General features: G+C 36.0%; 2 protein-coding genes, 1 non-coding gene and 2 pseudogenes across 5 annotated transcripts; 3 read left to right on the top strand and 2 right to left on the bottom strand.

Moving 5' to 3' along the window:
• Positions 1-391: 391 nt before the first annotated feature.
• On the bottom strand, positions 392-59,075 carry Gpr137c (G protein-coupled receptor 137C). 2 transcript variants are annotated; one of them, XM_047539436.1, is made up of 7 exons: positions 58,563-59,075; positions 40,153-40,196; positions 38,410-38,638; positions 5,923-6,072; positions 4,476-4,601; positions 4,194-4,312; positions 392-3,197 (listed from the first exon to the last, which is right to left on the bottom strand). In XM_047539436.1, the coding sequence occupies exons 1-7, from the start codon at positions 59,001-59,003 to the stop codon at positions 3,020-3,022; spliced, it is 1,287 nt and encodes a 428-aa protein (XP_047395392.1). In that variant the 5' UTR covers positions 59,004-59,075; the 3' UTR covers positions 392-3,019. The 2 variants fall into 2 exon arrangements, with proteins under 2 accessions (XP_047395392.1, XP_047395393.1); XM_047539437.1 differs by lacking the exon at positions 4,476-4,601.
• On the top strand, positions 23,147-23,250 carry LOC124978388 (U6 spliceosomal RNA). The gene has a single exon (XR_007107420.1). It is a non-coding gene; the product is annotated as a U6 spliceosomal RNA (small nuclear RNA).
• A 578-nt stretch (positions 59,076-59,653) lies between the features above and the next one.
• Txndc16 (thioredoxin domain containing 16) lies at positions 59,654-173,005 on the top strand. 2 transcript variants are annotated; one of them, XM_047541292.1, is made up of 22 exons: positions 59,654-59,866; positions 64,304-64,425; positions 66,500-66,608; positions 67,330-67,566; positions 68,568-68,650; positions 75,400-75,473; positions 76,610-76,684; positions 108,831-108,952; positions 115,278-115,368; positions 119,057-119,207; positions 126,158-126,324; positions 126,813-126,873; positions 129,567-129,690; positions 133,506-133,649; positions 134,192-134,251; positions 137,874-138,042; positions 138,606-138,742; positions 150,840-150,924; positions 153,063-153,201; positions 156,815-156,975; positions 158,376-158,566; positions 171,010-173,005. In XM_047541292.1, exons 4-22 carry the CDS (start codon positions 67,404-67,406, stop codon positions 171,273-171,275), a joined length of 2,463 nt encoding a protein of 820 aa, XP_047397248.1. In that variant the 5' UTR covers positions 59,654-59,866; positions 64,304-64,425; positions 66,500-66,608; positions 67,330-67,403; the 3' UTR covers positions 171,276-173,005. The 2 variants fall into 2 exon arrangements, with proteins under 2 accessions (XP_047397248.1, XP_047397249.1); XM_047541293.1 differs by lacking the exons at positions 66,500-66,608; positions 67,330-67,566.
• On the top strand, positions 70,204-74,593 carry LOC124973976 (shugoshin 1-like; annotated as a pseudogene).
• A 16,562-nt stretch (positions 173,006-189,567) lies between the features above and the next one.
• LOC124976601 (39S ribosomal protein L17, mitochondrial-like) lies at positions 189,568-191,447 on the bottom strand (annotated as a pseudogene).
• Between the last annotated feature and the right edge of the window lie 44,218 nt (positions 191,448-235,665).

Below are 235,665 nucleotides of genomic sequence, written 5' to 3'. Positions count from 1 at the left end.
AATTAGTTCATACAAGAATTTTTCTTAGCTTAAATATGTAATACCTAATAACATTGGTATTTTAAAGTAGGGTATGTGGCACTTCATATCAAATTGGTGTATAATACTAAGCAACATAAAATTCAGATGTAAGTAATTGTGAGATCACTAAAAGAAAGCTGTCATACTAAGCAACATAAAATTCAGATGTAAGTAATTGTGAGATCACTAAAAGAAAGCTGTCATTTGTAATTTCTAATATTTTTTTCTTTTCTATGGTAACACTAGGATTTTATCCTGGGATAGAAACTCAGTATAGTTCCTTAAGGGATATTAAGAAAGTCAGACCCCCAACCATAAAGCTCTAATTTAAAAAAATACAAGAAGACCAGACCTCTAAATAAAAGCACAAACACTTTTATTTTTAATAGTAGTGTTTTGTTACAATTTAGTGAAACAACAAATAAATACATTCATTGGCCACAGCTATACTTTTATAACCAGTTTAAAACTGATTATATAGCTGAGAAACACTGTTAAACAATAAAAAAGGCAGCTATGCATAAAAAAGCCACTTTAGCTATAAATTACATCTTCCATAAAACTACAACCAGCTACAATGAGTGGTAAGAGTTTTGAAATTAATGACCATCCAAATGAAATAACAAATATTGCTAGTCACTGTAGAATTACACATTTAAGCAATGAAATTCACTTTCCTAATTAATGAATACAAAAGAAAGGTCTGAAATTGTCATCATGTGCTTCAGTGCAGGATGAACAGGGAATCGGTAGCCCTTTGATTTTATAAACAACTCCTTTCGAGACCAAACTTAAAGTGCTCCTAGTGCTTTGGAATTTTTAAGCAAAAATTGGGCCAGAGTTTAACTTTATTTGTCTTTGGTGATGTATTGTGTGAGATGTGTATCAGGAGAGAATGCAAGAATTTAGGTATCCTAGTCAGTGATAACAGGATAAATGTACAAATTCCAAATTTGATGTAATCAACTAATGCAACTAAAAGAACCAAGTAGTTTTATCTGAGAAAAAAATTAAACTAATTTTTGTTTACCTGGTCAAATGGGAAATTTGATCTAAAAAAATTTATCACCTTGAACTTGAGGCTTAACAAAGACAACACAGATCTTTTCAGATAGTTGTAGATATTTAGATACCTAACATCATCAGCAAAATAAATAGTTGGCATTCTGAAATCTAGTAACTGAGGATGTGGTAAAAATATATTGTTTTGTTGTCATCTTAATACCAAGGTTAACTTTTTCACTATAAAATTTTAAATAATTTGAGTATAAGAGAATTTATAAATAAATACCAAGCAACATTTATAAGTATGCATCTGATTGAATTTAAAGTTCTTTCATGCTCAATTTGGCAGCACATCTACTGAATTTGAAGTCCTTTGTGTCATAAAAAGAGAAAATTTGTTTGGCTTTGTACTAGCCTCCCTAAAGATAAAAAGCATTAACAATTTTATTTTTTCCTTAAGAGTTTCATCTACTGTTAAACTTTTGTGAAGTTCCTGTATCAGTTATTAAAAAGCTGAAAGATATTTTAAATAGGAGTAGAAATAAAACAACTTTCTAATCAAAGTAGAAGAAAAAGGACAGTTGTATTAGTTCCAATTCTGAAGAAAAAGATCAGAAGACAATTGTATATAATCATCTTTAAGCATGTTGTAACAACTTCCCTGTTGCCTGTTCCCTTGGCTTCTTGAGGTATTCAGCATCTACTTTTCATATAGACACTGGTAGAAAGTGCATTTTAAAATTCTGTATTGTCTTAGCCTATGATATGTATATATGTTTTAGACTTGGGGTTGTTCATTCAATACAGTTTCAATGTAATTCTAAAATATTCCAATATTGTTAACCTCTGGTTTTATACATACTTAGTTCATACTTTTATGTTAAGTTTGCTCATTTAGTATAGTGCTGGAATTAATTTGAGTTCAATTTATTTTCCAAACCATATACAATGTATAAAAATGTAAAAACTAAAGGAGGAATTATATGCCTTACAAAGTATTGCACTTAAGATCACTGCAAAAATGTTTCATGATTGAATTTACCTGAGGACAATCCTGATTCAATAGGTAAGATCAACTATTTTGTTTTAGATCAGATTCTTTTGAAAATATTTGCATTTTAATTTAGAATGATGCATATTTTATGAACAATTCTTAAATGCATCTGTAAACTTGTTTAGTCCCAAGAAGTTTCTACCAAAATCTCCCTATGCAAAAATCACTATTGCTTTCTTGAAGAATCATGCTTAAACTACTACATATATATCTTAATTGTACAAAATAATCACTTGACCAATTCTACTCAAAGTAGCCACACAATTTTCACTGGTATATTTTCTTCTTGAAGAAATTACTGTGGCTTTCCAAAGAACACTGCTGGTCATCACTGTAAAGGATTACTACTATTAGTTGTTTAAAATGATTGTTTGAATTATTTCAATTGGTATTTTAAGTTCATGCTTAAAAGAACTGTCTTCAGTGATTACATGTATTTAGTGAATTTTAAAATGAATGATGTATTTTTATGCCTTAACTGTGCACTGCTCACACCATAAAATTGTATTGGGTAAAAAGTCCACAGAGTACACCACAAAGTATATAGGCTTTGATTTTTGTAGAAAACTAGCCTTCCAATTTGGTGTACATAATATTCCAATGTGAACACTGGAGTATGACATTGGGGACTGCAGTGTACTCTTTCAGAACAAAGATAAAAGTGCAAATATGCAAATATGTGGTTGATGTTCCTAAGTCAGGATGTTTGGAGGCCTTAAAATTGAATCTCTCTTCTCCTGCTCCAAACTTTCCATTTTACTTGATTTTACTAAGCAGAGGTCAAAAGTAACAGTTGTGTTCTTCACCAAACACAGCCAGGTTTCCAGATTTTGTTTTCAGTTGCAACAGATAATGGAATGTTCATGTAGATGGGATTTAAACACGTCGAATATACATATTCATGAAAAACAATTTGAGAATCACAACTTGGTAATGCTCTCAGTTTTGTGGTGTTACATATAAGCTGTGATGACTACTCATATCTAAATTACTACAAGTAAAGAGCAAAGGAGCCGTATCAGTCACAGGTCCAGTCAGGTGGGGAGTGACTGTGTAAGTGTTGCTGCCACACCCAGTCATGGTGCCATACCAGCCCAAACTTTGCGAATTTGATAAACTGCAAAAAAAAAAAAAAAAAAAAAGGGCGAAGAGGCCAAAGACTGATCAGTATGTGAGAAATCACATTGGCAGTTTTAACATTTTCAATGAATTTTGTAACAGTATCAAATATGCTGAAATGATCTTTGACAAATAACAATGACTTTTTATAAAATCCAATGACTTTTATCTAATATCTCTGATATGTATCACATTGTATTACAAAAAGAATACATGCCTTTCAGAACTGGTAGAACTTATTAACTTATTATGATTAATAATAATAATAATATAGTGCTTATTTTATACTAGGCTCTATTCTAAGACATATATATGTATGTATACAAACACACGTACACTCACTTAGCCTTCACTACAATCCTATGAGCTAGGTTCTGTTATCTTCCCTATTTAAAGATGAAAATATAGACTCAAAGAACTGAGGTTAAGGAACTTATCTGAATAAAGTTAGAATCACCAAAAATATTCTATCAAGTTGAAAGAATTGCACAGGTGTGCATTAAGGTTTTCTCTTTGCCCTGATACAGAGCTAAGAGTACACTAATTAAAGACTTGTAGTAGTTTTGGAACACGAGGGCATGGGAAAATTTCCTTTGGCACCTAAACTTCCCAAACAATTGATCTAGGGTTTCTTTGTGGATTTGGAACAGCACTAGGAATATAGAAATAGTTATGTAATCAGTACAACAGTATTCCTTCCTTGTTCATCCCCCTTCTACCCTCCCCAGCTTTAAAACAAGGGGTCCTAAAAATGAAATGAAATGCATTTTGCCCCCAAATACATTTTTCAAATTAAGATAATATATAGGCTTTGAGTCAGATGGTAGTTCCCACATGGATTAAGTATCTCCTGCTTTAAGCTTCAGTATTACATGACATATTTATTGACATATCCCACCAAATCACCTTTTTAATATTTGGGTTAAAGCTTAGATTTGTTCTTTCAAGCTATTTCCATATTAAATTCAGAATAAGTACTTTTTGTTACATCTACCTTCCTTCTCTTGAACTTCCCAGTCTTGGCAAGTCATCATCACTATCATATCGTCTTGGATTGTCAAAAAAGTAAGCTCTGGAACTATAACTGTGACTGTTTATCATGCCAGCAGGTGCCTGTGAATAAAGTATTAGATAGTACATACTATTTAACTATGAAAGGAGGCTAGAGTCTATAATGACTTTTAGTTTAAAATTTTGCTAAAAATAGAAAATCAATGTGTTCCAAAATTTTTAAAAATAAGGAAAATGAGCATTGGGGAGTAGTATGATGTCATACCAAATTCTGGCTCAATCTCTGTGCCCGGAAAAACAGTACCACTGACCATGCTGGCACATGTTCCCACAGAAAGAGGACCATTCCAAATACTATATAGTCTTCTCCACTTACGTCTTCTACATGAGCCTGAAAATAGAGTATGGCAGAGCAATTTTTGTACCTGTTTTGGGTATAAGCAATCACCTACATAATTGCCTTGCTTCTGGTTGGGTTAAGTTAAAATGCATCAATTACAAGCCTATAAATTCTAAAATTTTCTATATTTTGTGGTTTCTTAATGATACTTATCCTTTAAGGGACATAAAAATGCTTTGATGTTATGTAAAATAAAAGCTGTTAATTTGTTCAATGCATTAATTTATGAAAATAGTTTTAATCTTTGGATGACAAGGAATGATCTAAATTTTAGGCCCCATTGTCTAGAAAAAGTTACTTATCGAGAGACCATTATTTTAGCTGCTCCACTGGCACAACAGCACTCATTATTTTTTAAAAATATTTATATTTTTTAGTTGTAGGTGGACACAATACCTTTATTTTATTTTTATGTGATGCTGAGGATCAAACCCAGGGCCTCACATGTGCTAGGTGAGCCTGCTACCCCTGAGCCACAACCCCAGCTCCAGCACTTATTCTGAGTTAGACCTGTAATATGTTAAATCACTCAGCTCACAGCTACTTAAAATGTTCTTTGGGGGCCTAATTTATGTATTGAATTTGTTTCTTTTCTACCAGATGTTGGGAGAGGGAAATGGGAAAAGAAGTGAAGAGAATCTGCCACATGGAACCACATGTGAAAATTCCTTCTCCCTAGAAAGGTAATTAAACATGGTATTTCTAGGTTGCCTTGAATTCAGTACAAAGTTAAATTAATAAAAAGATATGACATATAGTTTGTCCAACTGTACTTTTAGGAAGGGGATGGAGAATGCCGGGAATTTGAATATGTACAGCTAGTGTACTGGCAATTACTATAGTAAATACCTAGACACACAAGGAAATATAAATGCTCTCCAGTGATCAAGATTGGTAATGCCGTATTTCAAAGAAACTCACTATTTAAATATCTAAAACAAAACCAAATATTAATTATATGTAATTCTTGGGAAGGAAGAGTTAATTTCATCCAAAAATTTAAAGACATACTCATATTCATTGTCTAATGACAGGCCATTAACTTATGTAGTGTTATTTAAAAACCATCCTTTTATGATGGTTTATGATCAACTGGCTTATGACACTATTATTTACAAAAATAAAGGAAATATTCCTTGGAAAGTTCTCTCCGAAGAAAGATTTCAAGTGTCACATGAGCTTTAAGCATGATTACTGAGAATAGAGATTCCATAAATATGTGCATAAGTCAAACACTAAAATGTTCTAGCTAAGGCTAATTTAATTATCAATTATACTAATTGAAGATTGGCAATATGTGGTAGGTACTTACCTTATCTGAAAGATTATCCCAGCCATAATTAAAAGGACTTTCTAATGTATCCTGAGATATGGTGATCACCACCAAATTATAACAAGCTCTGGACGAGTAGAGAAGAATGACTACAGAACCTACGACGACAGTCTGGCACAGAGACATACCCTAAAAGAAATAAAATTCATCATCATGACATTTTGTACATTAGTCATCACAAGTTATTTGTCCACAGTAGTATGGTCACCTCTTGCAAAGCACTCTTAGAAAGCACTGAGTGGGCTCCTGTTGAAATAAACTCTTGATTATCTTGCTTTACAATTCCTATTCCTAGAATTATATGTTGTGTTTAATATGTGTAAGCTAATGTGTGTAAGTTTTTTGCCAACTTGCTAAATGGTAGCTGGAGGATGATTTTGTTCTGCCAAGGTTACCTATTCCCTTAAGTAAAAGATGAATAGACAAGTTGGCAAAGGAGATGAACTTTAATTAATGCTAATCAGATAGTTTAGTCATGAGAAATGAATGGAAAATAGAAGCATCAGTCCATTTGATATTCTTAATTTCTGCTAAAAAGTTAGAAGAGAAACTCAGTTCCTCAGCTATTTACTCCAGTCCATTAGAGAGTTGATGTTAGTTCCCTATTATGCCATTACATGGATGATAAAATGATCTAGGCACTCAAATATGCTTTCAAATACATAACATTTTAAGCCCACGATTTTCACCATTTTTCCAAATATAGAAAGCCCTTATAACTTAGTGTTTCTCAACTGTAGTATGTACATTGGAAAGGAGTGTACATATCACCTGTTGCAGGGATTCTTAACTTGGGATTTTTATTTCAATACAGTTGGTTTCCTTTGTAATTCTATGTATTTTATCTTATGCATTAAAACCATTCTGAGAAGTGACACCATTTTCAAAGAGATCCCTGTAGGGTGTTTTGTAATTCTGTGTTTTGATTGTCATGAGACTAAGGGGCAATTATGACATTTAGGACACAAGGTCCAGGGGATGTTATATGACCTGAAATTTACAGGGGAATCTTCCAAATGAAGAATTGTTCCCTCACCTTTGTAACTTTCAAATGTCTTCCTGGATATTCATGAAGATGAAGAAGCTGTTTATCTGGGCCTGAAATTAACTCCGTTTCACATATAAACAAAGTTTTATTTGCATAAACATATGCAATAATTTCCAGAAAATACATATAATGTGTAAATTGAGGGAAATTTGCGCTTTGTTTTGTTCAGAGTTTTATGAAGAGTTGTCCGAATATTTCAGAAAATGCTGACATTGACAGCAATACTACTTGGCATATGTGACCAAGGCAAAATACCTGTAACATTCTATATCTGCAACTGGCCCATTCATGGTTTCTATGTCTAGACACAAACATCTGATTAGTATATCATGCCCCAATTTATAATTGGCATAATTATCAGTCACCTTTTAAAATCTTACAATTAGGGTAATTATGTTGAATTTTATATGTGTAGAAGGTTAAAAATTATTAATTTCAGATAGAAACAAGTTATTAAAACTTTTTTTACTAGAGGGCTGTACTGGGGCTGGCATTGATGTGAATCATTATTAAAAATGACTCCCTTATATAATGTATACTTTATACATGTTAGATGTGTATTTTATACATTTGAAAGATGTTGATACAATACCTTCTTTAATGTCATTTATGTTCAAAAATCTGAAAAAAAAAAGTTAATCTAAAACCAATCCAGATTTTTTTTTTTTTTTTTTTTTTTTTTTTTTTTGAGAATGGTGTCTTGCTATGCTGCCCAGGTCTCCTGATAGCTGGGACTACAGATGCATAGCACTGCTCTCTGCTCAGGTTTAATTTTAAAAGTACTGTGCTATTAAAGAAAAGAAAGGTAACAAGAACAAGAAAACAGAATTCTGTAAGAATTATCTAAAATAACCATAAAAAGTTTATATTCACTACTTCGACAAATAAGATGATAGCTGGAAAGAAATATGTTATAATATGAACAGCCTCTGTTTAAATTTGTAAATACTAATAAAAATTTTTTAAAAGGTTGTGAGAAAACAAAGACTCATAGAATAAAACAAAACAACCTGTAGCCAAATTATATACATAAAACAATGAAAGAAATTCATAGATTTAGAAAATGAAATAAGATGCATCTTGCAAAACACCGGATTACAAAATGAAAAATAAGGATCCAGCACCTGTGTAACCCCAATCTCTACCCCAATACAGGACATTATCATGGATACCCAGTTCCTGCATACCCCTTCCCCATCAGCCAACGTCCCAGGTATAAATACTCCCCTGCTTCTATTCTTATGGCTTAGTGCAGCCTGCCCTAGACCTTCATGTAAATGGCATCACAGAATGTGAACTCCTGCAGGTTTCATTCAGTCCACATTTTTAGGGTTTACCCATGTTGTTGGATGTATCAGTGGTTAGTTCTTTTTATTGCTGAGGTGACCAAGTCTTCCTGTTTGCTCTTGAGTTTCCTGGGTTTAATGCTCATTGTCCTACATCCGAGAAAACTCCAAAGCAAAACTCCAAAGCAAACCAGGACAGTTAAATTATACGAATTCCACTGTATGATCAGATGAACTTGTTCGTAGGACAGTTTATCCATATTGCTGTTAATGGGCATCTTCTATGAACATTCTTGGACATTTTTTTGTGTGTGTACTTTCACTTCTTTTGGGCAAATACCTTAGAGTGGAATTGCTGGGTTATAGGGGAGGTATAAGTTGAACTGTATTAAGAAATTGCCTTTTTTCCAAAAGGGATATAGTTTTATACTTCAAACAAAGTATGAGAATTCCAGTTACTTCATTCAACTGTCCAATCCTAGGACTCATTTGGGGTTTCCAATCTTTTAATTTTAGTTCTGCTAATGGATGTATAGTAATATTTTGGTTTAAGTTTGTCTTTCCCTGATGACTAATAATGTTGTGCTATTGGCCTTTTGTGTATCTTCCTCTTTTTCTTTTTTTTTTTGGTACCAGTGATTGAACCCCCCTGGGGCACGTAAGCCCTAAGCCACATCCCCAGACCTTTTTTTTATTTTGAGACAGAGTCTCACTAAATTGTTTAAGGCCTTGCTAAGTTGTTGAGGCTGGTCTTGAGCTTGAGGTTCTCTTGCTTCAGCCTCCTGAGTCACTGGGATTGCAGGCATGCTCCACTGCACCTGGCTTGTATATCTTCTTTTGAAGAATCTACTCAAATCTTTGGACCACTTCTAAGTTAGGTTGTCTTTTTAAAAAAATCAGAGTTGTAGGCAATCTTTATACATGTTGGACACCACTTCCTTGTCAGATATGTGTACTGCAAATAAGTTTTGAAGTCTGTGGCTTGCCTTTGCATTTTTTGTTTTGATGAGAAATTTTAATTAAATCTAATTTATCAATTTATTCTTTTGTGGTTATTACTTTCTATGACCTAAGGAATCTTTGTACTCAAGTTTTCTTTTAGAAACTTTTGCTTTTTTGTGGGGAGGGTGGAGGGGTGGTACTGGGGATTGGTTGAATTCAGGGATGCTAAACCACTGAGTTACATGCCCAGTCCTTTTTGTTTTTGAAATGGGGTACCTCTAAATTGCTGAGACTGGCCTCAAAAATGTGATCCTCCTACTTCAGCCTCTTGAGTCACTGGGATTACAGGTGTGTGCCACAGCACACAGCACTAGTAAATTTTTTTTTTTTTTTTTTGAGGTGCTGGGGATTGAACTTGACAGGCAAGCACTTTACAACTGAGCTATATCCCCAGCCCACCAGGAACTTTTTAAGTGCTCAATAATCATATATGGTTAGTAATCATACTGAACATTACAGGTATAGAATATTTTCATTATCATAGAACGTTCTATGGAAAAGCACTACTTTCAATATTTTATGTTCTTTGGTTCCATATAAATTTTGGAATCAATTTTTCAATTTCTTTTTTCAAAACCACTTTATTAAAGTATGATTGACATACAAAAATTGGACATATTTAACATATACAACCTGATGAATTTGTCAACTTGTCAATTTCTATTTTTTAAAAAATGCATGGGAAAATATGATGGGGATTGCATTCAATTTATACATCAAATTGAGGAGAACTGCCATCTTAACAACTACATCTTCCAATCCATGAACATAGTATAGCTCTTCATTGATTTAGGTCTTTAGTTTCTCTCAGAAACATTTTGTAGTTTTGCAGGATAGAGATCATGCTTTTAGAAAAATTATTCTATCTCTTTTTTAAAAAAATACTACTGTAACTTTGTCTTTGAATTTAATTTTCTAATTGATTCTTCCTGGTATATTAAAAAATATAATTAAGTTTTGCATTTTGACCTGAGCACTTGCTAAATTCACTGTTTAGTAGTTAATAGATTCCTTAAGATGCTCTCCATAAAGTCATGTTTTCTGCAATGAAAGATAATTTGATTTAAAAAAAAATTTTTTTTAGTTGTAAATGGACACAATACATTTATTTTATCTGTATGTTTTTTTATGTGGTGCTGAGGACTGAACCCAGTGCCTCACACATTCTAGGCAAGTGCTTTACCACTGAGCTACAACTGCAGCCCCAATTTTATTTCTTAATTCACAATTTTATACTTTTTCTTGCTATATTAGACTATGGAATATAAATGGTGAGTGTTGACATTCTTTTTTGTTCCAAACTTAGGGACAGAACATTGACATTTAAGTATGATATTGATTGTAATATCTAAGTAGGATATTGACTGTAAATTTTTTTAAAGGGTGCTGAATTTTGCCAAATGCTTTTTTTTTTTTTTTACTACTATTGAAATAATGTGGATTTTCTTCTTTGTTTTCTTACTGTGTGAATTACATTTATTATTGTTCAAATGTTAAAGCAGTGTTGAATTCCTGGATAAATTCCTATTGGTCATGATATATTAGATTTTGAGTCTGTAAGTATAAATGAAGGATAAGATTTTATAATTTTTATTTATTTTGTAATATTTTTGTTAGGTTTTGGTACTGGGTAATGCTGGTCTCATAAAACTTGTTACCGAGTGGTTTTCTTTTTTCTTTTTGGTTTTCTTTAGTATATTGGACATATTTCTAATACAAACTATGAGAAAGCAATTCCAATTTAATGGAAGAGATGCCAAAAGATTCAAGATTAATGTTATCATTAGCATGTAAAACTGAGGGAAAGATCAGTGAATTGTGCTCATAGAATTTTGCCCTCATGGGAGATGTAAGGGTCAACCCAAAGTCATTAATAGAAAGAAGAAAGATGGACCCTCAAGGTTTCTGGCTAGAATTTGCTCCTTGCTCACTATGTCAATTTTTTCTCCCAGTCCCCTCAGGCTGATTTCTCTAGGTTAATATAATGATCATATTTGCTATAGTAGAGAAAGGAAGTGATGGGCTGAACCCAGTGGCAGTGTTGAAAAGCTTCCCACATCACACTTGGCCCAGGCTTCTCCAGGGAAGATGGACAGAGGGAAAGGAGGTGCTGGCACCAAGTGAGGGCTTAACATAGGGCTCTGGGAAGTTTAGAGGAGCTGGAGGCCCAGGTGTCAGGATACCCCTGGATAGTAACGAACTCCTATGGCCATGAGAGTCTGCAATGCCCATACAAGGACAGCAGTCCAAACCCCATCATGCATAAGCAGATGGAGCCATAAGAGGAATGACAAAGGGACTTGCCCTAACCTGTCTCCCATGTGGGACTGACCTAGCCCCATTAAGCCCATGGTGGGCAGCCTGGGAGAGTAGTGGTCAGGGTAGCCCAGTGTTGGACAGGATACCATGAAGACAGACCCCATCTGGTTTCTGAGGTGAACTGGTTCATTTCTATCCTTCAAAGCCTTTGGACATGTAAAGAGCTGAAGGAGGTCTTGCTGGCTGAGACTTTGGAAAGCTCCCTCTAGTGAGACTGGGCAGGGGTGGCAAGGTGGGGTCAGGAATGCCTTGAGAAAGCAGCTGAGGAATAGATGGATTGGAATTTCCAGAGACTTCAAAGATGATGCCTGGCCTGATAGGAATCATGATTCAATGCTCCGACTTGGGGCTAATTTGCCAAATGAGGTAGTTCCATCCAGACTTCTATAGGCAGGGTTGGTCTGGGAAGACAGAAAACAGGTCTTCCCAAGACTCATGGGGATGAAAAGTGGTCAAGAAAAGCTAGATTTGGGCTCCCAGAATGCAATGAAAAAAACAGAGAGCTGTAAAGGACTCTAGGTACAGGCTGAGCTGATGTGCCTTCTATTCATGATTCTGATCCTGACATTGGCTTAGAGGCAGAGACGGCTCTCCCCTGATCTTCCAAAGCCCCTAAGGAGATAAAGGGGCCTGTTGGAGGATGGGCCTTGGGGCATCCAAGGGTACAAGGTGTGACAGCCACCCCTATGGAACTCAGCAGGGACCACAGAGTTACAGCCTCAGTTTGTTCTCAGAGCAACAAGCATGGCATGGGGTTTGGGGGTTTCAGTCTTAGAGACAAGGGCAGAGTTGCAGGTCTGTCTTCTTGGCATGGGAATATTTGGGATCCCCCAGCTGGGCCATCCAGATCACCCTTCTGGAATCTCAAGCTCTCTCCTTTCTCCTCAGTGGACAGGAGAGTGGGTGGGAGGGCAGCTTCACCCAGTAGGAGCCACCATCTCCTCTCCATGGGACACCCGGCCCCTCTCCTGGGCAGGACCGCCGGGGTCACACAGGCTGTCTAGATCTCCATGACCACAGCGCGAATGTTGCCCTTTTGTGCTTTCTGACCCACAGCTCTCTGTCTTTGGCTGGGTCCACTTTTTGAAGCAGTTGGTCCACAGGTTCAACTGTGCTTTGGTTGAACATGTCCATCTCTGGCCGCAGCTGTGTGTACTGGCACAAATGTTGCTGGATCATCTCCACCCTCTCCACTTCCAGCTGTTCCAGCTCCAAAGTGATGGTCACCATCTCTTCAAATCACTTGGACTATGTAGAGGTCCACACAGCACATGAGGTCATCATCAGCCTGTGTGGACTTCCACCGTGCCTTCTTGATGTCCTCCTCTGTCTTGTTCAGCTTGATCTCCAGGTGCTGCGCCTTCATCTCCAGGTCTCTCTGCTGCTCTGTGAGGGCTTTCTGGGCCTTCCCCACCGATGCATAGCGGCTGGCGAGTTGCTTGTGGAGGTCAGCAATATGGTGGTCACACTTTTTCATGTCTTTCTTGAAGTTCTCACGAAAGTTCATTAGGGGCTTCTCTATCTCACTGTGAAACTTGGAGGAGAACTTGAGATGAACTTCTGCTTCATCTGCCAAGTTCTTCTTCACCTGAGCCCATGCTTCTCCCAGGGAGCTTCCTCCTGTGCAGTCAAGGAGTTCTGAGAGAGCTTAGCCAAGTTCTTTGCATATTCTTCAATCTTTATCCTCCCAGACATTTCTTTCTGCATTTGTTTGCCCTTCAATTGCTTTTGGAGCAGCAGTTTGAACCCCACCATGGTGCCATTGCCTTAGGGGTCTTTCTTACCAGCCCAGAAGTAGTCACAGTAGCTCCACTCCCCTGGCTTCAGCAGCTGCTGTTCAGTCTTGTGTCTGAGTGAGGGAACGTCACACAATTTATCTTCTCTGTATGGTCACCTTTATTTTCAAGATTATATATTTTGTCTTCATTGCCTGAGGTTCTGTCTTCCAGTGGTCTCCTCTGTTGGTGCTACTTTCCATTGAATTTTTATTTTGGTTTATTGATTCCTTCATTTCAAAGATTTCTTCTAGATGTCTTCTCAGGATCTTCATCTCTATTGAAAGTTTTCTTCCATCTCCTGAAGCACAGCTCTGATTTCACTTTATATCCTCCTTAAAATGATGGAGCTGTTTTACTAAGTAAACTCTGAACGCTGACATTTCTTCTACCATGTTGTCAATGGAGCATCCTGGATTGTTCAGAGCGCTTTATTCTTTTTTTTTTTTTTTTTTTTTTTTTTTTTTCATTTTGCTTGTGTGTCTTCCCATTTAGTCATGGGGATCTGAGGCAGTACAGTTTCTACCCTGTAGGCTTATAGTGTCCCTGAAGGTTTCCAGTATCTCATAAATCCGGGTTTCAGTTTCCGTAGGCTCCACCATGCTGCAGTCCCAAGAAGGCTCCTGGATCACAGATGATTGATAAACTAGTTTTGGTGTTTTTTATAATTTTTCCCCCCTTAGAGACTGGGTCTTGCTGTTGTCTAGGCTGACCTCCTCCTGCCTTAGCCTCCTGATTAGCAGGAACTACAAGTGTGCACCACTGTGTCTGACCTATTTGTTGTTTAAATATTTGTTAGAATTAACCAGTGAAACCTTCTGGGTCTCTAGTTTTCATTGAGGAAAACATCTGATAACAAATTTAATTTCTTTAATAATATAGGGCTACTCAGATTTTGCATTTCATCATTTTTTTAGGTTATGTATATATTTTTTGGCACTGGGGATTGAACCCAGGGCCTTAGACCACTGAACTACACCCTGAGTCCCACGTTTTATTTTTTTTAACAGTGTCCATTTCATCTGTCAACTTCACTGGCAAAGAATGTTCACAATACTCATTTTTCTTTTAATAAGATCAAGAGGAATGATCTCCCTCTTTTATTCATAGCATAAGCAGTTTGTATTTTAATCTTTTTTTCTATAAATCAAATTTATTGATCTATTCAGAGTCAACTTCTGGCTTTAATTTCTCATTTCTCTTTCATTGGTTTCTATTATTTTCTTGATCCTTCCACCTGATCCCAGTTTCTAAGTAAGAAATTTATGTCATTGATTTTTATCTTTCTTTTCTAATGTAGTATTTTAAGCTACAATTTTCCCTTCAAATACTATTTGGCTGCATTCCCACAAATTTTGATATCTTGTATTTCATTAGCCTTCAGTTTGAAATGTTTTCCCTAGTGATTTCTTTTTGCCCATGGGTTTCTTTTTGTCTGTTTCCTTATATACATATGCAAATGTACTGTTACTAATATTTAATTGCATCACAGTCAGAGAAGAGCATTCTGATTCGTTTTGAATGCGTTCAGACTCTTGTCTTATGTTCATTGTGTGATTTGTTTTCATGACCATTTCCATGATCAATTGAGAGAAATGTTTCTTCTCCAGTTACAAGGCATCAAGGCATTGATAGTGTTCAGATTTTCTATGTATACTGATGTTTGTTTTATTATCTGCTGAAGATGGGGTATTAAAATCTCCAACTATGATTGTTGGTTTATGTATTTTACCCTTTATTTCTTACTAATTTAGCTTCATAACCACGTTTATGATTATGTGTTGATGAAACATAGCTCTTTATATCTGGTAGTAGTTTCTGCTCCCTGGTGAAATAATTTTTATATTTGATAATACTTAGTCTATTTTATCTGATATGAATGTAGCCTTCTATGCTTAATGAATGCATACTGATTTCTATCTTTTTATTTTCAACCTATTATATGCCTTTAAATATATTTAAAGTACATTTTAGGAACAAGGATATAGATGACCTTTAAAAAAATCAATTTTGGGGCCAGGTTTGGTGGTGTATGCCTGTAATTCCAGAAGTTTGGGAGGCTGAGGCAGGATGATTGTGAATTCAAATCCAGCTTCAGCAACTTAGCAAGGCCCTGTCTCTAAATAAAACACAAAAAAGGATTGGAGATGTGGCTCAGTGGTTAAGTGCCCCCAAGTTCAAATCCCTGTACCAAAAAACCCCCAAAAATTCAAACAAATGAACAACAACAACAACAACAACAACAAAAACCCCAAAGCCAGTCTCAGCAAGGTCCTGGGTAACTTAGTGAGATCCTGTCTCAAAATCAAAAATAAAAAGGACTGGGGATGTGGTTCAGTGGTTGTGTCCCTCGGTTCAAACCCTGGTACAAAAAAAAAAAAAAAAAAAAAAAAAAAAATCAGTTTTGGTTGTCTGTTTTTTTTGGTGTGTGTGTGGGGGTGGTTCATACTTGAAACAGGGTCTCACTAGGTTGCCCAAGCTGTCCTGGATCTCTGGGTTCAGGAAATCCTATTTCAGTTTCCTCTGTAGCTGGGACTGTAGGCTCATATTACTCGCCCAGTTTTTTTTGGTGGGGGTGGGTACCACGGATTGAACTCAGGGGCATTTGACCACTGAGTCACATCTCCAGCCCTATTTAGTATTTTATTTGGACACAGGGTCTCATTGAGTTGCTTAGAACCTCACTTTTGCCAAGATTGGCTTTGAACTTGTTATACTTCTGCCTCAGCCTCCTGAGCCGCTGGGATTACAGGTGTTCACCACTAGGCCTGGCCTGCCCAGTTCTTGATGGTCTATTTTTTAACAAATAACATTTAATTAGGGCTATGTTTGGGTTTGGATCTTATATTTTACTTTGTTTTCTGTTTGCTCCTCTTGTACTATGTTGTTAGTGTTGCTCTAGGACAGAGTTTTTAAAGTGGAGTCAAAAGGACCCTAAAGATCAAAATCAAACAAAAAAAACTACTTAAGCTAAACATGGTGGTGCACACCTGTAATCCCAGCCACATGGGAAACTGAGGCAGAGAGATCTCAAGTTTGAGGTCAGCCTGGGCAATTTGGTGAGACCCTGTCTGAAAATAAAAAAGGCTGAGAATGTAGCTCCCTGGTAGAACACCCCTGGGTTCAATCTCTGGTACCTCAAAAATAAAAATTAAAACAAGAAAATAGTATGACTTTATTCTTTTTGTGTGTGTGTGTGTTTGACTTTCATTCTATCTTGAGTGTTGTTTTCTGAAGCTACATGATATGTGATGATGTCATCTCTTTGTGTGCATGTTGTTCTTGTGTTTTCTATGATTTCTGATACAGTTGAGTTAGGGTATAATATCTAACATTTTCAGATATTAACTGTTCTCTGTACTTTTACTGGGTTCTTGCTATTTCCATCATACTACTATACCACCGAAACTTTTATCATTTAATAAATTTTATTTTGAAATCCCCAATTTTTTCTTGCAACTACATGGAAACACAAGAATATATATACCATGTTTTACAATATTTAGAATTTTCTTCAGAAACTTAAAACTCATTTGGTATGAAACTCATTTTAGAATTCAATATTTTACTCTAAAATGAAAAAAAAAACTTTTTCATACTTTAGATTGTTGTCTTAAAATGGGAAATTATTATTTAACAGGTAGAGTTTCAGTTTGAGATGAGAAAAATGTTCTGGAAATGGATAGTCATATGGTTGCACAACATGAATGTAACTTATATCACTGAACTTACATTTAAAACTGTTAAAATGGTAATTTTATGTTATTTTAGTATAATTAAAAAAGAATCTCTCAACACATAGCTCCCCTCTCTACCGCTAAGATACTGAGAAAGATGGAAGTACCAGAGAGCTCTGATTCACTGAGGGGAAAAATCTACTTTAAAGGAAATATATAGATAACAGACAAAAATATTATAAAAGTTATGTTTCAATAGGCATCATAAATGTGAAGAATTTACCTTATTATGTCGTCTGTAACAGAACATTTTGAATACTATTATGGTCCAAGTTAAGCCACAGCATCGTTTGAGACCATTCAGAGCTTAAAGCAAAAGGAATTGAAAATTTAAATGCATGTGTGATGAATGCTTTAAACATCAAATAATGTTTTCATAACTCTTCATATTAGAAATGAGAAAGTCGCTGGAAATTTTTTTCAGGTTAAAAATGTAAATGATTTTAAAGTGATTGTATGCTTCATTATCATGCATTCTTAGTTAAAAATATTCATTCAAGAATATCTTTGATGAAGCAGTGAATGTATTAAATATCAACCCTACAGTGTTAGGTTATTTAATTTGTGTGATGAGTTACCCCTAATGCACTTCTGCTTTATCCTAAATACAGTGGTGGTCTTCAGGAAAACTATTTATGTGATTGTTTGATTTGGGAGTGGAACTTTTTTTTTTCTTCATAGAACACCACTTTCTACTTGATGGACAACTATGGCAGACAACGATTATTTAGTATTCATACTTGGCGACTAGGCATGTTTGTTTGCTTTTCCCAAAATAAACAAAATGAGACTATCACTTCAAAGAAAGCATATGGAAGTTTTTATTGCCAATGATGAAATTTGAACTTTCAAGAGAAAATAGAATTTTGGGAAACTTGTACACACTTGTATCCATAATTGATTCTCCAAACCAACCTTTTCTGATGAGATGGTGTGATATTAGCACATGTGATTTTGGACATTTTGTAATGAAATATGTCAACATGTAGAAGATATGTTACCACTCTTTTCCAAATGATCAATGCTTGATGTTACAGAATTACTCGAAGTGCAAGATATGTTGATGGAGAGTACACAAGGCTCACTAATATGATTTTAGATTCTACATGACCACTGAACTTTACAGAACCTTGATTTCTGAATTTTGTAGTATTAAAGAAAATATTCACAGATATATGAAAAGTCTATTGAATTCTCCATTTTTCCAGCTACATATACTGGAAAAGAAGAGAGGCTTTCTTCATGTACTTCAACTTAAACGACAAATCAACAGAAGCAGACATGAAAACCCAGCTGTCTTCTATTAAGCCAGACACCAAGGAGACTTGCAAAATGTAAAATAATGTCAATCTTCTTTTTGTTTTAGAAAATATTTTTTTTTTACAAAATGTTGCTATTTATATTAACATGTAATGAGTCTATTATTTGAATTAAATGAGTAAACATTTTTATAATTTCTCAATTATTTCTAATATGTTTGTGGCATTGGATATAATGTACATGAAAACAAATCTTTTGAATCCTTAATAATTTTTAGGTGTGTAATAGGGTCTCAGGACCAAAAAGCTTGAGAACCACCACTCTAAAGATTATGATACATATCCTTAACTTTTTATGGTCTTATCCCTGTCTTTTATGCCATAACTGTTATATGTAACAGTAGTATATTGCATCTACATATGTAAGCCTCATATTATTTTGCACAATCTTATGTATTTTAAAGAAATCATATTTACTATTTCTTGTGTTCTTCATTCCTTCCCAAACAGCTGGAATTCAAGCCATTTTTCTCATTTTGTAGAACTTTTCTTAACATTTCTTGTAGTTCAGGTATGCTGGTAATTACCCAAGTTTTCTTTTATCTGAAAAAGTTATTTTTTTAAAAGAATATTTTCACTGGAGCCAGGTGCAGTGGTGCACCCCCACAATCTCAGCTACTCAGCTGGCTAAGGCAGGAGGCTTGCAAAGTTAGAGACCAGCCTGGGCAACTTTGTGAGACCCTGACTCAAAATAAAAATAAAGGAATGGAAATGTGGGTCAGCGGTATAGCACCCAAGGGTTCAATTCCTACCACAGATAGTAAAAGAGAATATCGTCACTTGATATAGATTTCAGAGTTGAAATCCTTTCTTTTCGCATTTAAAGATGTTTTCATGTCCTTAACTCTTCATGATATGATAAAAAATGAGATATCATTTGAATCCCTGTTCTCTGATGTAAGTCTGTGATTCGTTTTTTAATTTTTATAATTTTTTCTATATTTTCAGCTTGAAACAGTGTGACTATGATGAACTGAGATGAAGTTTTCTTTATATTTATCCTGATGGGGGTTGGTGAGATTCTTGAAATTATACATTTATGTCTTCTAATAAAATTGGAAAATTTAATTATTTCTTCAAATATTTTTCCAACTTCATTTCTTCTGGTTACACTAATTATACATATTAGACCCTGAGGCTTTGTTCACTTTTTTTATGATCTTTTCCTCACCTTCATCTGTTCTTCAGATTGTATGATTTCTATTGATTTATCTTTAGTTCACCAGCTCTTCCTTCCTCTCCGATCTACCATTAAGGGTATCTAGTGACTTACTCTTTTTCTTGTGGTTTTGCAGTACTGGGAAGGAAACCCAGAGGCACCCCACCACTGAGCTACATCCCCAGCCCTTTTTGAAACCGGGTCTCACAAAGTTGCTAAGGCTGGCCTAGAATGTGAAATCCTCCTTCCTCAGCCTGTGATTTATTCATTTTGTTAGTTTTAAATTTCTAGAATTTCCATTATTTATAGTTTTGACTTGAGATTTTCTATTTATCCATTCAGGTATGTTTTCCTTTATGTCCTTGAGCATATTATAAAATCTTTGCTTTATAAATCTCAAATCCAGGTCATCCTGGAGTAGAGTGGGGGTTGTCTCCGCTGATTTAGAGTTTTTATTTTGCTCTTTGACTATGAGTTTTATTTTTCCTGTTTCTTAATTAATATACCTAGTAACTTTAGATTGTGTTCTGGATATTTTGGGTGACATATTTTACAGAGTCTGGATTTTATTTTATTCCTCTGAACTAATTTTAGTTTTAGTAAAAAACAAACTTGGCTGGACTCAGATCCCAAACTGTCTCCCATGCATAAAAAGCAGCTGAAATCTCAGTGTAATTCATTTATCATTAACTGTGCCATCTATAGTATCTTTACATGTGAAGTTCCAATATCAAAAATTTGAAAGTGTATAATGGGAATATGGGGCTTCCTTGGTCAAACTGTCTTGATCCCGAGATTTCCCACTTTTCACCTGTAGTAGTTGGTAGAATTTTCTTTTCTTTCTTTTCTTTTTTTTCAGTGCTGGGGAACCCAGGGCCTTGTGCTTGCGAGGCAAACACTCTACCAACTGAGCTATCTCCCCAGCCCAGTTGGTAGAATTTTATCTTCTGATTCTTCAAACCAATGAAAGAGTAGATTTCTTTTCAAGTTTTGGCTGGCCCTTGGATGGGAACTTTCCTTAGGCAAGAAACTGTAAAAACTAGGAATCTCATTGTGTCATTCCCTTCTTCTAAGTGTTGCTCTCCAGTAAATTCAGTGCTTCTTATATTTTGTTCAAAATTTACCATTGCTATTTGGGGAAGGATAATCCAACAGGAACAATTTCAGACATTTTCAGAAGCAGAAATTTGCATATATTTTATCAAATTACCTCACAAATGTTATTTCCATTTTGAAATTAAGATGGTGACTAAATATAAACAAAATATTCTCAATTAAAAATTTAAAATGTTCTGATAATTATAAGGCTTGAACAGTTTCACAAAGTTTCATGCTGCTAAGACACAATGAAATTAGATCTCTGATTCCTATGACCCTGGCTTTACAGAGTAGATGGCTTTTGTTGGCTGGACTTTCTGGCAATGGAAAAATGAGACAATTCTGAAAATACTAACTAGTGGAGACTTGAAATATAAGGAAAGAATGACTTAAAAGCTTAGGGATAGATAAATGATATATGATATAAACCCAAGTGTAGGAGTTGGGCATGTAGCTCAGTGGTGGAGCACTGGATTTGATCTCTATTATGGGGAAAGGGGGAACCTAACAAAACAAGTAGGAATTTTTCATATGGGACAAGTGTGTGGTAGATCAGTCCAGCAAAAAGATTAAAAAAAAAAAAAAGTCAGGTATTACAACTGGAGTAACAAGGGCAAACTAAAGAAGATCTACTTGAGATGGATAGAGTAATTCCCAGTAAGTCAAGAGAGAAATTATAACAGAATATTGGGAAGTTGACAATCATATCTACAAGAATGGTGCAGCTTATATTTTCCATCAACCCCAAATTCTAGTTAAGTCCTGTTTCAAGGTAGAAGAGCAACACTAATAATAAACGGCCTATCTTTAGTTATGACTAAATTACCACAGACCACTGTTTTAGATTTACAGGATTTGTTGATCTACATGAATGGTCAGAAAGAGAGTTTGGTTAAATGTTACGTCTCTGAAAGATGCTACTACTGCCTCCCATCCCAATTCATTCAATGGTACAGATCAGAGATAGAGTGAACATGGAACAGGAAGGTTATATATCCATTGGGATTGGTTCCAGGACCCCCCCCCCCCAATGATACCAAAATCTGTGGCTACTCAAGTCCCTTATATATAATAGTGTAGTATTTGGATATAACCTACAATGCCCCCTCCTGTTTATTTTATATCATGCTAGATTATTTATAATACCTAATCCAATGTAAATACTATGTGCTGTATTATTTATGGATAATGAAAAGAAAAAGTCTGTACACATTCAGTACAGATACAATTCTTTTCCTTCAAATATCTTTGAGGAAACAAGTAGGTTTCACAGTTGGTTGAACTGGTAGATGTAGAACCTGTGGCTTTGGAGGGCCTGGTTGAACTGTTAGGAAGTCAGGAGGGAGATAATGCAGTGTTTGCAAATTGCATATTGGGCTGGTAAACAATCTGATCTGAGTACTAGACAATGATTTTTTTTTTTCTATATTCTCATGCAGATATAAATTGTGCATTCCCTGGCCAGACATATGACCTTAAAAGCTTTATTTTTATTCTCACCCAGTCTCTGAAATCTTTAATACAAAGAATCTCAACCTGCCATCACAGGGACTAGATATCTATTATTTTTTTATTTTTTTGTGTGCAGTACTGGGGATCGAACTCAGGGCCTTGTGCTTGTGAGGCAAGCACTCTACCAGCTGAGCTACTCCCCAGCCCTAGATATCAATTATTGATTTGAACCATTTTGTGCTCATGAGTTATTGTGTTCTTTAAAAGTGATATGTGTTCTACATTCTTATAAACTTATTTTTCCTGAAAGAAAAAATATTAGAATAAAAAGATATATTAGCATATATTTTGATGTTAAAAACCATACTATAATTCTGATAAAAAGTAAATAGATGCAAATATACCACAAAAATCATATAAAGGCAATCAGCAATTTAAAAACTTTTTTTTTTGTGATATTGAGATTGAACTTAGCTTCATCATGTATAGTAGGCAAGTGCTCTGCCACTGAGCTATATCCCCAGCCCTAAAAAAGCTTAAAGGAAGAAAAAGACCCAAAATAATGATCATGCCAATAACTATTTGACTCACCCTATAGAAAGAGTTGCTGTGCCAGGTGCCATGGTGCACACCTGTAATCCCAGTGACTCAGGAGGCTAAGGAAGGAGGATCAAAAGTTCAAACCCAGCCTCAGCAACTTAGTGACACTATGCCTCAAAAAATAAAAAGGGCTGGGGATGTGACTCAGTGGTTAAATGCTCCTAGGTTCAATACCCAGTACTAAAAAACAAAACAAAATGAAAAGACTTGCTCACTTACAATTAAAAAATAAATTCCATGATATTTTATTCAAGTTAAGGAGATACACTTGAAATATTACCAATGGACAAAAAAATTAAAGGATAGTATTAAGTCTGTTACACCAATGCAAACATGAAAAAACAGATTGTAGTAAAAGATACAGTATATTCCTGAACAAAAATATCCATAATTAAAGAGGCCATTTCAGTGCTTGCTTTGGCAGCACATATACTAAATTGGAGCCATACAGAAAAGATTAGCATGATCCCTGTGAAAGGATGCCAAGGAAATTTGCAGTGTTCCATATTTCTAGATTTCTGAGCAAAGAAGATACCCTGCCCTCCTGCGGTCTCTATTCTCCTGGGAGAGATAAACATACAAAATTTTTAAAAAGAGGAGGGCATTTCATAATTTCAACAAAATTTCTTCCAAAAAATTTTAAGAAAAACTAGTTACATATTAGATGAAATGTAATTAGAAACTTGAACTCTTAACAAAATCAGAGAGGAATGGTAAATAGAGCTACATAAACTATTCAAAAAAGAAATACTGTTCTTCAGGGATTTTTATTCTTTTTTAGGGATCATTCTTCCCTTTGAGAATTTCTTTAAATAAATAGAACCCCGCTCCAGGTAAATTGTGCCAACATTTTCAGGTATTCAAGAACTCCTTAAAGTTAGTTTACCATTGTTTAGGATCACAAAAGTCAACATTTTTAAGTACTTCCTCAGTGGTAGGCATAGTTGTAGTAAGCACTTCATATGCATTTCCATTTAATCCTTCCATCAACCTCGTGAGGTAGACACTACTCTTATCCTCATAGCAACTCAGGAGATCAACACTATCATTATTTCCATTTGACAGATACGGAAAGTGAGGCTTAGAGATGCTATTACTTGCCTAAGGTTGCACAGCCCAAGAGCAGTAGAGCTGAGATTTACATCCTCCTCTAATTCCAGGTTTCTACCTTTTAATCCTTTTGATACACTTTCTCTCACTACACTCTTTCCATACTAATTTCAAATATCAACATATCCAAAAAAGAAATGCAAACATATTCAAAAGTATATTCAATCCAGATTTTAATTTGGACCACTTTCATTGCAAAAGAAAACTTGAAGCAGTTAGAGAGATAATACAAAAAATAAGTATAGAGGCCGTGTATGGTGGTGCATGCCTGTAATCCCAGCAGCTCGGGAGGCTGAGGCAGGAGGATTGAGTTCAAAGCCAGCCTCAGCAACTTAGCAACTCAGTGAGACCTTGTCTCTAAATACAATATAAAAAAGGGCTGGGGATGTGGCTCAGTGGTTAAGTGACCCTGAGTTCAATCCCCAGTACCCAAAAAAAAAAAAAAAAAAAAAAAAAGTCGAGAAATGTATGTATGTGATAGAGGCTACAGAAGATAGTGAAATGAGGTAGATTCAGAAACAAAAGTGAGTATCCTAATGTTTATGCTTGGTAGAGGTAAGCCACATATTTGCTCTGAACAACATAATAACCAGAGGAAAAAAGGATCTTATCAAGTGCTGCTTTTTCTGGTACTGAATACAGAAAAAGATCTTTTCTGGGGACACATGTGGGCAAGAGCCTCAACAATACATGATGATGATTTCAGAATAAATCTTTTTTACAAAAAGTTTCTTACAAATATCTTGATTTAGGTCAAAGTAAAGGAGGGAAAGGACAACTCTACCTGGGGTACAATGTAGTCTTAGTACAACTCTGCAGTGATTTAGATAGGCCTGAGCATAAAATATAGAATAGAAGGTAAAATGAACAGACAGTACACACTCTGTCATCTTTGTGAATTTAATGGTTGAGAGAGTATTCTCCCTGACAAGATCCTAGAGTACAGAAATTCCACATTATGTAGTAGGCCAGATTCATGTTCATGGACAATCAAATAGAAGGTAAAACTTATAACTTTGTATGAAAATTAGAAGCTTAGGAAAGATGTCTGATGTTTTTAGATTTTCTTCCAAGGTGAGCTGATAAAGATAATATTTAATTCACACTGATAGGTAATTAGATGTTGAGACACGGATGAAATTTGAACATAAATTTTGTTTTTATTAAATAAGGGATGTTGCTACGTTATAAGATTATAGAAAGCTGCTGAAGTGGTATTTGAAAAAACATTGATCTCAATACTTTTCTTAGTTTGTAAAAGAATGAATTAAATATTTATATAAGCATAGAGACATGGAACTAACATCCTTAAATAGCGAGAAAGTTTAAAAAATTAAAACAAACTTCAAATTGACAACTAGTATTTAAAAAAAAAAAGTGCTACTTTGAAAAAAATTAGATCACAGTGCTAATTGAAGTATAAATTAAAAAATAAGAGATTATGGAGGAGCAGGGAGAGAGGAACATGTCCATTTAAAAAATAAGTTGCGGAGATCCAAGATGGTGGACTAAAGGGAGGCTGCGTTCCTTGTTGCTCCGTAACTCCGGTTTCAAGCAGAGGATATCTGTTTCTTGGTGAGGCAGTTTTTGCTGCTTATCGATCCCCTGGTGTTTACCCCATTTGTCTGCTGTGATGACCTGCAGTCTGCCAACATATAGATGCCTTTTTTGAGTGCAGACTGCTCATTGTCAGGCATCTCTCATCTGCCATTTGCCTGCCTCTCGCCTGTCCATCGTCTGCCTTATACCTATTCATCACCCAACACACGAGGTTTACCTCCCGATCATCTGACAACAGTCAGCAAACTGATCGCCTACCGCCAGTGGAGCACCAGCTGCCTGTTGTTGCTTGGAAGTTCACTATTACAGTACCTGCAGGTTTGATTACACGTGGCTGCCGCCATTTTGAGACAACAGCCAGGTCCCGTAGGACCCCTGGCCAGACTGACTGAGCCCCGTCTCCAGCCCGACCAATCACTCCCTGCCTCTGGGGCCCTCACATCGACTGACTACTCCCTGCTGCCAGGACCCCCCAGACCAACTGACTGCGCCCTATCACCGGGACCCCAGACCAACTGATTGCACCTGGCATCCAGGATCCTGCAACCACACCAAACACACCGGACCTCCAGGACCCCTGCCTGACCAACCGCATCCCGTCTCCAGGATCTCCAACTGACCACGTCCACCCCTGAGTTGCAGCTCCCCAATTGCCAACACATTTGGAAGCCAGAGCGACCATCTTGGATAATCCTGGAAGCCGTAGCTCCGATCTTTGGGTGGGGCAAAACCCATCCTGAGACGCCTGCTGGAGGCTTGAAGCTCATTGTCAGGTACCTCTCATGCATCAGGCTACTGAACACTGGGAGGATTCATTACTATATGACTGTTATATTGTAGATTTTCTTTTTTCTCCTTTTTAAAAAAATTAAGTTTTTTTTCTTTACTTTTCTTGCTCTCTTTTCCTTTTGTTTACCTGTTCCCTCAGAGTCTCTTTCTCCCTTTTTTGCATGCTAATATCCAGTTACTCTCACCCTTTCCATTTTCTAGAACTTCTGTATATTCTTTTCTTATCCCATTAACACATTCTACATCCCTCTGCATCCTCTTTGTCCTCCATTAGAAACTGCAGACCTTATTGCAAACTTGTTTGTTTTACCGAAGATAACATTTGAACTCATTTTGTTTACTATGACAATTTTGTTATTGTCCCCATAGGGGCTAGTTCGTCTAGGATTGCAGAGGGTCTGATTTGGGCACTGCTAATATTGATCTTCCCTTAAAGAAAGGGTTTTGGAAACCTATAGGGCCACTATAAGCCTATAGGGGGAAATCTGCAATACCCCAGATCTGCACTGCTAGAGGGGAAGATACATGAACAACATGAAAAAACAAGGGAAGAAAATGATCCAAACAAATCTAGATTCTATATTAATAGAATCCAATGACAGTATGGTAGAAGAAATGTCAGAAAAGGACTTCAGATTATACGTGATTAAGATGATTCGCGAAGCAAAGGATGAGATAAGAGAGCAAATGCAGGCAATGAATGATAATACCAATAAGCTGAAAGAGCACCTGCAGGAAGCAAAAGATCATTTCAATAAAGAGTTAGAGATATTGAAAAAAAAACAAACAGAAATCCTTGAAATGAAGGAAACAATAAACCAAATAAAAAACTCAATGGAAAGCATCACCAAAAGACTAGACCACTTGGAAGACAGAACCTCAGACAATGAAGACAAAATATTTAATCTTGAAAATAAAGTTGTCCAAACATTGAAGATGGTAAGAAATCATGAACAGAATCTCCAAGAACTATGGGACATCATGAAAAGACCAAATTTAAGAATTATTGGGATTGAGGAAGGCACAGAGATACAAACCAAAGGAATGAACAACCTATTCAATGAAATAATATCAGAAAATTTCCCAAACCTGAAGAATGAAATGGAAAATCAGATACAAGAGGCTTACAGAACACCAAATGCACAAAATCACAACAGATCCACACCAAGGCATATTATAATGAAAATGCCTAACATTCAAAATAAAGATAGGATTTTGAAGACCGCAAGAGAAAAGCATCAGATTACATATAGGGGGAGACCAATACGGATAGCAGCCGACTTCTCAACCCAGACTCTAAAAGCTAGAAGGACCTGGAACAACATATTTCAAGCTCTGAAAGAACATGGTTGCCAACCAAGAATCCTACAACCAGCAAAACTAACCTTTAGATTTGAAGATGAAATAAAATCCTTCCATGATAAACAAAAGTTAAAAGAATTTACAAATAGAAAGCCTGCGCTACAGAATGTTCTCAACACAATATTCCATGAGGAGGAAATGAAAAACAACAATGTAGGTCAGCAAAGGGAGGAACTATCTTAGAGAAAAACCACTCAAAGGAGAAACCAAGCCAACTTAAAAACCAAAAATAAGCCAAATGACTGGGAATACAAAACATATCTCAATAATAACCCTGAACGTTAGTGGCCTGAACTCATCAATCAAAAGACATAGACTGGCAGAATGGATTAAAAAGAAAGACCCAACAATATGTTGCCTTCAAGAGACTCATCTCATAGAAAAAGACATCCACAGACTAAAGGTGAAAGGATGGGGAAAAAACCTACCATGCACATGGACTCAGTAAAAAAGCGAGGGTTTCCATCCTTATATCAGATAAAGTGGACTTCAAGCCAAAGTTAGTTAGAAGGGATAAAGAAGGGCATTTCATACTGCTTAAGGGAACCATAAATCAGGAAGACATAATGATAGTATTTATGCCCCAAACAATGGTGCATCCCTGTACATCAAACAAATCTTTCTCAATTTCAGGAATCACATAGACCACAACACAATAATTCTGGGTGACTTTAACGCACCGCTGTCACCACTAGATAGATCTTCCAAACAAAATCCAACCAAAGAAACCATAGAACTCAATAACACAATCAATAACCTAGACTTAATAGACATATATAGAATATTCCATCCATTAACGAGCGAATTCACTTTCTTCTCAGCAGCACATGGAACCTTCTTGAAAATAGACCATATGTTATGCCACAAAGCAGCCCTTAGGAAATGCAAAAAAAATAGAGATACTGCCTTGTGTTCTATCAGATCATAATGGACTGAGAGTAGAAATCAATGACAAAATAAAAAAGAGAAATTACTCCAACACCTGAAGACTAAATAATATGCTATTGAATGAAACATGGATAACAAAAAAACATCAGGGAGGAGATAAAAAAATTTCTAGAGGTCAATGAGAACGACGATACAACATATCAAAATCTCTGGGAAACTGTGAAAGCAGTACTAAGAGGAAAATTCATTGCATGGAGCGCATTCCAGAAAAGAATGAAAAGCCAACAACTAAATGACCTAACATTACAGCTCAAAGTCCTAGAAAAAGAAGAACAGAAGAACAGCAAAAGTAGTAGAAGACAGGAAATAATTAAAATCAGAGCTGAAATCAATGAAATTGAAACAAAAACTGTTCAAAAAATTGATAAAACAAAAAGTTGGTTCTTTGAGAAAGTAAACAAACTAGACAAACCCTTAGCCACACTAACAAAGAGAAGGAGAGAGAAGACTCAAATTACTAAAATACATGATGCAAAAGGAAATATCACGACAGACATCACTGAGATACAGAACATAATGAGAAGCTACTTTGAAAATCTGTATTCCAACAAAATAGAAACTACTGAAGACATTGACAAATTTCTAGAGACATATGCTCCTCCCAAACTGAACCAGGAGGACATACACAATTTAAATAGATCAATATCAAGCAATGAAATAGAAGAAGCCATTAAAAATCTACCATCCAAGAAATGCCCAGGACCAGACAGATTCTCAGCCGAGTTCTACAAGACCTTCAAAGAAGAACTCATTCCAATACTTCTCAAAGTATTCCAGGAAATAGAAAAGGAGGGTACCCTACCAAACTCATTCTATGAAGCTAATATCACCCTCATACCCAAACCAGGCAAAGACACATCAAGGAAAGAAAATTTTAGACCTATATCCTTGATGAATATATCCTTAACAAAATATTGACAAACTGTATCCAAAAACATATTAAGAAAATTGTGCATCACGATCAAGTGGGGTTCATCCCTGGAATGCAAGGATGGTCCAACATTCGTAAATCAATAAACATAATCCATCATGTCAATAGACTTAAGGATAAGAATCATTTGGTTATTTCAATTGATGCAGAAAAAGCATTTGACAAAATACAACACTCCTTCATGCTCAAAACACTAGAAAAAATAGGGATAGTAGGAACATGCCTGAACATTATAAAGGCTATTTATGCTAAGCCCATGGCCAACATCATTCTTAATGGAGAAAAACTGAAAGCATTCCCTTTAAAAATGGGAACAAGACAGGGATGTCCTCTTTCACCACTTCTATTCAACACTGTCCCCAAAACTCTAGCCAGAGCAATTAGGCAGAACAAAGAAATTAAAGGGATACAAATAGGAAAAGAGGAACTTAAGCTGTCACTATTTGCTGATGACATGATTCTATATTTAGAGGATCCAAAAACCTCCTCCAGAAAACTTCTAGACCTCATCAATGAATTCAGCAAAATAGCAGGATATAAAATCAATACGCATAAATCTAAAGCATTTTTATACACAAGCGATGAAACAGCTGAAAGGGAAATGAGGAAAACAACTCCATTTGCAATAGCCTCAATAAAAAATGAAATACTTGGGAATCAATCTAACCAAAGAGGTGAAAGATCTCTACAATGAAAACTACAAATCATTGAAGAAAGAAATTGAGGAAGACCTTAGAAGATGGAAAGATCTCCCATGTTCTTGGATAGGCAGAATTAATATTGTCAAAATGGCCATACTACCAAAAGTGCTATACAGATTCAATGCAATTCCAATTAAAATCCCAATGACGTACCTTACAGAAATAGAGCAAGCCATCATGAAATTCATCTGGAAGAATAAGAAACCCAGAATAGCTAAAGCAATCCTTAGCAGGAAGAATGAGACAGGGGGTATCGCAATACCAGAACTTCAACTCTACTACAAAGCAATAGTAACAAAAACAGCATGGTATTGGCACCAAAATAGACAGGTAGATCAATGGTACAGAATAGAGGACACGGACACAAACCCAAATAAATACAATTTTCTCATACTAGACAAAGGGGCCAAAAATATGCAATGGAGAAAAGATAGCCTCTTCAACAAATGGTGCTGGGAAAACTGGAAATCCATATGCAACAGAATGAAACTAAACCCCTATCTCTCACCCTGCACAAAAATCAACTCACAATGGATCAAGGACCTTGAAATCAGACCAGAGACCCTGCATCTTATAGAAGAAAAAGTAGGTCCAAATCTTCAACTTCTTGGCTTAGGATCAGACTTCCTTAACAGGACTCCCATAGCACAAGAAATAAAAGCAAGAATCAATAACTGGGATAGATTCAAACTAAAAAGCTTTCTCTCAGCAAAGGAAACTATCAGCAATGCAAAGAGAGAGCCTACAGAGTGGGAGAATATCTTTGCCACTCATACTTCAGATAGAGCACTAATTTCCAGAATATATAAAGAACTCAAAAAACTCTACACCAAGAATACAAATAATCCAATCAACAAATGGGCCAAGGATATGAACAGACGCTTCACAGAAGATCTACAAGCAATCAACAAACATATGAAAAAATGCTCACTATCTTTAGTAATAAGAGAATTGCAAATCAAAACTACACTAAGATTCCATCTCACCTCAATTAGAATGACGATTATCAAGAATACAAGCATCAATAGGTGCTGGAGAGGATATCAGGAAAAAGGTACACTCATACATTGCTGGTGGGGTTGCAAATTAGTACAGCCACTCTGGAAAGCAGTGTGGAGATTCCTTAGAAAACTTGGAATGGACCTACCATTTGACCCAGCTATCCCACTCCTTGGTCTATACCCAAAGACTTAAAATCAGCATACTACAGAGATACAGCCACATCAATGTTCATAGCTGCTCAGTTCACAATAGCCAGACTGTGGAACCAACCTAGATGCCCTTCAATTGATGAATGGATAAAGAAACTGTGGTATACATATACAATGGAATATTACTCAGCTATAAAGAATAATAAAATTATGGCATTTGCAGGCATATTGATGAAATTGGAGACTATCATCTTAAGTGAGATAAGCCAATCTCAAAAATCCAAGACGAATGATCTCACTGATAAGCGGATGATGACACATAATGGGGGGTGGGAGGGGGGCAAGAATGGAGGTAGGAGGAACTGTATAGAGGGAAAAGAGAGGTGGGAGGGGTGGGGGAAGGAAAAAATAACAGAATGAATCAAACATCATTACCCTATGTAAATGTATGATTATGCAAATGGTATGCTGTTACTTCACGTACAAACAGAAACAACATGTATCCCATTTGTTTACAATAAAAATAAAAAAAATTTAAAAAGAAATGAAAAAAGATAAAAGATACTTAAGTGCTTTGTAAACTGAGTCTGAGGTAGGTTATTTTTTCATAATTAGAAAGAATTTTAAAATATAATAACCTTAAGATGGTTAAACTGTCTATAAAACTGAAAACTATATATTTGGTGGAAATAAACCCAGTCAATGAATAAACCAGTAACAGGGAAAAAAAAAAATGAAACAAATAAAGTTTACCAAAGAACAATCTTCTGCGAAAGCTGATGGAAGGATTTATTCAAGTTTTCTAAGATTAGGCCTATTCTATAAACTATGTTAAAATATGCTGATGAATATAATGGCAAACAATGTCTATATTTTTAGTGCCAGGTAGTATACTATAACTTGCCACATAGTACGTTTTTATCTTTACAACACTACCATGGACATAGTTAACTATAGTTTAAACACAACAGAGATTAAAACCTTCGAGTTACTAAATGTCAGGGGTCTGATTAAAACCTGGGTGACAACCCTAGAGATTGAATTGTATTACTACTTTGTATTGCGTAGTGTATTATCCTTCTCAATTTATGAGACAAATATGCTTGTATTTTGACAAGAACACCGAAAATAGAAAAAATTTGTTTAATTTTAGTCAAGTCTAGAGTCAACAAATTTCAAATAGCAGCTGAAATAAAACATGAAACAAAATAACATATTTTATCCTCAAAATTCAAACCTCAGGAAATGCAGTCAAATAAGTTACTATATTCGTAGAATAATAGAAAAATAAAATTATAATATGCAAGTCATGAAGTGGGATTTCATAAGATTAAACATCTATTCTTAAGTGAACACACATGACTTATAAGCATTTTTTTTTTTTTTTTAAGAACTAGGGATTGAACCAAAAAACCCAAAGGTGCTTTATCACTGAGTGATATCCCCAGCCTCCCTGCTGCCCCTGGCTTTTTAAAATTTTTGATTCTGAGATAGGGTCTTTCTAAGTTTCTTAGGGCCTAATTAGTGAGGCTGGCCCTGAAACTGGGATCCTCTCGACTAGCCTCTTGTCACTGGGATTACTGAGTGTGTGCTACTGTGCTTGGGCTTCTGAAGGCTATCATTCTTAACAAAGGCAACATGTTAATATATAAACATAAAACATATGCTAAATACATATAAAACAAATACCCAGATTCTATTCTAAGTCACTGAGAAATATTTTACACATACAGAAACATGGATAGTAATTCTCTATGTAGAAATTTATATGCATATGAATTAAATAAATCTAAATTAAAACTTTTAAGGTATATCAATGAAAATCAAAATTAATAAAATTTGAATGCAAATACTGATGGAGTGAAGGATATATGATACACTATACACTGATGATAGCATTATAAAATGATTTATTCATTTGGAGTGTAATATGGCAAAATCTAGTAAGATTTATATGGAATAATGTCATTGATAAGTATATTGACAGAACTGGAGGCATAGCTCATGCTTAGTATGCACAAGGGTCTGGATTTGATCCCCAACACGGGAAGAAAGTAAAAAGAAAAGCATACAAATATATATGTAAGCTATAATCATTTAAACATATCTAAAGATTATAAGTAAACATGGGATGATTTAAATGGAGCCAATATGTGGTTATAAAGAATAATGATCACTAGGAGGACTGTGGTCAGACATGAGTTTCAGGTTGGTTAAACTATGTGATCTTGGGAATGTTTTTTGATTCAGTTTTCTTTGGCACAACTCAGTTGTGAAAGTTCTACTTGGAACACTGGGGCTCAGAAATGACAACCCAAAGTGTGGCACTTTGACATACTGAACTGGAAAAATAGTCTCAGAACTAAGGTCTCTTTGACTTTCTCCTACCCTATCTCATCTTTGATCCCTTTTCTCTCCAAAGTCAGAGAAAGGTTTTCTACGAAGTTCCTTTATCTGACTAAGGGTTCCTTCTCAGGTGTGAAACTGTCAGGAAATTTCACTGGCCAGAAAGGATTGACCACTAGAGAAGGTACTGAAAATCAAACACCACTTAAAAGTTTCATGGAACTCTGTCTCAGGTCACTGTCTGTTCTTTGGGTCTGTGCATTTCCCCTAAATATCATTTAATCTTTTAATCTTCCCCTATAAAATTCTCTACTATACCACACTTCCTTCACCCCTATGAGAATGATATTTAAATCTCAGCCATCTCTCTTCTTTGAGTTTCGTATTTTATATGGCTTCTGTACACATGAATATATTTATATTCTTTTTCTTCTGTTGATCTGTCTGTTGCTGGTTTATTTCAGCAGATTTACAGAGAGAGAGGGAGAAACTCCTTTCGCCCTCCAGTTTTGGCAGAGTTGGTAGGACTCTGAAATCACTCTGCTCCTCCAGAAGCTGCCGTAGGGAAATCCTAGGACCTGACAAAATGGCAACAAAGATAAGAAATTTTGTCTCTTGGATCTCTCTGCCTTTGGAATCCTGTTGAGCTAATGGTTAAGAGTCCTTCTTTTTTCCTTTTAATTTATCTAAGCAGACTTGTTTGCCAAACCTTCGGAGGGAAGGTCTGAACTTCCCTACAGTTATTAGGGTAAAGTTGCTCTGGCAAAGACCGTATGCAAGCACAGAATGCATTTACTCAACAAGTATGTTTTGAACACTTACTTTATGCCAGGCATTATTTTAGACAAAAGAGACAGAAAAACAAACAAAACATGCAAGAGAACTACTTTTGGAGTTTACACTTTAGGATGGAGAAGCAAAAAATAAGCATGCAAATGAAAGAACAATAATTTTGCTATTGATAAATGCCATAAAGAGGACAGATATTGTAATCAGAATGAGAACCTCATATGAGTGATTAAGAATGGCAGCTTTGACAAAGTGACATCTGAGCTGAGACCTAGACACAAAGAAGTCATCATATACATATCTATAGGGGTATAATTTAGGCAGACAGAACAAAATACACAAAGGTTACCCGGCTGGTATAAACTTAGTAGATGTTTTGTGGTAAGGAACTAAGGCACCAAACAAACAAATAAATGCCCGTGTGGCAGGAACAGGAAGAGGACAGTGGTAGTAACAGGAAGATTAAAAGACAGTCAGGGGCCAGGTCATATAAGGTTCACAGTGCCTCTGCCTAAGATCCATCCCCTCTCCTTTTTTGGGGGGTGGAGAATAGTACAGTATTTTTCTACTCTACTCTCAGATGCCACTAACCACTCAATATAATACTTCACCTCTGGTCACCAAAACGTGTTGGGATTTCCCCCCACCAAACTATTCTCTTGCATACACCAACTGATTGTGCTGTTCAATTCTGGCATGATATACTTAGAGACAGCATCAGATCCCACAGATTGAGTGCTCAGTCCCTCAAGACTTCACCCCCACTCTTCAAATGCCAATCACAAGAACAGGTTGTCAACAATAGCTCTGAATAACAGGTTGCAAACTGGGGTTCCAAATACTCCTTCCTTGAGTTAATTTCCTAGAGTGGCTCACAAAACTTAGGGAAACATGTTTACTAGTTTATTATAAAGGATATTACAAAAGATACAGATAAAAAGTCAGATGGAAGATATACATAGGGGAAGATCGAGGGGGTGGGACTCCAGGCATTACATACCCTCTCTGCTAACCTCCAAGCATCTTCATATATTCAAGGAAGCTCCTTGAAACCCATCCTTTTGGATTTTTATCAAGGCTACATTATGTAAACATGATTGATCATCACATCATTGGCCATTAGTAATCAAACTCAACCTTTTAGCTCCTATCCCCTCTCCAGAAATTGGTGGTGGGGTGGAGCTGAAAATCCCGATCCTGCTAAACCTGCTTTAGTCTTTCCGGTGACTAGCCCCCTACTAAGAGGCTATCTAGGGCCCCCAGTCACATGTTACCTTACTTGCATATAAAAAACACTTGTCACTCTTGAGAATTTCAAGGGTTCTAGTTCCTGTGTGCCAAGAATCAGTGACAGAGACTCAATATATATATTTTATTATATCACGATATCACACCACCTAACAGAATCATTTTGAAATATACCAAAAAGCAACCAGAAAATGAAATAATGTGAAAAGCAACTGTCTGGTACGTAATAGATAGTGATTTATGCTCCTTCATTAACTTTTTTTTCTATTGAGTTTCTCAAATGGATAAAAATAGTTTTCTAAATGAAAAAGTTGATGGTTTAGTTTTAGGAAAAAAAAGAATGAAGAAATATCAAAATATTCCAAATGTAAGTCTGAATAAAGGGGACAATGACAAAATTAGAGAGAGAGAGAGAGGATCAGGTTGCAGGGAGGAAGAAAATGAAGTATTTAAGCTGGTGGAAATAACCCAAAGACAGTTGAGGAAAAGAATTGAATAGAAATAAAAATGTGTAAGTCATCATTCAAAAAATCTCAGTAATCCTCAACTGTGAGGCATGAAGAGAGATATGAATAGTAAATAGCTTTCCTTCTAGGAGTTTAGACTTTAGTCAGAAAATCAGACATGTACCCACAAATGGCATCTAGTATAAATTGAGAAGCACACCAAAGGAAACAAGCACAGTTTTAAGACAATCCAGAGAGTTATTTCTAAATTTTATTTTGGAGCTTGGGAGAAGGGACCAAATTAAGATTATAAATGGGGAGCCACTGGGGTTGGGTCCTTATTTGGGTAAGATATGAACAGAATGTACAGGGAGGGGAAAATGCATTTCTGGATAGTGAACAGCCTGAGGATGCAGAGAAAGGAAGGTGTTCTATGTGTCATTCAGAAACCAGGTAGGTAAGATTCGGTTGAGGCAAATTAGAGAGGATCTTATTCACACAAAGAATATAAAGAAGGAAGGAAGAATAAAAAGAGGAAAATAAAAGACCAAAGCTTTAAGGAAATGTTCTTAGGGATAGCAAGAAAATAGATCAGTTGGTAGGTGGAAAAGGTGGATGCTCAACAAACAGTTAACAGAATAAAAGAAATGTTCATTACTGTGTATTGTTATAGAAGTACAAACTAAAAATGAGTCTAGTGATTATAAAAATAATGTGAAAGCAAGATGATATGCTGTTTGAACACAGAAGTTTATAACCTACTTAGAAAAATCAAGAACTACATAACAGGATAATATACAAATAATCTAATATCTCATCTGCCTTATTAGATACTTTATCTGAACATGTCTCTCGGCAGTGTTCCTAGATAATTCTGAATCCATATAGCTTTTAAATTTAAGATTTAAAAAATAATATAATAAAAAGTGAATACCTTTCATGTGATAGTAAGGGGAAGATGTTTGAAATAACTCTGGAGGATTTATCAGATGATCTTTTCTTTTCAGTTTGTTAACTATATTCAGAGCATTATCCATTCCAAGTAAAACCAAACTTAGTTACTAAGTATCTAGAGAAGGGGCACTTTAGATTCAATCACATCTGTTTATGCTTTGTCACTAGACAGGCAAGAGGGTGAATTCTATGATGATAGAAATACTAAGTAAAGATACTATTGTTGCCTACAAGATTATTGACCATAACAGTGACAGTATTATTCTTAATAGTCAAACTGAAGTCAGAATTAGCTAACTAAAATGTTTAAATTTTAAGAACTCTGTAGAATAGAAATTGAATAAATAATTTTAAGGTATGATAACTCTTAAAAGAAGAGTTTGCCTCTCTTTCTTACTATATACACACATATATAGCAATGTGTGTGTGTTGTGTGTATACCCCAGTGTTCCACTGAAATATGTTCAAAGTGTAAAATTAAAATCTCTGCCTAAGTTTAAAGGACAAGTGGTTACCATATATTTAATTATAGTACTAGGACTATGTTAAGGATAATGACAATGTAGAAGTCTAAAAATATTTCAGAGAACTGTTCAGTTTAAGATACTATCTTGCTTATCTTCAGTGAATAGGCAATGATGCCAAATTAAAGAAAACTCTCCTGTGCCAGTGATTGCTAAAATGTCTGTATGTATATACCTGCACCCAATATTACATATCTACATCCTCACACCCAATGCCACAAACACTACGATGACCAATTCACTGCTCAACCACACTGTCCATCAACAATAGAAATTTACATCGTCTTTTGTTAAAGAGATAACATTTGGCTTTTTTCCCCAAGTATAAGAAAGAGAGAAGCAAGGCATGTCTGTTTCAAATATCATATTTTAGGACATCGTATTTTAGGGTTATAAATAACATTTTTAAACCTTCATATAAATAAATAGCACTTTACCTATATGACATCTTTATATTGTTAATCTAAGTATAAGTAGATATAATTGGGTAAATTTGTTTAATGGCAATACTGCCACCCTTACTGGACAAAATCTTAAGTTGCTATTGCAGTTTATATTTTAAACTATTTTTAATCCATTTACATACATTCTGGTTTATATCATTTAACTAGCCAACAATGCAAAATCACAGAAAACAACATCCTTGGTATAAGCTCTTTTATTCAAACCATTGTTTAGTAAGGGCCAAATTTTGACTACCCTCTAATTTCTATTGACTATCCTTTCATGCTAAAAAATGTGACTATAGTTGAGAAAAGTAAAAAGCAATTTGAAATTAGATTTTCAAGTGCAAATTTAAGAAATATACTTACCTTTGATTCGAGGTAGACATTTGCTGATGACATTTTTGTAATTTTGCATATGTAACTAACTAAAGAGATGGCACAAAGAATAAACAAGCTATCATTAATTAATGCTCGAACAAACACAGTCCATTTCAATTGATTTTCTGGGACATCTCCATGGACTAGCATTGCGCAAGTCAAGTTCACCACTAAAAAGAGAAGACTTGCTAGTATAAAGCCCAAATGCAGAAGAATTCTGAAAGAAAAAAAGAGTTTATTAGATGTTTATAAACTAATGAGAAGTTAGTAAGGCACAGAATAGGGAATCCTCAGCTTAAAATATTTATAATTTCATTAAATATAAATTTAATAATCATTTAGGGTTACATGGTCTGTTGTGAAATTAGCATATAAATCATTTTAAGATGGTATAGATTTTAAAGTATTAAACCAGAAGTAATCTCATGTGGATTTGAATTCAGTTGCTTCTACCAGGAAGATAAATATAGGACTATTTTAATACTATTTCAAGCAATCTTGAATTTTTTAATTTTTATATTTATTGGGCACATTTTCATTGACCTTGCTATCCTGATAATTAACTATTAAATACTACATAGAAAATTAATATGCTATACCTAAATTTTATCATATAATATTAAGAGGTAAAGGAAGTATTTTAAAACAACATTTAATCTTCATGAACCCCCAGTTATATCTAGCAAACATTGCTTTCGAAGTTTACTAAAGAACATAAGAACAAGAAGTAGAATTTCAAGCACTCATTTACTGCATCTTCTTATAAAGGTGTATATTTACTATGCACTCAGCACAGCTTGCACATGAAATGCTTAACTTCCTTCTCTTTAAAAAAATTAGACCATCTCATAAAAACTCTCCAGGTAGGTATGGCCATCTGCATGAAGTAGTAGTCACAGCTCTCTGTATGAAACTAATCCCAGTTCAAATATATTTATATCTCCAAGTTAACTACACATGATCCAGAAATTTATTTTGCATCTTAGTATCTTCTATTTTGGATCACTTTTAATAGTGGAAATCATAGATCATCTGCCCTTAGAAATAGTTTACACAAGATAAATTGAAGGTAATGTGTAATCTGAATAAGAAAACTTGAAGTGTAATACAAAGCACGAAGGTTTTAGTTTGAAATGTTAAATTTTAATGTTCCCTTAGACTAAATAATAAGAGTTACATACTTTGAAATCCAAAAAGGAGCTTGAAATTACATATCTAGGGAATTAGAGCAGTTTAGGAAACCAAAGCATGGAGAGGGTCAATGAGTTTGACACTTGGTAAGTTAGTTAGTGGAAGAATTAGGTCTGAAACCCATCTCTTGACTTGACTGTTTAGCATTCACACTATTGAGATTAATCAGTACTGGAACATCACGTAGTTCGTGGAATTATACTATACATTCTCACTTCAAACAACATACTCTAACTGTGTAGCTTATGTGGATTTTATGATGCATCATCTGACATCTAAAGTGAGGCAGTAGCAGAGATGGGAAAAAAAAAGTATTAGCAGCATGGCTGAAGGGAGAGAACTGAGGGCTACTCAATTTACTTCCTTTGAAACAATCTAACTACTATAAAACTACTAAGGTACCCTCAATAGCCCCTTCCTTTAACCTTGAGCAGTCTACTGTTAAATACTTACTTAGATGTTTCAGATACTAAACATTAATATTAATGAATTAATGCTTTAGATCTTTTAGATAGAGATTTTGATACTCATGAAACTTACTTGTGTTTGTCAAGTTCAGTGGCACATCTGACTTTACATATAACCTATAAAGAGAGTATAAAAAAGTTTTGAAAATGTATAATATAGTATTCCTCTATTTGTTTTGACTCCTGTTTCAAAGCAATGCAACTACAAAAAAATTTAAAAGTCAGGTCATTGAATTTATTCTTATTTTTAAAGCTTATTACATATAGGCAGAAATAAAGACAAGTGAGTTTTGGAATGTAAGAAAGAAATTACAATTATCAGCACAGGGGACAGCTGAAACTGCAGAAGATACTTGAGGGAAAAAATATAGGATGAGAAGTCAATCCTTGATATGTTCATTTTTTTTTCTTCTTCCCAGTACTGGGGATAGAACCCAGGACCTCACAAATGCTAGGCAAATGCTTTACTACCAATTTATATTCCCAGCCCTGATATGTTCACATTTGACAGAATTAAAAAACTCAACAGTGAAGAACAAAGAAATGGGCAGAGGAGAGAAACAGAATCAGATTAGAAACCAGTAGAGGAGTTTAAAGGGAAGAAAGCATAGCCCTTGTTAGATTTTGCAAAAAGTCAAGAATGATTAAAATTCCATTTGATTGTGTGATTGGTATGTCACTAGTACCTTGCAAAGAATGGTTTTCAGCAGAATGATAGAGCACAGAAGTATAAGGAGTTATAGGAAGACAACAGAAGCAATGAGTATAGATAAGCTGAGAGATACAGGAAGCTAAAAGAAACTTGGGATACACTGTTAGGAGACAGTTCTCTATGAATATCTTATGTTTTTGCATGGTCCAGATCTTCTGAGCAAAAGGGTTTGCAGAGCAAACATCTTTGAAAGCTAGAGATAGTGTTTACCTTAAAGTGAGAGGGAGATTTATTTCCCTCTAGTAATAATAGAGAGAGAATATTTCTCTCCCTGAGGACATTCCAGGGGATTGAAGTCTCTCCCTCCCTGGTGATGATTTGGTTCCATTCCAGGGCAAGTGTAACACACCCTGCTGCACGTGTAGGTGACATTGGATCCCACACAGTGTTACCCTCTGGATTGGAACTTGTATACCTGATGTAAGGCATTGCTTTGGATACTGCTTTTGCCATGAGTAATAAATGGTCGTTCTCTCTGACCCATGAGACTTATGTTTTCTATCAGTATATAAAATAGTAAGACTAACCTGTTAAATTTCAAGTAGGTAACAGACCCTGTACAGTCTCTGATTTAAATATCTGTTGGTCAGAAATGAACTGAATAGAAAGGGTGAGGCAGAAGATGGAGAAGATGGAGAAGGTGGAGAAAGGAAGAGAGTTCAGCTGTTGAAAAAGGCTTTAGCAGAGGTTAGTTAGCCCTGAAAAGGAAGACATACTTTTTAAATAAGAAGGAAGAACAACCTGTAGGTCTGCATAGAACATTTGAAATAATTCATAAACCAGCTGCTTGTTAAAGTAAGAAAATTTGACACAGTGTGGATTCAGACATTTTCAAATAGAGAAGAAAGATGAGAGAATTTGGCAAATTAATTCTCATTTGTTTTTCTAGTAAAGTAGGAGTAAAGGTCATCTCCTGGGAAGCAGAGTTAGATTTAAGCACTTGGAATATGGAAAACATAGGTAGAAGTGTTACAAAATAATATAGTAGACATAGAGAGGTTCATTTAACATCAGGTTGTTGACAGTACATATAGTCACCAAGGATTCTTGATTTTAAAATTGAAACAATCTAAAGAAAAAAAATGAATGCTATTATATTTTACAGAAAGTTCAACTTTAGGTTGTTTTTTTTTTTTCTTGTATTAATTAAAAACTGTAAAATGTGGGAACTATGTTAGAGAAAGAACTTACTCTAACAAGTGAACTACATTGACACGGCAAAATGTCAAGAGATTAGGAATAAGAATGGGGTGGGAAAGCATGAGAGTGTCTGAAAGTTAGGATGAGGATGAAAAACAGATAAAAGGATGAATTCAAGATGTACAAGAAAAAAAGATATGGAAGACATTGGTCAGAAAGAACAGCTCCATTTTATAGAGTTGTTCCAAGGTGTGGTCATGCTAATGGATGGCTTAAATGGAAATGGAAGGTTTTAGAGTTCTGAGAAACCACTGAATTGAGACTTTGGATGGAATGTCAATACAGGCTTTGAAAATGGTCATATATCACAGAAGACAGGGAAAGAAGGAAGAAAGTGCTGATTCACCCAGGAAGGTGGAAGTTATTATAGCCAATGATGACCTAATCAGATGGCACAGATTTCAGAGAGATGATGAAGGTCTAACATCAGTAAGGAGTACTGGGAAGCATAAAATGGGCAGCTTGTTTTTTCCACAAAAGGCATAAAGAGTCACCTGGGAAAAGCTAGATTTCAGTGAAGGCATTTAAAAGGATCATATAAAGAAAAGAATGTACATGGGGTAAGAGGGGTAATTCATAAAATTACAGGTCACAGAATAATGGGTGTGAGTAGGAGTTGAGCTGGATAAAGAAAGAATTAAAGGTCAATTACTACCCCGAATTTGCAGAATATGTTCCAATGCACTGCATAAACATAAACAGGTGCTTAAATCACAGATTGTAGTAAGATTAAAAGCAATAATCTTATATTAATAGATTCTAAGTATTTTATAGAATAAATCTAACAGGAGATGCTCCTGAGTGGGGGCAAATAGTAATATCAAAAATGCAAGTAATTATATATCTTTGTTAAGATAATGAAAATAATTCATAAAGCACAAATAAACACATGCTTTATGCAGATTTCAAGTTTAGAAAGACAACATATTTAAAAGACTTACTGATATTAATTTATGTCCAATGGGCCATATTTCCAAATACCAGAAAAACTGAATAAATGGGTCACTATATTTTTTCTTTGCATAAGAATTTTAAGGTTTAATGGACACAAAATGTTTTTCATTATATAATCCACCTTTATCCCATATATAAACTAGTGACCTTTAATTTAGAAAATATTGATTTAGGATTTCTGAATTAATGTTTAAAATATCACTAACAATTTTATTTTGTAATAACTAATCCATAGACAAAATATATGATTTTTCCATTTTATTTTTTCTTATTAGTTCCTCAAATAAAGAGAAGGTGAGAATATAGCAAATGTATTTGTGAATGTTTTTCTGTGTAAGTAAGTATAAATACCTCAAAACTTGAGGATGGTGCTATGGTCTGAATGTTTATGATTCCCCCAAATTCCTATGTTGAAATATTGACCCCAATGTGATAGTTGGGAGGTGGGGCCTTAGGGAGTTGCTTAAGTCATGAGGATGGAGCTCTCAGGAATGGGGGTTTAACATTCTTGTAAAAGAGACCCTATAGAGAACCCTCATTTCTTTCATCATGTGAGGACACAGTGGGAATGCACTATCTCTGAGTGACCAAATGAGTCTTCACTAGATACTCAATCTGCTAGCATCTTGGACTTTTCATCCTCCAGATAGTAAGAAATAATTTTTTGTTGTTATATATGTTATTTAGTTCATGGCATTTTGTTATAGCAGCCTGAATGTACAAAGCAAAGGATTTACGCTGGAGGTGTACCATTTATTTCCCCCCCATGACATGTAGACTATATTGCTTTGAAGGGCTGAAATAGTAACAGAATGAATGCTTTTCTGTGGAATTTTTGTTGAGTTAATTTCCCTAGTTTTGTTAATTTGAAATGGAAACTTTACTGGAGAAAATATCAGTATAAAATTTGAAATTCATTAAAAAATGAATTGTGGTAGACATAATCTCTTCCCCATGGTAAACAGGCATATCCAAAATACATAGTTTGCTTTTCTAGAAGCAGTTTTTCACAATCTACATCTCAACTGCTTAAGTTCCTATGAAGAGTAGTACATCACTCCCAAGCTTACCATTGCCATTGCCTATATATAAAATAAAATTTCTAAGATACTTTAGCTATAAATTGAATACCATACTTATCTTTATGTGTTCTATTTCAATGCCTATCATGTTTCATTTTTAAGAACTTTTAGCTTCTAAATATCTTTTACTTTGTAATAATCTGTTCTTGTTTCTGGCATACAGTATCTTCTTTTATCTCTTAGTATTCTAATATTCTAATACCTTAAAAATTTTTTAAAGTTTCTTTGCTTAGTCTGTTTTCCCTCAAATTGCTTAAAAATAATTTTAGATAATTTCTTAAATGATCAGGGTGTTTCACTGTATCTAAACACTTTGCAAAAACAATAGTTTATAATGAATACCTGATTTCTTTCTGGGAGTCTGGACTTTTTGTATGCATTTGGCAGAGGCTGCCTACATGCCTATGCTTTAGGAATATAAAGGACTTATGTCTGAACTAAGGGTCTTAGTAAAGACAGACTCCCTGGAAAACTTGATTCAAATTGAATTTGGGCTAAAATTATGCTGTCCTTTAAAAAGTTTTCCAACACTATACTATGCAATTACTGATAAACCCTTCATGCTTTTTAAGTTAGGAAGATAGCAAATTACTTTTTGTAAGGATATGGAGCCAGATTCATTGGAGAATATCTGCATGACTGATAAAGTGGGGACAAAGAGGGCAGAATATATCAGAAGTAGTAATAGAATATCCCAGGGAGAAAGAGGCAGAGGAATGCTGCTTACTGATCTTTCACCTTGATTTTTTAAGGACAATAACAATCTGAATGTAGGTAGTGATGATCACTAACATGAGTTTAAAACCTGCTAATTCCGTAGTATGACAGAAAAAGCATCAGTGTAGCCCAAAGACCTGATTTTCTAAATCTTCTAGTTTCTAGTGTGGGTTAGTGTAAATCCATTACATTAGTTAATCATTTGAAAAATGGTGATATCTAAGAATCTATCTTAATCAGACAGTAAGGAATTAAGGGCACCACGTATCACATACGTTACCATAGACTGGGAAAAGTGTTCTACTGTCTGAAGTTTATGTGTAAGAATGAAACCAGACAGAAGGGAATCTTAATTTCAGAGATGCTCTCATGTCCCTTTTTCCCCCTAAAATAATAACAATGGCTAACATTTGAGTCTTACTACGTTTTGGTACCCATTACTTTCAGTATTTTACACTCAGAATGAACTTTCTCTTTCATAGAACCCCTCAGAAAGTGAGAAAGGGTATGAGAGGGCTCCTGAGGCTATAAAGGAGTGTAAGTTTATATCCTCCCTAGATCCACTACATCATCTCAAAGCAGCCGAAATAATTGAATCAGCAATCGGACAGTCTTAGAAGCTGTGCACAAAATTCTAAGAAACTATTATTAGGCAATTTTATACTCTGAGAGACTGAGGCTAAAAAACAAATTATAGAATGTGATTAATATGGTAATTAAAAATGGCAACTATAATTGAATTGTGAAAACATACAAGTTTGAAATATCCAACTACATCTTATTCTAGAAAGCAGATGATACCCAGGCCCCAAATCAACTAATTTTTTATTAGTTTTAACATGGTGTGTATAGCTTTGTTTAATGGCATCCAAATTTCAAAGAGAGAATTCACACACTGTATTATAACTCAGAACTAGTTAATAAGGACCTTAATAAAAATTCTCAAACTCCAGATTGATTTATTAGTGTCAAAATATAAGAATAAAGGTGGGGGCTAGGTTGTGGTTCATTGCCTGGTGTATGTGAGGCACTGGGTTCGATTCTCAGCACCACATATAAATAAATAAAATAAAGGTCCATTGACAACCAAAATTTTTTGAAAAAAAAAAAAAATAAAGGTGTTCAGAGATCATTGAAATCAACCACTTTACAAATTAAACAATTGATCCCCAAAAGCAGTGATTTGGTAGCTACCAATTAGCCAAATAGAGTATAACTTGAACTGGAATTCAGGTTCCCATACTTCTAGTTCAGGACTACTGATGAAATTATAGTATCTTAAGCATACCGTTTTAACATAGTTTAAAATAGTAAGATTACAAGGACACTCACTTTTTGTTGTTTTGGTACTGGGGAATTGAACCTAGGGGAGTTCTACCTCTGAGTTACATACCCTACTCTTTTCTAAATTTTGATACAGGATCTTACCAAGTTGCTCAGGATCTTGCTAAGTTGCTGAGGCTGGGCTTGATATTGTGATCCTTTTCCCAGTTTCCTGAGTCCCTGGGATTATAGGCATGTGCCACCACACTGGGCATAAGGACACTTACTTTTCAAAAGATTATCTTTATTTTAAACAAATTAGATGAAAAGTTTCATGTTGCTAAATTAGATTCTGATTTCAGGGGAAACATAAACATGGAAACATCTCTTCTGAATTCTTTTACCACTGATTTGCTTAACTATTTAAGCCATTATGCATTGATCACATATATAACAATGCTAGGTAACTGGCATGCAAAATTTCCTTCAAAATAAATGTAAAATACTGGTTGACCTAAAGAATTCTACAGTATAGCTGGAGAAAGCAGATGTCAATGGTACAGTCATGACGTGGTATTTTCTTTATATTTGGTCAGACTTAGACCACAATTTTTCCACAAGATATAGGTTACCCAGACCTTCATTTTAACTAATACTGATAAGTACTAAATGTAATTAAGTTTTATGAAGGTTATAAATACAAGATTTACTTATTTTATTCCTTTAAAGAAGACAATACAGAGGCAGAGGGAAGAGGAAAAAGAAGAGGAAAAAGTCAAAATCAGTAGTTCATGGGTTGGGTCTGACCCACAAAAACGTTTAGTTAGCTTGGCTAATCCAATATTATTGTAGTGTTCTAATCCCCTATTATTAAAAAGTAGATTTCTCATTTTAAGAATTTCTGAATTTTCAATTCTCTTGAATAATCAGATGATTAGGCAATGTTGTCTTGCAGCTGGAATTGAATTAATGTGACTGTCCTCTTTAGACATGTGATCTGATTCAGTCCCCACAACTTCCTTCTCAGACAGTAGCATCAAGCCCCTCTAGGCATCTGAGTTTGGGGCTTCTGTTTTAAAGTAATTTGCTCCCCCCCTTTTTTTTTTTTTTGAGAAGAGGAAATAAAGGGAAAAAGGAAATAAAGGTAGGAAAATTTCTGCTGTGAAATTATATATTAGGGATTCCTCTCCCTTAAAATATTTGGGATTATGTTGAACAAAACCTTCATTCATTCAATAAATATTTATGAACATCTAATACATGTCAGGTATTAAATTAGGTTCTAGGGACATAGCAAGAATAGACTTTATTCCTATTCTTACAGTGCTTATGGTCTAGTAGGTTCACATGAATATAAACAGCAATAGTGCAAATGACATGAAGAAGAAAAGCATAAAACTGTTAGTCTGTAATTTATTTGGCAAATTGGGTTAAGGCATCCCTGAAGAATTGAGGGGGTTAACTAAGGACTAAAGGAAGAAAGAACATTCTAAGCACCAAGGAAAAAAATATGGAAAGGCTGTGTGATTAAAAAAAAAAAAAAAAAAATTGGCAAGCACAAAAGACTAAAAGAACATTTAATGTGGCTGGAGTGATGAGGAACGAGGAGTGAAGTAGAGATGAGGGTGGAACCATGAACAGCCTGGTAGCGTGTATAAAACTCTTTATTGTAAAGAGTAATTAGAGCCATGGCGGAATCTAGGTGTAGGGCTTTTAAAATTCAATAGATTTTTGTTTAAAAGTGATCACTCTGGCCACAGTGTAGAAAATAGATCTGTGGGGGTCAGCGAAGACAGACTCAGCGGTTGAAAGGTTGCTATGGACTAGACAATAGATGGTGGTAGCCTGAACCAGCTATTGTGATGGGGAGTGGATGAGGATGTTAGGATTTGGTGATGGTGTGAATGTGAGGTATGAGGGAGAAGGCAGCATCAAATGACTCTGAGGTTTCCTAAATATGTAAATAAATGGAGAGCAATTCCAGTCATTGAAATGGGAACCAGGTTTTGGTAGAGATAGATGTGGGGTGGGGAGGAAGGAAAAAAGATCGTAAGTTCAGTTTGGGACATACTGAATCTACGTGCTTCAGACATCTTTGGAGAGGATGTCAAAGAGATGTAGATTATAGAAAGCCAGAGCTCAGAGGAGCACTCTGGGTTAGAATCACAGATTAAGTGTGTGAGTCATTGACTTTTAAGTAGCATTATGCCATGAATGTGGACACAATCACTTGGGAAGAAGAGGGGGTGGATCTAGGCTAAAGTCTTCAGAAATGTCAACCTTTGATGGCGCAGCATAGGCAGATAAGCTTGAAGAGAAGTTAGCATGATATTAAGAAAATCAGGAGAGCATACTATGCTAGGGAAAAACTTTAAGGAGAAAGAGGAGTCATTTGCTGCTGAAAAATTAGAGAACTAAAAAACATCTAATGAACTTGTTAACACGAAGATTATTGTGAGCCACAGATTATCTGTACAGTGAAAGGCAAAGACACATTAGAATGTCTGGAGAAGTGGGAAAACTGACGTGTGCATGGTCACCTCTGAAGAAATCTGATTATAGAGAGTGGTATGACATAGGTCTGGCTTTGTCAAGTCTCTTTATTGCATATTTCCTATTTTGTTTTTAATATTTCTTTTGGCTTTATCCTATTATGTTCTAACAGGCATTTAAATTGTTAAATTTCAGATGCTTTGCCTAATGTAAAGATTCAAGGTTCTCAATTTATTTCTACATGTCAACTTAGCTGGTTTCATTTGTTTTGATATATAATATTTTGTCATATTTTCTAAATTCCATTGCAACTTCTTCATCTGTGTGCTCATTTGGGTTTTTAAATTTTCTAAATGAACTTCCACAAATTATTTTTGTTACTGAATTCTAACTTAATATCTTAGGGGTAAGTGCTTTAGAGGTAGTCTACAGAATTCCAATTATTTGAAATTTAGTAATAGATAACGACCAACATTATATGCCAAGTACCCTTCTAAAAATTTTGCATAAATTAATCCTAATAATATTATGAGTCAGGTACTACTATTAATCTAATTTTTATAAGCAGTGTAATGCAAAGTAGTAAAATAGCTTACCCAAGTAATTTTACCAAGTTAAGCATAACTGATAAATGATAGTGCTACATTTTTTACATTTGTTTCTCACTTCAGCTTTTATTCCTGGAGTAAAGTGTTATACTTTTTTTTTTTTTTTAACAGGGGGTGGGGATTAATTTCATTGAGGAATTACTTTCATACAATACACCGCATGCTATTAGGAAACCTAACTTTGTTTTGAAAGATATGTCTAAGCTATGAAACCATCCCAACAAATACAGAATGTTTCCACACCCACTAGATTTCATCCTGCCCCTTTGTTGTACATTCTTCCTTTTGCTCCAGACCCTCAGCAACTATTCATTTGATTTTTGTGACTAAAGGTTAGTTTGCATCTTCTAACATTTAATATAAATGGAATGATGGTGAAAGCTCATTTTTTGGCCTGGCTTCCTTCATTCAGCATTCTGATTTTGAGATTTGCTCATGTTGTCAGAAGTTTGTTCCTTTTTTTTTTTTTTTTTTAAACTATGAGTAGTATTCCTTTCTATGAATGCACATATTATTCACTCACTTTTGACAAATATTTAGGTTAATTTGTTTTGGGATATTGTGAAAATTGCTACTATGAACATTTAAGTTTCATATGGACATTACCTTTCCCTTCTCTTGGGAAACTAAGATTAAAACACCTAGATTTTATAAGTTTATGCTTCATTTTTTAAAAAGTGCCGTTTTCCAAAGTGGCTGTACACTTCTATCATCAGCTGACAAGTCCAATTCATATTTTGCCAATATATGGTATAGCCAGTCTTTTAGTATATAGTGGTAACTCATTTTTCTGATAATGATCTTAAGCATCTTCTCATGTATTTCTTGGCCATGGACACATCTTTTGTGAAGGGTCTACTTAACTCTTGTCCATTTTTATTGGTTTTCATTAATGAATTCTAAGAGTTTTTTCTATATTCTACAGACAAGTACTTTGTAACACGTATGGGCTGTAAATATTTTCTCCCAGTGTGACTTATCTTTTTTCTCTTGCAACAAAAACTTTTAAGTCTCATTTGTAATTTTGTTTCATAATTGTTTCCTATCTGAGAAATCTTTGCTTCCTTCAAGAAAACAGATTATCTCCTACAATTTAACTTTTACATTTAGGTCCCTGATCCATATCAAGCAGATTTTAAATTACAGTGTAAGAATCAGTGTTCATTTTTTCCCCACATAGGTACTAAATTATTACAGCACTATCTTTTGACAAAATGTTGTTTTCCTGAATTTTCTTGGCATCTTTGTAAAAACTCAATCAATTATCCACATAGCTCTATGTGTGTGTCTAATTCTGGATCCTCTGTTCTGCTCCATTGATCTGTGTGTGTATCTTTCCCTCAGAAGTACACTGTTATGATCAACAGCTTATAATCAATCTTGAAATTCAGGTATTATGATTCTACAACTTTGTTATCATTTTACAAATTTGTTTCAGCTATTCTAAGTCTTTTGTATATTCACATATATTAGGGATTTTAATAGGGACTGCATGTATAAGTCAAACTGGGGGAGAAGTGACATCTTAAAAATAAGGCATCATCGTCCACCGTACATTTTTCCATTTACATAGGCCTTCAATTTCTCTCAATATTATCTTAGAGTTTTCATTAAAAAGATAAGATCTTACATATCTTTTATTAATTTCTAAGTATTTTAATTTTGACATTTGTAAGTGGAATTTTATCCTTTTCTATTTATAAACAGTCACATCCTGTAAATTCACTCACTCATTAGTTCTTGTAGGTTAATATTTTTTACCTTAGCAATTGTCATTTACAAATGAAGACACTATTTGTCCTCTAATTTTTAAGCCTTTTCCCCTCTTGCCTTACTGCAATGGCTATGACCTCAAGCTCTGTTTTGAAACACTTTGTTCTTGTCCTAATAATCTTTCAATCCTTCATCAAGTATAACATTAGTTGTAGGTTTTTTTTTTTTTTTTTTTTTTTTTTGTAGATGCTCTTTATTAGATTGGGGAATTTCCTTTCTTTCCCCTAGTTTGTGAAGTCAATTTTAAAAAAAAGTATGACTGAATATCTTTCCTAAATTTTTCCCTCATCTGTTGAGGTGGATTTTCTCCCTCATACTGCAAATATGGTATATACACTAATTGATTAAATGTTAAGCCATCAAAGCACTCTCGGAATGAAACTTTTGTAATCTTTTAATTGTTGATTAAAGTTGCTAAGGATTTTTGTACATGTTCATGAGAAATTTGTTTTTCATGTGTCTTTGATTTTGTGATAATTCAGTTTTCATGATAATCCTATGGGGGTAGGCATTGTTATCCACAGTTTCAGAGACAACTAGGAATCCAAAACTTGCATGGGTCTCACAGCTGTTAGGTCACTGAGATGCATTAAGTATTTCTCATTGCTTCCAACTTGTTGAGTGTTGCTTTAATATCCTAGTATGGGGTCAATTTCTAAAAATGTTCTAGTGTTAATAAAAAGGAAGTATACCCTGTTGCAAGATAATTTTTCTATAAATGGCCATTTGGTATTTCCTTGTTAATTTTACCTAATGTATGTCAAAATTTCCAATAAAACATTACATTTGCTGATCTCTCTTTGCAGCTCTATTAATTTTTGCTTTCTTTTGGTTAACAAGGCACAATACCATTTTACTAAGCATTTTAGTCTTAGGTATTTGTATTAGGGCTGTCTCTTGTACGTAGCATATAGCCGAATTTGTTTTAAAATGAACATTTTCATTATGTTGTAGTATTAAGTTCATAAAATTGGTATTTTTGTGGTGCTGGGGACTGAACCCAGGTCCTCAACTGTGCTTCGTAAGCACTCTACCAGTCACAGCCCAAACCCCAAAATATTTTCTTTTAAACTTTTTGTATCATTTGCTCTTTCTCAATGTTTTTTGTTTTGGTTACTTATAAATTTTATCATCATCCTACTATCCTTAATCTTCAACCCTACCATAGTTTGAAAGTTATATACTTTTTCATTTGAAAAGCACATTCAATGATATTGGCCAAATTACATTGTGCATGTACAAATAGGTCATACCATTATATACAATTATAATGCACCAATAAAAATACAGAAAAGCATATTTAACCTGAAGTTTAACTGATGTGTTAACAATCCTCCAAACAACAGTAGGAACTCACAATGCTTTGACCCCATTACTCCAGCTTCCTGGTTTACCTGCCATTTTATAGGATTTGGTTCTCTATTTTTATACCTAGAAATTGTCTCATATATTTATTGTGTCTCAATTTACTTATACATGTAACATTTTCTTTTGATTACCATTCTTTCTTATATTTTAGAACTTTCTGGCACATGTGCTTTAGGATTTCTTTTGTGAGGATTGTTAAATGATTTTTATCTCCATGTATTTCACTCCTATAGTTAACAGTTTCATTGCAGGTAGAATTTCAGGCACCAACACTCTACTTTTCATTCTTTTGTTAGTAGTGTCTAATTACTTTAAAAAATATTGATGGTGGTATCTTAAAAGTTTTATTCTAAGTGTTCATTTATCCTGCTTTGGATTTTTTTAAATGTGAAATCTGGGTTAACTGTCATTATCCCTTTGAATATCTCTCTGAAATCTCAATTAGACATGTTAGACTTGCTCACTCTCTCTTAACCACTTGTTCATACTTTAGACTCTGGGTGATCTTCCCCCCTAAGATCTTCTAGTTCAACCAATTTCTTTTTAATTGTATTTGTTTAGCCACATATTTCAGTTCTAGCTGGGCGTGGTGTCACAAATCAGTAATCCCAGTGGCTTAGGAGGCTGAGGCAGGAAGATCCCAAGTTCAAAGCCAGCCTCAGCAACTTAATGAGGCCCTAAGCAACTCAGACTGTCTCTAAATAAAATACAAAGAAGGGCTGGAGATGTGGCTCAGTGGTTAAGTGACCCTGAGTTCAATTCCCAGAATTTCCAAATGTACAAATTTTGAGACTTTTTTTTAATGGTACTGGGAATTAACCCAGGAAGATCTTAACCACTGAGTCACATCCGCAGCCCTTTATTTTTTGACATAGGGTCTTGCTAAATTGTTTAGGGCTTTGCTCATTTGCTGAGGCTGGCCTTGAACTTGTGATCCTCCGTCTTCAGTCTGCCTAGCGGCTACGATTACAGGTGTGAATTAGTTTTATATTTTAAAGTTTTATTGATTCATATAAGTGAGTATTTTATACTATATGTTGACTATCCATTATCTAAAATGCTTGGGACAGGATAAATTTCAGATTTAGTTTTAGAATATTGAGACATAAGGATGTATCTTGGGAATGGAATCCAGGTCTAAACAGAAAATTCACTTGTGTTTCATGTATACCTTATACACAAGGCCTGAAGGTAATTCTATCTAAACTGTTGTACCTGGGTTTTGACTGAAATCAATATAATCACATTAGCTTATATTTAGAATTTTCCACTTGTGGTGTCACAATGGTATTCAAAAATTTTCAGATGTTGGAACATTTTCAATTACAGGTTTTTCAATTAGGGATGCTCAACCTGTATGCATTTGATAACTCTGATATCTGTGATCTTTGTAGGTAAGATTCACCAGTGTGATTTTTGATTTTGAGCGCAGGTTCCCTAGAATTTTATCTGTTAGGATTGTGGGTTTAAAGAACACTCCTCCACAGATGGTTTACATTTGCTCCTTCCAGGTGCTTGAGATTATTACCAGGCAAGGATAACTTCACATTTTCAGGTTGTGCCTCCCTGCCGACCACTAAAATCACAGAACTGATGTGAACTCTCTTTAAACTTATGCAATAACTAGTTGGTCACACATTCTCAGGGAAAACGTTTCTTTCACCAATTTGTATCTCTTGCACCCAGATCCAAGGCAGAGACAGGCATAAATCCTACTATCAAATTCTGAAGATCTGCTTATTTTCCTAGTTCATCAATTGAAGGTGTACAGTTTGAGAATTCTGGAATTATGCTGTGGGGAAGAGATTTCACATAAGACCTCCCCACAAGGCATAGGCCTCCAAGGTCACTTCCCTATATACCCAGCACATGAAATGAAAATTTTGACTGTGGGCTAACAGGAAGCAGTTGATAACCACTGCCAACCCCAAGACAAACATCTGTGTGGTATTTTATCATTCTGCACTTTAGTGTGTGTGTGTGTGTGGTTCTGAGGAATTTCTTTACTTACCAAGCTCAATCATGCATTAAAAAAAGATAATACCCTCTGAAGCATTTTTAAGCATTTCTCTGAATCTCTGGTCAGCCAGATGGCTCCGGCTTCTACTTCTTTAAACTAGGAGATAAGGGTCATATTCTGAAGATGACAGCAGAAAACAAGGTTTTCTAAACAAGGAAAAGGCTTGAAACAGTGTGAAATGGAAAAGTTGGAGAAGCACTAAATAATGGTATCCAGGAAAGTTCATGGTAAAGGAAGATTTACTTGACAAACTTTACAGAATCTGAACTACACAGTAGTCTCACATCTGATACATATTAGCCATATGGCCCTGGACAAATCACATCCCTTTTCTATCTGTTTCATAGGAGCTATGAAGATAAAAGCTATAAAATGTTTTGAAAATATTAAATGCAAAAAATGTAAGGTATTATGTTTTCTGCAAATTATATGTATCTAAAATTCTGGTCTTAGTCTTAAGAAACACAGGATCATATTAGTGGAAAAAACGCAGTTTAGCAGATTCAGAAAAAAGTTTATAATCACAGCTACAAATAAAAGGCAAACACTGAACTCAGTCACTATTTCCAGAGAATAGTAACTACTCATGAGACTTAGATTTTTCTGTTTAGAATTTGGTGAAACCAAATTAGCAAAACCTTGATGATTATATGCCATTTTTCATGATATGAAAATACTTTTGCTTAACAAAGCTCTAAAAAAGTAGTTACACTAGTGAGATTTTACCCATAGTAATAAAAATCCTTTTAATCAAACCAAGATAATCTAAGAGAATCTTAGTATTTATAACATGAAATCTTTTGGACAGAAAATATAAAGATTCCAGACCATCCATAATTCACCTCAAATATTCATTAAAATAGTTAATCCACACACATTCAATGAGTAAATCTTTTCTAGGTTTTGACCTTTTTAGATCATTCAATAATATATTTACAGTTGTTCTAGTTGCTATATGGTAAAAAATATAAAATAACTTCTTATCCTCAAGGAATTTCCAATTTAATGAAAATACTTTTGTGGACAATCACCAAATGTGACAAAACCAACATACCTGTGAGTTGAGTTTCGTTATTTAAAGGCCCATCAATATTTGGAAGAGCTTATTCATTGGGAGGAACAATAACATCATCAATGAATGTAAGAGTTAAGATTTAAAATTTAATTTTCCTAGGTGTTTTGGCATCATGATTAAGTCACTGTATTTTATCCTGACTAAGCAACTGGCATTCATAATACAAAACTGCAAGAAAAAATGTCCTCAATATGGTCCTCAAAGATGAACTCATTGATTTTGGCATGCATTTGCAATGCTCCAAAGATAGTGTACTAACTCTCATTTTAAGTCCTTTTACATGTCCTAATGGTGGAGAACATCAGTTTTATCAGATAATCTGCTTTAGATACAGGAGAGTTTTTCAGTGAAAGTATAGGAGTGTAAACCCTTGTCTGGTAATGTTCACATACTACTGATCTTGCCAGACAAAGTTCAATGTGTTTTTAGATTAGTGTAAAGTTTTGTTTTGCTTAGTTTTTTTTTTTTTTCCTTCCAATAGTCTGTTTCCAGGAGGTTAAGAAGTTGAAAAGCCTAATTGTTTCAGAAAGGGCTACTTATCTCAATTCCATCCAAATATAGTCACCTAAAGAAAGAATGGCTTAGGCATTTCTTTTCAAAACCTTGAGTTTTGGAAGACCCACCAAAATGTGTTCAAAGTAGTAATAATTGCTTTACCATTTTTTGCTGATCCATGGTTTTTCTACCTAAATTCTTAAAGTTAAAATGTTTTTAATTAGTAAGAAAAGTACAACAAATGCTTTAAATAAGTCAAAAGTAAAATGGAATTGTTTTAATATGACAAATAGTAAACACAAAACTTGGGTTAAAACAATCAAATATCAGTTTTGTATTGGCTAGACTTTTCCTACCACTTTCTATAATATGAAAAACTCATCAGAAAAAAACTTCATTAATTCAAAGTGGTCAATGGGAAGTACATTTCCAGTTATGTGTAACTGATATTAAAATTTGATTCAGATAATCTTTTAAATACAGGTTCCTCTGGGTTTTTCTCTAAAGGGAAAATGTTTCTGATTAAAATATCTGTTTAAATAGGATTTCCAAAAGTTGAAAATATATTCTCTTAAGTAGTTATATGTTCTAAAATTGTTTGATTACAAAAAAAATAGATGACTCATTTTTATTAGGAGAGACTACAAAAGAAAAAAGCTTTAGCTCATTTTATTTCCAAATTATGTTTTCTAGGTCAATAGTGTTTTATTGCTCTCAAAAAAAGTACGTAACATAATGAGATTGGTTTACTAGGAAGACTTTTAAACTTTAAAATTCTCCCTTACTACCTTAGAATATTAATCAGGTCTCAAAACCCGATCTAGATACTGTGTGTATTTTATGCTGTATAAGCATACTTTTTAGAATTTTGACCTTAAATACTGATGCTTTTTTCTATTGTGATGTTAGCTACTTTATCTTGGAGTGAGGTGATAGCTGGTAGAGAGTATAGGGAATCTTCTAGGGCACTGGAGATGCTTTATATTCTGGGTGGTGGTAACACGGGTGTACACGTGTGAAATTTAACTGTACATTTAAGATTATGCATTTCATGGTACAAGTTATATCTCAAGAAGTAAAGCGTTTAGTCACTAATGAAATGCTATTTTACAATGAATCATTAATATATTATAAGTCAAAATGTATGGGGGAAAAACAAATCTGGATACTCAGCATGTGAACTGCTAGCCACTTTCAGGTAAATTAACTGTATCTGAAGCTACATATGGCTTTAATGATGAGAAGTCACTAATAATCTATCAAACAAACTTCTTTTTAGAAGTGTTAAAACAGCTTTAACTAGAAGATTAGAACATCTTCAAATAAGTGACATGACTATAGCATGATCATTTGATTACTCATTGTTTTTATTTCTGCTTCTTGCTGTTTGGGTTTTTTTTTTTTTAATTATATCGCTTGGACTTCCAAAGAATTGAGATGAAAAAGAATTAAAGTTAAAATTTTGTTACCTAACTGTTGTTTTAGTGTGCTAAATAGCTGAAGTTACGAGCATGATTTGAAATGTATTGGTTTTTATTTATTGAGAAAAGAGTTGATTTACGAAGGAAACGTAAACATCTAATCTGCCTCAAATGTTTTTCTTTTTTGCTTTTGCTTGGAATTATGTTAATTCTCATCACCTCCAAAAGCCTTTGAGAGGATTAGCTGCATAGACCAATATTGTTCTATATTAGTCAGTATTAAGCATATGATGTCACCTTGTTTCCTTCCCTCCTCAAGCGTTTCTTTTGAGGGAAGGGGGGATATTTTGGGACAATTCCCAAAATACTGTGGCTTAAATACCACTAGCTGACACACATGATTGACAACCTTACACTCCCAAACCTGTTTGAAATGGGTCAAATACTCAAGCGCTGCAGAACAATGCAATCCAACCAGCAATTCCCCATAAAAGAGAAAGGGGGTGTGATTAGGTTCCAGCAATTAAGCAAGTTATTGCAAAAACAGTTTGGTGGCTTGTTTCTGCAATAGGCACAGGCTAAACTAGTATTTTCTTTCTTAATTAGCTCCAAAAAAAAGCTATACTGTAAGAGGTAGGTTAAATTACCAAAGCATGAAGAACCTGGAGCAAAACATTAAGGGCTTTATGGAGGTCCTTAGACTGACCCGCAGCATTGGTTATTGATGGTTAACCCTGCTGGGAACGATCGAACGGAATTGTGTTAGCCTTATTGAGCCACAGGAAAGGAGATGCAGGAGGGAATATAAGCTTCTAATAAAAGAAACGCAGCAACAATAGCAGAGGAACAGCTCTGCTGGTGACGTAATGGCTGGCAGCGGTCCAGCTTCAGCAGAGCTGCTGCTACCTCAGCATCCAACCTCCCTCAACACAGTCCAGCTTCGGCGGAGCTACCGGAGCTGCTACTTCTGGCGATGCTACTTTGTTGGTGCCACCAACCCCTTACCTTACAGGGTTAGGACACCGAACAAAAGGGGTTGTCCTGCTGTTTTTAAGTTGACACAACACACATTCTCGCACTCGCACGCCCCCAAGCCCTTCAGTAACCGAGTCAACCAGATGCTTAAGTTTAGGGCGAAAACACTGGTGCACACTCTAGGGGCCCCGCCTCAGTTTACCCAGGCTGGTCTCGAGTCCGCCTCTCACTGTCCCCCGCCCCCCGGCCGCCGGCCCTAGGCGGGAGTTGATCTGGGCGGCTCCGCTTACCCGCCTGGGCTCCCGCATGTCGGTCCTCCCGCCTTACCTCCGCCAGGTAGAGGTTGAGGAGACAGAGCGTGGAGAACTGGAGACAGGAGGGGAAGCAGTAGAGCAGCCAGTGGGGGAAGAAGTGCAGGTGAGCGGGCGGCCGGAGCAGGGGCAGCGAACCGCTGAGCGAGAAGGCGGCGGAGAAGAGGGTGGTCCTGAGCGCTGCCCACAGGAGACAGAGGAAGAGGCAGAGGCTCTGGTAACTCAGCCGCCGCTCGCGGTAGAGGAGCAGCCGCCACAGCTGCAGGTAGGCAAAGGCGAAGAGCGCGGCGTAGAGCAGGGCGTGCAGGACGCTCAGCGCCAGCTGCACGGAGCCCGGCACCGCGGCGCCGGAGGCGGCAGCGACGGCGCCTCCTCCGCCGCCCGCGCCGGGCGTCGAGGGTTCGCGGCCGGCAGTGGGGGCGACGGCGGCCGCCGGACCCGGCACCGACACCCTCATGAGGGGGCTGGGGGACGAGAGAGGGAGCGCGGGAAGAAAGGGGTCGGATCCCGGGCCGCCGTCGAGGGGGAGAAGGATTGCCCTCTTACCCCCCACCCACCCCAGCCTCCAACCCCTGGAAGCGCCGTGACAGGACCGGGAGCCCCGCGCAGAGCAGCCGCGGCTCCCCCGACCCCGCCTTCTCTTCTCCGCCCCCCCTCCCCCCCGGGGGTCTCGGCTCCTCCTGCTGCGGCTCAGCTCCGTAGCTGCAAAAAACAACTCTCGGCTGGAGACAATCAGCTGAGAAACCCGAGCATTTGAGGCGCTCGCTCCGCACCGTGGGCTCGCACCGATTGGCCCATGAGGGCACGCCCCCCGAGCGCCGCGCTCGGAAGGCCACGGGCCGCAGGGCCCGTCACTCCGAGGTCTTGAGATCCGATTGGGCATCCAGTTTCTCCGATTTCTTCCCCACTTCACTCCCTACCCACGCTGCTGATTGGCCCAGCAACTGCACCGCCGGCTCGCGCCGGCGGGAGGACTCGGTTGTCGTCTGTCACCTGGGGAGGCTCTCGCTCCGCCCCCTGCGCTTCCCATTGGTTGGGGAGTCCTTTACGTAAGAAGCACGAGGAGAAGGAGGAGCCTCGGACGTTGTTTTTTGCTCCGGTGACCGATTCCACCAAGGGGGTGGCGGCTACAGGCGGGGAGGGTGCGGGCCTTAAGTCCTCACAGGTAGGCGTAGCGGTTGCCAGCAGCCTGGAAAGCTAACCACTGCCCCGCCTTCTGCCTCCACCTCGGTCTCAGGAGGCAGGAATTGTCGTCCGTGGGTACAGCCGGGGTCCATCCCCGCAGGTCTTGCACATATAAATATTACAGGTCTTGGGCAGGTACGTAGCCGCGCGGGTTCTTTAGTTGTGGTTCTGCGGTTTCTGTCTGCAGAAATGGGCATTCATACCTGGCGACTTTCCTCTAGCAAGGGTTGCACGGCCGAACTGTGGATTCCGACTTAAAAACACCTGCTTCGGGGACACCGAGGGGCCTCACCTGGACCTTTCTGAAGGGCATTTTGCTTTCTTCTTTTTTCCATGTGTGAACTGTAGGAAACCGGCATTAGCGGGTGGAATGAGGTGACGGGTGAACTAAAACTCTGAGTTAAAAGACCCTTTCCTTTGGAAATGCCTTTAAGAGCGAATGGTGGTGGGATCAGACGAATGTAGAAGCGATCTGTGAGTAGGAGAAGGTTGTTCTTTGAAACAGAATTTGGGAAGATGCCTCGGGCATAAGGTTCTTTTTTTTGGGGGCGGGGGGACGGGTGCGCAGAAACAGAACTGATGATTGTCCAGAGAGGAAGAATAGTCTGCTCCTTAAATCCCACATGTGTTGAAGCTTTATTCCTCAATATAGGAGATGGTGGCGCTATTCCTGGGACTAAGCGAGCTACAAAATAAATGCTGTTATTGCTTATTTATAAGCGAGAAATAAATAGTTCTCCCAATATATATTGTGCACATAGTATTTATTTTTTGCGTGTGTTTGGAAATAAAGGGAACAAAGTAGTGAGAAATTAAGAGGAGATAATTTGTGTTCTTGGAACGAACAACACATCACAGAATCAGTATCCTTGTAAAAGGCACTGCTACATTTACTGGAGCAACCAAGACAGTCTTTCCTATTCTTTGTCCTATACTTTACCCAGGAAGAGCGTTACTCTCTTTTTTTCTCAGGTAAGTGCTCCACAGAGACTTTAAAGTCTGTTTTGTACTCCAGTTTCTGGGCTAGTAGTTCACCAGGCACCAGCTACTGCTGCCGTGTGGGTTCTTTCTAGGTATAATGACAAAATGATGGATGCACGGTGCCTGAGCTAATATGTGGACATTCTCAGATGAAACATTCAGTGGAGCATGTTGACCAGTATAGGGTACAGTAAGCTACAACTTACTGTAAGAAGTTAACATCAGTACTTCGAAGAAGGATCCCATATTATTTGCAATTTAAGAGAATCACCTCATGGATTCTTAGAGAATGTGGTTAGGGTAGTCCATGTTTCCCTTAAAACAGGCGATAGAATGCTCATGACAGGAGTGAGGTAAATGCAGTTGTGTACTTAAGCACAAAATTAGTTATGTGAGTTTAAGCATTTGTCAAAATCAAGATTACCACCTATTCTCCAGCATGGCCTATTTATGCATCTTCCATGATCAATGAAGTGTGAATTTAAGGTCAGGAAGAGGGTTTTTTTTTTTTTTTTCCCCCTCCTCTATTCTCTGCTGAAAATGGTAGTAAAAAACTTACAGTTAGTACCCACACGACTTTGCTTGTGAAACTTTTTTTTCCCATGTGTAAGAGCAAGTCTGGGCATCTTTCTCCTTTCTCCCTTTTTTGGGGGGCATGAGTTGGGGGGCATGAATACAGGATTTTCTTCCTATCTGCAAGATGTTGACTGCTTTTATTGCCTCCTTTGGGTCATTGGGTTTATGAAATAATAAACTGTGTTGAGATTTAATCAACATTTATTAGGGGCTGGTTCAGTGAGCAGGTTCTGTTCTTCAGTAGCAGCATTAAACTGTAAGTAAGCTATTTTTTGACAGAATGTTTTTATAGGAACTTTGTAAGCATTATATGCCCCATTTGTTGGAAAATATAAAATGTGTCTCTTCCCAGAGAATGGTACACACAGATCTTGATATAATTTATGTAATAGTTATAGTTGCTAACTTCCTCTTTTTCTTGACAAGGAAAGCAATTAATTTTATGGTTAATCTTGAAGGAACTTTAGGTCTATAAAGGGGAAATTCATCAAGGGTCTCCTAGAAAAGCTTACTGCCAGATATTGTAAAATTTAAATGAATTCAAATGCACAAAGGTTGGATATTGTACTTCTGAGAGGGCAAATTACTCTTTAAAAGCAGAAGAACTGTATATTACTGTACATAGGATACGATCCCAAAATAGGACTGATTTAGCTAACAGAGAACTACCAGCTGTTCCACCTGCCTAAGGAACACAGAAATGTAGATTTGCTTCTGCCTCCTCACTAATAGGAAGACAGTGGTTTTCACTTTCACTTGAAGTACTTCCTCCTTTAAGCCTCTGGGGACTTTCTTAATATTCTAGTGCCAAACCAAACCAAATCAAAACAAAAAATATCCCCAGAAAACCAAAGCAACAACAACAAAAACCCCTCTTGTTGCCATTTGCTTTTTTTTGGGGGGGGGGGAAAACTCAAGCTCTTTTTGTACTATAGCCTCACTGACCCATTCATATAGTGCTTGTTACCTTGTTAGTTTCAAGTCAGTCATTCTTTCCATCTTTTAAATGACCTTTGCATGCATACTTGTTTAGAGTTTAGGAGTGAGAAGAATTAAAGACCCCTTCCCAGGCTGGAAGTTTGGAGGTGTATGTGTGTAGTACTGGCAAATGTTCTGTGACACTTACGTGTGCCATCTTCCTTCTTTTGCTGTTGGCACCTGTTGTGGTAATAGTTGCATCCTGAAGTATCTTTCCTTTTAGAATCTTCCTAATATGGAAATGGGTAACTTCCTGTGAATTCTTTGAAATTTAGAATGGAGATTTTGGGTTTTAGTCACTCTCCTTTTACCTGTTACTTAGACCAGGTGTATAAATAGGGATAGGGCAGGTTGTATTGCAATAACACCTCCATAACTTTAGGGATTTAAAAAAACTGTTTTATGTTCATAATGATTCAACTGGGAATTTTGCTCCATTTTGTTTTATTTCTGGGACTTAGGTTGACAGAGAAGGCCTCATTTTGAGTATTATCAGTCATCATAGCAGAAGGAAAGCATATCAGGTTTGACACATGTATACTGACTCTTAGACCGTTCAGAAGCTATATGTCACCTTTTGCATTTCAGTGACAAAACTAAGTTGTGGCTGTCCCAAACTCAGGGAAGTATAAGTTTAGCATGTATAGATAACTAGGAACATTTGGACAGTCCAACATTCAGTCAACACATCATTTACATCCTATACGTAACTTATCCTTGACTCTTCCCAGTGGAGATAAACCAAAACTCCCTTCCAGTCACTGTGTCACAATTAATGTTCAGGATTTCGGAGTAATGCCCAGTAGTGATAATTTGTTTACCTGGTCTAGACATGGATTATCTCCCACTCCATGTTGAATGCATAGGATAATGTAGGGACAGACAAGTTCCCATATGGAAAGGGGAAGAATAGAAATTGCATACCAGACTCCAGATTGTAGTAATTTGCAGGTGTTGCTTGGGATCTCCACTTCTTCCCTACATTCTATGGGCAGTTTTTTAAAAAATTGAATGTAGTTTGAATATTTGGTAAACAATAAAAATAAGTTGTGGGACAAATAAAATAAATATCAAAGCACATTTGGAAATGATTGTTAGTCAACAGATACAAAATTATTATGTGAAATTGCTGGAAAAGATTCTAAACACCTACACTAAATTTTTGTATTTAACTCATTGTAGATCCTTAACAAATAGTTCTTTTTCTGCACATATCCTAGAGCATAGTCCTTCATGGTCTTTGGCTTTACCCTTTGAGAGTTCCTTCCATTTTTATTATCCTTGGCCAAATCTGAATTTGGACAATATGGCCTCTTACTGTGGCTGAGCAATTTGTTCAGCATGCTTTGATGACCATAGAAGGGTGGGGGCCCAGGATTATTTTTGGTTTTGAATAGCTAGTCTCTTGAATTGGGCTTCTCCGGCTATCTTTTAATACCTCATTAAACATGACCAACAGCAACCAACACATAGTACTTATTTTCTGTCTTTCAGCCTTTTGTCTTAGTGCTGTAAATAAGTTCATTAGCTATAAAAACCAAGGTACATGTTAATTGTAAATTCATTAGGTACATATCACCTCCAAATTATTGTAGCAATGGTTCTATCAAATGTTTTGTCACATGAATCACTGAGCTCTAGTATTGGATAAATGTTTCCTTGAATAGACCCAGAACAGTTGGTGTGCTGCTTGGACCCTGAGCCAGTGTTTTGGGACTTTTTTGTGAAGGCAGCCTCTCACTTCTAGTTTGCGTACCACTGATGCTAGATTAGCATGCACTGCAACAACTCCTCAGATCTTCATGGCTTAAAGCAATAAGGTTTATTTCTTTCCTTTGTCACATGCTTATTACACGTAAGCTAGGAGTTCTCTGTTAAGTTCAAGCTGACAGAACAGCCACACCATTTAATCATTTCTAATGACCATGACAGAGGGAACCTGTCATAGACCTGTTGTTCTATGACTTATTTCTTTAAACTGTTGCCTGAAACAGAAATGACTCCTCCTCGCTTTTTTTTTTTTTTTTGACCACATAGTGGCCATTACTAGCTTCACCAGAAGTGGAAGAGGGAACTAAGTGAACCCTACCTTATACCTGGAACCGGAATTGTAATAATGAACCACCACCCCAAGGAAACAAGGTCACATTTCTCTAAAGGTACTCATTACTCTATTTAGGTTCTTAGATTTTTTTTTTTTTTCCCACTGCTGGGGAGGGAATCCAGTACCTCACACATGCTTGGCAAGCACTCTACCATTGAGCTACATCTCCTGCCCCAAAGTTCTTTAGATTTTTGAGGCATTAAATATTGTTTTCTATTTCTTTTTCTAATTACTAGAGAAAAAAAACCTCATGAATAGCTTCTGTAGCTGGGCATGATGGCGCATGCCTGTAATCCCAGCAGATGGGGAAACAAGCAAGAGGATCCCAGGTTCAGTCAGCCTCAGCAAATTAGTGAGACTCCAAGCAATTTAGTGAGACCCTGTCTCAAAATAAAAAATAAAGAAAAACTGGGGATGTGGCTCAGAGTTAAAGTGCCTCTGGGTTCAATCTCTAGTACCCTGCCAAAAGAAAAAACAAAAACAAAAAAACCTAAATGTGTTCTGTATCTTTATCTTTATTCTGTTCTGCTGGGATTCTCTTTCCCCATGCACATCCCCTTCTCTTTAAAGATCTTTTAATGAGAAGAGCATGTCTCTGGACAATTGCATTTTATTTTTTATGCATGCGATAATGTTCACTTTTCTGTGGCTTGAGAGGGTAGATTGGATTAATGTGAGTAGAAGGTATGGGAGATTTGATTACATATGTGTAATGACTTTTTAAGTCAAAATGCAAGTATACACTATTTAAAAAGAGATGGTACTCTAAGGCTTCAAAAGTCCCCTTGTTATCTTCCCTTGCCCCCAATTACTTCTTTTTTTTAAATTTTTATTCATTTATTTATATGTGGTGCTGAGAATCAAACCCAGGACCTCACACATGCTAGGCAAGTGCTCTACCACTGAGCTACAACCCCAGCCCCCCAATTACTTCTTGTTTAGAGATAGCTACTTTCAACTGGTCATTGTTTTGGCATTGACTTTCCTATTTCCAAAAAATATGGTTTTCAGTCTTGTGAAAGATAGATTTGGTGCTCTTTCATCCCTTTATCTCACCCTGTGTGCTCCCTTTCTTTCTGTCTCCTACCCTCTCACTGTGGATGTTATTGTTTTGGTTAAAGCTGATCCATGCTATATTCTCTGATTTAAGTCACTTTAAAAATAAATTTATTAAAAAACTGAAACAAACTGCAGAGATTACTACTGAATTCTTATCTCTAAAATTAGGTCAAAATAATCGATGTCTATAGTGGAGCAAGAGCACATGTTATTCACATGTATAATCTGTAGTTTAGTATTAAAATGTTAAGTTTAGTGGTAAAACAATGAATTGTAATCTCAAGGACAGGAAAAATGATATTTTGTACTTGAGTCTTCCAGTTGTGATTTTACCTAATATTTTACAGTTTAATTAGGTTATAGTTATTTCAAATAGTAATGAATGTTAGTTATTCCCTTAGCAGTGGGAATGTGTGCATTTCCCTCCAGAATGTAAAGAAAATAGTGGATGACCTATTTTAAAACATCCCCATTAATGTAAAGTGACTTTAAAATAGAGTGGTTTAAAATGACAATAATGTATGATCAATTTTAAGGTCAGGATACCCCTTAATTATGTCATTAAAATTACAATTTTATATGCCCTTCACATTTCTTACTCCCCATTTTACTTTGTTTTTGAACACTTAATTCATTACTAAAAAATTAATAGCAAATTTGTTCACTGGTTTAAACTAGCTCTAGGAAGTAATCCATTAATTATTAGTTCCTTTTTTAGGAATACTTGTTCACTATAAAGAATATTATGCACTTACTGATAATATTGAGTGACCAGAGTACATATTCAATTTATTAGAGGTTTTCCATAAAGTTTTCATTCTTTTGTCATTTTCTTCTTTATTGAAAAAATTGCCCTTATGCTTTATGAGTATAGAGAAATATTTTTTGCTATTTTTACATTGCCTATTTTGAAATAGTGATCTTGCATTTGAAAGATATGGGTCCTATTTGAAATAAAAAAGAATCAAGACAAAATTCTCACCTATACCCGTGAATGTATCTTTACCTAATACAAGTATGTTATTTTAATATTATAGTACTTTTCCTAAATAATCTTCTTTTAAACATAGATAATACAGATCATCAATAGAAGAACTTCCTGAAGTTGTTCAAGAAAAATTTGAAAATAGCAAAATAGAAGACAAAGAATTGACAGCAGATACAGAGGGCAGCATAGAAGTAAGTACACCAGGGAAGAAGATGAGAGGAGGATATCTAGGTCAAATCTGAGTTTAGAAAATAGAATTGAATTAAGTATGAGTTAAAAAGACTTCTAAGCAGTATAAAGAAATGTAAGTCTTAAACATTAAAAAATAGGTTTCTTTAGCAATAGTGTACTCTTAGGTATATTCTAAGGGATTTAAAGTAAACAAAGTAAACATAGTAGATGTATTTTTTAATGTATCACTCCCATCTTAACAGTATTAACTATTTGAATATTTATTGTAAGTAAACTATAGGTAGGCAGAATATAAATGTCCAATTTAAAAATGGGTCTTTTGCCCAGGTTGGCCTGGAACTTGGAATCCTTCTGCCTCAGCCTCTTGGGTTACTGGGATTACTATGCCTGGCTAGTTTTAGAATCTTTAAAGGTAACAGTTAGCTTCACATATTCAGTAAAATATCCGTGAAACTTAAGGTACCAAGTTAGGAATTTTCCAGATATCTTTGATTTCTTTTGCAGTTATCAAAAATCAATAGTACTATCATATCAGTGCCATTTTATGTGCCTGTGCGCACACATGTATATACATATCATTCCCTTTCAACTTTTTTTTTTACTAGAAGGAAATAGTAAAGTTCTATCAAAATCAAAATAACCTAAGAAAAAGCTTTTGTAGATTTAACTGTATTTAACAAATTCATTTAACAACTTTGTTGAATCCCTACTCTGTGCTAGGTATTGTCCTAGGTAATAGAACACAGCAGAGAACAACACAGACAGACTCTCCTACTCATATACAACTACAGCTGATGATGTCTTCCCACTTCAATGTATTTAGAATTGGGATCTCTTTTATCATGATGTGCATTTTTAATAAATCAACTGAAGACTCTGTGCCAGAACTGAGTCCTCAGAAATATTTTAGCACATTGCAACCAGGAAAAGCCTCGTTAGCTTATTTTTGCCAAGTTGGTAAGTATTTTTAAGATTCTAATACTCTTTTGATGTTTATATTACTGTTTAGTCGAAATTCTTAGTGGGAATTTACTGTCAAGATTAAGCACATATGCTATAATGCTGTTACTGCAGTATACCTGCCTTGGTGTATCTGAACCCTGCTACCTGGCTATAGTGTTACCTTGGTCAAGTCTCTTAGCTTGCCTCTGTTTCTTTTGTTGTCTATTATGAGAAAATAATAATTGCTTTCTAGGTGTGGTGTGAGGATTAAATGAGTTTACTCATATGTTTAATTCATAATAATTGTTTTAAGGATTAATTTCTGATATAACATCTGAATCAGTCATTTCTGAAAGCATATTTTCTTATTTTTAGCATGTAAATATTTAAAAGTTTTTAAAAACTAAAATGTAGTATTAGTAATGCTTTCGTACCCTAGCTGTATCATTAATTATACTGAATTAACTAATATAACTGTTGAACAAAACTAATAAATGTAATGGTCTCATGTAAGTCTTCATGCTTTAAAAATACTGTTTAAGCTGGGGATATAGCTCTTTGGTAGAGTGCTTGCCTCATAAGCACAAGTCCCTGTGTTCAATTCCCAGCACTACAAATACTGTTTAGGAATTAGTTATTGAAGTGAATCCACATTTCTTTTGACTCCCTTTTTATAATTATACTTGGTATTTTAAAATCATCTTGAAAAGTTTGTATAAAGTGTGTGTGTGTGTGTTGTGTATATGACATTATGGAAGAATAATGCCTAATGTTAGGTTTAGGTTAAACATTTATTATATTTTTGTTAAGTAGGACGTTAAAACGTCCTACTTAAATATTAAATATATCATCATGAAAATATTAGAAAAACATTAGAAATAATAATAATGAGGTCTGTGATAGAAGCTTGTTGGACAAATAATATATTTCTTCTGTGTTTGCAGATTTTGGCTTCTAAAAGTTCATCCTTTTAAAAAGGAAATATATAAATATTCATAAAACATTTCTCATTTTAGATTCCCCAAGTACCTCTGTACTTCTTGAAGAACTGAATGAGGCCGCTGGACCTCTCCAGGACTATGGAATTTCAGTTGCAAAGGTAGAAAGATATTTGTTTTCGTTATTTTCACAAAATATTAGTGATAGACATTTTAGAACTATATGGTTTAAGACTGAATATCTAAAGATACTTTTTTTTCTATCCTTTTTTTGGTATAAAAATAAGGAGAAGCAGGGAAAGATAGTTTCATATTATTTTATAATATAGTGCATACAGAGGAAAAACTTTAAAATTCTTTAGCTTAGTATTTAGTTTTATTTCATAAGTCATTCCATTATTGTGTAGTGTCATTTTCAAACCTATAGTTAAGTTTTTGTTCTGTTATATTTTGCCTGACAAATATTTCATAATAGCTATATAGTTCAACTATTATTAAATTTCTGTTAGTGCAAGCTGGGGTAACACAAGGTAACTGAAGAATTTTTTATTTTCTGTTTTTCTGAGCCTTTATAATTGTTTATGTTGTACTTTCTCACATTTTTAGAGCAAAGTTGAAACAACTCAAATGTGTTTTTAACTTTTTCTCAGAAAATGTTCAAATTTGCTACAAAGTGTCATGGGGAATTTCTGCATTCATCTTCGATTAGATTGCTACATAATCCTTTCATTTAATTTAAATTTATAATTTGTAGGTGAGAAAACGGAATGAAAAATAACACAATGATATTAAATTCTTTTAGAATAATGTCTACCTGACTAAAAAAGAAAATGCATTCTAAATGCGTGCATTTGTTCTTTCTTAATTCATTAGCCCTCCTTTCAGAGATGGCTATTGTCTATTTTAGTCTCTGCAGCTAGACTTCCAAAGGCAGGAAAACATAAAAAAGGTTAACTAACTTTGTTATATAACCTTTAAAAATTCCATATTTTTTGGTGTCAGTTTTGTACATATAGAGATCTCAGTCAACTTTGAACAACTGAATCCATTCTAGAATAAAGCAGCATTCATCTCTCAGGAGCTTTGATAAAAATTTTCAACTGAAATTTCAAAATAAAATAGTAGGTTAATATGAAACTCAAGAGGAATAATGATGATGTTCATGTAGTAACTAGCAGACCAGAACCTAATACTGGGTATCTAGCAACTGGAGTAGAATATATATCTGTGCCCACGTTGTTAGCTTTATTAACTAACATAACTTAAATTCTTTTTATGGTTAAGAATGCTGAACTATTTGGAAAGGAGATAATGGTGAATAAGACAAGCCCATTTTGAGTCCCTGGCTCAGTCATTGGCACCTAGTAAATAGTAAATAATATTTGTGAAATTGAAATAAACTTATTGTATTCATTCTTCTTTTGGGTGGAAAGATAACTAAGACCTAATACTTTTCTTTAGAGAGGATATATCCTAAATGATGGGGGATAAAACACATTTACAAATCATTTTAATAACTAGGAAAACCAGGTGATTGTAATGAGAGAGATACAAATAAAGTGCCATGGAAGTTTAAAGGAAAGAAAACCTGCATCTGATTGTTGAGGGAAAGTTGCAGATGGTATTGGGAAAGACTTCTTGAGAAGTAATATTTGAGAACTTCTTCAAAAATAAGATTGTCAGAGGTAGAGGTTGATGAGGAAAACACTGAAGTATGCTGGGACTGAACGTTTCAGGTAAGAAAAAGCTGAGTCAAGTGGGAGACAATAGCTAAATCCAACTGTATGCCATTTAGAAATGTATCTAAAGTAAAACTTCAGAAATCTTCAAAGTAAATTAAAAAAACAAAGTATTGTTTGTACAGATGATAACTAAGAGAAGTCTGGTGTAGTTATGTTACGACATCAAAGTCTATTTTAAAACAGAAAAGCATTCAGTCACTCTTGACTCTTCTTTCATAACCAGTCCTTCTGCTACTAATTGTACTTTTAGAACTTTTCAAATCTGACCATTTCCTGTACCTTCACTTTTACCTCTCCTTGTCAGCCCTTGTCATCTGGGAACCACAGAAGTCTCCTAATTGTTGGCCTTTCTCCTTTGACTCTTGTTCCACTACAGACTCTCCTCCATGTTTATCAGATGGGTTAGGACATATTGCTATCCTGCCCAGAAAGGCTTTACATTATAGTTGTGATAAAATTGAACCTCCTGAGTATTGTGGAGATAAACTGTCCCTTATTTCATTTTTTATCTCTCTGCCTTGTTCTAACACATACAGATCATCCTTCCTTTACTTGAGCCTACTAGAGGTATTATTACCACAGGGCTTTTGCAGGTACTTTCCCCTCTTCTTAGAACTTCTCTTGCACATCCTTATGTTCATATGTATTGTTTCAGTTCTTTGTGCAAATATCACTTTCTCAGAGAAACCTTTTTTGGTTACCTGTCTAAAAAACCTCGTTCTATACTATCCCTTTCCTATTATTAAAGCACTTAACATATATTAGTTTTTTAAAATCATCTCTACTTTTAGAATGAAAATTGTAAAGATAAAGATTTTTTATTTGGGACCTAATATAGTAGGAGTTCAAATATACATTGAATAAATGAGTGAATGGACAAACCTATTTTATAATGTCAAGCATCCCTATGCACTACTCTTATACTTTTTTTTTCTTTATTTGCAATAACAGGAGACAGGGTCTTGCTAAATTTTTTCCATGCTGACCTCGGACTTGTAATCCTCTTGTCTCAGCTTCCCAAGTAGCTGAGATAATAGGCATGTGCCTCTGTGCCTGGCTTCTTTTTAATTCTAATTCTCTGTGCCTGATTTCTTAGTGTCAGTTCCCTTTTTTATAGGGTTTTTTAAAATTTTTATTTATTTATTTATTTTTTGTTATTCTGGGGATTGAACCCAGGACCTTGTGAATGTGAGGCAAGCACTCAACCAACTGAACTATATCCCCAGCCCCCTTTTTGTAGCTTTTTATTTTGTTTTATTTTATTTTTATTTTTTAAATTTTTTTAGTTGTTGATGGATCTTTCTTTTTTTCATTTCTTTGTATTTGGTGCTGAGGATAGAACCCAGTGCCTCACATATTTGAGGCAAGTGCTCTACCACTGAGCCACAATCTCAGCCCCTTTTTGTAGCTTTTTAAATAAATGTTGCTTCCCCAGTTATCATTGTTTCCTCAAATTATTAAAATTAAATTGATCAACAGAAAACTCCATCTTAAAGCAAACAAAAACCTTACCAAATCCAAAACAAAATAACTGTTCTCTTAGCCTTAGTTTTGCTTAGTAACTACTCACATGTCCTGTTTAGAGAGCCCTTATTATCTTTTCTTCCTGCTCCCCCCGCCCGTTTCATGATGCGTTCATGCACTCAGTCTTCTCCCTAGTTTTACTTATTTGTGAAAAATCTCGAGTCTCTTTGCCCTTTTTAACTTTATTTCAGGTCCCAGTCATCCTTCTCCTGTAGTAACATACCTACCTCTTTATCTTTGTGCTCTTTTACCTTTCGTTTTATCTTTTTTTTTTTTTTTTTTTTTTTTTTTTTTTTTTTTTCCATTTTATCTTCATGTTGCTGCCAGGATTGTCCTTAGATGTTTCCACATTAAGTCCAGATTATAATCTACTGAGGGCTGGTGTGGCTGCTCTAACATCAGGGACTCAGGTTCATTTTTTCTGTTGTAGTGTCTTTTTTTTTTTTTTTTTTTTGCGGTGCTGGGGATTGAACCCAGCTATACAAACTGAGCTATATCTGCAGCCCCTATTGTAGTGTCCTTAATTAAGCGATTTCTTCTTTAAAGATGCCTAATGGTCATGATTGCCATTGGCATTTTTTAAAAAAATTTTTTATTCAGACTGCATTTTGAATCATTGTACACGATGGGGTACAACTTTTCATTTCTGTGATTGTACACAATGTAGATTCATACCATTCATGTAATCATACATGTACATAGGATAATGATGTCTGTCTCAGTTCACTATCTTTCCTTCCCTTATCCCCTCCCCTTCTGTCATTTTCTAGCTGTCGTGTCTCCTTTTTGTCAAGTAGTGGTAAAGAGCAAGAATATCAGTCAGTTCCTCCCCTTCTAAGAACCTCGCAGGAATTCCATCCCAGTGACCTGGCCTAACACCCTTTGTCCATTCTTAGCTATTAGGCTGGTCAAGCCTTTTAATGGAACTTTTGCTTTTAGCAGTTTTTTAATAAAAGGGAGGTTTGAGATAGGAAACCAAACCAAACCATCAGTATCTGCCACACCTATGTTCAGCTGCTGAGATGCTTTCATGTTCCCAACTTAGCATGCACTTTGTGCTTCCATCCATTCCACTTCACTGTGCTGAGGATTGAACCTTGGGCCTCACCCTACCATTGAGTTCCCCCACCACTGTTCCTGGTTTTTCCACTTGCTTTTATGTCTGACCTTAAAGGTCTTTCCTTTCCTACCTAGTTACCTCCTATTTGTCCTGTGAAATTGAATTAAACTAACCTCTTGGCTATAATTAAATATAATTTATAGGTGCAAAAGTAGTTCCTTTCTCTGCATTTCCCCATGCACTTGGATAACTTGGTGGTAATAGCATACACATTTAAAAAAAAAAGAAATACAGAGAAGACCTGAAAGGCCCAGAGTGAGGCTGTCACACACCATGGGACAACTTTGTGGAGTCTTGAATGTGAGGAGGAGGATGACAGCTGTGGCAGAAGTAGTGACCAAGGCAGGATATGGCTAAGGAAAGGTGTCAGATCATCTTGAAGACATAAAGAAGTGAATGAGAGAGAGAAGGAATAAACTTGAGGTTGGCAAACACAAGTCCTTTATAGCTGCACAGTGCCAAACACCACTTCTACATTGCTGAAAAATTACCAGCCAAACAGAATGTTAGTTTTAGCTTTGGAAAATGAAAAATCATAAGTGAGAAAAGCCCAAGATATCATCCTACAGCTGAGAAAAGAATGTTACTACCTTGCATGTCATTTATATGCATTGAAAGAAAAACAGTTCACAACAAACAGAAGAAGCTTCTCTGAACCAGGAAATATGTCCCTTTGGAGTGGACTCCAATAGTGATGAAAACACCAGGAATTTATTTGTGGAAAATTTACTGCAAATTCCTCTTGGAGAAGTTGACCTTCTAAGACGAGGAGAAACATTCCAACTGGAAGAGGAGATACCTACTAATTGCTTAAGACACACTGGGATTTGATTTTGATTCAGATAAAGCTGAGTCTACTGAAAATGTGTTACTTGGAACTGTATCTCTCCATCATCATTTAAAGAAGCATTTTAATAGTCTAAAGTCAATTCAGTACCTTGGATGACATTGAAACCAGTCATTTGGCAGGGCAGTCTTTTGAATTGGAAATAATTAGATATGTAGATACAGTAGCAAACATGCACATGCCTGCTAATGTAGAACAAAATGTTTGTGGATGAAACAAAGGCCAAATTAATTTATCACCAAGGCTGATTTGCCCAGGCAAGTTTACTAAAACAAAAGAAGTTATTTTGGAATCTCAACAACTAAAAGTAAACATAAAGATACATAAGAAAGAAAAAGAAAAGAAAAAATAAAAATCTACATCAAAGTACAAAGGGAACAAAAGTAAAAATAAAAAAGTTTCAAAAAAATTGGATGAATTTGTCAGTTTTGGTGATATTTAAAATCTTAACTTTGGAAGAGATGTTTATGCAGTGCTGGGGATCAAACCCAGGGCCTTGGTGCTTGCAAGGCAAGCCCTCTACCAACTGAGCTATCTCTCCAGCCCAATCTCACTCCTTTCCAACAGGAAATAAGTGTTGATTCTAAAAGAAAAGAAAACAAGTAGTCCGAAGGGAGTGTTTGTGAATGAGTGGTTCTGGAGTCGATTCTGATGACCTTTATCTGTACTCTTTCAAGTACACTCAAAATCTTGTTACCAGATCAGATAGGAGACCAGTCACCAGGCCTGGGTCTCAAAGGGCACTAAAATATACAGATTAATAAGAGAAGATTCTAAACCAACAAAAACTCCTCCCAGCGTACCACCTGAAACTTACCAGTCACCTCATTGTGTAAGGTGTAAAAACAGTGCTAAAAATTCGGTTTCTTAGTCTCTATCCACATGTGGTGGTGATTACAGTACTGTAGACTATGCAGATACAGAATATCTCCATCATCACAAGAAGTTCAGTCAGACAATGCTCTTCTAGTCTAGCAGTGGGCAAACTATGGCCTATGGCCCAGTCCAGAATACTACCTGCTTTTGGGTAGATTACCAGCTAAGAATGGTGTTAGTGGTTTTCAACTTAAATATTTTGGAACCAAGATTGTTGACAGTACACATTGACTTTAAACCCCAGTAAATTATCTACATAATCCTCAAACTGCCTCTTGGCCTTCAGGTCTTAAATATTTTACTATCTGGCCATTTATTAAGAGTTAGCCAATTTGTCTTCTGGACCATCAATTATATTTACTTTTACTTTACACATCATTCTTTTCTGACTCCTTGTGTTAAAGCTTTGATACCACATCTTCCCTTCATACACAGAGGCATTCATTATCCTAAAATGGTGTTATGTTATAGTTTTGAATTTTTAATGTTTCTCTATTCTTGGATGTTAGTGTTTATCCACAGACTATTAAGTATTGTTTTGTGTTTTAATAGTTTATGTGAACCATATTGTATATATCCTTTTACAACTGATTTTTAACACTGTTTTTGAGATTTATCCATCTTGATTATTTTCTTCACTTTACAGGATTATATAAATAATCCTTAATTATTTGTTAATTAATAAACATACAAAAAGAAAACTCAGGATAAAGGATAAAATGTTTAATTCTCCTTGTTTTCATAACCAGGAAACTTGACTTTCTGATACCTACTTTAAACCTTAAATATAATCTTTTAAAGGTTAATTGTGCCAAAGAAGATACATCAGGATACTGTGGAAAAGAAAAGGATTTGATGAAAGCATATTTATTCAGGTAAACTGTATTTTTGAGTGTGATGTACAAATATAAAGATATATTTCTCAAATATTCAAGCATATAAAATGTCACTAAACCAGAATAAAGTTGTATTTAGTGGGGATCATATGGAGTTCAGGAAAAAATTGAAGTGGTGGCCCATTCCTTTAATCCCAGAAATTTGGTAGGCTGAGGCAAGGGGGTTGCAAGTTTGTCAACCTCAGCAATATAGTAAGACCCTTTCTCAAAATTAAAAAAATAAAAAGGACTGGGGATGTGGTTCAGTGTTTAAGTGCCACTGGGTTAATCCCTGGCATGCATACATACAAAAAAAGTCCAAGTAATAGAATTTGCTACCCAGCCTCTCTGAACTTTTACTTCCTTGTTCAAAAAATGTGGAGAGTAATATCTACCTTACAGGGATGTTCTGAATATTATGTGATTCCTGGTAAGTAAGCACTTAGCAATGTTAATGTTCCAAGTTGCTATGTCAGATTCATATTTGGGTATACTTTATTTATTTACTTAAAATTTTTTTTGTTAAAGGACCTTTATTTTATTTATTTTTATGTGGTGCTGAGGATCAAACCCAGTGCTTCACACATGCTAACCAAGCACATTACCACTGAGCTACAACCCCAGCCCTGGTGTACTTTATTTTTAAGGCATCTGCCAGTGTCCAGTTTGCAGTTTCCTCTGTGTTTGTGTCTGATAATCTTTCTGAGGTGTCTCACATCCTATTCTCAAACCCTTGAGATTTGGCCCAGGAGTTAGGGAGACATCCTATTTGCTCAGGCAACTTGCACTCATGATACTATTTTCTCTTTGCTGTTTGTCTCCTTCCTAACCCAGTTTGTGAATCTCTGTTGTATGTGTGTATGTGAGACTTGGAGGTTGTTAGGAAGCTTTGTTTACATTCTTGTTTATTTGTTTTTTTCCTAATCTTGTTTTGCCAGATCCAGGGTCCAGGCTTTATAAAATTAATTTATTGAATGTATGCTCAATTAATAGTTGAGAGTATATTGTATGCTAGCATTCTGGTAGGTGCATGGGGGCCATGGATAAGACACAGGTTCAAAGTGTATTAGTAGACAAGTAAATTGAACTCTTAAGGAAATATTTTTATAATGGGTTTTTAAATTTTTTTTTAACAGAGGCAGCATATTGCTCAGAGAATTCCCTACTGATACCTTGTTTGATGTGAATGCCATCATCGCTCATGTTCTCTTGTAAGTACAAAAGTTACTCACTCATTCACTTATTTATCATTGATTTCATTTTAGAGAAGTATAATCCATTACACTATTTTAGGGTCTTAACATTGTAGATGTCAGTTTCACAAAACTTACTGGTTTATCTTTCCACATTGAGGATCAAAAATTTCTTTAATTATAAAGGATATAGGAAAACAGATACTATGTATAAAGTAAGAGATCACTCAACAAGACCACATGGTCATACAACTGCTTTTGATTCTTCCAGTGGAATGAACATTTACCAGATGTCTTAGTCTTTGGGGGCTGCTGTCATAAAATACCATAGGCGGGACAACTTATGAACAACAGAAATTTATTTTTCACAGTTCTGGAGGCTGGGAAGTTCAAGGCCAAGATATTTATTGGCATATTTAGTATTGTATAAAGTCCTCTGCTTCATAAATGGACATCTCTTCCTGGATGTTCTTAAGACAGGAAGACCCTGGATCCTGGAGGTCTCATTTGTAGGATACTAATCTCATTCATGAGGGCTCTGCCTTCATGTCCTGATCACCTCCCAAAAGTCCCACCTCCTAATACCATCACTTTGGGTTTAAGAATTTCTCTTTTTCCTTTTCTTTTTTGAGATATGATCTTGTTCTTCCTAGGCTTGCTTTGAACTTGTGATCTTTCTGCCTCAGCATCCTAAGTAGCTAGGTGTTAGGATTTCAACATATGAATTTAGGAGGGCACAAACATTCAGACCATAGCACTAGGTAAGAAGCTCATCTTTGTTATTCTCATTAGGATTTTTGTAGTACTTGGTTTCCTGCTTATCCAATCTAGCTTTTTTTTTTTTTTTCTATTATCTGTAGCTCCATGCCTGTTTAGTAAGTACAAGAAGAATTCTTACAGTCCAGCACAAAACTGATTATTTACTGAGAGAGTGAATCTAAGTTCTCTGGCATGGAATATTTAGACCCAGGATTCAGGCTTGACTGGGCTCTGTTCCTGTATTCTGCCTCTCAGTGAAGTCTGGTATTCTCTTTGGTGACACAGGTAGAACATATGACTTGACAAGAACTTGAGTTTACATGGCTTTTTCAATTTAATGTCATAGATCTGTTGTGCACTAAGGCCTTTACTGACATTGACTGTCTTTGTTTTCTGTTTGGCTTCCCACTTCCTTCTCCCCTCCTACCTAAAATTTGGTTGAAAGTAGAATTACAGAAAGTTAAAAACTTGAGGGGAAAACTTATGGTCATCATTTTACAAACAGACACTTTCAAAGGTTCCAGTCCTAAGACTATATTAACAGAAGATCCTTTAGAAATTCCTGACAACTGTGTGCCCTGAGGCCAGTAGATTAAGAAGCCAATTGGAATGGGTGGAAGATGACCTTTTATAGAAGGAGTTTCATAGGGTTGTTAGGCTGCCTTGAAATTACTTTTCTAGAACAGAGTAGGAATGACTGTCTTGGCAATAGCAAAAAGCTCAAGTAATAAACTTGTTATTTTTCTCAGGAAGCTGACAGTTTTGCTGTTTTTCTAGTAGATACCAAATAACTCTCTTGGACCTAGAAATGAGGTTGAAGAAACAAAGAAGATTCTTTGATGGATAGGAGGTACTAAGATTGTCTTTCCAAAGAGTATGAATCCAGTTTTGACACCAAACCCTGGAGTGGCAGGTCCACGTTGGACAACTTTATGACCAGTTGGTTTTGAAATAGCCCTAGATAAAGAGAGGCCGTCAGTGCTGAATTGTCATCTGAATTGGTCAGCCTGTGGGGTTTGTCTCATTCACTTGCTATGGTAGTATCCAGTTCCTAGTGTTTACTAATGTTGATGTTTAGAATACAAATTCCACAATTTGTTCCCCATGTTTCTGTTATGTGTCAGACACTTGTTAGGCACTGGGGATACAAAACAATAGGGTGTTGCTTCTGTTCTCTAGGAATTTAGTGTTTTGTTGCAGAGATAGAACACATTATGTGGAAAGTATGGTAATAGAAGTGTTTGTACAGAAGAGCTAATAAATCCACGGAGAAGAGAATCATTTATATGTAGAAAGAGAGTGGCTGTTTATTGGGGGCTTCTGAAGAAGATTGCAGTTGGGATGAATCTTAAAGGTTAAGTGCTTGGTGAAGAAAGGGGAGATGGGAAACCAGGGGCACTGACAAAGGTGTGGAGGTTAGACATAGTTTGGAGAGGGTAGTTTTCCCATAATATAAAATATGAAGCAGGAGATAAGAATACAGAAGTGGCATGGGGTCAGATGAAGGTGAATCTTTGTTTACCCTTTGTAGAAGTATAGGCTTTGGAGTGTACTCCTCACTAAAAGGGTGAGGACTCCAACTCTAGGCCAGAATCCTTGTGTGATCTTTCAGATGTAATCATAGATAGTAACAAGCCTTTGCTCATCAGACCTTATAGGGGGAAGCTGCACTCATCATGGCAAACTTGGTGCATAATCATTGCAGTTTTTTGGCAATAATGGAAGTCAGGGACTTCAACCTTTCTATCCCCCCAACCTTTTAGAACAGCCATACTCATATGTATAGGTACCTCTGTTTTGAGGCCGCTACCTTGGACATTGACTAAGGTATCCCCCTAGGTGCTTCAGGTAAGCACTGTTTATCAGGGGTCCTTGATAGAAGTGCTTTTCTCCATTTTGAGTCAGTACCTTTCCACTCCACCCTTTTTTCCACCATGACCATGGATCTATAAAGAGGCAGAAGCCTTTTGTTTGTGACTCCTTGGACTGAGATGATTCCTGCATCAGTGCTCATCCACCTGCCCCTTACTTATGGAACTAGTGTCTCTACATGTCTTTCTTGCATTTTCATAGTAAGCATATAAAGTCTTTTCCTTTTTTAAGAGTGTGGTGCTAGAGATCCAATCAAGGGCTTCATGCATAGGCAAGTGCTATACCCTCTGCCCTGAATAAAGTTTTGATATTACTTTAAGTTTGACTTGTCATAAATGACCACCTTAAAACCTGATTGCTCAACAGAGTTTTATGCAGGCAAGGGATGTTATTGGGTTAGGGTTTGAGAGATCTTCCTGGTGGATGTGAGATTTATGGAATCCAAGCACATGTAGAAACCACTGTGTGACCATTGTATACTCTAGAGAGGCAGAGATAGCAAAGAGAGGATTTTACTTTCAATACTCAGATGGTGAAATTAGCTGGACTTTGTAGTTGTTAATCTGGTAACACAGAAACTACAGGCTTGAGTTAATACTTGATTTCTTTTTCTTCTTTCCCACTTCATGCTACCCCAGATCTAATTTGATCACTATCTGAAGTAAGCAAGGAAGGAGAATGAATTTATAGATGATGAGTCTACTTTAATAAGCGAAATGTCCATCAAACCTCAGTCTCAGGTAGTTGAAGAAATTGGAGCCCCTGAGGAGCACACATCCAGGGTTTATCAACACGTAGGTCATCCAGAGAGTATCCTAGGGGTAATACCATTTAATGGAAGAAGAAACTGAGAACAGAAAAAAATGTTAAGGAAGTAAAAACTTATGGGATATGGTATTTTATAAAATTTTATAGTAATGATATTTAGAATATTGAAGAATTGTGCCAAATAGTTTACTGTATCACAGCTGTACTTTGAAAAACTGCCTTTTGATATATCATCCTACATTCATGTGCTGAACTCATCAGTTTGAAATACCCACTGCTTGGCAAATAGTTTCTCTCTTGTACTGTTCATAGAAATGAAATTGAAACTGTTGATCTCTTTTGCCCATTTTTCTATCATGTTTTAGTTTTTATTATTTTTTAGGTATTTTCTTTATATAAAGGAGACAAACTGTAGAAATTTCCGCCAAGTGTATAATTTATTTAAAATTTACCTTTTGTGTTCTTTTATAAATTATCTGGTCAAATTTTTCTTTTGTGACTTTTGGATTTTAAGTTATAGAGCAGTATCCTTTATATTATTATTACAAAGGAATTCATACATTTTGGGGGTTTTCAATTAAGCAACTTATTTAGAGCAGTTTTGGATTTATAGAAAATTATAAAATTCATAGGAAGTGAGCAGAGAGTACAGAGAATTCCCTTATGTCTCCTTTTCCCTTCATGCATGGTTTTTTCTTGTTAATATTTTGCATCAGTGTAGTAGTTATTACAATTGGTGAACCCATGTTAACACATTATTGTTAACTAAAGAACATAGTTAAGAGTGTACTCTGTGTTGTATATTATTTAAGTTTTGGCAGATTAATGATGTGTTTCCACTAGTACAGTATCATTCAGATATTCACTGCTCTAAAAGTCCCTTTCCTTCTCCCAAACTACTGGTACTTTTATTATCTCTATCGTTTTGCTTTTTCTTTAATGTGTGGTTGGAATCATCAGCATGTAGCCTTTTCAGATTGGCTTCTTTTATGTAGCAGTATATAAAGGATTCCACTCTTTTCATGGTTTTATAGCTCATTTCTTTTTACCACTGTGTGGATATGCCACAGTTTGTTTATCCATTCACCTGAGGGACATCTTGGTTGCTTCCAAGTTTTGGCAGTTATGAATAAAGCTATATATAGGTTTTTGTGTGGATGTAAGTTTTCAACTCATTCGGGTAAATACCTAGGAGTGAGATTTGTGGATCATATGGTAACACTATGTTTAACTTTGTAGGAAACTACCAAACTGGTGTTCAAAGTGATTGTACATTTTGCATTCTCACCAGTAATGAATAAGAGCTTTTTTTCTTTTTTAATATTGAATTGTTTGTTTCATTATTGTTGAGTTTTAGAAGTTCTTTTACATTTTTGGATATAGGTATTTTGTCATATACATGTTTTGCAGATAGCTAGTCTGTGGGCTTTTTTTTTTTTCCCCCCACTCTTTTAGTTCCTTTTGAAGAGCACAGGATTTGTAATAATGATTAAAGTCTGACTTAACTTTTTGTTTCATAGCTTACACTTTGGTTCTTAAAACTCCTTACCAACCCAAGGTCACCAAGATTTTTTATCTTCTAGTTTTAGAGTTCTGTTTTACATCTAAGTCTATGATCCATTTTTACTTAATTTTTGTGTGACGTGTAAAGTTAATGTCTAGATTTATATATTTGCATGTGGTTGTCCAGTTGTTCCTGCATCCTTTGTTGAAAAGATTATCCCTTCTTCATTGAATTGCTTTTGCTCCTTTATCAAAGATAAGTTGACTATATTTGTGTGGCTGCATGTCTTTTCTTATTGTTTTTTATTTTACATTTAAATATTTGATTTGTTTGGAATTTAACTTGGCAAATGGTATGAGGAATGGATTTACCTGTGTGTAATCCAGGTGGCTACTTAGTTGCCCCAGTACAACTGAAAATAAATGAATAACTTCACGATTTGAGGTGCCACTGTTGACACTAAGCTCTCATATGTATTGGGGTATGTTTTTGAACTTTTTATTTCTTTGGTCTGTTCATGTACTAGTACTACTGATTTAATTTCTGAGGCTTTATAATATAATATCTGAAAGGTCAAATTCCCTTCATACTTCTCTTAAGAATTGCTTGTTTACTTTGCTTACATATGACATTTAAAATTAACATGTCCAGTTCCTGCCCCTTCTTGTCTAAATGCTACTACTATTAAATTTAAAAGTTATCTTAGGGACAATTGACATTGTAAGAATGAATCTTTCTATCCTAGAACATGACATTTTTCCATTTGTTCAAGTATTCTTCTGTCCTCTAGCAGAGAGAGAGCGAGAGAGAGAGCGAGAGAGAGAGCGAGAGAGAGAGAGAGAGAGAGAGAGTTTGATAACTTATTTTTAGGTTCCTAACAAAAAAAAAAGGTACAGGGATTTCCCATTTATCCTGTACCCCACACGTGTATAAATTTCCTTGTTACCAATACCCTCCACCAGAGTAGTATGTTTGTTAAAATCGATAAACCTATGTTGACACATCATAATCACCCAAAGTCTTAGGTTATTTTATGGTTTACTCTTGTCGTTTTACATTCTTACATTATGGTTTACTCTTGGCATTGTACATTCTGTGGGTTCAGACAAATGTATAATAATTTGTATCCATCATTATAGTAGCACATAGAGTACTTTCACTGTCCTCAACTCCTAACTGTGCCCTACATCCCTGGCAACAACCGATTTTTTTTTTTTTTTTTTTTTTTTTTTTTACTTTCTCTGTAATTTGCATTTTTTAGAAACAAAATTTTGGAATCATACAATTTGTAGCCTTTTCAGATTGGCTTCTTTCACTTACTAATAGTAATATGCACTTAAGCTTTTCATGGCTCAATACCTCATTTCTTTTTAGTGCTGAATAATATTCTGCTGTTTGGATATACCACAGTTTATTCTTTCACCTACTGAAGGACATCTTGGTTGCTTCCAAGTTTTGCCACTTATGAATAAAGTTGCTATAGATTTCTATGGGCGAGTTTTTGTGTAGGTGTAAGTTTTCAACTTCTGTTGGTAAACACCAAAGAGTTTGATTATTGGACTGTATGATGCAAGTATGTTTAATTAAAAAAAATTGCCTTCTGAAATGGCTGTTTCATTTTGCATTCCCACTAGTGATGAATTACTTTCCTGTTGTTTCACATCCTTGACAGCATTTCATGTTCTAGGTGTTCTATTTTGTCTATTGTAATAGGTGTGTAGTGTTACCTCAGTGTTTTAGTGTGTATTTTCTTTTTGTAGTGGACAGCGTGCCTTTATTTTATTTGTTTATTTTTATGTGGTGCTAAGGATCGAACCCAGTGCCTCACACATGCTAGGCAAGCACTCTACCACTGAACTGCAACCTCTGTCCCCTAGTGTGTATGTTCTTGACATACGATCTGAAGTATCTTTTCATGTGTTTATTTGCTGTCTCTGTCTTGTTTAGTGAGATATCTGTTAAAGTCTTTGGCTCATTTTTAATTGGTTTGTGTGGTTGCTTATGTTTGATCAGTTTGTGTGGTTGCTCTTTGACCTTAATGGAATTTTTATTTTAAAGGGTAATGAAAAATGAACTCATTTTTTTAATTAAAAAAAATACTGAAAATGAACTCATTCTTACTTATTACACGAATAAATGAAATGGTATTCACTTAATAATAATCTGTTGCTAGTGGGGCACATAAATATCCTGTAGCTTGCATGAGTAATACATAAAGCTGTGAAATCATCCTTCTGATATTCTTCATAATGCCATTATTCAGAACTGAAGAATTATTTATTTGGTTTATATACTTAGGTCTTTTTTCTTTCTTTCTTTTTTTTTTTAATTTACAATAGCCAAGTTATAGAACTAGCCCAGATACCTGTCAACAGATAAATGGATAAAGAAAATATGGCATATATTCACAATAGCATTTTACCCAGCCGTAAAGAAGAATGAAATTAGGCATTTCCTAGTTATTAGATGGAAATGGAGGACTTCATGCTAGATGAAATAAGTCACACTCAGAAAGTCAAGGGTTGAATTTCTTATATGTGGAGGCTAGACCAAAATAAGGAAAAAGAAGGGTGGAGATTCCATGAAAATAGAAGAGAGATCAGTGGAATAGAAGAAGAGAATTAAGCAGGTGGGAGGAGGCATGGGAAAAGGGAGGACTGGTGGATTGAAACTGACCAAACTATCCTATGTACATATATAAATATACCACAGTGAATCTCACCTGTGTGTATCTATAATGCCATAATTTGAAAAGCTATAAGTAAACAGAAGAAAGATCAGTAGAATAAAAGAAAAGGAACAAGAATGGGGGAAGAAAGGAAGGGGAAGTACTAGGGATTAAATTGGAGCAAATTAAATTCCATGCTTGTACAATTATGTGAGTGAACCCCAATATTATGTATGACTATAACACATTAATAAAAAATTTAAAACATTTTTATTGGTGCATTATAATTATACATAATAATGGGGTTTGTTGTTATACAATATAACACTATATTGGTTAATTTTGTCTCCAGTACCTCCTCCTTTCCCTGCTCTTCTTCCCCTGATCTCTTTCCTCTATTCTACTCTTCTCCTATTTTTATGATATGCCTCCTTCCCACCTTTCCCCACTTACATGAGAGAAAACATACAACTCTCGACTTTGAGTTTGGCTTATTTTGTTTAATACAGTCCTCTCAAGTTCCATCCATTTTCTAGCAAATGACATACTTTCATTCTTCTTTATGGCTGAATAAAACTCCATTGTGTAAAAATGCCATATTTTCTTTATCCTTTTATTGATTGACCAAGACCTAGGCTGACTCCACAGTTTGGCTAGTGTGAATCATGCTGCTATAAACATGGGTATGTAAGTATTGCTCTAGTGTGCTTTGATTCTTTAGATAAATACCAAGGAGTGGTATAGCTGAGTCATATGTGGTTCCATTCTGTGTTAGTGACCTTTTAATCATTGTGACCAAACACCTGACAAGAACAACTTGGAGGAGGAAAAGTTTATTTGGGCTCATGGTTTCAGAAGTTCAGTCCATGGTGGGCCAACTCCATTGCTCTGGGTCCAACATGAGACTGAATATCATGATTGAAGGGTGTGACAGAGGAGAGCAGCTCTGTTCATGGTGACCTGGAAAAAGAAAGAGAAAGGGGAAGGGGCAGCAGAGAAGATGAACCTTACAGGGCACTACCCACAGTGACCCACTTCCTCCAGTCATATCCCATGTGACTATAGTTACCCCAGTTAGTCCATTCAATCTAGAATGGGCATTTTAGGTTACATCTGTCACAATCTAATCTTTTCATTTCTGGATATTCCTGCAATAACAGGAGCTTTTGGAGGGCACATCATGTCTGAACCATAACACATTTCTAGTCTTTTGAGGAAACTCCCTACTAATTTCCCTAGTGGTTGTACTAATTTTCAGTCCACCAATAGTGTAAAAATGTTCCCTTTTCCGGACAACCTCTCCAGGATTTATTAGTATTTGTATTTTTTTAAAAAAATACTTTTAATTTTAGATGAACATAATACCTTTATTTATTTGTATGTGGTACCAGGGATCAAACCCTGTACCTCACATATGCTAGGCAAGTGCTCTACCACTGAGCTCAACCCTTATCCTTAATTGTTTTCTTGATGGCTGTCATTCTAACTAGTCATGAAAGCTCAGTGTAGGTTTGATTGGCACTTCCCTAACTGATAAAGCTGTTAAACATTTTTTCAACATATTTGTTGGCAATTCTTTCCCCCATTTAAAAATTTAAAAATTTTTACAGACTGTGTTTTGATTCATTGTACTCAAATGGGGTACAACTTTTCATATACCTGGTTGTACATGATGTAGATTCACACTACTCATGTAATCATACATATACATAGGGTAATGATGTCTGTCTCATTCCATCTTTCATACCCCACCCCTCCCCCTCTCATTTCCCTCTATGTAATCTAAAGTTCCTCCATTCTTCTCTTACCTCCCACTCCTGCACCCCGTTATGTATCCTCATCCGCTTATCAGGGAAAACATTTGGCCTTTGACTTTTTTAGGATTGGCCTATTTCACTTATTCACTTAGCATGATATTCTCCAATTCCATCCATTTATCTGCAAATGCCATAATTTTATTCTTCTTTATGACTGAGTAATATTCCATTGTGTGTATATATACCAGAGTTTCTTTATCCATTCATCCGTTGAAGGGCATCTGGGTTGGTTCCACAATCTAGCTATTGTGAACTGAGCTGCTATAAACATTGATGTGGCCGCATTACTGTAGTATGCTAATTTTAAGTCCTTTGGGTAGAAACTGAGGAGTGGGATAACTGGGTCAAATGGTGGTTCCATTCCAAGTTTTCTGAGGAATCTCCATACTGCTTTCCAGAGTGGCTGCACCAATTTGCAACTCCACCAGCAATGTATTGAGTGTGCCTTTTTCCCCACATCCACACCAACATCTCTTATTGTTTGTGTTCTTGATAATAGCCATTCTAATTGGAGTAAGATGAAATCTTAGAGTTGTTTTAATTTGGATTTCTCTAATTACTAGAGATGTTGAAAACTTTTTCATATAATTATTAATTGCCTGTATATCTTCTGTAAAGTGTCCAGTTCCTTGGCCCATTTATTGATTGGGTTCTTTGTATTTTTGGTGTAAAGTTTTGAAAGTTCTTTATAAATTTTGGAGATTAGTGCTCTGTCTGAAGTGTGTGTGGAAAAGATTTTCTCCCACTCTGTAGGCTTTCTTTTCACATTATTGATTGTATCCTTTGCTGAGAAAAAGCTTTTTAGTTTGAATCCATCCCATATATTGGTCCTTGCTTTGATTTCTTGTGCTTTGGGAGTCTTGTTAAGGAAGTCTGGTCCTAAGCCAATATGATGAAGTTTTGGGCCAACTTTGTCTTATATTTGGTGCAGGGTCTCTGGTGTAATTTCTAAGTCCTTGATCCATTTTGAGTTGAGTTTTGTGCAGAGTGAGAGATAGAGCTTTAATTTCATTTTACTGCATGTGGATTTCCAGTTTTTGCCAGCACCATTTATTGAACAGGCTATCTTTTCTCCATTGTGTGTTTTTGGCTCCTTTGTTTAGTATGAGGTAACTATTTATGTGGGTTTGTCTCTGTTTCTTCTGTACCATTGGTCTGTCTATTTTGGTGCCAATAGCTTGCTGTTTTTGTTACTATTGCTTTGTAGTATAGTTTTTAAGGTCTGGTATCGTGATACCTCCTGCTTCAGTTTTTCTGCTCAGGATTGTTTTTGCTATTCAAGGTCTCTTATTCTTCCAGATGAAGTTCAATGATTGCTTTCTCTATTTCTATAAAGAATGTCATTGGAATTTTAATTGGAATCACATTCAATCTGTATAGTGCCTTTCATAGAATGGCCATTTTGACAATATTAATTCTGCCTATCCAAGAGCATGTGAGATCTTTCCATCTTCTAAGGTTTTCTTCAATTTCCTTCTTTAGTGTTCTATAGTTTTCATTGTAGAGGTCTTTCACCTCTTTTGTTAGGTTGATTCCCAAGTTTTTTTTTTTTTTTTTCAAGCATATTAAGCAGGCTTTATTTAAAAGTATTAATAATACAGACTTCTCCCGGGAGGGAGAAGGGGCCATGGCTGATGTTCTAGAATCCCAAGAAGTGAGCATGCCCTACATCTTTTATAGGTTAAGGTCTCTTTTGTTCTCTAGTTCTCTCCACCCTTATCTCTCCTTCCTGCCTATATGACTAGGCCTGGTTTTGCAGGTGAGATGCATAAAGTGAGAAGCGAATGGTCAGGGGGAGGTTCAAAGTGATTCAGCCAGGCAAGGGCCCAGGGGGCAGTAATTAGCAGCTCCTTGCCTGCAGTTCATGATAAGGGCAGGTAAATTTGGTAATCAATGGGCTCTGGAGATCCTTGACATTCCATTCTCCTGGGGCAGTCTCCAACTTCCAGATGCAGATGGCTTCCATGGCCTCCATTTCCTCGATCTGACCTGATCCCCTATTTCTATACAAATGACCTGTCCCCAATTCTGGCTTCATTCCCCCTTTTGTTTTAGGAACTCTTTACTGCTGTAAGGAAAGGGGGTGATGACCGCTCTGGCTACTTTGAGCTGGAAGGGGGCAGCGTGGGGCAAGCAGTTTGGAGTTCCCTTTAAAAAAATTGGGTCAATCGAGGGGTCCAAGGTAGAAGTCATGTTGGGGAAGAGCAGGTTGTAAAGTCATCTGGGGGTGGGTGCTTCTATGAGAGAAAAAAAAGACATGAGTACTGAAATGAGATTAATACAAAATAAATGTTGTAGTATCTGGAACATGTCAATGAATATCAAGAAGATGACAGAAGTCAATAATTTCTCATCAGGAGGTGGAAGAACTGAGAAGTAGTTCCCATAACAAGGCCTACCAAAGGTTGGAGAGGGCAAGGCCTTTGTTTGGGAACTTTAATAGTTATCAGGAATGTAAACACAGCATTTAATTCTTAATGGTCATTGATGTCCCCAGAAAATAGTTAAGTTACTTACTGTCATCTGCTTTTTGTAAAATATCTTCTCGTTGGTATAAGCTGTGTTTGGTAGAGATCTCTAGATTTCTGTTACTTAGGGCTAGATAATCATACTAGTAAACATAGATTTAGCCACCTGTGTAGCTTAGGAAGGTCTGTAGGCCTTAAACTAACTAAAAATTTCTGACTCTGGCAGTTTCTCTTGATAGTTATCAGGCATATTTGCCTAAGAATTTCTCTTTTGTAGCTTCCAGTCTTTATTTATTCTAGGGGGCTAACACAAGGGTACATTTTAAGTTACATTTAACTATTTTTTTAAATGCCCAAGAATGGCTACATTTTGGTTTTAACTGTTTTGCTAGGTGTTTAAGATCAAGCTGGTCAAATTGACTTGTTCCTGTCTGTTAAGAGTCAGCTGAGTTCCCACAGGGGTCACTTGGGAACTTGAGAGCAGCTTCTTAGCTCCTTTTGTGCCATTCACTAGGTAGGGTCTCCTTGATGAGGTGGCTTTTCTTGGAAGCATCAGGGATGTCTCCCTTTTTCAGTGACCCTCCTCTGCAGCAGGTGCCCTGATTGACTTTTTATCCTCCAGTGGTCTCATCAATCTCCCTGATTGGGAAGTTATGTGACCTAGAGTTGCAAAGCTCCTTAGAGATGCTCTCTTGTTCCCTGGGTTCGGGTCGACTCTGAGGACAAGAGTCAAATACTGTTTTTTTTTTTTTTTTTTTTTTGACCCCTATACTTTAATCCCAATCTCTAAATTTGATCTTGAACATCTAGCAAGTCAGTCTCACCAGTCATAAAGTAAGAGTACTGGGCTTTAACGTCAATATCTATAACTTTACAGTCATTTAGCCTTTTATTTTGCTGGAGTCTGTATTAGTACTGGAAGTTACCATTATATACTATCTGTTCTGTAGGCGATGGCCTATTATCACAAGTTTCCTAGGTTGTGTGTTCTTGAAGCAGTACTTCTGCAAAACAGGTAACAGTTTTACAAAATGCAATTAGCAAGAGTTGAAATATATTCAGCTTGTATAATAGCTATCTTGAATTTTGGCTGAGCTATACTCATAACCCTTGTTTGAGATCACAGTAATTCTACAACAAAAACAAATCTTTTGACTATAAATAAGCTGAAATCTGGCTTATTTTGGAGCCATTCTAACATGCAGTAAGGTGGGAAGCAGAGCCTTATTTTAGGTAAGGTGGGACTCTTCACAATTCTTAGGTAAAAGTGTTCTAATTCTGATGCTAATCTTTCTTTTCTCTCTAAATATCATTTTACAAAGTTTATATATATTGTTTCCTGAGTGTATATGAACATTAGTTAACACAATTTAACATTATATCTAAAACGTGAATCAAAGAAAGGCTGAGAGAGCTTTTAACTTTCCTTTTGTGTGACAAAGTGGCAAAATGTTTTTAAGTTTCATGATATTAACCTTTAAACAAATCAGGCTCTCACTAACTTTTAGAAATACATTTGCATTTAAATTTTTTTATTTCAGTGTAAAAAGTAACAAATTTTAGATATAGCCTACTGATAACAGGTCCTGTAATAGAGCATTAAATGATAGAAATAAACCCCCAATAAAGTTTACACTTCTTATAAGTTTAAAATTACCATTACATACAAATTTAGTTTGGAGAATAGCAGTTTGATAAATTACCTGCTTTAAAGACTTGTATACCTGGAAGAAATGAACACATTTAATATACAAAGAATGACCATTTCACAATTACCTTGATACTTTTCTGTTACCAAATTTAGTTGTTCCAAGAAAAATTTAGACTCTATAACTTAGTACAATAGTCTTAACATTTGTTGTTTGACCATAATTGTAAAACCCCAATTTTTAAGACTAATTGTTCTAAAGAATAAAACTTAACAGACATAATGTTAAGAGTAAATTAGTGTTTCTAAGAAATCCTTGTCATTTTAACATATAGATTAAACTTTGGTTTATATCAGTACATTAGTATTTGACCTTAGGAAAATCTTAAATAGCTTTAACTGATTGTCTCACATACATATAACCAACTTAGTTACACACAAACTTGTTGAAATTTGCCCTTTTCTTACACACAGACTTTCTTAGCACTTATTTAGACCCTCATGTTTATCACATAAGCACTTTCTTACCCAGAAAAATTTTGTTCTTCACTAAATATATTTCCATATCTAGAACCTTTTATTTTTTCTTTCCCATCTGTTGACTCCTTTTTGTTCACTTTCTGAAACAACTCTTATGAAATTTCTGAATTTAGATAAATTATTCCCTTTTAATAAGATTAAATATTTTGTTATTTACAAACTCTAATTAAAACAGTTGAAATTTTTGGAATCCTTTGTATATAGAATTGTACCTCTTAGGACTTAACTTTCAGTAACCTTGTTTTTAGTGATGAAACCCTTTTTATTTACAAATCTGTGAAAATACCAGTAATTATGATCGCCCACCACCCGCGGGGACAATCACAACCGTACGCTCTTCTTGATCACAGGAACCAAAAGGAGTTTATTCCGCAAGTCTCAGACTTATATTGAGAACATCAGCCTATCAGAGAGTAGACTACCAGGAAAGTCAGCCTATCAAGGAACAGTCTCCAGGCAGATACCAGGATCGCCTCATGTACAACAGCCAACCAGAGTTACTTCCTAAAACTTGTATGAGTGCAGCTATGTCTGGCAAGCTGCCAGGCGCCATCTTAGAGATCAGGCCACGGTGCGGCTTTGGGGCCCTCAGAGCCTTCTTTAAATAAAGAAAAGATGACTTGGGACCATGCCTGTCTTAGGTTGTCCATGGCAAATTACATCCTTACCCGTCATTGGAATTCTGACCTCCAGGTGTCAGAACCCTGTCTTAGGTTGGTATGCATTTCCACGGATCTTATCCGTCTTTGACTACTGGTCCAGCATGCTTAGCCATTCTTGGGGGGATGTGCCTGTCTCAATGGCTGTCAAAGCCTGTACTATAGCCTGTCGATGACGTCGGGCATCTTGGTGAGCTCTGATTTGGCTGCGTATAACATAGGCTATCCCTAAGCAGATAATAATCAGAACAGCTACTGTTCCAGCCCACTGTTTTGTCAATCCCTGGGCTTTAGATAACAAAGAGAACATCTCGGATACCGATGCAACTTGAACCCTGGTGGCATTGACTGAGTATTTCAGCTCATAGCTGAGTGGTTAAATTATCAAATGTAGATGACCAATTGCCGGTAAGGTAGATAGAGAGATTTTTAGATAACATAGCCGCAGAGCTAAGGTTATTATAAGCAATAGGGGTGACACACACTGCTCTTAAAGGATAAACACATCCCAGTCCCAAAAGTTCTTGCAAGATATCCACTTGTTCTTGTAGTTAGCCCACTCTTTGATTTACAAGGAGTATGCCTGCCTTAAAATGGTTGTTTAGAGCTTCTTGAGTCTGTAAGACTATAGCTGTATTTTCGGCCAAATGATTGACTGCTGTTGCTGTAGGTATGGCAGTTGCTAGTGCTGCTGTTGCAGAAACCACTATTGCAGTGACCACAGCCGCTGTGATGCCAAAATCTCTCTTGTCTCTAGATAGTGGTACTGGCAGTTCTGTATCTGTAACAGAGACTGGAACAGGTAAGAAGGTAGGAATACGTATTTGCTTGAGGTGCAATTGAGAAGAGAAGAAGTTAAAAACATAAAAAGCGGGGGGCACACAAACTGGGGTAGGTGGAAAGATAATATTTCTGGTACATGTAGATTGTGAGGCAGCACCAGTGAACCTAGAACTGTTTGTCCATGTAGAGGAGTTCCAAGTACATAGCCGAAATGCCCCTCCTAAGAGACTGAAAAAAGATTGTAAGTTAGTATATCCTGAAGCTGCAGTGAAAAGCATCCAATTGTCAAAGGGGTTAACACGTTTCATGCCTAATTGAACATTATTAGTGAAGTTATCATTAGCAGTGAAAGAAGTGAAATTGGGAGTGAAAAAAAAAATCCATTTTGTACAGGAGTCACTGGTCCTGCATGTTGAAAACCTGTCCATATAGGAGGTGTACTGTGTTTAGGATTACAAGGAGGGAAGATTCTAGGGGTTTTGAAAGTAGTTCCTGTAGCATTATGTCTGTGAGGTACCCATCCTGAAAGTAAAACAGCATCTCCTGTTAAGTTTTTTATGTATTCTTAAAATGTAGAACCATTTTCACCCAGGTGAAAAGAAAGCGTGGCTAAGGGGTGAAAGACTTGTCAATAGCATGATCGTCAGGAGTGTCTTTGGCGTCTTCATTTTGTTGATCCGAATTACTTGTTGGTAGCATTGCCACTGGTCAAGTTAGCCGTTCAGGAACCCAGATAGGTGATGTTTTATCCTGTGGAATAATGTTGGCTGTGGGCTTAGCATAGATAGCCTTTTTAATGTTGAGATATGTTCCTACTATTCTTATTTTTTCTAGTGTTTTAAGCATGGAGGGGTGCTGTATTATATCAAACACTTTCTCAGCATCTATTGAAATAATCATATGATTCTTAACTTTAATCTATTGATGTGATGAATTACATTTATTGTCTTCCCGATGTTGAACCAACCTTGCATCCCTGGGATAAACCCCACTTGATCATGGTGCACTATCTTTGTAATATGTTTTTGTATGTGATTTGCTAGTATTTTGTTAAGGATTTTTGCATCTATGTTCATCAGGCATATTGGTCTAAAGTTTTCTTTCCCTGATGCATCTTTGTTTGGTTTTGGTATCACAGTGATACTAGCTTCATAGAATGCGTTTGGAAGGTTTCCCTCTTTTCTGTTTCCTGGAATACTTTGAGGAGTATTCGTATTAGTTCTTCTTTAAAGGTCTTTTAGAATTTGGCTGTGAATCCCTCTGGTCCTGGGCTTTTCTTGGTTGGTAGGCTTTTGATGGCTTCTTTCATTCTAGTGCTTGAAATTCATCTGTTTATATTATGTATGTCTTTCCGATTCAGTTTGGGAGGATCATATGTCTCTAAAAATTTGTCAATGTCTTCGATATTTTCTATTTTGTTGGAGTATAGATTTTCAAAGTAGCTTCTAATTGTGTTATGTATTTCAATGGTGTCATCACGATCATTCCTTTTTCATCATGAATTCTAGTATTTGAGTTTTCTCTCTCCTTCTCTTAGTGTGGCTAAGGGTTTACCAATTTCATTTACTTTTTCAAAGAACTAACTTTTTGTTTTGTCAATTTTTTGAACTGTTTCTCTTGTTTCAATTTCACTTATTTCAGCCCTGATTTTAATTATTTCCAGTATTCTAGTATTTTTGGTGTTGATCTGTTCTTTTTCTAGGGCTTTGAGATGTAATGTTAGGTCATTTAGTTGTTGACTTTTAATTTTTTTAATGTATGAGCTCAATGCAATGAACTTTCCTCTTACTACTGCTTTCAGAGTGTCCCAGAGATTTTGATATGTTGTGTCATTTTTCTCATTTACCTCTAAGAATTTTTAAAATTCTTCCCTGATGTCTTCTGTTGTCATTGCATCGTTCAGTAGCATATTATTTAGTCTCCAGGTGTAGGAGTAGTTTTTGTTTTTTATTTTATTATTGATTTCTAATTGCATTCCACTATGATCTGATTGAATATAAGGTAATGTCTCTAATTTTTTGTATTTACTAATGGCTTCTTTGTGGCATAGCAAATGGTCTATTTTAGAGAAAGATCCATGAGCTGCTGAGAAGAAAGTATATTCGTTCCATAATGGATGAAATAGTCTGTGTATGTCTGTTAAGTCTATATCATTGATTGAATTATTTAGTTCTATAGTTTCTTTGTTCTGTTTTTGTTTGGAGGATCTATCTAGTGGGGAGAGTGGTGTATTAAAGCCATTCACCTTATTGTGTTTTGGTTTATTTGATTCTTGAAATTGAGAAGGGTTTGTTTGATATTCATAGATGCCCCATTGTTTGGGGCATAAATATTTAAAATCATTATGTCTTGCTGGTTTATGATTCCCTAGAGTAGTATGAAACATCCTTCTTTATCCCTTCTGACTAATTTAGGCTTGAAGTCCACTTTGTTTGATATGAAGACGGAGACCCCTGCTTTTTTACTGAGTCCATGTGCATGGTATGTTTTTCCCCATCATTACACTGTTAGTCTGTGGATCAGTATTAACAGCGTCCAATACAAACAATATGCACCTGTAAACTAGATAGCCCCTATAAAGATTTTAACACTATTGTGATAAACAGGATGAGTTCGATTATTATCCACAGTATTTCCAGTGGTGGAAGAAGAGGATGGGGAGGGGTGTAGGATTTAACTGTTAATGGGAAAAGAAGTGAGTAAACAGAGGTACCTGATCAAGGGAAGAGTGAGAGCGTTGTCAAAGGAAGTTGGTTTTTAGCATGAGAAAAGGGAGAAAAAGACTGCAAGGGAATACATAAATACAAGGAAAATAGAGTGAGAGAGAAAAAAAGAAAGAAAAAATAAAAAATTAAAAACAACAACAAAAAATGTATGGTTCACAGTCTCCCCCACTCAAACCTCCCAGTCCTCAGTATCTTGGTGTGAGTATGGTACCTGTCAAAAGACCTCCAGTCTCCTGTAGGTGTCTCAGGAAGGGAGCCACCCCTCCAATGATGGTGGCCATGCCCTCAGGAATAATTCAAAATGTCTGTACCAGCCTCCAAAGAAGCTGGGGAGCCACAGTGCGGGCATGCAAGTCTGCACGGGGGAGAGGGGGACAGTCAGGCATGGTCTCTGGCTGGGGGGTTGGCCCTTTTTATTCGTTTCTTGAATGTGCTCTGTGTAATGAGTTTTCCTCTTAGTACTGCTTTCATAGTGTCCCAGAGATTTTGATATGTTGTATTGTCATTCTCATTTACCTCTAAGAATTTTTTTATCTCCTCCCTGATGTTTTCTGTTATCCATGCTTCATTCAATAGCATATTATTTGGTCTCCAGGTGTTGGAGTAGTTTGATTTTTATTTTACATTGTTTTCTAATTTTATTCCATTATGATCTGATAGAATACAATGTAGTATCTCTATTTTATCTAATATAGAATATCCTAATATTCTGATATTCTAATATAGAATCTTGGTTTGTTTGGAACACTTTCTTCCCTTGTTTTTTCATGTTGTTCACGTATCTTACCCTCTAGCAGTGCAGATCTGGGATATTGCAGCTTCCCCCCATAGGCTTATAGTGACCCTGCACGTTTCCAAAACCTCTTCTTTAAGGGGGAGATCAATATTAGCAGCATCCAGCACAGACAATATGCAGCCCTGAACTAAATAGCCTCTATGAAGATGTTAACGGTATTGTCATAATACACAGTGAGGATGAGTTCAATTGTTATCTACAGTATAACAAATAGATTTGCAATGAGGTCTACAGTTTCTAATGGTGGACAAAGAAAATGGGGAGGGGAGTAGGATGTAACTGTTAATGGGATAAGAAAAGAGTATATAGATGTACTAGATGGTAGGAAGAGTAAAGGCAGAATCAAAAGAAGTTGGTTGTTAGCATGAGAAAAGGGAGAAAGAGACTCTGAGGAAACAGATAAACAAAAGGAATATAGAGCGAGAAAAATAAAGAAATAAAAACTTAAAAGTTTTCAAAAAGGAATAAAAAAAATCTAGAGGAAGTCTTCAGTAGCCTGATGCATGAGAGGTAACTGACAATGAGCTTCCAGTCTCCAGCAGGCATCTCAGGATAGGATTGGCCCCACCTAAAAAATGGCAGCTTCCACTTCCAGGATAATCCAAGATGGCTGCACTGGCTTCCAAACATGTTTGCAAATGGGGAGCTGCAGTGTGAGTTGTGGATACTGAGTCTGCATGGGTCACAGTCAGTTGGGTGGGGTCTTGGAGGTGGGACGTGGTTGGTCGGGAAGGGTGTCCTGTAGGTCCTGTAGTTCCTGGCTGTTGTCCCAAAATGGCGGCAGCCATGTAACCAAACCTGCGGGTACTGTGACAATGGACTTACAGGCAACAGCAGGCAGCTGGCAATCTGCTGGTGGTCTGTGGGCTACCAGTGGATGATCAGCAGCTGGACCTCGGGCAGTGGGTGATGGGTAGGTGAAAGGCAGGTGATAGGCAAGATGCAGGCAAAATGGCAAATGCCAGATGATAGGTGGCAGTCAGTGAGTGATCTGCACTCAAAAAGTAGGTGATATACTGGCAGACTGTGGGTGTGATAGAGGTGGACAAATGGGGTAAACAGCAAGGGATTGATGAGCAGCAAAGACTGCCTCACAGAGAAACAGATTTTCCTCTGCTTGAAACCCAAGTAACAGGAATGCAGCCTTCCTCTAGTTTGCCATCTTGGATCTCCTGTTGGCCATTTTTATGTTCTTTTGAGAAGTGTCTGTTTAGTTCTTTTGTCCACTTATTGATTGGGTCATTTTTTATATGATGGTAAGTTTTGAATTCTTTATATGTGCTGCAGTTTAATCCTCTGTCCTAATAGTAGCTAGGAAAGGTTCTCTAATATTCTGTAGGTCCTCTGTTTATTTTCTTAATTGTTTTCTTTGATGTATAGAAGGTTTTTAATTTGATGCCATACCATTTATTAATTCTTGATATTTTTCTGGAGCTCTAGAAGTTCTATTGAGGCAGTTGTTGCCTGTACTTATATGTTATTGTTGACCCTATGTTTTCTTCTGGCAGTTGAAGTTTCTGTTCAAATTCCTATGTCTTTGATCCACTTTGAGTTGACTTTCATGCAGGGTGAGAGGTAGGAATCTAGTTTCTTTCTCCTACATATGAATAACCATTAACCAGTTTTTCTAGCACCATTTGTTAAAAAATTTCTTTTCTCCAATATGTTTTTGGCATCTTTGTCAAGGATCAGATGACTGTGTTGGTTTGCTGAGTCTTATGTTTCATGGTCTGTGTGTCTATTTTTGTGCCAATACCATTCATCTTTTGTTACTATAACTCCAGCATAGCCTTCTCCCTCCCCCGCCTCTGCCGCTGCTTAGAATTACTTTGGCTATTCTGGGTCTTTCATTCTTGCAAATGAATTTTAGGACTGCTTTTTTCTAATTCTGTGAAGATTGTCATTGGTGTTTTGATGGGGATTGCTTGAATCTGTATGTTGCTTTTTTTATTAGAGCTTTATGGTTAAACATAGTAGTTGAGTTCATCCTGCCTAAATCATAAATGCATGCAATTCAATTTTAGTTCACAGTTCCCTCTTTTTCCTTCCTGTCCTCCCACTCCTCCCCTATTCTCCTTCCTCTACTCTGCTAAACTTCTTTTCATTCATCTATTTATATTTGATTGGTACTTTCTACTTACACACAAAGGTGAAATTCCCTGTGGTGTATTTATGTATGCACATAACATGATTTTTTAAGAATTCATTCTGCATTGCTTTCCCTTTCCTGTCTCTCCACTCTGCCTCTTAATCTCCTTCTGCCCTACTGATCTTCCCCGTATCTTTTTGATATCCTCTCCTACTGTCCTCCTTTCCTTTAATTTACTCTAGCTTCCAAATATGAGAGTAAACATTTGACCTTTGAGTTTAAGTCTGACTTATTTCACTTAGCGTGATGTTCTTCTTTTCCATCCCTTTCCAGCAAATGCTGTAATTTCATTCAAGACAAGTGGCTATATGCCGATTTTAGTTATTTTTGAAAAATACTAAAGAGTGAATAGCTGGGTGATATTGTGGTTCCATCCCCAGTTTTTTGAGGATTCTCAATACTGCTTTCCAGATTGGTTGTACTAGTCTGCTGTCCTACCAACAACGTACAAGTGCACCTTTCCCCCTACATCTTCACTAGCATTTATTTATTTTTTTGTTCTTGATCATTGCCATTCTGACTGGAGTAAGATGAAATCTTACATAGTTTTGATTTGCATTTCCATGATTGCTAGAGATGTTGAACATTTTTTTCATATATTTGTTGGCAATTTGTGTTTCTTCTTTTTAAAAAAATTTTTTTTACTTGTTAATGGACATTTATTTATATGTGGTGCTGAGAATCAAACCTAGTGCCTCACACATGCTAGGCAAACACTCTACCACTGAGCCACAACCCCAGCCCTGTGTTTCTTCTTTTGAGAAGTTTATTTATTTATTTTTTTGCCCATTTGTTGATTGGGTTGTTAGCTGGCAAAGATTTTCTTCCCATTCTGTAGTCCCTCTCTTCATGCTCTTGTTTCCTTTGATGTGCAGAAAATTTTTAATTTGATGACATTGCATTCATTGATTCTTGATTTTATTTCTTGAGGTTCAGGGGTCTTGCTGAGGAAGTCAATGACTGCATCTGTATGATGGAGTGCTGATCCTGTGTTTTCTTCTAACAGTTGCATGATTTCTAGTCTAATTCTTCAGTCTTTGGTTCATTTAGATTTGAGTTTTGTGTAGAGTGAGAGATAGGGATCTAGTTTCATTTTTCTACATACAGTTGTTCATTTTCCCCAGCATTACTTGTTAAAAAGGCTGTCTTTACTCCAAGATATATTTTTGGCACCTTTGTCAAATATCAGATGACTGTAGGTATGTGGATTTATCTCTGTGTCTTCTTTTTTTTTTTTTTTTTTTGGTGCTGTGACTAAAGGAGGACCTGACCAGAACAACTGAGGAGGAAAAGTTTATTTGAGGGCTCACAGTTTCAGAGGTCTCAGTCCACAGATAACCAGCTCCATTCCTTGGGGCTTGAGATGATGCAGAAAAACATGGCAGAAGAGTGTGGCGGAGGGAAGCAGCTCATATGATGATTGGAAGCAGAGAGAGAGCCTCCACTCACCAGATACAAATTTATACCCCAAAGCCACACTCCCAATGCCCCACCTCCTCCAGCCACATCCCACCTGCCTTTAGTTACCACTCAGTGAATCCCATCAGGGGATTAATTCTCTCATTGAGTTAAGGCTTTCACAACCCAGTCATTTCTTCTCTGAAATTGTCTCACATGTGAGGCTTTGGGAGACAACTTACATCCAAACCATAACAGTCTTCAATTCTATTTTGATGCCAATACCATGTGGATTTTGTTATTACCACTCTGTAGTATAATTTCAGATCAGATATTGTGATGCCTCCTGCATCACTTTTCTTGCTCAGTATTGCTTTGGCTTTTTGTGTCTCTTATTCTTCCAAATGAATTTAAAAATTGTTTTTTCCAATTCTTTGAAGAATGTCACTGGTATTTTGATGGAGATTGCATTGAATCTGTATTTTGCCTTTGGTAGTATGGCCATTTTAACAGTGTTATTTCTGACTATCCAAGAATGTGGATGTCTTTCTGTCTTTTAAGGTCTTCTTCAATTTCTTTCTTCAATGTAATTTTCATTTAAAGCTCTTTTACTTCCTTGGTTAAATTAATTCCCAAGTATTTTTTTTTCTTTTGAGGTTATTGTGAATGGGATGGTTTTCTTGATTTCCTTTTCAGCAAATTAATTATTGTTATATAGGAAGCTATTGATTTTTAAAATTCTTTTTTTTTTACCAGTTCTTTTTCTTCTTCTTTTTTGTTTTTTTTTTCTTGTAAACAAATGGGATACATGTTGTTTCTCTGTTTGTACATGGAGTAAAGGCATACCATTTGTGTAATCATAAATTTACATAGGGTAATGTTGGTTGATTCATTCTGTTATTTTTTCCCTTCCCCCCACCCCTCCCACCCCTCTTTTCCCTCTAGACAGTCCTTCCTTCCCCTATTCTTGCCCCGCTCCCTAACCCTAACTCTAACCCTAAAACTAATCCCTCCCACGCCCCATTATGTGTCATCATCCACTTATCAGCGAGATCATTCTCTGGTTTTTTGAGATTGGCTTATCTCACTTCGCATGATATTCTCCAATGTCATCCATTTGCCTGCAAATGCCATAATTTTATTCTTCTTTATGGCTGAGTAATATTCCATTGTATATACAATATGCCACAGTTTCTTTATCCATTCATCAACTGAAGGGCATCTAGGTTGGTTCCACAATTTGGCTATGGTGAATTGAGCAGCAATGAACATTGATGTGGCTGTATCTCTGTAGTATGCTGATTGTAAGTCCTTTGGGTATAGGCCAAGGAGTGGGATAGCTGGGTCAAATGGTGGTTCCATTCCAAGTTTTCTAAGGAATCTCCACACTGCTTTCCAGAGTGGCTGCACTAATTTGCAACCCCACCAGCAGTGTATGACTGTACCTTTTTCCCCACATCCTCGCCAACACCTGTTGTTGCTTGTATTCTTCATAATCGCCATTCTAATTGGGGTGAGATGGAATCTTAGGGTGGTTTTGATTTGCATTTCTCTTATTATTAGAGATGTTGTAAAATTCTTTTAAATATATTTTTTGGTACCAGGGATTGACCCAGGGGTGCTTAAGCACTGAGCCACACTCCCAATCCTTTTTATATTTTTTGAGACAGGGTCTCCCTAAGTTGTTTAGGGCTTCACTAAATTGCTAAGGCTGGCTTTGAACTTGCAATCCTCCTGCGTTAGCCTCCCAATCCACTAGGATTACAGGCATGCCCTACCATGCCCAGAGTATTTACTTTTGTTTATTGATTTTATGTCCTGCTTAAGTCTTTTTTTTTTCTAAGACACTATTATCTACTATATATGAGAGCTATATATATATCTTTTATGTGTATAATCTTATAAAAATTCTTCTTGGTTTGCATTTCTTTAGGCAATAAACAGGGAAGCCAAAACTTACTGGCATTTGGTTTATTTATAAAAATCGAACAACATACATGTTTAAATATTTTCAGCCAATTTATCAGTTGTTTTTGGTTTGTTTTAGCCTCATAATTAAGGAGAAGAAATGTTTGCAGCTAATGTTTGGATTTTTATCAAAATACTTCATGAACTGAAAGTTTGCATTTGAGAATATTTGGCTTTCTTCAAAAATGTGTAAGCCGTGCTATTATTTTCCCCCCAAGGCATCTGCATTGGTTTCTTATGTAGAATATTTTGATTGAGATCAGTGATCCATAGTTATACTTGAACTCACTACTTTGTCAACAGGAATATCAAGATGTTAATTACTTTTTCCCTTGAATATAGAAAAATGAGAGTAGAGGAAAAAAATTAGAAAATCTGAGAATAAAATAACAATTCTAAACATGATGAGTTTTACATCAATTATTTTAAAATTATTTATTTTTGAATCATGTCCAATTTGCATTTTTTGGTAGAATATTTATAATATTGCTAAAACATTAATTAAAAATATATTAAATTTTTTCAAATTGATTTTTCCAGGATATAATAAGTAAAATAAACCAAGTAAGTTAGGAAGTAGTACAATGCTATTTATGTAAGAAAGGAGGTGATTCCAAAATTCTGGAGGTCTCCATTGTTACCCTACTTGTGCATGTGTACATGTGTGTAGTATACATCATACTAAGAGCTCTTTGGACATATAAAATATAAATTCATGCATGTGTGCGCATGTACACACACACATGTACATACATATATATCAGACTTATGAATTAGAGATCAGACCTCACAGCAATAATAACAGCCAGGAGAACATGGTAGTATAGGTTCCTTATACCCCGTTCTCTAGAGCAGTGAGATCAGAGTAATATGTACTTCTGTACATGTAGTGGGGTTTGAATGAGGAGAAATTCAAAATTATGAATCTCTGAGCTTATGTAGGGGCTGACACATTTGCTCTTTCCCAATGAAGAGAGAGTACTTGTCTTTTTCTGTGGTATGGAAAAGCAGGCTCTATTCTTAAATGTAAGCACTTGGCTCTGGGAACAATAAGAAAGGTTTTATTGCCCTTTGAGTAGGCGTAGATGACTCCTGGAAAAAAGACATTTTTTATTTTTGTGTCATGTCGGATTTCATCTTCAGAAGACTTGGGCTGTGTAGAACAGAGAGAGATCAAGGAAGGATTACCTTCTAACAAAGATGTATACGAGTACGTGGCATACATATATGTGGCATAAATATTTCAAGGTTTCACAAAAAATGAAAATATTTGTTGCTAGGAAAGATATGGAGAAGTTGGGGGTGGAGGAGGAAGGCATTGGTAGACTACTGTTTAATTTTGGATACATTTATATTTGGGTGCCTTTTATATTTGAACCATATGAAATTATTACCAATTTTCAAAATAAGTGAAATTTAAATTAAGAATGAGAATTTGGCTTTATAGTCTAAAATTTCTTAACTATTTTCTAAATATGTGTAATCAAAACTGGTAGATTAAATGGTTTGTGAACTATGTGAAGAAAATTTTACTTTGCAACTTCTAGATGGGATTAAGCAGGGTAATATTTACAAAAAGAAAGTAAAGTAAAATTCACCTTTTTGTGTTGATTGGGAAAACTCCATATTTAGCTGGGTGCAGTGGCGCACACCTCTGGTGGCAGTGGCTTGGGAGACTGAGGCAGAAGGATCACAAGTTCGAGGCCAGCTTCAGAAAGATCCTGTCTCAAAATAAAAAATAGAAAGTGCTGGGGATGTAGCTCTGTGTTGAAGTGCCCCTACATCCCTGATACCAAAAACAAACAAACAAACCCCAGAATACCACATATCTAGCTCATCAGGTAAGTTGGAGGTATAGGAGATTGAGGCACTATAATTTTAACATGTGGACTGGAAGGTTGAATGATATATGAAGAAGTCAGACTTTACTGAGTATTTGAGTCCCTGTTCCTTCTCTTCCAAAATGTGATCTGAACAATTTATTCATCTGATTGCTAGTTTCTCTTTTCCTTTTATATGTTATAGTTATAGCTTCATGAGTTGTTGTGAGAACCAAATAAGGTAATGCATGTAAAAATATGTTGTGGATTTTACTCAGTGCTCTATAAATGTAGTTGTTTTTAAAAATACATAGATAAATGCTGGAAGCTTCATTTTGCAGTTAAAAGGAGGAAAAAAAAGTGAGTTCATGTGAGTTCATGCTGTGACAACTGGCGGGGATATTTGCCATGAGGCAATAGTTGGAAAGAAAGGTCATTCTTCTTTACCTACTCATTGTTGAAGACTAAAAATCATGAAATGATCCAAATAGGAAAGAGTATCCAGAAAGAAACAGTAAAGTCTCATTAATTCTTCTGTAAGATATGGTACTTGATTCTCTTGTGATAATATTTTGAAAATACGAAGTTTCCTTTTAGCTTGCTACTCATAATAATATGATTTTCAAATATTATAGAAATTATTTTCAACTGTCATAGTTTCTGCCAGTATTACTCTTTTAATACTGATTGCAGAGTGTAGGCATTGAATAGTTAGGTGACATTACCTTAGAACCTCTGGGGAAAGCTATTTTTAGAGATATCTTCCCCTAAAACTCCTGAACTGTTCCCATGCTGGTCCCTTCTTAATAGATGGTAAGCACGGTTCATTCTTTTATCTGTATCAGATTTCTTCACACACAGTGTCATCAGATGGATGCCTGTTTGATACTGACATACTTTTTAACTGGAAAATTAAAATAAAAATTTACTTATCTTGGTTTAGAATCTCTCACAGCTTTGCTAATTGGTATTAATGGTTATATCTCCAAATTGGGATCTTTTATACAAAGTGCTTCTACTGAAGAATAATATGGTACATGACCTCTGTTAGGTGCTCAGTAAATATTGGATTGGCAGATGATGAATTTGGAAGCTTCACCTTTTGGTTTTTAAAAATGAGAGAAATAGAAATCCTCTTTTATGTACCCGTAAGATTTTGTTTTTGTTTTTGTTTTGGTACCAGGGATTCAACTCAGGGGCACTAGACCTCTGAGCCACATAACCAACCCTTTGTATTTAAAAAAAATTTTTTTTTAAATCTCAGTAAGTTGCTTAGCATCTCACTTTTGCTGAGGTTGGCTTCGAACTGGCGATTCTCCTACCTCAGCCTCCTGAGCCACTGGGATTATGTGTGTGTGCCACTGTGCCCAGCAAGATTGTTTTTAATGATAAGAATTTTATAAGAAGTAAGCTAGCAGAAGAATATACAATGTATGAGAGAAAGATGAAGACCAATGTTTGTGAATCTTATTGCTTATACTCCTTAGGTCACATCTCAGAGGTGGCTTCTACCTTTTTTTTTTTTTTTTTAATTGTATTAATTTAGAAAATCCTTAATAAAAGACTTGGATATTTCTTTTTATATGTGAATCTTCCCAATTATAATATAATTAATTTAGACAAAAACAACTCTCCCTCCCCAGTTCTGGGGGTTTTTGATATGTTAAATTAGCTGGTAACATTTTCTTTTTATTGGGTTTTATAGAATTTGAATTAAACATAGAAATAAAAAGAGTCTCTCTGAAAACATACTATGTGTCCTACTACTCCAAAAGTAGGGACAAATAGACTGTTAGTTTTCTTACTAACACCTGTTTAAATTTTTGGCCACCTATCTTATCCACCTGATGGTCATAATAGGAAAGTTTCAGGAAGAGCATGCCAAATAAAGGGATGGTCTTTCTTAGGCAGAAAGAACTTCTAATTTTAACTGCTCCAGGATGTTTACTCCATTTTTACAGCAAGAGAATCCCAAGAGAGACTTCCTTTAATCCATTTGTCAGTAATTCTTCTCTTTGGGACTAGAGTGAAGGAGCAGAGGTTTGTGGAATGTATCTTTGAGATCTTTAAATATCCTTATCTTCTGGAAATCGGCATATTAAAGAATATACTAAAGTTAGGAAGCCATTAGGAAAAATCATTAGTTTTGGTTATTATTATCTTATGGACAATGACCGCAATGAGTTTTGGGATATTAGACAAGATAACTTTTCTAAACACTTCGACCTTATTTTTAAAATAAGGTCAATAAAGCTGGGTGCGATGGTGCATGCCTATAATCCCAGAAGCTCAGGAGGTTGAGGCAGGAGGATCACAAGTTCAAAGTCAGCATCAGCAACTTAGTGAGGACCTAAGCAACTTAAGAAGACTCTGTCTCTAAATAAAAAAAATTTAAAAGGTTGGGGGACATGACTCAATGCTTAAGCACCCCAGGTCAATTTCTGGTACCAAAATAAATAAAATTTAAAAAAATACATAAAATAAGGTTGATGAGCTGGGTATGATAGCATATGTCCAGCAATTCATGAGGCAGGAGGGTGGAAAGTTTGAGACCAGCCTCAGCAATTTAGTGAGGCCCTAATCAACTTAGTAAGACCCTATCTCAAAAAGGGATGGGGATGTAGCTCAGTGGTGGAACACTGGATTTAATCCCTAGTACTGAAGGGGGAAAAGAAGTTAGTGATAGCATCAATCTCAGATGTTTGCCATGAAAATTAAGACAGAGTGCATTGCTGAGAGTTCTTAGTTCTGATTCTAAGATCCAGGTTAAGGATCTTAGACCTAAGCATGGAGTGGTTGGATGTAATCTCCAAATTAGTCAAAATTTTGACACAACTAATCTGGGGAGGACTTTTACATTACTGCTGAGCATTAGACGTCACAGCTTGCATTGCTTTCTCTGGGTACTAACACCACTGTCTTTGAAAATGACTACTATTGTTGCTTCTCAAAATCATTCTCCTCTGTCCCTGATTCTTTGCAACATTGCTCCTGATTCAAATCTCAGGCAAATGATTCTGGGTCATTTAACCATATCTTGCAGCAGGGAGCCAGGAAAGGGAAGTTCACAATATTATCAGCATTTATGAGAGGACTTGGGTTGGTTCACCATGAAGGTGTTGAAAATAGGCAATTCCCAGAAGAAAGAGTTTAGAGCTGGGCAGCTCAAAAACTGATAAATTGCCACTTCTTAAAAAATGCATAGTACTATGCCTGATGTGTGTTAAGTGTCAAGTAAATGCTGGCTTTTGTTAATTTATAGTTATAGTTTTTAAAAAAAAAAAAAAAGATTGGGAAATTTCTACTTCCAGATTTAATTTTTTGATTCAAATGGATTGGTGCTACTAGAGCAATAAAAGTAAATGGGTGAATGATAATTTCCAGGCTTAGGATTTACATGGTAATCATGTTAAATTCACTAGATGGTACCTCCCAACTGTTGAAGTACCTAAAGGGTAATTTGGGGTAACTGAAAGATAATTCTGGGCTCTTTAGCCAAAATGCATATGCATTCAGTAATCCACATTGTCACTGAGCCCTTGCTGTTCTTTGTCATCTTTCCCACTTGATTTCCCATTTACAAGAGTTGTTAGTAATAACAATGTAGAAAGTCCTGGCTTGAGTGTCAGAAAACTTGGATTTGAAATCTCATTTCTATCAGTGATCAGCAGTGTGATCTGGGATGGGTTACTTAGTCCCTACCACTGTTTCGTCTGTGTGTGAATGTAGAATAAACACTATTTTGAGAATGTTGTTAAGGTAATAAATGAAAATATGTGAAAATACCTAACACGTGATGAATACTGTTCAGTAGTTACTCCTTTTATTTTTTGTGGCACTGGGGATCAAACCCAGCGCCTCATGCATGCTAAGCAAACACTGTACAACTGAGCTACATTCCCAGTCCTTTTTGTTTTTTATTTTGAGACAGTCTCACTAAATTGCCCAGGTTGTCCTTGAACTTGCAGTCCTCCTGCCTCATACCCCTGAGTAGCGAGGATTACAGGTATGCACTACCACACCACACTACATACTCCTTTTAAAACAAAACAAGAGCCTGTCCTCAGAATTTTAGGTCAGGTTTTAAATTTCTTTTAAAAAGTAAAAGAAATCTGTAACAAACAGGTAAATATTTAAACCAGTGTAACTGAGGACAGCACTTTCAGAGTGCCTATTAAGTCAGAATGTCCTTATAATACTAAGACATTATCTGCCTTTTTCATTTTCCCATGAATGGAGTTGCCAGAGGCCATATGATATATGATATGACAACAGATTGAGCAGAAGCAAATTTAGTCTGATATTAAAGAGATTTGCAAAAAAAGTAAAATAATGCCATTCTTCTCACTTAATTTTTCATCTGTTTTGCAAATTTTAGTTTTTTAAATCAAAAGTGACTTGTTTGCATGCAGCAATGTTTATTATTATTTTTAAAAAGAATTAATAAATATATTTGAAATCCTGTTTTAGGTTTGGGCAACTGCCAAAAGATAACCTACATTTTAAAAAGCTGTTTAAGGACCTCAGTAATTTTTAAGGGTAAAAAGGGATCCTGATACCAAAATGTTTGAGAACTACTATGTTAGATGTGTTGTTTTCCATAGGAGGAAAATATGTTTGATTAATTTGTTGGAGCTATTTGAGTGAACTTTTGCTTGTTTAAGTGTTTAGCTCTGGAACAACTTTCAAAATCCCTTTAAACCTAACAAAATTACACACACCATATGAATGTGGGGATGGAGGGAATGAATTGTTAGGGACAGAGTTTACATAGAAGTAGATAATATAAAGGGGGTAATTTTGGAGGAAGAAATATGATCAGTCAGTTTGATTTATACATTGAAAAAATGATTTGTGAAAATCATGGTCAAGTGGAAAGATCACTGAACGAGGAGTAAGAACACTCTGGTTTGTGTTCTGTCCCTGGCTCCTTGGTTCATTAAATGTGTTTGCGTGTAAGATCTTTAGTGTGTAGGATGTCTATTCTTCAAGTAAAAAAAAAAGAGTAAATTCCTGTCCTACTTTTTCTTTTGTTCATTCAACAAATGCTTATTGATTATCTACTAAGTACTAGGTTCTATTCTAATTTACTACAGACATAGTGATAAAATAGGCAAGGTCCTTGCCTTGCACAGACAGCAGTTTAATGATAAACAAGTAAATGGATAAGGATAAACAAGTAAATATCAAATAATTACAAATTGTATTAAGGACTATGAAGGAATCAAATAGGAAAATGCTACAGGCTTACTTACACAGGACTAACAGGGAGGCTTCTCTGAGGCAATGATGTCTAAACAATCAGATGAATGAGGCAGTAAAGGGAATTTTCAGCAAAGAGACCTCTGTGTACAAAGGCCCTGAGGTGTGCCTAGAGTGTGGTAGTCATTAGGAATGGTAGAAGAAAATGAGGTTAAAAATGTAGACAATGTCTAGGTCATGTCAGACCTTACAGACTATGGAAAGAAGTCTGTAGGTTTGATGTCTGAAGGGCTCAAATGTGCTCAAGGCTGAGAGATCTGTATGGAATTATTTGGGTGGACTAGGATGTTAGTGATTACTACTTAAACTGTTGAGGTGTTTGTGATGCAGAATGAACATCATTTTTCACTAATACCCATGGTTGATGTTCTCAGAGACTAATAACCTAGAGACTGATTTTAATTCAGTGTTATTAAAATACTTAGGCTCTTATCATTAATTTCTTATTATTTGTCAAAGAAGTTAAATATCTTTTTTTAGGCTCTTTAATAAAAAATATGTATTATATAACTAAGTATATGTCAGATTTTTCTACTAATTTCATCTATGTTTATTTTAGTGCTCTTCTTTTTAATGAAGTGAAATATATTACCATACTAGAAGATCTTCAAAACATAGAAAATGCTCTGAAAGGAAAAGCAAATATGGTATTCTCATATGTAAGAGCCATTGGAACACCAGGTATTTATTAACTTCTGCTTTAATCTTCATGGGTCTATGAACTTGTGTCAGTATGTTCATGTATTTAATTTAGTATCAGTCTTAGTATTTAAAATAAATTTAAAGCATCTTTACTATTATGTTTTCTTTCTTTAAATGTGCAGTGTAATCTAGTGGTTGAACAAGATCTGTGGAGCCAGCGTGCCTAGGTTAGGCTCCTTGCCCCACCAATGACTTTCACTGTGATCTTGGATAAGTAACTTGACCTCAGTTCCCTACTCACTAAGATGGAGAAAATCACTGTGCCTCCCTCTTGTGAGAATCAAATTAACTCAAGTAATTAAAATATTTCTAGAATATTAAATAAGTGCTGTGTAAATGTTAACTATTACTGTTTTTATTTCCTTACAGTCCTCATGGAACCTGCTATTGTAGTTTCTAATACTCAAAAAACTATGGTTGATTAACTGGTTTTCTATTTAACGTTTATGATTTGTTTTTTAGAAATCTATTTTTGGTAGTGTCACCCAAGCATTCAAATCTAATTTTTTCATAAAGAGGTTTGTAAATATTTTCTGTCCAAATTACAACTATGCTTTTAGGACTTTTATTTGTTAGTGGTTATAACTTAACCATGTTAATATAAAGTGCTGCTATAGACATTTTAAGATTTGTGCTCTGAAATAAATCGTTTATTTGAAATCTTGGTTTTTATAAATATAAAGTCTCCTGGCTACATAGCATGCCACTGAAGGTAATATACTTATAAAATAATACTTTACAGTCTACCTGTATTGTTTACTTTTCATGGTCCTCAGGTTATTCTGTTTTCTCCAGAGTTTCTAGTTGTAATCAGTTAAAGTGATGAGCTATAGGGAGCTTGCACTGATATAGCAGAACTTCCCTGATTTATGTCTTAATAGCATCAATATAACTGCTGTTCTGAATTGATTGGAAGGAGGAAGAGTAGAATAAGAGGGAAAAATAGGAAGTTACTGAAATAATGCAGGCAAGAGATGGTGGTGGGTGTCTGGGACTAGGGTGTTAGCAATGAGATGGCAATAAATACGAATTGTAGCAGTATTTTGGAGGTAGGAATAACTGAATTTGATGCCCTACTAGATGTGGAGTGAGAAATATCAGAGGCAAGGGTGGCTGTGGGTTTTGGCCTGACGTACTCAAAAAGCGAAATGCTAATAACTGAGGTAGAAACAAATGGGAATAGACTAGCTTAGAAAGTTTGGAGAGGAAGTTCTGAAGTTCACTTTTTGACATCAGACTTGTAAAATACCCATGCAAGTAAAGAGAGCACTGGGGCAGTTGGATATTACTGAACTGCGATTCTTATGTTAGAGTTACAAACTGGGAAGACAGACTAAGGATATAAATTTGAGAAATAAAGCTATGAGATTAGAAGAAATTACCAAGCCAGTGAGGCTAGATAAAAATGAGAAGACTGCAACCAAACCCATGAGACATTTCACCATTTACACATTGAAGAGGTGAGGAGGAATCATGTTAAAACATGAATTGGGCTGGAAGAGAATGTGGGGTCAAGAGAACTTCTTAAGAAACTTATTTGCATGTTTACAAAAAAGATCCAGTAGAAAGGGGGAAAGTAGGTCATGCAGGAAGAAGAGGAGAGAATTGCTGGATAAGGTCTTTGAGTAGGCAAGAGGGGATGGAATTGAGTGGTCAAGGAGAGGCATGGGTCATTGGTGGGAACACAAAAAGTCACTCATGGTGATAGTTATAAGACGATGTGGGCATCAATTCAGGTAAATATTGTTTGGGAGCTTTGGGGTGAGTTTTTGTAATTGGTTCTCTTTTCTCCATGAAATGGCTATTAAATCATATATTGTAATAGAAATAAAGTCTCAGCTAGTTTGAAAAAAGAAGAGATGACATTTAGGAGACCTGGAAATAAAGAATGGTAGCACTAGTAGGTAGCAATAGTAGTCAATATCAGTGATTTAAAGTAAGACCATTAGCTAGGTGGTTTTGTTGTTTTGTTTCGTTTTTTTCCTTCCAGACAACTTTACTTTTATGGATGTAGGTGCAAAATATGCAGAATACTGGGATTAATCTGTATTGTGTTTTAGCCTAATGAGCAGGGAATTAAAAAAATTGACCATGAAATTTAAGCTTGATTAGGAGAAAAGACCAGAGTGGGAGTGAAAAGTGGTAGAATCTCTGGATTTCTGGTCCTCTTGGTAGGTTAGAATCGCGTGCCTGACAGAGTAACCTAGGAGTGTGTGATTGTGTGGGTGCTAGACGTGGAGATTATGGGGGGAGGTTGCAGTAAAGGGTAATCACAAGACTTTGGAGTAAGATCATAGAAGTGACTGATTAAGGTAGAGGTGAAGAGAGATTGCTGAAATAGAGAAAGTCAAGAACTGATATCTCATACTATTCGAAGGTGCCATAAACATACATTGGAGAAAAGATAGCTTCTTCAGATGGTGCTGAGAAAACTGGAAATTCATATATAGCAAAATGAAAATTAAATCCCTATCTCTCACCTTGCACAAAACTAAAAGTAGATCAAGTACCTAGACAGTAGACCAGATACCCTGCATTTATCAGAAGCAAAAGTAGGCCCAACTCTCCATCATGTCTTCTTAGGAACCAAATTCCTAAATAAGACTCCTGAAGTACACAAAGTAAAATCAAGAATCAGTAAATGGCACTGGGTTCATTTCTCAGCACCATATATAAATAAATAAAATAAAGGTCCATCAACAACTAAAAAAACAAACAAAAAATATTTAAAAAAAGATTTCTGTTAAAAAAAAGAATAAATGGGATGATATCAAACTAAAAAGCTTCTTCACAGCAAGGAAACAATCCAGAATATGAAGAGAAAGCCCACCTAATGGGAGAAAACCTTTGTCACCTGCACCTCAGATAGAGCATTAGTCTCCAGGATATATAAAGAACTCAAAACACTTAACAAAAAACCAAATAACCCAATCAATAAATGGGCAAAGGAATAGAACAGACACTTCACAGAACAAGAAATATGATTGGTTAACAAATATATGAATAAGTACTCAACATCACTAGCAGTTAGAGAAATGCAAATTAAAACTACACCGATATTTCATCTCACTGCAGTCAGAATGGCAATTATCAAGAATACAAGTAACAATGGCAAGGATGTGGGGAAAAAGTTACACTGATATGTTGCTGGTGGGAGTGCAAATTGGTGCAACCACTCTGCAAAGCAGTATGGAGATTCCTCAGAAAACTTGGAATGGAACCAACATTTGACCCAGTTATCCCACTCCTCAGCATATACCCAAAGGACTTAAAATTGGCATGCTGTAGTGAAGTGGCCACATCAGTGTTCATAGTGCCTGAATTCACAATAACTAAGGTATGAAACCAACTTAGGTGCCCTTCAACAGATGAATGAATGAAGAAAATGTGGTATATATACACAATGGAATATTACTCAGCCATAAAGAAGAATGAAATTGTGGTATTTGCTAGTAAATGAGTGGAACTGGAGAATATCATGTTAAGTGAAATCAGTCAATTCCAAGAAACCAAAAGCCAAATGTTCTCTCTGATATGCAGATGCTGACTCACAAAGTCGGGGGAGGGAGGAGTGGAGGTTCACCAGATTGATGGGGAATGGGGGGATGAAAGAGGGGATGGGAATAGGAAAGACAGTAGAATAAATCGGACATAATTTTCCTATGTTCATATATGTATGCATGACCAGTGTAACTCCACATCATGTATAATCACAAGAATGGGAAGTTATACTCCATGTATGTATGATATGTCAAAATACACTGTACTATTATGTATAACTAAAAAGAACAAATGACAAAATTTAAAAAGGTCAAGAACTGGGAAGCTTGGATTTTGAAAAGATCATCTATGTGGATACCAAATCACCAAGGATTATGAGAGTGGTAATATTGGAGAGCATGACAGTATGACAGAAGCTCAATTTCTCATGAATGAGGGGGAGTGATCCTGGATGGAGTGGTAGATGATGCTAACAAGGTAGGTGGGTAAGTGGAATAATTTGATACATGATGCAAGTACTAGGAGATTAAGTATAGAAGGAGAATATAACTGCTTGGAAATGATAATGAGGAGAAAGGGGAAAATAATATATGAAAAGGAGGGAATCATCAAGGAAATACTTCAAGAAAATTTCCCAGAACTGAATTATTTGAGTTCTTTAAATTGGAAGGACTTGTGAGTCTCAGCACAAGGAATGACTACAGAGCCACTCCAAGGTATCTCATTTTGAAATTTCAGAATACTAGGAGTAGTGGGGAGATTATTCTAAAATCTTCCAGAGGGAAAAAAACCGAGTTTGCAATTAAAGGATCAAGAATTGAAATGGCATAGAACCCTTTGTTTGTAACCCTGGAAATGGAAGAAAACAGAACAGTATTTTCAAGATTCTCAGGGGAGGGACTGGGGCTGTAGCTCATTGGTAAAGCACTTGCCTAGCATGTGTGAGGTACTGGGTTTGATCCTCAGCACCACATAAAAATAAAGGTATGTGTCCACCTACAACTAAAAAAAAAAAAAGATTCTCAGGGGAAATGACCCTAGAATTCTATATTCAGCCAAGTGTAGTTAATTGTGAAAGTAGAATTGAGATGCTTTCAGAAGTGTGGGCTGACAAAAATGTGTATTTTATATGTCTTCTCACAGGAAGGTGCTAGAGAATCACAACAAAGAATAATAATAATAAAGAAGATATGAAGATATGAGTAACAGACCAAAGGACCCCACAGGAGAAGCGGGGGGGGGGGAGGGAGGGAAAAGAATGAAAGAGTGAATCCCAGAAAGGGAGTTTTTGTGCAGCAGGCCAAGTAGCAATACTTCATTATGGAGCAAATCAGAAGGCTCTGCAGAAATGTCTCCAAGATAATGGAGTTGGTAGTGTTCCTGATACATTTGAAGATGAGAGAAATAGATAATTATGGAAGAACTTAGGAAGAAATAAGGATGAAATTTAAACAAAAAATTTTATAAAGATAGGTAAAATTAAACAAAGTTGTCCAAAAGAGGAAAAATGGTCATTCTGTACTGTGTGATTCATCTGTAAATAATACTTAGTCATAACAATGCAAATCTGAATACTTATCTAAGAAAAATTAGAATTAGATTAGAAGAGTTAAGGGATGGAAAGTATGTACATTTCTGGAGCTGAGTTTCAGAAAAGAGACCTTAATTTATTATCTTCTGTAGTGTAAAGTCAATACATAATAGTAAAATTCTATGTCTGTATACCCATTTGTGTCTATTACATGTGTGGATGTATATTTATCAGAAAATAAGAGTATAGGAATGCATTTAGAGACTTAGAGATAAATAACAAAAGAAACAGTGAAAGAATTAAAAGTGGATGTCCCTTGGGGATTAGAAATGGGATACAGGTTTTGGGAATGGCTGTTCTTTTTAATATGCTTTATAGAGTTGTCTTTTTAATAGTATGTTGACAAAAATATAGTAGACATACAGATATAAACATAATATGAAAATTGTGAATTCCTATTCTCTTCCCTACTATTGGGAGAAATATTACAAATTTGTTACATTCTGAAGCATAACTCATTTTCTGCTTCCTCTTCTTCTTTTACCTTGAATAGAATAGGCTTTTATTAGAGCATTATGATTATACATGGTAATTGGGTTCATTTTGACAAAATCATATGTGCAAGGAATTTAATTTCATTCCACATTCCCCCTGCCTTTTCTTCCCTTCCTCCCTCCCCCAATTTTCCCTCCTCTATTCTATTGATCTTTCTTTTGTTCATTTTTTATTTTTTAAAAATTGTAGATGGACATAATACCTTTATTTTATTTACTAATTTTTTTATGTGATGCTGAGGATCGAATCCAGTGCCTCACACGTGCGAGGCAAGTGCTCTACCACTGAGCTACGACCCCAGCCCATCCTTTATTTATTTATTAAAATATTTTTTAGATGTTGATAGGTCTTTTATTTTGTTCATTTATTTATATGTGTGCTGTAAATGAAACCCAGTGCTTCACACATGCTAGGCAAGAGCTCTACCACTGAGCCACAACCCCAGGCCCCTTTATTTATTTTTGATGGTCACCTTCTACATATGCTTAAAGGTAAAATTCCCTTTGGTATATTTATATGTGCATATAACATGATTTTGTTAAATTCATAGAATAGACATTTTATAACTTATTTGCTTACATTTTCCTAATTGGGATCCTGCAAAGACCTTTCTTTAAATATAATAGGAAATAGAAGAGTGTGGAGTAATGTGCAGAATAGAAGTTTACAGAGTTACACTAACTCCTCCTACCTTCCAATTCCCTTCATCATCTTCAGAGCACAGAGCTGTTATGGAAGCTGCCTTTGTGTATGGAACCACATATCAATTTGTCTTAACCACCGAAATTGCCCTTTTGGAAAGTATTGGGTATGTATAAGAAGCATATGTCAAGAATTTTGTTATTTGTTGTTCATTTATTTCACATTAGTAAGTCAACATTTCCATTATGTGCTTGCAGCATGGATTTATCCCAAAGAATCATAAATAGATGGGAATAGATAAGTGAAACTTGAAACACCCTTTATTACTTTCATTTGCTGTACCACAGTATGAAATTATACAGATATAATATTAGACTGAGGTGATCAAGGACAGTTTAAATAAGGTATGAAATGGGATCCTATAGAATCCATGGACAAGTAGAATATTTTAGGAACAGATCTCTCCCAGTGATCAAATGGGGGGCAAAATAGCAGCTTTCTTTGTCATAATAATCTTAAATGTATTTAAGTATAGGTTTTCAACAGAATGTCTAAATTTTTATTTTTGTCTCATTTCTAGCTTACAATTCTAGATAAAAGCCTACTTTTCAGTATTTTTGGTTGGGCAACTGAGGGTTAAAGTTTTTCTTTCCTTTATTACTTAAGAACACAAGAAATGATCAGTGCATTTTAAAGACTAAGTTTGGCTTCAGAATGCTCTTCAGGAAAATTAATCTAAAGCAAGGCAAAATGGTGAGGGAGCTTTTATACCATGCGTGAATTTTAACGAGCCCTCCTGCTGACCTCTCAGAAAATTGTAGCTATTTGATACACCACACACAATTGTTTAAAGCCCATTTTATAACTATAAATTTAGTAGGTAAAGCTTAGAAAACTGATAGAGTAAAAAAACTGGGCAAGAGTGGGGAGGAAAGAAAGTTGGGGAAGAAGAAAGTTCCTACAAAGAAATTGTGCTTTTATTGCTCTGTATTACATAAACCTGTATTCTTTTTTCCATTAGCCTCTCCGTACTGAACTGTGATTCTGTTGTTCTTCATTAATGACTTAAAACTGATGCATATTTTATTTGTAGAATTACAATTTGATACCTTGAAGCTGCACTGTAAATAGTCACTCAAGTGCAAGAAACAATAAGCAGTAGTTCCACCAGCCACTTTGCTATAACCCATGTAGACTGCCAATTTTCCCATCCTGGAATCGGAGAAGGCTTGATACTCTGATTCCTACCGTGATTCATGCTATCCCCGCAGTTTCTCTGAGGGTGAATTTGTGTTACCACCTTCTGTATTTTTAAAGAAATGAATAATTACAAAACAGTAACATGCTTAAAATGCAAAGAGGTGGTTATTTATCAGTAAGGTACAGGTTCTGTTTTTTACCTTATACATTTTGTTCAGCAAGATTCATATTCTTTCCCTCCCTCTCTTGCTGATATAAGAACAAGGCATGGTATTATTGTGGAAGGTGTTTTGGATTTCTCCATTTTTAAAATTAGAAATACCATCACTCTTTCATTTACTTTTGAATATATGCTATATTGGGGATGTTTGAATTATTTTTTCATGAATAACAAGATGGTGAAGTATCATACCTAGAAGTGATGTAGCCTGGGAGGACTGTGGATTCTGAGTGTAGTGATCCTGTGACATCACTTCTGGATGAAGTAGTTGGCTATGACTGAGTTTTCTTCTAGTGGGCTTGCAGTGGCTGTATTCTTTCTTCCATTTGTTCTTTCTTTCATTCAACAAATATTTATTGAATGTCTTCTTTGTACTGGGCATTCACTATTCCAGTTTCTGGGCTAAAAAGTACTTAAGAGTAGTATATTGCTGTATCCTGTTAGGCCTGAGTAAGTTTGAAAGACAAGTTAAAGGTATGTGTAATGGATAGTGATGTGCCATAGAGCCACAGTACTTTCTGCTGCTCTCCAGGTTGCTTCCTAAAGAATCTGTGTATAGACCAAAAAAGGTATTGCCCCTACCCCATCTGTACATATCACAGTCACACAAACAAGATGGTAGCGGGGCTGACCTGGCAGCATCCAGTCCACTGTCTTACCTGAGGGAATGAGATCCCCTCTCCCACGAACTTGAACTGTACGTGGTAACAGTCTTACAGGAATGTTTCGCCCAATTGCAGGAAAATTGAGAGGTGTCTTTACAAAGTGAGGTGGGAGCTGAAGTGTTAATAGCAAAATGAAGGTCCCCTGAACTCTTGGTATCAGGTTTTTATATTTTTTTCTCTATCATTTTTCTGATCCACTTGTTTGACTTTTTAAAAAAATTTTTATTGATTATTTTTAGTTATACATGACAGTAGAATCCATTTTGATAAAATTATACATGCACAGTTCATATCGTATTCTAATTAGTACCCCATTTTTGTGGATGTACATGATGGTGGGATTCACTGTGGTATATTCATACATGTAAACAGGAAAATATGTCAGATTCATTCCACTGTTCTTCCTATTCCCGTTCATTGATGTGGCTGCATCCCTATAGCATGCTGATTTTAAATCCTTTTTTTGTATTTTGTGAAATATCCCTTTATACTTCAGGAAGGTCTCTCTTTTTTGGTTTCTGTTATCTGAGAGAAAATGATTCCAGATTAAATAACTTTCCAAGATTTTGTTATTTCAGAGGTTATGATGTGAATCCTGCCTTAACTAGGACCTTCTGTATTCAATACTTCCCTTTCCCCACTCTGTGACTATTCAGGTTTCCACTCAAAAGGTTATTGAGCTTTACTTATATGGTTCCTTTTATTTGAAATGCCAGATGTTCTGTTTTCTTGAAGAAGGCATTCTCTCCCTAAGTGCTATGATTGTCCTTTCTTTTTCTTTCCTTCTTCCTACCTTGAGTCAGAATGAAATATTTTTGTTCCTCACTACATTTTGGATGTTATTGCACTTAAAACTGCATTTTAATTATTGTACTTAAAATATTTCCTTTAGTTTAATGGCTTTGAGGATTTGAATTATCTTATTAATCTTTATCTCTTGTGTTTAGCATAGGGCCCAACACATAATAGGCATTAAATAAATCTTTTAGTGTTGCTTTTCTAATCATTGACTCTATTATAAATTACTTCATTATTACATTTGAAATTAGTGAACCTCACTCAGCTTAAAAATGTCTGAAGAATTAAAATAACATTTTAAAAATAAGATTTTGTAGTATTTTGCCAAACCTTACTAATGCCATATGGAGATTTTTTTAAATGCTATTTTAATTTTGGCAGGTCTTATCACCACTATAAGTTTCTCTTTGAATTCTCATACTGAAAGGAATGCCAAAACTCAAATTATAAGCCATATTTGCCAAGTTTTGTAATATTTCAGGTACAAACTCACAAACTCCTACCAACTATCACATGGTTTCTATCTTAAGGCCTGTTTGGCTAAAGTTTATTCCAAACAGTTTGGGTTTAAATTATACCTAGAAAATTTGTGTTACAAAGCTTCATTTAGCTTAGTTCTAGAAAAGCATCTATATTTGAAGATAATCTAATTGTCCATAAGGTGACAACTTTTTATTGAAACAAAATTATGTAGGTCTATCTATAAAGTAGAAGCTACATTGTGACAGCTCAGGGAGAAAATTGCCTGTACAACTCATGTTTTTGTTCAAACATTAAGGTTAATTTACTTTAATATCCTTTTCCTCTTTTTTTGACCAAGTTCATTTTATTTTAATGTTATACTCTCTTAGGCTTTTACTGAAACAGTAATTCAAAAACATGAGACTTGAAGAAATTTGTTATGTTTTATTGGTTGGTAGGATCAGACATTGAACTTCATTAAGTGAAAGTTCCTAATTTTTAATTTGCAGATCTGACAATATAGAACTTGCACATCTCTACTTTTTTCATTGTAAACTAGTCTCGGACTCGACCCAGCAATGTAGAAGGACACGGATGGAACAGTCATTGACAACACTGAACATTCACCTGTTTGTTAAGACAATGAAAGCCCCTCTGTTGGTATGTACCTTATTTTAAAAATAATAACTAATTTGTACTTAAAATTTATTAAATTTTGATTCACAGATATGTGTTTTGCTTAGATGAGTTTTATTTTTTCACTTTTCTTTGGGCATTTTCATTCCATGGGATTTGTGAGTTCCTTATTGAAGTTGGAATATAAGATAGACTGTGATTAAAATGATGTTTTAATGTCTTGATTTTCTATTCCAGTGAAACCTAAATACAGCATTGGATAAGTGAAAATATTCTATAGTAGTTTTAATGGCTCTGGGACTTGGTGGCTGCTCACAGATCACCAAGACCACATTCTTTTAAAAAATATATATATATATTTTTAAATTGTAAACAAATGGGATACATGTTGTTTCTCTATTTGTACATGCAGTCAAGGCATACTATTTGTGTAATCATAAATTTACATAGGGTAATGTTTGATTCATTCTGTTATTTTTTTTTCCCTTCCCCCCACCCCTCCCACCCCTCTTTTCCCTCTATACAGTCCTTCCTTCCTCCATTCTTACCACCCTCCTTAACCCTAACCCTAAAACTAACCCTAACCCTAACACTAACCCCTCCCACCCCCCATTATATGTCCTCATCCGCTTAGCAGCGAGATCATTAGTCCTTTAGTTTTTTGAGATTGGGTCATCTCACTTAGCATGATATTCTCCAATTTCATCCATTGGCCTGTTTTTTGAGTATCCTTTGATCATTGTTTTAAAAGTTGGTAGATATTGAAACCATAGGATTTCTGGCGCCCCACTTTCCTTAGCAGTAGCCTCAAAGAATGTTTTATAGAGATTCACTAGATGATGGCAAGCAGCAAACTTTTCTCTGAAATGTTAAAAGGGTTTTCCTGAGCACTTGAAAAACCTTGAGTAGATCTTACTCAGTACATTTTTTTTTTTTTAGAAAAATAGAATGGTTTATGTGTATTACAAGTAATCCAAACAGCACTGCAAAGTATAAAGAAAAAAATTGTAAGAAGTTACCCAATCTCATCACTCAGAAATTGTTAGATGACCATCACACCAGTTATCTCTACATCCATACACACATATGGATAGAAGAATGTGTGCGTTAATGGATATATTATATTGAGTGCTACCCTGTTGTTTTAGTGAGCTTTTTTTTTGCTGCTGCATCCAAAAGACCTGACTAGAATAATTTAAGAGGAGGAAAAGGGGATCATGGTTTCAGAGGTCTCAGTTCATAGATAGCCAGTTCCATTCAGGGCCTTAAGTGAGGCAGAACATCATGGCAGAAGAGTGTGGCAGAGTAAAGCAACCAGGGAGAGGGAGAGGGAGGTAGGGTGAGAGAGGAAGAGAGGGGGAGGGAGTGTGCAACAAGCTTTCCTCACTATCACAAAATATAAACCCCCAAAAGACCTACCTCTTCCACCCATACCCTACCTGCTTTCAGTTACCACTCAGTTAATCCCTATCAGGGGGTGAATTTACTCTTTGGGTTAAGGCTCTCATAACCCAAGAAAGTTTCTAAACTTTCTTGCATATTTCACACACAAGCTTTTGGAAAACACCACATTTCTAAAACATAACACCTATAGTAAGAAGAATTACAGTTAATCTTATTTGAGTTTAATTGAAGAAAAACTAATATGAAACCAGAAGGATTATGGAACTTTTGATAAATGTTTGTTGTTCTTTAGGAAGTATTGTCTGAGGTATTGAAAATGATTATGGAAAACAGTAAGAAATTAGCAATCATTAAAAAAACAAAAAACTTAGGGGACTGGGATTGTAGCTCAGTGGTAGAGTGCTTTCCTAGCACTTCGAACTGGGTTTGATCCTTAGCACCACCTAAAAATAAACAAACTAATTAATTAATTAATTAAAGATACTGTGTCCATCTGTAACAAAAAATACTTTTTCAAAAACTTTCCGTTTTAGGTAGAATTGACTTACTTTAACTTTGAAAGATGAGAAAATTATCTTCATATACTTATTTTCATCTCTGTTCCTCCTGCCTCTCTGATTTTTTTCTAGTATTATTTATACACTATTAAGGTTCATAATATTTATGCTATTTTATAACCACAATTCCCACTTTTTAAAAAGCCTTGTTTCTGGAAATAGAGTCAGAGTTTGTCAGCCACAATTTTACTGGCTTGATTCCTTAGTTTTTTATTTTAAGTAACTTTTTCTTTGGTTGGAGTTTGACTGCAAGGAAATTTTTTTTTTTTTTTTTTTTTTTTTTTTAAAGAATGTGGTTTATCAAGTTTATAGCTGGGTGCAGAGGCACAAGCCTATAATCCCAGTGGCTCGGTGGGGCTGAAGCAGGAGAATAGAAAGTTCAAAGCAGAATAGAAAGTTCAAAGCCATCCTCAGCAATTTAGCAAGGCTCTAAGCAACTCAGCAAGACCCTGTTGCTAATATAAAAAGGAACTTGGGAATGTGGCTTAGTGGTCAAGTGTCCCTGGGTTAAGTTCCTGGTACCAAAAAGACAAAAAAACAAAGAATGTAGTTTATCAATCGTTTCCCTTTTCTAAGGGAGGGTACAGTATCTTTCCATGAGAAGAACACCCTCTGAATTTGTTTTGGTGTCCTTTTTGAAGGGGGAGATAGTTCACTGTACAGTTCTTCACCATTTCTCTCCATCCCAATTTTCTTCTTTTCAAATATATTCAGGTATTACTAAGAATTCTTAGAATTTTGTCTGCATACCAATATATGCAGGATTCAAGCTTCCTAAACTCTTCTGGTTTGTTTTTGTTTGCTACAACATTCTGGCTTGAAGTTGTGCCCCTTTCCTTATGAGATTTTGTTTGCTGTGTTTTAAAACTGTTTGTTTTTTGTTTTAGATAGATTCTGAAGAATGAGATTCTCTGATTTCATTGCACTCTATGATACTTACCAGGAATTATGTAATATTAGTTTTGCACTTAAAAAGCTAAAACTTTGGAGACTTCACAATGACTTCCAGTTCAATTACACGTGGCTGTACTTGAAAGCATGGCATAGAAAAGATATTAAGGTTCCTGTTTATTATTCTCTTGTGAATGACAGCTCTTGAAATACACATTTTATAAAATACAGTGTGAATGGTACTTCCTGGCATTGTGTAATGCAGGCGACTTTGTTCCAGCACTGTTCACAGTAATGCTCATTCTCCTCTCACATCATTCTTAACCGTCCTTCCTTCATTATCTTCCTCATCAATCCATGTGCAAGTCTTCAAGGTTTGGTCAGGGTTAGGTTTTGTATAGTGAGAGACTTTGCAAACTAGCCTGGGATTGTGGATTCAGGACTGAAATAATTTGGTATATTTACATTAAACTTGTTTATAAACTAACAAGAATACGAAGTATGATTCAGACATTTTTGTAAACTATTTTGTATGTCTAATATATAATCATTGCAATTAAAGGGATTCATATTTCACTTCTAAGCATATGAAAATTGGTATAGTTTGGATTTTTTGTATGCGTGTCCATCTCTTTTTTTTTTTTAAAGTATAGAGTACTTAATTATTTTAGATATAATGCAACTTTAATTTTCATATCATTTTAATCCTATTAAACTGAAAATAAATCTTGAGTATAGAATTTTTATGTGGGTTTCAATTTCAAATAAATTAAGATTCTACCAGACATGAAGTTATCCTAGACATATTTTTAAGTTTCTCAACCATGAACAGATGTGGGAAAATGGTTCATTTATTGTCCTATTGGCTAAAACCAAGGATATTTTGGAATGCTAATGGTTTTCTCCATGATGGACTCATTTTGTAGCTGATATATAAAAGGAGAACTATTACTTGAATCCTAAGGAGAATCTTCAAGTATACATATCTAGCACACTGTTAAATATAGATAAGTTTTTATGTATGTGTGTACACATACACCCACACATATATGTGTGTATATATTTATATAATGTATTTTTCTGAAAATTTTGCTTTTTTGTGTATTGAGATAGTGATCTGTTTCATACATTTAAGATATTTGAATTTGTGGGGAGTGAGAGAATGAGGGAACTTTAGATTATGTAGAAGGAAATGAGAGGGAGGGGAGTATGAAAAATGGTGGAATGAGACAGACATCATTACCCTTTGTACATGTATGATTACACAAATGGTATGAATCTACATCGTGTACAACAATAGAAATGAAATGATGTACCCCATTTGTGTACAATGAATAAAAAAAAATCTCTGGATATCAGATTTCTATAATTAAAGCTGGGAGAAGGATGGAAAAAAAGATATTTGAATTAAACCAAACCTTATTTATATCAGAAACTAAAAGGATGCTGTCATGGTTTATTCATTTAGCTTCTATTTCTTATTTTATGGACATGATACCTTTATTTTTTATTTATTTTTTATGTGGTACTGAGGATCTCCATGTAATTCCCTATAGCAGCTGCACTAGCCACTTGTATTTCTCTCTTGGTTGCTTGCTTTCTTTCTTTGATAGATTTTTTTTTTGCTTTAGTTCAGGTTTTTACCATCTCATGTACTGTTTTAGTAATAGCAGCTGATCTTGCCTGTATTCCTGTATTCACTCCCTTTAAGTTCATATTCCCCATTGCTGATTGAGATTCTTTTGAACACATATATGACCATGTTACAATAATACATAGAATTCATAATGGTTTCACTTTACACAACAAAGTCCTATTTTATAACAGAATATATGTGATTTTTTAAGGATCTGATATGTTATCAGTTGTCTAGTCTCATTGCTTGTTCCTCCAAATTGTATTAATACCAAATTACTACTATTAACAATTAGTGATTAATAATTTCCAAATACACAAAGAAGAAACTACGTTTTCCACTCTCTCAGGCTGTTGCACTCATACAAGTTTTTTTGGCAGAATTTAAAAACCTATGTTGTGGGACTCAGATTCCTATTTTCTGGCTGGCTATTCACTCCTCAGTTCCTACCAGCTGCTCTCAGGTTCTTTGATTATGTGGCCCTCTTACAACATTGCATCTTATTCCTTCAAAGTGGGACAGTATTGTTTCAGTGTGCTACAACAGACTCGTAAGTGATGTAACCTAACCAAGGGAATGGTTACAGGTCCCACCTACACTCAAGGGGAAGGAATCATACCATACAAACTTGTATAATCTTAGAATTCTGCCTAACACATGTCAGTGTAGAATTCTTTCTGAAAAAATTAAAATAAAATCTTCAACACTTGGAAAGTTTGCAAGAATGCACTTTCCTGTGTATCTGCCTTTATACCCCATGTTAACTGCTTGGTGTGCTCTTTCAATGTGGCAACCACGTCCTTCTGTTGTGGGAAAGTTTTGTGTTTACTTCATTGATTATTTCTTCCCTTCTGTTTTCTCCCTTGTCTCTTTCTGTGATTTCTATTATTTGTATGTTGGGCCTCTTGAACCAGTTTTATTATCTCTCCTGTCCTACCTTCCATCTGTCTTCATTCTGCTTCCTGGGAGATTTATTCAACTTTATTTTTCAGTTCTTTGTGAATGTAGTATCTTTTCATCTCCTTGAGGTTGTCAGGGGTGGTTTCTGAACCTTTCTCTTCCTGCATATAGTCTGCATTTTGTTCATTTTTTTTCCCCCCAGATTTGTTCTGGTCTCTCGTCTTTCTTGTTAGAAGTTTTCCTTCGATGTTTGTTAATCCTTGGATATATGTTTGTGATTTAGAATTTGAAACTAAAAGATTGATTGGAAGTTCTGAGAATGTTGATGAAATTTGTTGACTCAGCTCTGTAGGGTGATTGGGCCTGGGCTGCTTTTTGGTAAATCCCATGGGTTAGTATCTTTAGATTTTTGGAGGTTATTCAAGATTCCCAAAAAAGCATCTTCCAATCTTCTGCTCAGGGACAGAGGTCTGATTACCTGCATTCTGAGTGGTAAGGAGTCTTATGGGGGCACATATCAACATTTCATTAACATAATCTCCCTGATTTTGGCATGATATCCACACTCTCAGCTGTTCCTGAAATGCCCCAGATTCCCACTGTCGTGGAGGAGGGACAGTTGCCTAAACTCATGGATTCCTAGATGGAAATCTAGAGATCTAACTACATCTCAAAAGCTTTGATCTGTTCCTTTACATTTTAGAGACTTTGTGTCATTTGCCTTCTAATGGGTCTCTTCTAGTTACATGCCCTCTGGTTCCTGAGCAATTTTAGAATTATGCAGTTAAAACTGAATTGTGTCTTAGGTTTCCTTATTATGACTTAGGGTTTTTTTTTTTGCATTTTACAGTCTTCTGCATTAGTTACTATTCTGTTCTCCAGTTTTGAAAATATTGATACCTTTTCTCTTTTGTTCACATATGTGTGCTTCTCTTCTAAAAAAAAAAAAAAAAATATCCACTCTAAGCTGGGGATGTAACTCAGTGGTGGTAGTGTATGTTAGACCCTGGGCTTAATCCTCAGTACTACCTAAATAAATGAATAACATTATAGATATATGTGTGTATACATACACACACACACACACACACACACACACACTCCTATGTAGTTTTCCTGGGAATTCTGGAAGGAGTAAAATTAGATGTGCATGTTCAGTTCACTGTTTTAATTCACATGTCCCTCATTGTTTTGTGTGTGTCATTTATTATATCCTACATTATATACTACATATGAAAAAATATGAAAAAATTTGTTCCTTGGTTCTTTTTTTCCTTTAAAATATCTCTATCAGTACTAGGCTCTTTTATTTGTATTTGTTTCTTTATGATATGCTTATTTCTTATGGTTATATTTTGTATGTAACTCCTTAAAATCTGTTAGTTTTGTAATACTTAAATTACATAGGTACATTTGAAGCATTAAGCTTAAGAAGTCATGAGATTATTTTTATTAATGTATTTTGCAGACTTGTTTTCAATTGTGACTTTATTAATAAAAACTAGTAGGAGGTTTTTAAATGCAAATATTGGAACATTATCATACAATGAAGACAGTTTTTTCTTTTCTTTTTTTTTTTAATGAAGACCGAAGTTGCCGAAGATCCTCAACAGGTTTCAACTGTTCATCTCCAACTAGGATTACCGCTGGTTTTTATTGTTAGTCAACAAGCTACATATGAAGCTGATAGAAGAACTGCAGAATGGGTTGCATGGCGTCTCCTGGGAAAAGCAGGAGTTCTACTCTTGTTAAGGTATCTTAAATACTCACTGTACTTAGCAAAATACTAATATTTTTCTCATTTAAAAATATTTTTATGTACTTTTTAGTTGTTGATGGACCTTTACTTTTATTCATTTATTTTTATGTGGTACTGAGAATTGAATTCGGTGCCATGCTATGCATGTGCTCCACCACTGAGCCACAACCCCAGACCAATCTTTCTCATTTTTAATATGGTGACTTAGTCACATAAATAAACTCAAATCTCCAATAGACCCCAACATAGTTAGACTTACTGCTGAGTTAAAGGCTATACATTAATTATAAGCTTGACTAAAAGATGGAGACTAGAAAATCCATTTTGTATTTATTTGTGAAATTTCTCAAACCCTCTAAATTGTAATCTTTATTCATAAACAATTTTTAGTATGAGAACTTTTAGCTCTATTTTAGATTGACATTCTGGATGACTATTCTTCAAATTAGCAACATAAAACATTTGTTTCCATTTTGACAAAGGGACTCCTTAAAAGTGAACATTCCTCAGCACACCAATGTGGTCTTCAAAAGAGCAGAAAAGGTTAGTCATTTTATGTACTGCCTATAATGTCAGGTTATTTTAAGAAAGTTAGTACATGTGATCCTAAAGTAACATGTTTATTGTGGAAAAAAGTTTGTAAATTGTCACTATTCAGATAAAATTGCTGTTAATATATTTATTTTTAATGTTTATACATGTATACATATTTTTTCTAAAAAAATTAGAACCATGTTATTTATCTTTTTACTTAAAATAATATTTAATTACTTGTGCTTATGATGTAATGGAAATTGTTTTGAACACCAACGATTCTTTCCTTTGGCAAAACATCTTGGGTGAAAATATTTCATAGTGCTGACTTCATTATATTCCATATATATACAGATACATATATCATGTGAACCAGCAAACATGTTCCTAGGTATGTACCCAACAGAAAGTCACATGTGTGTGCACTGAAAGACAACATTATTATATGATCTTCATAATAATATGACTTATGATAGTCCCAAACTGGAAATAACACATGATCAATAGAAAGAATAAATAAATAAATTGGAATATATTCACATAATAAATATTTTATTTTTACACTTAGCCAACAGTGTTAATAATCAGAAATTGACTTAGTCAAAGCAAACAGATATAAGACCTGTCTTCAAATGACAGTGTGACCCTTCTATGTCAGATACAGTGTTTAAGAGAGCACTTACTGGTTGTCTTGCCAGTAAACTTACATAAACTTTCATTTCATAGACTTTTACATAACAGTTAGACAAGACTTAGACAGATAGTTCTCAGATGCATACATATACCTTGTCACGTGTATTTTGGGTGTCAACAATATTGTTATAACCTAAATAAGTTGTTTAACCAGTTACAAAGCAATCAATTAAGACTTTCAGAGATCCAAACCCTAATTCCTTTAAGACTTAGTTTCACCAAGTAATAAAACCTAACAAGTACAAGAAAATTATCAATAGATAAGAGAGATCAATGTTTCAGACTTCACTTCATATCAGTAAAGTTCAAGTAACTTTAACTGACTGTGCTAATTATAGCCTATCATAATAAATATTTCAAAACACTGAAAAGGCTATTTTTATATGTTATCAACATGGATAGACCTCACGATGTTGAGCAAAAGTAGTCACAAAATGAGTATAAATTGAATAGTTTTGTTATATAAATTCAGAAGTCAGCAAAATGTATAGATGGCGAGTATCTTAATTTGGCTTGGCTGCTATAACAAAATACTATAAAAAAGATGGCTTATAAACAACAACAATTTATTTCTCATAGTTCTAGAGGCTGAGAATCCTAAGATAAGGTATTGGAAGATTTGGTTTCAGTGAAAGCCCATTTCTGGTTCATACATGGTGCCTTCTCTTTGTGTCCTAACATGGTGGAAGGGATGAACAATTTCTGGAGTCTCTTATAAGGACACTAATCCTGTTAATGAGAACTCTGCCTTTATGACCCAAGCACCTTTCAAATAGCCCTTCTCCTAATGTTATCATATTGGTGATTAGGTTTCCCCAAATGAATGTTGAGGGGACACAAACATTCAAACTAGAGCAGTGATGAAGGTCAGAGCAGTGACTACCTTTGGGAGAGGGAAATAAAGGAGGGGCACAGATGATGGCCTCTAGGGTGCTAGTAATGTTTTATGTCTTGATCTATGCAGTTCTTATACAGGCATGACCTCTTTGTAAAAATTCATCAGTGCATACCCTCAAAATCTGTGTTCTTTTCTATGTGAATGTTATGCTTAAGTCAAAAAGTTAATATACAAAATTTCTATATTATATTTGGAATAAGTCAATTTGATTTACTTTGATTCTTCTACCTTTTAACTCCATTATATTTCTGCAGAAGTAAAAATTTGTTTTGAGTATAATATTAAAAAGATAAAGATATGTTATATGAAAGAATAAACATATTTGAAGTTCTAGTATAGCTATATTACATTGTATAGTTATAGTCAGGGATGATTTTCTAAAATAATCTAATGACCTAAACTTTTCATGTTTTTAAGATGTGATAGTTAGATATTAGTGAAAAAATCTTGATGGAATAATATTGATCTCAACAGAACAGAATTTGATACGCTTAAAATACCTGAGAACAGGGAGCCATTTTATGTTTATAATTAAATAGGAAATCGAACTTCTTAGTGGAATTATTTTATATATATATTTTATTTAGAGACGGGCCTCACTGGATTGCTTATGCCTCACTACGTTATGAGGCTGACTGTGAACTCTCCATCCTCCTGCCTCAGCTTCCCAAGCGGCTGGAATTACAAACTAATCACTGCTCCCGACTTGGAATTATTTTAAATAAAGTATTATTATCTGTAGAATATAAAATTAACTGATTTTGATTGGCTTCATTTGCAATGAAGCTATGTATATTTCTATATTGGAGTAGGAGTTGCTGTTTATTAGGTCAAATGTTTCACAGGCATCAGTCTAAGGCAGTTGTGACAAGAAGCAAGAAAGACTGTCAATCCCTCTTTTTGTCACCTTTTTCAGTAGTACACACTGTCTTAGGGGGATGCTTCAGATGCTTTTCTTGTCATAGTAATTGTGTATTTCCTTTTTTGTTTTTTCTTGAGAAAAATTCAAAGTTTACTTTCATTTTAGTGTCAAATAGAACATTTTAGATTAATATGCTATGCTATATTTTAGTGTTTAGTGATTTTTTAAAAAATAATAACATATTTCTAGGAAGTACCAGTGGAATTTTTGGAGTTACATGATGTCAATTTAATAATTTCCCATGTGGAAAATAATATGCACATTGAGGAAACACAAGAAGATGAAGATGATGACATGGAAGATCCAGATATGGGTAATATTTTAATGCTTGCCACCCCCCCCTTCCTGTCCCAACACCCATGAGGTTGGTGAAATTTACAATGGATTAACTTTTTCATAGCTAGTATCACATTCAAGACTATGTGAAGCAACCTGGAAAAATTTATTTTGAACACATTTTATCAAGTTGATTAGGTAAAAAGATGTAAGAATGCTGTGTTTGCTTAGTGCATACCTTTCTTGGTACACATTAGGCTTCTAACTTCCCACAGCTGTGCTTTATCCTCCAAATCAGTTCTTTCAGTCCTTTTGGCCTGCTTCATGTTTAAAACTCCATCCAGAGGCTACAACATATTTCATTTTTTAAATTACAGCTTTATAGCTATGCACAGTATTTGGGTTCATCCTGACAAACTCATACGTGCATGGAATTCAACTTCAGTTCATGATCCTCCTTTTCCCCACCCATTTCCCTCTCGTCCTTCTTCCCATCCTCCCTCCCTTCTCCCATTACAACATATTTGATTTTATTATTCCTAATAGGAAATGAAATTTTATAGTGTTTGTAGTTGTAAATGAGTCTGATTATTAACAGAATAGAGAATAAATTTCAATAACATTTTAATATTTCTTTTTAACAGTTATTTTTTAATTGCTCAAATTTTTAAAATATTCTACAGTACTTGAAATTTTTCTACCACACATTATTTACATTGAATGCACCTTCTAAACTAACTTATGCCACCTTCATTTTAAAGATAAAGAGTATTTCTACAGAGTTATGTGATTTGCCTGAGCTCACACCAGTGGTACGTGGTGGAACCTGAACTAGAAATTAAGGTTCCTGATGTGAAACTTATTTACTATCGTCATTCCTGATACTTTTTTAAAAATAACATGAATCATATTCTGTAATCTGTTATTTTCTTTTCTCTCTTTTCCAGTAGTTGAAATCTCTCAATCAAGGATTATGTTTTGTTCATTTTTGTGTGCCTTTTAGTGAATATTGTATATAATATCATTATGAGCTTTAAGAAGGAAGCAATTTACATCCTTTTCATGAGGTCCATTCATTATTATGACCAAAATCTACATTATAAATTTAATAAGAAATTTAACTGTTGCTAGTGACCAGTTTCCTGGTTTAAGCTTAGATCAGTTCTTTTCTGATTGGCAGAGGTTAGAATTGCTTGCGTTCCTCTCTGGATTCCCCACAGCTTAAGAATTACGTAGGCAGACCTAGGTTCTGATTTCTTGTTCCCTGCCTTGTTCCTGTTTTGGCTCATGCATGCTACCTCTGAGTTAGGGGAATCGTCTCAGTCATAGTTCATTAACATTTCTGTCTTCAGTGGGAGTTGCCTGTTTCAAGATTGTCTTGCCCATGTCCTCTCCATTGCTTCCTAAGTCTTGAGCCTTAGTTTGCCTTCTGGTGCTGCCTTTTCTGTCTGCTGCTACCTGCTTTCCTCCTCCTAGTATTTCTTCTGCAGATTTTCCTCTTTTATTTTTTCCATCTTCCATATTGGCCCATAATACTGTATGATGATGTGTCCATGTTCATAAACTTCCCTTCCTTTGTATCCCTCCCATTTGCACAGGAAAACTAGAAGAGGGTTAGGATAGACTTTGTCACCATCTGAGAGTGGTTCTCAAAGGCAAACATTCTGCAAAGAAAATGGACAAAGTGTGAATCAGCATGAGACGGTTTGGGTTCTACAAAAGGGCAACATGAAAAAAAAAAGGAAAGAAACATGTGCCTACAAATAGTGTATATGTGTTGAGTAGGTGGAAGGTAGAGCTGAGGAGTGAATTTACAAGTGAGGGTTCCTTATTAAGAGAGGGTGTAGTAAAAAAAAGAGGAAAGGAAGTGTTGGAATAAAATAAGAAAAGGGATGAATTGAGAAAAAAGACTGAAAAAAAAAAAAAAAAAAAAAAAAAAAAGCCAGGTGTGGTGGTGCATTTCTGCAGTCCCACCAACTTGGGAAGTTGAGACAGAAGAATCACAAGTTTGAGGTCAGTCTGGGCAAAGTAGTGAGACACTGTCTCAAAATATAAAATGAGAAAGGACTAGAGATACGGCTCAGTGGTAAAGTGCCCCTGAGTTTTATCCCCAGCATTGCACCCCTCTGAAAGATGATGACTGATAAGAAGATGAGAATATGTTAATAAGAAGGAAAAGAACATGCAGTACGTAAGAAAATAGACCTTTACTAATTTTGGTATTGAGGACATAACTTTTAAGTGTCATTGAGTGTGGCGTTTAAAAATATCCTAATTTAGTATTACTCTTACAGCTTTACGGAATTTACATTGAACAGTTGAGGCCCAGAGAGTGCCATACAGTTAGAAAATGGGTGAGATGGTACCAAAATCCAGATCTAGAATCATATTTTATAGTATTAGAAATTGTATGAAAATAATATTTTAAAAGTTTTCGGAGTGTACTGTCTTCCTCCCTTTCTTTTTCACGAACCATTACAGAGAATTATGAACATACCAGAAAGTGAATAGGATGATAGAACAAACTGCCTGAAACTCCATTACTTGCCCCAGTCACCATCAACCTATTGCTAATCTTGCTATCCCTATTACTTTGTAGCATATCCCAGACACATGATTTTGTCCTGAATATTTATCTGTATATTTCAAAAATATAAGGACTTTTAAATTAACAAAATGAATTCTATTATTGTACCTAAAAAAATTAATCCTTAATATTAGAATCTAGTCATTGTTTGAAATTCCAGTTGCCCTGTGCTCTTTCAGGCCACTGTGCCTTTGTACATATTGTTTCTTTTGTTCTGTATGCCTCCATTGCCTCCCTTCTCTGCCTACTCAAATTTTAATTTTCTTTTAATATTCAACTGGTATTAACTGTTCTAGGAAACAGTTTTCTCCTTAATCAAGTTAGATATCCCTTCTGTGTTACCAGTACAGTCTTCCAAAGAATATGTACAAATCCAAAATGTGTTTTTTTTAACCACATACATGAATGAATGGATGGATCTATGATCTAGCAATATATTGATTAATCTATCTAAATTAATGACAGCTTTTCACATATTCAGAATCTGTTCATAACTTCATGCACTTAGGATAAAACCAATTTTTAGCTATTTGTTCTCTTATAGTCCTTCAGGGTAGGTGATGGCCATTTCATGCCATTTATTCCTTCAGTCCTGTCTCTCTTTATTTTCCTTCTCTCAGTCCCTAGTATATCTAAACTCTTTTATGTCTCAGAGGCTTGCATGTGTTATTCTTTGTCTAAAACATTCTTTTCTTGATGCTCTACCTGGCAGGATTTGCGTCTCCTAATCTAAATTTTCCTGTTACAAACTCTCACTGTGTCTCTTATTTTCCTTCATAAACTGTTAGTTTATCATTGCATATTTACCCATTATTAGTTTATTGTCTGGTTTTTCTATAGATGGAAGCTCTATATGGTCAGGGACTGTGACTGTTATTTTTAACATTTGCTCTAGTATTTACCACAGTGCTTGTCATATAATAGAAGCTAAATAAGCACTGTCAAATATGTATGGTAGAGTCTTTTAGAATTGTAAATTAATGTAGTGATTGGAAAGAAAATAGCAATGTTTATATTATTTGTAGAACAAAAATAAATAATTGTTTCTGGAATTGACTAAACTTTAACTTCTGGATCAGAAAGCATCTCAGTTGTTATTTCAGATAGGAAGCCAGGCAACTGAAAAGTCTCCTAAATATACATTTTAACTACTTAGTGTGCATTTAAAAGTTTTTATAAAGTACCAAATTTTCATTTTCTTGCTTATGATAAGTTTAAATACTTTTTATTATAAATCCTAAATTAGCTTATTTTAAACATTTTAGATATTCAAGATGATGAAGTGGCAGAAACTGTTTACAGAGATAGGAAGAGACAGTTACCTTTGGAACTGACAGTGGAACTAACAGAAGAGACATTTAATGCAACAGTAATGGCTTCTGACAGCATAGTGCTCTTCTATGCCGGTTGTGAGTATGAGCCTGTAAAGACTGTAATACATATTCGAACATTTAAAGTAGAATTATTTTTGCATTCTATAAAGTGCACATTGTAAAATAACAACTTTCATATGTCCCAAGTGGACTGCACATATTGAAACATTTACTTCTAGTTGATTCTAAGGAATAAAACTGATTTTATGTATCTCTACATATGTGATTAACAAATTGAAGATTAATCATTACAGTAGATATTTAGCTAACTAATTTTGAAAATTATTAATTCATGTCAATAATTTTAATATATTAACAGTTCTTGTAGACTTATAGGAAATATATGCTTTTATCTTCAAGTAATAGTCATTCAACTATATTACTTGCAGTATGAATGTAGAAAATTAGTTTTGGAACCCTTTTAAGTGATTGACCAATATCAGGTACTCTCTACTATATTATTTGGAATTTATTTTGGGAAAACCCATAAATCTTTATGTTTGTTATATGTAAGTATGGGTGCTTTGGAGATAAACATCTTGTAATAGCTATTGAATTTTTTTTTAATTTTAATGTAGGGCATGCAGTATCCATGGCATTTCTACAGTCCTATATTGATGTGGCAGTTAAATTAAAAGGTATTATACTGTGATATGCATGCTTATTTTTTTGATTCTGAGCTGTAGTCTTTTTGTAAAATGGTGTCATACTAAAGCTATAGAAAATCACATAAAATTTCAGGTTGTTATGTTTATGTATCCAAGGTTAAATTAACAGTAGCAAAAATGCTTAGAAGTCTTCATTTTGATTATCTCATTGGACTTCTAATAGAAACAGGAGAGTTCATGTATTAAGTACTTGTGGCTACACAGTGTACCAGTGACCTTTTTGGCTGAATTCAGTCATTCAGCAATCATTTACTAAGTGTCAATGATTAGTAAATACTGAAGATAAAAATTGGACAGGAAAGACCCAGTGTCACAATCTAATAAAATATCCAAGATCCCTGTGTTCATGAAGCTTTATAATTAGTTCTTCATTGACTAGGATATTTTTTAATAGCTGGAATCTTTGAGTTTTCTATGAAACCTCAACCAGTGGTAGTCAAATAAGAGAACAAGGATTGGACTTTAACTCAAAAATCTAAGCCATCATTCCAGCAAAGACAGGGGGAGAAGTGGGAAGACCTGCTAGTAAAGGGATAGCAATGGATAAGGTGTGTGGTAATATTTTGTAATCATTTGAATATGACAGATGATAATGCATTTTGTATCTGTAATATGGTTGCCTTCTGTTTTTCTTGTAAATAGAAGCTATTATAGTTAAATAGGCTTATTCTTGGCTACTCTGGGAAAGTTAGCTTTTGAGATATGTGTGTTCATAGAATAAAAAGGCAGATAACCAATCCACTACTTGTTTCCTTTTCATTCAGTATGTTATATATGAATAGCAATCATGTTAATAATCAGATGTCACACAAATGAACTATTTTGGAAGTTCTTGGGGCTTACTCTAGAAATGCATAATATATATATATATATATATATATATATATATATAAATAAAACTATAGTGTCTTGCATTTTGGACTTTTTTAGAATTTGTAATATTTGCATATAATGAGATACATTGGGGTGGGACTCAAGTCTTAATATGAAATTCATTTATGTTTCATGTGTATGCTATACATATAGCCTGAAGAAAGTTTTATATAATATTTAAAAAAAATTTTTAGATGTTGATGGACCCTTATTTTTATTCATTTATTTATATGTGGTGCTGAGAATTGAATCCAGTGCCTCACACATGCTAGGCAAGCACTCTACCACTTGAGTCACAACCCCAGCACTATATAGTATTTATAATGCACTTAAAATTTGACAGATTTGTTATATGAGGCTAGATGCAGAATTTTCTACTTTTGGAGTTCCTGTCGGCACTCAAAAACATTCAGATTTTGGAGAATTTTGTATTTCAGACATTTAGATTAGGGATGTTCAACCTGTTCTAAAACTTTTTAAATTAGGAAATTGTAGTACTCTTGATATTTGTCTTATTAATTTTCCTTCTATGTTGACTTCCTGAGAGAAATATCTTTTTTCATCTCAGTCCAAGAATATTTTTTACTCGGTCACAAGGTGGCAGCAAATGTCAAATTTTTATACTTGACATAGCATCGTATGAAAGAATCTTTTTTTCTCCTTCACGGTAGGAGTTCTATTTGAAATTAATGTATTGATAAAGAGGAATATATGGTAGATATCTCACAATATTAGACTATTCAGATTGAAATATGAGTAAACACTGAAACGATGTTATAGAAAAGAAAATAAATTTTGCAATAACTTCAGCATAAGTAGCCTTATAACTTTTAATAAAATGTATCTGTGTTCTTTTTCCAGTTTTAAAGATAATATTAAAATTTCAACTTTGTAGGTACAAAGTGATATTTTTAGCACAAGTGGATGGGTTGAGGATGCTTATTCTGAACTTGGGTGGTAATATAAGATGGCACTCCATGTAAGCAAGCATCACTTGACACTTGTTGAGGACATGATTAAAGAATAAGAGAATTTTCTGGAAAAGGATTTAGAGGTTTGGTTTGGGAAGGAATAAGAACTTATCTTTGTTTATATGATCATATATTCAGTTATTAATATACTTTCAAAAGTTCAAAATTTGTTCTTGAAGGAATGTCAGTGACCATCCATACATTTTTGTTGGGTACCTACTGTGTAACTGACCTTGTGCTATGCACTAGGAATGCAATGCTGAATTAAGCACTGCTTGTTTTATCAGAATGTTAATACTAAATCTTAAGTGATAAGTCATTGCCTTTATGAGCTCTAATAAACATCTCTGAAAATACAAAGATGCATTTTCATTATTAAAAATTTTTGGTGATAAAATATTTTTTAAACATTGCATCTCACAATTTGAATCATTTGGTTAGACTGTATCCTAAATTGATATTCAGAGACTTCTTATTTCATATGATAAAGTTTATTTTTATTAGAATTTTATGTTTCAAAATGTGAATTGTGTGGTTGTTTTGATTTTTGATCTCTTTTTCACCCAATAATTTACATATTTTAAAGAACTTTACATGCATTTTTATAGAACAAGTAGGACTTTCTGCTTTGAATTCCAATATGTAATTTTAGGCTGAAATTATAGTATTTAGGGCATGCCTGAAACTCTAGATGAGTTAGTTTCACATATGTCATTTATTCACGTGTTTGTTAAAGGTGCTTCATGTCAGGGCTGCTGTAGATCCTGAAAGTCAGTGTTCACGGCTCTCAAGGAGCTCTCTTGGTAGGGGCAGACATTAATCATATAACTACACAAAGGAGTACCTACTTCATAAACAGATAAAGGAGCACATATCAGAGGAATCTGATGTAAATCAGGACCTTCCATAAGTAATCACAAACAATGAAAAAGATCTAACTCTGCAAGCTTGGTGGTGGGGACAAGGAGGGAATTTGGTACAAAACGGGTGTGGGGCGTAGGCTGGCACCAGGACAAACTTGAGTTTTGAAAAGATATGTCTAGGATTATTGTAGAGACATTGGGTCCAGGGAAGTGAGTTAGAAGCCTGTTGTAGTTAGGAGAAATTACGACTAGAGTAGTGACAGTAAAGAGAAATGGAGAACAATTAGAGATATTCAGACTTTAAGTGATAAAATTGAAAAGGCATGCTCATTGATGAGACATGGGGGGGCTTGGAAATGGGGAGGCATAAAGGGTGATGCTTTGTTCTGTGAATTGCACAAGAATAACACCTTTCACCACATACACAGGGAGGAAAGCCATATTTGGTCTTAGACATATGAACACATAGGATTTGAGGATGTTTCCATTCACAGATAAACAGAAAAGGTAGTAAGGTTATGTGGTCCCAGAACTTCAAGGAGGAATCTGGGCCAAGGATACACATTTTTGGATTCATTAGGTTGTTAATGGTTATTGAGATTGTCTGGGAGCACAGTGTTGAACAAGAAGAGAAAGTAGTTTAAATGGAGCCTTGAGGAACTCCCAATTCTCTCTAGCAGAATGGCCTACAAGGAGGACCAAAAATAAGGTGAAGAGGTAGGAAAGAAACTGATGGGGGAGTTGTCACAAAATCAAAGGAAGAGGTTTCAGCAGGAGTATTCCCACAGAGAGGTGAAAATTGGTGGGCTAGGAAGACAATGAAGATGCTAAGCAGATGATATTCAGCATTAATATTTACAAAATGTGCATTTTCCTTTAATTTAGACACAACCCCTATGCTGCTTACTAGAATAAACTGTGCAGATTGGTCTGATGTATGTACTAAGCAAAATGTCACTGAATTTCCCACTGTAAAGATGTACAAGAAAGGCGAGAACCCAGTATCATATGTTGGTATGCTAGGAACCGAAGGTCTCCTGAAGTTTATACAACTGTAAGTATTCAGCTTCTCTATAAGATTTTTAATTTGGGCGAGAGGAGTTCTGTAGACGTTCTAATTCACAGTTTGTTGACATCCTTTGTTAAGGATGACATCTTTATTAAGGATGGGTTCCTTAACAGATTACAGAGTAAATATTGATAAGGAGCTTCAATGCACATTCCATCATTTTTGGGGAGATGGTCATTTTGTTTTTTGAACCTGAGTTTTTTAAAAGAATAGTATTTGTGAAGCATGGTGGGCTGAGGCAGGAGGATTGAAAGTTTGAGATCAACCTGGACAATTTAGTAAGACTGTGTCTCAAAATTAAAAAAAAAAAAAAAGGGGGGGGGAGGGTGGCGCTGGGGTTGTAACTCAGTGGTAGAACACTTGCTTCATATGTGCAAGATCCTGGGGTTGGTGCCCTGGTCCCATAAAATAAATAAATAGTATTTAGTTGTCTTTGTTTTGTCAGATTTATCCTATGTAATATATTGCTTGCTAAGTTCAATGTTTTTTTAACAAACTGAAAGATATCTTTAAAAATTAATTTTGAATATGATTGTATATTCATCTAGCAACAGGATTTCATATCCAGTAAATGTAAGATTGATCCAGGAAGCAGAAGAATATTTAAGTGGGGAATTATATAAAGACTTGCTCACCTATTCTAGTGTGTCAGTACTGGGACTATTTAGTCCAACTATGACAACAGGTAAGTAGAGTTTTAAATTATATAATACATAGTTAAACACTTGTTGTTCATTGTGTGTTATATATACTACTCTTTTTTAAAATTTTTCATTGTAAACAAATGGGATACATGTTGTTACTCTGTACATGGAGTAAAGGCATACCATTTGTGTAATCATAAATTTATATAGGGTAATGTTGTTTGATTCATTCTGTTATTTTTTCCCTTACCCCCCACCCCTCCCACCCCTCTTTTCCCTCTATACAGTGCTTCCTCCATTCTTGCCCCCCTCCCTAACCCTAACACTAACACTAACCCCTCCAACCCCCCATTGTGTGTCATCATCCGCTTATCAGCGAGATCATTCGTCCTTCGGTTTTTTGAGATTGTCTTATCTCACTTAACATGATATTCTCCAATTTCATCCATTTGCCTGCAAATGCCATAATTTTATCATTCTTTATGGCTGAGTAATATTCCATTGTATATATATACCACAGTTTCTTTATCCATTCATCAATTGAAGGACATCTCGGTTGGTTCCATAATCTGGCTATGGTGAATTGAGCAGCTATGAACATTGATGTGGCTGTATCTCTGTAGTATGCTGATTTTAAGTCCTTTGGGTATAGGCCAAGGAGTGGGATAGCTGGGTCAAATGGTAATTCCATTCGAAGCTTTCTGAGGAATCTCCATACTGCTTTCCAGAGTGGCTGCACTAATTTGCAACCCCACCAGCAATGTATGAGTGTACCTTTTCCTCCACTTCCTCGCCAATACCTATTGTTGCTTGTATTTTTGATAATCGCCATTCTAATTGGGGTGAGATGGAATCTTAGGGTGGTTTTGATTTGCATTTCTCTTATTACTAGATATGTAGAACATTTTTCATATCTGTTGATTGCTTGTAGATCTTCTTCTGTGAAGTGTCTGTTCATTTCCTTAGCCCATTTGTTGACTGGATTATTTGTATTCTTGGTGTAGAGTTTTTTGAGTTCTTTATAGATTCTGGAGATTAGCGCTCTATCTGAAGTATGATTGGCAAAGATTTTCTCCCACTCTGTAGGCTCTTTCTTTGCCTTGTTGATAGTTTCCTTTGCTGAGAGAAAGCTATTTAGTTTGAATCTATCCCAGTTGTTGTTCCTAGTTTTTATTTCTTGTGCTATGGGAGTCCTGTTAAGGAAGTCTGATCCTAAGCCAACAAGTTGAAGATTTGGACCTACTTTTCTTCTATAAGATGCAGGGTCTCTGGTCTGATTCCGAGGTCCTTGATCCATTTTGAGTTGAGTTTTGTGCAGGGTGAGATATAGGGGTTTAATTTCATTCTGTTGCATATGGATTTCCAGTTTTCCCAGCACCATTTGTTGAAGAGGCTATCTTTTCTCCATTGCATATTTTTGACCCTTTTGTCTAGTATGAGAAAATTGTATTTATTTGGGTTTGTGTCTGTGTCCTCTATTCTGTACCATTGATCTACCTGTCTATTTTGGTGCCAAATACCATTCTGTTTTTGTTACTATTGCTTTGTAGTAGAGTTGAAGATCTGGTATTGTGATACCCCCCGCTTCACTCTTTCTGCTAAGGATTGCTTTAGCTATTCTGGGTCTCTTTTTCTTCCTGATGAGTTTCATTAATTGCTTGCTCTATTTCTGTAAGGATGTCATTGGGATTTTAACTGGAATTCATTGAATCTGTATAGCACTTTCGGTAGTATGGCCATTTTGACAATATTAATTCTGCCTATCCAAGAACATGGGAGATCTTTCCATCTTCTAAGATTTTCTTTAATTTCTTTCTTTAGTGTTCTGTAGTTCTCATTGTAGAAGTCTTTCACCTCTTTTGTTAATTTGATACCCAAGTATTTTATTTTTTTCGAGGCTATTGTGAATGGGGTAGTTTTTCTAACTTCTCTTTCTGAAGATTCATCACTTATGTATAAAAATGCATTGGATTTATGAGCATTGATCTTGTAACCTGCTACTTTACTGAATTCACTTATGAGTTCTAAAAGTTTTCTGGTGGAATTTCCGGGTTCCTCTAAATATATAATCATGTCATCAGCAAACAGGGATAGTTTGAGTTCTTCTTTTCCTATTCGTATCCCTTTAATTTCCTTGGTCTGTCTAATTGCTCTGGCTAGAGTTTCAAGGACAGTGTTGAATAGAAGTGGCAAAAGAGGGCATCCCTGCCTTGTTCCGGTTTTTAGGGGGAATGCTTTCAGTTTTTCACCATTTAGAATGAGATTGGCCATGGGCTTAGCATAGATGGCCTTTACAATGTTAAGGAATGTTCTCACGGTCCCTATTTTTTCTGGTGTTTTGAGCATGAAGGGATGCTGTATTTTATCGAATGCTTTTTCTGCATCTATCGAAATAATCATGTGATTCTTAACTTTAAGTTCGTTGATATGGTGAATTACATTTATTGATTTCTGGATGTTGAACCAACCTTGCATCCCTGGGATAAAACCCACTTGATTGTGGTGCACTATCTTTTTAATATATTTTTGTATGTCATTTGCTAAAATTTTGTTGAGAATTTTTGCATCGATGTTCATTAAGGATATTGGTCTGAAATTTTCTTTCCTCCATGTGTCTCTGTCTGGTTTAGGTATCAGGGTGATATTGGCTTCATAGAATGAGTTTGAGAGGGTTCCCTCCTCCTCTATTTCATGGAATACTTTGAGGAGTATTGGAATGAGCTCTTCTTTAAAGGTTTTGTAGAACTCAGCTGAGAACCCATCTGGTCCTGGACTTTTCTTTGTTGGTAGGCTTTTGATGACTTCTTCTATTTCATTGCTTGAAATTGATTTATTTAAGTTGTGTATGTCCTCCTCGTTCAGTTTAGGTAATTCATATGTCTTTAGAAACTTGTTGATGTCTTTGAGGTTTTCTGTTTTGTTGAAGTATAGATTTTCAAAATAGCTTCCAATTATGTTTTGTATTTCACTAGTATCTGTAGTGATATTTCCTTGTTCATTCCGAATTTTAGTAATTCGAGGTTTCACTCTCTTTCTCTTTGTTAGTGTGGCTAAGGGTTTATCCATTTTGTTTATTTTTTTGAAGAACCAACTCTTTATTTTGTCAATTTTTTTCGATTGTTTCTTTTGTTTCAATTTCGTTGATTTCAGTTCTGATTTTAACTATTTCCTGTCTTCTACTACTTTTGGTGTTGGTCTGCTCTTCTTTTTCTAGGGCTTTGAGCTATAGCATTAAGTCATTTATTTGTTGATTTTTACTTCTTTTGTTGATTGAAATAAATCTTCCTCTAAGTACTGCTTTCATACTTTCCCAGAGATTTTGATGTGATGTGTCTTTGTTCTCTTTTACTTCTAAGAATTTTTTATTTCCCTCCTGATGTCTTCTGTTATCCATTCATCATATAATAGCGTATTATTGAATCTCCAGGTATTAGAGAAGTTTCTGTTTTTTATTCTGTCATTTATTTCTAATTTCAATCCATTATGATATGACAGAATACAAGGTAGTATCTCTATCTTTTTGTGTTTGCTAACAGTAGCTTTGTGGCATAATACATGGTGTATTTTAGAGAAGGATTCATGTGCTGCTGAGAAGAAAGTGTATTTGTTCTTTGTTGGATGGTATATTCTATATATGTCCATTAAGTCTAAATTGTTGATTGTGTTATTGAGATCTATGGTTTTTTATTCAATTTTTTTTTTGTAAGATCTGTCCAGTGGTGAGAGAGGCGTGTTAAAATCACCTAGTATTATTGTGTTGTGGTCTATTTGATTTCTGGAATTGAGAAGGATTTGTTTGACGTATATGGATGAGCCACTGTTTGGGGCATAGATATTATGATTGTTATATCTTGCTGATCTTTGCTTCCCTTAAGCAGTATGTAATGTCTTTCTTTATCCCTTCTGACTAGTTTTGGATTCAAGTCCACATTATCTGATATGAGGATGGATACTCCAGCTTTTTTGCTGTGTCCATGTGCATGGTATGTTTTTTTCCCATCTTTTCACCTTTAGTCTGTGGGTATCTCTTTCTATGAGATGAGTCCTTTGCAGGCAGCATATTGTTGGATTTTTTCTTTTTAATCCAATCTGCCAGTCTATGTCTTTTGATTGATGAGTTCAGGCCATTAACATTCAGGGTTATTATTGTGATATGATTTGTATTCCCAGTCATTTGACTCCTTTTTGTTTTTTGACATGATTTCATTTCTCCTTTATTTGGCTATTCCTTTAGGCTAGTTCCTCTCATTGCTGATTTGCATTATTGTTTTTCATCTCTTCCTCATGGAATATTTTGCTGAGAATGTTCTGTAATGCTGGCTTTCTTTTTGTAAATTCTTTTAGCTTTTGTTTATCATGGAAGGATTTTATTTCGTTATCAAATCTGAAGGTAAGTTTTGGTGGGTATAAGATTCTGGGTTGAATGGTATGCTGTTACTCCATGTACAAACAGAAACAACATGTATCCCATTTGTTTACAATAAAAATAAATTAAAAAAAAAAAAAGATTCTTGGTTGGCATCGTTTTCTTTCTTTCATGGCTTGGTAAATATTGTTCCAGGCCCTTCTAGCTTTTAGGGTCTGGATTGAAAAATCTGCTGATATTCTTATTGGTTTCCCCTGAATGTGATTTGATTCTTTTCTCTTGCAGCCTTTAAAATTCTGTCTTTATTTTGTATGTTAGGTATTTTCGTGTGCCTTGGTGTGAGTCTGTTGTAATTTTGTATATTTGGAGTCCTATAAGTCCCTTGTACCTGGTTTTCTATTTCATTCTTCAGATTTGGGAAATTCTCTGATATTATTTCATTAAACAGATTGTTCATTCCTTTGGTTTGTTTCTCTGTGCCTTCCTCAATCCCAATAATTCTTAAATTTGGTCTTTTCATGATATCTCATAATTCTTATAGATTCTGTTCATGATTTCTTACCATCTTCTCTGTTTGGTCAACTTTGTTTTCAAGATTAAATATTTTGTCTTCAATGTCTGAGGTTCTGACTTCCAGGTGTTCTATCCTATTGGTTATGCTTTCTATGGAGTTTTTAACTTGGTTTATTGTTTCCTTCATTTCAAGGATTTCTTTCTTTTTTTTTTTTTTTTTCAGTATCTCTAACTCTTTATTGAAATGATCTTTTGCTTCCAGTATTTGCTGTTTTAACTGTTGATTGGTGCGATCATTTAATGCCTGCATTTGCTCTTTCATCTTATCCTTCAATGCCTGCATTTGCTCTTTCATCTCCTCGTTTGGTTCCCTGATTATTTTAATTATGTACATTCTGAACTCCCTTTCTGACATTTCTTCTGCTGTGCTCTCATTGGTTTTTATTGATATAGTATCTAGGTTTGTTTGGGACATTTTCTTCCCTTGTTTCTCATATTGGTCAGATATCAGTGGGACTCAGAGATATTGCAGATTTCCTCCATTGGCTTATAGTGTCCCTGTAGATTTCCAGTATATCACCTGCCAGCCTTCAGTAGCCTGAAGTCTTAGAGGAACTTGATAATGCAGTGCTTCCGAAGAAAGCTGCCCCTAGCCCCCTCCTGGGTCCAGGGCTGGGGGCTGTTTCTGCGTGGAAATCCTCAGTGGGTGGTCCTGCTCCTAGAAGCTGGCTATAGACAGGGCCTGCCCCCGCCTGAGGGAGCCAGGCTGCTCAAGAAAAGCCTCTCCCTGTCCTGCCTTGGTTCCAGAAACCACCTGCGGGCCAGGGCCCGCCGCTGGGTCCAGGGCTTGGGGTTGGCTCTGTGCGGAAAAGCTCCCATTGGGCAGGCCTGCTCCAAGAAGCTGGCTGTGGATCACGCCTGCCGCTGAAGGGAGCCGGGCTGCTTGGGGAAGTCTCTTGCTCCCCTGCCGTGGTCCCCGAAGCCGCCTATGGGCCAGGGCCCACTGCTGGGTTCAGGGCTTCAGGTTGGCTCTGTGCGGAAAAGTTCTCACTGGGTGGGCCTGCTCCTAGAAGCTGGCTGTGGATCGCACCTGCCACCGGAGAGAGCAGGGCTGCTTGGGGAAAACTATCGCTGCCCTGCCCTGCTCCGAGAAGCTGCCCCTGTCCAGACCTGCCGCCCCCGGGCTGAGCTTCACCGGGTGGGATAGACCCACCCCGGGGCTCTATGTTGGTCCAAGTCTCTCAATACCTCCCCTTCTTGAATCCTGAGTTCTGGAGCGACGGGAGATGCAGTCACCCTCTAGTCCACCGTCTTGGATCTCCCTATACTACTCTTTTTTAAATGGGATTTTAGTGCTTCTCTAGTGAATTAGTATATGAGATCTTCATAGATTAAGTAGATTAAGATTTTGTCATTGTTTTCCAGTTATTTTCCCTAGTTTATTGTTTGTTTTTTAACTTTGGTAATAGTTTTTTATGTAGCAGTTTAAAATTTGCCCTCAAATCTATTGATTTTGGTATCTATTCTGTTGCTTTTAGGTATAAAAAATTCTTATGCTGGGTATGGTGGTGCATGCCTGTAATCCCAGCAACTCAGGAGGCTGAGGCAGGAGGATCACAAGTTCAAAACCAGGCTCAACAATTTAGTGAGACTGTCTCAAAATAAAAATTTGACAGTAAAAGGCCGAGAATGTAGTTCAATGGTAGAGGGCTCCTGGGTTCAATCCCCATTGCCCCCCCCAAAAATAATCCTTATCATATCAGTTAATACTTACCTGTATTTTATTGCTTTAACATACAATATTGTCTTAATTTATATTGTCTTATTACGAATTTTTTAAAAAAATTGTAGTAAAACATGTTAATGTAAAATTTACCATCTATACACTTTTTAAGTGTATAGCTCTCTAATACTAAGTATATTCAGTTGTTGTACAAATAACCTCTAGCATCTTTCATTTTGCAGAACTGAAACACTTTACTCATTAAACTCCACTCCATCTCTTCCCTGCCTTTGTCACTACCATTCTATTTTCAGTTTTATATTCATATGGCTTCAAGGGAAATCATGTATTTCTTTTTCTGACTGCTTTACTTGATTTAGCATAATATTCTCAGATTATTCTTGTTATAGCATGTGTCAGAATTTTCTTCCACTTTAACACTGATTAATATGCCACTGTATGCAAATTCTGTTGCCTTTTTACTCTGTGTTCTTTTACTTTTTTTCTCATTAAAAATATTTTAACCATTTAGATGTCTCGGTATGAAGCCAGAGACCAACTTAACATTTTCTAAATAATTTAAGTTATTCATTTTTCTCCTCTGCTTATGTGTGAGGTTACCATCACCATAAATTCGTATCTCTGTATTTATGTTTATGTCTTTAAATGTTTTCTATTTTATTCACTTTTCCTATTGATACTCAAGTATTTTTTTTTAATTTTTGTATTTGTTTTTTTTAGTTATATATGACAGTAGGATGTACTTTGATATATATACATGGAGTTAAACTACTCATTTTTGTGGTTGTACATGATGTGGAGTTACATTGGTTGTGTATTCGTAAATGTACACAGGAAAGTTATGTCTGATTCATTATACTGTCCCATTCCCATCCCCACTCCCTTCCCTGTCCAATTTGGTGAGCTTTCACTTTTCCCTCCCTCACCCACACATGCAAACATTCAGCCTTTGGTTTTTTGGGATTGGCTTCTTTCACTTAGGGTGATAATCTCCAGTTCCATCCATTTACTGGCAAATGCCATAATTTCATTCTTCTTTATGACTCAGAAATATTCCGTTCCATATATATCACATTTTTTAATCCATTCATCTGTTGAAGGGCACCTACATTGGTCCCATACCTTAGTTATTGTGAATTCAGGTGCTATGAACATGGATGTGGCCACTTCACTATAATATGCTGATTTTAAGTCCTTTGAGTGTATGCCGAGGAGTGGGATAACTGGGTCAAATGGTGGTTTCATTCCAAGTTTTCTAAGTAATCTCCATACTGCTTTCCCTGGTCGCTGCACCAATTTGCTATCCACCAGCAATGTATGAGTGAACCTTTTCCCCAACATCCTCGCCAACAGCTATTTTTGCTTGTATTCTTGATAATAGCCATTTATTGATTCTTGATTTTACTTCTTGCACTTTAGGAGTCTTGTTGAGGAATTTAGTTGCTAAGATGACATGATGGAAAGTTGGGCCTAGTTTTTCTTCTCGTAGGCACAGGGTCTCTGGTCTAATGCCTAGGTACTTGAACCACCTTGAATTGAGTTTTGTGCAGGGTGAGAGACAGGGGTCTAATTTCATTTTATTACATATGGATTTCCAGTTTTCCCAGCACCATTTGTTGAAGAGGCTGTCTTTTCTCCAATGTATGTTTATGGTTCTTTTGTCTAGGATGAGATAACTATTTATTGTGTGTTTGTCTGTGTCTTCTATGCTGTACCATTAGTCTTCGTGTCTGTTTTGGTGCCAGTATCATGCTTTTTTTGTTACTATAGTTACTATAGTATGATTTAAAGTCTGGTATTGTGAATGCTCCTGCTTCATTTTTCTTGCTGAGGATTGCTTTGGCTATTCTGGGCCTCTGTTTTTCCAAATGAATTTCCTGAGTGCTTTTTCTATTTCTATATAGAACATCATCAGAACTTTAATAGGAATTGCATTAAATTTGTATAGTACTTTTGGTAGTAGGCCATTTTGACAATATTAATTTTGCCTATCCAAGAACATGGGAGATTTTTCCACCTTCTAGGTTCTCTTCAATTTCTTTCTTTAGAGTTCTATAGTTTTCATTATAGAGGTATTTCACCTCTTTTGTTAGTTTTATTCCCCAAATTTTATATTTTTGAGGCTATTATGAAAGGGATAGTTTTCCTAATTTCTCTCTCAATTGATTCATCACTGATGTATAGGAACACAGTTGATTTATTCAATTAGTTTTCAATACATGTTGAATATATTTTTGGTGAAGTCTCTTATTTTTCTTTTGCATTTTTTTTGTCTGTTTTCTCTTTCATCTCTTCTGGGCAAGCATTAGCTACTTATATTTATTATTTTAACTCATTTGGTGTCTGCTGATTGTTTATGCTTCACCAGTGTTTTAGTTGTTTTTTCTTTTTTTCCTCTGTAGAGTATGCTTCTTTTGTTTGTATCTCTACAGGGCTGGAGAAAATATTCTTTAAAAATGAACCTATAAAGACCATTTCAATGACTTTTGACTCCCTCTTGAGGAAGATAGAGATGCTCTTAATTTCTTTTGTCATCTTTGTATGGAGCCTTGTATTATGGGTTCAGTTATCATTATTGATGAGGATTTTTTTTCATTAAACATTTGTCTTGCCAAAATCTTTTGCATTTACTTTTCTAACATTTTATGATGAAAGTTTTCAAACATATAGCAGAGTTAAAAGACTTACGTGAACACCCACAGACCCATCATCTATATCTGCCAGTGTTGTACATATCTATACATTGGTCCAGCTATTAATCCATCTTCTGTACATACCTTTACCTGTATCCATCTATTAAGTCAACATTTTTATTTGAATTTCAAATTAGTATTTTGCATTCATCTTTTACATAATACATATAGCAATTATTTTTACATGAATAGTTTTCCATGGCATTATAAACTGCCTTGATTTTTAATATCACAACTTATCTATCCTTAAATTCTTTCTCTTTATCTCTCGTTTCACAGTAGTGTATCTTTCAGTAAGTTTTAAAGGAAGTGTACACACAAGGTATTTTTTCTGACCAATACTATTTCTGAGAATGTTATTTGTTGCTATTGCATATTTTCAGCCTTAATGTTTTCTTAACTATGCTAACTCTTGCCATTTATCTAGCAAATGTCTCTCCTTATTTTTCTTTCCTTTGAAATGAATTTTAAATTCTAAATGAAATCTTTTGAGGATATATGTATGGGAAGAAGACCCCTATCTCGAATTACATTTGTACAAATTGGGTGCTGTTAACTGTGTATTAAATTTCGTTTTCTACAAATTTTTGTCTAGGAACTTTTTTCATTTTGTTCTTTTCAAAACTTTAAAAATGAGAGCTAAAGGAACTTACCAAAATGAAATAACAAACATATGAATATGTGCTCTGTGACTTGCCATCTTAAAAGGCAAAATCCTAGAGTACATAGCATCTTAATGTGTATTCTTTTGGTGAAAGATTATGAAGTAGGATTGTGTTTTACTCCTTCATCCCTTTCTTATGTTTTTATTTCTACTGCTGACTGTGTCTGTATTTTAGAATTTTAGACCTGGTGCCCTAAAGTTCTCATTTATTATTTATACTAGGCCTCCTTCCAAGAAGAATTTGAATCTTTAGACAATAAAAAACACAAATACAATAAATCATTAAAACAATGGTAAGATTTTTGCAATAGAACAGTAAGGGATAATTATGTATTAAATCCAGAAAACACTGCAGTTGGTCATAAAACAGCCAGAGCCATCTGGAGCAACTAGAAATAGAAAGATGACATTTTTACCATGTTATCATTATGTAGTAAATTATAACATACAAGTGAGGATGCTGATTCATCCATAGAGAAAAAGTTTTCCTGGTTGTAAATACTGGAAAGAATTTTTCATATTTTTTTTACATGGGGGTCAACATGAGAAACAATGTACTTGATCTTGTTTCTGCTCAAATGATGATAAAGTTCACATGTAGTTATCTTTCAACAAAAACCAAAAGCATAATTTTATATCATATAAAGATGGCTCTGGTGTGCCAAAATGACATGCTCTGGATATAAAACTTTTAAAAAAAATTTTACTGGATTGATTATACTCACCCCTTTCAGGGAGATATTAGTTTCTCTTTTTAGTTTGCTTTTAGTTTTTGGCAGACATTTACATGATAGTAGCTGGACTTTTGATATCTGTTGAATGAGTAAGTATATCATAATAAAAGGCTACTATGAATTCATTAACAAAAGCTGTCTTTTGTTTTATTAATAAAAGCTATCTGCTAACATTTATTGGGCGTTATTTTGTGTCAGATGCTGTGTTATCATTCATATACATTCATTCTAATGGTTAAGGATGTGAGTTCCAGGAGGGCAGAAAGGTCTTCTGCACTGGTGTCGCTATCAAGCCCCTCTACTGGAAAACTATGACTTTTTTCCTGTGTTATTAATAAGTATCTTCTGGGGAGAGAATTTAAAACTATGTCAGTGTCCTGTTCTTCATTATATTTTTGCATTCATTCCAGTTTTAAAATTCGTTGTCTGAAAAAGCTATTACTATTATGGTTGACAGCTGTGTCTTAACTCCATTATTTCTTCTACATTTATTAGCTGGTATACAAGTTTAAGACAGAACTTTCTTGTTTATCAATATGAACTCCTGAATTCTTGTTTTATTCAATAATAAGTTACTATCAGTTTGTTCAAATTGTCCCTGATTTGGTCAGTGGAAGCCCCATTCAGTCTGACTCCTGTGTCCTTTTGACATGTCTCCATCATTCTTTAAATTTATCCTGAAGCACAAAGATGTTCTCAGCCACATTCCTGGAATCAGCCATTTCTCCAAGGAGTTCTGGTTCCCTTGAGTAAGAAATTGGATTTGGAAACCAAGATCTAGGGGTTAGGAGTACTTGTAGTTATTGGAGTGTTCTTCTCAACTCTCTCTCTGCTGACAGAGCTAAAAAATAGATATAGATATATAAATATATATATATGTACATATACACACACACATGGTGCACATATATATGCTTGTTCAATAAATATGTGAGTGGAAAAATATTGCTCAATGAATATATTTTATGCAATTAAAATATATTTAAGCTATTAAATTTATGTATTTATTTGGTATTGGCAATTGAACCCAAGGTGTCAAACATGATAGGTAAGCACTCTGTTACTCTAACACTGCACTATGCCCCCAGCCCTGTTTCTGCTTTTGTTTTTGTGTTTGTTTTGAGACAAGGGTCTTGTGGGTCTCCTAGTACTATAAATCTTGTAAATTACATTTAGAGTATGTTTGTTTCATAATGAAATCATAATTATATCAGTTTACACTTTTTTAATAATCCAGTCATAAAAATGCATGTATTTTAGAAGCATTCAGATTTATATTCGTTATTAAGTTACCTAAGTTATCTTTATTTAAATATTTATCTTTGACATCAAATAATGAAGTACTATCACTTATAAATCTATTAATTATTTGAACAGCATACATAATATTAAAGGTCTCAGAGTTTTGTCATATGTATTTATAGCAAAAGAAGATTTCACTGAAGCAGGAAACTACCTAAAAGGAAGTGTCATCACTGGAATTTATTCTGAAGAAGATGTTTGGATACTGTAAGTTTATCACTCTTCTAATTTGGGGGAGAAAGAAGCTATGCATATGGTATGTTGCTTGTCTTTATTCTGCTGATCTAGGAAGATAGTGCAGCAACATAATAAATTTTTTTTTCCTTCTATGGAGATCTAGGAAATTCCAGGCTATTAAGATTTAAATATATATAGATATGTGTGTGTATATATGTATTGTATGTGTGTGGAAATACATCTCATAGTCCATAGCACCCATCAGGGTAATCTTAGATTCATATTTTGTCTTCCTATGAAAATTTTCCTCTTTGGGTTTGAATGTAGTTTGGGTTTTTTGGTGTCGTCATAGTTTTTGGGAATTTTACTTCTTTAACATTCAAGAGGTTTTTTTGTTTCTTTGTTTTGTTTTGTTTGTTTTTTTGCCACTGAAATGTATATTTTTAAAAAATCACTTTTAGCCACTTAAATTGCTTTGTCTGCAGAAAATGAGGCTCCTATGGATTACCAAAATATTATAGTTGCTTTTATTGTTTGGATACAAGGTGTCCCCTTAAAGTGTCTGTGTTAATGCAGAAATATTCAGAAGGGAAATGATCAGATTATGAGAGCTGAAACCTAATCAGTCTATCCAGTTTGAATGGACTAACTGGGTGATAACTGCAGCAGGTGTGGTGTGGCTGGAGGATATTGGTCACTGGAGACCTGCCCTGGAAATAGTCATCTTCCCTGAGGCCCCTTTCCCCTTCTCTCTCTGTTTCCTGGCTACCATAAGCAAAGTAGTGCTCTTCCACTGTGCCCTTCTACCATGTCTCTCCTTGGGCCAAGTGCAACAGAGTTGGCTGACCACAGACTGAACCTCTGAAACCATGAACCAAAATAAACTTTTTCTTTTCTGAGTTGTTCTTTTCAGGTATTTTGGTCACAGTGACAAAAGCTGACTAACAAAGTTGCTATAGAGAGGACTGAATTGCAAATTTGGAGACTATTATTAATACAATGACATTCTGCATTAATGGTTCACTTTGGGGTACAAGTGGACTGGTTATCAAATCCCAGCCATTTTTCTTTCTTATCTTCTGAATATAATATACCTAATTGTGATTTCTGAGTTTAAAACTTTCATCTTAAACATTGCTTTTGATGACACTTGTGTTCATTCTGTGAGATCAATAATTTCTGTATATACTGAACTAGGAGACTTATCCGTCTGATAACGTATACCAATTGCTATTCTTTATTGTTACTGTGCATTTAATTATAGTCCATAGAACTAGACTGGTAGTTTACAGAGTGTTTTGTTTATAATCACCTGGTCTACTAAGGGATTCCTCTAGGTGATCTGAAGACTGGGCTCACTAACCTCTATAATATCGTAATGTCTATACTTTGTTCTGGAATGAGTTAAGTTTTTATATGTGTGACTACCTTATTGATAATTTCCCATAAAGCATTTTATGTATTTTATTCACAGAATTTCCCTTCAGATTTTGTTAGCAAAAGTGGTGGGAAGGTGGGTTTGGGCTCTTGTCTCAGTGGCAAAAACACACATTCGCTGTCTGGAGTACTTTATTTTAACTCAGTGTCTACTATTTATCATCCTGTGAATCCTTTCTTTGTCTGTAAAATGGGATGTTAGGGGCTACTTTAGGGAAATATTCTGAGGATTAAGTGAAAACATAACTAAGCTAGTACATTGCCTGGCAAATATAGGTTTTTCGTAGGTGCCCATCTCCTTAGTGTGGCAAGCATTCCCAAGGGGCCAAGAGCCTTGCAGTGCATTCTAAATCCTACTTAGACATATTCTTTTCTTTTTCTTTCTTTTTTTTTTCCCATCCCGCAGTGCTGGGGATTCGAACCCCGGCCCATTGCATGCTAGGGGCTATATTGTCAGCACTAGACATATTCTTGATGAGTAAGTTGTGTGGGTGAAAGAAATCTGTCTAGATTATTATCTGTTGCTTTCTATTAATTGAGGTTGTCAAGGCTCCTGAACTTCCTTAGATAATTTCACATAGAAAATGAGTTTGGGAATTGAGTTAATTTTTTCCTTGGCATTTCAGCTTTTCATTTTTTGCCCCGTGCTGTGGCTTGCCAGTCTGATTTTTCATGTTTTCGATGATCTGCTGTATTTTGGCTGTGAACTTAAATACTACATTTCTCCACAGGTCAAATAAATATGCTGCAACTCTTCCAGCCCTGTTACTTGCTAGACACAAAGAAGGCAAAATTGAGAGCATTCCACTTGCTAACACCCATGTGCAAGACATGGTTCAGATAATAACAGATGCATTACTGGAAACATTTGTGAGTATATTTTATAATAAGGTTATTTGAGATAAAAATCTAGATCAATTAAAGATAGTATACAGTAGTACACAATTTTCCAGTTTTGGGTAGCACAGAACACCATATTTTGTGGACTGAAAATTAATTGGGTTGCCTTGTTTTGTTCACTCATTATGCATGCAGCTTTTCTAGTCCACTGCCAAAAGTTTGCATGTTTTGTGGAGACTAGTGTGGCTGAAGTCAGTTGAAGTTGAACTCGTTACAAAGCAAATAGAGTCTAAAAAGTCAGACTACCTGGTTCTAAATTCTTAAATCCTTACTGGCTCTACGGTACCCTCTCTACTCCTAAGTTTCCACATGTGTAAAATATAGGTCATAGTAGCACCTGCTGAAGAGAGTTACTGTGAGGACCAATTAAGATGTGCGTAGTGCTTTGTGGACTGTGTTTGGCCCATGGTAAATATTCAACAAATGTCAGTTACTATTTATACAGTTTTAAAACCAACTGTCTTATGAAAGGCCTTTTCTAATGCTTTACTTTGTTTAATAGTGACACAGCAGATATAATCTGTACTACTTGATTTCAGTTGTTTTGCATTTATGTTAAATATAGTTAGAATATTATAAATTTATACTTCTACTTTTTGTGTGTGTGTGTGGTGCTGGGGATTGAACCCAGGGCCTTGGCTCATGAGGCAAGCACTCTGCCCACTGAGCTATATCCCCAGCCCACTACTACATTTTTAAAGTGGCACAAGAAGCACCATTATAATCAACTAAAATGTTGAATGTATAATCTTCCCATTATGATGTTTGTTGTCGTAATTATCTAAATGACAATACATTGAAGCTCAAATAATTGATAGTAGTCTTTAATAAATCTGTTTCCTTGATTTTTGTCCCCTCTCTTCCCCCATCAAAGCTACAAGTTATAATCAAGTCATTAAGTTAATATTTTCAGGATGTAGTTTCCTAAATGATTTATCAAAATAGTAACATTTTTGCTTTTAATGACATTATTAAGTAAATATTCCCTTACATAGTATTGGAACTTTAGTTTTTTGTTTTTGTTTATTTTTTTTTCTCAAAAACAGCAAAAAATAATGAAGAAAATTAGAATCAACCATAGATTCTCTAAATTTGGGAACATATTTCCCCATACTTTAAAAAATTGTATGTCTTTTTTTATTAAGGATATTTCAAAGAATGTAGATAAGCATATTGATGTTTTAATATCTGTATTCAGTTGTACTGATGTTCTGTAATTTATTTAACCAATTTTCTGTTGACACTTAAGTTGTCTTCTTGACATCTCAATCTTTTCACCTGACAGGAAAGAGCAGCATTCATCACCAATCTTGCTTTTCAGGAATTCATATTCCAGTTAGTTACCTTTCTGAAAACAGGCCTTAACCATGTCACTAATCTGACACAAAAATCTTCTTGGTATTCGCCTGGAGTAAGAAAACTTATCAAGGCATTATCCATCTAGTCTCAGCCACATTTGCCTCTTGCAGTCTTAAATTGGGTACCCTTTATCTCACTGATCCCAGTATTGTTTGCTTTATCACCTCTCTACTATCCTTATGATATTTCCTCCAACTGTAATCCCTGCTCAAGGACATACCTCGTCTTTCAAGAACTTATTCTTTATACAAGGCCCAGCTCAAATATCACTTCCTAAAATCACCCCTAGCTCCTGTATCTTGTTTTTTTAAGCTTGTTTAATTCTGAGCCCGTAGATTTCCTTATTGTCATACTGAATAATATTTTCAAGGATCATAGCAGTTTGAATGATCAACTGTCTCCTCCTCTGAGGTAACTCTTTGAGGGCAGGGAAGTATCTTCTTTCTTTATAAATTCAGCACCCAGCATAACATCTTTAACTCTGTACCTCTCAATACATGTTTGAGTTAAGCAGGGGTGGCTCAGTAAGATCTGTCAGTATATAGGAGTGGGATGTAACTCATGTGGAAGATTAAAAGATGATAGTTTACACAAGAAGCCAAAAGAGAACAATTTGGGGGAAAAAAGAGATCTAAGATTTAAGCCATGGGAAAGGACGATGTGAGAAAATTTTGATTATCAACCATAGTGGAACCAAGATGAGAATTGGCAGAGAGAAACCATTTTGAGAACTAAGTAGGGAAAGGTATATGCCAGAGTTTGGTATCTGAGGATGAAATAATATTGTACTCAGAGGTTGGTGACACAATTAAAAATATAAAATTGTTCATGCGAATTTCTATGGAACAGGAAGCTGATGAGCAAGATGCCTGCCTTCTAGGTTTGGCTCCCTCTTGCTTTTAGCTCTGGGACTTAAGCAAGTTGGCTTCTGAGTGTGTGTTTCCTCATTTGTCATCTGGGTCTTGCTTGTCTGATAGGATATGATTTATCTAGCTCACAGATATAGCCAGATGATGAAATAATAAATGTGGATCAAAAAGGGAAAACGGTAGAAGGTGTCACTATTTGTAAGTCATTGCTGTTTTTAATCCTAAATATGTTAGCATTGTTCATTGCTCTTTCTGATTCTTTTAGCTAACAACCTGGACAAATTGTCTTCTGCAGATACATTTAAAAAATAGTTACTATCTTTTAATAATAAAAATGGTAAAAGGTTTAGAATTCAAATTCCTTATTAAATTCCTTCTTAGAGTTACGTTAAACTCAAAAGAAATGTTTGACTTCTAGATTTGTTTTAGCATATTTTTAATTATTTTAATAATGCCCCCCAAATCCAAAGTCTTAGAAAATATAAAATTTTATTAATTTTTTAAAGTAATCATAGCCAGGTGCAGTAGTATACCTCTGTATTCCCAGATACTTGAAGCTGAGGCAAAAAGAGTGCAAGTTCGAAGCCAACCTGGACAACCTAGCAAGACCTTGTCTCAAAAATTAAAAGGAGCCAGGAATGGTAGCTGCACTCTGTAATCCCAACAGCTCAGGATGATGAGGCAGGATGGATAGTGAGTTCACAACCAGCCTCAGTGAAAACGAGGCGCTAAGCAACTCAGTGAGACCTATCTCTAAATAAAATACAAAATAGGGCTGGGGATGTGGCTCAGTGGCCAAGTGCTCCTGAGTTCAATCCCTGGTTACCACTCCCTTCCCCGCCCCAAAATTAAAAGGAATAGAGGTATAGCTCAGTGGTAGAGGACTTATCTAGCAGGTGCAAGACCCTGGATTTGATCTCCAGTACCCCCCCAAAAAAGAAAAAAATAATAATAGACATTAAAGGAAAAGATTGTGTCTTTGATTCTTAATCAAAAATTTTGTTAGAAAAAAATTTTATTAGAAGAAAAATATAAGAATTTTGTCACGTGTATATTGATTGATATGGTACATATTTTAGCATATGAAATTATTAGAAGTATTAAATTAACTTATTCTCAATGTCTAATAGTAATTTTATTTTGAATATAACTCATTAAGATAAATTGAGATTGAATAAACTCTGGAGAGTCATAGTTATTAATATGGTACGACCTCTAAGTGAAAGTGTTTCAATTTTATGAAGTTAAATTGTATGAATGATTTGAATGTTTTCTATTTTTTGTATTATCATTCCCATGCTTTGGGTTTTATTTTTGTTGTTGTTGTTGTTGTTCTTCTTCTTCTCTTTTAACAGCCAGAAATAACTGTGGAAAATCTTCCCACTTATTTAAGACTTCAGAAACCATTACTTATTTTGTTCAGTGATGGCAGCATAAATCCTCAGTACAGAAAAGTAATATTGACACTAGTGAAACAAAAACACTTGGATTCTCTTACTCCTTGCTGGTTAAATCTGTAAGTATATTTTCATTTGTTTATATATAAGAAATAGAATATAATTATTGCATTTTCATAAGGAAAAGAAACTCTCTAACTTTGCCTTTGGAGTTAATATTAATGGGACCAAATATGTTGTCATGGTACTTTAGTAACTAAATTCCCTTAGACAAGGTCCAGGTTGACTTGTGTCAAATTGCGTTTTATTCTATAGTGTGTGTGTGCATGTGTATGTGCACGTGCTTGTGTGTATGTGTGTGTGCTCCTAGAAATGGAACCCAGAGGTGCTCTGCCACTAAGCCACAGCCCCAACCCTTTTTAAATTTTATTTTTAGACAGGGTATTGCTAAATTACTAAAATTGGCCTCAAACTTTTGATCACCTTGCTTCAGCCTCTGGGATTACAGGCATGTACCACCACTCCTGAATACAATAAAGTAATCATTTTAAAGTAATCATTTTTCTGATTTTGAAAGTAATCGTACATTGGAGAAAAATTGGCAAATACAAAAAAGTAAGCATTGTTATATTTTAACTTTTTCCTGCACTTCCTTTCTCTGTATTTCTGTATTATTGTAGTCCAGCCATAATGTTATGAAAGGATTTCAGTGCACCCATCAGCAGTACTTGCTGGTACATTTGCTGGATGTATGGCTTGTGTTACTTTAAGGATCTGTGAACACAGTTCACATACACACACACTGTTCCTTGTTCACATTCATCAGATGAAAGACATATTTTACTTTTTAACTTATTTGAAAGAATATGAACATGGAGCAGTATACACTTTCCCTGTGAAGTTTTATCAACGGTCTTACTACTTTTGGCAAAATTTCCCCAGGGAATTTTCATTGTAGCTATCTAAGCATAGTATTTTGTATAACATGTAATGTGCTGCTGTTAGGAAAATTAACCTTTAACTTATGGTTAACTATCTTTAACTTATGGTTTCCTTGTAGGACCATAATTATTTTTGTTCTCTTTAATTTGAAATTAATTCTGCCTTCCTTTTTCCTGAGAAAAGGTTCAATTATTTGGAAAATAAGTATTTATAAAAATAAGTATCCTTTTATTATGTAACCACTTAATTGTTAAGCTGCCATCTGATTAGGTACTTGGCTAAACTTTCAGAGGAACCTATTGATTGTGTCAAACCTAAGTTGACAAGCCTTCACACTGTGTGCTTTTTATGAAAACTGTCACTGACTTTCTTCTTTCCTCTTAAGAGAAAGAGAGCACCCATATTAAATTTTTAAAAAAATCTAATTACTAATACCATAGTCATAGACCTCTTGGATTTTAGGATGTCTTTTTATAGAATAAACTTACTGGCATGATACTAATTAAAGTTTAATGTTCCATAAACTTATTTTCATTTTTTGTGATAAAACAATTTTTTTCAATTGTTCCTCTTGTAGGAAGAACACTCCTGTGGGGAGAGGAATATTGCGGGCATATTTCGGCTTTCTGCCTTCCCTTCCTCTTCTTGTTTTGGTGAATCTGCATTCTGGTGGCCACGTATTTGCATTTCCTTCCAACCAGTCTATAACTGAACAAAGCCTTGTGTTATGGCTTAAAAAATTAGAAGTAGGACTAGAAAATCATATCAGTAAGTTTTCTGTTTTACTTAATACACAGTTCTGCATTTTGTTCTGTTGATTTTTAAACTTCAATTGTAGCTAATGAATACTGGCATGAATTGAATGGTGTTTATAAGGATCCTAAATATTAATATGCTGATAGCATTGTCTGTGGAACAGTCTCTGACTATGAGACTAAGGTAAAAGACCTCAGTTGGGGACAGTGAACTCACTAAGCAGTCAACACACATACTAAATCTCTCTTTTCTCTTGAATTTTAATTCATTGAGTCCATGTTGCTTCTGTAGATTACCAATATCTTCAAACATGATTTTTGTTATTTATCAAAGTTAAAAAAATATCTTTACCCTGGAAGCACTGACATACCTAAGCATAAGTACTTCATGCTGCTTTTATGAAACTTAAAATTGTTGAGTTCACAAGATACTTCTAGTATAGCTTTCTCATATATATGCCAGTTTATTTTTTTCTGTGACTATAAGCAAATTTTTGGTTTTATGGAAAATGAGGACATTTTACAAATAGTACATTATTATTATATAGAACTCTGGTTTTAAGTTTTTTTTAAATTTATTTTTATTGTAAACAAATGGAATACATCTTGTTTCTCTGTACATGAAGTAGAGGCATACCAATTGTGTGATCATACATTTATATAGGGTAATAGTTTTTGATTCATTCTGCTATTTTTTCCTCCCCCGCGACCCTCCCACCCCTCTTTTCCCTCTATACAGTCCCTTCTTCCTCCATTCTTGCACCACTCCCACCCCCCATTATGTGTCATCATCAGCTTATCAGCGAGATCATTCGTCCATTGGTTTTTTGAGATTGGTTTATCTCACTTAGCATGATATTCTCCAACTGCATCCATTTGCCTGCAGATGCCATAATTTTATTAGTTTTTATGGCTGAGTAATATTCCATTGTATATATATATACTACAGTTTCTTTATCCATTCATCAATTGAGGGCATCTCGGTTGGTTCCACAGTCTGGCTATTGTGAATTGAGCAGCTATGAACATTGATGTGGCTGTATCTCTGTAGTATGCTGATTTTAAGTCCTTTGGGTATAGGCCTTTGGGATAGCTGGGTCAAATGGTGGTTCTATTCCACATTTTCTGAGGAATCTCCACACTGCTTTCCAGACTGGCTGCACTAATTTGCAACCCCACCAACAATGTAAAAGTGTACCTTTTTCTCCACATCCTCGCCAACACCTATTGTTACTTGTATTCTTGATAATCGCCATTCTAATTGGGGTGAGATGGAATCTTAGGGTAGTTTTGATTTGCATTTCTCTTATTACTGGAGATGTTGAACATTTTTTCATATGTTTGTTGATTCTTGTATCTTCTGTGAAGTGTCTGTTCATTTCTTTAGCCCATTTCTTGATTAGGTTATTTGTATTTTTGGTGTAGAGTTTTTTGAGTTCTTTATATATTCTGGAAACTAGTGCTCTATCTGAAGTATGAGTGGCAAAGATTTTTCTCCCACTCTGTAGGCTTTTTCTTCACATTGCTGATAGTTTCCTTTGCTGAGAGAAAGCTTTTTAGTTTGAATCTATCCCAGTTATTGATTCCTGCTTTTATTTCTTGTGCTATGGGAGTCCTGTTAAGGAAGTCTGATCCTACGCTGAAATGTTGAAGATTTGGACCTACTTTTTCTTCTACAAGATGCAGGGTCTCTGGTCTCATTCCAAGGTCCTTGATCCACTTTGAGTTGAGTTTTGTGCAGGGTGAGAGATAGGGGTTTAGTTTCATTCTGTTGCATATGAATATCCAGTTTTCCCAGCACCATTTGTTGAAGAGGCTATCCTTTCTCCATTGTATGTTTTTGGCACCTTTGCCTAGTATGAGAAAATTGTATTTATTTGGGTTTGTGACCATGTCCTCTATTCTGTACCATTGATCTACCTGTCTATTTTGGTGCCAATACCATGCTATTGCTTGTAGTATAGTTGAAGTTCTGATATTGCGATACCCGCTGCTTCACTCTTCCTGCTAAGGATTACTTTAGCTATTCAGGGTCTCTTATTCTTCCAGGTGAATCTCATGATTGCTTGCTCTGTTTCTATAAGGATGTCATTGGGATTTTAACTGGAATTGCATTGAATCTGTATAGCACTTTTGGTAGTATGGCCATTTTGACAATATTAATTCTTCCTATCCAAGAACATGGGAGATCTTTCCATCTTCTAAGGTTTTCTTTAATTTCTTTCTTTAGTGTTCTGTAGTTTTCTCATTGTAGAGGTCTTTCACCTCTTTTGTTAGATTGATTCCCAAGTATTTTATTTTTTCGAAGCTATTGTGAATGGGGTATTTTTCTTAACTTCTCTTTCTGAAGATTCATCACTTATGTACAAAAATGTATTAGATTTATGAGCATTGATCTTATATCCTGCTACTTTACTGAATTCACTTATGAGTTCTAAAACTTTTCTGGTGGAATTTCTGGGTTCCTCTAAATATATAATCATGTCATCAGCAAACAGGGATAGTTTGAGTTCTTCTTTTCCAATTCGTATCCCTTTAATTTCCTTGGTCTGTCTAATTGCTCTGGCTAGAGTTTTGAGGACAATGTTGAATAGAAGTGGTGAAAGAGGGCATCCCTGCCTTGTTCCAGTTTTTAGGAGGAATGCTTTCAGTTTTTCACCATTTAGAATGAGATTGGCCATGGGCTTAGCATAGATGGCCTTTACAATGTTAAGGAATGTTCCCACTATCCCTATTTTTTTCTAGTGTTTTGAGCATGAAGGGATGCTGTATTTTATCGAATGCTTTTTTTGCATCTATTGTAATAATCATGTGATTCTTGACTTTAAGTCTGTTGATATGGTGAATGACATTTATTGATTTCCGAATGTTGAACCAACCTTGCATCTCTGGAATAAAACCCACTTGATTGTGGTGCACTTTTTAATATATTTTTGTACGCGATTTGCTAATATTTTGTTGAGAATTTTTGCATCAATGTTCATTAAGGATACTGGTCTGAAATTTTCTTTCCTCGATGTGTCTCTGGTTCAGGTATCAGGGTGATACTGGCTTCATAGAATGAGTTTGGGAGGGTTCCCTCCTCTTCTATTTCATGGACTACTTTGAGGAGTATTGGAATGAGCTCTTCTTTAAAGGTTTTGTAGAACTCGGCTGAGAATCCATCTGGTCCTGGACTTTTCTTTGTTGGTAGGCTTTCAATGACTTCTATTTCATTACTTGAAATTCATCTATTTAAATTGTGTATGTCCTCCTGGTTCAGTTTAGGTAATTCATATGTCTCTAGAAACTTGATGTCTTTGAGATTTTCTATTTTGTTGGAGTATAGATTTTCAAAATAGCTTCTAATTATGTTTTGTATTTCACTTGTGTTTGTTGTGATATTTCCTTGTTCATTCTGAATTTTAGTAATTTGAGTTTTCTCTCTCCTTCTCTTTGTTAGTGTGGCTAAAGGTTTATCAATTTTGTTTATTTTTTCGAAGACCAACTATTTATTTTGTCAATTTTTTTGATTGTTTCTTTTGTTTTAATTTCGGTGATTTCAGCTCTGATTTTAACTATTTCCTGTCTTCTACTACTTTTATGTTGCTCTGTTCTTCTTTTTCTAGGACTTTGAGCTGTAGTTTCAGGTCGTTTATTTGTTGATTTTTTTTTCTTCTTTTATCGAATGCACTCCATTAAATAAATTTTCCTCTTTCATAGTGTCCCAGAGATTTTGATATGATGTATCTTTGTTCTCGTTTACCTCTAAGAATTTTTTAATTTCCTTCCTGATGTCTTTGTTATCTATTCATCATACAATAGTGTATTATTTAATTTCCAGTTATTGGAGAATTTTCTGTTTTTTACTCTGTCATTTATTTCTAATTTCAATCCATTATGATCTGATAGAATACATGGTAGTATCTCTATCTTCTTGTATTTGCTAACAGTATGTTTGTGGCATAATATATGGTCTATTTTAGAGAAGAATCCATGCACTGCTGAGAAGAAAGTGTATTAGCTATTTTGGATGGTATATTCTATATATGTTCGTTAAGTCTAAATTATTGATTGTGTTATTGAGATTTATGGTTTCTTTGTTCAATTTTTGTTTGGAGGATCTGTCCAGTGGTGAGAGAGATGTGTTAAAATCACCTAGTATTATTGCGTTGTGGTCTATTCAATTTCTGGAATTGAGAAGGATTTGTTTGATGTATATGGATGAGCCACTGTTTGGGGCATAGATATTTATGATTGTTATGTCTTGCTGATTTATGCTTCCCTTAAGCAGTATGAAATGTCCTTCTTTATCCCTTCTGACTAACTTTGGCTTGAAGTCCACATTATCTGATATGAGGATGGATAATCCGGCTTTTTTGCTGTGTCCATGTACATGGTATGTTTTTTCCCATCCTTTCACCTTTAGTCTGTGGGTATCTCTTTCTATGAGATGAGTCTCTTGCAGGCTGCAAATTGTTAGATATTTCTTTTTAATCCAATCTGCCAGTCTATGTCTTTTGATTGATGAGTTCAGGCCATTATTATTCAGGGTTATTATTGAGATATAATTTGTATTCCCGGTCATTTGGCTCATTTTTTTTTTTTGACACGACTTGGTTTCTCCTTTATTTGGCTATCCCTTTGCTGATTTGCATCATTGTTTTTCATCTCTTCCTCATGGAATATTTTGCTGAGAATGTTCTGTAATGCTGGCTTTCTTTTTGTAAATTCTTTTAGCTTTTGTTTATCATGGAAGGATTTTATTTTGTCATCAAATCTGAAGGTAAGTTTTGCTGGGTATAAGATTCTTGGCTGGTATCCATTTTCTTTCAGAGCTTGAAAAATGTTGTTCCAGTTCCTTCTAGCTTTTAGGGTCTGAATTGAAAAATCTGCTGATATCCATATTGGTTTCCCCCTGAATGTAATTTGATTCTTTTCTCTTGCAGCCTTTAAAATTCTGTCTTTATTTTGTATGTTAGGTATTTTCATTATAATGTGCTTTGGTGTGGGTCTGTTGTAATTTTGCATATTTGGAGTCCTGTAAGCCTCTTGTACTTGATTTTCCATTTCATTCTTCAGATCTGGGAAATTTTCTGATATTATTTCATTGAATAGTTTGTTCATTCCTTTGGTTTGTTTCTCTGTGCCTTCCTCAATCCCAATAAATATTAAATTTGGCCTTTTCGTGATATCCCTTAATTCCTGTAGATTCTGTTCATGATTTCTTACCACCTTCTCTGTTTGGTCAACTTGTTTTCAAGGTTAAATATTTTGTCTTTAATGTCTGAGGTTCTGTCTTCCAGGTGTTATCCTATTGGTTTTGCTTTCTATGGAGTCCTTAATTTGGTTTATTGTTTCCATGATTTCAAGGATTTCTGTCTGGTTTATTTCAGTATCAGACTCTTTATTGAAGTGGTCTTTTGCTTCCCGAATTTGCTCTTTTAACTGTTGAGTGGTGCGATCATTCAAAGCCTATATTTGCTCTTTCATCTCATCGTTTGCTTCTCTGATCATTTTAATCATGTACATTCTGAACTCCCTTTCTGACCTTTCTTCTGCCATGCTGTCATTGAATTTTATTGCTGTACCATATAGGTTTGTTTGGGACATTTTCTTCCCTTGTTTTCTCATATTGCTCAGGTATCTACCCCTCTAGTAGTGAAACTCCGAGATAATGTAGATTTCCTCTATTGACTAGTATTTTCTCTGTAGATTTTCAATAACTCACCTCTTAGCCTTCAGTAACCTGAAGTCTTAGAGGAACTTGATAATACAGTGCTCCACTAGGAAGTTGCCCCTCTAGGGGTGGTGGCCTTCAGGTGGGGTATATTCCCTGTCAGTGGGCAAAGGCAACTCCACTTGTTGACTGATGGTCGGCCAAAGGGGGACTAGACTGCAAACTGGGGCACATCTGATCTGGGCCTGTGTCTCTGGTTCTACTGCCCTGGTGGGAAAACCTTGCCCAGCAGGGAATACTCACCTGGTATGGAAGTTTCGCTGGGCAACTCTCCTTTGAGAAGTTGCCTTTGGTCCAGAAATACCACCTGGACTGAGAAGCCCTTCTCTGTGACATTCCCAGGGGTCCCGACCTACTGCCTGGACTGGGGAACCTGGCCCTGTGAGGGACTCCCTCGCTGAGTGGCCCTCCTCTGTTATGTTCCCTGGGGACTGTAGCTACCGCCTGGGCCTCAGATCCTCACTCTGCATCGAAGCCTCTCGCTGGGTGGCCCTCCTCTGCAATGCTCCTGGTCACTGGGTTCACGGCTCCAGTGGTAGACAAGCCCTCAGGAATAATTCAAAATGCCTGCACCAGCCTATAAAGAAGCCTCTGGCTAGCTCTGTGATGCAGGTGGGCTGGCTTGTCTGCTGCCAGCTTGCTTCGCGATGGCCACAGACCTCGGCGTGGTGGTCGAGCGGGGTCACTCAGTGATGGCATCGGACTTCGGCCTGCTGGTTGGGCTAGCTGGCTGCCCCCCCAAAGCTTTGCAATGCAGGCAGGTTTGGTGCCCGCCAACTAGCTCCCGATGCAGGCGGCCTGACTCATCCGCTAGCTCGCTTGCGACTGCCTGGTTTTAAGTAGTTTCTCCCTCAACATTTGTTGTTACTGCTTTTGTTGGTCAGGTAGGTCCACCCTTTTGGTTGTGGTTTATATGGCTTTTACATTGTAATAGGCAAATTACTTCATGGAAAGTTATCATTGGCATAAAAGTAATAGTCAGTATTTATTGAGCATGTACACTTTGCCTGGCATGGTGCTAATTACCTTTCAGTGATGCTCTGATTTAGTCTTAGTATAACGCTAGTGTTCTGGATATTGTCATTACACTTTTTTTTTTTTTCAGTTGAAAAAAATTGAGGTTAATAGGTTCAATGGTGATTGAACTAATAATTACCAGAATAGAGATTCAAACCAAATAATCTAACTTCATAGCCTCTACTGTTAAACAATTTGCCTACTGAATTGAATGCATAATTTTGCTTGTTTCATTGAATCTTCAATAAAACAAAATCATCTGTGTAGTCACCAATATTGTGATAATCAGGTTTGCAATGACTTTATCTAAAATCCATAGGTATTCTACCTAATCTATACACATAAATATTTGAAAGAAGCAGTTCTGTTTAATAGTATTCTGATAAATATCATTGTTATATTTAACTTGAATAATTATAATAGCTAATAAAAATGCAATTTATTAATATTTCATTTAACTATCACAAAAAGTATGAAGTTGTTTTTACCCACCAAAAATAAGTACTGCTAAATTATATTTTATTAAATTTAATAAATAGTAATAGCTAACATTAATTCATATTAGGTGTATTAATACTTTTATATGCATAATATTTTTATGTGCATGTTGTAGAATGATTAAATCAAGTTAATAAATATATCTGTCACTTCACATATCGTTACTTTTTTTTTTTTTTTTTTTTTTTTTTTTTGGTGCTGGGGATCGAACCCAGGGCCTTGTGCTTGCAAGGCAAGCACTCTACCAACTGAGCTATATCCCCAGCCCTTATCGTTACTTTTTGGTGAGAACATTTAAAAGCTATGTTAACAATACATTATTATTTGTCTCCATGCTGTATAGCAGATCTCTAGAACTTATTCTTCCAGTATAACAAACTTTGTATTCCTTGACCAAAATCTCCTGGTATCCTACCCTATACCCCTAGCCCCTGGTAACCACCATTCTACTCTCTGCTTCTACAGGTTTGATTGTTTTAGATTTTATAGGCAAGTGAGATCATGAGTGTTTTTCTTTTTATGCCTGACTTATTTTACTAAATATAATGTCCTTTAGGTTCATCCATTTGGTGCAAATGATGGAATTCCTTTCTTTTTTTTTTTAAGACTGACATTCTATTGTATACATACAGCACAGTTTCTTTATCCATTCATCCTTTGATGGACACAGGTAGATTTCATATTTTGGCTATTGTGGATGATGCTGCAGTGAACATGGGAGTGCAGACATCTCTTTGACATACCGATTTCAGTCCCTTTGTATGCACATCCAGAAGTTGAATTGCTGGATCATGTAGTACTACTATCTTTAATTTTTTGAAAAACCTCCATTCTGTTTCCCATAATGACTGTATTAATTAACATTCCTAGCCAGAAGATAGAAGGGTTCCTTTTGCTCCACATCTTCCCTAATACTTTACCTTTTGTCTTTTTGGTAAAATCCATCTTTACAGGTGTGAGGTGATAGTTCATTGTAGTTTTAGCTTACTTTTCCTGATTAGTGATGTTGAGCACCTTTTAATATATGTTAGCTTTTTAGTATCTTCCTTGGAAAAATGCCTATGTAGGTTCTTTGCCAACTTTATAATTGTATTGTTTTCTTGTTACCGAGTTGTTTGAATTCCCTGTATATTTTGGATAGTCACCCATTATTAAATATATAATTTACACATACTTCTCCCATTGTCTCCACTCTGTTGTTTTTCCACTCTGTCGATTGTTTCCTTTGCTGTGCAGAAGCTTTCTAGTTTGATAAAACAATCCCATTTGATCTGATTTTGTTACTTGTGCTTCTGAGGTCAGATCCAAAATGTCTTTGTGGAGATCAATGTGTAGAAGCTTTTTCCTTTTGTTTTCTTCCAGTGGTTTAATTCTTTAATCTATTCTGAGTTTATTTTTCTGATGGAGTATGAGATAAATGTCCAAGTTCATTCTTCTGCTTAGGAATATCTAGTTTTTCCAGCACCATTTATTGAAGAGACCTTCCTTTCCCCATTGTGTGTTTTGGTTCTTTGGTTAAAGGTGAGTTGACGGTGAATGTGTATATTTATTTCTGGTCTCTTTATCCTGTTCCCTTGGTCCATGTGTCTGTTTGTCTTTATGCTAGTACCATACTGTTTTGTTTACTCTAGCTATTTGTATACATTTGGAAGTTGGGCTGTGTGACATATCCAGCTTTGTTCTTTTTGCTAAAGGTTGCTTTGACTGTTTGGGGTTTTTAGTGGATCCATATGAATTTTAGGATTTTTTTTCTATTTCTGTCAAAAATGTCATTGGAATTTTAATACACATTGCTTGAATCTGTAGTATTGCATTGGGTAGTATAGATACTTTAACAATATTAATTTCTGCAATTCATGAACATGAACTTTCTATTTATGTCTTTTTCAATTTCTTTCATCAGTGTTTTGTAGTTGTCAGTGTATGGGTTTTTCACCTCCTTGGCTGAATTTATTTCTAAGTATTTTATTTTTTGATGCTATTGAGGTTGTTTTTTCAGATAGCTTATTTTTAGTGTATAAAACACTTGATTTTTAATATTGATTTTTGTATCCTGTAACTTTACTAAATTTATTTATTCTATAAGTTTTTTGGTGCAATCTTTAAGGTTTTCTGTAAAAGGTTATGTTTTTTGCAAACAGATAATTTAACTTCCTTTTTTATAGTTTGGACAGAATCAGAGTTTAGAAGCCCAAGAAAACAGATCTTGCCCAGAATTAATGGTCCTTGCTTATGACATATTATAATTTTACTTTTCTGAAAACATACAAGAATTTATACTTGTGGTATGGGTACATATCTTAATTATATTTGAGCATTAACCACTTATGTACAATTGTGGCAACAATAGGGCTATTGCTATAATTTAAATAAGTAAATATGATAACATGAATGATTAGTATATTGTGCAAATAGTTAAAATTTGATATATCAAAAGTCTACATTACTATGTAAAGACTTTATTAGATATCAGATCATCTGTATTGTAATATTTTGACACTGGTCCATGACAGAGTACTTAAATAAGGTGTATGTGTGAGCTGTATGTGTAAATAGATGTGTATTTGTATACATAAATATACACACATAGTTCTGATGTGCAAACTCCATTGTTACATTATCTCAGGTGCCATATGTCATGTGAATCTGTGATTACGTACATTTGTGTATATTTAGTCAGATACTTGAATTTATTTGGGATCAATCCTTGCACCAACACTCATTCTTCCCAGGTTGTTTTATTCCTTTCTGTCAAGTTAGTTTTAACTTAAGTATTATGCTTAAATAGCCTGTGGATGGTGTTTTTAAAGTTGAAATATAATTAATATACTATAAAAGTCATTCTTTGTATAGTTCATTGGTTTTTAGTATATTCACTAGACTGTGTAACCATTGTCACTACTGAATTCTAAAACAATTTTCATCACCCTGCAAAGAAATCCCATGCCCATTCGTAGGCACTTCCAGTTCTTTCCTCTTTCTTCTCCCTGGTGATCACTAATCTACTTTTTGGCTCTATTATTTGCTTAATCTGGAAATTTCATATAAATGGAGTCAAATAATGTGTGAACTTTTATGCCTGGCTTCTTTTTCTTAGCATGAAGTTTTCAAATATCAACCATGCTGTAGCATGAGTCAGTAGTTCATTGCTTTTTATAAGTGAATAATATTCCAGTGTACAAATAAACCACATTTTAAAATCTGTTCATCAGTTTATGGATTGTCTTTACTTTTTGGCTATTGTGAATAATTATGCTCTGAATATTCATGTAAATGTTTTTGTATCTATCCTTGTGCTAGTACCACACTGTCTGGATTGCAGTAGCTTTGTAGTGAGTTTTTAAATTTTTTAAATTTTTGAAATTTTCTGTTTAAAGTATTTTTTTAGTTGTATATGAACACAATACTTTCATTTATTTTTATATAGTGCTGAAAATCCAACCTAGAGCTTCACAGGTAAGGGGCAAGTGCTCTACCACTGAGCTACAACCCCAGCCCCTGCAATGAGTTTTGAAATTGAGAAATTTGGTTCCTCCAACTTTGTTCATTTTCCAGATTATTTTGGCTATTTTTGGGTCCCTTTAGATGTTATTTTTGCCTTAATTTTCTGAGATAATCTGTTCCTTTTTACATTTTAGTGAATGAGAAAATCACTATTTTGTGCAATTCATTATCTGGAAAAAGGCCTTTTTGTAGTTATTGTTCATTCTTGAGTTCCTATTCTGTGTGGAATAGGAATCAGTCCTTTCGTTTGTATCTTTTGAACTCTTCAGAGAGTCCGCTTTCACTTCCATGTCTGCATGGATGTTTTATTTAACCAGATGTTATCATCTGTGCAGTTGCTCTAACACAGATACCACTAGTCTCAAAATGAACTGTTTACCTTAAAAAATAAATATTGCTAAACATTTGCTATCCTTTAGACTTTTGTTAAAGATACTTTACTATTCATGAAATGGCATATTGTAAATTGCAGATGGTTATTCTTACTGCTTACTTATTCATTCAGGAAAATATTTTGTCCATTTGTCACTTTTGCATCTGCTAAACTGGCAGTACCACATTAGCAATGTCAATTCCATGGGTATTCTAAATTTAATATTCTATTTCAGGTACAAAGCCCTAGAATTTCATGTAATTGAAATTGAGTGAAGAAATTATAAATCAATAAGTATACATACTGTATATCTACATAAGCAGATTTTTGTTTCAGCTTTTGTACTCCAGGAGAGTTCAGTTTATTTGTATTTCCTAAGCTTTTTTATAGATATGTATTTGATTTATAAGATATGGTCAAGTTTGTTTCGTGCATGTTTGTTATTATTGACATAGATTCTTTCATTAGCATTTATTGTTTAAAGGTTTATTTTGCACATTTCCTTATATAGTTTGTTTTTCATAATAGTATTTTGAATGTGGCAACTAAATTCAAAAACTATTTTGTAAAATTTGCTAAATGAAGAAGAGTTAATTTATCTCATGTTATCCTCTTTAATCAGTTTTCATTTTCTAATGATCAGTATTTTAAAATAATGTTAAGATTTACTGCCTTGAAACTCATCTAAAAGAAGTCATCTGGTAACTGTCTACATAGAGTATAGTCAACTCCATAGTGATTTAAAATCATTCCTATCTATAATTATTTTTTTATAAAATGCACTTTTCATGAAGTGTATGGAAAGAATGTTAATTAAAACCTTTGAGAACAGAATATCCTTTAAGATGTAAGGCAAAACTTGTATAATAAAATAATAATATCTATATCTATATCTATATCTATCTATGTATATATGTTCCAAAATGTTTTTCTGGAATCACTCATAAGAAAGTTACCATATTTAGAGATTGAGACTGGAATAAGGAGGGAAGTAGGAGACTTTTCATATTAGTTTGTACCTGTCTGTAGGTAATCTTCTTACATATATTGCTATTTTTGAAACCCCAAGAAGGATTAACTGGCAGTACGATGATGAACCTGTTTTTTTTCCCTATTGATGTTTATCTCTATATAGAAAATAATGGCTTGGAAATATAATATAAAATATGAAAGTAGCTAGTAATTATAATTTCTTAATTACAGTGATATTAGAAATCAAGCTAAGTAAAACTGATAAAGTCTTCATTCCTACAAATATTTTTTTCAAAATAAACATTTTCTAGTGTATTCATATGACAATTTTATAGATGTGAATCATTAACCCTTTGTTGTGTCTTCCTTCCAGCAATTTTATCTGCTCAGGAATGGAAACCTCCTCTTCCAGCTTACGATTTTCTAAGTATGATGGATGCTGCGACAGCTCCACATCCCACAAGGAAAGAACCTGAGTATAAGAAAGAAACAGCTGTGCAGGAGAGTGACAAGGAACAGCACGAAGACAAATCGGCAGTCAGAAAAGAGCCAGTCGAAACACTGAGAATAAAGCATTGGAATAAAAGTAACTGGTTTAAAGAAACAGAGAAATCCCTTAAGCGTGATAAGGAGTTATGATGCTCAAAAGTAAGATAATTTCATAGGGCTGTCATTTCCAAAGTCTTTTAGCTTTTCTGAGACACTTGAGAATTTATTTACTTGGAGAATAATACTAACCATGTCAAGTAGACCTATGCCATCTAATAGAATTATAATGCAAGTCACATTTAAAATTTTTAGTAGCTATACTTTTTGAAAAGTAAAAATTGATTTAAAATGTCTTTCACTCGTAAGAATACCCAAAATAGCTCAATGAATATAAAAATCATTGAGAGATTTACTTTATTTTTAACCAAACCTTTTTTTTTTTTTTTCTACCCAAGTCTTCAGATGCAGTGTGTATTTTACATTTACTGCTATTTCACTATGTAGTAGCTTGTGTTTCAGGTGCTCATTAGCCACATGTGGTGGGTAAATATTATATTGAACAGCTCAGTACTAGACAAAAACTAGTATAAGCAATTTAACTTAATTTTATCCATGGTATATATTGGGATTAAAATTAAAATGCAACTCTAGTTTAATCACAGTTTACTCCTCAGTGGAGTGATACAGGTGGCAGTTACATTTTTCTTATAGTCATGATGTTAAAACCGGTGTTTCTTAACCAGGATACAGTTCCCCCCCCTTCAACCCCAGGGGACATTTGGCAATGGCAAGAGACAATTTTGGTGTTGTAATTAGAGATGCTACTGGCATGCAGTGGGTAGAGAGCAGGGATGCTGTTTAATATCCTATATTGGACAGCACTCCCCTCAAACAAAGAATTATCCTACTCAAAATGTCAATAATATCAGGGATGAATACCCTGTCTCCAACTAACCTGTGGCAGAATGGGCTCCCCACATTTTCTAAATCTGCTCAATTATGTTTGAAAAAATTATGAATATTAAAGATAAATATTAGGTGGTGTTATCTTAATTGTTATCTGGATACAACTTACAAATTTATTTTTATTCTTCAAAAAATAACAAGGTAAACCTACAAAAGACTCAGAATAGTGTGTGTGTATGTATCTATATATGTTCATATATATTTTAAGGGAGTCTTGAAAATTATTTATGTAGGTTATAGTGCTGAATGCTGAATTTCAGACTGAACAGGAATTAAACATATTGCTATCTCATAAAAAGAAGCTTCCTATCTGAACCATGTCTGAAATCTGTCCTTAGACAAATCAGTTGATCTCCCTGGGCCATAGAGCCTCAGCTTCATAATGGGAAGGCAGGATTGGCCAAAAAACTATTTTTTCTTTCACATCACTTACTGTTGGGCTGATTGTTTGCAGTAGCTGTCTCAGTACTCTGCATTTTGCAGGACTTTGGTTAAAAACCTCTGACTTAGGTGATCTACTGTATTTAGGGTATCTCATTTTAAAGATTTTCTCCACATGTGGCTTCCTCAGAACAACTGAATAACTGGAATTTTATAATTAAATTTCAATAAATCTATATATTTCACTGTATCATTTGCTATTCTCAGCACCCCCTTAGTTTACTTCCTATAGCATGTAGTACCTTATTAGTTTGGTTCATTCTCATTCACTTTTCTAATGTGGGAGATGCCAAGAGTGAAATCCAATATTGTTTGTAGTAATTAAACATCATCAATCATTGAAAAATGCTAATTATCTATAAGCACAAAGAAACGTGAAATTGATTTGTCATTGTACCCTAGCCAGCGATTTGGACCCCCATTAATACATGTTCATTTTATAATTTTAAATAAAGTGTCTGGATTTCAGGCCACCTTCCGAAGCTTTCTTTGACCTCCATGTGCCCTTTATGGGGTTACTTACTTTGTATCATCTGGGTGTCTTTGATTCTAAGCAATAGAAATTAAACTTTGGCTAACTTAAGCAAAATGGGAATGTGGGTAATGTACAGAATTAGAAGAAAAATTAAACCGGCCTTTGAAAAGACAGGAATCAAGGGTGGTATGGGATGTGTTAGGAACTAACAGTTTAGTGATCGATCAGCTCCACCTGGTATCTTCTGTGACTCAGGAAAGTCAGAGTCCAGCTCTTCAGTTAGGGAAAGATAAGACTCTTGTATCAACAGCCCTTACAAGAATTCCCCAATGCAAAAGAGGTAAATCTCACCAAAGAATTCTCAGTTCTTTGCACCAGGAAAAGGGGGAATAAGTATGTAGAGGGGGAAACACCCTCTCAAGACACCACTGTGCTTCTGACCTTTGTATCTTTGGGGGGCCTTTTTGCCACATCTTTCACTAGAAAGAGATCTCTAGAAACCCTCTCTTTACCTCAAGTCGTTTCAGTTTCCCTCTGCATTCCCCTAGTCCTCTAATGGAGTTGGAGCCAGTGCTTACATACATTCTCCATGATACTCCTCTCTCATGGGTTAGATTCTTTCACCCTGTCCTGCCTCACCTGTGCTAGAAGGTAAATATCTTTGATCCACTGCCTTTAGCCCTTGTGATGATGTATTCTATGAACTGTTTTTCAAATTTCCTGGAGTTCATCAATCAAACCTGAGCTGCTTTTAAAAATTAAATCTGTGTAAACTGAACAGCATTAGTTTACAGAGCAGTATCTGTCTTTGGTAATAAGAAGTAATCAAATAGTTTCAGCTTGAAACTTGTGCTTCCATCTAAGGTGTAGCAGGCTGCATCCTAACAGTAAGAGAAAAAAGTCATAACTTTTCTTAACCATCAGAGAAAATAGTCCAATGCATGATAAGCCCCTTCAAAGAGCAACAGGATGCGGGTACTCTTTTGTCTTTGGAAGAGAATAGGATACTGCCACTAAAGCAAGTAAGAAATTATAAAATGCTTAGGAGAATCCAAGATATTTTTCCCACTTGCAAGTTATTTTGCCAGAGATTGCTGAATCAGAAACAAAGAACTTTACTCTCACCAATAACTTTAATCATAATGTCAGCATTTGTGCTGATTTTCTGATCCCCAATTTCACACTGTGATGAAAGGAGAAGAGTGACACCTAGGTACATGGTGGGTTGCATTGCAAGGAAAGCGCCCTAAGATTAGGGGGCCTAAATATTTAATAGTGGGTGTTTAGCACGCCTGTTCTTTGCTCTGGAGGGAGATAGCATTACTATGCTGGACACTAATCATTGTCTTTTAGAGGGAGATGCTGTCTTTATCTTCCCAGGCCATTTAATACAAATATCCCTGATGTAGTCCAGAACAAAGGCAGGCAGAGCCTCCACTTGTTTAGAGTGCAGACACATGAAAGGCCCATGGAGAACTGTCTTCTGATAAATTACTAAAGTGTTGAAGAATTTTCTAAAGGCACATTGTGTAAAAGATGTTAGTTTAGAATAGGTGAGGGACCCTGTCATGGGAGTAACTCAGGCTCACTGAGGAGCTCCTTTCTGTGAACCTCCGCAGGGTGCTACTAAGAAAGATTGGGGCAGGAGACTGATGAGAATGGACCTCTCAGTGATGCAGCGAACAGGGGGTGATTGATTGAATCCTTGGGTGACAAGAGTGAAACAGTGCCCATTTCCTCTGGCCTTTCTCTTATGGAAAGCTACAGCCACCAGTCACGGGGGGAAAGCTGGCAACCTTCCTGCCCTAATTGCCCAAGGAAAGATCCACAACCTTTTATTTATTTATTTATTTTATTTTTTACAGACTGCATTTTGATTCATTGTATAGAAATGGGGTACCTCCTTTCATTCCTATGGTTGTGCATGATGTAGATTCATACCATTCATGTAATCATACACGAATCATTCATGTACATAGGGTAGTGATGTCTATCTCATTCCACCATTTTTCATACCCACCCTAATTTCCTTCTACATAATCTAAAGTTCCTCCATTCTTCTCTCACCTCCCCACCCCCCACCACCATTATATATCATCATCCACTTATCAGGGAAAACCTTCTGCCTTTGGTATTTTGGGCTTGATTTATTTCACTTAGCATGACATTCTCCAATTCCATCCTTTTATTTGCAAATGCCATAATATTATTCTTTATGGCTGAATAGTATTCCATTGTGTCTATATACCAGAGTTTCAGAGTTTCTTTATCCATTCATCTGTCGAAGGGCATCTAGGTTAGTTCCACAATCTAGCTATTGTGAACTGAGTTGCTATAAACATTGATGTGGCTGTTAACTGTAGTTTGCTGATTTTAAGTCCTTTGGGTATAAACCAAGGAATGGGATAACTGGGTCAAAAGGTGGGTCCATTCCAAGTTTTCTGAGGATTCTCCATACTGCTTTCCAGAGTGGCTGCACCAATTTGCAACTGCACCAGCAATGTAAAAGTGTGCCTTTTTCCCCACATCCACACCAACATCTCTTATTGTTGTGTTCTTGATAATAGCCATTCTAATTGGAGTAAGATGAAATCTTAGAGTTGTTTTAATTTGTATTTCTCTAATTACTAGAGATGTTGAACAATTTTCATATATTTATTAATCATCTGTCTTCTGTAAAGTGTCAAGTTCCTTGGCCCATTTATTGATTGGCTTCTTTGTATTTTGGGGTTAGGGATAAAACCCTCCTTGCTGGAGGAAAGGCAGAAAATCCAAGAAGAGATGGAGGTACACTATTTATAGAAGTAGTGCAGGAAAATCTCTTCTATATAGGAACTCCAAAACCTGTATATATTATTAAAAATTATGATAATATAGTGATGGATCTCTAAAGGGAAGTGATACAGAATAATTATGATTTGAGGACTATATAAATAGCAGTATAAGGTCTCACTAATGAGGTGATGATTGAGCTAAGATGTGAAGGATGAGATAGTCAACCACTTTAGATCAGAATAAAGAACATTCTAGATACAGAATGCATCTAGGAGACTTGGGAAAGATTTTGGTTTATTTGAAGAATGAAATGGAGCCAACATGTCTGGTGTCCAATGGCAAGAGGGGCAGTAAAGAGAAAGCTAGAGGACTTGGAAGAGGCAAAATTATGCAGGGTTTTGGAACCGTGGATGGCAAAGCAACTTGAAAGTTATTTTAAGTGCATCAAGAAGCAGGGGAGTGGAAGTTTTCAAGATGGCAGAATAGAGAAGGTAACTCCTGGCCACTCTGTGGCATAAAACCAAGCAAGCATAAAAACAGTTTCTCAATAAGGTGGGTAAACACAAAAAAGGGTCGGGGGGACTTTATTGGAATATAATACTGAACATTCAAAGCAGATTGGGGAATCAGGAGGTTGGATATAATAAATTCCCAGCACCAAAGCTGCTGCTGCAGCTGGAGGCACCAGCCAAAGCAGTCTCTGTGAGCAAAGTGGAGGGATAAGGGATTTAAAGCAACCCACGTTATTAGGAGACCTGAGGCATGTCTCGGTTCAGAGAATTAAAGACACTGCATGACTAAACTGAAAGGTACACTGCACAATATTCTTGTGTGAGAAAGAAGCCCCATCTCTCCTGTGTGTAGAGGACACAGGAAGGAATCATTTTGCAGCTGCAGCATGGGGGCCAGCAGCTGAGGGAGCCAATTCCTGGCAAACCTGAGTTTGGCCCAAAATAAAGGCCTGGCAAATCCACACTGCATGACATAGATTGTGCCTAAGAGACGAGAAGGAAATCAAATGTGGAGAGAGGTTTACACAGGGGACAACTGATCATGGAAACCCACTGGCTTTCCCCCTCCTTCTCCAATCCAGGACCAGCTGGGAGAGATGCGTCTGGCTGGGACTTTGACAGGGGAGGGACAGGAGAGATTGAGTTTGGTGATTGAGTCTGAGACCAGGAAGCATGGGATCAACAGGTGATGTGATGGACTGGGAGTTGGCTCCTCCACCATTTGAGCAGAACCCAGGGGAGACCTTTGGGGTACAGGCTTCCAGCATGGATGGTCAGTTGCTGGGCCCTGGAGGTGTGCTGATTTGATATCTCCAGACCAATTGGCATTGCCTGGGCTTAGACCCTGCCTCCAGGAATTCCATCTAAGGGATTACCTCTCTCACGAAGCAACCCCATCCTGAGAGTGGAGCAAGCATCACACTCCAGACAACCCCACCTAAAGCTGCTGAGAAGAGAAGCTGAGAATCTTCTGAATGCAGATGAAAACAATTCTCTAACTCTTCATTGAGATCTTTTTTTTTCCTTTTTTCTTTTCTGTGTGTGATATTAATGGTTCATGAACATTTATACATATTCATATTTTCTTTCTCATTTCTAGCATTTTTGAAGCCAGTTTTTCATGGATCACTTTTTTGAGGACTAGGATGGTTGATTACTATATTTCAGTTTTGTATTTTTAATTTTTAAAATTTTAACTTTATATATTGTTTTTTTCTCACACATCTGTTTCCCTTGATTCTCTTTCTCTCTTTTCTTCTGCTAACAATCCCTATTGTTCTCTCTTTCACTCTTCCTTTTTAATTTTTTACTTCTATCTTCTCTCCTCCTCCTCATAATCATCATATCCTATGGCACTTCTTTTCTCTCCCTGTCCATCATTCAAAATTGTAAACCATTTTGCACACTTACTGTTTTTATTATAAGTAATAACTGATCATATCATTCCTGTTTATTGTGACTGTTAACATTGCAGACATCACAGCAGGAATTTTTGGTTTAATACTGTATATTGTTTGCTTTGGTTGTTGTAATTATTTCTCTCCCCCTAAACAGCGAGGTACTGGAAACCTTCAGGGACACTATAAGTCCACAGGATAGAAACTCTACTGCCTCAGATCCATAGTGTTATATGGGTAGACACAAAAACAACATGAAAAAGCAGGGGAACAAACTGCCTCAAACAAACCAAGATACTTCAGTAACAATCATTGCTACAACAGTGGAAGAAATGTCAGAGGATGAGTTTAGAATGTACATAGCTAAACTGATCTGTGAGGTAAAAGACAATGTAAAAAGTGATATAAGAAAATAATGAAATGAAAGATCACTTCAATAAAGGGAGATTCTGAAAACAAGCAGAAATCCTTGAAGGGATCAATAAATTAAAAATTCAATGGAAAACATCACCAACAGACTAGACAGAGTTGCAGGCAATGAAGACAAAATATATAATATTGAAAATAAAGTTGACCAAGAAGAAAAGATGTTAAGAGACCATGAACAGAACGTCCAAGAAATATGGGATAACCTGAAAAGACCAAATTTAAGATTTATCAGGATAGATGAAGGCTCAGAGATATAAACCAAAAGAATGCACAATCTTTTCAACGAAATATCAGAAAGTTTTCCAAACCTAAAGAATTAAATGGAAAATAAAATGTAGGAGGCTTGAAATACCCCAAATATGTAAAATTACAACAGACCTACACTAAAACACATTATTATGAAAATGCCTAACATACAGAACAAGAACAGAATTTTAAAGACTGCCAGAGAAAAACACCACTTTACATTTAGAGGGAAACCAATCTGGATTGCAGCTGATTTCTCAACCCAAACCATCAAAGCTAGGAGGTCTTGGATTTATTTATACGAAGCTCTGAAAGAAAGTGAATGCCAGCCAAGAATACTGAGCCCTGCAAAATTAGGCTTCAGAATTGATGAAATAAAAACCGTTCATGATAAATGAAAGTTAAATGCATTCATAACTAGAAAGACTGCACAAAAAAAAAATTCTTGAAGAAGAAATGAAAAATAAAACTGAACACCAGCAAGGGGAAGAACTACAGTAGAGGAATAGTCAGTCAAAGGAGAAACTAGTTCAAATTGAAAACCAGAAATAATGAGAGCGAATAAAAGTCATTTCTCGGACGGGGAGTGTGGCTCAGTGGTAGAGTGCTTACCTAGCATTTGTGAGGCCCTTGGTTTCATTCTCAGCACTGCATAAAAATGAATAAAGTATTGTCTATATACAACTAAAAGTTTTTTTAAAAAATCATTTTTCAGTAATAACATTGAATATAAATGGCCTAAACTTATTGGTCTAAAGACAAAGACTGGCAGATTGGATTAAAAAACAAGACCAAACTAGTCCAAGAGACTCACCTCACAGGCAGAGACATCTATAACTGAAGGATGGAATAAAATATATCATTCACATAGATCTCACAAAGAAGTAGTGGTTTCTTCTCTCATATAAGATAAAGTGGACTTCAAGTCAAAGTTAATCAGAAGGCACAAAGAAGGACATATCACACTGCTTAAAGGTATTTTATATCAACAAGATATAACAGCCATAAATATTTATGCCCCAAACAGTGGAGCACCTGTATACATCAAACAAACCCTTCTCAACTTCAAGAATCAAATAGACCACAACACAATAATACTGGGTGACTTTAACATACCTCTCTCACCACTGGATATATCCTCCAAACAAAAACTAAACCAAGAAGATATAGAACTAAAAAATATAATTAATAATTTAGACTTCACAGTCATATAGAATATTTCATCCATCAATGACTGAGTACAGTTTCTTCTCAGCAGTATGTGGATCCTTCTCTAAAATAGGCCATATCTTAAGCCACAAAGCAACTATTAGCAAAAAAAAAAAAAAAAACCAGTTAATACCTTGCATTCTATCATACCATAATGCAATGAAAATAGAAATCAATGATAAAATAAAAAATAGAAGCTACTCTAACATCTGGAGATTAAACAATATGCTATTTAATGACCAATGGATGGCAGAAGAAATCAGGGTGAAATAAAAAAAATACTTAGGTAAATGAGAATAGAGATACAACATATCAAAATCTCTGGAACACTATGAAGGCAGTGTTAAAAGGAAAGTTCATTGCATTGAGCTCATTCCTTAAAAGAATAGAAAGTCAACAAATAAATAACCTAACATTACATCTCAAAGCTCTAGGAAAAGAGGAACACCACCAAAAGGAGGAGACAGGAAATAATTGAAATCAGAGCTGAAAATAATGAAATTGAAACAAACAAGAAAATCCAAAAAGATTGACAAAACAAAAGGTTGATTCTTTGAAAAAAACTATAGTTCATAAACCTTTTGCCAAGCTAGCAAAGAGAAAACTCAAATTACTAAAATTTGTGATGAAAAAGGAAATATCACAACAGACACTACTGAAATACAAATGATAATGACAAACTATTTTGAAAATTTATACTCTAATAGAAAATCTTGAAGAAATTGACAAATTTCTAGAGAATATGATCTACCCAAACTGAATCAGGAGGACATACACAACTTAAACAGATCAATTTCAAGTAATGAAATTGGAAAATGCCGTCAAAAGCCTACCAAGAAAGAAAAGCCCAGGACCAGATGGATTCTCAGCCAAGTCCTACCAGATCTTCAAAGAAGAACTAACACCAGTCCTCCTCAAATTATTCCATAAAATAGAAAAGGAGGGAACCCTTCCAAACTCATTCTATGAAGCTAGTATCATCCTGATACCAAAACCAGACAGACACATCAAGTAAAGAAAACTTCAGACCAATATCCCTGATGAACATCAATGCAAAAATTTTTTAATAAAATACTGGCAAATCACATGCAAAAGTATATTTAAAAGATTGTTCACTGTGAAGTGTGGTTTGTCACAGGGATGCAAAGTTGGTCCAGCAATAGAAATCAATAAACATAATTCATCACATCAGCAGACTTAAAGAATCACATGATTATCTCAAGAGATGCAGTAAGGGCATTTTGACAAAATACAGCATTCATTTATGTTCAAAACACCAGAAAAATGGGATACTAGGAATATACCTCAAAATTGTAAAAATTGTATATGCTAAACCCAAAGCCACCATCTTTTAAATGGAGAAAAATTGAATGCATTCCCTCTAAAATCTGGAGCAAGACAGGGATGCCCTCTTCCACCACTTCTATTCAACATAGTTCTGGAAACCCTAGCCAGAGCAATTATACAGATTAAAGAAATTAAAGGGTTATGAATAGAAAAAGAACTTAAATGATCCCTATTTGCCAAGGACATGATTCTATATTTAAAGGACCCAAAAAACTCCACAAGAAAACTTCTAGCACTCATAAATGAACTCAGCAAAGTAGCAGGATGTAAAATTAAGTCATAAATCAGTTGTGTTCCTATGCAACAGTGATGAATCGACTGAAAGAGAAATTAGGAAAACTATTGCACTCACAATAGGCTAAAAAATATAAAATATTTGGAAATCAGTCTAACAAAAGAGGTGAAAGACCTCTACAATGAAAACCACAGAACTCTAAAGAAAGAAATTGAAGAAGACCTTAGAAGATGGAACGGTCTCCCATGTTCTTGGATAGGCAGAATTAATATTGTCAGAATGGCCTACTACCAAAAGTGCTATACAGATTTAATGCAATAAGGTTCTGATGATGTTCTTCATAGAAATAGAAAAAGCACTCAGGAAATTCATTTGGAAAAATAAGAGGTCCAGAATAGCCAAAGCAATCCTTAGCAAGAAAAGTGAAGCAGGAGACATCACAATACCAGACTTTAAATTATACTACAGAGGTACAGTAACAAAAACAGCATGGTGTTGGCACTAAAATAGACATGAAGATCCATAGTACGGAATAGAAGACACAGTGACAAACCCACATAAATACAGTTTTCTCACTCTAGACAAAGGAGACAGAAACATATATTGGGGAAAATATAGCCTCTTCAACAAATGGTGCTGGGAAAACTAGAAATCCATATGTAATAAAATCCAATTAGACCCCTATCTCTCACCTTGCACAAAACTCAAAATGAATCAAGTACCTCGGCATCAGGCCAGAGACCCTGCACCTACCAGAAGAAAAAGTAGGCCCAACTCTCCATCATGTCATCTTAGGAACCAAATTCCTCAACAAGACTCCTAAAGCACAAGAAGTAAAATCAAGAATCAATAAATGGGATAGTATCAAACTAGAAAGCTTCTTCAGAGCAAGGAAACAAGAATGTGAAGACAGAGTCCACAGAATGGGAGAAAATCTTTGCCACCCGCACTTCAGAGCATTAATCTCCAGGATATATAAAGAACTCAGAAAACTTAACAGAAACTCAGATAACCCTGTCAATAAATGGGCAAAGGAACTAAACAGGTGCTTCACAGAAGAAGACATATAATCAGTCAACAAATTATGAAAAAATGTTCAGCAACACTAACAATTAGAGAAATGCAAATGAAAACTACACTGAGATTTTATCTTATGCCAGTTAGAATGGCAATTATCAAGAATACAAGCAACAATAAATATTGGTGAGGATATGGGGGAAAGGCACACTCCTACATTGCTGGTAGGAGAGCAAATTGATGCAACCACTCTGGAAAGCAGTATGGAGATTCCTCAGAAAACTTGGAATGGAACCACCAATTGACCCAGTTATCCCACTCCTTGTCATACACCAAAGGATTTAAAATAAGTATACTATAGTGATGCAGTCTCATTAACGTTTATAGTGGCTGAATTCACAATAACTAAGGTATAGAAGCAACCTAGGTGCCCTTCAACAGATGAATGGATGATGAATATGTGGTTTATATACACAATGGAATATTACTCAGCCATAGAGAATGAAATTATGGCATTTCCCAGAAAGTGGGTGGAACTGGAGACTATCATGCTAAGTGGAATAAGCCAATCCCAAAAAACAAATGACCAAATGTTCTCTCAGATGCTAGCATACAATAAAGGCAGAAGAGGTAAAAATAGAAGTTCATTGGATTAGACAAAGGGAAACAAAGGGAAGGGAGAGGGAATGGAAGTAGGAAAGACAGTAGAGTGATTTGGACATAACTTTCCTATGTTCATATATGAATACATGACCAGTATAACTCCATTTCATGTACATCCAAAAGAATGGGAAGTTATACTCCATGTATGTATGTCAAAATAGTCTACTATCAAGTATAACTAAAAAGAACAAATAAAATAATAACAAAAAAAACAGCAGAGCAATATAATGGACTGTAGAATTTTAAAAGAGCAATTGGCATAAGGTATTGTCACAGAGATGAAAAGTGCTGGATGGGTTTGAGTCATATTTTGGAGGTTTAAACTATAGACCTTGCTGTTGGACTGGATGTAGGTTGAAGAGAAAGGGAGAAGTCATTCAAGAATTTCTGATATTAGTAACTGATTATTATATTAATAATATTAGTAATATTAGTAACTGATATTAGTTTCTGATATTAGTAACTGAAAGAATGTGGTGCCACTTAATGAATTGGGGAATAGGGAGCATGGGGTGATGCTAAATCAAAAGTTCCAATTTGTTCTAAGATTGAAAAACCCAGTGGATTTCAGGTGAACAGTTGGATTCTTGAATCTGAAGCTTAGTGGAAAGGTTTCCTTCATTGACTCAGCAAACTTTTTATTGTCTGCCAGGAACTGTTTTTTGATAGTATGAGTAAAACAGCTCTTTCTACACAGAAATTAACATTCTAGTGCAGGTGAAATTGGAAAAAAGTGAATATTCAGTTAGCAACTGTTATGAAGACAAAGGAGGTAGAGGAGAGGTATTGGAGATATTTTTAAAAATAAAGTTCTGTTAAGGATACCCTCACTGATAAGATACTTTGGGTAAAATCTAAAAGGGAAGCAGGGGAGCAAGACTTAGGGTTATTGGTGTTCAATTCTATTACTGAAAACAATTTAAAATTTATTTTTTAAAGCTTTCTCAAAAGGATTTAGGGTCTAATGAGAGACCAAAAATTTACTAGGCCAAAATCTGTGAAAACAAGAAAACAGAGAAATAAAGGAAGAACATTAGATTCTTTTCTTAAAACCATTCATCCATGTGAGCAAACTCATTATATTCCAGTAAGTTATTTTGCTCTCACTGTTTTACCAAAAACAAACACAAATAGAAACAAAAACAAAGCTCAACATGACAATCTTTGCATGCACTGTTAGAGTGGGTAATTTTAATGTTTTTTTTCATTTATTATTTTAAAACCAAGGACATTTTATAAATTCTTTCTATGTAGCTATTACATGTAGAACTTGTCTTTACGGATGAATGACTTAAAAATTTTTTTTCTCTTCCATTCAAGCATGCGGTTGTTTAAATAAAATATACTTCTAAAGTGAAAATTATAAAAGGCAAATACAAAAGTAAAGTATACAATCAAGTTTCTCTATCGACCAAGTGTGTCCATTGACCCAAGGTGATGATGGAGTTTGATCCAGGAAAATTTGGAATCTTCCTGTGTGTGGGGGAACCACTCACCTTTTTGAACCCCATCCCCATGAGGCACCTTCAGTGAGGTTTCCACATTCATTGGGCCAAAACTGGTTTAGACTGTCTGGGAGGTATGAGAAGGTGGGTTCATCTTTGTCCCTTATCCTGGCTCTAGGGGTCAAAATCAAAGCACAGGGTCCACCCAGGATGAAACATTGCAATTCCATAGGGCTATACCTGTGAGGTAAAAGTGATCTTTAAAATAAGCTGGTTACAGTGACACATGCCTGGAATTCCAGCAACTTGGGAGGCTAAGGGAAGAGGATTACAAGTTTGAGGTCAGCCTCAGCAACTTAGTGAGACCCTGACTCAAAAAAATAAAAAGGGCTGGTGATATAGCTCAGTGATAAAGCACTCCTGGGTTCAATCTCCAGTACCAAAAAAAAAAAAAAAAAGGAAAAAAAATCTCTGTGCATATTCTTCAACTACTACATAGGAAGATGTTTTGATGCTGAATAAGCAAAAGAAAAGGGAAATTATCTCTGAGAACTTGGAACTACATCCAGTCCTTGAGATTTTCATTCCAAATTGACATAACTTATGTGGTCCAAAAAAACCCTCAAGTGATAAATTTAGTTTAAAATAGTCCCATTAGGTTTAAGAACAGGAACTTGGCAGAAGTAAATACACATCCTTTCTAGGGAAAACCACCTTCATAATAGGCCTAAAAATATTCCCTAAGATGACTTTTTCAAGGACAATGAGGTACATGTAGTCAAAATTAAGCACATAAGGAAAAGCCAGACATTCTGTGAATGGAAGCTAGCAAAAATTAATAGCAAAAACAAATCAATAAAGACTTAAGGTATTTAAAACTATAAGACACATAAAACAATTATGCTTATATGTTTTAAGAAATAAAAGTCAAGCTTTGACATATCTTCTGAAAAACAGGTAACTATAAAAAGTAATAGAGCTGATTTGAAAAATAACCAAATAGAACTTGTAGAAGTAAATATAATAAAAATAAAATGTATAAATAAAAGATATAAACATAATAAAAATATAATAGCTACAATTAAAATTAGTTAAGAGGGAAATAACTGTAAAATATGTTATAAAAATTATTGAGAATATAATATCACGGAGACAAAAAGGTGAAGTATTGTCAGGGTTCTCCAGGGGAATAGGATCAATAAAGTATTTATAAATGGGATTTATCAGACTGGCTTATACAAGCAGGCTGGGTCGTCCCACAATGGTCATCCACAAGCTGGAGAGCCAGGGAAACCAGTAGCTGCTCAATCCAAGAAGCTGGAAACCTCAGAAAAAGAGGGACCAATGTTGCAGCCCTAGTTTAAGGGTGAAGGCCTGGAAGGCTCCTAGAGAACGGCTGGTGTGAGTCCTCATTCAAAGGCTGGAGTCTGGAGTCTGATGTCCACAGATAGCAGCATCAGCAGCAAAAGACACACCCAGTGAAGCTGAGCGTGTGTGTAAGCATCCCCCTTCTGCTTTTTTTTTTTTTTTTTTTTGCAGTGCTGGGGATTGAACCCAGGGCCTTGTGCTTGCTAAGCAAGCACTCTACCAACTGAGCTATCTCCCCAACCCTCTGCTTTTTTTGTTCAGCCTATTGGATGGTGTCACCAACATTAAGGTCCGGTCTTCCCCAGTTTGCTGACCCACACGTCAATCATCTCTGAAAACACAATCATAGACACACCTAGAAATATGCTTTATCAATTTTCCAGGTGTCTCTTAGGTCAATCAAGCTGACAACCAAGATTAACTATCACCAGTAAAAAACATTAAAAAAAGATGAGAAGTCTTAGGAGATAGAATAAGAAAGATTAATTTATGTGCAATAGGAATTTTAGAAAGGGAGAATGGGAGCAGAGAAGACAAATGGAAGCACAATTAACCAAGAATTTTCCAGAATAATGAAAGATATCAGCTCACAAATTCAGGAAGCTTAAATTAAAAATCCACACTATGCTCACAATGAAACTACAGGACATCAAAGGAAAATAAGACTTAAAAAGTAGTTAGATTCAAAGTAGCAGCAGTTTGACAACAGTTAGACCAGAAGACTGTGCAATGATATTTTCAATAGACTGAAAGAAAAAAAAAATTGCTAGAGTTTAATATCCAGTGAAAATATTTTTCAAGAAAAAGACTAAGTTAAAGGCATTTCATAATAGTAAAAACAGACTTGTCATTAGCAAAACAAGAATTTCGGAATATACACTTCATGTGAAAGGAAAGAGATTCAAATGGAAGAGTAGAGAATAAAAGGGAAATAGAAAATGCTGTGGTTTGAATGTCTCCATCCAAACTCATCTTGACCTGAATCCCCATTGTGAAGTATTAAGAGGCAGTGGTATATGGGTGCTCTGTCCTCCTGAATGGGCCAATCCATGCCTGGATTATAGGTTATCACAGGAGTGGCATTGTTAGAAAAGCGTGCTCTCTGGCTGGCTTGCTCCATCTTATCCTCTGATGCCCTCCACCATGGCTATCCCCAGATGGCAAGCAAAATGTTGGCACCTTGCTCTTGGACTTCGAGATCATGACCTCAATCAATTGTGATACTCCATTAGAGCAACAGAAAGTGAACTAAAGCAGGAACAAAATGGTAAATATGTGAATAAATCTGAGTGAACTCTGAGACCATGAAACAATAATGTCCTGTGGAGCTTTAAAAAGCCAATGAATTAACATATGCCATGACAAATGTATAAGTAGGAAAAAGATTCAATAGAATTAATGTGCTCTAAGTTCCCTGAGAAAAAGATAGTCACTAATTTTAGACCACAATAAATATGCAGTTTGTAATTTGTAGGGCATTCACCAAAAGAATAGAAAATTTTCAAATTATAAAAAGCAATCAGTCAAAAGAAGACAAAATAGAAAATAATTAGAACAGATAGAATAAATAGTACAAAATAAGAAACAATTTAATCTGAAATGCCAGTGAATACATGCAAAAGGACCAAAAGTTCCAATTAAAATATTGTCAGAAATGATAGATCTATTTTTTGCATGATATTTGTAAAAGATACATATTAAACTTCAATATAGGGAAGTTAAAAATAAAAAAGAATCCGATTTCTAAGTAAAAGAAAGGTGGTCAGATAACTTTAGTGTCAGATAAAATAGACATGAAGTCAAAAGGCATTTTTAAATATAATCCCTTCATAATGGTAATGTCAATCAACAGAAAGTTACAATAATTATAAATTTTGTCATAATAATATTATATTAAAATAAGCAAAAATTAAGTAGACAAATTATCACATTAGACTTTTAAGTACATATTAAGAGTTAGAAGAAAACAAATTACTAAAGATTTAAACAATGTCGTTAACAAACATGACCCAACTTCACCTAATGACTGCAAAATGCACATTCTTTTCAAGCACACACAGAACATTTATAGAAGTTGACATACGTTGAGCTATAAAGAAAATCTCAATAATTGTTAAAGGATTTAAATATACAACATGCTCTCTGATCACAATGTAATGAATCTATAAAATAAATGCAAAATGATACCCAGAGAGGTAGAATTAAAGAGCTAGGCATGAAAGCCTGAGCTTGCAATAAAATTCTGAGCATCACATTGCTTTTGTTGTTGTTGAGATGGGATCTTGCTATGTTACTCAATCTGGACCTTAAACTCACAGTCCTCCTGCCTCAGTCTCCTGATTAAATTTAAACTTGATCAAATTGCTTATTAATGGCAAAACTTGGAATTAATCCTGAGTTTCTTTCACATCTGCATAGTGGGATAGTAACTATAAGTCTTTCCTTCCATAATGTTTCCGCATTGAAAAATTAACATATGCATTGTTTAAAATAATAATAAAATAATACTAAAATAGCCTAGTACTGGATAATTCAACTATCTCTCTCACTTAGAGTTGATTCATGTTCTAACACCTCCAGGTCATAGGCTGTACTTTCACATTCTCTTAAAATAATACTAAGATATGTTAATGGAACCCAAGACTTAGTTTGGATAACCCAGGGTCAAGTTCTCCCATAAGACTCAAGAGCCATAAAAAAGCAGATGCAGAGTCTGGAGTCTAGTGAAATATTCCAGACAGCCCTTCTGACTTAGAATGGGCAAAATTTCACGTCAGCCTTTTAATCCAATAAAGCACGCATTTCCTCTGACATTAAATGCAGTCTGGAATTTCTGTTTCTCAAATGAATATCTTTTATAGTATGAAGGCTGCTTTTGAAAAATTAATTTTCTTCACATTTAAACTTATTTCCTTGTTAGAGATGCAACATACTCCATTCTTGATGACATGAAACTCGTTCTGAACCTCTGGTTTATTGTACTGAGTGACTAATTCATTAAAACCACTTCCTCAAAGTTATCAGGATAGATAGCAATCTAAGGACACACCAGCCCTAAATGTCTTGACAAATGTGAGCAGTAGGTTAATCCCTATTTAAACATTATTAGAAATTAGAATTGTTCTTGTTCCTAAAGATATTTATATTTGGGGGACATTAGATATTGGAAGATGGTTTCTCTAAATATAGTCTAAAGAAGGTGTCATTCAAAGAAACTCTTACATTTTGTAAGTAAAATTGAGGATACCTGTACATCTAGAAACATCCAGAATATATAAATAGTATGTCATACTGATTAGAGAATGGGTTCAGACAGAGAAATCTGTTAGCCCTGACTTCCAGTTATTAGCCATGTCATATGGTGAAATTCTTTAAAATCTTACAATTTACTTACTTTGGTGAATATACTGCTCAACACATAGTGTGGAGGCTTACTAAACGTCATCTTAAAAATTGGTTCATTTATAAGAAAAATTTTCCTATTAGAAAAGTAATATTTATCATAAGAATTGAAATATTATACATACCTATAAAATATAATATAGATATGAAGGTAAAAATGCAATAAATAGCTTCACTTCCCTCCAGTTCCAATTGTAGAGTCAAGTGGTAACCCCCACTAATAATTTGGTTTCTATTTGATCTTCTAAACATTTCATTTCATATTCTTAGTCTTCACAATACCTATGTTAAAACATTTTTTTTTTTTTTTTTTGCAGTGCTGAGGATCCAACCCAAGGTGTTGTGCTTGCAAGGCAAGCACTCCACCGACTGAGCTATCTCCCCAGCCCATAAAACACAATTTTTAAAATATGTACTTTTTCTTTTCATATATAACATTAAAGTGTTTTTTCTTTCACATTGTGATTTTTTTTCATTATCCATGAATTTATTATCCCAGATAGACTGAGTATTTAATTTTTATTTTTTTTAGATTGAGCATTTTGATAGTTATTATTTTCTAGAAATTCTAAGGGAAGACAAAAAGATCAATTTACCTACATTCATGTAAGGAATTTTATCTATTGTGCAAAGAGAGGGCCACGTGGCTCCCCAGAAGGTTCTGGGCCTCATTAAGGCTGGCATTTTACAATTCTAGTTCTTCTCAGACATTAAAAGAGCTCCAAAGGCCTGTGATCACAGGCACTGAAGAGAGTCACAGACCTTCCTGCTCCAGTTAAATCCTTGGCGGTTGAACTGTGTGGGAGCTGCTGAAGTCTGCTTTCTGGTTCTGGTGGAGGTCCTGCTGCAAACCCTGCAGCAGCTGGTTTAGGAGTGTAAGGTTGCTGTCTCTATGAGGCAGAGGTAGGGGTGGGAGGCAGTTCCCTTTATATTCAATCACTGCCATTTTGGCTCGATCTTGTTCTCGGCTCTTTGGGATCCGCAGCATTCTTGTGTAGCCCCCATTCTGATCTTGGAACCGAGGGGCCAGTACTTGAAACAGCTTTGGGTTCAAGTCCTTTTCTGTGAGCCAGAAGTCAGCCATGCGCATAGCTCGTTCGTTGGTGTCTCCCAGCTTTCCATAGTGGATGAGCTTCTCAGCGTAGCCCCTCATCTCGTCCACATGCGCCCATGACGCCTGATAGGTTCATGTCGCACTAGTCCTGTGAGCAAGTTACGCAAAAGGTGGATGCAGGACTCTGGGCCGAGGCCCAGGTGGCGAAACACACGGCCGTGGGAGATAGCGGCAGAGACAGAAAGCCCTGTGATGTTAAATAGTTAATTCATAGTATTTATACTGAGGTGAGTTAGGAGATGTTGGAGAAGAATCTGTCCCATTTGATCATTAATGTACTCCATAGTTGCTTTTTTTTGGAGTGGGTTGTGTGCTTCAAAACTAAATTTTAAAAAATTAACATACTTTTACCTAGAATGTCTTTGTTCACTTGGAAACAACACCCTCTTAGTGTCCTAGAGTACAGTGACTGAGGGCACCATTCTGTACCGAATAGCAATCCATTAGATGCCCAGTTGAGGGCTACCTCCCTCATAGGTTTAAGTATCACTTGTAGTTGCAGGTGTCTGATAAATATGACTGCAGGTGTGAGTATTGTGTCAGCTAAGAATGCTTTTACTGCATGTAACAGAAAATCTAACAGTAGCCTGAGCACATAGGATTTTATTGTACTCAAATGACAGGAGGCCTGTAGATATTAGCAGTTGCATGAAGGTATCAATGTCCTAGTCTTTTTATTTCACCATCTGTAAGGAAATGGTTTGTTTTCATTTGACTGCAAAATGCTTGCTAACGTGCCAACATCTAGCATGTATTCAAGGTAAGAAGAAGGGATGGTGGTACCAGAAGCATTTCTCCATTTGATAAGGAGAACAAAGGTTAAACCAAAAGTCTCCCAGAAGACTTTGCTTATATAACATACTTGAACCAGAGCTGGGTCACATAGCCACTCTGGCTACCAAAAGAGCTGGGGAGCAAGTCCTGTATTTGGTTTTCCAATCTCTAAACTGGGAAACAGCAATGGAAAATGGTGTAGCCAATCCATAGTTTCTGTCACAGGAGGGAAAGTAGGAGAAAGGGAGTGGGCTAAGATTATTCTGCTATGAATAATGTTCTTGTTAGCATGCAGACATACCCCAGGGATAGCAATGAGCATGATTTACAAGCTGTCCATTAAGAAACTCCATGCCATTTGAAGGCCTGTGCCCCCTAATCATTACAGTTTTTAGTGACCAGCAACTTTAGTTCACAAACAGCCACTTGACCAGTGTACAAATGTGCCCTGAATCCGTGTTGAGAAGTTCCAACCTCTTCCATGTCTTGGCTCAGGACTGCTGCCATGCTTCTCTATCTGCTCAGTGCTGGGTCCATCCAAATTTTCTAGTACCTTTCTATCCTCAAGATTTACTTTGGGAATACTCTTGTCCCTGCCCTTGAGCATTGTTCAGTGACACTCTGGCCCACTGAAAAGGTCTTCCAGAGACCAAGGATCCTTATGAAAATCAGCTCACCCCTTGTTGGGAAAGTTGGATACAAAAGGATATTGGTCTCCATGTGTTCTCTTCTGTAGGCAGATGATCTTGGCTTACATTTGCCAAACATGTAAGAACAGTTTCAATGACTCTTCAAAGAATAAGGTGGCTCCCCATACTGCCTACTTGCTTATTAGAGAAATGAACTTCTCCTATGATCACCCACCGCCCACGGGGACAATCACAACTGTACGCTCTTCTTGATCACAGGAACCAAAAGGAGTTTATTCCGCAAGTCTCAGACTTATATCGAGAACATCAGCCTATCAGAGAGTAGACTACCAGGTAAGTCAGCCTATCAAGGAACAGTCTCCAGGCAGATACCAGGATCGCCTCATGTACAACAGCCAACCAGAGTTACTTCCTAAAACTTGTATATGAGTGCAGCTATGTCTGGCAAGCTGCCAGGCTCCATCTTAGAGATCAGGCCACGGTGTGACTCTGGGGCCCTCAGAGCCCACCCCTGACATCTCCCCCTTATTCTTTAAATAAAGAAAAGATGACTTGGGACCATGCCTGTCTTAGGTTGTCCATGGCAAATTACATCCTTACCCGTCATTGGAATTCTGACCACCAGGCGTCAGAACCCTGTCTTAGGTTGGTATGCATTTCCACGGATCTTACCTGTCTTTGACTACTGGTCCAGCACGCTTAGCCATTCTTGGGGGGATGTGCCTGTCTCAACGGCTGTCAAAGCCTGTACTATAGCCCGTTGATGACGTCGGGCATCTTGGCGAGCTCTGATTTGGCTGTGTATAACATAGGCTATCCCTAAGCAGATAATAATCAGAACAGCTACTGTTCCAGCCCACTGTTTTGTCAATCCCAGGGCTTTAGATACCAATGCAACTTGAACCCTGGTGGCATTGACTCTGAGTATTTCAGCTCGTAGCTGACTGGTTAAATTATCAAACGTAGATGACCAATTGCCAGTAAGGTAGACAGAGAGATTTTTAGATAACATAGCTGCAGAGCTAAGGTTATTATAAGCAATAGGAGTGACACACACTGCTCTTAAAGGATAAACACATCCCAGTCCCAAAAGTTCTTGCAAGATATCCACTTGTTCTTGTAGTAAGTCCACTCTTTGATTTACAAGGAGTATGCCTGCCTTAAAATGGTTGTTTAGAGCTTCTTGAGTCTGTAAGGCTGTAGCTGTATTTTCGGCCAAGTGATTGACTGCTGTTGCTGTAGGTATGGCAGTTGCTAGTGCTGCTGTTGCAGAAACCACTATTGCAGTGACCACAGCCGCTGTAATGCCAAAATCTCTCTTGTCTCTAGATAGTAGTACTGGCAGTTCTGTATCTGTAACAGAGACTGGAACAGGTAGGAAGGTAGAAATACGCATTAAGACCACCAGTTCAAATGCAGAAGCATTCCAGCATTGAGAGAGAGCAATTGCTTGAGGTGCAATTGAGAAGAGAAGAAGTTGAATTTGGTTCATTAGCTTACAAAAACATAAAAAGAGGGGGGACACACAAACTGGGGTAGGTGGAAAGGTAATATTTCTGGTACACGTAGATTGTGAGGCAGCACCAGTGAATCTAGAACTGTTTGTCCATGTAGAGGAGTTCCAAGTACATAGCCGAAATGCCCCTCCTAAGAGACTGAAAAAAGATTGTAAGTTAGTATATCCTGAAGCTGCAGTGAAATGCATCCAATTGTCAAAGGGGTTGACACGTTTCATGCCTAATTGAACATCATTATTAGTGAAGTTATCATTAGCAGTGAAAGAAGTGAAATTGGGAGTGAAAAAAAAATCCATTTTGTACAGGAGTCGCTGGTCCTGCATGTTGAAAACCTGTCCATATAGGAGGTGTACAGTGTTTAGGATTACAAGGAGGGAAGATTCTAGGGGTTTTGAAAGTAGTTCCTGTAGCATTATGTCTGTGAGGTACCCATCCTGAAAGTAAAACAGCATCTCCTGTTAAGTTTTTTATGTATTCTTGAAATGTAGAACCATTTTCACCCAGGTGAAAAGAAAGCGTGGCTAAGGGGTGAAAGACTTGTCAATAGCATGATCGTCAGGAGTGTCTTTGGCGTCTTCATTTTGTTGATCCGAATTACTTGTTGGTAGCATTGCCACTGGTCAAGTTAGCCATTCAGGAACCCAGATAGGTGACGTTTTATCCTGTGGAAGCACACAAACTGAGCTGCGGCTCCAGTAAAGCACCGGGTCTGGGTCGTTCCATTGTCCAGTAAGAACATCCTTCCATTTTACCGTCACTCTATCATGTTTATGATTGCCATGTCTCTCAGTGGCAGAGCGACCCTCATTATTCAGAGTTAAAAAATTTAAAATAAAGAGACAAAGAGAAAGTTTATCTTTAGGAGACCTGAAGGTCTCCCCTATTCCCCCTTTTTGTTTATAAAGAGTAATTTTGAGGGTGAGATGTGCACGTTCAACAATACATTGTCCTTGTGGGTTATAAGGTATACCTGTGGTTAGAGTTATTTCAAATTTAGTGAGAAATTGGTTAAAGGAGGTTGAAGTATAAGCAGGGCCATTGTCCGTTTTAAGTTGTTTAGGAAGTCCCCAGTCTGTGAAAGCCTGGAGACAGTGGGAAATGACATCTTTGACTTTTTCTCTGCTGTGTAGCGAAGCAAAGATGATACCTGAACATGTGTCTACAGATACATGTACATATTTAAGGTTACCAAATTCTGGAATGTGAGTAACATCCATTTGCCATAGATAATTAGGTAACAGTCCTTTAGGATTAACTCCTATAGAAGGTGGATGGTGGAGGACTGTACATTGGCCACAAGATTTAACAATAGCACGTGCAGTTTCTTTAGTAATGGGAAACTTCAGTTTTAATGTTGTAGAATTAACATGGAATTGTTGATGATAATTTTTTGCTGCCTCAAACGCAGAAAAAATGTTGGGATCCTTAGTTGCTATGTCTGCTACATTATTCCCTAGAGCTAAAGGTCCAGGTAAATTGGTATGAGCTCTGATATGTCCAATAAAGAAAGGATTATAATGATCCCAAATCATTTGTTGTAAAGTCCGTAAAGGATGAAAAATCTAAGTTACTGAGAGCTTGAACTACATATAAACTATGTGAGTAAACATTGAATGGAATATTAGGGAACATTTTAAAAACTTCAAGAACTGTTAAGCATTCTGTTTGTTGAGCAGAAGAGTTAGGGAAAAGGAATGTTTGGACTTTATCTTGATAACAAATAGCTCCAGTTCCTGTTTTGGATTCATCAGTGAAAATCACAGGAGCCTTAGGAATAGGTTGTTGTCAGGTAACTCTTGGGAATATTACAGAATTATTACTACAAAATTGTATATAAGGATGTTTAGGATAGTGAATATCAAAGTTAGCTTGAGTGGAGCATCTAACAACAGTCTAAGAATCCATGAAATTACATAACCAAGAAAGTTGATGCTTATCATAGGGAACAATAATAGTAGCTGGATGAATTCCAAACACTGTGATAGATGATTTAAGTGCCTTTAAGATTACTTGAGCTACTGCTTCAGGGTAGGGTAAGAGAGTTTTATTGGGTGAACAGGCTAGATGGACCCAAAACAAGGGACCCTCTTGCCAAAAGACTCCAGTGGGTAGTTTCTTGTTAGGAATAACAATGAATTGTAATGGCTGAGAGATCAATACGATCTACCTGGGCCTCATCTAATCTTTTTTGTATAATATTCAAAACCAGACGTGCTTCAGGAGTGAGCTCTCTGGGAGATGTGGGATGGGGATCCCCTTGTAAGATATTAAAAAGAGGAAGTAGTTCTCCTGTGGAAAGCCTCAAATATGGATGAATCCAATTTATATCCCCTAGTAGCTTTTGAAAATCATTTAATGTTTTTAGATGATCTACTCTGATGACAGTTTTTAATGGAATAGAGAAAAAACAGTGTTTTATGTCTATAATTATTGTAGGCCAATCTTTTGGTAAAGCAGTAAGGACTGGAAGCCCTAACTGAGTTGGCCCCATAGATTGCATAGTAGCATTAATAGCTCTTAAGTCATGAAGGAGCCTCCATTTTCCTGATTTCTTTTTTATGACAAAAATAGGGATATTCCAAGGAGAAGTTGAAGGTCTAATATGATTTGCTTCTCATTGTTGTTGTACCAGTTCTTGGGCCGCTTTTTTTTCTAATGTCAGGCGCCACTGAGAGACCCACACTGGTGCATTGGATTTCCAAGTTATTTTTACATACTTTTGTTCAGTGGCCCCAAGGAAAAACCCAAGCCTTGGCGACCTTGATTGCCCTTAACACTAATTGGCTGGGTATTTCCCTGGCCATAGCGGCCAAGCCCCTTGTCCCATTTATGACCTTGTTTTACCATTAGATTTTGAGCCTTTTGGCTATAATGGCCTTCTGTAGTGAGTACTAAATCCATTTGCATGAGAATATCTCTGCCCCATAAATTAACAGGTAAATGGTCTAAGACATAAGGTTGAAATGTTCCCTGTTGGCCCTCATCGTTTTTCCATGTCAATACAGAACTACTCCTTTGTGGGCTAGTAGCTACACCCAATCCCCTCAGGGTTTGTTCTGCTACTTGTAGAAGCCATTCTTTTGACCAGTCTTTTAGGGTAATAATGCTAGTATCAGCTCCTGTATCTAGGAGTCCTGAAAATTCTCTATTTTTAATCTTTATTTTAAGCATTGGCCTATTTTTTAAGTCCATGGCAAGACAGGCAAAATCAACTCCAGAAGATCCCAAACCTGCAGTTCTCCTGGTTGCTGTGGTTGATGGAAAATTATTATGAAGGCTGGGAATAATCAAAAGCTGAGCTATGCAGTCCCCAGGTGATATGGAGATCCATTGGCCCGGAGCAAATCCTTTAAGGGACCTTCCATGCGCATTCGTGACATTTCAGTGCCCCTATTTCTCTATTAAATGAACAGAATGCAAAGCACTTTAACTAACAAAACAAAAGGAAAAGCACTTACAAATACTCAATCTCCATTGCTTATTCCGCGAACTTTAACCTGGCCAGACTGTACTTTACTTACCCTGTATTTACCTGATCAGTTCCTTCTTTGTAACTCGAGTTCCTGGGTTTCGGCACCACTTATGATCGCCCACCACCTGCAGGGACAATCACAACGCGTACGCTCTTCTTGATCACAGGAACCAAAAGGAGTTTATTCCACAAGTCTCAGACTTATATCGAGAACATCAGCCTATCAGAGAGTAGATTACCAGGAAGGTCAGCCTATCAAGGAACAGTCTCCAGGCAGATACCAGGATCGCCTCATGTACAACAGCCAACCAGAGTTACTTCCTAAAACTTGTTTATGAGTGCAGCTATGTCTGGCAAGCTGCCAGGCGCCATCTTAGAGATCAGGCCACGGTGCGGCTCTGGGGCCCTCAGAGCCCACCCCTGACATTCTCCCACTGAAAAAAACAATTTTAGCTACACAAAAGGTTAAAAATATGCATATTGCAATACATGCAAGTGATACAATTGATTGTGAGGCTTTGTGCAACACATCATTTGATCACATCATTCATTCATTTACATTTTTTCTTTCAACCAACAAAAACCTGTAGTGCCTTCTCAGTTCCAGTCCCTGAGCCTAGAACTGTGGTCATAAAGAAAAAAATAGTCCATTATCTATGGGGTTTTAGCATTTAGTGTGTGTGGGAGACATGGAAGTCACTTTTCCCGTGCTATAAGTGCTAGGGCAGAGGGCTACCTAGAATGGTAGGCATTCCCAGAGGAGAGGCAGCTAAGTCAGATTTAGGGCTGGAACACTTTCCCTGGGTGAGGATGCTTGAGCTGAGTTTTCAAGTCTGAGTAGAAGCTGTTAAGGGAACTTCCAGACCAAGGAAAGAACATGAATGGTGGCATGGAGACCTCAAACATCCTAGTGCCTGCAGAAACAAGAAAAGCATTCAGGAGATAGATACAGCAAAGTATTGTTGAAGTAATGAGCTCAGACTCTGAATCAGGTTATGAATTACAGTTATAAGTTTGTTAGGTGTATCCTCATCCCCTACCAAGATTGGAAAAGTAAATTTCCAATATTTGTATTTTGATGAGAGAAAAAAATTAAATATCTGTGATGAATTGATATAAAGCCCTGATCTCCCCAAAATGACAGCTACAATCCTTTTGGAGTAATAGTCTCTTTTTACCATCTCTTCCGCTTACATTAGCTTAAGTAAATTAAACCCTCTGGAGAGTAAGAAGTTGTAGTGAATGTTTTATTCTGGTCATTATAATGAATCAGATACTCTTTAGGGCAGAAGTCATTTCCTGCAGTAATTTTTCCAGGCTATCAGAGTACCATTTTCCCCCTGCAGTATAAAATGCCCAACATGGGAACTCAGTAAAAATCTCCCCTAGCATCTCAATTATTATGGTTCCCGGAAACAACATCAGTATGGGAAGGACAGATATTTGCACATCATTTTCCTTTCTTTAGTTTGAGTTTCAAAGTGTGTCAACATTTTTTCTAGTTTTCTAGAATATTGGGTCTTTGAAAAACAGATTCCTTCAATTGAAGTCTTAATAGAATTCAAAAGGTCAGGATGAAGTTTACTTTTAGATGTGTTTTAATTTAAAATACAGCAAAAAATTTTTTTTCTGTTTTTTAAACCTTGTTAGGTGTTTTCAGCATTGTGTGCTGGTATGCCCTGAAATTTTTTACTGTGTGCATTGTGCATTTCAGATCATCAATGTTCATATGTTTGTTTCTAATCTTCTGTGTATGATAGTTGCTGCAAAAATGATGAACAATGAGCTTCTTTTACTCTGAACCCCACAGAAAGGTTCATTCATGCTACCTTGTATTATGTTCAGATTTTCCATTTATAAAGTTCTTCACCATACATTGCTTTATTTAATTGTCACAATATCTCTATAAAACAGATTCAGCATTTTACATGCTAGGAAAGAAACAAGATCCCAAACTTAATTCTGCATTTGTCTCACTTAAGAGAGCTTTTCATAAAGCAGATTTTTGTGCTTCTTTACTCACCTAATCTCTAAGATTATGCTTTAACAGTTAAAAAGCTACCCAAGCGGTGTTGATGGTGAATCAGATTGGGAACCCCTGGCTAAGGACATTTTTCTAAACTCTTACATAATAAGCCAGAAATCAAGTCCTGGGGATGCTGAATGCCAATCAAGGGTGTTTCCCATTGGTCACAAGTTAGTAGGAGCAGCTGGGTGAGGGGTGGGTGGCAATGGTGAGAAGTGGGATGGATGTAGATAAATGTCAATTGTGATTTTTATAAAAAAGATAATTCTTAGAGAAAATTTCCTTAAAAAGAACTTTTGAAAGTGAATATGAGTAACTATAATCAGAAACTTTTGGATTGGTAATATTTTATGGAATAATGGGGGAAGAGGACAGGTTCTGTTGCTAATATAGATGTTCATATTGTAATCTTTTTTGCTTTTGTGCATGAAAAATTGGAAATGCAGGAGGCCGAGACAGAAGAGTGATATTTCCATTTTTCTATTACTGATGATGAAACTAAGACTTTAAAAAGTAAAGGAACTTGCCTAAGATGCTCTGCAAATATGTGTGAGACCCCATCAAACCACAGCTGTAATAAAGGATAATAAATGATAGAATAAAGAAAAGCACATAAAAAAGAGGAAATAACTTCTAGATGACTGAGAGTAGGCCTAATAGTGTGACTTATGATCCACTTTTTTATATTGATGGGCTCTGTAACGAAACTCAGTTTTGTCACCAATGATGTATGTACCTCATAGCACAAGCAATCGTGAAATTCATCTGGAAAAATAAGAGACCCAGAATAGCTAAAGCAATCCTCAGCAGGAAGAGTGAAGCAGCGAGTATCACAATACCAGAACTTCAACTATACTACAGAGCAATAGTAATAAAAACAACATGGTATTGGTACCAAAATAGACAGGTAGATCAATGGTACAGAATAGAGGACATGGACACAAACCCAAATAAATATAGTTTTCTCATTCTAGACAAAGATGCCAAAAACATACAATGGAGAAAAATAGCCTGTTCAACAAATGGTGATGGGACAACTGGAAATCCATATGCAGTAGAATGAAAATAAACCCCTATCTCTCACCCTGCACAAAACTCAACTCAAAATGGATCAAGGACCTTGGAATCAGACCAGGGACCCTACACCTTATGGAAGAAAAAGTAGGTACAAATCTTCATCATGTCAGCTTAGGATCAGACTTTCTTAACATGACTCCCAAAGCACGAGAAATAAAAGCAAGAATCAATAACTGGGATAGATCCAAACTAAAAAGCTTTTTCTCAGCAAAGGAAACTATCAGCAATGTGAAGAGAGAGCCTATTGAGTGGGAGAAAATCTTTGCCACACATACTTCAGATAGAGCACTAATCTCCAGAATCTATAAAGAACTCAAAAAACTTTACACCAAGAATACAAATAACCCAGTCAACAAATGGGCTAAGGAAATGAACAGATACTTCACAGAAGAAGATATACAAGCAATAGACAGATATATGAAAAAATGTTCAACATCTCTAGTAATAAGAGAAATGCAAATCAAAACTACCCTAAGATTCCATCTCACCCCACTTAGAATGGCAATTATCAAGAACACAAGCAACAATAGGCGTTGGCAAGGATGTGGGGAAAAAGGTACACTCATACATTGCTGGTGGGGTTGCAAATTAGTGCAGCCACTCTGGAAAGCAGTATGGAGATTCCTCAGAAAGCTTGGAATGAAACTACCATTTGACCCAGTTATCCCACTCCTTGACCTGTACCCAAAGGACTTAAAATCAGCATACTACAGTGATGCAGTCACATCAATGTTCATAACTGCTCAATTCACAATAACCAGATTGTGGAACCAACTTAGATGCCCTTCAATTGATGAATGGATAAAGAAACTGTGATATATATACACAATGGAATATTACTCAGCCATAAAGAAGAATAAAATTATGGCATTTGCAGGCAAATGGATGAAGTTGGAGAATATCATGCTAAGTGAGATAAGCCAATCCCCAAAAACCAAAGGATGAATGATCTCTCTGATAAACGGATGATGATACATAATGTGGGGTGGGAGGGAGGCAAGAATGGAGGAAGGATGGATAGTACAGAGGAAAAAGAGGGGTGGGAGAATGGGGAGAAGGAAAAATAACAGAATGATACAAACATCATTACCCTATGTACATGTATGATTACACAAATGGTATGACTCTACTTCCTGTATAGCTAGAGAAACAAGTTGTACCCCGTTTGTTTACAATGAATCAAAATAAATAAATTATAAAAAAGAAAGAAAACCACTGAACTATTGTTATGAGATTTCTTCCTTGAAAAAACTTGTCAATACCTTATTTGTTATAAGTCAAAAGAAAACTTTCAGGCTTAATCAAGGTATCTTTTAAAAGCCAGATTTGAAGCAATATGGAGGTTACTCAAAAGACTAGGAATGCAACCACCATGATCCAGCTGTTCTACTCCTTGATGTGTTTCCAAAAGAACTGAAATCAGCGTACTATGGTGATATATGCATAGAAATGTTTATAGCAGTGCAATTAGTCCACAATGGCCAAGTTTTGGAACCAGCCTAAATGCTCATCCATAGACAAATAAAGAAAAATGTGGTGTACATACACAAAGGAGTTCTACTCAGCTATAAAGAAAAATGGAATTATATTATTTGCTGGTAAATGGATGGATCTAGAGAACATCTCCTACGTGTAATAAGCCAGGTTCAGAAAGTCAGAGGGGAATGTTTTCTTTCATAAGCAGAAGCTAAAGAGAGCAAAGGAATAAAAAAGGGGAATCTCAAGAATATAGAAGGAAGATGAACAGAGTAGAAGCAGGTCAAGGGGAAGGGAGGAGGAGAGAAAAAGGGGAAGAACTAGAGAATGGAATTGACCAATTTATACTAGGTGCATGTATAAATATACCACAATGCATTCAAATTTTATATATAACTAAAATGCATGAATTAAAAATAAATAAATAGAAGAAAGATCACTAGAGTAGAGGAAGGGGATCAGGGGGAGGGATCAGGGGAGAGAAGGAGGTAGTACTTGGGATTGAAATGAATATAACCGTTAAATGTATTTACGAATATGTCAAAATGAACCACACTATTATGTATAAATATAATGTATTAAAAAGAAAAAATTAAATTCCAACTGAGCATGAACATAATAGATGGAACTTTTAGAAAGGTTACAAATGAAGTTTAAATTCTATTTTCTGGTTGTCTGAAATACTCCAATAAATGTCTTTAAATGTTGAAAAAAACTAAAAACCTGATTTGTGGGAAATACATTTTAGATTTCTTTGTGCTGCTATTTACCGTAATCTATTGATTGAGAATTTGTGTTTTAGGTGATGACATTTAAGTGGTATACTGAAAACACTGCTTTCAGGTGTTTGTAGCTCTCAGAATCTATAGTACATGTTATAGTATCCTTTGTAAAATGTATTTTTTGAGACTATAAGAAAGTTTACAGTTGATTATTTTGATCACTGACTATCTATGTATGCCAAGGATTTTGTTGTTTTCCTTTCTATTAATGTTCCTTTTTTCTATTATTATCACAAATATATCCCAGTCACTAGGCCACAGATGTCCAAGTTTCACAAACCATGTTTCTTTTCCTAAGAACTTTCCAAGCTCTAGGATTCAGGGCAGGCCTCTCATGTCTCTTTTATCATTCATAAAGCTGACTTTGGCTTCAGGAAAACATTGAAGACACAAGCAGTACTTGAAATGTTTTTAGTTTAAGTGTTCTAATTCATTCTCAGCCACTTCTGCTAGTTTCTGAAAGGAATTTCTGATTGAGTTCTGCATTTCTTAGTAGAAAACTTTCTGATCATAACATTTTTTTCCTAAGAGAAAACATTTTTTTTTGTATTTTATGAGCATAAACTCTAGAATTCACAATGATCTTTTTCTCATAGGAACACATGAGATGATTTGCTTTCTAAAAGTACATATAATACCTATAAATACTATTTGATAGTGCTTTTATAAGATTCTAGGAATCAGCCCAGATTCAATTATTATAAACAAATAAATCAAGTCTAACTTTGACAACACAAAATTTAAAAACATATTTTTGTTCATAATGAAACTCATGAGCAAAATAATACCTATATATCAGTAATTTCTTTATTTTCCTTGTTTTACCCTTCCTTCTTCTCATAATTATTGAAAAATGTGCATTGTAAAAAGAATTGAAGTTGAGTATTGGTGGGAAAGAATTTTAGAGCTATTTCTAGTAATTCCCTTGCTCCCTTAATGGACTAGTATGAGAATTTTTTTAAAAAAAAATGTGTAGCAGACTTTATTTTGTTAACACTTGCTCTAATCCTAACTTCATAAGATGGAAGTTTTCTATCCCCACTGGAAATACAGGAAATCTGAGAGGTCAGGCTCTATCCATTGCTGTTGATACAGCACCCTGAAAATGATCTGTAGCTTTTTGTCAGCTACAGAAGATAATGATATATATGTCTCCCATGCGTCTTTTTAAAATAAGAGTTTCTTTTCCTTTGATGATAAATTTCAACATATACTTTATGTTTTCTGGATGAATAATCCTATGGGTAAAGGCCCTTTCATATATACAAGCAGGACAAGAGTTAAATAGATGAAACTTCTACTTGAAAAACCCAATGACTTTTTAAAAAAAATTAAAAATTGCTTTCTGAATGAAGATTCACTCACAGATTCTTGTTTATATTTTTGGATTTTCAAATCTTGATATGTTTTAAAGAAAGACACAGTCTTAATAATAAATAATATTAAAATACATTAACAAATTCTGTATAAGTTAATGTAATTTCAGAGCTTGGTTATTTATGCCCATATATGTGCTTGTGTGTGTGTATGAATGTGTCTGTGTGGTTTCTGGTATAAATCAATTTAATGAACAATCTTAAGAGGAAAAATATACCTTTGATTACCTCACTCTTATTTTACTTCTATTGTATGAAGTTTAGCACACTGAATAGTTTTTCTATCTCCTGTGGCTTGTTGTTATTGCTTTCTGATAATTACTAATAAGTAACATCAGGAACCTGGTTCACCTTTGGTTTAATGTTCTCAAATTCTTTGATCCTGAATCAAAGAGAAATCCCAAATATTTAAGAGTGTTGAAAGAAGGTAATTGGAACCCTCGACCACATTCCACTTATCTTTGTATGTAGTAGGCTAGAGATTAACTATTGATATGGTCAATAGTGTTGGTTGGATAGAGGGCATGCACTGCTATGTGGATCTTCAATCCATAAATGCTATGTATCTAAAGGGGGATTTTTTACTTGAGGTTTTTAATACCTGAAGGCAAAATAAAAGGTACATATGCATATATGCATTTTTCTGGGTGTTACATTCATATTTTCTTTACGTTGTCAAAGGGTTTTGTAACTGTAGTAAAGGCAAAAACAAAAACCAAAAAACAACAACTGTTTAAACTTATAAAAATGATTGTGCCCAATGTGCAATTTCAATTTTTGGAAGCATCACTTAATAACCTGAAATATAAATTAATGATTACTTTTTCTTCTGCCTCTCGACCACCCAGATGCCAGTCGACATACTTAAAACAACTAAGTTTAAGTAAACTTTATCAACCTGAATGGTACAGGCATATCACTAAAGCACAGAAAGTGCAGTGCAGTGGTTTCATTTCATGAGAGTGCTGTGTTTCTGAAGGCTTGGCAAAATTAAAAACTTGCATATTTCATGCCTAATTGCTCCCTTAGGACTGACAGTGATGTTTCCTAGCAAAAGTAGCCAAGACATATGCCAATAGCTTAAACACAGTTGGTAATTTATTCATCCCTCCTCCAGCTCAACATCATTATTCTTTAAGATTAAAAAATAGATTTACTCTATTTCTAATTTTGTGCTAAAAGTAAATCTTTGTTGATATTTTAACTTCAGCTTTCTCAAGTTAACATGATTTTAATTTCCATACATTAGCTTTAGGCATATTATTTTGAGTTGTTATTCATTCTTTCTAGTTGTTAGGGTCCCCCAACTTTTAAATCAATTTTATCTCTTGAAAAATAACATTCCCAAATACTTTTGCATAATTGGTAGTGCTGTTAGGTTAAAACACCACTGTCAGCACAGTAACTATTATGAATGCCTCCAGTAATCTACAATAGGAAATATATTTCTCTTCTTTCTTCCATACCTGCTTATGTTGCGTTGCTTTTGTCTGCTGTAGGAAGCAGCCTGACAAGTAAGGAGGCCCACTGAAAGGAGAAATTGAACCAAATGAAATACCAGTTAAGAGCTGTTTTGGAAAATTTATAGATCGGCCTGTTTCTGGTTTTCATAAAGTATGCGTGTGTGCTTATGTGTATGACTAATTTTCATTTTGATTCAGTGTTCTGTGGAACACTTTAACATTTGAAGATGGTTTGAGGTACAGCATAGTGAGTCATTCATTTTGATTCTTGACTCGTAGTTTCTAGTCCCTAACTGAAAGGGAAAAGAGTATAAATTCCCCATCAGTCTTAATGTGTGCAAGTCAATTTACACAGGAGTTATGATGAGAATTAAACAGATTAAGTCTTCCTTTTATTTTGCACTTGAGAAATTTGAATTTTAAGGACACTATGAATTATCCTAAACAAAATTTGGCTTTTAAATTGTTTTGATCTCAGCTAGATGCAAAATTTCTTAAATATACCAAATAGTATGCTTGATTTTTAGATTATCAGTAACATTGGCTCTCTTGATTGTCTCAAGTAATGAGGTCTTGCTGCAAATACACATAAAATATTAAGGAGAAGAGGTGCCTCACTCCTCATGGGAACAAAGGAACATCAACAACCAGAAGGCACTTAGAGACAGTCACAGACACTTGTCTCAACTGTGTGGCAATCACAGTGAATTTGAGAACTGGAAAATTCCAAGTCCTCAAAATCCTATTCCAGTTTTATAAAGAGAGCCATCATATCACACCTCAATAGCATAAGTTTATGGAATCTTGTTGAGTGCTCTGCCATTATTATTCTTCAGCCACAGAAAGCCATCTCTGGTCACCTTCCTCAGATTAAGATTATACCCCTGTATATTCCTATACCATCCTATGCGTTTTGCTATTGTGAAATTCATCACATCGTATTATAATTTATTTTTCTTGTCAGACACTTCTGCTAGATTGTGAAGTTCTGTCCTGTGCCTTAGTCATCTCTGTATTTCCTGTTCCCTGGTTTATCTCTTGTTTTGTAGTCTTTACATGCCCTGCTTCTCCCAGCGCCCCCCACCCCTCCTCCAGCTGCTTTGAATTGATTGTCTTTTCTTCAAAGAAAAACAAAATCTTAAACTGATGCAGTTAGGACTAAGATGAAAACTTCCTCAAAAGGAGAATTAAATTTGTTCATAGTCACCATTCTCTTCTTTATTGGGACACAGCTTTTGTGCTGGGTTCCCCCATAGACTGTCCATGTATGAAATGGCTACCCCAATCCAATAACTGAGGCCAAGTAAGGGTGGCAGCAGAATAGTCATTTATATAAGTCAGCTTGGCAGTGCGTTGGCAGCCCACTCTGAAATGGACTGTACAATGCACCAGATCACAGCTTATACACCCAACTTGTTGAGTGATCAATGCATACTGGTTATTACTCCTCTGTGAACAGCTTTCTTTTAGGTTGAAGAGCTTATAGTCCTTTGGGGACAAAGCATGAGTTCAGTTTTCAATAGGTAAAGATTTCATTTCCATTATTAACATTCCTGGAAATGAGAACCAGCTGGTAGGAAATAAGCTGCAGTTACGCATGAAACTCTGATCTGCCGGTGCATCAACCTCAATGTTAATAGAAAATCTTTTAGTTTTTTAGCAGCTTTTGATAATTAATTTCTACTATAGAATTTTCTCTTTTCAATAAGTCAAATTCACCAAAATTAGGCCTTTTTACCCTGCTATTGGCCCTAGTTGGACCTCTAGTTTAAGACATTATTTTTTTCCAAGAAGCACCTTTCAACCACATTGGCACTTCAAGATGCTTGTCTTTCACCTCTTGCTACCCAACTTTTTAGAATCTTTTTTTGTTACTATAGGAGCATGGAAACCTAGCATGAGCTTTGCTCAACAACTGTGAGAGTTAATGTTATGAGTCATTTTGACTAGGCTATGGTGTCTAGATTTTGCTGTGAAGGTACCTTTTTTTTGGTACCGGGGATTGAACCCAGGACCACTCAACCATTGAGTTATGTTCCCAGCCCTATTTTGTATTTTTTTTAGAGACAGGGTCTCACTGAGTTCCTTAGTGCCTTGCCGTTGCTGAGGCTGGCTTTGAACTTGTGATCCTTTTGCCTCAGCCTCTGGAGAAACTGGTATTACAGGCATGTGCCACCATACACAGCTATGAAGGTACTTTTAAAGATGTGGTTCATATTTAAATTAGTAGACATGGAGTAAAACAGATTACCCTTTGCAGTGTGAATGGGCTTCATACAATCATGTAAAGGCCATAACAGAAAAGATCAAAGTTCCCCAAAGAAGAAGGGAGAAGTTCTTCCTTGAGACTACCTCAAGACAGCAGGATCTGCTCTTCATAGAATTTCTAGCAGATTTCAGATTTGCCAGTTTCCAGAATCACATGAGTCAATTCTTTAAAATATATTTTATACATAAATATTCATCATATGTAAGTATATTTAAATATAACAATATTTAAGGAGCATTGTATATATGCACACACACTTATTTTTAAATGAATAAATACACACAAATACCTACACTCACACATATTGTTGGTCTCAGGAGATAGAAATACTATCAGCCTTGTTAATGGAGTGGAATTATTCATACCTACTGTGACTATGTTAGACCAGTAGTTCTAAAGCAATGGGCTTGCAGAGGTGTATCAGGGACTGCCAAAGGAAGAAGAAAGGTACTGAGAGTTGGTTCTCTGTTCTCTACTTCCTAAGCTCGCCAGAGTGACTTGCTTTATACACTGAAATTGGTATAAATGGTACATAAAAAACACTTGACTGCTAAAACTAAAACTTGGAAATTACAAGTTTATAGTTAGGATAGCCCAATTTCTTAAAGAAGTAATATATATAATATAAATATATATGCTCTCTGAATAGATTTCTTATAGTAATTTGTCATAGATGATTAGGCGATATCCCAAAATGAAACAAATATATTTTTGTAGCCTCTAAAAATATCCCTGTGACAAAGATTTTTTTTATTTTTTAAGAATATATTCCTTTTCTATTCAGTTCTATTGGTTTATAAATATGTTGAAAAATACAATTTATTTTCCTTCTCAAATGCAAGCCCCTCTTTTCAAGTGGACTTTAATTAGAGCAATAATCTATAAAATCATGAAATGCAGGAAACTGTATATTTGATATCATGTTCCTGATTTGTTTTTATAGAATTAGTAAAAAGACCAACTCAAGATGTGAATCCAGGATCAGGGATGAGTGGGATTCTCCTTTAGCTATTATGGACAGGAACTGTGAAGGAAGGAAAACCTGGACTGGAGTTCATAAACTTCTGAAGCATGGGTGGCAGGTGTGAGGGGGAGTAAAAGCCTGGTGTGCTGTGGGTTGAAGTATTCACAGCATCGTGGTGATTAGAAGGAACGGGATCTTCTAGCTGAAACTATCAGGTTCTGAGTCAGAATCCTTTTCATCACTTGGTAGCACTGTTTAGTTAGGATTAATATTAAAGTTTGCAAGTCAGGATGGAATAGAAATGGCCTTCCACAGATGGCTGATAAACTGGGCTCCTGCTGTACAATATCTCCTGGCCCAGGAGACTGATTTCTCTGAGCTAGGTCATCCTGTTTGCTTTGCTATAGATGGGGAATGTGGTATGCAAATAGGGTCTTGAACAGAGACTTAAAATGCAAGTCTCTTCCCATTAGGATAACATATTGGTCAGTGTTTTTCTAACTATAGTGTGTACCAGAATCACCTTTGGGAACATCAATTGCTAGACCCTCCAGACTTTCTGATCCAGTAGGTCTAGAATAGGATCTGAGAATTTGCAATTGTCCCAATCGATATTGATCCTGCTGATCTACAGATCCCATTTTGAGAGCTAACAGGCTAAGCTACTTAGTTCACATAAATGGATCTTTTTAGTTCATTTCATGCCAACATCTTTAGTCCATTGTCTCTATTTCCTACCTCCTTCCCATTATAATCTGGCAACATGGATCACCGTGCCATTTCTTACTACCATGCCTGTGTTTCTATTCTACCTTCTGTTTGGAATAGTCACTCCTTCCCTATTCTGTTTGACTAACTGCTGTTTAACTTATAAGACTGCATTCCCATGTTGCCTTCTCTTAATTGCCTCCCTCTTTCCCTTTCTCCATCCTTCCTTTATCTGGGTTAGCTAGCCCACCTCTAATACTCTGAACACGTTTCTACATTGCATTTATCACACTGTGTTAGAGTGATCTTTTTATGTGTCTGTTTCTTCATTGATGCTGTGAATTCTGTGACACCAAGAACTCAAACTTATCCTTTGTTTGCGCAGTCCATTTGCATTGGAGGTGCTTGATAAGTTGGGGGAAGACAGCATAGAGGAGCAGGAGGGAAGTGGGGATAGTGTCTTGTGCCCCTGATTCCTGGGACCATCTCTCTGATACAAAGAAAGACTGTGGCTCTGTCTTAAAAACTTCAGGTACCATCTGGCAGTCAAGGGATTCTTTTAATTTCTACTTGTTCAAGATCTTGTAGTCAATCCACAGAATTCCAGTGCAAATCAAATAAACAACACACTGGGATTAGAAAGCAGTCAACTTTCAGTTTCATTCATCTGTGGTCACTTCCCATATGTGGAAACCTATAATGCCAGGCTACATTTGAGGACTGTGGCAATGTGTGGCAGGTGTCACCTTTACCCTCACCTCGGTTGACTGAGGTACACCCTTATTAAAATCTGTGGAAATTTTATTAATTTATAATTGGAAGAAATTAGCAATTTATAATTACTATTATTGCCATATTTATATGGCTCATAAGGATCACTATGTGCATAATAAAGACTGCAAGAGAGACACCTCAATGCGTAGGCTACTTAACAGTTCAGTTAGGGTTTCTGGGTTTCCCCTTCCTTCTGCCTGTACTTGGCGATTTTTTTTTTTTCATCTACGACTCCATTTAGGATAAAACATTTTAGTCAGGAAAGAGTATAAAAGTCATTTGGTTTAACCTTCATAATGCTGCAGAAGATACTTTTTTTTTTTTTTTTTTTTTTTTTTTTTTTTTTTTTTTGTTCACAGAGCTCATTCAGTAATGGAGAACTGGAATTCAGGCCCCATTCTTAACTGCAGCGCCAGACTGTCCCCTCTCTTTCATTTAAGGAGCCTGAACTTTGTATTTTAAAAATTTACTATTCCTGAAGCAAAACAAACTCAGTTTCTCAGATGCTAAAGTAGGAAGGAGTAAAAGTTGGAGGGTAAAATCCAGGAGAACATTGCAAAGAGGGCACATATCATTACTACTACAGGTGACATTTACTGAGTTTGCTATGTCACAAACACTGCACTAGGTGCATCATGTCATTGGATTTCACAACCACTCTAGGAATAGGTCTGTAATCCCAGTTTATAGATTAGAAATTGAGGTTAAAATTTAAATAATGTGGCCTAATTTCACATTGGTAAAACCCAAAATGAAACAGGTAGTCTGTCTCCAGAGCTCAGGCTCTTAGCTGCTACACTAATGGGGTAAAACCAGATAGAAATTCCAGTCTGGTTGCAATAGTGGCTGAAGCAAAACAATTACTACAAAAGGTAAATAGTGAGGCAAGACACCAGTGGGCACCTCCTGCCTGATCTCCCATTTTATAAAACTGAGTACATTGTAGGGGCTGGTGTCTATATGACTTAGTCTCTAGTCTTAAATTTTGTAAATAAATTACATAAACTTAGGCTTAGAAGGGAACCACACTGTTCACCTAATTCAGCTGTACCAGATGAACAAATCCTTTCTTCTTCAAAATCCATGATGAAGGGAGAAGTAGTCTGGGCTGAAGGTCTGCCCGAGGTGATGGAGGGTGTGCCTTTTGATGGGGAGAGAGGCTACACCTCTTTTGGTGGTTCTGGTTCTTTCTCACCCTGAGCTCACTTCACCTGCCCTGTTTCCCTCCTGGGTCCACCCATCCCCTGAAGCAGAAGCAGAGATCCTTTGTCAAATTAAGACAAGTGCATAAAATACATTTTAAAACCATCTATTCTAACATTTAACAAAGTACTTTTCTCTTGTTTTATAGTAACACTGACCATAACATCATTGCTGTCTCGCCGTGTGTCTGGAAGTGATATTTGAGCATTTTCTCCATTAGCCTTGTGTGATATAATAATGTAAGCCCTTCGTGACCTTTAAAATATAGATGTAGGCACACTATAGATGTGGAAACTGAGACCCAAGAACTTTACATAAATTTACTAACATTTTATAGGATTAAGTGGCACAGGGGGTGTTTGTCTTCAGTCCTTAAAACTAACTTTCACAGGGATTATTTTAAAAACTTGCACTATTATTCACAATGAATCAATCAAAAGATGAGGCTATAAATTCAAATGCAAATCTCACTAAATATACACATATACATGTGTATACAATATCAATCAAGCTTTTAAAAATTTTTTTAAATAAACTATTCATAGAGCCTCTTGCTTTCAAGGAGCTTGGAGATCTTTATATGTATAAAACTATTATTATATAAAGTAAATTATTTTTAATTGGAAGAAAAAAGCATCAATCCTGCTGCCTCTTTGCGTGGGCAGTGTGGAAAGACAGGAATACCAGTTCTTGTCTCAGGCTTCTCATCTCTGGAACTCACTCCAACCTCAACATTAGCCATATCTCACATTCGCTCCCTTCTTCTGGGATATTGTCTAGTTTTTCCTATAATCCTCTCCAGAATATAACCAAGATATTATCTCATTACTGGGTAGGATGTGGAGTTTATTACTTCCTGTGTTCTGCATTTATAACTTCAGTTAAGAGAGCTGAAAGACAGCCATACTTTTCCCCCAACTAGTTTTGTACTTGTAATTAACTATATACTCAAATCTATTGAACTAGAATTGATTTAAATCCCATATTTTCCTATCCTGAGGCTAAATATAGAACTTACCAGGATTTGTTTAAAAAATTTCTGCACAGTATTCTAATCTTTGACTCTCTTGTTTGTATTAATCGATGACATATAATTTGTGGATACAATACTTTCTTCCATATTATTAATGAAAAATATTGCATCTGACAAAGTCAGTAATCAATAATCCTTCAATGCATTCTTGAATCAGTTGCAACACTGGCTAGCAGTAAGGATAGATTTCATCATTCTAGCCATAAAAATACCATGAGAAAATTTGTCAAATGTTCTGTAAAAAAATCCAGACTCAGTATATTTAGATATTCCATTTGTTTTCAAATAATTTTAAAATATGGTTATAGATTAATTTGAAAACAATCAAACTTTCAGTTTTAAGAACTATTATGAGTTCTTAGACCACACTGCCTCATTGCCTTTCAAGGATTAGAGACACCATTTTACCACTAGATTGGTCCTCGAATTAGCCAGGTGAAGTAGGAAAGATTTGGCAAGATTTGAAAAGGAAAACCTTTAAGTGTTGGAGAGATCGAACATGCAGGCTATTTCTCAGATGTGGAAACTGAAACTCAAAGACTTGAACTGACTTGTTCGGTCACTTGGCAGTGTTTACCCTAGGATTTACACCCAGTTCTTCTGCCTCCAAGTTCATTCTTCACACAGAATCGCACATACTTTTGGTCTAAATCGCTTACATTCAGTTCTTTCAAGAATTCTAGCTCTCTTAGGGTCATGGCAAATATCAAAATGGTGTTAATAGAACCACCATCAAATATGGTACATCTTTTATAAAGCATCACTTTTATCCAAATATAAGAAGTATTCTTTTTTATTAATATAAAATACAAATAAATTTTGGAGATCTAATGTAAAATTCACATTAAAGATAAGACAGGAGATTTTTAAAGTATGTACATTTCATTCCTCACTGAACTCCACTATCAGGCTACCATTTATTTATTTTCTTTTGTCATTAGAGATATTTTAGTGAAAATTTTAAGATGTTCTGTTTACTACTTGAGTCTTTCCTAATTACAAATGATAGAAATTCCTACTCAAATAAAAATTATATTTAATGGTTTACATAATTCAAATATCAAAGAGTAGGATTTAAGCATGGCTGGATCCATGAGCCGAAACTCTAACATCAAGACCTGGTCTCTCACTTTGGTGTGTCAGTTTCTTTCAGAGTTCTAATTTCTCATGTAGGCTTTTTGCTGATGAGGGTGATCGAGGTATCAAGCCGATATCCTGGGCCCTCAGCAAATAAGCAGGAAAGAAGACACCTCTCAACAGTTGCAGAAGAAATGTCACGGGTCCTAACTGCATGGTCTTCAGGTTAGCAGTGTGGCCAGAGAGGTGTGATCTTTGAATCACATGCCCACTCCTGAGAACAGAGTCAATCCCTCTGGAACTTCATGGACTGAAGTGAGTGAGGGCTGGTCCCTGAAGAAAAATAGGGCATCAAGGATCTTCTCAGGAAGGTGAATGAAGTTTAAGTAGGCAGAAGGAACAGGTGCAGGTACGAGCAATCTATGTGCCCATCAACTGGATAGATGGACTTCGGTGCATCCATAATGGAATACTACTACCGAAATACAAAAAACAAACTTCAGACACTTATAACAAGAGGAATTAATTTTAAATGCATATGCCAAGTGAAAGAAGGCAGACACAGAAGACTATGTAAATTATGGTCTCATTTATATATTCTATAAGAACAGAAATTAGATTCAGTGGCTAACAGGGTCTGAAAGTGAGAAATTGAATTGACTACAAAGGGGCATGAGGGACCTTTTATTTTTATTGGAGTGATAGGAATGTTTTGTAATCTCAATAGGTATGGTTACAAGCTCAAATGTGTCAAAACTCAGTGAGTCGTACACCCCAAAAGGATACATTTTCTTGTTTGCAAGTTATGGCTTAAAGTATATCTGACTTAAAAATGGAAAAACAACCTTTCAGTGCTTCCTGTCACTCCTGGAATAAACCCTGCTCTTTGGCATTGCTTGAAAAGCCCTACACCATCTTCTCTGCCTACTGTGTATTCCTATTGCCACCCTGTCTCTCTTTGCACACTGTTTCAGTCACATCTGTCTTTTGTCTATTCTTCAAGTTTTCCTAGCTCAAAAACTATGCACTAACTATTCTTTCAGTCTGAGACATTTCTCTCTGGATTTTAAAATTGTTCATCATGTAACTTGATTAAAGTCTTTCCTTGAGTTTTCTCTTCACAGTGGCCTTTTTAAGTTATTTACCAAAAATAGTGATCTGCAGCTAGCTATCTTCCTTAACCTGTTTGAACTCGTACTGACATTGTCTGTCCTTATTTGTTCAAGTTGTATGCGTGTGTATGGTTATGAAGGTAAGAATATGACCTATTTTTTCCTCAATGCCTGGAAGAGTGGCTATTCCATAGGAGGGAATCAGTAAAAATTAGTTGAATAAGTTAGTGAAAAAGTAATTAAATGATTGAACTGGAAGAGGTGGGAAGGGGTTGAGCCATAAGTTACCTTGTATTCTGTGCTAAGAAGCTTGATTTTTACCCTGATGATATGGGGATTTATTAAGTGGAGGGTGATGTGGTATTAAACAGAGGAGGTCAGCTTAATTTGTAGATGAATGCCTCTAACCGCAGTGTGGAGGCTCTGGCAAGAGGTCAGAACAGAGCAGGGAGAACAATTTGGTAGCTTTTCAATAATTTACATGAGAAAAAATGAGAGTCAATATTAGGACAGTGGCAATATCAGTATAGAGGGAGGGATCTGAAGAAAATATAGGAGTCAAAATCCATGGAACTGAAGGATTGACGGCACTTGGGGAGAAGGGAGAGTGAGCTACTTGGGCTAAGTGTGAGTTCCTGGTGTGATTGGTTTACCATGTAATAGAGGAGGCTCCAGGTGGAAAGGGTGGTTCTGGACATGTTGTTTTTGATGGAGGACTTGTCATTGTTTGAACTCACAAACCTGAGTCTCAGGAGAGAAGTTAGGGCCAAGTACAGATTTGGGCATTATCAAACTACAGGAGATGGTTAAAATAATGGAAGAGGAGGAGGTTTCCCAGCAAAATGCTATTCATTTCTTTACTGCTTTATATATAATAATATATGATATGGCTTTTATGTATATACTTTCTCTACGTATCTATATATATGTCTTTTAAATGTCAGAAACTATGTAATATTTTTTATTCCTTGGTATACATAAATTTTTGTTGGCTAATGACATTTTCATATGAGACTATGCCATCATAAACAAGATTCCCTACCTCTTGCTTATGGCAACATCTAATTGAAGGAAAGGTATCTTAAAAAAACAAAAGAGACTTAGAACTCCAGAAAGTGTCCTCTCAGAGTCACCAACTTCTGGCAACGATCACAGCAGGATTCATGACCATTATGTTGGTAAACTTGTAATAAAATTCTTTGTAACAAATAACACAATTTTACAAATAATACTCTTCAACAAAGGATCTTTTCCATCTCAATTTAGGTAAACACTTATAACTTAATGAGAGACAAAAAATAATCTTAACAACAGTTAATCTTGGTGTTGTTTTTCCTTTTGGAGGCAAGGTCTCACTGTGTTGCCCAGGCTGGTCTCAAACTCTTGGTCTCAAGTGATCCTGGTGCCGCTGTTGCCTGAAAGCCAGGACCATGGGCACAATACTTAAATTTAATGAGTGCTTACTTTGTGTTATTCTCAATGTCAGGCATATGGATTATCTCATTTTATCTTCTCATGACCCTGTGAAGTATAGGGAAGCTTCTATAATCCCCTTCTAACAGAAGACGGGCTGCCTCTCAGAGGTTAGATAGCTTGACAAAAATGGTGCAGCCAGTTAAGAGTCAGAGCAAGAATTTGATCCTATCTTTGGAGGACACATATACTGTCAGTCATCATGAACTGTCTTCTCAAATCTCTGGTCCTGAAGTGCTGTTTGACTCTGTATGTTTTACCTTGTTCTTTTCTGGGCAGATTGTAACCTGTGAAATCAGGTTATTGTGGCTCATTCATGTTGATATATTCAAAACACCTAGCACATGGTAGCCCCAAAATATAAACGTATGGGTTGAATTCAATATTATTCCTCAATCTTACTGATCCCACATCTCCATTTGTCCTCTCTGGGGAATTGGGCGCATGCTACTTTAATGAAGGATAGAAAAATGAAGGTGCTTCTTATTTCTCAAAGGAGTAGGCTTCTTTCTAGCCAGGTTGATTTAAATATAGCTTTATTTAAGTTAAGTATATTGACATTATTATTTCATTATTTTATTTTATTTTATTGGGTACTGGGGATTGAACTTAAGAGCAGTCAACCACTGAGCTACATCCCCAGGCCTATTTTGTATTTTATTTGGAGACAGGGTCTCACTGAGTTGCTTAGTGCCTTGCTGTTGCTGAGACTGGCTTTGAACTTGCAATCCTCCTGCCTCAGCCTCCCGAATTGCTGGGATTACAGGCATATACCACCATGCTCAGTTATTATCTCATTTATATGCTACTAAATCACTTGTTGCTCATCTCCAAATACCTATCTGAAAAGCATTAATTGTTGCTGTATATGTAATTTAAATCACTTCTGTTATTTTTATTTCTCTTATTTCTTATCTTTCTTTTATCTCTTCTTTTTAGCAGTGCTGGGGTTTGAACCCCAGGGTCTCATGCATACTAACTTTGTGTTTTAGAATTTATTTAATATTCAACAAATATTTATGGTGCACCTATCATGTGTCAGGCATAGCACCATGCTCTGAAGTTATGCTGGTAATCAAAACAGACACATCCTTGCTTTATGAAACTAACATTCTAGAAAGACAAAGCAAAACAAAAAACATGTAACCAGAATGACAAAAAGAAAAAAAAATAAAAAGCAAGTATCTTAAGTACTAAGAAGGAAACAATGGGGCCGGGACAGAGAGTAAAGTTGGGCAGAGAACTGCTAGCAGAGTGAAATGCTTCAGGTTACATGGTTTGATATTGGTCTTTATGAGAAAGAGACATTTTAATCTGAAACTTGAAAAGAATAAATAATAGATAGGTGAAAGGCATGTATGTTAGAACCCACAAAAAGTAAGCAGGAGGCTGAGGGTATAGCTCAGTTGGTAGAGTGCTTGCCTCACATGCACAAGGCCCTGAGTTCAATCCCCAGCACCGCAAAAAAAAAAAAAAAAAAAAATTAGAGGATTTAAAGACCTTGAGATAGGAGAGAATATTGGGAGTTGTGGTAGTAAGAGAAGCCCAGGATGGTCGGAAAAGGGTGAATAAATGAAGGACAATGGTAGCAGGTGAGGTTGGCAAGGTGGGTGGGGTTACTGTGGTCTTCCCAGTGAAAAATGATGGTGACTTGGACTAGGTTGGTAGTAGTGGAGGCAGACAAAAGCGAATGTATTGGGACACATGGTGGTGGGACAAACATGGGCTGAGGGAGAGAGGAGTGAAGCTTGACTCAGCTTTTTGACTGGAGTCAAATGTAATTCAATGTGGGCATGAGGTACTGGTTTTGTGGGAGAAATTGCTTCTGTTTTAAGTGTGTTAGGTTTGAAATATTTGTAAGCTATCCAAATAGATGTCAGGTTGGCAGATTCCATGCATACAAGTATGGAGCTCAGAGGAGAGGGTCCCAATTTGAAATTGGGGGTTCATTAATAAAATATAATATTATAAATAGTATTTGAAACTCTGGAAGTTGATGAGATCACAGTAAGAGAATTCAAAGAGAAAGAAAGGAATATCTCTGGGTGAAACCCCTGAGAAATACTAATATTTAAATATAGAATAGGGATGAAGGCTCTTACACAAAGCCTGAGAAAATGTGGCTTGAGAGGTGACAGAAAAAACAGGAAACTCCTAAGAAAGTACAAAATTAAGTAATCAAAACCTGGGCAAATAAATTAATCTTTCTGTGCCTCCATTTTCTCACCTCAAAAAGTAGAATAGTATATTGGTTTTCTACTACTGCTATATCAGATTATCATTACTTCAGTGGCTTAAAGCAAAAAAAAAAATGTTGCGTTTCTGGAGGTCAGAAGTCTGAAACAGATCTTTTACATGGGACTAAAATCAACGAGTCAGCAGGCCCATCCTCAAAGCTAGCAATGGTGAGCAGAAACATGACTCCACTCCACTGTCACATCTCCTTCCGATTCTGGTCACTCTTCTGCTTCTGTTCTGGTTTGGATCTTAAATGTCCCACAATGGCCATGTGCTAAAGGCTAAGCCAGCAGCTGGTGGTGCTGTTGGGTGATGAAAATGTTAGAAGGTGGGGCCTGTTTGGAGAAAGTATGTCACAGGGGGTGTGTCTTTGAAGGGTTTATTTTGTTCTCCTCTTCCTGGCTGCCATGGGGTGAGCAACCCTGTTCTGCCACGTCCTTCTGCTGTGATTTTTCTGACTCACCCGAGGCCCAGAATCAATGGAACCAAGTGGTTGGAAACCTCAGAAAATAAATCTTTCTTCCTTTAAGTTGATCTTTCCAGGTATTTTTTTCACAGTGCTGGAAAGCTGACTAACACTGCCTCCCTTCTTCTACCTTCAAAGGCCTTTGTGATTACATTGAGCTCCTACCGATAATCCAAGATACTCTCCCTTTCTTTCTTTCTTTTTTTTTTTTTTTTGGGTGCTGGGGATGGAACCCAGGGCCTTGTGCTTACAAGGCAAGCACTCTACCGACTGAGCTATCTCCCCAGCCCCTCTCCCTTTCTTAATGTCAGCTGATTAGCAACTTCAATTCCATGTTCAGCTTAGTCTGCCTCTGTCATGTATTATACCACAGTCACAGGTTTTAGAGATGAGGATGTGGGCATATTTGGGAGGATATCATTTATCCTACCACAGAAAGTAATAATACATACTTCATAGGATTGTTATGATGATGAGTTAATTTCAAAGAACTTAGGCCTGGAATATAGTCAACATTCAATCCACATTGACCATGATTTCATTTCTACCTCCACTGTTGGACAGTTTCTCAGAAAAGTGTTTCATTATATTCATCTTATATAACACAGATTATACATGTGCCTAAAATCTTTGTTGAATGAGTACATGGCATAGAAAATGCTCAAAAAAGTTTAGTGAATAAATAAATGCAAACATATATACCTTAAATAGAGCTTCAGAAGCATTGTATTAACCTCATTTGATTTTATCTCTGCCAGAACTTTGTGCTGTATCCTGGCAATCCTCCAAACCAGTTTCTCTTCTTGATTTCTCTATATTAAGTTCATGGCTCCACCATTTACTCATGCGTAAAACCTCAGAGTTCTTTTATGGTATTTATTGAATTATTTATATCCACTCTGCTTCCTCACCCATATTTGGTTCTTTTTGAATGTCTCAGATTTCTTTCCTACCTTCTCTCTTTCGTCAGCAGGCTCAGACCCTTATTACTTCTCTAGCCTTTTATGGAATCTGTTTCCACCCACTCTGCTACACATTTTTTATTAAAGTACAGTAGTGATAGTAAAAAAAAATGTCCAATATTTGCTTCCTTGCTTTTATTCATAAGACTTCTTCTTCATAGAATGTGTTCACTCTATCTTCCCTGTGAAATTTTATGCACTCATTTTTTTCAGCCTCATTTCCAATGCCACCCTTCCCAGAAGCCTTTTGACCCTGGCAAGAGTGGCTTCTTTACCCGCTTGCACTGTCTAACATTATTGTCTTTTTGATTTCCTGTAGATGCATCTTGCATTGTAAGTAGGTGTTTCTCACTCCTAGGCCCTGACCTTGCTCAGAGCAGTGACCGCATTTCATTGCAGCTGCACAGACTCTAGATTGTGTTTGAATCCTGGCCCTGCCATTTTGGAGCTCTGTGGCTTTGGATAAATAACTTAATGTCACAGAATCCTTATCTCCAAAGAAAAATTATAATATTACCAAATCAATGGGATTATGCAGTTATGGTGAGGATTTAATCAATAAAATACAGGGGCTAACACATAGTAAGCACTTGATTAACGTTTGTTGAACTTTTTGCACAGTTGACAATGATTGGATGATTGACAATTTGTTATTATCACTTATTTGGGGGAGAACAGAGATTTAAATGTTAAATGACTTTCTTCAAATCAAGGAAGAATTAGGTTTTGAAGATATATCACTTCAATTCCACTTCCCAAACAACTCCCACTTAATTGGAAGGAGTATATTTATCTTGCTTTAGAGTGTTTTGTCTTTTGTTAAGTAAATCCCGAAGTCCAGCTACCTAATTTTACATATTCTGATTTTAACATGTGGGAGATTTTTCGAGCAAATTCACAACCTATGTACATTTTCATAGTCTGCATCATATCTGGTCGAGCCCAAGTGGTAAACTCCTGGACTCTAAAATCATGAGTTGCTTGGGAGGAGGCTTTAATTACAAGAAATTCTTGAATTATAAGATATGCCCATAATACCTGGAGAGTCTCAGCTGTTCCAGGATGATTCATGACATTATTCCTAGTTGCCTTGCTCTCTTGCTTTGATTTTGTTTTTTCTAGGGATTGGACTGTAAATCTCCCAAGTGACTTAGATGATACAAACATCTGTTATAAGATTTAAGTGATAAATAAAATTACCCCAGGGCTACAGCTGCCTGGGAGTTGTCAGAATATACAAGACCAAGATTTTGCTCAACTGTCATCCTCTTCAGGCAGAAACGGATATGTGAGTGGTTTGAAAGTCCTTCTTTGCTTCAGGAAAACCACGAATTGCAAATTCAAATCCTGTGGTGGTATCACTTATAGAAGCAGGGCAGGGAAATTCTGGTAGCTCAAGAAGAGGTGAGATACTTGCAAACCCTGTTTGAACTCTGCACTGTTTCTGTTTCTTTGTGCTGGTTATTGGACCCAAAGGCTTTACTACTGAGCTACATCCCCAGTTCTCTTTATTTTAAGATGGGCTCTTCCTAACTGATCTTGAACTCGCAATTCTCCTGCCTCAGCTCCTGAGTTGCTGGGATTACAGACATGCACCACTGCTTCCAGCTGTACTCTTCTGTTTTAAAACAGAAAAATGATCATGTCGTTCTGTCTCAAAAAATTCAAATGGCTCTCCATTGCCAATAGGATCAATGTAGACTTTTAAGCCTATCCTGTAAGTTGTGCTACAAACCAGCCTGATTACTTTTCTGCCCCAGCCCTTTCAGCAGTCACAATATACTTTTCATTATTGTCTTAAGTCTACATATCCTATAATCTTGCTGAAGCAATGTTAAGATGTGAACTTCACATCTCATGGGGTACAGGGCAATAATAATAATAGTTACTGTATACTAAGCATTGCACAAACATCACTTAACACATATTAACTCATTTTCACTTCATAACCTAATAATTATTACTGTTACTGATTTTAACTATGAAGAAACTCAAGCATTAAGAAAATTACCCAAGGTCGTATAGTTAGAAAATGGTGTGACCAGAATTTCAACCCTAATGCCCTGGTTTCTTCACCTCTGTGACACATTGGAAAGACTAATTTCCAGGCGAGGATGGTTCTGCTGACCTGTGAACCTCCAGGAACTTTTCACTGACTCTGCTGGCTTCTGCCAGCATTCTAAGATTTTGCTGGATGAGCCTTGTGAAAAGAAAATGGACAAAGCCTTCCTTAAAGCAAGTGTGTGTGTGTGTGTGTGTGTGTGTGTGTGTGTGCGCTTGCTTCCTGTGGCCACGGTTTGCATTGCAATTTGATTATTTTCTTTATTTTTCTGAAATGAACCTAAGCAGAGTTTTTTGAGAAGCACACAGTGTCTGGGCTCTTCCTCAGGCCAAATAAATTTATTTTGGTGTGTGTGTGTGTGTGTGTGTGTGTGAGAGAGAGAGAGAGAGAGAGAGAGAGAGAGAGAGAGAGAGAGAAAGAGAGAGAGAGAGAGAGAGAGAGAGAGAGAGAGAGAGAGAGAGAGAGAGAGAGAGAAGTGGGGGGAATAAGAGAGAGAAAGAGAGAGAGACACGGAGTGGTCAGGCACTGGTATTTTCTAGAAGCATTCCTGTGATACTAATGTGCAGCTAGGGTTAGAACCACCAGTCTAGAGAAAAGTGATATGTGTTTATGTATTTGTGAGAGTGAATGACAATCATTAACAGTGATCCCAGTCACTAATGTCACTAATTAACTTGAAACTTGAACAACATGGATTATTTTTTTTAACTGCCCCAAATGTATTTTTAAAATGTGGACAATGGTAGTACACAGTCCCTCAGTGTCTGCAGAGGACTGCTTCCAGGACCACCTTGGTTACCAAAATACAGGGATACTCAAGTCGTTGGCCTAGTATTTGCATAAAACCTATGCACATCTTCCCATATACTTTAATTCATTTCTAAGTTGTATATGATGTGTAATACAATGTAAATGTTATGTAAATAATTGTTACACTATCTTGTCTAGGGAATAATGGCAAGGAAAAAAAGACTGCATGTTTGGTATAGATGCCGTTTAAAAAATATTTTCATACCACAGTTGGTTGAATTCGTGGGGTGGAGGGACAACCACATCTGAACACATACATGAGCTAAGGAAACAAGAAATTTTAGATAGGGGCTGCTTCCTTTGAGTCTTGTTTCTCAAAGTGTGGTCTGTGGCTCTGCATCATGGGCCTCTACTGGAGTTGGTTACAATGCAGGTGCCAGGCCCTCCCCCTCCATCTACTGAGACAGAATTTACATTTTAATAAGGTCCACACATTCAAGTGGAGAATCTCTGACTTAGTGGTTGTCTCTTTCAGTTGCCTTGTTTGCTAAATGGGTGAAGGATACCAGCAAGGTTGTGAAATTCCCACATGCAGACCAGACTAGAGCACGGGAGCTGGGGAACAGGTCAGCTGGTGCCTGGGCCTGCGACCTCCTACTACTAACGCTGATATGGCATGAAAATACATTATTGTGGGCTCCTTTTCCTGAGTTAATTAAGATAATCTCCCTTTACATTAAGATTTTTTCCAAGATACATAATGGAAGATAGGGCTTTAAGCAAAGACTTATGTTTGATAAAGGGGAAAAAAGAAACTCTACACCAAGAATACAAATAATTCAATCAACAAATGGGCTAAGGAAATGAACAGACACTTCACAGAAGAAGATCTACAAGCAATCAACAGATATATGAAAAAGTGTTCAACATCTCTAGTAATAAGAGAAATGCAAATCAAAACCACCCTAAGATTCCATCTCGCCCCAGTTAGAACGGCGATTATCAAGAACACAAGCAACAATAGGTGTTGGCGAGGATGTGGGGAAAAAGGTCCACTCATACATTGCTGGTGGGGTTACAAATTAGTGCAGCCACTCTGGAAAGCAGTGTGGAGATTCCTCAGAAAGCTTGGAATGGAACCACTATTTGACCCAGCTATCCCACTCCTTGGCCTATACCCAAAGGACTTAAAATCAGCATACTACAGAGATACAGCCACATCAATGTTCATAGCTGCTCAATTCACCATAGCCAGATTGTGGAACCAACCTAGATGCCCTTCAGTTGATGAATGGATAAAGAAACTGTGGCATATATATACAATGGAATATTACTCAGCCATAAAGAATGATAAAATTATGACATTTACAGGCAAATGGATGAAATTGGAGAATATCATGCTAAGTGAGATAAGCCAATCTCAAAAAACTAAAGGACGAATGATCTCGCTGATAAGCGGATGAGGACATATAATGGGGGGTGGGAGGGGTTAGCATTAGGTTTAGGGTTAGGGATAAGGAGGGTGGTAAGAATGAAGGAAAGAAGGACTGTATAGAGGGAAAAGGGGGATGGGAAGGGTGGGGGGAAGGGAAAAAATAGTGAATCAAACATCATAGCCCTATGTAAACGTATGATTACACAAATGGTATGCCTTGACTCCATGTACAAATAGAGAAACAACATGTATCCCATTTGTATCCCATTTGTATACAATAGAAAAAAAAAAAAAAAAAAAAAAAAAAAAAAACCAGCCTCAGCAACTTAGTCTCTAAGCAACTTAGGAAGACTTTGTCTCAAAATGAAATACAAAAAGGGCATATGTGGCTCAGTGGTTAAGTGCCCATGAGTTTAACTGAATTAATAAAGAATGGAATTAAATTAAAAAAAAAGGGGAAAAAAGTCCTCCTATAAAATGTATACACGTACATTAAAAGCAGAATTGGTCTGTACAATTTAATCTTACTTTGAAAAGAAAAACTTGTAGTACCATACTATAAAATATTTCCTTTAAAGGAAGAAAAAAGTGCTTTAAATATGAAGTTCATATAATAGAATTATTTTCTTTGAATCATAGTGGATACAAACAAATCTTATTTTCTTTGAGGTTATTGTGAATGGGGTAGTTTTTCTAATTTCTCTCTGTTTATACCCAAAGGACTTAAAATCAGCATACTACAGTGACACAGCCACATCAATGTTTATAGCAGCTCAATTCACAATAGCTAAATTATGGAACCAACCTAGGTGCCCTTCATCAGATGAATGAATAAAAAAAATGTGGCACACATACACAATGGAATATTACTCAGTCTTTAAAAAAAGAATAAAATTATGGCATTTGCTGGTAAATGGATGGAACTGAAGAATATCATGCTAAGCAAAATAAGCCAATCCCAAAGAACCAAAGACTGAATGTTCTCTCTGATATGTAGATGCTAATTTACAATAAGGGGGTGGGTAAGGAAGAATAGAGGTACTTTGGATTAGACCGAGGGGACTGAAGGGAGAGTAGGAAGTACGAGGGTAGGAAAGATAGTATAATGAATTGGACATAATTACCCTGTATGCATATATGATTACATGACCAATGTAATTCTACATTATGTACAATCAGAAGAATGAGAAGTTATACTCCATTTAAGTATAATGTGTCAAAATGCATTCTACTGTTTTGTATAACTAATTAGAACAAAAAAATCTTATATAGCAAAGGTTGGATTTCATTCCAGTAAAAGTTTCCATTTCAGCTCTGCTGAAAGTTATTTGTTCATATAAATTTTTACCAGGATTCAAATAATTCATGTGAGGACATACGCCATTTATATCTCTCCATAACTGAAAAGACTTTACTCTTAGGCACTCAATTCTCCTGGTAGTGTTGGAAGAGTCAATATTACCAAATCAGGGAAACTTGATCAAACGATCTCTTTTGGATTATGCTAAGGCAAGAAATCCAGGTTCCACCCTCATTTGAGGATAAGGTGAGGGTGCAACTCATGTTGTTGTCCATATGAGCTGAGGGGCATCATCTTTTCTGGCCCTATGTCTGTGGCTTTGCCTGCTGCCTACATGTTACCTGCATCTACTTTGTCTTCTCTGTGATTTCTGTTCCAGGATATCCCAAACTTACCTGGGGGTTCCCCTGTTCTGCATGACTGAACCAGAGGAAACATAGCCATGTCCCAGAAATCCAGGCAGGTGAGCACCGATCTTACTCTCCGGGAGTCCCTTGTCTTCCTGTTTGTGGAATGCCATTCTGTTTGGTGGGAATTAGCTTTACATAATCACACATTCCTTCTGCTCTACCATTCATGGTATAAACTCAATGCCTGTAATTTGGTCAAGTTGTGGCTCTCAATATTTAAAAAGTTTATTTGGGGAAAAAAATTTAAAACTCTTCTATCTATGCCTAGATATTATAACTGAATAAGGGTCTCTCCAAATATTTAAAAGTCAAGGACTGAAAAGAGTTTTCTCCTTTCCAGTCTGGATTGCCCAGACTGAGAGCAGGGTAAAAGAAAATTCTAAACACTGTTTGGGAAGAAGAGAAAGGGCAAAAACCTGGAAAATATACTTTTAAACCAAAACACTACCTGGGGAAAATTCTTTAAGGCAAAATAGCAATTCATTTATTTTAGGTCCATTATACTAATTGTCTTTCAATTTTGACTTATGAGAAGCAGAAAATTCAATTGTTAAGCATTTTTTTAGTTCTATGACAGACATTTCCTATGGTTCCTGACCTCAGATGGTATATTCCTTTCCTATTGCTGATAGAACAAGACTCTTGGCTTAAAACAACACAAATGTATTATCTTAACAGTTCTGGAGGTCAGACATCCAAAGTCAGTCTCACTGGGGTAACTCAAGGTGTTGGAAGGCCTGTGTTCCTTTGAAGTCTTCAGGGGAGAATCTGTTCTCTTATATTATCCAGATTCTAGAAGCTGCTGGTCCCTTCTTCCATCTTCAAGACCAACAGTATAACATCCCTCCTCAGTTGTCTCTGCTTCCATATTTGTGACTCTTCCTTCAGACCCTCCTGCCTCTCTCTTATAAGAATATTTATGATCACATGGGTTACCCAGATAATCCAGGATGATCTCTTCATATCAACATTCTTAACTTCATCAGACCTGCAAAGTCCCTTTTATCCTGTAGGGTACATATTCATTCACAGGTTTGGAGATCAGAATGTGGACATCTTTGGTGGGACCAGGTGAGGGGCATTATTCACTATAGGGGTGCCCAGGGAAGAGGACAAAGGTGAGATATAAATGGCTAGGAAATTTTCTGAGATACAAATGCACGTTTTTCTTCCTGTAGTATATTCTTTATCTTCTCTAACTTAAGCAGGGAACCAGACTCTGAACTTGTCTCAAAGAAAGCAGAAGTAGCTAGCAAAACACTTCCCTTTCTGACTTTCAGTTTTTAAAAACCCAAGTACATGAGGAAGTTGTACTGGGTGTCTTGGAGGGAAGATGGTGTGTGTGTGGGGCGGGGGCGGGGTGTGCTCCCCTAGCCTTGGATGGGTGAGTGGGATTGGAATTAGTGTAGATGGGTCTTGCTCCCTGAAAGTGCCTAGGAAAATTTGGGGACCTTAAGAAAAGAATCGCACCACTCTGGGCTTTAAGAAGATTCCAGTGCCCCTAGGCATAGTCCAGAATCAGCATAGCTCCATTACCCCAAACCTTGGGAGTGTCCTGGTAGCTAAGGTCCAGAGGAACCTCCCTCAGGGTCTTGGCCCTGCAGGGATGGTAAGCATGACCAAAATCAAAATCCACCCCAGATTAATGGGATTGAAGATTAAAATAAAAATAAAATTTTAATTTTTGCTCAATCATTTAAACCATAAATATAAAATGAAATAAGGAAATTGACACGAAAGATACATAAACAAGGCAGCCAGATTTCTCCTTTCCTACCAGCCCTCTCTAAGTCTAGTATGAGAGGCAGTCAAATAACAGGTTTTTTACTATGATGCACTGCAAGTCCATGATGCTGAAAGGCACCTAATTCTAACCCAGAGGGTCAGGGAATACTTGCTGGAAGAACGGACACTGAAGCTGACCAAACTATGTCAGGTCTTGGCGACTGAGAAAATAGTAGCAGAAAGAGGGAAGGTGGAAGGCAGGGTCTCCACACAGGAACAGCAGCCCACGGTTGAAATTCTGCCCATGTTCTGGTTGCTACATCAAGTGACCTGACCTGGAAGTATGTTCCTTGTCTCCTGAAGGGAAGGATGGCACTGTCCATGTGCTTGAAAGTCCCCCAAAAGCCTATGTGTTAAAAGACATGGGCCCCAGGGCAGTACTATAGGGAGGTGGTGGAGCATTTAAGAGGAGGGGCTTACTGGTGGTCTTCAGGTTATGGAAGTTGGTTGAAGAACCCCAGACCTCTCCTTTCTCTCTTGCTCCCTGGCTCATGAGGTGAGTAATATTTCTTTGCCATGCACTCCCACCATGATGACCATCTTGCCATGGGCCCCAAAGCAAACAGGGCTAACTGATCATGATTTAGAATTTCCAAAACTGTAAGCCAAAATAAACCTTTTCTCTTTATAAGTTGATTATCACAGGTATTTTCTTATAGTGATGGAAAACTACTAACACACCGTATTTCTCACTTTTTCCCCTCAGGGAGATCCCTTTCAAAAATTCTCATAAGTCTCTGTGCACTGGTCCCAGGAAGATATGAAGAGAAGATGTTGATCTCTGTTTGCACGTTGTTGAGTTGGAAAACCTTCTGGAGAGCGCAGACTGAGATATGCCCAAGCTATTGAAAGTGTGTCCATGCTCAGAGAAGAGGCACTTGAGGTGTGGATTTTGACTTGTCTTTGTAGAAGTACAAACTGAAACTATAAGAATCAATAGACTCAATAAGAAAGTAGAGGACAGAAAAGAACATGGAGAAGAGAACCTTAGGTTTTATTGTAGCCTAGTGGAGATTAAATGCACCCCAAAAACTCCAGTATCAAGGATTGGTTTAGTTTTCTAGGTCAGTCCTCACAACATCATTTAACACAGCCAATCTGCAATAGCATACTCACAACACTAGAGAAGTAAATAGGTACTTATTAATTTCTTTCTGTTGGTTCCAGCTTCCAACTGGGGATTCCAGGAACTCACTTTCTCACAATTCCAGAATTCCAGAAAAGTCTCTCCTTCCTACCTCTCACTCCCAACCTCTCATTTACACTGGCCTGACTTTCACATGTGCCCTAGTGACAGTGGTACAAGATGGGACATGGGGGCTTCCTGGCGTGGATTAGGTTGGAAGAGAGCAGGGGCTTCAGGAAGCATCTGTTAGTTGTCAGGAAGGAAGAGACAGCGGGAGTCCCTGCATGCCCAGGTCAGTGCAGGGGAGGACTTCAGAAGAGTTTTACATGACTGGTCCTTGAGTAAAGGTTGGTGAGGGGAGGAGATAGGATGAGAGAAGGGAAGAAAAGAGAAAAGAGGAAAAAGAAAGAAAATAGAGGTGGAGAGTAGGACCAAGCCAACTGGCCTCCATACACAGCCTGGACGGGATTCTCCAAAGGACTCTGGGGGACACTGAAGAGCTGGACTATATGGAATAGTAGATGTTGAGGCTTCTTTGTGTAAATTATCTTGGAGAACATTTCCTGTGTTATTAAGCATTTAGGGACTTAGATAAACTGTTTGAGATGAGACTTGACTTGGAACAAAAGCTAAAAAGTAGTTTGATAATTTTCAAAATACATTTTACAAATCAAACACGAACAGTAGAAAGTTAGGACTTCTAGGTTACTAGTAACTATCCTTTTTAGTCTAGGCAGCCCTTTGACTAAATACAGAATAGGAATTTATAAGTAAAGTTCATAAATAAAGGATGATAGCATCCTCTGAATGCAGAATACCAAAAAATTTCAATCTTTGATGGAAAAACTCAGAGTTTTGTTGGCTTGATCATGAGTCAATTGAATTAATTGAGTTACTAGTTTCAAAGCATTGAGATTAAGTATTGTAGGAAAAATAACAGAATGTAAGAAAAATTTTAACTTACAGTGTGAAATCTAGTTGAAAGAATTTAAAGTTCTAAAATTAATAGGTTAAATAACTTTGCAAGATTGTGAGAATTTACAAGAATTTATCATCATTAAGAAAATAAACCTCTGTGCTGGGTATTTCAAAGACCTTGGGAAGATGGGGCAATCACTGGTGTGGAATTCTGGGGCTTTTGTGCTGTGAATTTTGGATGAAACTGGCCTCAAAGGCCTTGCGCTTCCTTGTAAAAAATGATATTTGTCTGCTACTGCTCATCTTGCAAGCTCAAACAGTAAGACAGAAGGTAAGCCATATTATTGTACAATTACAATTGAAAATTGTTTTATTTTCTATGGCTTGTGCATATGGTGAACATTTGGGAATCCTAGTCTTGCTGCTTACAGAACATTAAAGCAGTAAAATGAACACAGACTTTGAACTTTTAGTTAGAACATTCTAACACATGGCCATTTCTATTTCACATTGAGAGATCTAGCTGGCAATCTTAGAAAATTTGCATGAGAGTAAAGTTGACTCCAAAAGAAACTTGGAAAATGTAAATCTGTGTTCAAAGTTCAACCAAAATAAAGAAGTAGTTCCATGTCAGCATGAGTTGCCAATAGTAATGTTATAAAAATGTTTTCTGGAAGCTGATGGTTTTTGACTTTTTTCTTTGTCTGCATGAAATAACTCAAACCATACTTAGTAAACAAAAGTCCTGAAAGCAATTTCAAACAATGGATTTCCATAGCATGCCACATACAAATAGAAAGTTAAAGATTAAGAACTTACTCATGCAAAGGTCACTTGGTTTTCCACAATAATGGGATTTGAGTCAACAAGTATCATGTGGTCAACTCTCCAAGGAGATGGGAGCAGATAGGAAGTGGGACTCACAAAGCACCACACCTAAGACATGGTGTGACTTCTAGGGGTCTTCAGTGATTTGGAGGAACAAGCAAGAAATATACAAAACTGCTAAATAATTGAAAGGAGCTTGAGGTTGTGTATTTTAATGAGGATGGAAGTCCCTGTAAGGGTGGAGGGTGGTCAGGGAAAATAAATGTAATAGGGATCAGAGGGGTTTTCCTGGACTAGACAGGATGTGCAGTGGGAGGACAGAAAGGGCATTCCAGGGCAAGACTAGTAGGAAACAAGGACAGCATGTGAGGGATGGGGGAGGGGGCCAGGGTCACTTTCTAGCAGATGGAAGTCATCTTATTTTCCCCTGCCTCTTACCGACTTTCCCGTATCTTTCCCTTGTGCTCTACACTCAGCTGTGGTTCTTAGGGCTGCCTGAACCATTTGCCTCTTCTCACTAATATGATCTTCTTCTCTCTACTCAGGCCATTTTTGGTTTTGGTGGAGAGTGCTGAGGATTGAACCCAAGGCCTTGGAGCATGCTAGGCAGGCACTCTGCCCCTGAGCTACAACCCTTCCAACTCCTGGACCAGGTTCTTTATAAACCGTGTCAGGAGTTAGAGAGCTTGGATTGAAACCTGGCTCTTTCATTTACTGGTTATCTAATCTCTTTGTTCCTTAGTTTTCTTATCCTTGAAGAGAGATGATTAAATCAGCTAATGCATATAAAGTGCTTAGCAGTGATTATCACATAGTAAGCAATCAATAAATGTTAAATATAATGTTACCTATTCTTTGATCAGTGTTGAGAATCTATTTAAAAAATTAAACTGCTGACACAGAGTGATCCATTTTAGAGGTATAAATCACAATCCAGTGTCCAGACAAGAGAGACTGAGGATGAGACTCTGGACACGGTAACCAAGATAAGGTGTCACATGCCCTCTGTCCCCAACGTACCCCTGTCCCCAGCATCTGCCAGTACTGGCGGTATCCCTAGATCCTCGCCTTGTTTTGGGTTTCCACAACCATCAGAAACACTCCCACAATGGTGACCTCTGGGAGGAAAGTCAAGGAGGTTGGTTTTGTTTATGGGCAAAGACGGGATACCAAACAGAGACATAAAATGAAAACATCTGAAACCATTTAAACAACTGATTTTGTAGACAAAAGAGGTGAGACTGGGAATCAGGGAGCTAAGCCTTTAAACATGGGATTTAAGGCATGGAAAGAGAATGAGGAATGGAAAGAGAATGAGGGATCTAAGAGCAAGTTATCAAAGAGAAACCAGAGAAAAAGATCTTATGGAAGCATGAGAAGAAGTTTTAAGCAGAGGAGATTTTTTCATTTGTGTGTTCCAACTGAATATTCAATTCCTACATCAGAACCTGGGACTCCTCTACCTAGAGTTCACCAAACATTTTTCACAAACTCTAAGATTCTGTGATCCTGCCAGAAGAAGGTCTTGTGGTTTTACTCATTAGTGTGCTTTCCTAACCAATTACCACATTCAAAGTCAGAGTGGCTCATGGGTCTCAGATGCTCCAATTCCTGTAGTACCCACTATTACTCATTCTTTCTACCATTAGCTCATTTGCTTTTGCTCTCCCAAAGCAGAAAGGTCATATCTGTGTATGAACATGATGATTTTGAAATTACAGCTATGCATTTTCAACTCTTTGTACTTTAAAATGATAGAATCCTTGTATTTAATTTGTAGAATATCGGTTTTCTTTCCTTTCTCAGTTCTGCATTTCCAGTGACTTTTCATGTGTAGGGGTCTTACGTGTAGCTGCTGATTCATGATGGTTCCCTGAGCAAGTCACTTGACCCTCTGTCCCAAGCTTTTCATCCAGGAAATTGCCAATTTATTTTTAATAAAATATCTCAGAATGATTCTGTAAAATAAATCTATCTCAAGGATTTCTAAATCTATTTAAGATTCTTCCTCCTTCCTCTGTGATGTCATTATCTTTTTTCTTTCCTTAACTCATCCTCTCGTGGCTCCCGGAATGTATCCACATCCCAAAGTGTAAGCTGTGTCTCTCTGTTCATTTCTCTGGTTATGAACTGAATGTTTGAGTTGTCTGATGCTCAAATTCATATGTTGAGGTATGTTGTATGGAGGTGATTTGTTTCAGATGAGGTCATGAAAGTGGGGTACTCATGATGAGATTCATGTTCTCAGCAGCAGAAGAAGATACACCAGAGCTCTCTCTTCTATCACGAGCACAAACAAGAGGCCACGGAAGCACATAGGGAGGTGGTGGCCATCTGTATGCCAGGAAGAGGCAGGGCCTTTGCCAAGACCTGAATCTGCCAATACTTTGATCTTGGACTCATAGGTTCCAAAACTATGAGAAATAAACTTTATTGTTTAAGCCACCCAGTCTGGATATTTTGTTCTAGCAGCCTGAATTGACTAAGACATCACTTACTCTATTTACTCTAAGGCCTTTATGCTAATTTCTCCCAAATCTATAATTCTGTTCTTCTTACCCAACCTTCATTCTAGATCTTTCCCTGCCTCCATTCAGGTATATGTTGTCAGTCTAAGTTGAACAAGTCCATGCTCAGTGTGTACTCTCTGCCAGACCTGGAGACTCTTGTCTGACTTCTGCCTTTTCTTTGCCTTCAAGTACATTTGACTGACAAGCTCTAACAATTTTGTCCATTTCCAATAGAAAGTATTTTCTACCATTAAATTGGTTCTTATTAGACTGTGACATCCTTCTTGTAATCTTTTGAGGATAAAGACTACATATCTTGCCTCTAAATTCCTCTAATTCTTTGTGTTTAAAAATAGCAGATGTATAATAAATACTGGAATTTACTAGTTGAATTTCAAGAGAGTGTCCCAAGGGCAAATATATTTATAAAACCCCGAGTTAAAGTTAATTGGAATTCCTTATTTCTTATTAGACCATTAATTGTTATTATCAATTCTCAAAATAGACATTATAGGATACAAGTCTGTGCAAACTTAATCTTAGGTCCCATTTTTCATAGCCCCAATATACAACTCCTAAACAGAAGTCCTTAGAACAAAGTTGTTCTAAGGTTGACCTGTCATTAGGATAACTTCTTATTCACACACAAAAATACAGAAAAAAAACCCGACATGGATTAAAATGTTACCTGTAAAGCACACATACATACACATGTATACATACATATATAATCACTAAGACACTATAAGAAAATATAGGTGATTATTTTCAGCAAAGTGGGAAGATTTTGTTAAGAACATCATGAATGGCAGAAAACATGAAAGAATCGACATATTTGATTATATACATTTAAAAATGTTTGATGCTTTTGTAGAATACAAAAACTAAAGTTACTTTAAACACTATAAGATAGAAAATCACAAAGCATTTGCAGTGGGTGTGCAGATAATTAATATTCTTATTACATAAAGAACTTAAAAATAAGAGAAAGCTGAACATCTTGAATAAAAAATGGGTAGAAAACATAAGAAATTCACAAAAGAAGAAAATACCAACAGTCAATAACATTTGGGAAAAAAAATTCAACCTGGCTATATATATGGTGGAATACAAATTAATATAAAAATTAGAAGGGAATGTGGAAGAAATTAGTGCTGTTCCGTTGCTGGTGGAGCATCACATTTGTAGCATCATTTGAGAGTAATTTGGCAGCATTTTATCTAAAATATTTTTTAAAACTGTGCTTCTACTCTTACCCAACTCCACTTAAAGAAATTCAGATAATCACACAAAAATGAACGTACAAGAGTATTCATTATAATTTTGTTATAATAGTAAAAGATTGGAAATAGCCTAATTGTCCAGTTCCAGGATGGAATTGTATTCACCTAAATTTAACAAGGATTAGGGTTAATCTGGATTAGGGTTTGCGGTAACCTGGTATTTTATTTTTGACTTTGTGTGTATAATGTAATTTCTAAATTCAGTGTAAATTATTTGTTAACTAGAAATAAGTGACTTTTGTTCCTCTTATATTTTTTAATTTTAATTTTTTTTGTTTTGTTTATTCTAATTAGTTGTACACGACAGTAGAATGCACTTAGACATTTTGATAGAGATATGTAATTGGAGTGTAATCTCTCATTTTCCTGATTATACACACTGCAGGATCACATTGGTCATGCAGTCATACATGTACATGAGGTAATAATGTCTGCTTCACTCTACTATCATTTCTTCCCCCATACCCCTTCCCTTCCCTTCACTCCTGTTCCTTTTAAAAGTAGGGAGTTTACTCATAATCTAACATGCAAGTTTCTGAATGAGGGGATGAAGTTTGCTAATTTGAATATCTGGCACTATTCTTTTCATATATTAATTTACCCTTTAATTTTCATTACCAATTCTTTCCCTTCTCCCAGTAAAACAGAGAAAGGGAGGGGAGGGAGGAGGAGAGAGAGAGACGGACAGAGACAGACTTCTAGATGTGGCTTTATAATTCATCTGTCACAAAATCATCCTTCTCCTCCAATAATCCATCCCTCCCACCCGCCACTCTCTGAATCTTCTTTTTGAATCTAAAGTTTTCTTGGCTCCCTGGCTTCCAAGTCCCACTGTTCCCTCCACTGAGCAGAGCTCGGAAACCCCAAAGCAGGGCAGCCTTGCCTGGCTGGAGAAGGGTGTCAAGACCTGCCCCCTTGACAGGACTGACTCTCATCATTTGGCAAATGCTTTTCCGAAACACCGCTGTCTTGCCTCTCTGGTAGCATAGCGTCTCTCCACCCAGCCTGAGGTTCTGCCCCTGGGAGTTGAGTGAGGATGAAAGATACACTTTCGGTGTGACTGCTTCTCTGAAATCAGATTTAATAACATGAAATATTTAGTTGATTCATTTTTTGACTTTTGATAGAGTCACAGTTTTTTTTTTTTTTTTCCCTCTTTCACTTGCTGACCTCTCCTCAGACTCCTGTTCAGACTTGCACTGTTCTGACTCTTAATTATGTTTCCAGAGACTCTGACCTCTGCCCTTCTCTCCACTCTTTGGGCCCAGGCATCTCTTCTGTTCCCACCTCTTCAGAGCTCAACCGCCAGCTGATGCTGTTGCAAGGTTTATCCCTATCCACAGAACTTTCCGGATTCTAGTTCCATTGCCCACCCCTTGCTGAAAGCGCACCTCATTGTCCCCCTATGCCTCATACTTGGAGAGCTTCATCTAAAACCAATGAACCATGTCTTTCCCAAACCTCTTGACCTTCCTGTTTCTGCAGCAAAACAGACTTTCTCCTCCTCACTAGACCCAAAGCCTCAGTCCCTTTGGACTACTTTCTTTTTTCCTTCCTCTTTGAAGCTCCTCCCTTCCTCCCACCCTCCAGTCTAGCCGAGCAGCTTTTCGTACTTCCCTGCACACTTTCTTCTCCCTAGCTCAGCTCCACCACTTGCCCAGGCATGGGTATGGAGGCCTTTAGACGTCTCCATCTTCCCCTCTCTAAAGCTTCTCACACCTCACGACTAAGTCCAAGTCCACCTTCTCCAAGTGCTGCTTGAATCCTGTCAATCCTTCATGCCTGGCACTCAGGGCCTTCCCTCATCTGACTCCAGCCTACATTTCAACCCCTATATCCTACTACTTTGTGATTCAAATTTAGAATCTAGCCCACCTACCATCCCTGGAACTTCCTGTCTCTCACCTTGGCAAAACCTCTTCTCTCCATCCTTCTTTTTCTCTGCACAGGTACCACCTCCTCCTTCAGTTGCCACAGTCAGCTTCCTAATAAGGACTTGGTTTCAAGGGGGACTCACCCCATTTTCTTCTGTGTTCCTGTTCCTGTTCATGTCTAATCTCTCCATAGGATTAAAAGATTTGTTTTATTCATCTGTATATACCCCACATCTTGAGTACCTAAGGTATACTTGTTTAATGAGGAAGTGAATTGATGCTTAGATCAAGTAGCCAATTTATTACTCAGCTTTCCAGACTCTGAG

The sequence above is a fragment of the Sciurus carolinensis genome, chromosome 2 (genome assembly GCF_902686445.1).
Source record: "Sciurus carolinensis chromosome 2, mSciCar1.2, whole genome shotgun sequence".
NCBI classification, from domain to species: Eukaryota; Metazoa; Chordata; class Mammalia; order Rodentia; family Sciuridae; genus Sciurus; species Sciurus carolinensis.
The sequence above is the reverse complement of the archived record's forward strand: the minus strand, read 5'-3'. Positions and strand labels throughout refer to the sequence as shown.

Excerpts from the sequence above, each read along its gene's own strand:
- Gpr137c (XM_047539436.1), bottom strand. The coding sequence starts at position 59,003 with ATGAGGGTGTCGGTGCCGGGTCCGGCGGCCGCCGTCGCCCCCACTGCC. Across the intron at positions 38,639-40,152 it reads ACTGAACTTGACAAACACAA|AATTCTTCTGCATTTGGGCT; the intron begins GTAAGTTTCATG and ends TTTTTCTTTCAG. Across the intron at positions 3,198-4,193 it reads GGAAGTTCAAGAGAAGGAAG|TTTATCAAATTCGCAAAGTT; the intron begins GTAGATGTAACA and ends TTTTTTTTGCAG.
- Txndc16 (XM_047541292.1), top strand. The coding sequence starts at position 67,404 with ATGATGTCTTCCCACTTCAATGTATTTAGAATTGGGATCTCTTTTATC. Across the intron at positions 68,651-75,399 it reads ATGGAATTTCAGTTGCAAAG|GTTAATTGTGCCAAAGAAGA; the intron begins GTAGAAAGATAT and ends AATCTTTTAAAG. Across the intron at positions 156,976-158,375 it reads ACTCCTTGCTGGTTAAATCT|GAAGAACACTCCTGTGGGGA; the intron begins GTAAGTATATTT and ends TTCCTCTTGTAG.